Source organism: Halichoerus grypus, chromosome 10, assembly GCF_964656455.1.
Source record: "Halichoerus grypus chromosome 10, mHalGry1.hap1.1, whole genome shotgun sequence".
In the NCBI taxonomy this organism is placed as follows: domain Eukaryota; kingdom Metazoa; phylum Chordata; class Mammalia; order Carnivora; family Phocidae; genus Halichoerus; species Halichoerus grypus.
Window position 1 is genome coordinate 108,540,002 of NC_135721.1, and position 286,547 is coordinate 108,826,548.

General features: G+C 46.5%; 4 protein-coding genes across 20 annotated transcripts in view; 2 read left to right on the forward strand and 2 right to left on the reverse strand.

The window, feature by feature from the left end:
- Positions 1–13,272: 13,272 nt before the first annotated feature.
- SLC23A2 (solute carrier family 23 member 2) lies at positions 13,273–147,747 on the forward strand. 4 transcript variants are annotated; one of them, XM_036093283.2, is made up of 17 exons: positions 13,273–13,396; positions 40,334–40,460; positions 71,469–71,733; positions 88,782–88,880; positions 96,123–96,239; positions 98,247–98,404; positions 113,669–113,757; positions 114,776–114,846; positions 115,798–115,979; positions 125,386–125,506; positions 126,008–126,164; positions 129,797–129,944; positions 131,096–131,201; positions 137,287–137,416; positions 138,080–138,217; positions 141,136–141,231; positions 143,094–147,747. In XM_036093283.2, the coding sequence occupies exons 3-17, from the start codon at positions 71,626–71,628 to the stop codon at positions 143,324–143,326; spliced, it is 1,953 nt and encodes a 650-aa protein (XP_035949176.1). In that variant the 5' UTR covers positions 13,273–13,396; positions 40,334–40,460; positions 71,469–71,625; the 3' UTR covers positions 143,327–147,747. The 4 variants fall into 4 exon arrangements, with proteins under 4 accessions (XP_035949176.1, XP_035949177.1, XP_035949180.1 ...); XM_036093284.2 differs by having other exon boundaries at positions 13,277–13,396; positions 40,338–40,460; XM_036093287.2 differs by lacking the exon at positions 40,334–40,460 and having other exon boundaries at positions 13,278–13,396.
- Positions 147,748–176,640: 28,893 nt separating this feature from the next.
- Positions 176,641–216,970, forward strand: RASSF2 (Ras association domain family member 2). Of its 11 annotated transcripts, none has more exons than XM_036093306.2 (12): positions 176,641–176,724; positions 177,880–177,937; positions 200,071–200,161; positions 201,729–201,804; positions 203,764–203,915; positions 206,226–206,314; positions 207,335–207,495; positions 208,331–208,432; positions 209,308–209,359; positions 209,825–209,946; positions 211,440–211,537; positions 212,993–216,970. In XM_036093306.2, exons 3-12 carry the CDS (start codon positions 200,103–200,105, stop codon positions 213,060–213,062), a joined length of 981 nt encoding a protein of 326 aa, XP_035949199.1. In that variant the 5' UTR covers positions 176,641–176,724; positions 177,880–177,937; positions 200,071–200,102; the 3' UTR covers positions 213,063–216,970. The 11 variants fall into 11 exon arrangements, with proteins under 11 accessions (XP_035949199.1, XP_035949207.1, XP_035949202.1 ...); XM_036093309.2 differs by lacking the exon at positions 176,641–176,724 and adding an exon at positions 176,877–176,963; XM_036093310.2 differs by lacking the exon at positions 176,641–176,724 and adding an exon at positions 176,950–176,968.
- A 40,866-nt stretch (positions 216,971–257,836) lies between these two features.
- PRND (prion like protein doppel) lies at positions 257,837–258,378 on the reverse strand. The gene has a single exon (XM_078057483.1). The coding sequence runs from the start codon at positions 258,371–258,373 to the stop codon at positions 257,837–257,839; it is 537 nt and encodes a 178-aa protein (XP_077913609.1). The 5' UTR covers positions 258,374–258,378.
- A 20,394-nt stretch (positions 258,379–278,772) lies between these two features.
- The window catches only part of PRNP (prion protein (Kanno blood group)), a 16,137-nt gene continuing 8,362 nt past the window's right edge, over positions 278,773–286,547 (reverse strand). For all 4 annotated transcript variants that reach the window (XM_036093373.2, XM_036093371.2, XM_036093372.2 and 1 more), the window contains one exon: positions 278,773–281,160. In XM_036093373.2, the coding sequence (XP_035949266.1) occupies positions 280,377–281,150 (774 nt within the window). In that variant the 5' untranslated portion in view covers positions 281,151–281,160 and the 3' untranslated portion in view covers positions 278,773–280,376. The remainder of the gene's footprint in view (positions 281,161–286,547) is intronic.

The following is a 286,547-nucleotide window of genomic DNA, read 5'->3' on the forward strand; positions in this document are numbered from 1 at the left end:
TGGTTCAGTGGGGGGCACATGGATGCCTTTCCAATCAGCTGAGCTGAGACATGAGGTTCTTTTTCTTTTCTTTCCTTTTCTTTTTTTAGATTTTGTTTCTTAAGTAATCTCTATCCCCAGTGTGGGGCTCCAACTCACAACCTCGAGATCAAGAGTCACACACTCCACCAACTGAGCCAGCCAGGCGCCCCTAGATGTGAGGTTCTGGTGATGGCCATTGGAAGAGTTCCTTGTTCTGAAAAAGATGCTCAGGGAAAAAATAGTCCCATGTTATACCTGCAGCCAGGGAGTCATCCTGCAACCCCGAGGGGAGGTAAGCTGTTTTGTTGATGAGATGGGCTGGACAGATGAAAAGAACCTGGGTCTTTGAAGATGTCATCAAGCCATTAATCAGCACAAACCCATCCTTACCTCTGGGCTTCTTGCTATCAGAGAGAATACATTTTCCTGACTTCCTTATACTCATTATCTCTCACACACAAGTAGGACTCAGCATTCTGTGTGATTTTCAGCCAAGGGCAATCTAGTTTATATACATTTTAATCTGCTTTTCACTTACATTCTGAGAACAGCTCTTTCCTGTCATTTGCTCTTTCTCTACATTATCATATAGAATGGTTGTATAACACTTGTGCGGCGATGTATTTAACAGCTCTCTCTTATTAGACATTCAGGAGACTTCCAGTTGTTTACTACCACAAATCATGCTATGATAGACACCCATGGCCATACATCTTTGCACACCTCCATAATGATTTCCTTAGGGTCAACTTCAATGAGTAGACTTGTAAGATTAAAAGGTAGGCAGGGGCGCCTGGGTGGCTCAGTCGTTAGGCGGCTGCCTTCGGCTCAGGTCATGATTCCAGGTCCTGGGATCGAGCCCCGCATCGGGCTCCCTGCTCCGCGGGAAGCCTGCTTCTCCCTCTCCCACTCCCCCTGCTTGTGTTCCCTCTCTCGCTGTGTCTCTCTCTGTCAAATAAATAAATAAAATCTGAAAAAAAAAAAAAAAAAAAAAAAGGTAGGCACATTTTAAAAGTTTTACAATGTGTCTTATTAAGGTTTCCAGAAAGGTTGATTTAACCCTACCACCGGGAATGTGGGAGAGTTTTCATCTCCTCCCATTGTCACCAACCCAAGGTATTATGCTTTCAGACATTTTTGCCGCTTTGAGAGGCAAAATAAGCTACCTTGTTTTGATTTACGTTTCCTATAACTGGTATTTGTCATCCTATAAATTAAAGATAAAAAAGTTGTATCTTAATTATCTATGTCCCTTAAAGTCTGTATTTTATTTTATTTTATTTTATTTTTATTTTTTAAATTTTTTAAAATAATTTATTTATTTATTTGACAGAGAGAGACACAGCGAGAGAGGGAACACAAGCAGGGGGAGTGGGAGAGGGAGAAGCAGGCTTCCTGCTGAGCAGAGAGCCCGATGCAGGGCTCGATCCCGGGACCCTGGGATCATGACCTGAGCCCAAGGCAGACGCTTAATGACTGAGCCACCCAGGCGCCCCTAAAGTCTGTATTTTAAAAATAGAATTGTGGACTCTATTTTTATGCCCTGAATAAGCTGATAAGCTATTTCCACATATAATTTCCATTTAAAGAAATCAGGTAGGGAAGACCTGATGGGGAGCAAACAGCAGGCAGCTGCTTGGGGTCACTATTTTGAAGTATGGTGACAGAGGGTTGCTCCAGCAGAGGCTGTCCTAAGAGGCTGTCCACTTGTCCAAAAAGTGTCTGCAGAACAATGGTGAAGCAGCCCCAGAAAGCAGGCACCTATAAACACTGGAAGAAGAGACAATCCATTTCAAAATTAGATTTTTAGGCAGCCATCAGCATTTTCTGACATGGAGCTCCACACCTCTATATGTTGGATCTAGATTCTAGAATAAACTTGTTATTTTTTTTAAAAAGATTTTATTTATTTATTTGAGAGAGAGGGACAGAGACAGAGCATGGCGGGGAGGGGCAGAGGGAGAAGGAGAAGCAGACTCCCCGCTGAGCAGGGAGCCTGACGCGGGGCTCGATCCCAGGACCCTGGGATCATGACCTGAGCCAAAGGCAGACGCTTAACGGCTGAGCCACCCAGGCGCCCCTAGAATAAAGTTATTATTAAAAGAAAATCAGAACAAGCAAATAAATATAGATCCCACCTCTCCAGAGGATGACCAACACTCCTGCTAAATGCCTCAGAAGGTTTTTCTTTTTTTCATTGAAGTGGAGTTGACACTTGAGTTTCAGGTGCACAACATAGCGATTTGACAAGTCTATGTTACGCTGTGCCCACCACGAGTGTAACTCCCATCTGTCACCATACAACGCTACTGCAATACGATTGGCTACATTCCCTATGCTGTACCTTTCATCCCCATGACTTATTCATCCAATAACTGGAAGCTTGTACCTCCCACTGCCTTTCACCCATTTTGCCCATCCCCCCACACTCCTCCCCTCTGGCAACCACCAGTTTTTCTCTGAATTTATGAGTCTGTCTGCTTTGCTTGTTTGTTTTTTTTTTTATACTTTAGATTCCACATATAAGTGAAATTATATGGTACTTATCTTTCTCTGACATATTTCACTTAGCATAATACTGTTGGTCCATCCATGTTGTCATAAATAGGCAGATCTCATCCTTTTTATGGCTGAGTAATATTCCATGGCATGTATATATCACATCTTCTTTATCCATTCATCTATTGAGGATACTGAGGTTGCTTCCATACCGTGGCTATTGTAAATAATGCTGCAATAAACATAGGGGTGCATACATCTGTGTGTGTGTGTGTGTGTGTGTGTTTTGTGTCCTTTTTTTTAAAGTTTTATTTATTTAGGTAATCTCTACACACAACTTGGGGCTTGAACTCATGACCCCAACATCAAGAGTCACATGCTCTTCTGACTTGAGCCAGCCAGGCACCCCTTTTTGAATTAGTGTTTTTGTTTTCTTTGGGTACAAATATCCAGGAGGCTTTTTTTTCCAGGGGAGATATAGTTAGCATGAATTGATGGAGGAGAGACACATCCAGGTGCATTCATAGCTCATTAAAAATATTTTATTAAAAACCTAACATATACATGGGGCGCCTGGGTGGCTCAGTCGTTAGGTGTCTGCCTTTGGCTCAGGTCATGATCCCAGACTCCTGGGATCGAGCCCCGCATCGGGCTCCCTGCTCCGTGGGGATTCTGCTTCTCCCTCTCCCACTCCCCCTGCTTGTGTTCCCTCTCTCGCTGTGTCTCTCTCTGTCAAAAAATAAATAAAAAATCTTAAAAAAAACCCAAACCCTAACATATACAAAAAATGAGGCCAAGTCTGATAGGATTACCAGACTTAGCAAATAAAAATACAGGGTCCCCAGTTAAATGTGAACTTCAGATATATAATGAATATTTTCTTTTAGTACATGGATGTTCCAAACATATACGGCAACTCTAGCTGGGAGGATTCCTACTGGTATCTTCTTTCTATTTCCCTGAATTTTAACGAAATTCCTTTGGTATTTATCTGAGGCTGTTCTTAGAACCACATGAAAACTTAAATGCAAACCTTTCACAAAAGACTTGTATAAAAATATTCATAGCATATAATATTCCCAAATGGGAACAATCCCAATGTCCATCCATGACAGAATGAGTAAATAAATGGTGGTCTTCATGCAATGGAACTTTATGCAGCAGTGAAAGAGAACGAATTCCTGTCACTTGTAACAACATGAATGAATGTCAGACGTTATGTTGAGTAAAAGCTGCCAGACACAAAAGAGCACATGCTGCACGATTCCGTTTATACAAAGTTCAAAAATGGGCAAAACCAACTGATGGTGATACAATAGTGGTTTCATGGAAGAGGTGGGTAATGACCAGAAAAAGGCATAAAGGAACTTTCTAAGAGTCTGGAAATAGCCTATATATTTCCAGACTCCTAGAAACTGTGTGTGTGTGTGTGTGTGTGTGTGTGTGTATACATATATATGTATATTTTAGCTTACACTTACCCAGGTGCATACATAGGTAGAAATTCATCAACCAGCACATTAAGCTGTGCTTTATTGTAGGTATATTATGCCTTAGTTTTTTAAAAAAGGGTCTAACGCCCCTCAGACCAAGATCTCTGGTTTTCTCCAGGTCAGTTCCATGCATGAACCTATTTTTGCACCATAATCTTCTTCTCTATTCCCTCCAACTGGGCTGAGTACGAATTTTTAGGGGATGTGTTATTGCTGGAGGGTCCCCATCAACTACAAAATGATGTTCTTCTGTGTCCTCTTCACCCACTGTCCTCTCCTGCTGAGCTGCAGTCTCCTGTGCTGGAGGAGCGCTCGGGCCCCATTATTGGGCCTTGGTTCCTTTCCCTCTATGCTCGTTCCCTCCATGATCCTACTGAATCCATTAGCTTTGAATATCACATAGCACCATCGGCTCTGATGTGCACAACTCCAGCCCTGTCCTCCTCCCCGAGGCCAGTAAGGGAATCTGGATGCAGCTAAGCAACTGTTTCCTCTGGGGATGTCACAGATCGCAGTCTCCCCACCCCAACCCCTCCTCCGTCCAGAACACGTCGACAGAGTGACCCCTCACCTACTGGCCGCCCAAGCTCCAAACCCAGGTGTCCCCTGATTCCTCTCTCCTTTGTGCTCCACATGCAGCCCATTAGCAAGCCCTGTCACTTTTATCTCCAAAGTATTTTGAATCTGCTCCTTATCTCCATCTCTCCTGCTCTCATCCCAAGCCACCATCTTCCACCTCACTGGCTGTAACTCCTCCATGTTCGATTTGCTCTACATATGCCCCTCCCATCCATTCTCCACGGGGCAGTAGAGTGACCTGAAAACAAGAAATGAGGTCATGTCCCTCCCTTGCTGGAACCCTCTGAAGATTTCCCATCAGACTTAGAAGTCATGACCAACTCTTCAATCTCATTCATTTCATTCATCCTCCTACTGTCCACACCCCAACCATACCAACCGTTTCCGTTTTTCAAATGTGACAAGTTCTTTCTTGCCCCAGGACCTTTGTACTCGCTGTCCCCTCTTTCTGGAATGTTCTTTCTCCAGCTCTTTGCATAATTGGCTTCTTCAAGGTTCAGCAATAATGTCCCCTCTTTAGTGCTTCTTCATTACCTTACTTATGAAGGCCCCCCCAACCTGGATCATAGTCCGCCTTTTTGATGACTTCTTTTTAGCACTTATCACAAACATAATAATTTTTCTATTTGCTTATTTGCTGGTTGCCATCTCATGTCTTTGAAAAAGTCCACTGAGCCCTAGGAGCCCAGCCAGACACTGGGTAGACAACGATTTCTCCTCTAGCCTCCATACTTACCGGTATACGGGCTCACTTGGGGCAGGGCGAATTTCCTATCTATCATTTTGCCAATGGTGTCTAGCCCCATGCCTGCCAGGTAGCATGTGATCATCAGCATGTGATCAAGAGTGGCTGTCCGAACTTGTATCAGATGAGTGAGTGGGGCAGCCAACAGTCTGGGCACAAAGGATCTGAATCCAAGTGAGGTTACATAACTGGAGACCTTATCAAAAACAAAGAGAATGAAATTTCATATAAATGAAGTGTAAACACAGTCTAGGGAAAGATTGAGTGTGTGATTATGGCTCAAAACCAATTATGGACTCAGTCTTGCGACTAGATTAGGCCTCTTATACTAATACTTTATATTTGTAGAGGTTCTAGAAAATGTTTGCAGAAAACATGTTTGCAGTAATTATATCATTTAATGCTTACACCAACCTAGGAGGTAGATGGGACAGACAGAATTATCTTGACTTTGCATATTGGGAGATGATTTCCCCAAGGTCATCCGCAAGGCAGAGGTGGGGCAGGGACCCTGTGCCTTTTCCCCAAGGCTGAGTGAGTTGTTTGACTCATTTGTTCTAAGACCAAAGGAATATTCTAAATTAAACCTTCACAACTTGTAGTATACATGCCTTTGTTTCCTAAGGTGCACATTTCTGAAGACAATAGCTTAGACCAATTCATGTCTTGGAGCTTGACTTTCTGCCCAGGGCCCAATCTAGGTAGGGGCTTCATCTCCACTTTCTTCTGGAGATGGACCATGTTATTTAAAACGGAACCCCCAATTTACTGAATATCAATTTTTTCTAAGTCTAGTTGTTGCATTTACTTAATAAAAATGCTTTGTAATATACATACAGAAAAATGCACATACCATAAGTGTGCAGCCTAATGAAATCTCACTAACTGAATATGCCTGCCTGCCTAGCACCCAGATCAAGGCATAGAACATGACCAGCTCTTCAGAAGACACTGTGGGTCTCTCCGTAGTCACTATCCCCCCACAAGGTGACAGCGTCCTGAATTCCAACAGCTTGGGTTAATTTTATCTCTATTCTACTTTATATAATTGCTGATGGATTTTTGTCCTTTTCCCATTCCCTCCCCTCCAGAGACTAAGACTATGAGGTTCTAGGCTCAAATGACTCCTTTACTGAATAAAAGCATTTACCCAGGCATTTGAGGCCTTTTGTGTTTTGCCTCTAACTTTTGTTTCCCTCTTGGTTTCCAATTCTCCAGGAACCTGGAGTTAATCCTGAGTCTTCCCTTCCCTTCATACTGCATCTCCCATCAGTGCTCAGGCCTCGGTGGTTCAGTCCAAGAGCTGACATCCTTGACTACTTCCTGAGCATCTACTGTGTGGCAGGCATCCTGTGATGAGCCAGCATGCAGAGGTACATAAATCAAGATCTCTAGCCTGGAGGACCTGACAATTACTGAGGCAGGGGAACAAGACAGAAAAACAAAGTGTTTCAATATAATTTCATTCTAAATCCTGGGTAGTATGCAGGGGTACACTTATACCAGCCTAGGGGTTCAGGGGAGATTTCCAGGAGAGTCCAAGGGCAGGGGTGGGGTGGGGGGGAACTTAAACAAGGAGTAAGAATGATCCAGAGGAAAGGTTAAGATAATCCAGGCAGAAGGAACAGTGAAGCCCTTGAAGGGTTTTTTAGGAGAATGGAAGGAATGGAAATGGACACACTCTCCCACTCCCAACACCAGTGTTTGAAGGGACAGGAGGAATAGGAGTCTGAGAAAGAGGAGGGAAAAATATGGCCGGAGACATAGAAGAACAGTAGGAAATGCAGCCACAAAGCCAAAGGAGGAGAGATTTTCGTGAGAGAACACTGTGCTGGCTCTGCCAAATGCCTCCAGAAAATTCCAGTAAGGTACGCACAGAAAAGATCCCCTAGATTGTGCAATTTGAAGGAAATGGCTAGTTCACCTGGGTAGGTTCAGAGGAAAACAGGGACAGAAGCCAGATTGTCAGGGGGAGAAGAGAGGATGATCTCAGGTTGGAGACAGGGACGGAGGTGGCTCTTTACAGAAGCTGAGTTGAGAAGGGGAGAGAGGTGCCAGAGCTGGGAGGATGTGGGTTGCAGAAGGGGGTGGTGAGTGCTGAGATGCACGGGAGGCTACCTGAGGGAGGGGACTCTCCAGAGAGGCTGGGAGGAGGGGGGGGGTCCCTCATAGGCAAGTGGGGCTGTGGGAAGCACCTCCCAGGAATGGTCTCCCAGGTGGGAAACAGGAAGCTGGGAGTAGGGGCAAATGGTTAGATAGGGAACTTGAGGTTATTGGCGGGGAGTGGGGTGGGGGGGCAGTGCAGGTAGGAGAGGTCACTTGTGAAGGACAAATAAAGGGCAGAGGGCTGTTCGGATGGCAGACCCCTCTTGTGTCGTGGTGCAGGCCTTCATGGCCGCCCCGGGCTGGGCTTCCACTGGATCAGGTGGGCCTGGGGTTCAGAGAGAGCATAGTGAGAGGGCTAGGGAGGGGCCAGGAGGCCAGGAGGGGCTGCTGAGTGAAGGAGGGGGCATGAAGGAGGCCCAAGGGACAGGGAAGTTTGCTTCCTTGAGCACCCTGTGGCCTCCAGCGTGGGCTTGTGTCAGATAGATCCCCAGAACTGGTGTTCTGAGTTAAAGGTGGCTACACTTAAATAGATATTTTAACAGATACAGGGCGTGCACTGAAACAGATCGATATTGCCAAATTACATTCCCAAAAGGCAGACCAGCTTAGACTCCTTCCCACAGATTTTGAGAAAGCCTATCTCCCTGTGCTTTTACCAGCCTTGGATGTTATTAATATTCTTCCAGCCTTGGATGTTATTAATCTTTGCCAGTCTGATAGGGGGAAAATGATATATTGATGACTACGTTTCTGCCCCTTGATGGAGAATAGAGGCCCCCAGCCCTCAGAGAAGGGCTGGGTGGGGGTCTCCAGTCGTCAACCACTGAGCACAAGTCCCTCCCAGGCCTCAGGCCACCTCTGCCATGCCTGCTCCCGGCCTGACCCCCTGTACGGTCATAACCCCTCCGGCAGCACCCCTAGCCTCTCATCCTGCCTTCCTCCTTGCAGATTGCTTTTCCTGCACTCCTAGCCACTCCGGGGACCCTGAGGACACTATGTCCCCGACGATGGCTGTACTCATAGCTGGGTCTCTCCTGGTGGCCAGCCTGGTGGTCAGGGTGGCATTTTATGGTATAAGCATACAACGGAGTATTTTAGGAGGGGAATTCTGATACAAACTACAGCAGGGACAACCCTTGAAAACAAAAGACAAATATCGTATGATTCCACTTATGCGAGGCACCTAGAATAGGCAAATTCACAGAGACGGAAGTAGACTAGTCCTTACCAAGGGGCCACGGGGAGTTAGTGCTTCATGGGGACACAGTTTCAGTTTGGGGTCATGAAAACTTTCTGGAGGTGGATAGTGACGATGGTTACAAAACTGTGCGAATGCACTTAATGCCCCTGAATTGTACACTTCAATAGTTAAAATGGTAAATTTTATGTTATAGAGATATTTTACCACAATTTAAAAAAGAAACAAGGGGCGCTTGGGTGGTGCAGTCGGTTGAGCGTCGGGACTCTTGGTTTCGGCTCAGGAAGTGAGGTCAGGCCTTGAGATTGATCCCCGGCCTTGGGCTCCACACTCAGTGCAGAGTCTGCTTGAGATTCTCTCTCTCTCTACTCCCCCCCCCCATGCTCGTGGGCGCATGTGCTCTCTCTCTCTCTCACTCTCTCTAAAATGAATAAATAAATCTTAAAAAGGAAAAAAAAACGAGGTGCTGACACATGCTGCAACATGGATGAACCTTGAAAACATTGTGCTAGGTGAAAACAGCTGATTGCAGAGGACCACATATTAATGTGATTTGATTTATATTCAATGTCCAGAATAGGCAAATCCATAGAAATAGAGTGTAGATTAGTGGTTGCCAGGGGCTGGAGGAATGGGGAAATAGGGGGGAACTACTGATAATAGGTATAGGGTTTCTTTTTGGGGTGATGAAATGTTCTGAAGTTATATAATGTTAATGGCCATACAGCTTTGCCAATATACTAAAACCCGCTGAACTGAATACTTTAAATGGTGACTACTGTGGTATGCGAATTATATAGCAATTTTTAAAAGAGCATGGGGCTGGGGGCAGTGCGAGGGCTACATGGTATTTCATACAGTGAAATATACTCCAGTTTATTCAGCCATTCCCCAGTTGTTGCACATTTGGGTTGCGTTTCAGGTTTTTTTTTTTTTCCTATTTGAAACAATGCTGCAATGCACATCCTTGAGCATGTAAAAAAAAAAGAGAGAGAGAGATTATTCAGGCAGATCTTGGGCTCTCCCAGGCTGCCTCATACCTGGGCATATGCCAATGTGAGTCTGATTTAGAAAGTGTCAGTTCTTCTGACACCAAGACGTGGTGTATGGATGAAGCTTCCACCCTCTGCTCCAAGCACTTTCTCAGAGTTAGAAGAAAAGACTTTGAAATGACCGTCGTTTTGCTTTCTTCTATCACTGAAGATCTATTATAAATTATATTGGCCCCATATTACCCTGAGGAAACAACCCAAAGTGAGGGGAGTTATGGTTTAGATCAGGGGTTGGCAGACTACACCCCACGGCCTGTTTTTGTACCATCTAAGAATGGTTTTTACAGATGCGCATTTGTGACCGATTTGATGATACTGGAGACACTAGCTTTGAGTCAAATGAAGCAAATCTTATTCCCTGTTGCCCCCCCCCCCATTCCGTTCTTCTCATTAACAGACTTGTACTACAAAAAGCTTATACCCAATTGCTATAGTTGTATTTTGAATTTCATCCATAAAAAATTTGTGGAAATTCATTTTCTCTCATTTTATAACCACCCATATAATATCCTTGATTTTGCCTCTTGGCCCACAAAGCCTAAGACATTCGCTATCAGGCCCTTTGTGGAAAGTTTGCCAATCTCAGTTCTATACTCCAGAGAGATATCGGAAATAAATATGGTAAAGAAAAGCACTGTATAAAGATGGAATAGCCCCCAAGCTACAATTACCTCTCAAAAATAACACAGCCTGGAAATGACAGAAATTTCAATCAAATTATCCAGGTCACAAAACGTTCTGCTGATTTAGTTTAGAGAAGTTAAGGGGAAAGAAAAAAAACCCTGTTTGTATCTTCTATACTAGGAAAGGAAAATGAATAGGAAATAGGAAAATGAAACGACTAGGAAATTATTCATGTATTTTTTGAACTGATGATAAAAATAATTATATAAAAATAAAGACATGGATACATATTGACTATGTAAAATATACTTATGTATTCCAGCCCTGAATAAGCACTTTATATAAAAGATCTCATTTAATCCTCGCAAGAACCCTCCAAGGTTGAAGTCAAGGTCATCCCCTGATACCAACTCCCATCTGCTAGCTGCAAAAAGTGGTACTTTGTCCAGAAAAAAAGAAGCAGCTGGAGACTAGCTGGCAAAGGGCCCTGAATGCTGTGCTGGGAAATAGCCTATATTCTGTTTCTTTTTTTTTTTTTACCAGACCCGGAGGCCCCCAAGAATTTCCAGAAGCGGGGGAAGTGGTCAATTCTGTGTTTTGGGATGATAACAAGGATGGCTTTGGGAGATAACTCTTGAGGCCAAGAGGCCAGAGAGAAACTTTTTCAACAGTCCAAGGAAGAGCCAGTGAGGGTCTGGGATGATACCTGCAGAGAAGAGAATTCCAGATACACTTCCTTGTTCCAATTGGCCATACATAGGTTGACAGAATGGACATGGGGGCTGAGAACAGGCAGCCAAAGTCAACTTCAAAGTTTCTGGTGGCAAAATGGGAGAACCCAGATAAGAAGCAAGTCTGTAGTAGGAGAAGAAGGAGTAGGGAGATGCCATATTTAAAATTCCTGGGTAGTATCTAGGGAGGTTATCTAGGGCAATCGGAAATGTGTGTCCAAAAGTTCAGAAAGATATCTGGTTGAGAGAGAGAGAGAGACTGGGAACCATGAGGAAATGTTGCCTTTCAGAGGGGATTCGAGAAGAAAGAGCAAGGGAAAAGATGGGAGAGAAAGGAAATGTTAGTAAAAACTAATCTTTTTAGGGGTGAGCATGGGGCAACTCTTACATCATTGAGAAGGAAGTGGGGGGTGTAGGACATGTAAGACCCAGTGGTATTATCCCTAAAAAAGAGTTTCAAGAAGGAGGGAGAAGTGAATGGAAGGTTACAGAGCCATCTCCATAGAAAATAAGGGTTCTAAACAGGCAATTGGATTTGGCTATTAGAAGGTCACTGGTGACGTCTGAGAAAGCAGGGAGTGACAGCATTAGCCTGAGGAGTGATGGGAAGGAGGGGGAAGGAAGAGAGGCTGGGATAGTGGAAGTTTTTTTTAGGATAGAGAAAATCTGTGAGGGAGAAAGAGACCCTGAAGATGCATTGAAGACTCCCTCCTTTTTCTATCCCAGATCTCGCATTCCTGGCTGAGCAGGACCCATAGTACTCCTCACCCCCCAAAATAAAGGTTGGCTAGAAAACACTCTCACTGCTGAGGATGTTACATGGAGAGGGGACGTGAATTTTTCTCTAGGTGTTGGTCACAGGCTTTTCATCTCTTACTTCCTCCAACTTCAATGAGGATCAGAACACCTGACCTTCCAATGTAGAAAAAATGTTTTTTTAATTCAAGTATAGTTGACATACAATAAAATGTGTACTGAATTTTACAAGCCAACTCTTGTATTTTAAACATACAAGTTATTAGAGAGGTAAACATGATGACACATAACTCTTACAAACAGACTACACTTTGTATTTGATGAAATTCCCAGTTGCTAGTCATACTCCCCCCCCCCCCCATTGATACCTATAACATGGAGTTCCCCAAAGTGTGTAAAACAGGCAGAAAATTCCGATGATGAAATCTGCTCCTCCCCATGTCAGGTCAAACACAGTCCACAATTCTTCAGCTCTCTCGAGAGTTGCTTGGGGGAACTAGTCAGTTGTTATTCGGTGGAAACAGCAACCACCACAGTGGTTTCAAGATGGAAGGTGCTAGGAGAGTGCTAATTATTAGTGTTATTTTGTTTGTTTCTGGCCGTGTATTCAGATAGTCTTCAGCAGTGGCTCGCGGAGTGTGAACATCAGACGGCAGCTGCAGCATCACCTGGGAAGCTGTCAGAAATGCAAGTTCCTCTCGCTCCAGACCTCCGGCCTCAGCAGCCCGGGTGTGTGTGGGGGGTGGGGCCCAACCACGTGCGTCTCACCCAAGCGCTCAAGGTGGGGCTGCGATGCGCTAAATTTTACCTGCAGCCCCTTCCGCTCAGCGGCATCACCACGGGGCGTTTTAGAAATGCAGTATCTCGGGCTGCACCCCAGACCCGCTGAATCACAACCCGCAGTTAAACACGATCCCCAGGGCAGTGGAGTCTGAGAAACCTCGGGCTGTATTACCGTGTCTGCATGATGTAATGAGGACCTCTCCTCCAGTAAGTTAAAAAAACCTGACGGCCTAACCCGAGAAACGGTGAAATTGCCTTAAAACCTCCAGCCCCCTGAGCCCAATGCATCGCGCCAACTGCACGATTATCTTCCCGCAGCGATGACAGGGCTCAGTGTCAGGCAGGGTAAAAGGGGGGAGCCGGGAGGGGGAGGCTCCGGGCGGGAGCTCTGCATTCCAGGTGGGCCCCAGGAGCAGGTGTGGCGGGAAGGCGCGAGAAGGGGGGCGATTTCCACGCAGGGAGGGGAGCTCAAAGGGACATGGGGTGGGGGTGCGCGCGGGGAACGCCGCGGGGAGCGGCTGGGGTGGGGGCCGGCTGCCCAGCCCGGGACCCCGCGTGAGGGGGGGCAGCCCCTCCCCCGGGGGAGGCCGGCGGGCGGGGGGTCGGGGGCGGAGAGGGAGGTGGGTCCCGGGCCGGCGCGGGGGCGGGCGGCTCCGCGGCTCCCCGCCCCCGGCCCGCCCCTCCGCGGCGCCATTTTGCAGGCGGCTGTCGCGGGGACCGGAGGCGGAGGCGGCGGCGGCGGCGGCGGCGGCTGGCACTGCGGCGCCGAGGCGCGGCGGCAGGACGGGAGCCCAGCGAGCTGCAGCCAGGTGAGAGCCGGGCCGCCGCGTCCCCCGCCCTGCCCGCGAGCCGCACCTGCCGGGCCGGGCCGCGAGGTGCCCGCCGCGCCCACGAGGCCGGCCTGGCACGGCCCCCGCGCGCTGTCACCGGCCCCGCGGCGCGGCCTGCGCCCCCCCAGCCCCGGCCGGTCCCCCGGGTCCCCGCACTCGCGGGCCTGGGTGGCCGCGGGACCCGTGGATGCCCGGCGAACCCCCAGCCTCCGCCGCCCCACCGGGCCCGCTCGGGCCCCTGGGCGCTCACCCTGCCCTCCCCGGGAGCCGCAGCGCGCTCGGGCCCTCAGGCCGCGCCGCGGGGAGGTAAGTGGGTCCCCCGGGACCCGGCTGGCCGCGGCCGCCGCCTCCTCCCGGGCCCTCGGCCCGCGCGTCCTGGGGTCGCTCTCCCCTCGTCCCTCCCCGGGAGGTGCGCGCGGGCATCCCCGCGCCCCCGGAATTCAGGGCCATCAAGAGGGCGGCGGGGGGTGCCTTGTACATTTTTTGCTTTCTTCTCTCCTACAAAGGCTGCGCCAAGTAATTTTAGAAGCCGCTCCTCGGACCCCAGGGCCTTTCTCTTCGGCCTGTTCCCCCGGGGGTCGCGAATTCCCCTTGTTGCTACCTTGCTGGAAGGAGAAATTGACATTTTCGAGTGTGACTACTTTAAGGGCTCAGAATTTTCACCGTCCTTTGACTCTGGATATACCCTTGAGTGGGTAGCTGACAGGAACTCGGCCTATAGGCTGGGGGTTTTAAGCATGACTGATGAGAAATTCTTGATTGTCAGAGCAAAGGGTAAATGAGGGTAACTGCAGGTGGAAGAAAGTCACCCATAATTGATTTCTGGGTCTGGGGCGTCAGCGGGGGCTGTTACTTTTATTCTTGCAATGCTGGAAGATGGGAGGGGGACGATGCTGTCCCTGCTGACGTTTGGGTGTGCTGAGAAGGCCGGTGATGTGCGAGGACATGGGACCGGGAGTCCCGAGGCAGTCTGGTTTGAGCTGTCATTAATTGGCCATGTGACTTCTCGCGGCCAGTTTCTTCCTCTCTAAAGCCAGAGACAAGAATCCGGGGTAGCTGAAGGTTTTTTATTTTTATGATTTTGCATTTGAATGCTGTTGGGCTGGGGCCTCACCATTTCCAGTTGTCTACACCTGCCTTTTTACCTTCGCACATGACTTTCCCTGGATAGCCCCGAAGGTGTTGGAATATGGTGAGATTTATAAAGGGCCTTTCAGCTCAGAGATTCGGAATTCTGTCCTGCGTTATGGTGGACTCTTATCAGGATCACTTGTGAACCTGTCACACTAGTGGTCTCTTTTCACTTATCCAGAATTTAATAGCATTTGGGCACCAGCCTTTTAAATGGCCAGAGGTGGTAAGCCCTTATGGCACACCTGTTAGTTGAAAGAGGTGAGCAGGTGTGTCCAGCCAAGCTACCTGTTTCACCTGACAGCCTGAGCAGGAGCTATCTGCTTTCTAGACCATTTCCTTTGTCAAAATGGCGACCGATTCTTTCTTTGAATTCCAGGGCATTTCTCTTGGTTTTTTTTTTTTGCTCTGAGTGGGGAGTGATTTTTTTTTTTTTTTTTTTTAAGGAAAGAGGTATTTCAGGAACTTTACATATTGACTTTTTTTCTTTTTTCACATGGTTGCATGGCAGTTGTATTTTCTGACTGTGGCAAAGTTAATGAAGCTGAGTTCTAATGTCTGTTAGGATGTTTCAAAAATGCTTATGAAAGTACTTGGCTAGAATATCTGTAGAGGGTTTTGCTAGGTTTCATGCCAGCTACATCGTCTGTCTCGTTTGCGTAGCAAAGGCTAGAGGTCTTAGTAGTGCAGGAGTTAGGTGTGGCAGGAGCGAGCTCACATAGCCTTCCGGTAGTCCATCTGCTAATTTGGTGCCAGGTGCTGTTGAACAAATCATTGGTGAGTAACATTCCGTCTTTTGCCCTCAAGGAGCCTAAGGTCTGGGATATTAGAAGTCCTGAATTGGCTATTGCCATCCTGTTCAGTGTCTCTAAAGACAAAGCTGGGATCCTTTTGGGGACTCCTTTCTGGCACCACTGGTATCTTGAGGAATTTTCCCATTTTGCTTAAGGGAATTAAAAGTCAGCAGTCATAATTTGCAATTACATAGTGCTTTGTACTTGTAAATGAAAGCTTTTTAAAAACTTATTTTTATTTAATCCTCTTAGGCTTCTTTTCTAATTTAAACATTTTACAGTCCTTCCCTGACCTGTTTCCAGGCCTTGCCTATAAAACTCCCAACACACTGGTCTGTTCCCAATGCCAGCTAGCCTCATTAATTCATTTTTACTCCCTGCTGTTCTTCCAGTTATTCTCTTCTCAGAGGACCGCCTGTCTGGGCTTTTATTCTTTTGCTAGGGAACATTTCCTGCTCCAGGTTAAGCTGTGCATTACTGAGCTGTGCATTACTGATACCATAAGGCATACTGTGTGTGCCTTATGGCACTGTCTTCCTTTTCTCCCCAGCTTTGCTATTTCTAGCCTGTTATTTTGTCGTAGGTTCTAGATCGTTGACACTTGAATAATTGAGGTTTGCTTGCAGCTTATACTTTTCATAGGATTTTCACATATTTAGTACATTTATTGAGAACCTGCGGTGTGCCAGGCAGTGTTTTTGGTGCTCTGGTTGCTGCATGGAGATTCTCTGCCCACATGGAGCTCACACTCTGATGAGGAGGCAAAGAGATTTCATGCCCTGAAGAAGAATCTGGCAGGATTGAGGGTATTAAATGCTGGCGTGGGAGCTGAAATGTTAGGAAGGATAGACAGGGAAGGCCTGAGTCACCTTTAAGTGAAGATGTGAAGGAAGTGAGTCATGGGGATATCTGAGGGCGGAATGTTTCCAGTGGAGGCAGCAGCAGATGCAAAGGCCCTGAGGCAGGAGGAGAGCATTTGGTTTTTGGGGTCAAAGAGACAGTGGGAGTTGAATCATGTAAGGCCATGTGACAGTAAGGTCTATGGATTTTACTTTGAGGAGAATGGGAGCCGATGGAGGGTTTTGAGTAGAGGGGACAGGGACTGACCTAGCTTTTAACAGGGACATGCTGGTTATTGATGTTTGAGAATCAACTAGAAGCAGGGAGGGCAGGGCAGCAGGGTGACCTCCTGGGTGAGGGCTGAGGGTGGTGGTCAGACCAGGGTGATGGCGGGTAGTCATGGAGGTGGTGAGAAGTGATGGGATTCTGAGGTGGGGCTGAGGAGATCTCTGATAGACCAGATAATCGAGGTGGGGGCGGTATGTACAAAAGAGAGTTGAGGGCAATGTCCAAGTTTCTGGCCTGAGCACTTAGAATGAAAGGAACCCAAGATGTCTGAGATGGCTGAGGAGCAGGTTTAGGGCATGTTGTCATGCCAACCTGACAAACCCAAATGTAGTCATAAAGGGAGGGGGAGTGGGTGTTTGGGGGAGCTCCTCCTCTGCGGAAATGTAAATCTTTCTGAGAACTTCTCGATGTCCGTAGTCTTAATTCTCTCCTCTGACCTCGGCAAGTCCCTGACTTCAGATGTAGGTGGCTTCTAGGGCCCTCTGAAAATGTACTCCACGAAGGAGAGTTCCATCTACTCATTTATTCAATAACCATTTCTTGCACTACTTCAGTGGGGTTGCATGTTATGCAGGCCTAGAATCTAAAGATAGCACAAAAAGCAAAGAGCTGGATTCATCAAAAATGACCTTTGAAAATTCCTATATCCCAGGAAGTGTGGTAGGCAGGATCTGCATATATGCTCTATACAGAAACGTCTAAGTATTCAAGTGTAATGAACACAGTGGTGAACAATGGATAATTTCACAGAGGGTCATACTTCGGACTTAAGTATCCTCACTGCCGTGCACTGTTCAGTAGCTTTAGATTGCGGCCCCAAGCCTTTCTGTTGGCCATCCTTATGACTCCAGTTCTTCCTTATTCATTGTTTCTCTGCAGCCTCAGTGAGTCCTTCAGTTGAGGGGGTCAGAGTTGCCTTGGGCCATTGCTTACCTGGCTGCCCCAAACCATGGCTTTCTCTGGTCAGCGGTCAGGAAAGCCTTCTTCATTCGAAGTAATAAAATGCACTTCTCCTCTGGGAGCCTCTTCAGGCAGTAGAGGGGACCCAAGAAAGACTGGACAGCGGGCCCCATGAGTTACGGGGCCCACTAACACTGCACATCAGCTCTGTGCTGAGCACTTGCGGTCCATATTGTTAGTCCCAGCAACTGGCAGGCAGAGGCGTTCTGGGCTGCATTTTATCGATGAAGAATCTGGAGTTTGGGTAACTTACCTGAGTTCACTCTTGGGTCTTGATTTCTACTCTTAACCTCCAGTAATCTGGGGCCCTCAGTGATAGACTGCCCTTCCCAAGTCTTGTCTGAAGCTCTGGGTTTGTACGTTCCTGTTGGCATAGAAGAGGGTAGAGAAGCTAGTGTTGGGTGCCGGGTGCTCTGCTTAGCACCTCCTGTGTTCACTAATGTCCTTTGATTACGGCAGCCCTGGGAAATGGGTATTACTCTGGTTCCCACTTTACAGCTGAGGGGGCTGAGGTCTGGATCCTTCTTGCTCCCCCCCTTCTCTAATCTGGCCTGTTTTTCATTCCTGGCTATGGTGTTTCCTCTGTGTACCCCAGCTTGGTTCTTTGCTCCTCCCTTTTTTTTTTTTTTTAAGATTTTATTTTTTTAAGTAACCTCTACATCCAACGCCCAACGTAGGGCTCGAACCCACAACCCTGACGGAGATCAAGAGTGGCACGCTCCACTGATTGAGCCAGCCAGGAGCCGCGGGGTCCTTTGTTCCTTCTGTTAGTTCCCCCTGGCATTTCCTGTAGGAATCATCCACAAAGACACCCCCCTCCCCCCAACACATAGGCCTTTCTTTTACATGGTCTCCCTTTGAGGTGATATTCCTTTGCCACCAGCTTCATTAAATTAAACTTGTATTAGCGTTTTCATTCTGGACCATCCCTTCATCCAGGAGGCCGTGGTGTTAGGCCTCTGTGGATGGTCTTTCTCCACCCCTCTTCTGATGGAGAGCACTGCTGGAACTGCTGTTCCTCATATAGTCAAATTGGTTTGGCTCTCTTGTCCCCTCCGCAGTGCTGGCTGAAATCCTTTGCTGTCTCCAAAGGCAGATCCGCTGGCTTGGGGGTACAATCTCTTCCTTGTCTGACGTGGTAGAACTCAAACTGGAGAGTTTCTCATTCAGAAGGTCTGGGTGGGACCCGATAATTTGCATTTCGGATGCTGCCAGTGAGAGAACAACCCCCCCCCCCCCCCCCCCCCCGCCCCGACCTGTTCTGGTAAATCAGGTTTTACTGAAAGCACAGCCTTGTGCATTCGAAACACCATATGACCTGCAGGCCTGAGATATTTGCTTTCTGGCCCTTTTTTTAGTAAGAGTTTGATTACCTCTGCTTCACAGTGGTATGGATGACATCAGTGCTGAACACTTTCTGTTGAATTCATATTTTATCATCGAGAACTCTTTATATATTAAGACACTGATTAACAAATTATTCCACAGAAGTATGGTATGGGGAATATATGCGTGTTTGGAAGTGTTAGGGAGTATAACAGGCATGGCACTTCTTTTAAATCTTCTGAAATAATGTGAATTTTTTATTCTATTCCAGAAACATCAGTGCTTGGTTTAATATGAAACATTTTTCCTCCTTAATCTTTGAGTAAAGTTGATGCTACTGGATGTGTTATTTTAATCCTACTTTCACTCTGTTTGAGAAATAAGCCATTAAGATTTGCATTTTTTTGTCATAAGTTGCAAATATTTGTCTATGCTTTGAATTCAGATCTGTCAATCTTCTTCTTTCTCGTGCCTTCTCTACCCCAAGATTTTATTAATATTCCTTTATATGTTTCTTTGTTACTTTTTTTTTTTTTTTTTTAAGATTTTATTTATTTATTTGACAGAGAGAGACACAGCGAGAGAGGGAACACAAGCAGGGGGAGTAGAAGAGGGAGAAGCAGGCTTCCTACAGAACAGGGAGCCCGATGCGGGGCTCGATCCCAGGACCCTGGGATCATGACCTGAGCCCAAGGCAGACGCTTAATGCCTCAGCCACCCAGGCGCCCCTGTTTCTTCGTTCTTTTTAAAAATATTTGGCTGTTATTTAATACTTGGAGTGTGGCATGGAGTAAGGATTATTTTTTCCTCTACATTTTTTCCAGCACCATTTATTCGTTTTCATCCTTGTCTTATTAAAATAAAATGACACCTTAGTCATATGCTGAATCCTTAGATCTGTTGTGGGACTTGCTGTTTTATTCCATTTATCTGTCTATTCCTTTGCCATCACCTTGCTATTTTCATCATTATAATCACTCTATAGTAGGCTTTACTGTCTGGTAGTGCCTATGCTCTGTTCTTTTTTTTTTTTATCCTGTATTTTTCATTTTAGGGTTTCAAAATAACTTAATGGGAAATTTTATTAAATGTATATAAATTTGGGGAGACTTGTCATCTTCCTAATGAATTATTCTGTTTGTGAACATAAATCTTTGGGTTTATGCAGATCTTTTATAGCTTTCATTTTTCTAGATGTTTTTTCCTTAATAAATGTCTGCAGATTACTTGTTTATTGCTCTTTATTTAAAAATATTTATTTAGAATGAGGTGATTTCCCCTTGCCCCTCCCTTCCTCCCACTGGTAAAGAGCAAGAATAGAGAAAGTACCTGATTGCAGTCTGTATATCTTAGAACCAGCCACTTGTATTACTCAGGGTAGTTATGTTAGCCAAAATCTGTGTCCTAACGAAATAAAAAGTTATTTTTTTTTAAAGATTTATTTATTTTAGAGAACGTACAAGGTAGAGGGGGAGAGGGAGAGAGAGAATCTTAAGCAGATTCCCCGCTGAGCAGGGAGCCCTGCATGGGATTCGATCCCAGGACCCCAAGATTATGACCTGAGCGGAAGTCAGATGCTTAACTGAGCCATCCAGGAGCCCCCTTTTGGGGTTCTTTTCTTTTTTTTTTTTTTAAAGATTTTATTTATTTGACAGAGAGCGAGAGCAGGAACACAAGCAGGGGGAGTGGGAGAGGGAGAAGCAGGCTTCCTGCCGAGCAGGGAGCCCGATGTGGGACTCGATCCCAGGACCCTGGGATCATGACCTGAGCCGAAGGCAGACGCTTAACGACTGAGCCACCCAGGCGCCCTGGGGTTTTTTTCTTATATGTTTCTTTTTTCCTTTTTCTTTTCTCTCTCTCTCTCTCTCTCTCTTTTTTTTTTTTTAAATTAGGCTCTGCGCCCAGTGAGGGGCTTGAACTCACTACCCCGAGATCAAGAGTTGCATGCTCTCCTGACTGAGCCAGTCGGGTGCCCCATACGTTTCTTTTTCTTAATAAATTAGTATTTATAGAACAGGTTTTAATGTGACGGTCCTTTTAGTCAGTTTTTACTGGAACGCATTATTGTATATAATCTTTTATGATATTGAAGAAGTGTCCTCTTTTCAAGGTCTTTTTCACTAAATTGCAGTATTATATATACATAATGTTTTTGAATGAACAAAGTTTGTCACCTTGACATTGACCCTGGAATTTTGTGTACCACAAAAATCCTTGGTAGAATCTGTCCCTGTTATTGTGGTAATTCTCCACAAAGAAGTTCAGTTTCCCTGCTGATTTGAGGATGACCTCAAATTTCTTGCCAGGGGGAATTATAGGAGTTCTGTCTTATCTTCAGGTTCATCCCCAGGGCCTCTATTTTCTAACCATGCTGTCATATTGTGCAGCTCCTGGCATCTTTTGTGTTGGAGATTCTGACCCGCAGTCTTTGAAAATGTGCTCTCCCTCAGAGAAGTTTTTGTGGCTTCTTGTTTCCTTTCCTTTCTCTTTCATCCCTGTGAAGATAAACTGAATACTCTAGCAATCTCGATTTGCCTCTTCTGTTGAAGTTCTGCTTTTTGCACCTGCTTCCTGACACCCGGTGTGAGTTCAGGCCCTGCACGTCCAGGCTGCCCATCCTGCAGCCTGTGTCCCCACTCCTCCCCCCAGTTTCAAATGATGGGTTTGCACCCTCACCTCTTGAACTCCCTGTGGGATCAGCTGTGGGCTCATTGACCAGGGGCCCCAGATGCTGCTCTGCACCCCCTCGGAAGCCCTGGCGGGGGTGGATGGGATAGGGAATCTTATATTATTACTTGGGCAGTAAAAGCAGACGGGGTCCAGCTCACTTTTCCTAGCATTTAGTTCAGTACTTAGGGCAATGCTCCAGAGTGGCTTCAACTTTTTTTTTCCTCCAATTTCTGTTTTCAACTCTTAAAATCTCATCCTTATTTTTGTTTTGTTTTGTTTTGTTTTGAGTAGGTGTCAGGTGTCAGTCAACTCCTGAAGTACATTTTCCAGACTTTGTTTTGACTGACTCATTGATAAGTATATATGCATCAAGTGTGTTTGTGCGCGTCTCAAACAAGTTGCACAAAAACCATACATAACTTTGTATGCTGTGAATTCTGAAATCTTATACTCCTATTTCATGAAAAAATTAGTTGCGATGCCCTGAATTGAGTTTGTGATGTGGTCATGAAATCCATACACGACTCCGCCTGTGAGTTGGAAAGGTTATTTATCCGAACTATCCTATGGTAAAGGAACTGCATGAGGTTCTGAGGGAATGGTGGGGAAGGAACTCTCGACACAGAATAACCTGCAAAAAAAACCCCAAAAAACAAAAAACTTTACTGAGTTGTTATTCCATAAAACCCACCTTTTTAAAGGGTATGCTTCAGTTGTTTTAGTATATACACTGAGTTGTAGCCACCGCCACTTTTCATTTCCAAACCATTTTTATCAGCCCAAAAAGAAAACCCCGTACCTATTAGTGGTCAGTCCCCATTCTTCCCTCCCCTCAGCTTCTGGCAACCACGACCCTACACTGTTTCTATGGATTTGCTTTATCCATATCCATTTCATATAAATGGAATCATACCATATGTGCTCTTTTGTGATGGGCTTTTAGCATGTTTTTATGATTTATCCATGTTGTGGCATGTGTCAGTGCTGTATTATTAGTCAGTTGATGGACATTTGGGGTGTTTCTACGTTGTAGCTGCTATGAATAATGCCTCTGTGCATGTTGCTGTACACGTGTTTGTGTGATCATGTTTCTGTTCTTTTGGATAAATATCAAAGTGTGGGATTACTGGGTTATATGATAATTCTGTGTTTAACATTTTCAGGAACCGCCAAATTTTCCAGAGTAGGTGGGTGGGCAATATGGACAGTAGCAATTTCTCCACATCCTCACCAGCACTTGTTACTGCCTGTCTATTTGGTGATAGCCATTCTAGTGGGTATGAAGTGTTATCTCATTGCGGATTTCATTTGCATTTCCCTAATGACTAAGGGGGGGGGGGGTCTCTTTTCATGTGCTTATTGGCCATTTATGTAATGTCTTTGGAGAAATGTCTATTCAAATCCTTTGCCCATTTTTAAATTGGGTCGTTGTCTTTTTATTGTTAATTTTTTATGTACCAGTCTCTTATCTGATATAAAGTTTATAAATTTTCCCCATTTTATAGGTTACCTTTTACTTTCTGATGTCCTTTTGAAACAAAAGTTGTTTTTTTTAAAGATTTATTTTATTTTATTTTTTTAAAGATTTTTATTTATTTATTTGACAGAGAGAGACAGCGAGAGAGGGAACACAAGCAAGGGGAGTGGGAGAGGGAGAAGCAGGCTTCCCGCAGAGTGAGGAGCCCGATGCGGGGCTCGATCCCAGGACCCTGGGATCATGACCTGAGCCGAAGGCAGACGCTTAACGACTGAGCCACCCAGGCGCCCCAAGATTTAATTTATTTTAGAGAGAAAGCGGAAGTGGGGTGAGGCAGAGGGAGAGGGTAAGAATCTCAAGTAGACTCCCTGCTGAGCATGGAGCCTGACATGGGACTCAGATCTCACAACCCTGAGATCATGACTTGAGCCAAAATCAAGAGTCTGGTGCTTAACCGACCGAACCCACCCAGGCACCCAAAACACAAGTTTTTAATTCTGGTCAAGTCTCATTTACTTATTTTGTTGTTGTTGCTTGTGGTTTTGATGTCATATCTAAGAAACCATTGCCTAACCCAAAGTCGCGAAGATTTACCTTTTCCTATATGTTTGCCCCTATGTTTTCTAAGAGTTTTATAGTATTTTTTATTTTTTTAAGTAGTCTATACCTGACGTGGGGCTCGAACTCACGAATCCGAGATCAAGAGTTGCATGCCCTTCCAACTGAGCCAGCCAGGCACTCCTAAGAGTTTTATAGTTTTAGATTTAGGTCTTTGATTTTTTTTTTTTAAAGTATTTATTTATTTGTCAGCGAGAGAGGGAGACAGAGAGCAAGCACAAGCGGGGGGTGGGGGCGGCAGGCAGAGGCAGAGGGAGAAGCAGGCTTCCCGCTGAGCAGGGAGCCCGATGCGGGACTCGATCCCAGGACCCTGGGATCATGACCTGAGCTGAAGGCAGACGCTTAACCGACTGAGCCACTCAGGCATTCCTTGATTGGTTTTGAGTTAATTTTTGTATATGGTGTGAGGTAGGGGTCCAACTTCATTCCTTAATGTGTGATTTCCAGTTCTCTCAGCACCATTTGTTGAAGACTATTCTTTCCTCATTGAATTGTCCTGGCACCCTTGTTGAAAATCACCTGACCATAAATGTTACGGTTTATTTCTGGATTCTCTGTTCTGTCCCATAGATCTATTTGTCCATCCTTATGCCCGGATATCTTAATTACTATAGCCTTGTATTAAGTTTTGAAATTGGAAAGCACGAGTCCTCCAGTTTTGTTCTTTTCCAAGGTTGTTTTGGCTATTCTGGTCCTTTGCATTTTTATTTGAATTTTAGGATCATTTTGTCAATTTTTGCCAGAAAGGCAGATGGGATTTTGATAGTGATTGCATTGAATCTGTAGATCAGTCTCGATAGTATTGCCAAGAACTACATATTTTTAACTGAAAAATTTCATGAGATAATATCTATTTGCACTAGGAGCAATGCATTTTATATTCTAGCTTATTCTAGCCCGTTCCATTCTTTTTATTTTTTAGTTAAAATAATTGCTGGCCCCAGCTCCGTGAATTGATTTCTCTATTCATGTTCATGGGGTGTTAATGTATTGTTTGAAAAACATGTTCTGGTCAGTGGTCCTTAACCTTGACAGCAAATTGGAATCATCTGGAAAACTTTAAAAAACTACAGCTGCCTGGTGTCATCCCAGAGACTAAGGTGCACTTGATCAGGAGTACAGCCTAACTGTTGGGATTAAGAAAGAAAAAAAATTTCCCAGGTGATTCCATTGTGCGGTCAGGGTTGAGAACCATTGCTCTAAGTGAGGTCAGGCGCAGATATTTACCCCTTTTAGAGCCTGTGCATAGTTGACCGAACGTGCAGTGGGATGAAGTGTGCATCCTGCTAGCTGTGGGGCTGCAGGTGTGAGGCATGTGGTCACTTTGGTGAGAAATGTGCTAGAGAGGTCTGTGTACTTTTTCTTCATTTTTTTTTTTTTTTTAAAGATTTTGTCAGAGCGAGAGAGTGCGCAGGCAGGGGGGAGAAGCGGCAGGCAGGGGGGAGAAGCAGGCTCCCTGCTGAGCAGGGAGCCCGATGCGGGGCTCGATCCCAGGACCCTGGGATCATGGCCTGAGCTGAAGGCAGACGCTTAACCAACTGAGCCACCCAGGCGCCCCCCTTTTTCTTCATTTAATCTGACCACTGACGTTGTTTTCCTGAGAAATAAAAGGATTTTGCTTTTTACTTTCTCCTGGGTGTGTGTAGTTGTCTGTGGTCTGTATAGGGAGCAAGGATAGAGCACTCCCTGGGGAGTGTCATTTCTCTTTTGCTTTTCTGCGATAGGAAATGGGCTGATTTGAGAAGAATATGCAGGAAATGCACAGCTATTTTAGGGATTGTTGTATAAAGAGCACTGAAATTATTGGTTAGAATTACTATAGAAGTATATGAAGCTATTGGTCAGAATTGATCAGAATTAAGGTCGGAATTACTGGGAAAATGCCTGAAAGTGAGCCTGGTGTCCTGTCTTAGCATATTAAAGAATATTAAGACTGGTGGAAACACATAAAATAGCTTATTTTACTCATTGAATATTTTTTCTTTATTTGAAAGTAAAATTTTTTGTTTGTGTACATGTACATATGAACACATGTATATTTGTATTTTGAAATAGAGATACAGGGGCTATTTAAACCAGTTTTCTTTTTTCTTTTTTTTTTTAATTTAGCAGTGTACCTTAGGCAAATGACTAAATCATTAAATAGCCCTTTAAAACATGGCTTTTAACAGCTCATTTGTGCTGAATGCATCATGTTTTATTTGACAAATCCTTCCATTGTTGGGCATTTAGCTTATGAGCCATTTTTTGCTGTGGTGAACATAATACAATAGTGAACAGCCTTGTATGGAAATCTGTGTGCATTTTTCAGATTATTTCTTTAGACTACTTTTTTGGAAGGGACATCGTTTACATTTTTAAGGCTTTGTTACATAACGTATATGCAGGATACTTACTACATCCAGGTTAATGGTACTGGGAATTATTGCTATGTTAAACTTTCCTGACCCTCCCCCCCTTTTTTTAACCAATTTGGGCAAAGAATAGAATCATTATGTTTATTCTGCTTTTCTTTGGTAACTAGTGAGTTTGAACACTTCTGAGTTTTTTTGGGCCATTTATATTTTGTTTGGCTTATTTATTTCCTTTACCAATTTTTCTAGTTTTCTGTTCCATCTTTCTCCTGGTGATTTATAGCAGTTCTTTTTATAGCAAGGGTATTAGCACTTCAGTAAATGTTACAAATATGTTTCCCAATTTGTCGTGTAATTTTATGATGTATCCAGGAAGTTTTATTTGTAGATCATTTTTAGGGCTTTAGTTTTCAAAAAAAAAAAACCACCTCATTTTTCAGACTCTAAAGTTTCAAACGAAACGTTTTTCTTAAAGATGAATAAGAATCTGTCGGAATGTGATTTTGCTTAAAAGGTTTTTTAGATTTCAAATCTGCTTGTCTTTTAAAGTATGATGGGAATAATCAGCTGAATTTTAAGAAGTTAAATATGAACTTGAAGATTTTTCACCATCCTGGTCCCAATGAATGGGAACTTTAAGTGGGATCACCCGGAAGTTGGGTGCTGTTACTCTAAAGAGCCAGAAAGTGGGGCTAGATTGTCAGTGACAAGCTTTCCACTCCAGTTTTAAATTTTGACACTTTTGATGTTCAGTACTTTCCCCTTTGGGCATGTATGATGTCTGTTTTGGGTCGATGGAGTTCTTGTGCTTTCATTCCTTTTGCGCCGGTACTATTAAAAAATTGAGACTTTTGCATCATGCTTCAATAATAGCCTCAAGTAACTTTTTCTAATTATATCCTTTAGGCTTTTTCCAAAATATGGACTTCATCTGTATTCCAGGTCTCTGGAAACGCTTGTCCTAACTAGTTTTCAGTCCTTGTGAGTCTTGTTAACTCCTGAGGTCGTGGGCGGGATGTTAATAACACGGGTAGCACAGGACTTGGAGTAGGCACTAGGTGCTCTCTGTGCCTATCCAGGCATTATTATTTTCCTCTCCACAGTTTCTAGTGGGAATCTGTTGGAATCTGTTCTCTTGCTGCTTCTAACCGGGTGTGAGTCTCTGCTTCCCCCTCTGTGCCCTTCACTGCCCTTAGCGGGTGGGTCTGTGGGATTTCTAATTTACCCTTTGTGTTCATTCTCCCACCCAACCATTATGGAGCACCATCTTGGGCAGGATACTGAGGTACATCTGGGGAGAAGTAGCCTGTCTGAGACCCTCACATGACCATCTCCAGGTCTTCCCTGGTTCTGAGTTCAAAATTCTGACCCTGAGTTACTTTAATCTGATTACAGGTATTACCTAATTGTGATCATTCTCTGGCACTTTGGAAAAGTTGTAGGGAGTTCTGGGGTTAGCAGGTCCCAGGGGGGGATCTTGTCCTCCCTCTTCACACACACCCCTGGTTCTACTCCAAAATTACTCCTGTCTTCCACAGTAATGAGGCCCCGGAAATGGGTACAGGAAGGGGGGGAATGATAGCAAGGGAGCGCCCTTGAGCTGTCAAGTCTGGGTGTGTCAAGGAGCACCCCGCACCAATAGGCAGAGAATGGGGCTGTTCAGAGAGAGATTGGGGCATTAGAGCATAAAGGCACGTCCGTCCAGTCTGACAGGGAAGCTTTTGGGGTTAGCTTTTCAGCTTAGTTGAACTCAGCTGTACATGTTCACGTGCTAAGGCACAGTTTATTAAGGAAAAATGGAACCGTTTGTGTTAGCTGAGCTTGACTTATTACCACTGATAATTGTCATTGGGCTGTGTTTTTAATTTGGTCATTTTGCCAGGAATATAAATCAGACATTACTCCTTAGATCTTTTGGGTAATTAGGAAGATTGGCAAGCCTCCATTTTTCTTGAATTAAGTCATTATTATCCTATTTGTAATATGGGATTAAATGTGTTAAGTGAAGGAAAGGCATTTTTAATTTTTTTGAAAGACAGTTGCAACTTAAGCATGTGGGCAAAATTAGTTTTAGTGGCTTGTTTTGCATATATATTTATGAATTTTAAGCTTTTTTTTTTAATCACAAATACAATAAATGTTCATTAGTAATGTAAAAGAGAAAAGCATAAAGAAATAGGACCCCACATGCAATCTGACACCCAGGGAGGATCACTGTTAATATTTTAAAGTATCTAGACTGTTTTATATAAAAACAAATATAGTTTTTATATAAAAATGGGGGTGTTCTGCCTCATCCCTCCCTCCCCCCACTTAGTAATAGAGCATGACTGTTTTCCTGAATGGCTTTGTAGTGTTTTATCATAAAGCATTTTACTGTCATAATTTAGTTAGCCAGCCCTTAAATATTGGACGTTGACTTGTTTTACAACTAAAGTGAATATAATTATACTCATCTAGTTATTTTCCTAGAGCAATGATTTTATTGGATATGCATTTTTATTTTTTTAAAAGATTTATTTATTTGAGAGGGGGCAGAGGGGACAGGATGGGCTGTCACACAAGCAGGGGGAGGGGCAGAGGGAAAGGGAGAGAATCTCAAGCAGACTCCCTGCTGAGTGGGGAGCCTGATGCAAGGCTCAATCCCCAGGACCCTGAGATCATGACTTGAGCTGAAACCAAGAGCCGGCTGCTTGACCAGCTAAGCCACCCAGGTGCCCCTGGATATGCATTTTTAAAGGGATGGATGTTAAACATTTAAAAATTATTTTGACCAAAAACATCTTGCTGAAAATGAAGGTGAATATTTCTCTGATCTTGGAATGAGGAGGGGCTTCCTAAGCACAAAAGTATTAGAAGCAATTGCAAAAAGATACTAGATTTGACTTTCGAGAGATGAAAAAGCTATCCTTTATTTCAAGTGATATAAACAGAGAGGAAAAAGCAGTCATTTACTTTTTCTGGGGAAAATATTTGCAACATGACAAAGGGTTAAAGTCCTTAATTTGTAAGGAGCTCTTACAAGTGAATAAGAAAAAAAAATCAAACATACTGAAAAAAATGGACAAAAGGCACTTTAACAGTTCATAAGAGAACTATAGACACATGGATCAAAGAAATCAAGATTGAAACCAGATGTCGTTCTTTGCATGTCAAATTTGCAAAAGTTTAAAAAAAAAAAAAAAAATCTAGGACTGGCAAGTGAAGTTAACATACAGTTTTCTTCTCTTTTGCTTTCTTTGTTAGCTTGTCAGTTTTCCCAGAAGGAATTGGGAAGGTTTCCCATTTCCTATTTCGTTACCAGGAAGGTTAGGATGTAACTGTAAATTTGTCTTAAGCCTGGCATCTTTTTTTGAGCACAGTTCTTTGCTTTTGTGATTTTCTCTATTTGTGTACTATTATTTGTTCAGGGTTTTAAAAAATTGTTTTAAGGAAATTGCCCATTTCACCTAGATTTTTGGGTTACATACATGTGCTTCTTTTAAATCAGTTAAAAAATACAAACTCAATGTAAAAGCATGAAGAGTACATAGTATCTTGTGTTTGCCCTTGTTTTCAGAAGATATCCTTTGTCCTGTTCAGCAAGTATTTTGTTTCATGAAAGAGGTTTTGTATTTGTTTTTTGAATTAGGAGTAGGTATTTTGTCAGCCTTTTTGGCATGTACTGAATTGACAAAATGATTTGGTTGCTCAGTTTCTGGTTGGTGAATGGTACTGGCCCCAGGGCTGTATCTTTCCTGCTTCTGAAGTTTTTTTTTTTTTTTAAGATTTTATTTATTCACATGACAGAGAGAGACACAGCAAGAGAGGGAACAGAAGCAGGGGGAGTGGGAGAGGGAGAAGCAGGCTTCCCGCTGAGCAGGGAGCCCGATGTGGGACTCGATCCCAGGACCCCGGGATCATGACCTGAGCTGAAGGCAGACGCTTAACGACTGAGCCACCCAGGCGCCCTGCTTCTGAAGTATTAACATCCTTTTTTAAGGAAATGGTAAAATATAAAGATAACAGTTCTATATATATGTCTGTTACCCCCCACCCCCCGCCAATTTTTTTGTGTGTTTTTTCCTCTGTGAAATCAAAACCTGGAAACCGTAGCACTTAGGACCTTTGCATACCCCAATTAAGAAACTAGAGAAGAGCTGTGAATATTTTCTTGTGTGTTCAGAGTGGCCTTTCCGGGGGAAAGTCAGGTGGGGCGTCATTGAGCTCCAAGCGACGTTTCCTCTGAATTGCTCACAGGGGCCTGGGCTTTGATCTCAGCCTTGTAACCTTGTGTGCAAAGGGCAGGTCTGCACATTTCCAGAGTGTGGTGGCATACAAAGGGGAGGGGTGCAGGCTCCCGCTAGGACAGAAGTTCAAGGATGCGCACTGATAACTAACTCAGTCTTGCTTTTGTTGACTGGCTCCTCCTGTTAATTTCTCTCTCAAAAATACATTTGTATTTTTCCAGTATTAGAACTTCTGACCCGATTCTGTGTTTTGGTCTCTGATAGTCTAGTGGAGTAGACAGCCAGTCCTTCCAAACCCTGGTTTTACTAATCAGCTTAAAAAATACTTTCCAAAAACAAATCTTCGTGGGGTCATAGTACTGGCACTTGCCCCTTTACAGTTTTTCTCTGATTAGTAGCTAAAGTGACATTTTGTTAATTTGCAGTTTTGCCCTCATGGAAGTTTTTTTTTTTTTTTAATTAATATTTTTTAGCCTTTTAAAGGATTTACGAAAGAAGCATACACATGTTGGAAAATAATTCTAACTTGTCAGAATTGGATAAAGCAAATTTTGAAAGTTACATGAGCCTCTTTTACCCCCTACACTTAAAGGCGGTTTGATCTTTATCCTTTCCGGCCCTTTCTTCTGTCTACAAATATGTTCTATATAATTACACTTTTAATAAAAATGGGATTATACTACACATATTGTGCAACTTGCACTTCTCAAAGGACAACATATATCATTTCAGTTCAACTGAAAATAAGCTGTTCTTCTAAAGTGTTTCTTTGGTTACTTTTTTCCCCTGGTATTTTCATTATTCCTCTTCTTGACTAATCTTCATTGATGGATGTTGCCTTGGTGCTTTTGTTCTCACTCTGTACATTTTTAATAAACATAGCTTAGAATAGATTTATGGTTATGAAGATTTTATTTTTGGAAATAAATTACCTTTTTATTCCGCCTTGAATGCAAAATGTTTTAGCAAGAGAGAAACAGTTTCTCCATTCATACGCTCATCAATTAAAACGAGTAATAATTTTTTTGTCTCAAACAGCAAAAGACCAATGTTTAGTTTCCGAAATTAAAAAACTAGGATCACTGGAGACTTCTTCAAGGCTGGACTGGTACATGTCTGATGGCATTTGTGTGCTTTTTTACCTCAAAGCCATCAGTGATTGTGATGCTACTCGCAACAAACAGTAGAAAGAGTTGCAGCATTTAAGAAAAAAAAAAAAAAAGGTTTGCAACATAACCGTTTTCTAACAAGACACTTCTTGGTATCTGGCTAAACTCATCAGCTGTGTTTTTCTTTACGATGGTGGGCCAGGCTCTTACTGGTGCCTGGTGTTCCAGAGACAGCCTCCCAGGTCAGGCTCTGGGTTCTTTTTTATTGTGAAACAGGTGTAAGAGTATATAAAACAATAAAATGAACATCTGTGTACCTATTGATAATCCATCTTAATAAATAGAATATGAGCCAGCTTTTTTTATAAGCACCCTCCCAATACATTTGTAAGATGTTTTAAAATAAGGTGATTTTTAAGTAATCAAATCTTCTCTTCTGTTTCCCCCACAAATACAGCACCGCCAGTTTATTGTAGTGGTGGCATTGAAAGCAGTGTAGAATCATAAAGCTCAGTTGTCACAGGCCGTGATGGGCTCTGACCCCTATTCTGTCACATCTTGTAGGAGCTCCAGGACCTTGACCAGGCCTCAGCCCTCTTGGGTTTTCTTACTTGTGAAGTGTGGACCCAGTAGTTTCCGAGGGTTGTTGTGAAAATGAAATTGCACAGGTATGGTACATTAACCTGAAAAAAAGTTAATTTTACCAGCAAAAATGGGTTTATTTGGGTTTATTAACTGAGAGCTGCAATTTTGGACATGCAAGCTATGTCCAACAAACAAAGGAGAAAAAGGTTGTTTTATGGAGAATGAGGAAGTCGGAAGGGGTTATTTTGAACAAAAGTCCTTTGGAGAAAAGCAGTTCAGGGTGAGGAGGGTTTATCTTTGGCTGAGTTGCAGGGGTGGTTAATTTCTTATATGAGATACTATGTACTTTTTCCCCCTTTTGGGGCCTGTTATTGATGATTCTTTCCTGTTGAGATTCTTCTGTTGGGGTTGTAATTGACAATTTTTCCTACAGTTGGCATTCAGTGGTACTGACTCCCCCTTCTAGCCTCCTGACTCCACTTTAGTGAGGTTTCCCTTTATAAATTTTCACATTTCCCCCCTTTTGATCAAGCTCTTTCTCCAAAAGCATTGCTGATCAGCAGATTCTTCTAATTCAGTGGCCTTTTGTCCCTCAGTGCTCAGAAAGACCTTTCCTGGGCGTAATGTCCCACATTGGAGGGAAAATTCTATAGATTGGAAACCTACTGAGGTCACATTTAAGTAACAAGGAGGGGGAGCAGGGAGAACTCTCAGGCATCTCCCACCTCTAGTGCATATGTATCAAGATTATAAGCATTGGAGATTGTCTATTGGGTACGTCAATTTTTTATTTTTTTTAAGATTTTATTTATTTGACAGAGAGGGAGAGCACAAGCAAGGGGAGTGGCAGGCAGAGAGAGAGGGAGAAGCGGGCAGCAGGGAGCCTGACGTGGGGCTCGATCCCAGGACCCTGGGACACAACCTGAGTCAAAGGCAGACGCTTAACTGACTGAGCTGAGCCACCCAGGCACCCCTGGGTACGACATTTTTACAGAAGTTTGATAGGCAGCAAGTACAGAATCAGAAGTATCATGACAGTTTTGAATTGTGTGATGGTTCTAAACCAGGATCCTAGATCTGAAAGTAGCCATCTAGGGGGCACCTGGCTGGCTCACTGGGTGGAGCGTTCACCCCTTGATCTTGGGGTTATGAGTTTGAGCCCCATGTTGGGTGTGGAGATTACTTTAAAAAAAAAAAAAAATCTTTGTAAGTAACTAACTAAAAATATCCATTGGCACTGATTCCAGTTTAGGGGAGAAAAGTTCCCCCTACAGGAGTCAAACCCAGAGTCCTGTATGCCTACTAGAAGTTGCCCCTTGGAGCCAGTCAAGAAAATAGAATAATGAATACAACAGGAGCACTCTGAGAATTGACGGGGTTCATTCGGGAAGATATAGTGCAGGTATAAATATGAAGCAATAGCTGGTGGGCTTTTTGCAAAACAGCAGAACTTCAAAGACCCTTTAAAACAGTATTATCTCAAGAGAACTGTTCTAACGAAATGTAGTAATACAGTAAAGTCGACAATTCAGGAACCATGAGTTTTGGATAAGAATCCACACTCCGTTAATAGTCCAGATGAAGAAGAGAGACTCTGTGAATCCTGAACCTTCTAACAGGCCAAGTATGGACATCTTGGGGAAGCTGTCTCATCAGATGCGGTCTGCTTCAGTTCCGGGATATCTTTACTTTCGGGTCATTAGACGGTGTGTAGGTCCAGGCGGGGTTTGCTTTCTTTAGACAGGTCCTGTGAATGCAGGAGTCTGTTCCCTGGAGTTTGGCAGCACAAGGGTTGGTTAGCAGTACCTGAGAGGGGCCTTTCCAGCGAGGTTGAAGAGAGTCTTTCCAGAGGTGTCTTTTATCGTAGATGAAATCTTCAGTTGCAGGGTGTGATTCTTAAGTTCTCATCTCTCAAGAGTGCATGGTGAAAAGATTGCTCTACCAAAGCCTGGTTATTTTCAATAGGAGCAGCTAGGCTTTTACAATATTCAAGTATATCTTTATGAACCGTGGGTCAAAGAAGGCAGGAGCCAAGTGCGTTGGACATTCTCAGATTATTTCAAAGGGTAAATGTCTGAGTTCCAAAGGGGTGGAGCTGAGTTAAGAAGTATCAAGGCAATGCTTTTAGGCCAAGATAATACGGGAGATCTCTGCAAATTTTTCCAGTTGAATCTTAATAGTGCCCTTAGTACATTGGACTAACCTGAGGATTGAGGATGGAAGTGTTGTAAAACTGGCTGGGCAGCATAGACTTGCTGAAGCACCTGCTTGGTAAAATGGGTTCCTTGATTACTATGACTTTAAAGAGGGTTTCTCCACATTGGGATATTTTTTTTTTTTTTTTTCCTAATAGAATTTTAGCTACAGAAGCAGCAGTGGTCTGTCTACAAGAGAGAACGTTGGCCCAGGGAGATAACCTACAAACCATGACTAAAGCATATTTAAATCCATGAGATGGGGGTAGCTGTATGAAATCCATTTGCCAAACCGCGAATGGCCCCTTAGGTAATTTCAGGTGAGCAGTGTGAGCGTGTTTTTTTGCATTGTGTTTTGGACACGTGGGGCAAGCGAGGTAGGCACTTTTTGCAGCTTTATTTCTATTTCCCCACCATATCGGTTTCATGAATTGGGCCAGATTATTTGGTCCAAACTACAGTTTTTGTTTTTGTTTTTGTTTTAATCCAACCAACAATGATTAGATTCCCAGTATTGTTTTTCCTTTTCTGGGGGCCAGTTATCAGGTGTCTCTGGTCAGTTTTTCAAAATCCTCATTTAGAACATCCCTTTGGACTATGACAGAGGTTTGGCTCTTGATTTCTTTGAGAGGAGTGTTTTGGGGGAAGTATCAGTTAGGTGGTTTCCTTTGGCCTCTGGAGAGTCGAGTCTGGAATGCCCAGGAACCTTAATAAAAGAGCAGCTTGAAAAAGTATGGCATTTAATGAATCTTGACCCTAGGAGCCATTTTTAATTTTATCCCCTTTGGAGGTAAGGGCACCACATCGTTGCCATAACATTCCAGAGTTCTGAGCTACCGAAAGACATACCAGCTACGGGTGTAAATGTTTGTGGTTTTACCTTTGGCCAAGGTACAAGCTTGACCAAAGGTGTGTAACTCAGCCTGTTGGGCTCAACTAGCTAAAGGTATAGAAGTGCTGCCTCAGTCACTTCCAAAGGAGCCGCACTAGCATTCCCAGCACGGTATTTGTCATTTTCATCCTTTAAATAAGCACCATCAGTAAAACATGAAAAATCTGCCTTGGTTAGAGGAGTTTCCTAGGAATTGTCACGGGGAGTCAAGAGGTGATCTGTCAGTCTTAAGCAGTTGTGAGTGGTCTCCTCCGTGAAGGAGGAGAGAAGAATAGCGGCTTAATTAAGGTTATTGCAGTGAGAAGGAGTTCTGTGAGGAGCAGTTGGGGGGGGATCTCCTAGGAGGGGAGGCAGCTGACTGAGGTGTTGAGTGTGGTGAGAATTTGGGGGGGCTTCTGCTGCATGCATCACAAGCTTGGTTAGAGGGAGTCCTGTGACTCTTTCTTCACTGGCCTTAACCAGAAGGGCAGTGACAGGAATGGCTCAGAGGTGGGGGCAGAAGGGACATCCCTGGCCACAGGCTCGAGTGGTTGGCTCTCCTACCCAATGGGTCAGTGATGGTCCCCCATATTTTGGGGCAAGTACTCCAGGCATTTTCCTCCTTCTCACAAACAACGAGGAAAAGGGAAGTTGATAATTAGGATGTCCGAGGGTAGGAGGCTTTATTAGGCTTTTCTTTAAAGTCTCCAAAGCTAAGTCTTCTCGATCTTTCTGAATGACAGGGTCAGGTTTGTCATTTTTAAGTGAAGCATACAATGGTTGAGCTGTAAGAGAGAAGTTTGGAATCTCAGTTTTGACAGTAGACAGCCAGTCCAAGAAAACTTTGTAATTGGCACCTAGTTTTAGGTTTTGGGAAGTTCAGGATGCCATGAAACCCACCTGGATCTAAATGTAGTTCTTGTTCTGAGATCAGGTGCCCTAAGATGAACCTGAGTTTGTGCAAGCTGCAATTTTTCTTTGAAGACTTTATGTCCTTTTAAGGCCAAAAGTTTTAGCAGGTGAATGCTGTCTCCTGTGAAGAGGTTTGAGAAAGGGAGAAGAGAAGCAGAACATATACATATTGTAACCAACAAGAGCCTGCAGAAAACTTTATATCCTCCATATCAGCTTTTAAGGTTTATAAAGAATTAAGGACTGCCTGTGTAACCTGGGGCATTACTGTCCAGGTTTATTACTGTTCTTCCCAAGTGAAAGCAAGAAGATACGGACTATCCTTATGAACTGGAATACTAAAAGTGCACTATATAGAACAATTATAGTGAAGAAGGATTTGCTTTCGGGGTGCCTGGGTGGCTCAGTCGTTAAGCGTCTGCCTTCGGCTCAGGTCATGATCCCAGGGTCCTGGGATTGAGCCCTGCATCCTCCGCGGGAAGCCTGCTTCTCCCTCTCCCACTCCCCCTGCTTGTGTTCCCTCTCTCGCTGTGTCTCTCTTTCTGTCAAATAAATAAATAAAATCTTTAAAAAAAAAAAAAAAAGGATTTGCTTTCAGTGGGAACAGATGTCAGTGTATGGGGGTTAGGAACAACAGGGCGCCCAGGGATAATGTTACTTATTGCTCCGAGGTCCTGGACTAACCTCCATCCTTGGCCACTGGGTCTTCTCACAGGTAAAATAGGAGCTCCCAGGAACTAGTGCAGGGCATGATAAGGCCCTGAGTCCCGTGGTCTCCTGTTATGGGCTTGATGCCTTAAAGGGCTTCTTTATTTATAGCGTATTCGTTCTGGGGAGAGGTGGTGAGGGATCGGTTTGAATCTTGATGGGAGGCGCGCTGTGAATTCTGCCAATATCAGTTGAGGAATCTGCCCATAAAGAGGGTGGTAGCTGACCCGATGGCGACAAATGAGCAGTGTCCCCATACTCCCCCATCGTGCCACCAGAGATGGAGCAAATAGAAGATGTTGAAGGGTCATTTAATCCACCTGGTTGGCGATTTTGATTCTAGAATGAGTTCCTTCTTTTGGGAGAAATTCTGGCACGATACTTTTCTAAGAAATCTTGGCCCAGCCAATGAATGGGGTGGAGAAACTAAGGAGAAAAGGGTGGGAATCTCTCAAAGGGCCTAAACAAAAGGGAGTAGGGGCAGAGACAGGAACCTGTTGAGGTTCATGAGAGGCCCCCCACTCTTGGAGCTGGTTTCGTGCTCTCATGCCTGCTGGGCCTGCTTTCCAGGGGTGGTGCTGAGCGCCGGGAATGTAGCTCTGGGGTCAGTAAGACAAAGAGATTCATTCTCAGTCTGGACAGTGGTTTCTCCGAGCCATTTAAGAGGGGGGACTGGGAAGAGTCCCTGTCAGTCGTTGGAGCCCCGGCACTGGGAATTAGGAGGACCCTGGAAAGGCTGGCTAGAGGGCTGAAGGCTTCTGGAATGCTTAAGTTTGTAACAGTCTTTTTTCCAGTGCCCAGGCCCTTTGCACCAATAGCAGAAACCGGGGGGTTTGGGTCTGTTTAGGGGCCTTCATTTGCCAGAGTTGAAAATTGAGAATTTTAGTTCTTTCTTTCAGGTGACCCTGCTGGGTGTGAGTGAGCTGGTTTGCCAAGCTAGCTAACTCTGGAGTGGACTGGGTTTCCCATTCCATGCTGGTCCTTCCAACTAAAAGATCCTGGTTCCGCCTGTTAGTAAATGTAGAGTTAAAGGCTACCCAGGTGGATTCAGCCTCTTACGGAAGCCCAGAATCTTTAAAGACAGTTTGGAGTTGGTTATAGGAGTTATGACCAAGTTCATCAGGATTTTGTGTGCAAGCCTGAATTTTGTTCCAATCAGCAGGCTTAGGAAAAGCTACTGTAACTGCCTGGTGGAGATTTCCAGTGAGCGTTCTAGAATCTTGCCAAAGTTTTAGGGGTTTGTTTCTCTAAATCTTTTAGGATGTTCTCATGGGGCTAGTTTCATCCAGCATTTGGCCTGGTCCTCACCAACAAGCACATGGCCAGACTGATACAAATCTTAGAAACCGGGGTGGTAAGTTGGAATAGCCCTGTTAAATTCTTCAGCAAACGTGGATCCTGAGTCACTTCAGGAAACTCTTCAGCTCTGGCTCACAGTCTGGCCTTGGTCCAGGGAACATAAGAGATTTGGGGTTTATTTGGATCCTCAGAAGACGTAACTTTAAAGGGGCAGTCTTCAGGAAAGGGGGGAGTGGGGAGAGTTTCAGAGGAAAAGGGAAGTTCAGGACTGAACACAAGACAGCTGCTGCATGTCCTGAGACATAGAAGACGGGAAGGAAAAAGGCCTCAGAAGCCCTTTTCTCCCTTTGTTTGTTTGCCTCTGTTAGTCTAGAAATTGTATTTTGCAGACAGGCAATTTTAGATTCCTGATAATGTTTGAAAAGCTTCAAAATCCCAAAGTAGGCATCCCATTCAGTTTTGACAAATTTTAGAGCCATGGCTGTCCAATTAATTTTTGAGAAGAGTAAGTCTGGGGATATGGCACGTTCCCTGTAATGGCCATTGGAGTTCTAAGTTACTTTGTGCATGAAGAGGGACCACAGTTTTTAAACATAAACCTGGCTAGGGTCCCAGAAGTCAGAGCACCCTCAAAACATTTTGATGACTGGGATCTCATTTCTTAGAGTTTTGTTTGCTTTTTTTCTAGAGCAAGAAAGAAAAATTCCTAAGCAGTATGAACAGTCTGGTTCTAAAAGGAATCCCAGCAAAGGCCAGCTCTGATCCAGTAGACACAGCCTTGTTCCCAGGAAGCTGGGTGAAAGGCTAGCATGGTTTCAATAGGAGTAGCCTGGTTTATAATAGGAGTTGGACCAAAGGCCAAATGAGCATTCTTATAAAGGGCAAAGGCTTAGAACAGATCCCAAAAACACAGAGCCCAAAATCCAGGAGAAAAATTACCTTCAAATTCTAGGGTTGGTGAGAAAGCAGTGAGCTCAGGTAGCTCTGTGGGTATGGGTACCTATTTGCTCACCAGCCTTGGAGTTCTTGGCAGTCTTCTGAATCCCACTTCTAATCACCAAATAATGTTAACCTTAAAAATAAGTTTTTTTACCAGCAAAAATGAGTTTATTTGGGGGCATTAAGCCATGGCCAAACCATAGGCAAGTCCAACAGAGAGGAAGGTGATTTTATGGAGAAGGCAGAAGTTGGAAGGGGTGGCTTTGAGGCAGAGCCTATTGGAGGAAGACACTAGTTCAGGGTGATGGTGGCTTGTCATTGGCTGAGTTGGCAAGGGGAGCAGATTTCTTGTAGGAGCTGCAATGTACATCTTTCCCTTTTGGGGCCTATCACTGATGATTGTTTCCTATTGAGATTCTCCTGTTGGGATCTATAATTGACAATTCTTCCCGTAATTGACTGAGTGGACTTGCTCCCCCTCCGGCTCCCCCTTATAGCCTCCCCTACTTTCTTCCCCACTCCACATTAGTGACGTTTCCCTTTATTAATTTTAACAGGTAATGGGTCTCCTGGGTGGCTCAGTCAGTTGAGCATCTGACTCTTGGTTTCGGCTCAGGTCATGGCTCAGGGTTGTGGGATCGAGCCTTACGTGGGGCTCTGTGCTCAGTGGAATCTTCTTGTCCCTCTCCCTCCCCGTCTGCTCCTCTCCTGCTCTTTGACCTTGCTCTCTCTCAAATAAATAAATAAAATCTTAAAAATTTTTTAAGAGGTACTTAGTACAGTGCCTGGCACGTAGTGAGCACTAGAGAAGTATGCAAAAAGATTTTTTTGGGGGGCGCCTGGGTGGCTCAGTCGTTAAGCGTCTGCCTTTGGCTCAAGTCATGATCCCAGGGTCCTGGGATCAAGCCCCGCATCGGGCTCTCTGCTCAGCGGGGAGCCTGCTTCTCCCTCTCCCACTCCGCCTGCTTGTGTTCCCTCTCTGTCTCTCTCTGTCAAATAAATAAATAAAATCTTTTAAAAAAAAAAAGTTTTTTTTTTTTGTAAATTGAGGTCTTATGCTAGGGAATATGGAGTTTAAAAGATTATCAAGGAAGAAACCCCAATTAAGTACAAAATTGCTTTTCCCAGGTATTCTAAAATACCATCTTCCAAAATATTTAGTGCAGATTAAGAGCCGATTTTGAAGGGAATGAGGGTGCCATGTGTGATTCTGCCCAGGGGCTAGCTGGGGCCTCCTAGATGCTCCTCAAGAATGAAGGCGTCAGGGGCGCCTGGGTGGCTCAGTTGTTAAGCGTCTGCCTTCGGCTCAGGTCATGATCCCAGGGTCCTGGGATCGAGCCCCACACTGGGCTCCCTGCTCAGCGGGAAGCCTGCTTCTCCCTCTTCCACTCCCCGTGCTTGTGTTCCCTCTCTTGCTGTGTCTCTCTCTGCCAAATAAATAAATAAATAAATAAATAAATAAATAAATAAGTAAGAAAGAAAGAAGGCGTCATAGAGCAAGTTCTAGGATTGGGCACAGCTGAGTGAGAAGTAGGCTCCTCTGTTCATGTGGAGTGCCTCCTGGTAGGTTCATTATTACTCCATTTTTATTTACCATCTGTTTTTCTCTAGCTAGGTCTTGACTCTGCTAACCGGGATCCCCCTGTGGTTTCGAGCTTGGACCTCAGCAGCACGAGGAAATGTAGCTCAGCGGCTTGTAACGGAAAGCATATGGACAGGTCCACGGCACGGCATTTAGGTGCGTCTGAAACCCATCTTTTTCATTCTGCATTTCACGGTGCAGTTGTGCTGACAGCCCTTTAGTGTTAGAATTCATTTGTGCTTGACCTTGTCCTTTGCACATGTCACCAACAGTCTAAATGCAATCCTGGGAATAATTAATTGTTCCATTAATGCTAATGATAAGGTAATGGACTGCTTTAGGCCAAATTCCTTGTAAGCAGATTAAAGTAGAAAAGAGGCAAAGTCTTGCCATTTACAGGTAATAATAAGTAGGAAGTAAATATTTTCATTTTCCTTGATATGCTTTTGACTTTTTTTTTTTTCCAGTAAAAATTTGAGTACTTATTGCCAGTTGAGGTTCCTTGTCTGGTGTCCCAGGTCTGAACCCGGGGGGTAAAGATTGAAGACCTCTTCTCTCTTTTTCAAGCATTCCGCATTATTACTGATATTATTACATTGCATTCCCGGCCCCCCACCCTCTCTCATCCCAAAGCTTGATGGGCATTTTGGTTATTTAAAATTTTTTGCTATTACAAACAATACTGTGATGATTTTTTTGGTATGTATTTTAGGGAGAATACTCATAAGTAAGTTTCTAGCAGTACAATTGTTGGGTATAGTGCTTAAGATTTTTTAGTTTTTTAAATTTTGACAAATTGTCCTATAGGGAAGCTGCAAGAATTTACACTCCTATTAATAAACATTCTCTCAAACAGGTTGTCTTGTCAAAACTAACTTATTCAGTATGGTAGGTATAGAATGTTATGTCAGTGGTACTTTTACTTTTATTTTACTTTTAATTTACAAACAATAAAAGTCACAATTATAAGAGCTTTCGCAAATGCTGAAAGGGGATCATTTAAAAAAATTTTTCATTTTCTAATAGAAAGTCTATACTTCTTAAAAAAAAACAAAAACAAAAAAACCCACGGAAATTCCAAGAGTTTAAGAGGAAGATCCTTGATCCTACCACCTCATGATACCACTGTGAACATTTGTGGATTTCTTTGACTTTTTTTCTGTGTGCAGTTTTTTTTTTTTTCTTAAGCAGGTATCAAATTATATGTAATCCATTCTTTTTTTTTTTTAAGATTATTTATTTATTTATTTGACAGAGAGAGACAGCGAGAGAGGGAACACAAGCAAGGGGAGTGGGAGAAGGAGAAGCAGGCTTCCCGCCAGGCAGGGAGCCCGATGTGGGGCTCGATCCCAGGACCCTGGGATCATGACCTGAGCCGAAGGCAGATGCTTAATGACTGAGCCACCCAGGCGTCCCTATGTAATCCATTCTTAAAAGTAATATTTATTAACCACAAGGGAGGTGAGGGGAAGACTGTTCTGTCTGGGGATACCTGCGAACTACATGGTCTCTCAGCTCTCAGAGTTTCAGTTACTGTCTTTATATTTCAATTCGCACCTCTCTTTCTCTACTCTGTTCGTGCACGGAGCTTCTCTCTCAGATCTCTGGTCTTCGGTGGGCGCTTGTCAGGTGTACTGTCACCCCCAGATCAAATTCAGCATGTCCAGACTTTGTTCATTACTTGCCTTGTCAAGCCCGTTTCCTTATTTAAAGGAGATACTCTTGTTCTTTTTTTAGAGGTCCTCTTTGACACCAAATCTTTGATTTTTTTTTTTGTTGTTGTTGTTCTCTTTCAAATCACTCCCTCTGTTCCTTTTTCTCACTGTCCCTTCCACCATCCCAGTTGCCAAGATCCTTACACTTGGATTAACACAGTAGCTTCTTGACCTTCCATCTTGAGATTTTTCAGTGGTGGACTGTTTTTGTTCTCCTTACCTGGCCAGAAACTCATGTTTCATAAAACTGTGTTGAGTTTACGTTGGACTCCTTTGACCCTGCAAGGGGTTTTCGTCCTCCACCTCCCATTGTATGCTGTGGCTAAGCTGTTTTCATGGCCTAGAGACTTGCCATATTTCTGCCTACCTTGGTCTCCATGGTGGTCTACCACTCAGAACTTTCTGTTCTCCAAGCCTGACCCCCCAAGTCCCACCTCCCCAAATTCATTTCTGACCATTTCGGGCCCTTTTGAGATCCTTTCTCCGAGTGCTCATGCCCAGTTTGATAATTATCATGTCTCTATAATTCACTCCTTGTCCCAGTCCACTGAAATGGCAGATGGCTTCACATGTAATCCATTTCCATCAATGCTGCTGAGACTTGTGGCAGTTTAGGAAACTAGCCAAATGGTTGGTTTATCTCCCCCTCCCCCCCACCCCAGTATAGATCCTAAATAGGAAGTTTACAGAGCTGAGAAAAGAGAAGGCTTGCCAGTTAGTATGTTATCAGGAGCATACAGGTGATAGTTCCCTGTCTGGGTATTCCTAGCGGAGAACACCAGCTCTGCCCAGTGCCAGGAGCCTGCTGACCATGTGCCCAGGTCTGATTGCAGGCACATTTTACAAGTTGATCCGTAGATATGGAGGGACTCGGATAGAAACTGGATTAGACTTTGAGCTGCGAGGAACTGTGTTTTATTGGTGGCTGATTTCCGAGAGGCTGTGTCTGGTAGTTCTGGTGTCTTTGGTTTACAGACTGTGCGCTTGACGTCACTGTCCCACTTTCTCATAACTAAACATGTTATATAAAATGCTCATTGTTGATAGTTCGATCAATAGCAACAAGAGAATTAAATATTTACTGGAAAAAATGGGTACTTTCAAAAACCTATGTAAACACTGATGAGGATCAGGGAGCTTGCATAAGAAGGTAAGTTAGGAAGCTGGTTACTATGGAACAGTTACTATGAAGGGACTCCAAGCACATTAGGTGAACGCTGGCCTTTTCAGTGGGATGTGTTATAAAATCAGTGTGTTAGTGTTGGATTAAGACCAGCTGTTGATAAATTGCCTAAGTCCTTGGCTGACTTTCTATTTGGTATGGAAAAGTCTCATCAATAAATTTGTCCCGCTCCTTCTAATGATAATTTTTTTTTTTTTAACAAAAATATAGGTATTATTTTGTTTTAGCTTTGTCGTACAAAACCAGATCTTGCAATTCAGTAGTTACAAAGCCCCTCTGGATTTGAGACCCTTGGATGGACCCTGTTCGTTTTATTTAGGTTTCTTGTGCTGGTCCTGAGCTTCCAGTGCAAGAGCCCCTGGCCCCCTGAGGACCTTTCGGCTTGTGCTTGTTGTTAGCATCGGATTTCTGCTTTGGCCTTTCTCACATCTGGCTGCTCCCGCCTTCCAGGGCTGTGAGTGTGAGAAATTAGGTTATGGCACCTGCTCCCTCCATCAGAGTGCAGGCTGCCGAGCTGACGGCGTAACACAGTAATGCAGGGTTTGTTCTGATGGCTGGATTAGGATAAATGGCCGTGCCTGTGTTGTGTATGTGTGTTATGTAAAAATCTTAAGTATTAGAACATATTCTTTTGCTGCAGTCTGATCATGATTACCGTGGTTGTGTACTCTGCATAACTTTTCTCTTTTCCTGGTATCTGCTTTCTTTAGACCAGTGCTGTTCCGCACAATTATAATGGGAGTCACAGATGTGATTTTCTAGTAGCTAGATTAAGTTAAAACAAAAAGAAGCAGGTACAACTAATTTTAGTAATATATTTTATAAAATATATTATATATATATAATATATAATCTAATATATAAAAAGATTATCATTTAACATAATCAGTATAATATTATTGATGAGATATTTTGCTTTTTTCCCCCACAGTAAGTCTTTGGAGTTTTGTGTGTATTTTATACTTACCAGCACATTTCCGGCTGACCACATTTCAAGTGCTCAGTAGTCACGTGGGGCTGGTGGCTCTTATGTTGGGTGGCACAGCTTAAGGCCCACATTGTTGTTCTGTACCACTAAGTAATATGTTTTCAACTTGTAAGCTTTTGGATTTTGGGGTATTTCATAATGTAAGCCACTTCTGTTCATGGGCTGCATAATAGCATGTACTCATCACCAAATGATACTTCTTTCAGCTTCCCTTTCATTTTTTTTTTTTTTCCTGTCAAATTGAGAGGTTTCCCATTGCCTGGAAAATGTTTCTGAACCAGTTCAATAAGTAAATCGATAGGCAGTATTTCTAGATGTTATTTCATTTATTCTCTGGCTTGAGAAGAAAAAAAAAAATTTAATGTACTTTAAATTTATATATATTTTTGTATATATAAATTTTTTAAACTAGTTTTCTATTTTACCCAAGAATCATAAATGTTTTGTAGCTTATAATTTTAAATATATTAGGTTATAATTTTAATGAATTAATATTTATGTTTATATATAGTTTATATATTTTATATATATATAAATATTTTAGATTATAGATTATAATACATTGAAGTTTAGGGTCCATTGAATAACTTTTTAATTTTAATTCCAGTATAGTTAAAAATGTTATATTAATTTCAGGTGTACAATATACTGATTCAAGAACTCTGTACATTTCTCAATGCTCCCCTTCTTTAGGGTCCAGTGAATATTTCTCATTTCTTTTAAATAAAGAATTTGATGACCTAGAATAATGTGAAGAAGTACACTACTGTTTTTAGATAAAAACGGCCTTTAGGGGCACCTGGGTGGCTCAGTTGGTTAAGCATCTGCCTTAACCATCAAGCCCCACATTGGGCTCTCTGCTTTTCCCTCTGCCTCAGCCTCCCCCCCGCCCCACTTCTGCTCTTTTTCTCTTGCTCACTCTCTTTCTCTCAAATAAATAAATAAAATCTTAAAAAAACAACCAAAAACACAACAGCCTTTAGAAGTAGTTAGAATACAGGGCTCTGAGGAAATACAGGAAAATCAGGAGTCCCTGAGTACAGTAAGTTTGCAGAACATTGAGAGTGCCTTTCTTCTGACCACACCTTTCGTTTCTTGAGTTACTCAGCTTCTGTCAGCAAATCCTTGGAAATGAGAAACTAAGCATCTCGTTACAGGGATTTGAGTGCTGTACTTTCTCCTCCTAGTTTGTCTTGCCTGTGTATTTAGGCAATGACTTAAGGTTTAAAAATAGGGGCACCTGGCTGGCTCAATCTGTAGATCATGAGATTCTTGATCTTGGGGTTGTGAGTTCGAGTCCCACATTGGATGTGGAGGTTACTTAAAAAAACAAAATCTTTAAAATGATACACTGTAGAAAAGTAAGAGCCAAAAGTCATAATCCTGTCATCTGGATGTAATCACAAAATTGCAAAACACTTCGGCATCGTCCCTCCATTTTCCGTGTGTGTATGTACACACTGTAATGGGGATATCATGTGTGTTTTGTAACCTGCCTTTTCCTCCACTCAGGGATACATGCAGCACATTTCCTTCCTTGTCAGTGAGTTACCAGTTCTGTTACCAGTTTTAAAATCCCCACAATATTCTAAGAATGTATCCACAAATTTTTTTTTTTTTGGAGAGAGACCACGTGAGAGCAGGGAGAGGGGCGTGGGGGGGGAACAGGGAGAGAGAGAATTTTTTTAAAGATTTTATTTAAGAGAGAGAGAGCGTGCGCACGAGAGCACGAGTGGAGAGGAATGGCAGAGGGAGAAACAGACTCCCCGCTGAGCAGGGAGCCCAGTGATGTGCTCAATCCCAGGACCCTGGGATCATGACCTGAGCTGAAGGCAGACGTTTAACTGGCTGAGCCGCCCAGGCGCCCCTGGGAGAGAGAGAAAGGATCCTAAGCAGACTCCATGCCCAGTGTGGAGCCTGACAAGGGGCTCGATCTCACAACCCTGAGATCATGACCTGAGCAGAAATCAAGAGTCAGACGCTTAACAGACTGAGCCACCCAGATGCCCCAGAATGTATCCACAATTTAACCAACCAGTTTAGGCACTAATATTTTCCCCTCCAGGTTTGGATTATTTTATGCATTATTTTAGTGAACGTTCTCATAGTGAAAAATTGAGCCTATTTTAATTATTTTGTTAAATTTCCTAAGAGTAGAATTGTTGGGTCAAAGGCTATGTGTATTTTTAGAGCTTTTGATGTTGTTAAATGGCCATCTAGAAATGTTAAGCCAATTATTACTCCCACTAGCAGTTTATCCAAGTGCCTGCCTACTGAAGGAACATTAAACAATTATTCAGTAATCTTAAGATTTGTTGAATGAGTTATAAGCAATGCATTTTAATTTTATTTGTGCTCTTCCAGATTTTTCACATTTTTTATAAGAAAGCTTATACATGACTATACTCTTATCAACAATACAGCGAGGATCACATTAAATTAGAAAATAAAAAGGGAATTTTGACAGTATGAGGAATTCTTACAGCCATGCAGACTACTTTTCAGCATGAGTGGCTAAGGTGTTCTGAGGCCAGTTCACCAGAGAACTGCCTTCCTGACCTGGTGGCTCTCTGGACAAATTTTTAGGTATACCTTCTATTCTCTGAAATCCTATTTCTTTGTTAGCCAAAACTTAGGAACCACGTAGATTTAGAAAAATGTGGATTCCTCATCGTGTGAACTCAAGAAGAGTGTATGTTTGAACAACGAGGGATTCTTGGTATGAATTGTGGTTGTTGCTTTGGAGGGAACAGCAAAGGGAAGTGTGTGATTTGATTTGGATTTTGAAGGGTCTGGGAAGGATTTTCTGAGGAATTGGTAATTTAAAACAGAGATCTGAAATGTGAATAGGGAATTCTCCATATGTTACATCCTTCCAGGTGGAGAGGACAGCCTCCAGCCTTCATTCAGCAATGCCTGCCATTTTGAAGGCCACACCAGTCTGTGACTCGACCCTCCCCTTACCTTTTTGCCTTCATCTAGCAACTTCTTGACTATTCCTAATGTTCCTCAAGAACGTTGGCTCCTGTTTTGCTTCTTTTCTTTCCACTGTGTCTTCTAACATTGTTTTTGAGTTGTTGGTTCTGCAGGCCTCTGAACCTCACCCTCCCTTCACGGGATCTTTTCTGGGAGTTTTACTTCCAGTTACTTCAGCTCTCCTGAGCCTTGCCCTCTCCCATATGACACTTGTGGAATCTCTGCACACATCCTGTCCTTCCCCAGTCTCATTCGTTCTCTACTGGTTCTTGTTCTCTTCAGGCATTTTGGTATTCTCTGGCTTCCTCTTCCCTCCCTCGCCCTTTGTACCCGCTTGTGGGTACCACAGGGAGTCATGTGACTGACCTCTTACATTTTGATTTCCTCACTGAACTGTCTGGGTGACTTACCAGCCTTCTTCAGTGGCACAGTCTTGTTTTTTAATTTTTCCGTGTTTTTTGTCCCGTTACACTGGCTGGAGAGAAACCAGGTATCAAAGTGACTTTCTCCATCACCCATTTACAAGTTCTGGGCTCCACCAGACCTTTGACTTTTTTTTTCTTCCCCTTATTAAGTGAGTCCTTTCACTCCTCTTTCCTCCAGTGCCCTCCGCCTCTCCTCTCCACCATGACTTCCACGTCTTAGTTCATTAAGAAAACAAGTCGTCAGATAGATGCTCCCTCAACTTCCTGCCCTCCTCCCTCATCGAGCATTGAGAAACAGTGGCTATCTGCATACATCTCTGCCCACTCTCTTCCACAGAGGGTATGAGGCAACCCTGCAGATGGTCTGTGTGGAACTGTTTTCACACATCCTCGAAGTTTTCCTGCCAGGGCCACGGGAGAACCGCTTCCTGCTCCCTGTGGCATCGTTAGGACTTCTTCCTTTTTTTTTTTTCTTTTTAAAGATTTTATTTATTTATTTGACAGAGACACAGCGAGAGAGGGAACAGAAGCAGAGGGAGTGGGAGAGGGAGAAGCAGGCTTCCCACGGAGCACAGAGCCCGATGCGGGGCTCGATCCCAGGACCCTGGGATCATGACCTGAGCCGAAGGCAGACGCTTAACAACTGAGCCACCCAGGCGCCCCTATTTTCACTTTTGTATTACATGTTTATATACCCGTAAACACACATTCAGTATTGACTGCATGATTTAAAACCTTAAGTAAGAGATCTCTTGCGGTCTGTGTTCTGTAGCCTGCTTGCTCATTCAGGAATGTTCTCAAGGCATGTTGACCGAAGTGGCTAGATCGAGTTCATTCATTTTAAGTGCTCTCTTTTAATTCTGTTTAAGCATCAGAACTTATATATTCTGTTGATGTGTTGGTTGTGTTCTGTTAAAAACAGGGTCAAGATGCTGAGAAGTGGCATTGCTGGGTCACAGTGCACACACATCTACAACCTACTACATGCCACCAAATTGTTTTGCCAAGTGTTTGAACCAATTTACATCTCTGGCAACAGGGTGGGAAAATTACTGTTTATCCACAGTCCTGCCAACAGTTGGCATTATTAATCTCTTTCATACTGGCTTTATCTGATGGGTGTGGAATGACCTCTCATTAACAGGGATACGCCACAGTTGGTTTACCCATTCACTAGCTAAAGGTGAATGATTGCAGGTTTTGGCTGATGTAAATAAAGCCACCATACACATTTATGTGCAGGTGTTTGATTGAACATAAGTTTTCATTCCTCTGGGTAGATAGCTAGAAGTACTGTTGCTGGGTCATAGGGTAAGTTTATCTTTTAACTTTATAAGAAATGGCCAAAATGTTTTTCCAAAGTGTTTGTGTCATTTTACATACTGACCAGGAGTGTATGATAGTTCCCGTTGCTCTGTGTTCTTATCAGCACTTGGTGTGTCATCTTAGCAGTTTTAATTTTTGTTTTAGCCATTCTAATAAGTATGTCATATATTTTTTAACACAAAGAATTAAATTCTAAAAACTGGATATTTTATGGGGCGCCTGGGTGGCTCAGTTGTTCAGCGTCTGCCTTCGCCTCAGGTCATGATCCCAGGGTTCTGGGATCGAGCCCCGCATTGGGCTCCCTGCTCGGCGGGAAGCCTGCTTCTCCCTCTCCACTCCCCCTGCTTGTGTTCCCTCTCTCACTGTGTCTCTCTCTGTCAAATAAATAAATAAAATCTTTAAAAACAAAACAAAAAACCCCGGTATTTTAAAAGGACTTGAAGTAATAGATTTTTGCTCTCCGTGGTCTTGAATTATTTTTTTTCTCCTTTAATTCAGAAGCGGAGCATTGTGTTAGAATAACCAAATAGTGATAAAAGGTGGTATAGTGCAGTGCAACATTTGCAGGCTGCTGCTAGAAAATCTGGTAAAGGTGTTTTTCTTGTTGCTGTCAGCAAAGCTCTTTAAGTTATGGAATCTTTGATTTACTGATTGGACTTTTTCTTTTTTTTTTTTGGTTTTATTTCTGGAAAATATGTATTAAAACTTTACAGTGAAGAGTATGCAGTCCCCATTTTAATGACCTCATCCACTTACTTGTGATTTTCCCCGCCTCCGGGCCTTGAATAAGATTTAATTTGAGAGTGCTTGTTCCATTTCGAAAAACAGAAGGTGCCGAAGCCGCAGATGTAGGCCAGCAGCCTCACTTACAGAGCAAGACGTTTGAGGCCCCCGAGTTAATGACTCCAGCACTTGTACCACCGTGCGTGTGTACCGGGCTTCTGGGCTCCCCGTGAAGGGCTCCTTCCCCTGATCCTGGTGTTTGCTGCGTGGTGCTGACCAGGCTGGGCTGTAAGGGAGATCTTGGGTTTGGGGGATACAGTCTTCACAATGGATTTGCTTTGAGAGTTGGATAAACTCGATTTTACTTTCAGTGCGAGAGTTCTGGCATGTGCTGTCAGCACACATTCTGAGCTGTGCTTTGAGACCATGAACAAGTGGCCAGCCTTTAAATGTCAGAGAAGCGAATTTAAGGTGAACAGTGAATTAATTCACTCATTTCACCCAGATGTTTACCCTTTACCATGATGCTTCCCTTTGAAGGAAAAATAGCACTCATCACCATTCATCCAGGTTTGAAGTACGTACTGTTCCGTTCCCTTTTGAGAATGTAGTCATTGGGCTTATTCCAAAATGTGTTGTCTTGCCAGATTGTGTCTCTACATGTTTTGTTTTGTTTGTTTGTTTTAAAGAGTATAGTTCAGGCAGTTCTAATATAGAAGAAAATGGAAATAGTAGCTTTTTTCTCTTATGTAATCTGGCTCCTTTTTTCTTACTTTGTTCACCATTGTTAGCATACTGATTTATTAATATGGCTCAAGATGGTTCTTGCAGCCAGTGGGGAGGAGAGGGCGTACTTCCACTCACATCCCGTGGGCCAAAGCTTAGTTATGTGGCCATGTCTAGCTGCAGGGGAGGCTCGTTGCCTGAATTCTGTTGGTCGTGTGCCCAGCCTAAAATCAAGGGTTTTAATTTTTTAAATTTTTTGTTTGTTTTTTTTTTAAAGATTTTGTCAGAGAGAGAGAGAGAGAGAGCACGCACATGCACAAGCACGGGGAGTGGCAGGCAGAGGGAGACAGGCTTCCCGCCGAGCAGGGAGCCCGACATGGGACTCAATCCCAGGACCCTGGGATCATGACCTGAGCCAAAGGCAGACGCTTAACCGACTGAGCCACCCAGGCATCCCAGTCAAATGTTTTTATAGTAACAGTTAATTGAGTGACAAAGGACTCTTGGAGAAACCTGCTGGTTTCTGACACTTCTGATGAAATAGAGAAGTTGCCACACAAATCAGAACAATGCATAGTTGGAAATAAGTTATATATGAAATGTATTTTAATTCTGTTTACTTTTCTATGTTTGAAATTGTCTAAAATAGTTTTTTAAATAGTTCTGTATTTTCCAATTTACTTTACCGAGTGCTAGTTAAATGTTATAACACTAGGGGGTGCTGTTAGTCAATGCATTTGCTGTTTGTGTTTCTAGACCTATTCTTCCCCCCACCTTGGCTTATTACAGAATCAGAGCAGTTTTTGTCCAGCTGATGATAATTCTAAACCTTCTTTGTTGTTTTACTCAGTTTTTCAACATTTTTCAGCATTGAAATGTCTATATATAACATTTTTTTGGAAAGACAGAAATAATCACCACATATAAGGGTATTTCTCAAAACAGTTTAGATTTTGTCCTTAAAAGGAAAGCATAAACTAGAGATTGCATTAGTCAAATTACATATTTTTAAATGCGTAATTATTTCTGAAGAGTTACATTTTTTTTTTTTTTTTTTTTTTTTAGTATTTGCCTTAAGTTTAGCCTTTTAGTTGTCTTGCATCATTTTTTGGTCCTAAATTTACTAACCTTATAGGTATTAAGATTTGAACTGCTTCTAATTTGTCCCTTAATACAATGGGAGGGGCTTAAACTTAAAATCAGATGAACGGGGGCGCCTGGGTGGCTCAGTCGTCAAGTGTCTGCCTTCCGCTCAGGTCATGATCCCAGGGTCCTGGGATCAAGCCCCGCATCGGGCTCCTTGCTCTGCGGGAAGCCTGCTTCTCCCTCTCCCACTCCCCCTGTTTGTGTCCCACTCCCCCTATTTGTGTTCCCTCTCTCGCTGTGTCTCTGTCAAATAAATAAATAAAATCTTTAAAAAAAAAAATCAGATGAACGCAAAGAAGAAATACTCAGAATCCCGATTTACAGAAATGATCACTGTAAAGTAATTGCCATCTACTTTCTTAGCGTACTTGTCCATGTGTGTATACAATACTTCACAAAAGAGGGGGAATTAATATGAGTTAATGCTATGCCAGGGATGTTTTTTTCTGTGTTCATTTTGTAACTCCCTACCTTTCTGAAGTATCTTATTCTAGGTTTGTAAACTCATTTTCTAAGTTAGACCCATTACCTATAAATAATTATTTTGTCTTTCATTTTCCAGTATTTAGCACTTTATTTAAAGATTTTATTTATTCATTTGAGAGAGAGATCACGAGCAGAGGGGAAGAGTAGAGGGAGAAGCAGACTACCCGCTGAGTAGGGAGCCCGAGATCACGACTTGAGCCAAAGACAGGCGCTTAACCGACTGAGCCACCCAGACGTTGCACCGCACCCTCCCCCCCCCCCCAACACACACTTTAAAACCTTTTTCTTATTGTAGTAGTTAGGACACTCTTCTATATTGGAGGCTATCAGACTCCTGTTCCTGGCTTTCATGGGCACCTCTTGGGGTTTTTCAGGGCAAGAATCTCATTAGCTATGGCATGAGATGGGGATTCTTTTTGAGGACCTTTTTTCTTCTGTGTTGAATGTGCTAAAAGTTTTATTTGAAAATTGATGCTGAGTTTTGTCCCATGCCTTTTTGGTTTTTGTTTATCTTACAGGCTTTCTTCTACCCACTGATGTGAGTTGTAATACTGGTTTTTTTTCCTTTTCTCTGTCAAGTTTATGATCAGGATGATGCTAGATTTCTAAAATGGTTGATAGGCTTGTTTTTCTTCTCCAGTGCTCTGGAGCTGAGTAGCCTAGGAAGTTCTGTTCCTTAGTGCTTGCAGACGTTTGCCTGGGAAGCTACCTGGGCCCATGTAATTTTGAATGGAAGGTTTCTATCTGCCTTGGCTTTGGGAGGCTTGTTAAGAACCTTCTTGGATGTATTTATCCAATTTATTTATTTATTTTTTGCTTTTCTAGCCAATTTTTTTCTCTCATTTCTTGTCCTTTAGGGTATTTTATTACTTATTCTTTTTTGTTGTAAGGGTGTTTTTACAGTTTCAGATTCATCTTTGACCCAATGGTTATTTGGGAGAGAGGTTGAAAATTTTGAAGTTGTTATGACTTTGTTGGTTAGTAATTCTTTTGATCTCTTGTGGCATTATGGTCAGGCAGTGAGAAATAATAAATGCTCCTTTTTGTGGGGGGTTGAACTTTTCATTTGGCATGATGGCCAGTTTTCACAAATGCTCTTTAACCAGTGAAAGTAAAGCTCTATTTTCTGTGGGGTGCACAGTTTGGTACCTATTATGTTAGCCTTATTCATTATATTGGTCACATTTTCTCATCAATAAAAAATAAAACTCACATGGAGACTGAGCCTGTGCCCCTGTCCCTCCACCCTCTTGTCCCCATCTTCTTGGAGACAGTTAGGTACTTTTATGAACTGTCGGTCCTTTCTTCCATATTGTTAGCCGTATGGACTTTATATCAGTGAAATAATGTTTGGAACATAAAAATTGACGTGATATTTCCGTTGCGAATTTTTTACTTTAGCAGTGTAAACTTACCCTCTTTTCTCCCTTTTAATACTTCTGGCATGATTTCATGGTGTCTGATATTTAAAATAGAATGAGGCAGCATTAGTGCTTTATTTTTGTTTCACTTTGTTTAAGGTGTATTTTTGGGCATTGACATTTATATTCTGATGCACCTGAGAATACTTTGAATTTAACTCATTTATAGGTTTAGTTTGTGTTTTAGTCTGTAATCTGTTTCAAATTTTAATAGTGGTTTCCTTTTAAAAACTAAAAAACAAACAAAAAAACCAACCTCCAAAACAAAAAAAAACAACCCAGTTTTTCTAGTAGTTATCGCAAAGATCTAATGGTGTTTTAGAAGTCCTACCTGTTTGGGAGATGGGTTTGAGCATTATCTTATTGCCTGTCTTTAATCTTTAATAATGTAGTCTTGCTGGATCTGCTTTATTGTTATTAGTTACATTTTTCACATAATCTAGCATATGCTTAGAGAATAATCTGACATATGCATTCAGTTTTATGATCAGGTTTATCTTCATTATTTAGTTTTGTCCTGACCTTGATGGTTTTGATTGGCACATGTGATTAGCAGCCCTGCGTATTATGGGCCTCTCTGAATTTTGCCTCTTAGGCCGTTGGAATAATAGCCTCAACCTCCCCCTCCCCCCTTCTGAGCCTCTGCATATCTGAGGTTGCATTTTTTTGGCTTTCCCACATGAAGGGCAGCTTGTCTGGGTATAAAATTCTTTTAAAAAAACCTTTTCTTCAGTTCTCTGTCTTCATTTTCTGTAGACTTCTGGCATTTTTATGCTGCCTTGGAAAATCCTGGGGTTCATCTTAATTATTGCTATTACTTGAGTAACCCAAACACTTTCTCCTTCTCCCTGGATGTTTCTACAACTTCTTCTTCCTGTAGTTAAATTATTTTGCCAAAATGTGTCCAAGAACAGGTTTCTTTTCTCCGATTTTGCGTGAATCTGGCGTGCCTTTGTAATGTCTCTAATTTTTCTTAATCTCAGAATAGTTGGTTTCTACTCTATATCTTTTTTACATCTTTAAGCCTGTTCCATTCGTTCTTTATGAAACAGTTTTATTGAGCTAGAATTCACACACCACACCGTTCTCCCGTTTAACCTGTGTGGTGCGTCAGCTTCCAGGGAATCACACTTGTGTAACTATCACTGTCAAGTTTGGAACATTTTCTTCATCCCATAAAGAAATCCCAAACTCATTAACAGTCGCTCCCCATTCCTGTCCCCCATCTCCACCCCAGCCCCATGCAACCACTAATCTGCTTTCTGTCTCTCTGGATTTGCCCGATCTGGACATTTCATGTAAACGGAGTCCTACGGCATGACTGGCTTCTTTGTTCTTCTTACGTCTAGTCAAGGAGCACTGGTTATTCATGTCTTGGTTTTGCTCTTTGCTTTTGTCCCTCCAGGGTTTTCATCTGGGAACTGTTACTGCCTTTCTGGACTTTTCTTTGTCTCTCCGTGTTTCCCAAACTTGTCCTCCACCCATTAGTTTTCTGCTGTTTCCTTGGGTTTTCACTTCTCTCTGTTGCTTCTTTACCACCCCCAGCTTGTTCTCTCTTGGTCTCAGTCCGTTTTCTTCATGTAATTGTGTGATCCCATTTCCCTTTTTTAAAAATAGCAACTGTTTGTTTTTTAATTCTTTTTTGTTCCAAATTGAAATTTTCTTTTGGTTCCTGCAGTTTAACCTTTTTGAGGTTAGAGTCTTCACAGAACAGCCTGAGGACGGTTCTTGTGTTCAGGATACAGAGACTGGATTCTTTTTCCCATAGGCCACATGCTGGGTTTTTCCTCTTAGCTCACTTTGGAGTGAGGGGCCTTCTGGTCTACCTGAGGCATTGGGTATGTCCCATGTGACCCGTGCTCTGGGGACTTGTGAGGATGAAGCTCCTGCTCCTGAACAGGTAAAGCTCTTGGCTCCCAGCTTTCTCCCCGCTTCGACTGCAGCTTCTACTCCAGTCAGCTGGCATCTTTCTCTTGTGCCCACCACTGACTTCCCAAAGATGATTCATGAATGAGTAACTGTCAGAGCTGCTCTCCTCCAGGCTGTCCTGTCTCTTCCTCTGCCTTTATCACCTCTTCCAGGAGGTACTGTGCTGCTGGTAGATGTCCCTTCTGCCTGCCTGTTTCTCACCTGAACCCTGTGGTCCCCTTGCGGTGCTGGGGAGAGGGAGGCAGCTTCTTGCCCTCTCACGGCACATCCCAGGGGAGCAGGTGCCTGCTGCCCAGGTTTCTGGCAGGCCCTGGCCTGGACTAGAAAGTCCTGACTAGAAAGGACGAAGTCTGACAACAGCTGTGGCTTCTTCCCTCCTCTTGGTGCTAGATTGTCAGCGCGGGTTTGCCTTCCTGAGTGTTTCTGTGGGCACTTCCACTCTTCAGTGGGGCCTCTGTGGCTGGGACCTGCGTGCCAGAGGCCACACACAGCCCCGCTGGCTCTCAATACTGCAGTTAGTTGTTGCTTTTCCTGTCATTTCAATGAGCAGATCATGCTTTGAGATCATGCTTCTGCGTTACTAGAAAGTCTCCAAAGTCGGAGTTTCTCCGTGCTGTCGCAATACATCTCAAAGATCTTAATCTTTGAAAGTCTTTGGGCTTTGAAAACAATTGTTTTTGGGGCCCCCAATTGGGGAAATGTTTTTGGGCCCCCGGCTGGGGAAATGAAACATTACCAGGAAGTATGAACCCCCCCCCCCCCGCCCCCTGCTGTCACCGAGCTTGGAAGCAGTGTGGGTGGACTCGTTCATCTGAACAGGAGTGTTTGGAAAGATAGGTTTAATTTCCCTTATTTGTGTGGGTTTGAGAAATGTAATCCCAGCAACTGCTTGGTTTCCACAATAGAATATCCACCATGCCACATGAAACCTGTGACAGACTGACGGTGAGCAGACCATACCAGAAGCATGTAGTAACCGTTTGTAACCAGGTGGTGGCTGTTGTGTAATTTCTGACTAGATGGTATGGTTATACAATTTTGGTGAGCCTGTGTGGGTTATAAAAGGCGAAATTCCTTCAGCACCTAAAACGGCTCCTGCTGAGCATCAGGACGATCCCAGCCCAGCACAAATGTCAGCACAGAGTTGGGTTGTTGGGTGGGTTGGACACTGATGAACGAGTGTTTTTTGTGGATAGGGTAAGATTTCTCTCTGCAGGTAAGACCATTTCTTGGTAAATTAGCTCTGCTTTGGGGAATTAGTGTCTGTGTGTCTGTCTGTGTCTGTGTGTGCATCTGGTGCCGTGGGGGTCTGTTTCTGCACGCACGTTCTGTGATTGTGTGCGCTCCGGTCTGTGGCTGTGGCTGGTTTTCTGCAAATACATAGCTCCGTCTGCGTGTGTCTCTGTAGGTGGGTGAGGAGCCTGTGGCTCAAGTTCGCCCAGCTGCGTTACTAGAAAGTCTCCAAAGTCGGAGTTTCTCTGCGCTGTCACTATTTAAATAACCAAATGTTAGTGTTTATGCAACTCGTAGAATTAGAAGGCAGTGCCCTTCATTAAACATGTGAGAAAGAATGACCTTAAAACCTGATCTGCAATAATTGAAATGCCACATGTGCTGTTTTTCAGTTGCTCTTTTACCTTACTTTCTGAGTGAGGTCCAGTCCTGGGTCATCCAAGACTTTGTGTGTTCTTTTATGCAGAATTTTAGGGCCTCAGAGAAAAGTAAGGAACCCAGATTAAACTTCATGGAGAGCTGGAGTCTTTTATAGCTGAATACATTAATTTTTTAATCCTTTAAGGTTTGGGGATTATGAAAATGTTAGGTTCAGACACTAAAGAAAGCTGTACATCTGTGGCATAGGATTCTAAGCGATTGCAGTCTCTGTATTGAATGGATTTTTTTTTTTTTTTTTTAAAGATTTTATTTATTTGACAGAGAGAAAGCCAGCCAGAGAGGGAACACAAGCAGGGGGAGTGGGAGAGGGAGAAGCAGGCTTCCTGCGGAGCAGGGTGCCTGATATGGGGCTCGATCCCAGGACCCTGGGATCATGACCTGAGCCGAAGGCAGACGCTTAACGACTGAGCCACCCAGGCGCCCCTGGATTTTTTTTTTTTTTAAGTTTTATTTATGTAAGTACTCTCTACACCCAACATGGGGCTCGAACTCACGACCTGGAGATCAAGAGTTGCTCACTCTTCCGACTGAGCCAGCCAGGTGCCCCTGAATGGCTATGTTTTTTTAATGAATCAGGAAGAACATGTTCCTTTGCAGGAAAAGAAAAAAACAACCCCAGCTATATAACTTACTCCCAGGTACTATTTTTGTTTGTTGACTGTCAGGGAACAGGCTCCCATTTATTGAAGGTCAGGGAGAGCCTATTATTTGGATCACTGTGTACTTGGAGTTAACTTGGAGAAGAATTACAGCGTCCAGCCCCAGGTAATTGCAGTGCAGTTTAGGCGAACCCACTGTTCAGTTCTCAGGTAATCCATCAGGGCAGGTGGAATTTCAGAGCGCCCTCTTCCTTATCTTGGGCAAGTGTTTGAGGAGGAGGAGATGGAACTCTTGGTAGAGCGGGGGTTGGGTGAGGAGAGAAAGAGATATTGCAGAAGAGATTTGCCAATGGCACAGACCGTAGGAAGGAAGCAGCAGGTAGTGGAGGGCACTCAGGAAGTGTGCTGAAGTCCAGCAAAACCCAGCAGGTATAGTTGGCAGTTAGGAAACGAGGGAACGAGGGAGCTTGACCTCTCTCCGCAGGTGAGACAAGGGTGTTTGGCTTTGACACTGAGGGCAGGAAGAACTGATAAGAACATTCCAGAGAGGAATGGGATGGTCTAAAGAGTAGTTCAGAGTGAGGGCTGATAAGTACGTGGGGCTTGAGGCGATGGGGTGAACGGTCATTGGGAATGCTTCTGCTGTGCTTTTTCCAGCAGAGGCAGCTGGGCAGAGTAGCTGGAGGTGACCCACTACCCTCCCGAGGCTCCTCCTGTGGGAGCGGAGGAGGCGCAAGTCCTCACTTGTGCTGGAAACGGAGGGTGGAGCGGGAGCTGGAGCAGTACCGGGGGGTGGGGGGGGTGGGGGTGGGGCATGGGGTTAGCAGGGTACAGCCGTCCCTGGAAGCTACCTGAACACTCAGGTTTGTCTTTGTACTGGGAACTGGGAAAGGGGCGGGGGAGAGAGCAAATGACAAAGGTCATTTGGAGCTGTGCAGGAGGAGGAAGCTTTCTTTCCATTCCTGGAGAGAAACTGGGGGGCTTTATCCAACTTCGTCCAAAATGACCTTTAGAGATAACTTACCTCCAGGCCTCTTCTGGCCGCTCGTCTTCAGAGCCTGTTCTGTTAGTCAGTCTCTAAGGGAATTGAGAGCAGCTTTCATGCTCTCAGAATGATTGTTGTGCCGGCCACTTGCCCTTAGCTGTTGTCCAAGTGAAAATCAACGTCCCTGCCTCAGTTTTCTGAACTGTGACATGGTGATGGTAACAGCCCTTCCCAGCATTCTTGTAAGGGTTAAGTGAAATCCTGTTTGTGTCTTGGATATGATAGGCAGTCAGTTAATTCTGAACATGTTTTTATCTTGTCACTACAAATGCATACAAAATTAGCTTTCCAGTGGCCCCTCAAATGACTGATTAATACATTTAAAATAGTCTTTAATTAAAAACACCATTGGTACGAGAAATGAGGTGTTAAATCATACAGTAGGAATAAATGCAATAAACCCAATCTTGATTCTGCTTGCGTTTTCTCAAATATACCTCTGTATTTTGATTCTGGCCTATAAGCTTTACCTTTTGCTCCATTACCTCTCCTTCTGCCCTCACTTGTCCAAGGCACATGCTTTCCCTGAGTGAATATGGAGGATTAGGATTAGGTTTTGTTTCAGGTGTATCACTTACGGGCCCCTGGAAAAATGTTTGTTTTCTTTAGATATTTTGAGTGCCTTTTATGTGGTGGACACTGTGTCCCTGTCCCTATCCCTGCCTGGTCGGGGAGCTGGACCAAGAAGCCATGTGCTTAGAAGAGGGACAGCTAACCCAGGAATGCTTCTCGGACGAAGAGGCTTCTTGATCTCCGACCTGGGAACTGCAGGTCAGTGTGGTCCATGTGGATGGTACCTGGGGCAGGAGAGTCATGGTTAGGATAGTCAAGTCTTAAGGTCTTATCATAATTGTATTTAAATAAAGTTTGGGGAACACATTTCTGCTGGATGAGAAGTTGCTGTAGCATCTGATACCTATAACATTAGGTCAGAAACATGAAGATCACTGATGGGTATGGATTTTAAAGCCCGCCAGACCAGCAAAACACCAGCTGCTTTGACCTTTTACTGTATGCTCAACTCTAGCTTCCCCTAACCAAGCCGTCAGTGAGTCAGCGTCATGCCCTCTAGGTCCCATGACCATCGCTTTTCGTGGCTCAGCCTGTGTGTAAACGGACATCAGCGGAACAGCCCCTTTCAGACTGGATTTAAGAGCTCTCTCAGGATTTAGAGTTCAGTTTGGGTCTAGAGCTTATTCTGTCCCAGGACTTCTTGGGCCCAGTCTCCAGAAGAGATGGAAGGGGTCTCCTGCGGGCAGGGAGTGTTCTTTAACATCTCCTGTTTCATTTTACCAGTGGGGGATTTTATGCTCCATAAAATACTTGCTTTCAGTCAGGAATGATCCTCCCTTACCCCTTGACGGTCTGGGAGGATTTGCGGCGTCCATCCAGCGGCCCTGCAGCCCGCTGTCGTGGCCCCCGGCTCAGTTTTCACGGGATACCCAGGCAGTCCAGCACTGTTCGCCCAAAGGCCTTTTTTTTCCCCCTTTAGAGCAGGGTTGTTGACGTGGGGCCTGTGAGGGGGGTGACCTCTAAAGCACTCCTCCTCCTGGGGTTCCCAGCAGCTGTGTTGATTTGGAACCTGGCGGTGGACTCTGGGCTCCCCTTCAGAAATCCAGTTTTTATCCGGCTTCTTTTTAACTTTTCTTTCTCTTGAGAGAAAAGTTGACAAATCAAGACAGTGACAGAAGACTGACATAGCTCGTTGCGGGGCAGTGGAGATTTTCTCGATTGCAGTCATTGAGGTCTTTTGGTATAGGGCTCTGATCGATGTTAAAGAGAGGCCACTCGGAGGCCATGATTTTGGGTACTCTCTACCCTTGTAGTAAGGAGGTATTAGGATATTTTGTTATCAGTGTCCTTATCTTGTACCACATGAACAAACTTTTTCTATGGGTATATTCCTTGAAGCCCAGCAAATAACCTGATATAAATTGGGTACCTGGAATATGCCTTTTATGTCACTGGGCGGGGCTTTAGTTACGTCAGTGACTTTTAGGCTCATTTTTGTTGTGGTTTTTAGACTGAACCACAGTAAAGTATTTTATCTTGAAACTAGAATCCCTTATCTTGTGAGGTGTACTCTGAAGTTTTTTGTTCTGTTAAATGTCATTGTCTTAAAATTCTGGTTGAGATCCACTAGGTTGATAATCCTAGCCCACTACTACTAGTGGGGTAGTGACTTGCAGTTTGAAAAATAAGAGCAAAAGTTCCTGGAGCGTTTTTGGAAAAGGCTTTATGAGGATTTTTTTTTTTTATCTCCCAGTTACACCCCATGACACCGTAACTGTCATCACAAGATCAAATAATAATCACCACTTACAGGTTCATTCATTGCTGCCTAAGGGAATGATAATAGCTAGGATAAATGTCAGGATTGCAAACTTTCTAAAGCAGGACCCTATGTATTAGGCAGCCATTCAAGTCCTTTCATTTAAAGGGAGTTGAGCATATATAAATTGAGGTTATGTGTTCCAATAATCTTTTTTTGTCTTGGATTAAAAGTATTTAGGTCAAATGTTAGCATTTAACAGAATGTAATGGAGCAGGCACAGTTTAACTATAATCCCCTAATGATGGGATTTAAGCAGAGAGCGAGCCACGGATTGGCTTTGAAAATGTGCTTTATCATTGAACCTGGCCAGCTCTGAAAGGTCTTGTTTGTACCTTGGTAAGAACCAAACTACAGCTTGGCAAGTTGAGGTTTTGAGTTTCCTTATCCCAAAGTTTTCCTTGTTAGTCATACTCTCAGCTGTCTGGGTAGGTTTCTGCAGGCAGAGAGATTATCCCGCGCCGGGTTGCCCATGCAAAGGTGGGGGTGATGTGGGGACCACTAGCCTCAGAATGTTTGTACATTTGTTAAAAATGTTCCCAGGTCCCAACGTAGGTCTGTGGAGTCAGAATTTGGGGGCGGAGACATTTTTTAAGTTGGTGGGATTATGGGAGTTTTTAAATTCTTTTTTTTTCCTTTGAAAATTGATTTTTATCAAAATGTAGTTTACGCACTGACGGCCCCACCAGCATCACACCACGGTGTAGCAGGTTTCTCCGCTTCCTTCCTCTGCCTTCGGGAGTTGCCCTGTCCATTCCTGTGCTAGGGCCGCCACTATCTGCTTCCTGTCACTGGACGTCAGGGAATCAGGCAGCATGTCTTGTGTCCGGCTTCTTTCTCTCTGTAGTATCTGTGCATTTTCTCTCTGTTCTGTACATCAGCAGTTGCTTCCTTTCTGTTGCTGAGTATTTTTTTGTAGGGACCCGCTATGACTTGTTTATCCATTCACCTGTTGATGGACCTTTTGATGTCTTGAATTCTGGGCTGTTACAATGAAAACAGCTTGGAGAATTTGTCTACAAGTATTTGTGTGGAAGAAATCTGCATTTTGAAGAAGCTTCGCAAATGAGTCTTAGGCACATGAACTACTGATTCTTTCTTATTTTGTAAAACTGTAGATTTTTGTGTCAAAATGTGGATTTGCCATGCATTTATATTTTTGTTGTAGTATTGCCATCTATGCAGCATAAATATGTATTTTATTAATGTTTATTGAGTATTCTGTGCTCAGAGCTGGGAACATAAAGATGAATTGTACACAGGGGAGATTATACCCTTCGGGAGGATTCTTAGTGGTTACTGCATTCAGCTATTGAGTGCCTTGGACTAGGAACTGCTAGATGATGATCAGGATGATAGATCAGGATGATGGAAAGACATGTTTTCTTAGGATTTGGTTTTGCTTCCAAGAAACACGAAAAGGCTTGGTTAGTAGTAAATGCCAGGAGCAGCTCAGCTTTTAAGTTCTCTGTTTGGATAGTACCATCATACTTCCAAGTCAGGTGGCCATGGTAAGCCACAGTAGGGAGTTGACCCATTCCTGGACAGCAGAGAAATGGTCAGATTAAAAAAATTAAGTGCAAAAGAAATGATCACTGGCTGAATAGTTGATCAAAGAAGTACTGATTCAAAACGGTTATTCTGTATTAGTTCATGATTATTGGTGGTTGGAGAGCTGGTGGTTCAGTCCCTAGGGAACTGGAAGTTTGTTAAAGACCTGAATATTTTACTTCCCTACTTGCTCATAGCAGAATTTGCCAAATTACAGTTTTTCTGCTCTGACAGGCTTAGATTTATTTTGAGGTTGAAAAAAAAAAGTTTTTTTTTTATGAGACTGTAATTCCTGCTTGCTTTAAGGTGGTGATTTTTAACCATGGCCACAGGGGAGCTTTATAAACTAGATGCTCAGGCTCCATAGACCTATTCAGTCAGATTCTGTGGTCAGGGGGCCCCAGCAGTAGTATATTTAAAAATTCTTAGGTGGTTCCAACATGGAGTCAAAGTTGAGGACCATTTCTTTGGGGCCAACCTTGGTTATTGGTACACCTCTTTTGTCTGTCCCCCACCCCCTTCCCAGCTAAGCGTAATTTACAGAACCTTCGCTTTTCTCCATTTCTCTTCTGACAACGGAAGTTATTTTACAACTTGAAACCTAAGAACTTAATTCCACATGTCTTGTCACTCCAAGACTGTGTCCTGACCACTGAACAGAAGGGACCGGACTGCTTCATGTGACCTTGTTAAGGGGAACTGACCACATCTCTGGATTTGATTCTGAACAGAGGGGTGGAACCAAGTGCTGATGTGGACATCATCAGGCTCTTCAGGGAAAAAGGGGCACCCCTTTCACTGCTAAGTAAATAACTTTAGAAAATAGGGAGACTTAAGTCCTTTGCCATCCCACTAATCAACATTTCGGTTGACACTGTGGTGTGTGTATGCGTGTGTGCACACTTAACACGCACACAGTAAGTTAGGGTTAGTGCTGTAACTAACTCTTTATCACTGTATGAATTGCCTTTAATTCTTTTATTCATTGCCTGATTTTTAAAAAATTGGTATCTTCTTTTATTTTTGTTGTGGTAAGAATATTCAGCCTAAGATCTACCCTCTTAATAAACCTTTAACGACTGAGCCATCCAGGCGCCCCTCTTAACAAACCTTTAAATGTACAGTACTGTATTGTTAACTGCACAGTGTTCTACAGCAGATCCCTAGAACCTACCTTGTCTAATAAACTTTACACATGTTGAATAGCACCCCCCGCCCAAGCCCCTGGCAAGCACCATTGTATTCTCTGCCTCTAAAAACATAGTTTTTTTTTATTCCTTGCATAACATAGGGTGAACATCTTCCCATGTCAATAGACATTTCTGTGTCATCTTTTTAATGTCTGCATGTTCCTTTGTAGGAACATACCATAATTTTGCCATTCAATTCCCTAGTGTTGGTTATTAGATTTTTCCTGATTTTTGGTCCTATTAATAATGCTAACATGCACAATTTTGGAGCTCTTTGTGTCCTAATTAACAAATATTAGTGAATGTATCTCTTAACAAATATTAGAAGTGAACATGGCGTATTCAGATACATATAACCAAATTGCCTTCTCATTAGCAAATTTATTTTTCATTAGGAGTGTGAGTATGTGTATTTGTCCACTACCTCACAAATAAGGGCATTAAAAATAACCCACGTAGATTAATAAAAAGGTACCTCATTTCAGTATACTTTTGATTTTACACAAGGATGGAACATTTATTTTGCTGTTTGTATTTAAGGGGGATTGAAGATGAGCTCATATTTTGTCCATTTTTAAAAAATATTATTTATTTATTTGTCAGCGATAGAGAGAGAGAAGGAGCAGCAGGAGAGGGAGAAGCAGACTCCCCGCTGAGCAGGGATTCCCGACGTGGGGCTCCATCCCAGGACCCTGGGATCACGACCTGAGCCGAAGGCAGATGCTTAACCGACCGAGCCACCCAGGCGTCCCTATTTTGTCCATTTTTATATTAAGGACTTTTGTTTCCTGTTGATTTATAAGAGCTCTTCAAATAGTAAAGATATGAACACATGATCTTATGTAGGTTATATTTTGCTTTTTAACTTTGTGTGATTTTGATTTTTTTTTTTCCTTCATACAGAAACCTAAAAAAATTTCATATTGCCGAATCATAATGGTATGCTAAGAAAGGAGTCCTCCACCCTAATGTTATATAACCATTAGTGGCCCTTCCTCCCTCCCTCCCTCAGTTTTTTGCTCTAACCTTAGGACTTACTTTTTGTTTTTTATTACCTAGTATTGAACTGGTTGTTTTGGCCTGTTGTACTGAAAAATCCATACTTTGCCTTATGATTTGAGGTGCTTCCATAGCCTGTATTTCTCAGTTTTTGGGGTTTCTCTTGTGTATTTGTCTGTCTTTGTGAACTCTGTTTATTACAACTTTATGTTAGGGTTCCTATCTGATAGAACACATTGTTACTCTTTTTTTCAGATATTTGTGGCTATTTTTGCTTATCCTCCCACAGGAATTTTAGCAAGCCCCCTTTCTCTCCTTTTGGGGTATTAATTGATTTTTATTAAATTTATATACATTATGTATATCAGAAAAATGAATATCCTTATAGCAGCACTCTTATTCCAGGATCTGGTTTGTTTCTCTGGTTATTTAAATGTTTTATGGCCCTTAGTAAAATAGTTTATTGTTTTATTCATAAAGGCCATGCACATTTTTGGTGAAACCTAAGTAATGCTATTACTGCCATCTTAAACAGGATTCGTGGGGTGCCTGGGTGGCTTAGTTGGTTAAGCGGCTGCCTTCGGCTCAGGTCATGATCCCAGGGTTCTGGGATCGAGCCCCGCATTGGGCTTCCTGCTCAGCAGAGAGCCTGCTTCTCCCTTGCCCTCTGCCTGCCACTCTGCCTACTTGTGCTCTCTATCTCTCTTTCAAATAAATAAATAAAAAAATATCTTTAAACAGGATTCGTACATCCTCTTATCTTTAGGGGTCGGTAAACTTTTCTATAGGTATCTCAGGTTTTGTGGCCCAGATAATCCTGTCACATGTTCTTCCTTGCTGCTGTTTACCACCCTTTAAAAATGTAAAAACCACTCTTAGCTGGGGACCCTGCAAAACGAGGCAAGGCAGCACTTTGCAGCTTCTGAACCAGATGCTTGTTGCTGGCATTTGGGGAATGCTTTAGGTTCACTACCTTAGTAGTGAACTACCTTACTAGTGAACCTAAAAGAACCTTAGGTACCTTTTTTTTTTTTTTTTTTTTAACCTATGTGGATTATTTTTAATGCCCTTATTTGTAAGGTAGTGAACAAATACACAGACTCACACTCCTGATGTGTTTTGTACCTAGCCATCAACTGGTAGGTCCTCTCAGATTTTCCTGTCTCTTGATTGTGGTTCTCATTTGGTCTTTTCCTTTCAGACACTTCCCCCCTCCGTCTGTGTCAGCTGAGTGATCGCGGTGGTGGTGACACCCTGGCTGGTCCCTGACATCAGTGCACGTGTCACTGGTTGATGTTGGCTCTTAATTTCCTTTCCCAGTTTAGTAGGAGTGTTAAGCAAGAATGAGTGTTACATTATATCAGGGATCTTTATAATTATTTTTTTAAACCAGTTATTCATCCCACAAATCCCGGGGAGCCTTCAGTGCAGGTGCCAAGTCCGGCCCCGGGAGCCGGGGGTGCAGGTGGTGGGTGCCACCCCTCGTTCTGATAGCGGTCTGGCTGGGCAGGCAGGCGTGGCCTTGCCATCCTCATGGATCCCGGCTGCCATGGTGACGTGGCGACCAGAGGCAGCACGGGTGGGAGTTCCCCCGACGGAAAGGGGTGAAGTAAAGGTTGTTTTGGAGGCACCACACATGCAAGAGCCTGAGAAGCTAGTGGAGGACCTGAAAGATGGAAATGACCGCACAGGGGAGGCCAGGCCTCCCAGTAGGTGTCACGGTGACCCTACAGCCTTGCTGAGGAATTTGGCTGTCATTCTGAGGTACATCAGGACACCATCAAGGGGCCCGATGGCTTCTGGTCGTGCCGGCTGCACTTGTATGGACAAGAGGAGTGCTCGAGGTGGGACAGAAAGTGAGACCAGAGGTGGTGGGGCTGTTGGGATGGTGTTGATGCGGCAGAGGGCCTGGAGCCCACAGATTTGGGAGCTCCTGCTCTGGGGGACGTGGGCTGCAGCCCCGGAGAGGCAGCTCGGCAGCCCTTGGGGCCCCCTCCGAAATCCCAGGTAGAGCAGATGGCACACGGCAGGTCGGACAGAGACTGTGCTCCCAGGGCAGCCTGGGGCACGCTCGCTCACGGAGGTCGGCCAGAAACCAAGCATTCGAAGGACAGTGTTAGGTCTTGCTTGTATAAACACTCTTAGGACGGGAATGCTGATTAAAGTTTGAATCCTGCTCCACTGCTCATGGCTGTGTGTCCTTTGGCAAGTTACTTCACTTCTCTGAAGCTCAGCTTCCCCTTGTGTGGAGTTAGTGGGCACATCACTGCAATACTGTGCTTACTCGGGAGAACGAGGTGCCATTGATAAGGTGAGGCAGGTGCTCAGCTGGGAGATTGTAGTTGTTGCTCTCACTGTGTTGTCCTCATCCTTTTCATCGTTAGTGAGCCCCATCTTTCATCCCTCAGCTCCTCCTGCCCCTTGTCGCTGGGTCAGGGGCGAGATAGCGGTGGCCTTGCTTAGTTTTTCTTTTGCAAGGAGTAGGAAGAGGGGTGATGGATGGGCTGGGGACATGCAGACGTTCCCCAGTGTAAGATTCCCTGGGAGATTTTGCCTTTTGTTTTAACACAAACCCTAAACTCCACCCTCCCTCCCCTGTTTATCTCCATCTGGGCCTTGGCATTTCCCCACTCAAGTTCAGCCTGTGTGGATGAAGCACTCTGATCTCAGGTTGGTGCATGGGTTCTGGCCTTGAGGCTGTCTTCATAACTCTCAAGTACTTGGCTGTGGAATGCTCTGTCATCTGGGGACTTCCAGGGATGCATTTCTGTGCTCAGTGTTTGCTGTCTCCTCCCTTCTTCCCCCGTCTGTGTGTCTTACCCAATAAAGGGTATCCCCTCTTCCAGGGTCTTGGCACCCTCTGCCCCGAAGCCTCTCTCAGAGCATCACTGCCTTGCACTTTGCTTGGGCCCATCCCCTCTTGTGCTCACTTGGCTCCCCGCATCTTCAGGGCACTCCAAACGGTGCTGCTCTGTAAGAGACAGCAAAGACAGTGGGTAGGTCCCAGTAGAGCTCATGAGGGCCAGTTAAACAATCAGTAGAGAAACACAGAGTGCTTGATAGAAAGTGGTCTTGCCACAGTGGAACTTTGTTCCTGGTCATGGGGGCAGTGGGGAGGGTTGGCTGCTGCAGGGATGATCGTGTCTGAAATGAGCATGAAGATGCAATTCACCTAGGAGACTAAATGCATTCTACATTAAAAAGCCCTATCCTGGGGCGCCTGGGTGGCTCAGTCGGTTAAGCGTCTGCCTTCAGCTCAGGTCATGATCCCAGAGTCCTGGGATCAAGCCCCGCATCGGGCTCCCTGCTCAGCGGGAAGCCTGCTTCTCCCTCTCCCTCGCCTGCTGCTCCCTCTGCTTGTGCTCTCTCTCTCTCTCTCTCAAAAAAAATAAATAAAATCATAAAAAAAAGCCCTATCCTTTTCCCTAAGGTTAACATGGGTGAGTGCGGGTTGGAGAGCTCTGCTGGTCCTCTGGTCCGCTAATGGCCGTGGGGCTGCATGTGGAGCCAAGGGCTCATATGGCGCTTCTGATAACCATAGCATGTAGTCTTGTAAAAACCTGGCAGTGGTTCACTGTCCTCTTCGCTTGTCCGGTCTTCCTATCTTCTGGGAAACCCAAGCTTCTGGCGGTTACGGTAAAGGTCTGTCAGGGCTACTTTAGGTATGTTCATTGTCATGCTGTATGTGGTTTTGTTGTTGTTGTTGTTTTTAGCTCTTGGGAAGCTGATGGGCGGTAGTAGCTAAGTCATAATGTGTAGAAGATGGATGGATTTGATTACAAACATGAGAATAATTCTGAAAGATCATCCACAAAATTCACGAACAAACAAAAAGCTGGGATAAGATATTTGTAACCAAAAAACAGAGAATTAAAGGATTAAGATCCTTACAGAAATAAAGATTTGTAAACTATAGGCAAAGGGCAGAAGGAGATAAACCACAGAAGAGTCTTTGTACTTGCTAACAGACGTGAAAAACTCACGAGTCAACACATCACAAAATCTCTGAAAAATTCTCTACTGGCGCAGCTTTGTGGTAGGGTTCCCAAACTTGGATGAGATGGGATCGATTCGTCACTGGTGGCACCGCCAATTAGGAGAGTCTTTCTGGAAGAGAATTTTGTTTTATGTCTCAAGAGCCTCAAAACTCTTCTACCTCCTTAGTCTTCTTCAGGGACTCTATTCCAGGGCATTGGGGTGTGCGAAGGGTTTGTTACGCATTTCATCATTTGCCTACCTCTCTGCAAACTTTGCCTTTGCTAGGAATTCTTTGTGTTGTTTTGTTTTGAATTGTTGTAAAACATTTTAAGTGAGGACACAAGGAAAAGGGTAATTTGGAGTGAAATCTCAGCCAGGGCTATAGGTAGAGCCTTCAGGGTTTTCTAAACAATGTCCTTCTAAACAGCTTTCTAAACAACTTCCCCTCTGAGGACAGAAAGTCCTCCCTTTTATGTATTGGAAACTACATAGTAAAATGGGTCCCCATATTCCCTACAAACTGCAGAAATGAGCAGAAATGGCCTGCTCATCCCAGTTATTGTAAAGGGAAAATTATTTTAAAAGTCACAAAATTGGCAGTAAGTCCCATAGACTTATTCCTTTACAGAGTTTGCTCTATCTGGTGACATCCATGTCCCTGCTTCCCAAACCGGAACATGTATCCCTTGCTCTGTGCTCTGGATCCACGTGGCACACCGGGGTGTCATTTTTGGGAGGAGGGAAATGTTTTTAAACTAGGGTTTCTCAGCCTTGGTACTATTCACATTTGGGGCCAGGTAGTTCTTTATTATGGGTCTGCCCTGTGCATTGGAGGATGTTTATCAGCACTCGTGGCCTCCACCCGTTAGAGACTAGTAGCTCTCCCCTGGTTTGATGACCTGGAAGGTCTCCGGACATTGCCAAATGTCCCCTGGAGGGAACATCACTCCTGGTTGAGAACTACTGCCCCTTTTTTTTTTTTTTTTTTTTTTAATTTATTTGTCAGAGAGAGGGAGAGAGTACAAGCAGAGAGAGCAGGCAGAGGGAGAAGCAGGCTCCCCACTGAGCAAGGAGCCCAATGCGGGACTCGAGCCCAGGACCCTGGGATCATGACCTGAGCCAAAGGCAGACGCTTAACCTGCTGAGCCACCCAGGTGTCCCGAGAGCTACTGCTTTAAATAGATATGGATATGATGTAACCAAGAAGGCAAAATGTGCACGAACATTTAAACCAAAAGAGCCCCTCAAACCACTTTGATGTGTGCACTTGATTCTGTTCTACTTAAGGCAACGGTTTATTTTATTTTCCTTTTTTGTACTCTACCTACTGAACTCCCAGATTTTTGTATAATTACTTCTCTTTTCTTATTTGTCTGTATTTCAGTTTCTCCCTTGGTTCATCCAGTCATTGTTGAATGAAAGAGTCCCTAACAGAGTTCCTCGAACAAGTTTCCTACTTGTATTTCTAACATCGAGTAGGTGTGACTTCACATTTGCAGGACAGCTTGGCTGGGTTATTCACTCTCAGTGGGACATTAATTGGTGCTGAGATATGACATGATTCTGATGAATGTTCTGTCCCTTCTCACCCCTACCTGCTTGTGGTATTTTTTTTTTTTAAATGAAACTTGGGGCATACTTAGACATGTTTTATTGTCCAGATGCCAACCCTTGTAGGGATCCTTTGTGTCCTCTCATTTTTTGAAGCCGAAATTCCCCAAATGCTTGTTAATTTTTGGGTGGATCTCTTTTATTGTCCAAGTCATACTTTTGTTTGAAATTGAGTTTTTAATTTTCTTCTTCACTGAAACTTGGCTGCATAGAATTGTTTCAGTAATATCTTACTCTTGACTTTTGCTTAGATTTTCTCTTAGCCCAGAGCATTGCACTTTTCCTCATCGACCAATATCAGTTTCTCTGAGCATTCCAGATCCATCTTACTCTCCTTCCCCCTCTTCCCTTATCTCTTGCCATTTTACCTCCCTTCCTTTTTACTTTGTCTTTCTGATTTCTTCCTTAGGTTTATGCTGTTATTCGATTGATGTGGAATGTTTTGGCTCTGTGTTTTGTATGGCATTCTTCTAGCCCATTTGAAGGTCATCTTGACACGTGCCTAGAACTTTGTGTGGTCATTTAATCCCAGTTTGGTTTCATCTCTCTCTCTCTTTTTTTTTTTAATGCTTTTGAGTGCCTTCCCCCACCACCTTTAATTGGGCACCTAAAGGGAATTCAGAACTTTGATATCCATGCAGTCATAGTATATTAGCTATAACTGCATTCACTGTCTGGTGTGGTCATCACCAGTCACACGTGACTATTTAAATTCAAATTGATTAAAATCAGATACAAGTAAATTTGAGTTTCTCCAGCAGCCTCGTGGGTAGTGACGATTGGGTTGGACGGGGCAGATGCAGCACATTTTCCTCACTGCAGCAGTTTCTGCTGGAGAGTGCTGGGCTCTGAGAGCTCTACCATCCAGCGTGTCAACGGACTCGCTGTGTAGCCTTTTCATCCTTGGACTTAGGTATGGCTGATGGCCCAGTTCAGCGGTCCTCCTCCCAGGGGGCGATACAGAATCTGCATGACTAACTGAAGATGGCGGGGTCTTGAAAAGTGTGATTAAGTAATGTGCTTTTTTTGATGTTTGGATGTAACTTGTACTGTAACCAACTTCTCTCTGCAGGAGATGCAGTGAATGTGAGTTCTGTGCTCTTTATGCGCTTGTGGTGATTTGCCTGCTTCCTCTCTCTAGGTGCTAAGAGATGGCGGCGCTTGTGGGGCTCTTCTCTGCCTGAGCATCGGGCCCTCCAGGCACTGGGAGAGCCGGCGCAGATCCTGGGCTCCTCGCCTGAACAAGCCTTCTCTTCCAGCCCCGGCAGTCCAGCAGCTGAACTGCTCGTTTTCTCTTAATGATGGGCATCGGTAAGAACACTACGTCCAAATCCATGGAGGCTGGAAGTTCAACTGAAGGCAAATACGAAGATGAAGCGAAGCACCCTGCTTTCTTTACTCTTCCGGTAACTCTATTCCCTTCTTTCTCTCTGCTTGACTCACTCTCAAGTAGTTCCCGTGTTGAATCAACATAGGATTAGATTTAACACTCCTGTTTTCAGTGAAGGTTAAGGCATTCAAAAACGAAATGCTTTTCACGTGAGATAGTCTTCGGGAACCCTGTTGGCTGACTCTAGTTTTGGCTCTGCTGTCTGCTGGAGTCACCTGATGGGGTTAACTCCAGGAGGGAAGCCTGCACTGCTGTGAACATAGTACAGCCAGCCAGTTTACTGTGTGCTGGAGGATGCTGAAAGCTTCATTCTAGCTCCAAAAATGTATTCTAATGAAGTAACCTGAAACCCAACTTCAGACTTTGATTGCAAGGTAGGAGAATGAATGAATGACTCACCATTTGGAACCCAGAAGTCATGCTTTGTATTATGGCAGCAACATCCAAGATGTAGTTTTGCCTGAATAAGTGTTACCAGTTAGAGAAGGCTGATTACACACATTCACTATGTTCAGGGCCAATACTTTTCCAGATGTAGGATTATGATTTGATGTGTATAAAGGTACTTAAAGTGTTGGTTCAAAAGAGGAAAGAGCTCTTTAGAGAGAACTTGCCTCCAAGTGTTTTTCTCTTAATACCGGACACGAGGTTAAGGGCAAGAATATCATTCTAGGACTCCTTAAAGCATGGTCCTGGAATTTACCTCACTGTGGCATGACTCAGTAAGAAGGACGTGAACACCCATCCTTAAGTACATTGACTTGACTGGCATTCACATTTTGATTTTTACCCTATTGATTCACAGAGAGATGTCCCACTGATTTTACAACGGACATCACTGAAATTCTTCCTATAAAGTGAAATTTTTAAACTGGATTTTCTGTTGTGTTGAAGGCTTAGGGTTGACAGGTTTTCTAGAGGAAGAAGCAAGGTGGTTTTCCAAGTTTAAATTAGATCGAATTTGAAAAATGAAAGGAAGGTTTCGTGCCTGGGTATTGATTTGTCTCTCCTGCTGCCTGAGAGCCCAGCACACCATTTACCCTCACCCTCCACTTGAGAGACATGAACTTGAGCTTGCCTTCCCCACCCACCTGCCTTGTCATTAGGGCGGAGAGTTTTAGGTTGACTTCTTTTCATGTTCAAATTGTGATATTCTATAGTTAGTTAAATCCACGGCATATGCTATCCATTTTCATATTTATTCCCTGTTGTTGGTTTCCCTCTCCCTCCCTCTTCGATCGCTTTTCATTTAAAAAAAAACAAAACAAAACACTGAGGGTCTGTGAACGGTCACTACCTTTGTGTTTGTACATCTGAAAATAACTGTATTTTGCTCTCAACTATTGGGTGAACTTCTGTTAATGACACTAGAGTTTACTAGTCTCTCTGTGTTTCTCTTTAACTGCTTTCTCATGGTTTGGATATCTTTTTCTAGTGCTAACTTCTGGATGGATCCCCCAGTGTTATTTTCCATTTACTAATTCCTTGTGAACAGTCATGTGTTTATGTTGAATTTTTGTTGCAGGGATTATAGTTCTTATTTCTGAGATTTCTATTTGGTTCATTCCTGCCTATTTTTGGTTCTTAATTTCTTGTATGCATGTGTTTGTGTTGTTTAAAAATGTTTCTTCATTTAAATCACTGAGGACCCTAATGCACTTATTTTAAAGTAATTCTCCAGTTGTTCTGTTTTCCATCTGGCGTAAAATCCTCTTCTGAGTGTTTCTTTTGAGATTTTCTTCCCTCTCCTGCCACCCCCCTGTTCCCCTGGCTTCTGTTGCTGTGGTTTTACATTCTCCCTTCCTAGATCCAGTCCAGACCTGGGTCTTATGGTGGAGGTCTGACTCTCCCACAGTGGTGCCAACCATGACGTGACCTGCTGGGCCCTGGCTTTGGGCACTGGACCTGGTTCTCATCCCCCTTGTTTGGGGATCCCCAAGTCCCTGTCTCCCTGATGGAGCCGAGGGCTGCCTGACTGAGGTCTACCGGGACTCAGAGCCTCGTGGGGCCCAGTGTCAGCCTATTTGTTACTTTGTTTCTTTTTACAGAAAGGTTTCTCTGGGGGTTTTTCCCTCTACCATTATTTATAGGAGTGGGGCTGGGAAGGACTGTTCCTCATAGCATTAGCTTCCAGATCCATCTTCACTAGGAGTCCCTGCAAATACGTGGGAGCCGGGAACGTGGACATAATGTGTAGTTGGGTATAAATACAATGTGAATATAAAGTTAGTTTAACACTGCAGCAGTTTTGTTAGAGAACTTGCAGAATATTCCCCCACTATGTCAGGCTATAAAGATAAGTATTAAAAAGGGAATGAAAAAAGAGTAATAGAGTTGGCCTCATGGGATCAAGCTGCTGGGAAGGGAGACATGCCAGGGGGAGGGGGCCGTGAAGGTCAGCACACGAACTGCCAGGATGACGTGGAAGCAGGCATGTCGGGAAGTGTGTTCACATGAACTCCGGCAGAGCTTATGAGAAAGCAGAGGGCGAAACAGCAGAAGGAAAACAGATGAAAACAAAAGTCTATCAAAGAATGTTTGTAAAGAAATAGTTCATGTGATGGAATTTGGGGTTGTAGAAAGTTTTGTTAGGAACTATTTTGTAATATAATAAAAATAGGAACACTGTACTGCCCATATTTAATCACTAGTGAAATTGCTGCCCCTTAGAAAACTTAAAAGTAAGATAGAAGACCGTTTTGCATGATTTGCTTTTTAACAGGATAGTCTAGGGGGCTGGAGCAGAGCTGGTCTCTTTCCACTGTCCAACTGGTAGGATTATTTTGGTCACTGCCTCTCTGCTCTTGGGATGTTCATCTGTGTCTCTCTGTTCCCCGTTCGGCCCAGAAGGTCTTAGACACTAATTTCATAGACTCTGACAACCTTAGAGCTAAAAGTGGCTGTAGAACTCTCCTGGTGGTTCTGTGGGAAAGTGAAATGCAAGGATTTGCCCAAAGCGTCTGGTTCACATGGTGTGTTAAGTAAAGTTTATATCCGTTGGATCCCACAGTCTCGGCCCCAGGTAGCTCACCACTGGTGGGCAAGACAGGAGCTGCATACAGATCACACTGATGATAGGTGCGGTGCACACTGATCTTCTGTGTTGGGCAGCTGGTCTTGCGGATGGTCTTAAAAAGGAAGAGTTGGGGGGCGCCTGGGTGGCTCAGTCGCTGGGCGTCTGCCTTTGGCTCGGGTCGTGGTCCCAGGGTCCTGGGATTGAGCCCCGCATCGGGCTCCCTGCTCCCTGCTCCGTGGGAAGCCTGCTTCTCCCTCTCCCACTCCCCCTGCTTGTGTTCCCTCTCTCGCTGTGTCTCTCTCTCTGTCAAATAAATAAATAAATCTTAAAAAAAAAAAAAAAAAAAGAGTTGGGATGGGTGGTGATGGAGCTGCTGTAGCCGTGCTCTGGCAGGAGTAAAAGGTGAAAAAGGAGGCTCAGTCTCTTGTTGCCTCCAGCTACTTGTCCCCGGCAGCATCTGGCTGACTTGGTGATTCTGGTTGTGTTTTTGTTTTTCTTGTCCTTATAGCATGGCCCCTCGGTGCACTGAAAAATTGTGTTTGTCTTTTTCTCGACATCTGTGCTGCCCAGGGCAATAACTGCTAGCCACATGTGGCTATTTAAATTCATTAAAATGAAAATCTAAAATTCAGTTCCTCGGTTGCACTGATCAAGTGCCTGATAGCCACACAAGGCTACTGGGTAGCCCATCTCTTTTTACTGGCTGGTCAAGGCTTTGCTAGACTCTAAAATGCAGGCCCTTACTTTCATGTTTGCTTTGGAATCAGAAACTGGGGCTCAGGCTGTCAGCTGTCAAGGTGCTAGAGACGGCAGGAACCAAAGCTGGCTGCTCCTCGAACCAGGTTTGGGGAGGGTTTGCTGCTGCTGGCTGCCGAGGGTAGGGGGTGGGCTTCGGTGGCGGTGTGCTGAGGATTTTATCACTAGAGATTTTCTTTGGCATCCTGTGTTGGGTAAGAGTTTCCTCAAATGTGGCAAGAGCTGATTTTTTTTAGAAACTCACATGGAAAGGGAATCAGTTTCTTTTTATTTTATTTTATTTTATTTTAATTTTTTTTTTTTTAAGAGTGCACACGCCTGTGTGAGCGGGGGCAGGGAGGGTGAGAGAATCTTAAGCAGGCTCCATGCCCAGTGCTGAGCCTGACGCAGGACTCGATCTCATGACCCTGAGATCATGACCTGAGCCAAAATCAAGAGTTGGATGCTTAACCCACAGAGCCACCCAGGCACGCTGGGAATCAGAGTTTCTTTCTTTCTCTCTGTCTCTCTCTTTCTCTCTCTCGCTCTCTTTTTTAGGATTTTATTTATTTTTTGACAGAGAGTCAGAGAGAGAGGGAACACAAGCAGGGGGAGTGGGAGAGGGAGAAGCGGGCCTCCCGAGGAGCAGAGAGCCCGATGCGGGGCTCGATCCCAGGACCTGGGATCATGACCTGAGCCGAAGGTAGACGCTTAACGACTGAGCCACCCAGGCGCCCCTAGAGTTTCTTTACACAAAGTAAAATAAAGGTCCATGACAATACTTTAAAGAGAAAAAGAGTAAATCCGTACATAGAAGAAGAAGAATGAATAGGTCACAGTAAGAACAAGAGCTTTGCAAAGCCCCAGCATTCACAGAAGTTAGATCATGTGATCAGAGTTGATTTTAAATAAGAGAAACATAACAAAAGATCTCCTTATCCCACGGGAATCTTGTTAGGCAAATTTGTGTGCTTTTAAAGACAACTAGGAAGTGTGTAATACGAGTGAATGCCACGTGGCAAGAAATAGAACCAGAAAAACAGCAAAAAGTCTTGAAGAACCGTCCTACCCTAAGGGCACAGGCCAGGAAGGACAGCCAGGAAAGGTCTGCAGCTCTGTGTGGAGAGCCCCTGTATCATCTGAGTTCGGGGGACTGTCCCGGGGAGACCAAGCTAATAGCCTGAGCTTAGCGTTGGCAGAGGCCTGCCGGCAAGCCTGTTTCAGCACGTCGGCATTCCAATGCCAAGTTCATGGCGGGCAGGAGTGTTCAAGGCTCCCTAAGGTTTTGTGTCTTCTGCCGCTTCTAATAGTCTGGTGAGAACATTGGGGTCTTCTCTCTTGGGTGCCAGGAGTAGATCGTTTAGTCTGGAGATGTTCGGTATGGACTGAGGAGTAGCTTCATTAGGTTCCATTTTATGGAAGGGTGGGAGAAATAGTCATCATTCATACAAGTCCATCATTTGTTTCAGTTTCCCTTAGCATGTTTTCTTCAGAGCCGTATAATAGGAGGAACCCATAGTGCCCCCAGCGGGTGGGCACCACGCAGACTCGGTAACAGGCTGCCACGGCCCAGTCAGAGAGAGACGGCAAGTCTTCGGTCAAACCCTAAGTGTCAGGGTTTGAATTCAGTATGGTGTGCTGTGACAGCACCCTTGAGGGACCCCTTCCCAGCCATGTTTATAGGGGTGGGCGTGGCCTGTCAGATTCTCAGGGGAGATGGCCTCAGGGTCCTGAAAAATGTCTCGATGAAGCAGCGCAAGAGGAGGGAGAACAGCCGGGGGACAGCATCGCCGTGTCTTGTTCTGGACACAAGCTGAGTGCGGTCAGAATACAGAGAATGGAGGTGGGCAGCAGGGGAGCCAACGAATGATTGTAGCAAAGTTGCTTGAGCTTCGGGGTAGAGAATTCCTGCCATGCGTGCTACGAGAGGGAGGGGCCTGGAGTTGGGAAGCCCAGTCAGGTGAGAACGGCTGGTCCAGGTGAGAATGGTGCATGGTCTGGCCAGGAAGGCGGGCAGGAAAGGGGCTCTCGCCGGCAGCAGGTGTTTGCTGGCTGCCTGCCTGGTTCCTGCTCTCTTGGAATTGACTTCCAATGGTGGGAGGAGGTGGACAAGAAACAAAGAAGCAGAAGCATCAAATGGCACCTGGTGACAAATTCTTTGAAGAAAACAAATCAAGGAAGAGGGATAATGAGGAATAGAATGTGAAGTCAGACAGGGATCTAAATTTAGGGACCTGCAGGCCATTAATTGATTTATCCCTTAAAAGTACGTACTGAGTGCTTCCTACAGGTTTAAGGCTCTGGGGAACAGCAGGGACTTAAACAGACAAAAATCTCTGACCTCACAGAGCTTCCACGCTGGTGACAAGACAGGCAGGGCGTGCTAGAGGTAAGTGAGATGTGTAGATGTTAGATAAATACGAATGAAGAAATAAAATAGGGAAGTGGGACACAAGCTGCTGCACGTGCAGCCGGCCGGGAAAGGCTGCTCTGAGGAGATGGCATTTGCTTGAAGGCCGGCGGGAGTTGAGGGAAGCCCGCTGTGGCCGTGTGTGGGCAGCAGGTGCAAAGCAAGGCACTGAGGCAGGAGGTGCCTGGGACGACTCAGGGACACTGGTGGACAGAGGGCAAGATGGGGTCAACAGAGATGATGTAGACCACGTGGCCCTGGTAAGGATTTTGGCTTTTCCTGACTTTGAGGAAAAGCTGTTGGAGGGCTTTGAGCAGAGTGACACACTCTGCCTAGTTTTAAAAGGATCTCTGGCTGCCGCCGAGCCAGGGAGCAGACTAGTCAGGAGTTGCCTGCCACAGGGCGGCTGAGCTGACGGTGGCCCCAGCCAGGGTGCTGGTTGTGTGGAGGTGGTGAGAAGTGGTCGGGCCCTGGAGCAGAGCTGACCCAGGCACCCCCAGACTGGAGGAGGATGGAAGTAAGAGAGGACAGGCAAGGACAGCTTCAGGGATTTCACCTGAGTCTCTGAAGAATTGACCAAGTACTGAGGTAGAGGGAGGCAGACGGGGGAGCAGGCCCGTGGTGGGGGGGTGGGGGCAGTGAAGGAGTGTGCAGTTGGCCCCTGGGACACTGGGTAGAAAGCAGGGCTTGAGATTGTGGTGCCTAGGGAAGCAGCGTGGGTTGGAGCTACTCACTGGGTGTGAGCAGCGGGAGAGGGTATTTAGAGCCGGGGAATTGGATGTTATCACCTGGGGGATGATGTCGGTAGGAGTGAAAGGGGGTCCGAGGGCCCAGCAGGGTGTGGAGGTGGAGGAGGGCCAGCAAAGGGGACAGGTAAGGAGTGGTTGCTGAGGCAGGAGGGGAACCAACCAAGCTGTGTGTGGACAGCCAGTGACGAAGCCTTGTAGAGCCTTGTAGGTGGAGAGTAAGGATGGGCTGTTGGATTTAGCCAGGGCTGGGCCTTTGCCGGGCGGAGGTGGGTTGATGGTTTGTGGGAGAGTGGTTGCAGGGATGCACCACGGGCCCTAGTGGGGTAGTGAGGCCATGAGAAGGTATTCGGGTCAGGGTTTGGCAGGCCTGCTGGGGTGGAGAAACTGGGGATTGGGGTCCTTGGGGCATCTAGGAGGAAAGTCAGGTAGGTGAGGCACAGGGAGCTCTGAGAGGAGCAAAGAGGTAGATGTGACCAGTGACCAGATTGGGTGCTGGGTTGGAGGCGCTGGGGCTGGGCACCTGGGGGTATGTGGGGGGAATGGGGGTCTACGAAGTAAGCACACAGATCGCCAGGGGCTTTGTTTGTTTCTTTTAAGTTGGTGTGGGGAAGTGAGGAATTGATAAAACATGGAGTTAAGGAGTTGAAAAGTCTGTTCTTTTGTGATGCTTTGTGTCCATTTCCAATCAGGGAGATTCTGATCCCTTGGCACCTGGAAAATCTTTTCCCTCCTCTTACCTTCTGTCAGCCAGCGCGCAGGTCCTGCTGCGTTAACTGCGGAGTGACCAGCTGAAGTCCGCTCTGAACACTGTTGCCTCGGCGTCTTGTAGCACAGAAAACCGTTTCCTAAGTCACGCCCAGGCTCTCTTGACGGTCGGGTTTGCTGGGGCAGTCCTGGTTTGGGTCTGTTGTTTTCCCGCACACGCTTCCATCCAGTTTCCCTGTACTCCTACAAGGGCCCTGGTTTGGATAGTAAATTATATGGTGACCTTGATTACAACCAAGCTTAAGCCTATCAAATAGCTGAAAACATTTTAGCTCTTTCAGAGAAACTTCTTGAAAAGTCTTCCATATGATTAGACTTACACACGAAGACCCCTGCTCTGGTTGTAAAAATCATAACCTGTTCACATTAGGAAATGTGGAAAATATAGTAAAGCATTTAAAAGAGAAAGAATATTTTTGAATTGGAAGGTTATGAAATGGATCAGAAAATATTGTTGGGTCAGTTCCCTCCCACTTTCTATAGTTACTACAAATGAATTTTTTCTCTTGCTGTAGATTTATGCCAGGTCTGACCACTTCTGTAATCCAGCAAACCAGAGAAATGGAGGGCTTTCCTTGTTTGCCATTGATTTGGGGGATTCTGTCAGCATCGGTAAAGACATTATTCTTGTCTTTCAAGTTATTGGTAAAGGAAGGAAGGTTTAAACCTTGAGTAGAAGAAGGTGATGGATTGTGAGAAAGTCTGTACAGAAGAGAAAGGAGGTCATGATATAACAGTCAGAAAGAGATGCCCTGTCCAGCCAGAGTTGGTTTAATTCCTCTCTTTCTGTAAGAGAAGAGCTTGAATCTACTGCATCGTGGCCATGATAAGGGAGGGGATGCTCTCGACAGGTCAAAATTGAACAGCCAGGATAAGCAGCCTTTTCTGTTTAAAGTCTATCAGCTGGAAAATATTTTTTAGGAAAGGGGATATCCTGATGCATGCTTTGAAGTAAAAACACTGAAAAAGATGGGATGCAAATGATTTTGATGCATGGTGTGAGAGATTCTTTCCCTTCTTTCTTTCTAGAGTTTGTGTTCTTAAAAATTAATTTTAAAGGGGCACCTGGGTGGCTCAGTCGGTTAAGCATCTGCCTTTGGCTCAGGTCATGCAGGGTCCTGGGATCGAGCCAAGGACCCTTTAAATTAAAAAATTAATTTTAAAGATTTTTATTTTTAAGTAATCCCTACACCCATGTGGGCCTTGAACTTACAACCCTGGGAATAAGAGTTGTATACTCCATTAACTGAGCCAGTCAGGTGCCCAATTAAAAATTAATTTTTATGCTCTGGTTTTGAGGTTTCAGATAGTATTTCAGCTTTTTTTTTTTTTTAAGATTTTATTTATTTTTGAGAGAGAGCACAAGCAGGAATGGGGGGAGGGGCCGAGGGAGAGGGAGCAGCAGACTCCCCATGGATGCAGGGTTCCAGGTAGGGCTCCATCTCAGGACCCTGAGATCACTACCCGAGTGGAAGTCAGATGCTTAACCAACTGAGCCACCCAGGCGCCCCTAGTATTTCAGCTTTTAATTCAAATAGAGCTTTAGTAGTTTTTCTTTTTTCCTTTCTTTCCTTTCACTCCTTTCATGAGTGAGTGTGCTCATGAATTGTGGGGGGGGTGCTCAGAGGGAGAGAGAGAATCTTAAGCAGCCTCCATGCCCAACGCTGGGCTCCATCTCACGACCCCACAAGCAGAGCTGAAATCAAGAGTTGGACGTTCAACCAACAGGGCCACCCAGGCACCCCTGAGCTTTGGTAGCTTTACGTGAGAGATGTTCGTAATAAAAAAATTACCACCTAGTAATTGGAACACAGACAATTTGGTATAAATGATGACAAAATAACAGAGTTGGTGCAGTTACTTCCTAGAGGAGGTTTACAAAGTTGATGGGCATTTTAGCTGATTGTCTCTTACTTTTGTGTGTGACCAAATCCACAGAATCTGCGCCTTAAAGCACATTTTGTCCGTTCTGCTCTTATTTGAGCCTGCTTTGTGCTCCAAGCCTTACCAGATGTGATGGGTGCAACCAGAGCAGTTGCCCAGGCTTCCCTTACCCACCCGATCAAGCCCTCTCCCCCCCACCCCCCGCATCAGCGCCATCCCTGGGGCCGCTGCGTTCTTTGGATCCTGTGTCAGCCTGGGTCTTTGATCTCCCTGCCTCCCAGCCACGTTCCTTTCCCTGTCATTCTTCCGTGTGTCTTTTGCATTCCTAGACTAATTAAGATTTCTTTTTCTTGTAGGCATTTACACCTCCTGAAATACCCTCCCTCTAAATTCTCTTTTCACTCCTAACCTGTGTTTATGTAAGCTAGGTAGGCAGGATCCCTAATTTTAACAGTTAGAGGTAAGGGATTTCAGATGGATTTCTTTACCATAATCTAAGTCCATAATTTTGATGGAGAAAAAGCTCATTTCCTGTTAGGATTTGATACGGGACTTGAGGAGGAAGATCGGCTATGGGCAGTTGCGTGGTACTCATTACCCGGTGTTTGTTCCCCCAGCTCCTTTAATTTTACGTCTTCTAAAGCACCCGTGTTTCTCCCCAGGCTTCATGGTACAAATGTGGTGTTGGGATAAAACGAGAGTAGCAAGAAAACCAATGTGTTCTTTTCCTTGATGTTTCTTATAGTTCATTTAGGTTCCTTTTCTGTCATTGTTTCACTATTTGTATAAGTTCTTTACAAGAGAAATATGTTCACTGTGGGAAATTTAGAAACTATGGAATGATGTAATGAGGGGAAAAACAAATCATTTAGAATCCCATCAGCAGAAAAACAGTATGCTATTTTGGTATATTTCTTTCTGGAGATTTGAAACAAATATTTGGGAGTTCTTTTATAAAATTCTGATACATACACACAACACACACTGCTTTAAAAAGCCCTTTAGCTTCATATTCTATCCTGGCATATTGATGCCATTGAAAACATAATTTGTAATTGTGACACAATAGCAAATTGTGGATCTGACTTTTGCACTTTCATCAGGATCTTGGGTTGTTTCTCAGTGTTTGCCAGAGTAGATGTTAGCCTAATGTATGTTAACCTTATTGCAAAGCATACTAGTTTTGAATTTTAATGAGGTGGAATACTTTTTTTCCTGTGTTCCTTGGCCGTTCATATTCTTTGTGAATATCTGCCTTCCCCACCCCAACCCCTTTACTTATGTTGAGCTGTACCAACGATCAGAAATGCCACAGACGTATTAGAAGTTACTGTTGTAGAGAACATCACTGGTCAGGTAGCAGTTTGAGGGTGTGGAGAGAGAACCGGCAGCACTCCAGCCTGGGCTGTACCTGTCGGTACTGGTAGCCACAGCCCCCTTGTCTGTATCTGAGATGTTCGAGAAGTAAACGAGATCATGCGTATCGACATCAGATCATGTACACGGTAGGCAGTGAATAAATGCTCCACTTAGCTCCTGCATCTCCACTGTGTTCCTTAAACCAGAGATCAGCAGATGGGCAGGCAGGGGATCTGAAAGGAGACAAATGCCAGTATTGGTGTGAATCTGTGCCCCGAAAACATCAGCCGTCCCCATTACCATCGTCATGGGATGTGTGGGAGGAGGAGCACAGGAGGTTTTCTTTGTGGGCCACCGACAGACACATCGGCCCACCCAGTGCTTCAGGATAGGGGCTGGAACTGGGGAGAGGTGAGGTACCTCTGGCTCCTCTCGAAGGGCAAGTCATGCTGGGGGATGAGGGGCATGTGTACCTGGAACTCCCAGGGTACTTTGGCTGCTGTATCCCAGGTGGCCTCAGGAGACGGCTGAGGAAGTGAAGAGGCTGCCCTAAGAAGCCTGGCTGGGCAGTGCAAGTGAAGGAGGCTGCAGCACTGGTCGTTGAAGAGTGTCATGGGGGCTGCCATATTTGAGGAAGCAGTGAAAACAGGGTTAGGGACTTGCTGCCTCAGACAACTTCAGGGTTGCTAGTGTTCTATCAACTATATCTTTTGGAGTATCATAACCTAAGACCGACAAGCTCTGGAGGTTTAGGGTATGTTGTATAATACTTTGGTTTATTTTTCATGGTAGTTATTTTTGAAATTTCAAATAATATTGAAAGTAGTTGGGAGATTTTTATGTTCTTTTAAAAGGGGTTTGGGTTAAAGGCTGAGAAACATTAATCTTGATACCTTTATTCTTTTTTTTTTTTTTTTTTTTTAAATTTTAGAGAGAGAGTGCAAGGGCCGTGAGCCAGGGGGTGGGGGGGCAGAGGCAGAGGGGGCGAGAGAGGTAATCCCACGCAGGTTCCATGCCCAGCATGGAGCCCGATGTGGAGCTTGATCCCATGACTTTGAGATCATGACCCCAGCCAAAATCAAGAGTCAGAAGCCTAACTGATTGAGTCACACAGGCTCCCCAATACCTTCTTTAAACACATTTTTTAATTGTAGATATGGATACTAGAGGAAATAATCACGTGTGTGTGTGTGTGTGTGTGTGTGTGTGTAGGAGGGTAAGAATAGTGCTACCTTCTTACTAAAAGAATAGAAAACAGTTAATTTGGGGCACTTCATTTTTACTTTGAAAGTGAGTAAGTAGAAAACGGCTCACTTAGCTACTGGACACATGATAGTGGTGGGTGCTTTATACCATACCCCAAATAGGCGAGAGATTGGGTTCTGAACCTCTGGTCAGAGGCACAAGGTTTCCCAGGTCCCTGTACCCTTCCGCTTGCAGGTGTCCACAGCTGCCGTTCACTGCAGCTTCTGTGTGAGTAACACAGGCTCGTTCGCTGTCAGTTTAAATGGGCATTGCCGTGACACTGGCCCTCGGCATGGCACTCCTCTGCTGTCGGCCTGTCTCTCCTGCTTCCCGTACATTTGGCCATCTCAGGATTACTATTTAGAAACAAGTACGGTAGCATTATTCCCTTTGTTTACTAGAAATAAAACACTTGAGTAAGAAAGACATGTTTACAGAGACCATATTAGCCATATTGGGAACAAGCCATCAGCTGGACAAATGTAGGCAGAGAAAACCTGCTTGATTCACAGCTGATGGAGTGATTACACAATATTGGTTTAGCGGAAAAATTTAAAGCCATCAAATCTGGTTTCAAATAGTTTTGGGGGGGGGAGAAAGGACATCTTGTTCCCAAAAGTAATCTGCTGGTTTTGTTTTTTGTTTTTTGTTTTTTTTAAATAAAAACTAGATCAGTTTCCTAAGATGAAAGATGCCAAGATCCAGTTGTTAGCGGCCATGCTATTAATAACACAAGAGAAAACCTGTTTTATTAAGTTTAAGAAGCTTTCCAACTCGTGTTTTATTTCCCAGTTGAAATAATATTTAGAGATTCAAAAATGTGAAGCTTTGATAGTATCAGGAACGTTTTTTTTTAAATCTCTTTCTCTTAAAAAAAAAAAAAAGTCTGTGCCTTTCCTGAAGAACGGATTTTAACATTTGATTTTTTTAAATTTCACATTTGAAAAAAATCCTAAATCATCAGAATAGCTAATTTAATAAACCAAAGGAAACATTAGTAAAACAAACCAGTGTTTTATTTTTCCAGTCATGTTTGGTCATTTCCTGCACACACTCACAGGGGAGGCCACGGGTCAGACAGGCGCCCTGGTGGGCGTCCCCACCTCCTGTCGCCTTTGCCTCTTTCCGGTGCCAGATCCCCCTCTCCCTTCAGTAGAAACTTGGTTCACCTGCTGCTTGCTCCAGAACCTCCTGCCTTCCAGGACGTGGTGGGACAGGACATGTTCTCCCCTTGGGGATGAGGGTGGCCCAGGTGGAGGGCAGCAGTGCAGCTCTGGAACGGGAGGCTGATGGGGATGGAAGGTGGGCTCCGAGGTCCCCGGGGATGGCTTGACCTGTGGAAATATGTTAGAAATCATGGTTAGGTGATTTAGGTCAGTCATCTTTATAGTTAAATAAACATCCAATGCTGGCCTGGAGAAGTAAGCATCCTATGTGGTTTCTAGGAATCAAACACCTTTTGGATTGGCTTACAAACACTGCTCTTGTACCAATTTGTTTCTCTGCCCGTCCCTGCACCAGTCTCTTTGGGGCTGGGACCCACATCCGCCCAGGGCCCAGGCGATTGAACTGGACAGTGGCCTGGACGCTTTCCCCCTGCCCCGGCATTCAGGGCAGGGCTAGTGTGTTGCCCGTCGGACCGTGGTGGTGTCTGCCGGGTGCCCACCCCAAGCAGCTGCGAGGCTCTGCTCCCATCCGGGCAGTTTCCAGGGGCATTAGGGCCACATCCTTGCTCTCTCCTGAACCACACTACCCTTCCCAGAGCACTGCACTGTTCAAACCTTAAAATGGGTTTTAAAACCCATTTAAACTGACATACCACTGTCTCTAGTGCCTGGCAGCAGCCACATACTGGTCTGCCTGCCTCTGTTCCTGTCGCCGTGCCCTTTACCGCACCTCGCCCTTCCAGTCCCATTGCCGGCAGAGCGGCCATCCACAGGGCACGTCCGGTCGTGGCCCGCCTGTGCTTGCCACTGCTTCATGGCTCCCTGCTGGGGGCCTTGTGTCCAGTCAGAATTCCTGAGCCCGGCACCTGCTCCAGGTGGCGCTCCTTGGGCGGGGGTGGGGGTGGGGGGGCAGGACTGCATCTCCATGGCCTGGGCACAGCAGGTGCTCAGACAGTTCATCGAATGAATATTGAGCCCTTGCCTAGGCTGGGAAGCATTTGCATCTTATGGTACTTATTGTGAGTGTGTGTGTGGAATAAGTCTGAAAAGGCATGGAGATTGATAAATCCTGCCCAAATCTCCTGTTTGGTGCGGGTATATGAATTCAAAAAAATCATTGAGGTGAAATTCACACAAATGGTTAACAAAATTAACCATTTTAAAGTGAACGATTCAGAGACATTTCACACGTTCACAGTATTGTGCACCCCATCACCGCTGCCTAATTCCAAAACCTTTTCATCCCCCTGAAGGAAGCCCCGTCCCCACGGGGAAGTTGTTCATCTGGCCATGAGTGCAGATGAAGGGGGTTTTTAGCCAGGATAGGACTTTGAATCAGATCTGGGTTTCTTTGATGACTTAGTAACTGAGCATTGTTGTTGTAAGAGAGTTCATCCTGAGTGTGTGTACGTCTTGGCATCTCCGTGGGCTGAGCACTGCTATGATAGGACTTGGAGCGTGGCTCTGATAGTTAGAGTTTCCTGTTGTGGACTTGAACTTGGCTGGGAAGGTATATCTTGCTGGCAGCTGGTTTTACGGGCAAACAGATGTCCCAAACCTAGGTAGCTTGTGTAAAAACCCATCTCGCGACTTAAGAGGTAGTTCTAGAAATAAATATTTGAAGTGCCATAAGAAAACGCTGCCCTGTAAAAATTATGTACTAGTTTAGTGCAGATCTCTGGCATTCTTTAAAGTAGCCTCATACTTGGGTTATTAATCGTATAAGAAGTTTAATTTTTCACTGCCTGATTTCTTCAACTGTTTAAAAAAGAAGGGATTGAAATGTCTTTGGACCTCCTCAATCTAAGCTATGCTGCTTATTAGATCTTTAGTCTTCATAATTTCTTCCCCATTATAAAAAGTAGTTGTCCTCATTATAGGAAATTCCAAAATATATAAAGGGAAAAAGGTGAAAATGGCCCCACTGATTAAAGACAACCACGATTAATATTTTGGTGGACATCTTTTTTATTGTTCATTTTAAAAAAGCAGCATACAAATAACACACAAATACATGCCGATTATAAAAGACCTCAATGTTAAAGAAGGATTGGGAGTAAAAAATGAAAGGTATGCCCATCATTACTCCTTGTCCGTAGGGTAGCCTTCCTGTTTTTGGTTTGGGGCCTTTCTGCATCCTTTCCCAAGTGTTTGAGACAGAGAGGTTATTAAGATTTTTTTTTTAAGCCTAATTAGGATAATTCTAGGCTTACTGTTTGTGACTTTTTTAAGAAACAGTATTTTTTGGAGTTCTTTCCTTGTCAGTACGTTAGTTTTATTTTTTCTTTTTTAATTCTTTTCAATAGCATTATATTTGAAATGGATATATCTCACAATGTTCATCTTTATTTTTCCCCATTGGTTGTAATGTCTTTTTTTTTTTTTTTTTTGGATGAACATTTAGGTTGTTTCCAGAGATTCGGCATTTTAAGCACATACCATTTGCATGGATATTTCTGGAGGATAAGTTTCTGTGAGTGCAATTGATGGATCCAAAAAATGCCTGTTTTGTTCTGGTGCTAAATTACCTTCTACAAGGGCCAGTCCACCAAGAATGTAATCTCTCTGATAACCAAAGTAGCTTTTTCCCCACACCCTGGTCAACACTAGATTCATCTTTTGAAATATCCCCCTAATTTATGTTAAAAAATGAAGATTTTTATTTCTGTAATTTTAAATGAGGTTGGACAGCTAATCATGTGTTTTAGATATTTAAATTTTTTCCTGTGAGTTGTAGCCTCCTGTCATTTGCCCATTTCCTGTGGATTGTTTTATTGATTTGCAGGTATTCTTTACCAACTACTGATACCGACCTTTGTGGGCTATAGACGTTGCGCTCGACCATCTCTTACTCTGTCACTCATCTTTTACTTCTCTTTAGTATACTTTACAATACCAGATGCTAAACTCTTTATGTACTTTGTCATTTTTTCTCTGTATTTTAAAAATATAGTTGTGCTGCTATTCATGCATAGTTATTTTTCAGGATTAATTTTTCAAGATGGATTCCTAGAAATGGAGCCATTTGGCTACAAGAGTAAAAATATTTTAAGATTCTTGCTACAGGCTTCCAGGACCTAAGATCACTCCATGTGCCTCACCAGGGCCGGCATGACGGGTGGTGATGAATTCTGGTCCTTACTTTGAGGGCCCAGAAGCTAGATTTTGTCAGCAGGAAGAGCCCCACACCTGTCCAGGGGCACACGTGACCGCCTGTCTGCGCCTGCGCCGGCAGGCTGGTTTGCATAGTAACCACGGTGGGAAACGTCAGCACGTCAGCACGTTAGGGGATCAGCAGTGCGCGAGTTGCATCTCCGGGGGACGCCACTCAGAATCGTCCTCACACGGTGACTTGGGAAGGGATCTTGACCAAGGCAGCTCAGGATGCTTCCCGTCGCCCAGAGAAGCAGCTACGCCTCTCTTGGCCTCGGAGGGCGTTGCGGGCCCCGCTCCCCGGGCTTTCTGTGGGTGCTCCTTCCGGCCTCCGCCTGTGGGACCCGCGGGGCGTTTCTCTCCCCCCGTCAGAAACACACGGTCGCTGATGCAGCGCACCCTTGTCCGGAGTTTCAAGAAAACTCGAAACTAAAAAAAAAAAAAAAGAAAACTCGAAACTTGGCTGATTTGGTAGGCAAAAAACACACAGCTGGTGTCTGTTATGAGCATTACAAAAGGCGTCTGAGGAGAATGACAGCGGTGTGCGGTGACACAGCCTATAAGTGAAGTGTTTCTCTGCAGGTGGTGATAAATGGAGGTGCCACGTCCAGCGGTGAACAGGACAATGAAGACACAGAGCTCATGGCAATCTACACGACGGAGAATGGCATCGCAGAAAAGGTACCCCCATGCCCCAGCCTCCTCCCTGTGTCCTAGGCCCGGTACAGGGCGTGGCTGTCCTTCCTGGGGGCTCGTCTCTACCCTTCCGAGTGGGTGTGTTCTCTTCATAATGGAAATAGAAGGGATGAGGAGGAGTGGAAGTGGCTTAATTGTTAATTGTCTTGATGGCAGTTAAGGTGAGACCCATATCAGTCCTTATTTTTAAAGGCCTCATCCAGGATGCTGAGGGAGGTGGTTCAGAGTGTGAGTCTGGACTCAGGTCTGCATGCTAATGTGACCCAGATCCCAAGAGGGTTACGTAAGCTCTCTGGGTATCAGGTGCCTCATCGCCAAAATGGGAATAAAAATGTCAGCATCTGTCTGTTCAGTTTGTTAGGATTAAATGAAATAGTAACATAGGTGGTTATTAGTTTCGTGCCTGGGGCGCCTGGGTGGCTCAGTTGGTTAAACGGTTAAACGTCTGCCTTCAGCTCAGGTCATGATCCTGGAGTCCAGGGATCAAGTCCCACATCGGGCTCTCTGCTCAGCAGGGAGTCTCCTTCTCCCTCTGCCCCTCACCCCACTCTCGTGCTCTCTCTCTCTCTGACTCTCTCTCTCAAATAAATAAATAAAATCTTTTAAAAAAAGTTAGTATCGTGCCTGGTACAGACTCCGTTGCGGTAAAAGAGAATAAGAGAAGCCAGTGTAGACTATGACAATGAACAGAGTGATGGAAATCACATGCTGAGGCGGGAGGATCTTTTTTTTTTTTTTTTTTTTGCCTCATCCCATCTCCTTGAGGTCAGTCTGTGTGACCTTATTCATGGAGGCCAGGAGAGGCCTGCCCAAAGAGGATCCAGATGTCTTGATTTCTTTTTTTACTTTGGGTCGGTCACTATGCTTAATACATGAAAAGTTTGACTATAGGATATTTTCAAATTGCATGGCAGCTCTAAGACGTCTCAATTTCATTTGAGTTTTACTTTGTAGACTCTTATTTTTTTATTTTTTATATTTTTAGAGAGAGAGAGGAGGGCGGGGTGGAGGGAGAGGGAGAGAGAGGATCTTAAGCAGGCTCCACGCCCAGTGAGCCCTGACTCAGGGCTCGATCCCACGACCCCGAGATCATGACCTGAGCTGAAATCAAGAGTCAGATGCGTAAAAGACTGAACCACCCAGGCCACCCTAATTTGGTAGACTTTTAAAGCACATTTTTTATTTTCACTGTGAAAATTTACTAATTTAATCAGTTTCTATAATGAAGCATTATATTCTAGAACTGTATTGTACTTTTTTAAGGTAAGCTCTACACCTACTGTGGGGCTTGAACTCACAACCCTGAGATCAAGAGGTGCATGCTCTACTGACTGAGCCAGCCAGGTGCCCCTGGATTGTACTTTAGATAGTGTACACTTATATTCTAGATAGTGTTCACTTAATATTCTAGAAACAGACCACTAGAAAGTTGATACATACAAATATAGTACCCAGGTTGGGTATTAACACCATAAGTTTACAGTGTAATCACTAAAATGATAAAGAACAAGGAGATTATATTGAAATTCTGGAATAATCAAATTTTTGTGTCTGCGTAGTTTCTTTTTTACATTTTTGGCTATCTTGACCAATATTGCTTTTTGGTCAAGCTATTATAAATTTCGTCAAGCTATTATAAATCTTATGGAGGCTAATTAAATTCATGCTGAGATGTTAAAATTCCTGTGGTCTTGGATTCTAAGGTGCTCCTCAGAGTGCAGGAATTCAAGTAGGCACTGTTGACATGTTGACTGATGCCTACGTCGCCGCGGAGACACAGCCCACAGAGCAGGATCTGGGCAGGGAGCCACCACCTGGCCTGCTTGGGTCTCAGCATCCAAGTGATACATCTTGTAGCAGAGTGCTTCTAAATTCACAGACTCGTTAGGCTGTATCCAATTTTCGTGTACTGGGCCCTTAGTCTGAGTTTCCAGGGTATAGGCTGTCATGATTTTGGACTTCCTCCTCCATTATCCAGGAAATGATGGTCATCTTTTGAAATGAATAGCAAAAAGCATTAATATTCAGGGCTTTTTAACATCTCTAACAGTACCTTCTACTGGTGCTAGTGAACTGTGGGCAGAAAAAAATGTTTAGCACATTTATGCTAGACATTTATTTGCCTGTTTGAAAATCTTTTTCACTGTCTAAACTTTGATACATTAGTATTTCCTTGAATACTAGTGAGATAGGATATCTTCCTGTTTCACTGGCTGCTTTTCTTATTTTATGAAATGACAGGTTTTGGGAGAACAGCTACCATGTGTTGAACGGTGCTAATGGTCCAGACCTTGGGCTCTATGATTCAAGCAACAGGTCACATTTAGCTCTCACCACAACCCAGTTAGAGAGGTGCTACCACTATTCCTGTTTTAGAGAAAAAGAAGATGAAATTTAGGTCCCCTGCTGTCTTGAATTTGTGCAAAGAAAACTTCAGAGGATGCTGCCCTTTGGGATCTTGCCTCTTCGAGGGCATGGAAAGGCTGTCTCTGAACACTTCATCGTGAATTAACTAACACTGGGACCTTGCAGGAGAGACAGGAGGAGTGGGGGCCAGAGAGATCACCCCATGTGATCTCCATATTCATGTTTGTTTTCCTAATTATAGTGAGCTATTAGTTGTCATATATTCACTTATTTTATACAAGACTTGACTTCTGGTGTCTCTTAATACTTTTGAGCTCTTTATGGTAAATGCTGGTTAATACGGTGTTAGCTACAAGATACCCATCTTGGAATGTGCTCAAAGGGATTTATTCCTGAAAGGACCTGAAGGATAATGCCTTGAATCACGAACCATGAATCTGTAAGATAGCATTGGGACCCATGCCCAGTATGTTCTGAACTTGACCTTGTTACTACTGGGATTCTTCTATGAGGGATGTTGAAGGAATTGAACTTTGTTTATAGTGAGGGTATTTAGAACAAGAATGAAGTAACTACAAGTAAATGGTTTAGATGTTCCCATTCAAATATCAGCATTTTGTTGCTTTACAGATTCCCCGCAAAATGTGTTTACAGGAGCATGTGAAGTGGTTGCAGTGGTATTGGGCAAATCACTATTAATCACAGTTTCAGAAAGTCAGTTGTTTCTGGTAATTTCTAAAGAGCGACCCTGTCCTTCTGGGAGGCCGTGTAACATGGTGGCAAATGCAGCCTTTGTGGACAGCCTGTCCCAACTCCTGGGCGACTCACTCAGCCCTTCAGAGTCTCTACCTCCTCATCTGTAAAATGGGGTTATTACAACATGTAACTTCCCAGGGCCCTTGCACGGAGGACAGGGGAATGTAAAATAGTACAAGGTTTTTAGGAAGCAGAGATTGCCAAAATGTGAAAATAGTCACAAGTGAACTAGTTATAATGTGTACCTACTTGCATATCCCTCCCACCTGGCTTGGCACTGGGGTCTTTTGCTGCCCATTGTTTCAACAGCTGTGCAGTTGCAACTGTCACCAAGTTTGTTAAATAGAAGATAAACTTATTTTCATGATGTTGAGATTTATTTTTAAAATTAAAGACCTTTTTAAACTTTGAATCCTTGTGGATTCTCTTTAAAATTAAGGTACCGGCAGTTCTTGAAAAAGGAAGTTCCCTTGGAATAGATTAGACAAGAATACAGCATGGTAATTTTTGAAGCTGGAGAGAGGTATGAGGTGGGCATTCCGTATTTCCACCTTTGTATATGTTTGGAAAATTGTGTAGTACAAAGATAAGAGAATAATTGAGTCCTACCTTATTGTTGCTACTCTTTGATTCTTTGGTATTGATTGTGGCTGTGAAGAAATCAGGCCAGTCTTGTTTTCTTCTTTTTATCAGCATCTTGATCTTTTTGCCTGTTTTTTGGATTCTTTATTTTTGATATTCAGTAACTTTACTTAAATATGTTTTGATGTTGACCATTCTGGGTCAGTGTTTTCTGGCACCTGGAGTATTTAGCATTAAAAAATCCTTTTACTTTAGGAAAGCTGTCTTGAATTCTATTTTTTTGTTGTTGTTTCAGTCTATTCTTTCTGTTTTCTTATTTGAGGGCTCTAATGAGACATATTTTGGATCTCCTTTGCCTGCCTTCTTCAGCTATCATTTCTCTCTAATCTTTTTTATTTTTAAGATTTTATTTATTTATTTAACAGAGAGAGACACAGTGAGAGAGGGAACACAAACAGGGGGAGTAGGAGTGGGAGAAGCAGGCCTCCCGCTGAGCAGGGAGCCTGATGTGGGGCTCGATCCCAGAGCCCTGAGATCATGACCTGAGCCGAAGGCAGACACCTAACGACTGAGCCATCCAGGCGCCCCTCTCTTACATTGTTTGATTTCTTTTTTTTTCCACTTCCAGCCTGTGCCCCTTACTCTGTTATTCATGTCTGTTTTCTCTTGTGCTCTTACCACTTCCACTTCTTATTCCTTTTAAAAAAAATTCTGTCCAGATTCTGTCAACATGTTTTATTTCCCTTTGTTCTTAAATTTGTTTTAAGGTCTTTTTTTGAAAAAAAATTTGAGAGAGACAGAGATTGCAAGAGAGAGCACAAGCGGAATGGGGGGCAGAGAAGCAGGCTCCCTGCTGAGGAGGGAGCCTGATGCGGGACTCCATCCCAGGACCCCCGGATCATGACCTGAGCTGAAGGCAGACGCTTAACCAGCTGAGCCACCCAGGCGCCCTAAAGTCTTTCTTAATACTGTTGATTGTTTTATTGAGTTTTCAGAATACCCGAGTCTGAGCAACATTGGTGGTATCATGGCTGCCTTCCAAAATACCTGAATAGTTTTTAATTAATTAATTGAGTAGTTGGTGGGTCTTTCTAATTTGCAAACATATCCTTTAGTTCTTGGAAATTTTTTTATTTCTTCAATTCCTATATTATGTTTTCCTTGTTCTATTCTGACTTTTAAAAGCTTATTCTTTTGGGGCGCCTGGGTGGCTCAGTTGGTTAAGCAACTGCCTCCGGCTCAGGTCATGATCCTGGAGTCCTGGGATCGAGTCCCGCATCGGACTCCCTGCTCAGCGGGGAGTCTGCTTCTCCCTCTGATCCTCCCCCTCTCATGTTCTCTGTCTCCCATTCTCTCTCTCAGATAAATAAATAAAAAATCTTTAAAAAAAAAAAAAGCTTATTCTTTTTTTTGAAGATTCATTTAAGAGAGAGATTATGTGTGAGTGGAGGGGGTAGAGGGAGAGGGAGAGAGAATCTCAAGAAGATTCGGTGCTAAGCCTGAAGCCCAGTGCGGGGCAAATCCCACAACCCATGAGATTGTGACCTGAACCGAAACCAAGAGTCAGACGCTCAACTGACTGAGCTACCCAGGCGCCCCTAGACACACTTTTTTTTCTTTTTTTAGAGCTTTTATTATTTATTTGACAGAGAGAGAGAAGCGAAAGAGGGAACACAGGCAGGGGGAGTGGGAGTGGGAGAAGCAGGCCTCCCGCTGAGCAGGGAGCCCGATGCGGGACTCAATCCCAGGACCCTGGGATCATGACCTGAGCGGAAGGCAGATGCCTAACGACTGAGCCACCCAGGCGCCCCACCTAGACACATTCTTAAGAGCAGGATATCCGTGGGGCACCTGGGTGGCTCAGTCAGCTGAACATCTGACTCTTGGTTTCCGTTCAGGTCATGATCTCAGGGTCCTGTGATCAAGCCCCGAGTCGGGCTCCACTCCATGCTCTCCCTCCCCCCTGCGCTCTTCCCTGCTTGCTTGCTTGCTTTCTCTCCCCCTTCCTATTTCTCTCAAATAAACAAATTAAAAAAAAAAAAATCTTAAAAAAAAAAAAAGAGCAGGCTATTCCAGGGATTCACAGGTTGTCTCCCAATTGCCCGGCAAGGACCAAGCCATTTTTTGAAATGTGTGGGGGCTTGGACAACCCAGGCCTGCTGAGTTAATCCTTTCCTGCACATTAGCACATACCACACTTTTCACACACATGTGCTTTCTCTACCACCCCTACCAACAGATTTTTAAAAGGCCTATGCAATCCATTTTAACTCTGAATGCAAATCTGCCAATATCCGTTGTTTAGAATGGAAGACAAAATTCTCTGAAAGGTCACCCTCAGTTCTTGTTTGGATTAGCTCAAATATCAACTTACATCAGGCATTTATTTACCTTTAGGCTTTGAAAGGTGAGGCTGAATTGTACCACTTCTTTTGTTCAAGGGTATTTGGCCCCCCCAAATCCCCATCTGCCTCTGCACGGGAAATCGATTGACAAACAGGGAGTCAGTGTCTTTCTGTGGACCATATCCATGGACAAGAGGGCACAAGTCAGGCTAGATATAGTCAGAAGGTCATCACCCTTTTTTGTGGAACATCTTTGACTTTTGTTTCCTGTTAGGCACTTTTTTAAGTTACGAAAGACTTAAAAAAAAAATTGCCCACCTTGGATTCTAAGAAATTGTTCATAGAGTTTTAGAACCCAGAGCAGTTTTGAGGGTACGTGGGAGAACTTGAGGTTACCTTGAGTATTCTATTTAGCTGAGAAGTAATGCAGACATTGACTGAAAATATCTAAACTATAACCTAAAGTGTCCAGTCTTTGTGAAGATTTGGCTCAAAAAGCATGCAACACTTAATATTTTTAAAAGTCTGTAGTAATGGTGGGGGGAGGGAAGAGAAGGGAGGAAAAAAAAAACCCCACTGGTCCCCTAAACTATAAATATATCTTTAGTCTGTTTTTAAACAAAATTGGAATCCTCATATCTGTCCTTTTGAATTTTGCTCTTTTCACTCACCATGTGTCTGAGCAGAAGTGTTTTGATAGGAAGGTGTAGGACTTTTTTTTTTTTTAAAGTACAAAGATCTTTCTCCTTGCAGAGATGGGATAGAGTAAGAAGGGTCAGATTAGTGCCCTCTGTTTGAAAGTGGTTAGCATTTTGTAACGTTTTTTCCTTTGGGGCACCACTCAAGGACTACTCATGCCAAGGTATCACTTTGTGGGCTCAACCTGGGAGCATCCCTCTCTACATAGGGGTTCCCCAGGCATGGAGAGAAACTGAGCAAGCTGGGTGCTCTTGGGGATGAGTCAATGATAAGGGATACTGAGCCCCCAAACTCTGAGGACATATTGTCTCACTGTGTGTGTTGAGCATTGCATCAAAGGCAGCCAAGGCTTATTTTTACAAGAGAATGGCCACCACTTTATAAAGTTGTTTTTCTGTAACAGTGGCGTATATCAAGTGGAGTTCATTATTGGTCCTCGCTTTTATTAAACAATTCCTTTTCTCCCTGTCACTCACAGAGCTCTCTTGCCGAAACCTTGGATAGCACTGGCAGTCTAGACCCCCAGAGATCGGACATGATTTATACCATAGAAGATGTCCCTCCCTGGTACCTGTGCATATTTCTGGGGTTACAGGTAAGATGGTTCCCATAGGATGTAACCACCAGCAGACGTTTGACTTGTCTGTCTGGATTCTTTAAAAATTGAATTTTGATTTTTATTTATGGACAACTTTAAATTACTCTTTTAAGAATGGTGACTGGGACTCATTAGCATCCATTTCATGGTAGTGAAAGGAAGAAAAGAATAGGAGGAAGAGGTTGACCCGGGCCTGAAGGAAGGAAAATGCTCAAGGAATGAGCAAGATGAGTGACGTGGCAGAAAGAAGGAAGGACCGTAGAGATACAGAAAGAGGGGAGAATGCAGGAAGGGAGGGAAGAGAAGTTTTGATCTTCATTCCTAGTCATGCAGTCCAGTCATGGTCAGTTCTGCCATGAAACATGGGAGACACCGAGAAGTGCCCTGTTGGCCGGGACGTACATGGGAGGTTCCGGTGTTCTCTGTACGGAAAGGGAGACGGTGCTGTGGTAGAGGCTTCGTCTGCCACGGATTGCCGTGGGAGCACAGTGGGCAAGCCACCAGACGAGGGGGGCCCAGGCAGGAGGTGACTCAGGCTGACGCAGAGCTCCTGCATCTTGGGTATTTTTCTCCCCTCTCTCAGTACCCTTTCCCCTCTTAGGGATTAGAGGGGGGACTTTGGAGAAGGCCCCTGTCCCCCTGTCCCCCTGGCCTGTATCTGCCTTGGTTGTTTTAGCCCAGACTCTCTTCTGAGGTTTGACTTTCCTTTCTTCCTTTCTGAAGTTGGAATGTTCAACCTGAGGTATTTCAGATGCTGAGAAAATTGGTCCCATTGCCCAGACAGATGTAGTCACTTAGAGGTGGGGCTGTCCCTGCAGACACCTGATGCTTTGGTCCGGTTCCCAACACTCTCCGCACCCCTGCCCCCACTTCCCACACAGGCATCAAAGTACTTGGTCACCTGGACTGAAAGGTGTCTAGTAAAGGAAGAGTCACAGCCGAAGGAGCTAAGTGGTCTTTAACTTGGGCTGAGTATCCTGAATCAGGTTCAGGAAACTCACTGTTGGAAATGTTTATATTACAGATGTCTCTAGAAGCAGTATTCCCTGGTCAAATAGGATTGGGAAACCCTGCGTGTGTCATGCCTTTCTTGACGATCCTCAGTGCTCTTAAGCTTGTGAGCGGCTCTGCAAGTCCTGGGCAGGAACGTTCTGTTCCCCGCCTAGAACACCTAATAGTGTTGTAGAGTGGAGCGTCGGGCTGTAGGCAACCCATTTTGGCAAACATTGAGCAGAGATGGGAAACTTGGGAAGGAAAGTAGGGAGTGCAGAATAGAAGTGGGACCTGAACAGAGACCTGGGAGGAAGAGATGTGAGCAGTGAGTGCCAGGAATGTCCTGCCAGGGGCTGAAAGAGTGGGGGCTGGGCCCCAAAGGAGGAGTGGGGGACGGGCACTTTCTGGAGGGTTCCCACAGCTCCCACACACCCTTAACCCTTCCCTAATGGTAGTCAAACAATGCTAGACCCTAGAAAAAGATGGGAAACACCCTGTGCATTGAAGTTTGTGTAACTTTAATCCACAGGCCGGAGAGAATTAAGAAAAATAAAAATAAAAAAGGCAGACTGATTATCCTAAGAATATAGATGTAGAATGCCACATAAAATACTGGCAAATCACATCCCAGAAGACAAATCTAGCATGACTAATGAGGGTTTCAAGAATGGTCCCATGCAGCACAATTCATGTCAACAGATTAGAGAGAAAAGATCTCAGATTTTAACAATCGATGCTAAAAAAGCATTTGAACAAAGCAGATATTCCCAGTCAGTTACATAAATAAAACCTCACCTGTGCAGTCCTGGACTCAGGTGAACCGTAAGATAGAAAGGAGAAACGCTGAAGAAGAAAGAGGATTTGGCACAGGGTAGGCAAGTGTACCCAGAACACCAGAGATTCTTCCCGTGGGCCTTTTTTTAAAAACAACAGGGGGCTCAGTTCGGATAGGATCAGACAGAAACATGAGGAAGCTTTGCTGTCTCCCCGACCACCTGCTGTCGTCCACAGCACTACCTGACCTGTTTCAGTGGCACTATCGCCGTGCCCTTTCTGCTGGCCGATGCAATGTGTGTGGGGTACGACCAGTGGGCCACCAGCCAGCTCATCGGGACCATTTTCTTCTGCGTGGGAATCACAACCTTGCTGCAGACAACGTTTGGATGCAGGTGAGATTGGGGTGCTGAATCGGGATGCTGAAGCCCCCTGAGGTGTGGAGCAAGGCCACTCCCCCAGGGCTGCTTGGAAGGACTGGCTGGAGCTGGCAGGGGGTGGGGCGTCCTAGTGGCCGTGGCCCACCCCCACCCCCATGTTTCTTTTCTTGGTGGAGGGCTCTGCCCTGTGCAGGCTGGAGACTCAGACTCACTCTCCGCTCCTTCCGGATCCCCGGCGGGCAGGTCTCATTCTCTCCAGGATCCCCTTCCACCCCCCTTCCTTTAGTTCAGACCTGACCGCTCTGCTCGTGCCCACTGGGTTTCCCTGCCTTCAGGGCTGGTCTGCTCTCTACTTTGTGTCCCCCCAGCTGTCTTGCTCACCTTGCATCTTCCTCCGTGCTGCCAGGCTGCAGCCCCACTCCATGTGTAAAATCTGACTGTGCCCACCCTGAGGCTTCCCCCTTGCTGTCTGTCCCGCCGCCCCCCGGGCCCGCCTCTGAGCCCTGCACTCGCCCTGGGCTGAGGTCCTCCCCAAGCCCGCTGTTTCACCCTCCTGTGCTTGTGCTCCCCAGCAACCAGTAAACCCTGCTCATCCTCCCGGCTTGTCCCTCCCCCTCTGGGAAGCATCCCTGTCTCCCCAAGGCTTCCGTCGTTGCCTCCTCTGAATCCCCACACATGCATCTGTGTACAGTCTTCTGATGTGGCTCTTAGTCCACGTTGTCCTTTTTTGTTTTCGTGTCTTTTCCCACTGGATTGTGCTCCCCTCATTGGTGCCAGGGCTCTGGCTGGTTCACCTTGCATCCCCAGCCCCCAGCTTAAATGGGTGTGGAGCTGGCACAGGAAGGAAGAGAACCGTCCTTGCCTGCCTCCTCCTGCAGGCCGCTTGTTCCTCTCCTCTCTCCTCTTCCACCCTCATCACAGTACAGCCTCCTGCTTTGCCCCTGGCTCTGCTCACGGCGGGGAGCCTGCTGAGGCAGGACCCTCTGTCCCCAGCAGAAGGGCAGCAGAGTACACTTGGGAGTTCTGTCCCCTGCCCCATTAGAGACAGCCTGAGGAGGGCTTTGCCTTCCCTGCCGGGGGGACAAGAGGGAAAAGCTACAGAAGGCAGCTTGAGAATCATGGACTATATTCTGAAGAGTCAGAATCCTCAGGCCCTCAAGAGGGCTGCCCTTACTTGGGGACAGGAGAAATACGGGAAGGGCCGTGAGCAGAGTTAAAGTGTTCTGCTTTGCCGTGCAGGCGACGTCCTGGGAAGGGACGGGGCAGCTCCCTGGCAGGTCTGCCAATGAATGGAAGGCTGTGGGGGCTGCCCAGCTCTTGGAGTTGTCCAACCCCAGCCCCTGCAGGACTGCCTGCAGCCACCATTCTGAGCACCTCCCTTACCCCCAGAGGGACCATCTCCGTAGAGGATCTGTGAGGGGAGGGGCAGGGTGTCACTGACCTGTGACTGGGAGGGGATGTGTTCTGGGCGTTCCAAGGAGCGCTTGAGATATTTTCTTAGAGCCAGGTAGATAAATTTGGCTGGGAACATCTTTCAGTCTTTTGATAAAGCATTCAAGGTTCTGCATTTCAAGTCCAGAATGTATTAAAAAGCTTTTGTTGACTGACTCGGAGCCTTACCTTGTACACAGGCCACTGGTTCTCTGAGGAGTGGGGGGGAATTGTTCTTTTTCTAAACAGCTGACTCATTGGGGAACTTGTAGCACAAACCATCTGTATATTGGGCAGTGCTTACGGTTGAGAATTGCTGGTTGATCTGAAAAACAGAGGGAATGCATATGTCTTTATTGTGGTAAAATATTCAGTGTGCAGCTATGCCCTGGTCTTATGCCAAGGAGGCTAGTCCTGACTGACAGTTGAGCCTGGCAGTGGCAGGCACAGTTTCCTGCTGGTGACGTAGAGGGGAGGGTGGGGGCCTTTGGGTGAGAACTTTCAGTTACGGGAGGGCACCCATTTAGGACTGTCTTGCCCATTCTCGGGGCACAAGAGACCTAAACAGAACAGCTTGGGTCTGTGCACCCCCACCCCCACTCCCAGCAGTTGAGCCGAGAAAGAACAGGAGAGGGCTTTTGAAACACCTGCTGGGATCTCCTGGGGACCCAACATACAGAGCTGCAGTGTGTATGCGTGTGCAAACATGCAATACGAGGGCATGTCTGCATGCTGTGCCCAAGGGGCTTGGTGAGTGTAGCTTTCTTTGCTCTGTTTCACCGGGGACGGGGGGGAGGTGTCAGGAAAGCCCCACCCATGTTCCTGGGTGGTGAGAAACCGTGGGTCCCATCCTCACTGCAGTGTGGCCGTGTGCCCAGCTGTGGATTGGGAGGTGGGTGTCACGTCTGCTAGCCACATTAGTGAGTATGTGCTGCTGAGGCAGGATGACGTGTGTTGAGGGGCTTTGGTGTGGTTTCTGTCTTGGGATATGGGTTTTCTATGGTTGTCACAGTGTGCGGTGGTGTCCATACTCTTAACCTGGGAAAAGAAGAGAAAAGTACGGACCTGTTCCACAGATCTGCAACGAACAGTTCGTGTATGAGGCACTGGGTGACTGGACCCAGTATTGGAGGTTGTTGAGGTGAGCGTGTGCTGTGAAGCATACGGGGCGGCCACCTGCACCTTCAGGGGTTTGCAGTGATGTCCTGCGGATTTGAGGGAGGGTCCTGGGGGAGGTGACAGCATGTGAGATGGGTCTTGAAGACTCAATGGGCTCCTGGTCCAGGAGGGTCGAAGGAGCATTTTCCATCCTGGGAAGGGCAGGGGCAAAGGCAGGAAGTCAGCCTGGTGAGGGCCCCCCCCCACCTTGATCAGAGGCCGGGCTGTGGGCCAGTCTCTGATGCATGGGCGTTATCAGCGGGGCAAGGGAACTTGCTGGGGCTCCATTGGCAGGGCACTTGCCTGCGGGGTTGCATCTCGAAAGACATTACTTGGGTGCAGTGTGGAGGGGGTGATGGGCCAGATTCAGGGCATCGGGGATATCCAAGAGAAAGACAGTGGGGATCCATGCAAGGATTCTGGAGGGGAAATAGGAAGGAGAATATTAGGGTCCCTGTGTGGGATGAGGTAGCTAGCCAGGGGGCAGCCAGGAGAGACAGGGACAGACTGTGTGTTTGTGTAGAGGGGAGCATTGAATGATGAGTTCAGCTGTAGCCTGCATTCTGGAGGTCCGTCCTTGCTTTTGATCCTAAAATGGAAAGGAAAACATGGGTGTGCCTGTGCGTCTTGATTAAAGAATATGACTGAATGAATTTGAGCAGCTGCCTTTGGGCCTGGGGAGAGTTGGGGGAGCAGCCCACCCCACGATGTCACCCCCTTGGGTTCCTGGCCCTCCTTGTACTGGGTTAACTCTTGCTCTCCTTCTCTGTGCTGACAGCACTTTTTTCTTGCCTGGGATCCTTGCTTTTAGTGCTGTGGATTCCAACTCTGCAAAGCCTCAAGCTGTTATAGATACATTCTTTTCAGTAATTGATTGTCCTTTGTATATTTGAGGGTCTGCTGAGCACAGGTGAACCGAAATGGTGAGGTGGGTGAGGGGCGTTTCCCCCTCCCTGCCTGGCTGGTCACTCTGGGGTGTGTTTGCTGCACCTCTATATTCGAGTGTCCCATCTCCCCGCATCCTCTGCATCTCCCCACCCTTCACACTTTCCACTAGAGCTCTGACTTCTCTCATTCCCGCTCTTCCCCTCCTTCCACTGGGCCCCAAGGGCCAGGTCTCCCCTCTCCAGTGGAACCACCTCCTGTGCCCTTGGCCCATTTCTTGTCGGTTGAGTGAGAGAAGAGCAGAAATCCCAAGAGTGGCCAGAAATCCCAAGACTGCCTCCCCTGCACACCCCCTCCTCCAGTATTTCCAGCAGAGCAAGGCGGGTGGTCACATCTCAGCGTGAGGAGCCGTCCATGGTACTCGGACACCTGGCTCCTACTCAGGATGGGGTGGAGGGTGAGCATCCCAGGGTCTGTTCCAGAGGCTCCCCAGGGCGATGCTGCCGGTGCTGGCTCAGATAAGAGTTGGGATGCACGTGTCAGGTATTTAATGTGTATGGTTAATTTGGCAGTGCAGTGATGTTGCTTTAATGGATGAATAAACGGTAAAAGTGAAATATTACTGTTTTAAGGAAAACTAACTTAGGATTGCAACTAATAAAGGTAATTGATATATTTTTGAAAAATCAAGTTGTTAGATATTTTAATGATGAACTGTAATCCCGTGGGCAGTCAGAACCTACAGTACTCAGTGTAAAGCATTAGCTGAGGGCATGTGGCAAATAACGGTTTCTTTTCCCTTCACACATGGGGGAGTACAGCGAGCACAGGAAGTTAGATGGACCTACTCAGCCCTCTGATCTTGGGCAGATGACCTCCCCAGCTCTGTTTCCTTTTGTGAAAATGAGAGGCGGCTCTTCCGAAGGTGACCTGTAGATGACATTTTGCCATTATTGTGCAAATAGATTATTACAAGCTTCCTAAAGTCCATCTGAGACATTGTGGAGTATGAGTCCTATGAAAGATCTTTTAGTTCTGCTGGATGCTAATGTGGACCCTCATTAAAGGCTGTGAATGATCATCTTAACAGACTTGTATATTTACTTCCTGATCATGACAGGATCAAAGGAATAGATAAAGCAGTTGGGGCAGCAGGGATGGCCAGAGTGGGACAGTGCAGGCGGGGGGGGGGGAGGGGAGGCTGATGGAGTCGGGAGCGGGGTGTATTCCCAGTGTCCCAGCTGTAAGGATTGTAGATGGCCTGTGCGTGTGTGTGTTTGCAGTTTAGTGCCCATTTCCTTAGGCTTAGAGCAGAAGGAAGAGTTTCATGTTCAGCTTTCATGATTTCTAGGACCTATTGTCAGACCGTGTGGTGTCTGAGTTCTGTACATGTCTTTGCCTATTTCCCCCCATGTGCTGAGTACCCAGTGCTCCATTGCACTGGATGCAGTGGCTGCACAGGCCCTTCACTTTGAGAAAGCCGGGAGGACCGCAGGTCTAAAGCAGAAGACGGAGGAAAGTGTCAACGTCCCTGACCTGCGGGCTGTGACCAGGTTGTCCCTCCTCCTCATTTCACACAGGCACCCTGGTGAAGAGTGGTGCGCTGTTACTGGAAACCGGTTTCATGCTATTAAAATAACCAAAATTGGTTGGAAACCAGTGGAGGTGAAGCAGATGCGCGCCTTTGCATGAGCTCCAGTGCCAGCTTTAGGGTGCCGTGCAGGGAAGGCTCCTTTGGGGGTGTGTCGCCCCAGGTGGGGCTGGCTGAGGCCACTGCATGTGTGCTGCAGACCCTCCTCCGAGCTTCCCGGTACACCTCCCCGTGCAGGGAGTGCTTGCCTTGCCTCCGGGGACCATGACTGTTTGGAAGTGCCGGTGGTGGGTCTCAGCACCTGACGCCAGGTGACTCCTGTGGCTTTAGTGCTTCCCAGAGCCTCTGCCTGCTGGGGGCGGCATTCCGCCGCCTCCCTCCTCCCCACCCTGCCTTTTCCTTCTTCCTCCTGCCCTTTGACCTTGACCCCTTGCACTTCGCTTTCGACAAGGCCTTCATTGTTGAGTTCCCTCAGGTGAGGTTTCAACAGTTCTCATTTTGGTTAGTTTGTGATGTCAATCCCGGGAACTCCTCAGGCTTGTTCCAAGAATTAATGCAGAGCTTTGAAATCCCAAGAGATCAGGGCAAGTTTGTTCAGATCCGCACCCCCCCACCCCCACCCCCATGTTAGCCAGCTGGCAGCGGTGTTGCCTCCCTGGCTTCAGGGAGGACTCAGCTGATGCATCACCTTGGCTGCTGCCGCCTCCTAAAACAGAGGCCAAGTCTTGGTACAGCGCTGAGCTTCCCAGAGTCCTCACCCCTCACCCTGGGTGTCACTGCAGAGCTGGGGGTGAAGGAGGACCCTTGAACCCTGCCCCTCACGTGCCACACCGACCTACCCCGAGGTGTGGCAGGTGCTGTGTTTCAGGGTTACCTCAAGAGGCGCCTGGGGCAAAAGACTGGGAGGCCTCACTCTGAGCTTTCCCACAAAAGAACACTGCAGGTGGGCTGGCCCCTTCCCAGAGGAGCCCCTCCAGTCCTTCACAGGCCTGCTGCAGGCATGCAGAGCCTTTCTTTGCTGAGAAATGGTAGGGACTGGGTCAAGAGCATCCTACTAACTGGTGCGGCAGCCTATTCTCTAACCAGATTGTCTGTCCTGAAGAGGGCGCTGCCCTGTCTCTCACCTCCCTGAGTTCTTGGGGCCTGTACATGATATGTGCTCACTGAGTGCGGGGGTGGCCGCAGGATACCTCCAGCTCTCAGGTCTGGGGCTTGGAACTCTTAACTGTTCATAAAACTTACAGGGGTGGAGGGAAGCAGTGATTAGATTGGGGATGGCAGGGGATTGGGATGTCTCCTGCATTGTTTCCATATATGTATTTGTGGTGTACGTGCAGTTTTTTGAACCACTTGAAAGTAAAGTTGTAGATAGCATGCCAGCTCACCCATAAACACTCTCCTAGGACTGAGGGTCCCCTCTGTGACCATTTACCACACCCAAGAGCACTGTCGTTCCACTATACCATCTAAAATGCAGGCTATTTAATTTTTCAGCTTGTCCCTAAAATATCTTCCATATCTCCCTGATCCCAGATGCAGTCCAGGTCATGTGGCACATTTGTTTATTGTGTCTCTCTGGTCTCTTATAATAAGCTGTCCTCCCATTTTTCCTCCATAGTGTTGTCTTCCTAAAGCACCCAGGCCAGTTGTCTTGTTGAGCATCCAGTGGTCTGAATTTGTCGGATTGTGTCTTTGAGGTGGTATTTGATTTTTTACACAATCCCCTTTCTGTGTTGTAAACTGGGGGATGGGGCCAGAGGCATGGTTGATTCAGGGTGAACATGTTTGCCAAAATGACCGTGCGGGTGACAGTCATATTCTGTCACATGAAGCAGGCACGTAGTAGCAGGTTGCAGGGTTTTCCCCTAAATAAAAAAAAAATGACTATCCATTTAACTCAAATTTTGGGTAGCATGTTACAGAACTGGGAGCCAATGAGAACTTGAAGGTAATGACCTTGGAGGGAGCTTTGCCTCGGTCCCCTAGCCAGCTGTATTGGGGAGCTTTGGCCTCAGAGCAGGCCTCACTCCTGTTCCACTGTTTTCCAGTCTTGTGACTTTGGACAAGCTGCCTGGTCTCTCAAAGCCCCCTTCCCTCATCTGTAAAATGGTAATTAATAATGGTGAAGTTGTTAGCTTCAAATGAGATAATGCCTGGAACCTGTTCACACCTGCCTGTTTGCTTTCATTAGTGGGCCTTTTGGAAGGGGAAGGAGGCAGGCGGGTACAGGTGAGGTGGGAGGTGGGGGTGGGGTGCAGTGGGCAAGGGCTAGGCTGTCTGGCTGAGCAGCATGTCCTTGATGCATATAGCAGTTGGTTGAGTGCACTCCTCGGCCACGCTACCAGCATCCGCTGGCCAGGATGGGCCCCTGAATCTGTCTCAGGCCATCAGAAAATGGTTAGGGCACTTCATCCACTCCCCCTGCGCCCTGGGCACCTGCCACCTCTCCGCTGAGGCTGCCCTAGTTTAGCTCCTTCAACACTGGCTTTTCCAGGTGATTTCCCCTTCAGTTGACATGCTGTTTCTCTGTGAGGATTGCCGATGCTCCCAGAATCTAGGAGACGGGCAGAATCCTCTTAGTACACGTGGGGTTAACAAGTTCAGTTCTCCACAGAAGTGTTTTAGGCTAACAAACTCTTGACTGGAAATAGTTGATACTATCATGCTTCACAAGGAGAAGTTATCAAAATTGTATCCAACTAGCCCTCCTAAATTCCTGCGCTCTGTCTGGACAAAGCCTCCGGCTGTGAGCTGTGGCTTGGGAGGGATGCTAGTTGGCTGCTTCCCACCAAGGAGCTCCAGGACTCTGTAATTGGAAGTGCTGACTGGAGTAGTTCATCTGATTTTGGTATTTGCCTGTGAAACAAGAATAGCATAAACTTGAAGATAAAAGGTCACACTTGCCTTCAGTGAGGAGTTTTTTTTAATCAACTCAATGGATTAAAGATCCAAATGCGTAGAATCATATATATGTAGTTACATAAGTATTAGAATGAAACAAGGGTAAATTCCTTTATAACCTAGAAGTAGGGAAAGACTTTTATATTAGGACTCAAGCCCCAGAAACAAAAGGATAATAAATTTGATGACATTAAATATAAAAATTTTTAAACTTTACTTTGTAAAAATATACCATAAAAATGGCAGACTGGAGAAAATATTTGTAATATATCACAGATAAAGTCCAACATCTCTAATGTAGAAAGAACTCTTAAAGGTCAAAGTATTTTTAAGAGATACCAAAAATTATGTAGGCAGAAGAAAAGGCAGAAGACATGAACAGATCACAGAAAAGTCCTTCTCTGTATGTAAGAATAAGTCAGTTTATAATAATAACAGAATATAAACTAAAACTACCCTGAGATACCACTTCTCACCTTTGTCAGATTCACAAAAAATAAAAATTTTGATGAGCCACTCTGATGGCAAGACTATAGGAGAACAGGCATTCTTATACATTGCTGTCAGGAGTGAAAATAGTTCAACTCTTATAAAGAAGAATTTTACAATATCTAGAGTACATATGCATTTACCATTTGATCCAGCAATCCCACTTGTAGAAATTTACTCTGAAGATAGACTCCCACAAGTGCAAAACAAGGCCCAAAAGTTACTTATTGCTATGTCATTTGTAATGGCAAAATATTTAACAACTCAAATGCCTGTCTGTAGGAGACTGGCTGCTGTTTGTACATTGCACAGTATAGTCCCATGCAGCCCTGAGAAAGAATGGGGAAGATCTCTGTGATCTGGTATAGAGTAAGTTCCAGGATATGTAGAAAAAAGTTGTAAAAAAGTGTGAGTGCATGCATGAAGGAATAAGGGTAAGTTAGGAATTAAGGAAAGTGGCTAACTATAGGGAGTAGCTGGGAATGGGGCGGAGGGGATGGGATGGGAGTGAGACTTTCCTGGTATATCTCTCTATATAGTTTGATTTTTTTTTTTTAAGATTTTATTTATTTATTTGTCAGAGAGAGAGAGAGCACAAGCAGCAGGCAGAGGGAGAAGCAGGCTCCCCACCGAGCAGGGAGCCTGATGTGGGACTTGATCTGGGATCATGACCTGAGCCGAAGGCAGATGCTTAACCAACTGAGCCACCCAGGGGCCCCTGTATGGTTTGATTTTTAAACTGTACAAATGTTCAACATACTCAAAACATAAATCTAAATGGATGAAGAAAAGCAAATCCTAAAATTGAATTACAGAAACACGTGAGCCTAACTATATGTCAAATTGCTAACCACAGAGAAAAGAATTCATTCACAGACTTCAGAACACAGTACTTTATATGCCCTGAATGGGATGTATTTTAAGGACAAAATAGAAATCTTAATAGTCTTTTTTTTTTTTTTAAGAGTTTATTTATCAGAGAGAGAGTGCACAAGCAGGTGGAGCGGCAGGCAGAGGGAGAGGGAGAAGCAGCCTCCCCGCTAAACAGGGAGCCTGACTCGGGGTTCGATCCCAGGACCCTGAGATCATGACCTGAGCTGAAGGCAGACGCTTAACCAAATGAGCCACCCAGGTGCCCCAAAATCTTAATAGTCTTAATAATTTTAGTAGTCTTGTTAGTAGTGATTTTGGTGTAATTCTGTGCTGTATCATGTTATAGGATAAAGCAAATGAATAGTATGTTGATGATGATGAAAATCAGGGCACTCAGTGTAGGAAAAGGAGAAATACAAGTATGGAAAGAAAGGTAATCCAGGGGTACTGGGCTGAACTACAGGTGTCATTGTGACCCCACGATTCAAAAATGAATCCTAGCTCTGTTCACTAACTAAATGCCACCCCAGTAACCTTGAGCCCACCTGGTGTTCCATCTTGGTTTCTAAATCCAATTCTCCATTAAAATGAACTTGACTCCAGGTAGTAGTTGACTCCAGGGCTAGGACTGAGAAAAGTGCATGTTGACCCTGGAGCATTTTGTGCTGGAAAGCAAAGACCTGCTCAAAGAATAAAGAGGGGGGGGAGAGTCATGTCATAAAGAAGGGGAACTTGCTTGAACAGGCTGCTTTGGGCAAGTTTTGGACAGTTTATTAAGAAGAATAGTCATAGAAGTGAATTACAAAACTAAATAAAAAAGGAATTCATGCATCTACAGTGATGTTCAAAAAAGAAAAAGAGGGAGATAAAGTTGAACAAAAAGGCAAGCTCTTTACAAAAGGCCACTAATTAAATGTGGATAGAATGATGAAATGGAAAAATGTAGTTTTTAAACCTACTATGTAAGAATGTTAATAAGCTAGTGGGAATACAATATTCACGTAGTCTAAGAATCACCCTATAGATAATTTATTAATTACAACCTTTTTATATGGAGAGTTCCAGCAGTCACTGCCCTAACCGAGCTTTCCCACCTCTTGGGACAACCGGGCAGGCCTCCTTCCTGATGGGATGCTCTAAGAAGTGCACGACACCTGAGCAGTGTCATTGCCAGAAGTGTTTAGCCTGGGTCTAAACATGACACAAGACAACAAATGCAATATAGGAACTCTGATTGGATTTGGGGGAGCAGGAGTAGATATGAGCACTTTTATAAATAATTAAATAAATTTAAATATGGCCTGAATAATAGATAAGGTTAAATTAATGTCATCCTTGGGTATGATATGGGAGAGTGATGATGTAGGGGGGGTGTTTATTCTTAGGAGATTCAAGCTACTTTCCAGATAGTTCAGCTGATAGAACATACATATGGGAAACAATCGGAAAATGTTACCAATTAAGAGTTTCCTTTGACAAACTGTGTTTTGCTTTTCCTTAAGGGAATTAGGATATACATTCCTGATGGCAGATTCAATTTTAAAACTATAGCTCCTTGAAATGAAATCTGTTCTTTGTTTCTTAGAGATTATTTTAAAATTGTGCTGCCATTTAGACTCAAGTATATATTTATTTGACAGCGAAAAGTTTTGCATGAACTGAATTGTTTTCTTGGTAGATCGAGGAAGCCAGGCGCACAGTGCACTTTCTGTGTTGACGAACTGTTTGTTTTACTCATTTTCATTAAATGATTCAGTTCTGGGGAGATAACATTTCCTACCTTGAGGTGCTGCTTGTAGGAGCCCACCCACCCTTTTAAACTTTTTAAAGACATTTCTCCCAATGATACCAGGGAGGATTGCTAGCCCCCGGGACCTGGGGGAGTTGTCTGGTTTTGTCTGGAAAATTCATGCACATTTGACTCTGTGTCCTCTCTACCCAGTGCTTTTAATCTTTACCCCCGACCCCCCAAAAAAGTCCTTTCCCTGATTTGCAGTTAAAATCAACATGGCAGAAAGACTTCTTATTTCTAGTCTAATAAAATTCTTCTTGAAGAATAGCATTTGTAAATAGTGCCTTTAATTCATTCATTAATTGCTAAGTGGACGTTGGTGCCGGGGACACAGTGGTGATGGGTGAACGGCCCAGCGTCTGGCAGGGCAGTTCTGGCCCTGTGGGGCGAGGGGCAGGTCCACATGCCAGGAGCTGGGCACAGATGGCTCAGGTGCTACCAAGGGAGCCCGTAGAGGCCGAGGTGCGCGTGCAGACCTGCCCTGGGCTGGCCGGTCACTGGAGCCGACGCGGCAGCATGAGCAGCAGAGACTCACCGACCACGGAGTCAGGCCATAGCCTGTCGGAGTGCCTGCAGAGGATGTTTTGGGGTTAAGGTCACCTTCCCCAGTTCCCCCAAAGCGGTCCTTTCTGAGCAGGATTGCCCTTACCTCCTGACCCAGGGTGGGGCGTTTGCCCTTGGCCGCCCTGACCTTCACTACATTGGCCCCCACCCACAGTCAGGTCCCTGCTGTTCTCGGAGGATTCCTGGGGCTGCTGTGTGGCTCCGGTTTGTGCCTGTTCTTCTCTCTGCCTGGACTCTTCTTCGTAGCCCCTCCCATGTGCGGTGAAGTGCTTCTGGCCCTTTAGGTTAGGTCGGGGACTGCTCCTACAGACATCCCCGGCTTCATGTGTGGCCCTGACTAGCTGTGTCCTTCACATGGCAGAAACTCCACAGCAGCCTGGGGGTCCTTTTTTCCGTCCTCGTAAAAGGGTAAATCCTTTCACTGGCACGGGGGTGGTCTGTCTTTGTGGTGCCTGGTGCCTCAGCTTCACCCAGAAATGATTGTTCGAAATGCAGATTGGAGGCCTTATCCGAGACTCTGATGAATCAGGCCTGGGTGAGATGCAGCACCCCTGGGATCCTAAAGCAGCTTCCTGGCAACTTGTAGGGTGACTTGCAGAAATCATGGCCAGAAAGTCCTGAGTTGTAGGGGAACACGTTTTGAATCTGAAGAAGGAGATCCTGGAATGTTTCCTGGAGGAGGTGGTATTTTCTCTGTGCCTTAAATGAAGAATAAAAATTGAACGTTGGAAGTGAGTTGATGACTGAGAAGAGCAAAGGCTCAGAGGCAAGAAGCTGGAGTGCAGGTCTGTGAAGGGGCTGGTGAGGAGGAGCCTGGGACCCAGGGCTCTGGTCTCTTGGGTTTGGAGGAGGAAATGGGATGCCTCCAGCAGAGTTTTAAAGAAACTCTGGGCTTAGGTTAGATTTTTCTCCATCCTAAGGCTAGAGCCCGACATGGGAATGTGTCACCATAAAGGTGCCTGTCTGCTCAGATTTCTTCCTCCTAACATCTAGTGACACTATGAACCTTAAAAACTTATTTGCAAAAAACCCACCACCTCTTCCCATGTTTCAGATAATTTCCCTATACCCTGGGGCGGCAAACTTTTTCTGTAAAGGGACAAGCAGTAAACATTTTGGGCTCTGTGGTCTCTGTTGTGACTACTAGACTCCACCATTGTAGCCCCAAAGCCGCTGCAGACAGCGGGCAAATGAATGGGAGTGGCTATGTCCCGGTAAAACCTTCCTCACAAAGACGAGTTGTTTGCCAGATTGGGTTCACGGGCCAGTTTGCCAGCCCGTGGTGTAAAGAAAGGCAGTTTGATTCGTTTCTTCCAGCCGTCAGGACAAAGTAAAAGAGCAGGCAGTCCTGCCTGCGTGGGGAGCCCAGGGACCTGAGGTGGTGATGGGTGTGTGACCAAAGTGCAGAGATGAGCCCTGTGCAGACAGACGATTGCTGTCTGCTGGGGAAGGGCTTCAAAAAGCCCCTTCAGCAGCTGAGAATATCTAGTGCTTTATCCTCCTCCATCTTTTTCTCGGAAAATTGGCTTTGTATTTAGGGAAGTTCTTGTTTGATGAAATAATATACTCTTGTCACAGCTTTCCCTGACAATCTTTTTGTTAAGCCGCTGATTGTCGCTGCCAGTGTGGAGACCACCCTTAACTGCTGGGGCGCTTCTGCTGCTGACTCCCCAGCGGCCGCCATCCTCCCACTGGTGCTCCGTGGGGCGGGCATCGTATGTGGGCTGAACCGTGAACGTGTGAGCATCCTGGGAGCCTGGGGCAGCATATGTGGGGATTTTCTATTACCCCCCACTTTCCAAAAGAATGCAGGGTCCTAGTTGCTCGAAATGAGGGAGGTTCTTTGCAGCTGTGTTCTCAGGACCTTTGGTCATGTTTAAGCCATAAAATGTTTGTCCTGACAGGTGTCCAGGTGATGGTCAGGTCCAGACGAGGTCAGGAATAGTTCATGTCCCCGGGAGTGGAACCCAGAGCCAGTCTTCTTCACTTTCCTATCCAGCGAGTCAACCAGTGCAGTGCAGTGTCGATTGCACTATTCCTAGGACAGGTCTCTAAATGCAATCCACATTACGTGGCCCAGGGATGTGTTGCTGGAAATCTGAAACGATAGTAAAGCCGATGTTATTTGGGCCATTTGAGATGGCATCCATTCTTGATTAGATGTTGACCTCCCTTTGCCCTTTTAGGGCATTTCTGAAAAGTTACCAAATCAAACCGTGTTTTCCTTTAATATACATTCCCGCTTCACTGATGTGACCTTCACTCCCACTTTTGATGGTACTGTGCTCTGGGCCCCTCCAACAGGTAATTATAGATGGGTGGTTGGTGGAGGGCGTGCCCATGTGAGTGACGGCCAGCAACGCATCTGGTCTGTACCGTGCAGCCCACCTCTATACCCTAGAGCTAGCATCCTGCCTACTCCCAATTGATTTCATTGCATGATTAAAACAGGCAGGAGAACAAGAGAATCTTGAGGCCCATGTCTGGCGCAGAGAGGTGTGTGCCGGCTCTGGGCTTGTAACGTGGCTACGTACCCTTCAGCCAGAGCCACCTTCTCTCAGCCCATTTCCTGTTCCAGTCGGGGCAGGACGTGCTGTCAGAGCGCGGAGAGGCGCGTGCCGGGTGCCCGTCCGCTGGCCAGGACGCTGATACAAGGCTGCTGGGGAGTATTTCAGAGGGATCTGGACATCTGGGAGTTCCCTGCCTTGCCAACAGAAAGAGTCATTTTTATATTGCACCCTGAAAATGTTAAAAATAGCAATCAAGTTCTTACGTTAGCCTGTAAAGCTACCTTCATACAACTGTAGCTGAAGTGCTGTACACAGTCAAAAATCTTTTCAATTTCAGTAGCTCAGGTGTTCAGAAAGTCAACATAGAGTATCTAATATGTAATTGAATGGTGGCGTTTGAGGACTGTAGGCAGGAGATTAAACAGAGTCCACATGCTTTCTGGGTTCTTTAAAAATAAGGTTTAGAATGCTGAGTATTTTTTATGATTAAGCAGTGTGTTATATATGCTGTTGATTTGTAACTTACAGTTTTCCTTTCCTCAATAACTCTAGATCACTAACATGATTATGGCGCTTATCCTCTAGGATTTAGGGCAGTTTTTGATTTACAAAATGGAATGACGGGGAGATAGATATTTTTTTCCCTGTGATAACCAATAAGGATGTGAAATGGAGGAGGAGGTGGGTGGTAAATTGGAAGACACACTGGTGTTTAAGAAGGAGCTCACAAGCTCAGCAGGAAAGCGAGACTCCTGAACGCCCGACATCCCCCACCCCCGAGGGGAAAGGTGGTGATGGCAGGGCCTGGTGTTGGGGTGTGGGCGCTGACCACAGGGCGACCACAGGGCTCCCCCAGGGCCCATGCAGGGCTGTGTGTGGGGAGCAGCAGGAGGGGAGGACGGAGAAGCCGGCGGCCTTCGCCGCATGCGGAGGAGATCTGTGTGGACCGGGGCTCTTTCTCCCGAGCGTGCCTGCATTTACTCATGTGCTGTGTGTCTATGGAAAAGACTGTTAAGCTGTCAAATCGTGAACTACTTCGGTAGTTCCTGATGCCGTGATCATGGTTTTGGTCTCGTTTCTTTTAGGTTACCCCTGTTTCAGGCCAGTGCTTTTGCATTTCTGGCCCCTGCTCGAGCCATCCTGTCTTTAGATAAATGGAAATGTAACACCACAGGTAACTGCAGTTATTTCCACGTACGTCATTGGGGTCCCTTAGCGCAGGTGATAGAAGGGAGGCCTGGATGTGCTGCCCACGGCAGCCTTAAATCCTTTCTGGAATCGGGCACAGAACACACAAACCAACAAACTGCTTAGAACACTCCAGTCTGTGGATCGTGTTTCTGTCTCTCTCTCTCTCCCCACTCGTTCCTCCCTAACCCCAGAGCAAGTAAGGACCAGAAAGGACCTCATTTCTCTATGCTAATGAAATTGATAAATACAGGAATGGACTAGAACAACATTTGTGCTATTTTTCTGCCTCTTTCTTTCAGTGGATTTTATGAACCACCAGTAATCACTCTCTTTGCTGCATCAGCATCCCTTCTCTGAACCATCTCTGCTTTTGAAGGATCTGGCTGCTTTGGTTTTCTGCAAATGACTTTTATTCCCCCCGCCCATTTAGTGATCACAGAGATCCTTAAATAACCCGATAAGGTCAGGAAAAAATCAGATAGGGGGTTTGAGAAAATCAGATAGACCTGTTGTACTCTCAAAATACTGTTACACTTTTCGGTTCTAGGAGCAAAGTTTTCCAACCTTCGTTTCCTTCCTTGCTCCTAGGAGTTAGTTTGTGACCACTGATTTGATTTAGGAACTGGAAAAGGCCCTCTGTTTTCTCTAGGTTTTAAAAACCTCAATCAGCAACCTTGCTCTCAGGCATTTCAGTTAGCTTAGCTGCTTGCAAAGGTTGGTCTTTGTGTGAGTCTGGCACTAGCAGTGTGCATCCCCAGTTCAGTCAGCTTTTGACACACTGGGAGCTCTCAGTCGATGAATAAATTTGGTTACATTAGCGTTGGGGACTCCACCTTTCAGTATGGTAAGCCATACTGTTGTAACTTGAATTTTAGGGATGGGTATTTTATACAAATATACTTAAAATAGGGAAGAAATTTCTCCTTACAAAGAGTAAAATGAATATATCCTGTGAAACATCAGTGTCACTCCAAAAAAATGTCTCTGTTTTTGTTTTCAAGATGTTTCAGTGTCCAATGGAACCACAGAGCTGCTACACACAGAGCACATCTGGTACCCCCGGATACGTGAGGTAAAAGGAGCGTCGTCTGCTTGGGGCTGCTTTGTGTTTCTTCCCTGCTTCGCTGCTGGCTGTGCCCACGAAATTGTATTCACTTGCGCTAAGCCCTCCTTTTCCTTTTCAACTTTTGACATGTTTATTTCTGTTGTGAAACTAAACTTAGATTGACATCACCGTAAGTAAAGCATGCAGAAATGCTTTGTGCAACCAGACAGTGTTGTTTCTTGCCCTTCATCCCCGCCCCCCCCGCCCCCCCGCCCCCCGCATAGACCAGACTTACACCCTCCAGCGTAACTGGCCCGTTACCAGCTCCCTCGTAAGGAGCGACAGAGGCTGGCCTACGGGCAGCAGAACGCTTCATTCCTGCCTGCGTTTGCCCATGTGTATGGGAAGAATTAAAGCTACTTGTCTGCTCTGGTGCACTTGAACAGAACAGGGCACGGGAGTCTTCAGCCGTGAAGAATGGCTGACCGTTTATCCAGATCTCCCCAGACCTGGAAGATCTTTCACCATTAGTTCAGAATGGGCGCAGATACAGCCGTTCTCCACAGTAGAAGCGTTCCTTTAGAATTTGTGTCAATAGCACTTCCTTCTAAACGTCCCTCAGGGACTCACTCTAGAATCTGTGCTGGAGTGTTCCTCTGAGGCTGGCTTTGAATGTCCTGTGTCTTGAGCGGGAATGATAAATCTCTCCCTTACCTGCGGGGAGGCAGGTTGGCTGTGCATCCGTCAGTGCCCGTTTCTCTAACGCTCCTATGTCAACCATGTCATTCATAGGTTGGCTAGACACCCCACTCACCCCGCTGGTTTCTTTTGAGGCCTCGGGAATTTTCCAGCTGTGTCATGCCTGTTAGGTAGTAATTCGTTGCTTGGCAGAGCTGTCCGGTGTGGTTGCGGGTGACATTTGGAGTCTACGATCTACTAAGCAGCTCGCTCTCCTGTCTGTGCCCTCTCTCGCTCCAGATCCAGGGTGCCATCATCATGTCCTCACTGATAGAAGTGGTCATCGGCCTCCTCGGCCTGCCCGGGGCTCTGCTGAAATACATCGGGCCCCTGACCATTACGCCCACGGTGGCCCTCATCGGGCTGTCTGGCTTCCAGGCGGCAGGAGAGAGAGCGGGGAAGCACTGGGGCATCGCCATGCTGTGAGTGCTCTAGACCACTTAGCACGCACCTTCCCTTCCCACACCTAGCGGCAGCCTCGTGGCGTATTTTGAGCATTTACACAGACCTTAGGAGATAGGTTTTTTGTTTTGTTTTGTTTTAAGTAAGAATAATCTGACAGTTTAAACTTGACTTGTTTCTTGCCAGAAAGTTATTGAAGGGTTTAAGACCCAGAGGTTGGGAAGTGACATGCAGTCAAGGTATTCCAAAGACCTGTTTGGCAGTGATGTGTAGAGGGAGGGTTGTAAGGTTTCACGCTTTAGGAAGGGGGTGGAAGATGGTGATGCCATTAGTTTTTAACTTCTGAGGTCATGCCAAGTCTCTTGCACATGAGTGGAGATACCAAGAAGCCAATCCTTTAGATGAGACTCAAAAAAACCTTCCAGGTTGGCAGGAGACAGGACGCTGCAGGAGGGTGTGTTGGCATTGAAGGAGACCTGACTCCCCAGGCTCCTGTCAACACCTGCGGGGAGGCCGTGGCCCCTGCCGGAGTCCTGCCAGTCATGGCTGGTCCTTCCGCGTGGAAGTGCAAGTCAGTTAAAGATGTCATTTACCCCTCGATGTGTTGTCAGTAAAGACATCCGGGACTTTGATAATATTATAAGATTGATTATTAGAGCCACAGAACTCTGTATACCACAAATAGAACCCGCGTTCGTTTTGTGTGCCTGGAGAGCACATGTAAGAGTTGGTATTGTCATGGGGAAATGGTGCAAAACCTGGAATGTTGCCAAACAGTGAGATTTCTAAAATAAATAATAGAAGGCAATTCCCAGTTGTTTTTGTCTTATGAAGTCCTCTGTCATTATTAAACAGCATGTGGCACTTCTTGAGCCTCTGCATTAGTAGTGCTTTACCAAACACTCGTATACATCATAAGTTAAGGTAAGTACCAGTGTTATCCCCATTTAATAGCAAAAGAAGCAGAGGAACAATATGCAAAGTTCGTTGCCTAGGCTCGCACAGCTAGTAAGTGGCTGGGATGGTTTTCAGAACCCAAATAGTCTGACCGGAATTTACCCTGTAACACTTAATCCTGCCTATCTGTGTTGGAATCAGTAAAGCGCATCCTTGCGAAATTATAATCCATCTATCCTTACAAATTAAGGTATGTGAAAATGTCCAGGATTGTTCTTAATTTTCTCATTTCACTGAAGGTTGGTCAGTATTGCCCACACCAGCATGGGTGTGTAGAAGGGCATGGAAGAATGTTCAGTGAAATGCAGTAAGTTCCAAGAAGGAGAAGATGTAATTACCATCATACAGTAAAATTAAAAACCAACAGCGAAAGGGTGAGCAAAACCCCCAGACCGCTTAAAAGCTGGAAAACACTGTTATAAATCACTCCTAGTCAGAGGGGAAGTTGAAACTTCACAATTACCGATAATTTAGAAGATGATGGTGAGAACCGACCAATCCCATAGAGTAGTCAGAATTGTTCTCAAAAAAACGCACCATCTTGGGGCACCTGGGTGGCTCCTTTGGTTAAGTCTGCTCATCCATCTCCCTCTGCTCTCCCTTCACCACTCTCTCACTCTCTCAAATAAATTAAAAAATCTTTTTAAAAAACCCGCACAATCTTAAAGGCAAAGTACATGAAGAGCTTATCTCTAGAAATTAGAAAAATTGGACAAAAATGAGCCTAATGGGGGCAGGGAACCAAAAATTAATACCGATACAAAAATGTGGAAGAAATAGAAGTGAAAAATCCCAACATTGGTTCTTTGGAAAATAACATGTGGACACACTTCTGGCAAGGCTAACTGAGCAGAGAAGGGAGTGAACGCACAAATGGAGGATAAAGCCTTAGGTCCAGGGAGGAAGAGTTCTAGCTATGCTCCCTGTCCCCACCTTTAAAAACAACAACAGCAAATCAATAAAATGGGTGGTTTCCAGAAAAGCATAAAAACCAAAACAGACTTCTCCTCACCCTGATCGCTAAATGTCGGGGTTCCTCAGAACCTGGTTCTGGGCTGCCTCCCTGCCAAATGCTTTTTCCCTGGGGGACCCTGTCTAGGACGACCCCAGCAAGCCTCTGTTATGCTGGTGACTTCCACAGAAGCCTGCAGCCCAGACCTCTGGACACCAGACTTAAACTCCAAGCCCCAGCCTGCACCCTCCAGGTGTTGTGACACAGGACACCTCAAACTTCAGGGGGAGAAAGTGTCAAGCTTTTGACTCCCTCCCTCCCCAAACCAGTACCCCCTCCTGCCATCTTGCTCTCAGCCAGGGCCACGACACACACCCAGCTGATGAAGCCAGAAGCCCTGCAGTTGTCCCTGATTCTTTGCTTTCTCTCTTTCCCCACGTGCACACCATCTTTCTGCCTCACCTCCAGGGCCAATCCCACCACTCGACAGTCCTCACCCTTGGTCATTGCTTCCAAACTGGTCTTCAGCTTCTCTCCTGCTCCCTTCCTGCCCTGTGAAGTGCTTGGCCACTCTCTGCTCCGTTCTCCTCCTTTTGAAACTCTAATTGGACACAAGCTAGAATTTCGGAAGCTTTATAGGTCTTTTTGTTGTCTGTGTCTGAAACCTCCCTCACTGTCCCTCGTTCTATTTACATCTTGCGCCTTCACTCCGGAATCTCAGGTGTTTGGGGGGTGGGGTGGTAAATGATCTTGAATTATTTCATGGATGCCTTCCTCCCCTCCGTTCCTGCTTGTCCCTTTCTGGAACTTTTAGAATGTTGGACCTCCCAGACCCTTCCTCTGCTTTCCATTTCTTCATTTTTTTTTTCTCTATTCATGAGAAAATTCCTCGGTTGTATCTGTGCATCCACTGTCAAGCTTTTCCTTTCTGCTGTCATGTTTTTTAGTTTCCAGCCAGCTTCTTTTGTACGTGGGATGCCAGCTCTGCAAGGCCTCCGCTCAGTGCTGGTCCCCACGGCACCTCCAGTGCCTGGCCCACCACCTGTCACAGAACAGGTGTTGAGTAAGCACCTCGTAATAAGAAAGGGGAGGACTGGGGCTTGTGAGTACACCCCTGACCACGGAAGAGGCAAGAATGCTGTCAAAGGATTTTATCCCTAAAAAACTTTCTGGGCTCCAGTGGTTAGTATATTATATTTCAAGGAAGGGCAAATTCCTACACTGGTTAAGTGGTTCTGGCACTTTGAGAAACCAGGGAAACTTCCCAGCCAGTTTTATCTAAATGGCAGATTCTGACAGAGCTAATACCAAAGGGACGGCCTGGATCAACATTTTCTTTCCTCTCTAGAGTTGGTGTCAAGCCTCAAGCTTAGTTCAGATATGTTTAGGTAATAGCGTGCTAAAGCTCAGCATCTTTCTCTACTTTAAGTCTCCTTGTGATCTTTTAAAATGCTAGTGTGCAGAAGACTGTTCTCAGAAAAAGGCCTTAGTGTCCAGCTCTGCACACACAATTTATTTTTTTAGTGCAATATCCAGTAACATATCTTGGAAGAATGTTCTTTGGAACATGGCTTGGGAAAATGATGCTATAGGTAATAATAAAAAAGCCAACACATTATGTGTGTCATTTTAGGAGCTCAAGGATGATTAAATACTAGAAAAAAAATTTTTTTAAGATTTTATTCATTTGTCAGAGAGCGAGAGCACAAGCAGGGGGAGTGGGAGAGGGAGAAGCAGGCTTCCCGCCGAGCAGGAAGCCCGATGGCAGGGCTGCATCCCAGGACCCCGGGATCATGACCTGAGCCGAAGGCAGACGCTTAACAACTGAGCTACCCAGGTGTCCCTAGAAAATTAATAAAATGCATTATAGGCCCATGGTGGATTTAATAATAACCATGGTGACAATCAAATTCAGTCTGTATCTCTGCTGCCAACTGTTAGCAGTATGGGGATAGAAGGATCTTTCATGAATAAGATTTTTAAGTGCCTCATTCTTTAATGGTGAAAGACTTAAATATCAGGCCTGCCTGCTGAAATCAGAAACCAAGATAAGCATGTTTATTATTACTGGTATCGTTTAAGGTTGTTCTGGATGTGTTAATCAGTGAATAAGAAAATAAAGTAATATGGGTCATTCCCAGAGAACTCAGAGAGAAGGGAATGGTGACTTGCTCTTACAAGAATTAAACTACATTTCCGAACTTAATAAAAATACTGTAGCCCTGGAAGGATAGACATTAGTAGAGCAGAATAGGAGGGATAGAAACAGAACCAAGAAGAAATTAATATTTAGTGTATGATGGCAGTCATATTGGAAATCAGTGGGGAATAGAAGAATTATGTGAGAAAAATTAGATAATTATTTGGAAAAAATTTAGATTCCTGGTTTATATCAAATTACATTTCAGTTGAATTAAAGACTTAAGTATAGAAGGTAAAACAGTAAATGTGCCAGAAGAAAATGTACATAAATATTTGATCATGGGACGGGGAAGTTTTTTTTTTTAAGATTATTTATTTTTGCAAGAGAGAGAGAGAGCAGAGGGAGAAGCAGACTTCCCGCCGAGCGGGGAGCCTGATGCGGGACTCCATCCCAGGACCCTGGGATCATGACCTGAGCTGAAGGCAGACATTTAACCCACTGAGCCGCCCAGGGGAAGATCCTTCTTAAAGCAGATATTGAAGAGACAGATTGATAGATTTTACTACGGATGCATTTAAAACTCCTATCAAAACCCACTGAAACTAAATTATAAATGAATCTGGGATAATTTACAACAAATTCCATTAAAAAGGCTAATGTCCTTAATTTATAGTTTCACTAACTAAAGGAGAGAGTCTTGGTGGAATAATGAATGAAGGATATCATATGAGCAGCCATTTAACCAAATAAAGGGAGTAAAAATAACTAATTAGTGTGTAAAAAGAGTTACCCTCCCCAGTTACCACAATGCTGCATATTCACAGGGACTTTTTTTTTTAAGATTTATTTTAGAGAGAGAGAGAATCACGAAGCAGACTCCCCGCTGAGTGTGGAGCCCAACATGTGGCTCGATCCCAGGACCCTGAGATCATGACCTGAGCCAAAATCAAGAGTCAGCCGCTTAACTGATGGAGCCGCCTGGGCGCCTCTTCACAGGGATTTTATTAGCAGTGGTACGGGTAGTGGTGGTGGATCGGACTGTACTGACATGGGTTCCTAAGTCAACCAAGAGAGGCACAGTTAGGGGCAGGTTCTCGGGAGAGGATGAATGGGTGACATTTCCAACTCCAAGCATAGGTCCTAGATGGGACCCGTTTTTCTTGAAAAAACATTATTTTGATTACTTTTGTACAATTTTCAAACCTATTCAAAGAATAGTGTAATGAACCCCCATGTACCATCACCACATACTCAAAGTCTCTTTTCATCTCTATCCCCAAAATATATTAAAATTACAGTCATTTGAAGTTTAACAGTAATTAAACAGAGAAATCTAAAGTATAGTTCCTCCCACTCACTGCCACCCTTCAAAAAAGAAAGTCTTGATTAACTAGTGAAAAGTTAGTATTTGCCCTGTATACATAAATATGAACACAGTGACGTATGTAGCTTTACCAGGATCGTCTGCTTTCCACCCTAACTGTTTGGGCTCTTCTCTCTAAAACCGTGTGTTTAGATCTACTCCATTCTTTGTAAAATTGCACAATGCTAAATAGTATGAAATAGTGTAGAATTTATGAAACCATTCCCCAGTTGATACTCATGCTTGTTGTTTAAAATATTTGCTGTTGTGAGCAATGCTGAAATACATACTCTTAAGTATAGTGTAAAGAATGAATGTTAAAATAAATGACAATAGTTTTTTAAATTGATGAAATTGGTAGAGATTTAAAAGTATAAGACTATGGGGCGCCTGCATAGCTCAGTAGGTTAAGCCTCTGACTCTTGATTTCGGCTCAGGTCATGATCTCAGGGTCCTGGGATCCAGCCCCGTTGCACTCTCTGCTCAGTGGGGACCCTCTCCTTCTGCCCCTCCCCCTGCTCGCTCTCACTCTCTGTGTCTCTCTCTCTCAAATAAATCTTAAAAAAAAAAAAAAGTATAAGACTTTGTATTGCAGTGAGTAGCAAGTGGATGTTTTTGGTCTCTGGGTGGGATTGTAAACTCATCCAACTTTTATATATTTGGCAGTTTGTATCAGAAGCTTTTTAATAAGAAAAAAAAACTTTATAAGGCATTTACTATTTGGCAGATGCATTCTAGTCCTAGGAACCTGCCGTAAGGAGATGTGTAGACAGGTGCCAGGGAGGGGTGATCTGTCACAGTTGTTTATGCCCCCAGTGTCACACCATATGGAAACTGTGTGACAAGATGTGGTATGTCCATAAGGTGGAATGCTCAGTAGCCAGCCACGAAGGTGCTGTTGCTGATTTCCATCTGTAGAGGTTGTGGCATTAATAGGGGCTACAAGCTAGTTGGGAAATACACTGTGAAGTCTGATTCCATTTTGGGTCAGATGATGACCTGTTTGTGCTCCAAGGGCAAGGGTAACATCAGGCAGTCCCGTGTCCCTCTCTAACCCCGGTGCCCTGGACCCGGTGACACCCTGTAAGTATCCAGGGAATGGAAGCTGTTCAGAATCTATAGACCAGAATGTTACATGGTTGTTACCCAGCTGGGATGATAAGTGATCTTCAGGATTTTGTCTTTTTGCTTATCTGCCTTTTATAATTTTCCTATATTTTAGTGTGCATTGCATTGCTTGCATATTTGTAAGGTAGAAGGCCAGCAAGCCAGTGGTTGGACAGAACCCTGGCCTGAGGACCTGGAGCTGGCTCATCCTTTCCCCTTCTCTGCTTGGCCTAGATGTGTGAGCTCGGGTGCAGCTCTCCTGTGCCCCCGCCCGGCCCCGAGCCTCTACTCCTGCCACCTCTCTGTGATGGGACTGCCTGCCCTACCTGCCGCACAGGCTCTTTGAGGATAAACATAAATTAGAAGGGGATGGGTTTTAGAGTGGCAGGAAAATGGAGTGTTCATCTGCCTAGTCCACTCCTTCATTTGTGCTGCCGGATTTGGCCTGAGATCTGGGTGTCCTTCCTGGAATTCTCTATGTGCCCCCCCTCCCCTTGTAAACATGCTTTAAAACGTGAGCACCACAGTGCAGGCGATAATAGGTGGGTGTTGCCTGAAATAATGATGATAATAGACTTGGGGCCTTTTGGGATCTCATAGTGTTCACTTTGAAATAAATCAGCATTTTTTTGGAACATGAAAATTTTATGTTGATCTAAATTTAAAGTAAACCAGGGGTACCTGGGTGGCTCAGTCGTTAAGCGTCTGCCTTCAGCTCAGGTCATGATCCCAAGGTACTGGGATCAAGCCTCTCATTGGGCTACCTGCTCGGTGGGAAGCCTGCTTCTCCCTCTTCCACTCCCCCCCGCTTGTGTTCCCTCTCTCGCTGTGTCTCTCTCTGTGAAATAAATAAAATCTTTAAAAAAAATAAATTTAAAGTAAACCAGTTTTAGCACCTGTCATTACCATAACATTTTTTTTTAAAGATTTTATTTATTTATTTGAGAGAGAGAATGAGAGAGATCATGAGGGTCAGAGGGAGAAGCAGAACTCCCTGCTGACCAGGGAGCCCGATGCGGGACTCGATCCCAGGACTCCAGGATCATGACCTGAGTCGAAGGCAGTCGCTTAACCAACTGAGCCACCCAGGCGCCCCCATAACATTTTTTTTTAAGATATTATTTATTTGTCAGAGAGCGAAAGAGAGAGCACAAGCCGGGGGAGCAGCAGGCAGAGGGAGAGGGAAAAGCAGACTCCCCGCTGAGCAAGGAGCCCGATGCGGAACTTGATCCCAGGACCCCGGGATCATCACCTGAGCCGAAGGCAGATGCTTAACAGACTGAGCCACCCAGGTGTCCCACCATAACATTTTTTTATTAAACTTCACCACCCCGGGGGAATTGGAATAGCTTGGGTACCATGTATATTTCCAACCTCCAACTGGTACTGGCTCGATGACTTTTGTGTTTGGGCTGAGACTCCCATCACCAGGTGAGCAAAGCATTTGGTGGATAGGTGGGGAGAGGATGGAGTGGCATGGGCCGGTTCTCCAGCTGGCTATAGACCGCATGCCTCATTAGGAATGTGACAGTGAAGTTGCACTTGACCGGCTGTCAGTGGAGCTGATAATTCCATCTCCGCAATTGGAGCTGTGCCCAGGAACAATTAAGCTGAGCTTTGAGAACCCACTCTTGTGCCAGCTCTCCCTCGGGTTGTAAGTGAGATTGCATCCCTGTGGGTGATAAAACACGTCATTGCAGACCTTCATTGTGTCAGCAATGGAAGCCATCCCGCACTGGCCACACTGGGTAGCAGGCGGATGAGGATGTGTCGGGTCCTGCTGCAGGGGAGTCACCTGATGTCGCTGCCTCCCGTGATCCTCAGTGCAGCTGGATCACGAGTGTGGGGCTCAAGGTAGAGAGCCTTCTGAGCCAGCCCCAGCATCCCTGCTCTTAGGATAGTGTGGCAAAGTAGCTCAGAGCCCAGGCTGTAGAGTTAGACCCCCTGGCCCTCCCGCCTGCCCTGCAAACCGTGGCTGCGTGATCTTGGACTGCTGGCTTCGTCTGTCTGGGACGTGGGTGGTCATAGAAGCCACTGCTGCAGAAGGCTGGGATGGTGGGCAGGACGGCCTTCACATAGTGTCTGACACACACAAACCTCCCAGGAATGTTGTTAGTACTGAATTCTGTATGTAGCCTCCTTAAATGATGAAGCTTTTTGCTTTTTGAAGCAATTTATGCTCTTGATACATAAATCACAAAATACAGAAAAGTCTCAAAACATATTGCCAGCTGTAGGCAATCCCTGTGAGCATTTTGGACCCTGTCCTCCTTACCTGTTTGCACGCGTGTGTGCGTGGACATGCCCGTGTGGCAAGTGCTTGTTTTGTAGTTAATTCATAGTTGTGATTATAGTGTGCATTGTCTTGTATGGGTATCTTTTTCCCTTACGTGGTGTGAGCATCTCTCCTGAGTATGTGCATTCTTCAGGTTTTCTTATTCTGTTAAGGAAAATTTAGCCAAAGCATTTATATGGCAGTTTCATTTAGTATCAAGATATGCCTAGAACTAATATTTTTCCCAAAATGGCATTTCCAAAAGATAAGATTTCCCAAATAACAGTTTTGTTTTTTTTTTTTTTTTTGAAGATTTTGTTTATTTGACAGAGAGAGACACAGTGAAAGAGGGAACACAAGCAGGGGGAGTGGGAGAGGGAGAAGCAGGCCTCCCTCTAAGCAGGGAGCTCGATGTGGGGCTCAATCCCAGGACCCTGGGATCATGACCTGGGCTGAAGGCAGATGCTTAACGACTGAGCCACCCAGGCACCCCCCAAAAAACAGTTAATAGGACTAGGAGCTTTCTAGAGAAATGAATGGAATATATATGGTCAGTTTTGCTGTTGAAGCTTTGAGTATTATTTTAAAACACAGCCTTTAACCTAGTTTTTCTCTCTCTCTCTCATCAGGACAATTTTCCTAGTATTACTGTTTTCGCAGTATGCCAGAAATGTTAAATTTCCTCTTCCAATTTACAAATCCAAGAAAGGATGGACTGCATACAAGTTACAGCTTTTCAAAATGTTCCCTGTGAGTAGTCACTTCTGTTTTTTTCTGACAATATTGCCTTTGTTTATGTGAAAGGAAGTTTTAGGCAGGTCTCCCTGGGGGAACTAGGTTGGGGTGGTAACATCAGTGTACTAATGACCACGAAATTGTCATGGGCTTAAGGTTTACCAGCGGCAGAAGGTTCTGATTCTGAAATCCTCTCAGGAGTGTGAAGAAGGGCACTGTTCTTGAGACAGAGGGAGATCTGTGTTCCCATGGCCTCTGCAAATACATTATCCATTATTCTTATTTTCTAGCCAGGCTGGGAGTTAAAATAGCTTTACCTGCATAAAACTGCTCTCTCTAAATGTGATTCCATCCAGGAGTAGGCTCTCAGCAGGCCTGTAATGTGTTTTTTTCTGCAAAGTACCGACGATGGTGGAGGTTCTGTGGTATGATATTCAGGCCATAGGAAGATGTGTGTTTTGCCAGCATCCACCACCTTGGTTGGCCTCATGGAGCTTTTCCCTTTGACCACTTTAGATCATCTTGGCCATCCTTGTGTCCTGGCTGCTGTGCTTCATCTTCACAGTGACTGACGTCTTCCCTCCCGACAGCACAAAGTATGGCTTCTATGCTCGGACGGACGCCAGGCAGGGCGTGCTTCTGGTAGCCCCGTGGTTTAAGGTCCCGTACCCGTGTAAGTACCCTGGCGGCCAGAGGGAGAGGGGTCAGGAGCTCACAAGAACCCCCCTTAGAGGAGCTGGAAGGCAGCAGAAGGCTCTGCAGCTTGAAAAGCCTTCTTTGTCCTAGAATGTCCCTTGAAAGTCTTAACCATTCAGAGGATTTGAGAGCGGACAGGGGGAGGCCCTGTCCCCAGAGGACTGACGCCAATGCTCAGAGACTCGCCAGCTCCCTTCCCAGATGAACTAGTTCTTTTGGTTACACTGGGATGAAATTCTGGACAAGGGGTCTCTTGCCAGGGCTGAAGAAGGCAAGTATAGAGCTGCATGGTACCTAAGCCGCCCACACAGAGCATGCTTGAGTAGGAGAGCCCTGAAGATTAGCAAGCCGACTGCTCAAGCATGATGAGATTTGTGTAATCTTTTAATGGGTAGCTATAATCTTTGTTTTTTATTTGGTCACAGCTGTCAGAAGTAAAGGGATACTCACCAATAGGTGGAAGATGGCTCTTACGTTATAATTTAAGTGTTGGGTAACTCTTGGCAAGGTGTGTGGGGTGGGAGGTGCAGTCCCAAGCTGAGGTATCACTTGGATTCACACATAATACTTTCTAGGCCCCAGCCCCAAAAGTGACTTGCGTGAATCTGGTGGTTATTAATGCTTGGTTGTTCTGTTGTAAAGACTCTGTTCCCGGCACTTGGGCCTTTAATTAGAACCGAAACCTGACCTTAGTCGAGTTCTGCTGATTTATTCCCCTGCTCAGTAGCCACATCTTCACATGTTATGATGATAAGGAGAAAAAGCAGGAAAAGCCAAGAATAGTAAGGTTGGTTTTAAGAAAACTGTTCTGAGCATGTTAAATGACAGTGATGTTGGCAGTTCCTTGTATCGTTGACAGGTTTAGACTTAAAAAAGTTTATTCTTTTTAAAACAATATTCTCATCAGATCATATGGTCTGACTATATATTTATGTACACCTGTCCCTTTTCCCAAAAAAAGAATAAATGCATGGTTTATAAACAGACATATAATCCGAGATAAAATGAGATGAAACCTGTTGGTCAGGCAGTCAGGAGGGAGGTGTGGGAAGCCGGTAGGAAGAACACATGCTGGAAATCTAAATTATCACTGATTATAAAGAAATAGACAAAGGTATACCAGGCAGATGCTAACAAAAGTGGATGTGGCTTTATTAACTTCTGGCTAAATAGAATAAATCCAAAATGAAAAGCATTAAAGGGGGGGCAAAGAAAAAAGCATTTCTTTTTGACTAATAAAAAATATAGTTTGCTGAAGGATTTTTTTAAAGATTTTGTTTATTTCTTAGAGCGAGAGCACAAGCAAGGAGGAGGGGCAGAGGGAGAGGGAGAAGCGGACTCCCCGATGAGCGGGGAGCCTGACGCGGGGCTTGATCCCAGGACCCCCGGACCATGGCCCGGGCCAAAGGCAGATGCTTAATCAGCTGAGCCACCCAGGCACCCCTTGTGAAAGATTTTTTAAAATATATCTGCAACCTGGGGCTCCTGGGTGGCTCAGTCGTTGGGTGTCTGCCTTCGGCTTGGGTCGTGGTCCCAGGGTCCTGGGATCGAGCCCCTGCGTCGGGCTCCCTGCTCGGCGGGAGGCCTGCTTCTCCCTTTCCCACTCCCCCTGCTTGTGTTCTCTCTCTCGCTGTGTCTGTCTCTGTCAAATAAATAAAATCTTTTAAAAAAAAAAAAAGGGAAGAGCACATGCTGGGAGGTCTTCTCTGTGGTGCAGGCCGGTCCCAAGATGAGCACAAACGAGGAACACAGGGTGGGCTCTTCGGGAAGAGCAGCTGTGCATGTGCTGAGACACCAAAGAGATGTCCCCGGGGTCCCCCCTCCCCCCCGGCCCGTGCATGAGGGGCCATGGCCAAGTGGACTGGGCACCTGGCCCTAGGATGGCAGCGCATGCTTTCCGGCTCCTCCTCACCACAGCCCTTCACTGCCTTGAGCTGCTCTGGGGCCACCGCTCCTGGGGCAGAAGGCCACCCCAGAGAGCAAGAGGGCGTACCCTCTGACAGTTTGGCTTAATCTGGAGACAGGTTTCCAGATATCTACAGCAGAGGTCCTTAGTCTTTAGTGTGAGAAAAAGTGGTTAAAATACAGTTTTGGGGCCCAAAATGTCAATAGTGCTGAGGTTGAGAAACTGTTTTAAAGTAACAACATAAATTAGGCGTTTTAGTTAAAGGGGGTTAAATAACAGTTCAGACAGAAGGCTGGAAGCCAACAAGATTTATACGCACATACGCACACATGTAGTTGACTCTTGAACAAGTGGGGGGGGGTGGGGAGGTTGGTGTACCCCACCCCCACCATCAGAAATCTACATATAACTTTCTTCCCCAAAACTTAACTACTAAGAGCCTTACTAATAAAGTCAACAGCTAATTAACACATTTTGTATGTTACATGTTTTATATACTGTATCCTTAAAAAAATAAGCTAGAGAAAATAAAATGCTCCTAAGAAAATCATAAGAGAAAATATATTTATACTATTGTACTGCATTTATTGGAAAAAACCTGCAAGTAAGTGGATCAGTGCAGTTCAAACCTGTGTTGTTCAAGGGTCTACTGTATATAGAAATGATCTGAAGGAAGAGGGATAAAAAATTTAGAAGAGTACGATTTAAAATGTTGAAATAGATGGAATAAAAATTTTAAAAAATCAAAGTTAAGGGCTGCAGGCAAAAGGGAAAAAGAAAAAACAGCGTAAAGAGACTAAGAAATAAAAGGCAATTTCTGAAGAAACAATAAATGGCAAAATAAGTATTCCCCCCCCCCCACAAATCAAGACACTAAAATGAAACCACAATGCTCTGTCAGTAACAAGGTAACCATATAAAAGATTGCTTAAAAAATACAAAATGTTGCTGGATAAAGAAATTATGGGCATGAGAAAAGTCTGCTCCAAACCCACTGGGAAATGCCATGTTGACTAAGCACGGCCCTGTCTGCTCCCAGATGGGAGCAGTCCTGCCCTCGCACACATCCCAGGCTTGTCTGCACACCTTACTTCCTGTCCTCTTCCTCTTCCCAAACCCGGGTCCCCCGATGTGGCTTGTGTGGCAATCCAGATATTCAAGATAAAGTGACCTGGGGACTTCGCTTTGCTTTCCTAAAGGAAACTATTTAATTTTCCATAACATGATTTACTTTAAAAAAAAAAAAAGAATAGTGCTGATCTTACATTAGAGGGCTGTCTGTATCTGGTGCCATGCTTTACTGCTGGGATTTAAATTTAGCTGGTGACTTTTCACTGCATTTTCATTTAATGCCACCACCTGGGCAAGATCACCATTGTTTTGTGCCATACTTTGCACAGCAGGGTTAAAAATCCTCTTCATAGAAATATCCATCCCAACAGGAATTCTTACCCCAGTAGGCTGTGTTAAATTGTAATTTAGTAGACACCAAGCAGCCTCCTCTTCTAACCACTCTCTTTTTAATAAAGACAGAGAACAGACCAGTCCTGGTTCATCTGACTCAGGAACTGTCCGCAGGCATCTAGTGCACTGATGAGTGACACTTAAAAATAAACAAAGATTTTCCCTTCGCCTTGGAATCTGAGTGTGTCGTGTGGAGTCCTTTGCTGTCCTGATTTCTTTCACCTGTTTTCCTTCCGTAGTTCAGTGGGGCCTGCCCACCGTCTCCGCAGCGGGTGTCATCGGCATGCTCAGTGCGGTGGTCGCCAGTATTATTGAGTCCATTGGGGACTATTACGCCTGCGCAAGGCTCTCCTGTGCCCCGCCACCCCCCATCCATGCGATCAACAGGTATGTTCCTCAGAAAATGGAGTTCTTCTTGGGCCCAGTGCCTCATCACTTGGCTCTTTGGTTAATCTTGGAGAAGAAAAGGAGTTTCAGCATGGAAGCAGCCAGGCATCAGGGCTCTTTATTGGTTGTCTGTCTTGGGACAAGTCACTGCCCCCATTTTGCTCTCATTTTCTTCATTGTAGCATGGAGGGCAGTTCCCGCCCTTCCTTCCGCCTCGACAGCCATGTAAGACACTCTCTCTGAGACCATGCGAGACCTTAAACTCGCCACAACAGATGCGAGACGCTGCCATCTTTCTTTGCTTGGTTTGGGGTCATGGATGGATGTCCCCTTTGATTTCTTCTTTCCGTTACTGTTCTTAGGGGTAAATGCTGTGTCCTCTATTCACAATTATAATTCACATGTAGAGAAACAAGAGCAGGAATAGGTGAAGTCTGCAGAATCTAGAGACTTACGGGTGGTGGGGTTTATCTTCTCAACACACCTGGTCTTCAGTTTCTGGACGCTGAGAGCGAATTGGACCCTGTGGAGGCCTCAGAGAAGAGCGCACTTCAGCTCCCCCCTCCCCTTGCCCAGCCAGCTGTTGCCCTTCTGGAGGGATTGCGTGTGATGAGATCCAGTGGTCTGGTGTCTTAGCATGTCTTGCTTCGGTTCTGTTATTAGTGTTCACACTCCTGGTTTTTACAGCTTTCTCTAATGGATGTTGCATATGATTGAGTTACTTACAAATCGATTGTTTTTAAAAAGTTCCAAAGTTGACAAAATTACAAAGCATTTCCTTCCTGATGAAACTATTAATAGAAAGGAATCAGATCAGCCAGAAAGCCCATATTTGTCTTAGATCCCAACAAATGGCTCTGTTTTCTGGCTAAAAGCCTTTAATTTGGAATGGTTTTTAAACACCTGTGTCTAATGTGTGGTTCCCAGAAGTGCTTCTCACAGTTGAATGAGCATGGGGGATCCTGTTAAAATGCAGGTTCTACTTCAGCAGGTCTGGGGTGGGGCCCAAGACCGCACTTCTAACCTTCCCAGGAGTGCGGAGGCTCCCCGGCTGTGCACGCCGCCTTTGGGGTGCAGCCACTTAGAGCATATTTCACTCATTTCCCCCATTGAATGAATGTTTCTCTTTCCCCCATTCCTTTACATTTTAGGGGGATTTTCGTGGAGGGTCTCTCCTGTGTTCTCGATGGCATATTTGGTACTGGGAATGGCTCTACTTCATCCAGTCCCAACATTGGCGTTTTGGGAATTACTAAGGTACAGCTGTTTTTCTAATTAAATGGTTGGGCCTCTAAGTGTTGATCCATTTCATCGATTGGTCTAACCACCGTGAATTCTAAAAGGAAGGCTTCCAGTTCTGAGGTCACCCCCCCCAATCTCCTTTTTCTCAGTGATGGGTTTCTGGAATGCTGATGGAGGTCTCCCTCCCTTGGCTGCCTGGGTAGCCAGGCACTCAGTGCTGTCACTACTTTGTAGGCATTCTACAAATACTTATAAGCACCAACTCTGTGCCAGGCTACTGTTCTAGGCACTTGGGATTACACAGTGAATAAAACAAAATTCCCGCTGTTGGCATTTACATTCTAGACAGAGGAAGACAAACCATAGACAGTAAGCATAGTAAGTATAAGAAAAATACAGGGCAGGAGTGGGTATTAGGAGTGAGGGCTGGTAAGTGTGAAATAGGGTCAGGCTCAGCCTCACCGAGATGACGACCTTGAGCAAGGAACTGAACAGGGCAGGTGGAGGGAGCCATGTAGGCCCCCTGGGGAAGGGCGTTCAGGCCGAGGACAGAGCCATCGTGAAGCCCTGTCATGAGAGCAGGACCGCAGGCTGCCCATCAGCAAGGAGGCCGGTGAGGCAGGAGCAGAGTTGGGGGGGGCGTTGGTAAGAGCAGATGACATCCTCCAGGTAATGGAGGACCAGGTCACACAGGCCCCAGAAGCTGCCAGAGACAGAGAGGAAGGGCGTCCCCTGGGCTGTGGCTCCATCAGGGTTTTGGGGTTTTTTTGGTTTTTGGAGGGTTTTTTTAGAGAGCAAGAGGGGGCACGTGCTTGCGCACACACATGGGCAAGTTGGGGGACGGGGCAGAGGGAAAGCAAGAATCTTAAGCCACCTCCGTGGCCAGTGCCGAGCCCAACGTGGGGCCTGATCCCACAACCCTGAGATCATGACCTGAGCTGAAATCAAGAGTCAGGCGCTTAACTGACTGAGCCACCCCGGCGCCCCTCCATCAGGGTATTTTTTTTTTTTTTAAAGATTTTATTTATTTATTTGAGAGAGAGAGACTGAGAGAGAGAACACATGAGAGGGGGGAGGGTCAGGAGGGTCAGAGGGAGAAGCAGACTCCCCGCCAAGCAGGGAGCCCGATGCGGGACTCGATCCAGGGACTCCAGGATCATGACCTGAGCCGAAGGCAGTCGCTCAACCAACTGAGCCACCCAGGCGCCCATAAAGATTTTATTTATTCATTTGAGACACAGAGATAGAGAGAGAGAGAGCATGAGCAGGGAGAGAGGCAGAGGGAGAAGGAGAAGCAGGCTCCCTGCTGAGCCAGGAGCCCGATGTGGGGCTCGATCCCAGGACCCTGGAATCATGACCTGAGCCGAAGGCAGATGCTTAACCATCTGAGCCACCCAGGCGCCCCCAGGGTATTTTTTAAGGCTTACTTTGGCTGTTATGATGAGAATGGACCTCGGGGTCAGGGGAGGAGGTGGAAACGGGAGCAGGAGACGGCACTAGTTCTAGATGTGAGATGATCCCACTCCTTACAGGAAAACATCAATCTTACAGTAAAGAATTAATGTGGTTTTCCAACCAAAGCAGCAGAGACCTTCTCTTTCAGATGAAACGGCGCGGAGTTAGTGGATTTGACAGGCCACAGCGAGTCCCCCTGGTCGAGCAGGGTCTGGGTCTGGAGTCCTCCCCACAGGCCTCCGCACCCCTCTCCACACTGACCTGTGACCTGGGGCTGCCCCACCCCACAGCTTCTGTAAGGAACGTGCTCCTAGGCCTTTCACATTTATTACTGTACTCTAGATCCCAGTTGCCTTAGCCAGAGCACACTGCACGGCTGGAACGTGCCTCCGCCCCGGCTGCTGTACGCTGGGCAGCCAGACACGGTTAGAACCTGCTCACCGGCTGGGATGGCCGTGTGCGCCACGGGTTTCCCTCACCCGAGCCCTGTGTCCTGACAACCTAGGGGCGAGCTGCCGCCTTCTCGAGCTGTCCGACCTCTGTAAGATTAGAAATACCCCCGCTTCCCCGCTCCCTGCAAGATTCTATAACCAGACGAAAAGAAACCAGAGACTGGTTCATCCTGACTGCGAGTCCAGGTGAGAAGGGAGCATGGTCCTGACACGTTCATTTCCCTGGAATTTGGCGGGGCCTTCGCAGAGCCCAGTGTCTGGTGTGCACACAGCCTTGTCGGGTGTGTCCTCCAGTGCCATCGCTGTGTCCTGGCACTGCCCGTGGGGAGAGGCCAATGCCGAGCACACAGAGCTAAGGGGCATGCTTCTCTTTAGCCAGTTTGCTGCCTTGACCCTGTGGACAGACCTAGAACGAATCCAAAACACCATACTAGTAAAATTCTTGTAGATGGAGGGACTTAGGGCAACCCAGTTTAACAAGCCAGCTCCCATTCTGCACCCCTTTAAGGCTGATCATCACATCACGTAACGTAACTAGGGTCACTGTAGGGAGTAGGGGGTGTTGTTCATGGAGGTTCCATTCTGAAATGCCACTGAGGTGGTTTGGGGAATAGTTATCTTTATTGCAATTTGAACAGTGCCAGTTTATTCTGAAAACGCATCCTGCCAGCACTTTCTAATGAGCTAATTGATCTTCCCTCTGAACCCCTTTGGATTACTATCCCCAGGCGAAGGCGGCATGCATTCAGGGGCCTGGAATTGTTTTTCATTGCCCTGACTCACAGGGGGGATAATTGAGCCATCTGCATAGCTGCCTTGGGGTGGGAAGTGGGACTTGCAGCAGAAATTTCTTTTTGACCCAGCCATGCGGCCACTGGAAGGACTCTGTCCAGGACGAAGGAGGCATGAGTTGGAGGCTGTATTCTGCCCCTCATCCAGTGGAAGGACTCGGGACAAATCACTTGTCGAGTAGAACTGTCAGCTCTGAAATCTGACAGTTCTAGACCTGGATCTGTGCCATCCAATTTGATAGTAGCTGCATGTGGCTCTTTTAAGTTAATTAAAATGAAAAATTAAGTTCCTTAATCACACTAGCCACATTTTAAGGGCTCAGTGGTCACATATATGGCTAGTGGCTGTCGATGGGCAGCACAGATACAGGACATTTCCATCCTTGTAAAAAGTTCTGTGGACAGCACTGGTCCGGGCCATTGTGTCAGACTTCCAGGGCTTATGGAAAGAAGGTAATCTCTGTTCTTCCCAAGGATCTGCCTCCATGTCCTGGCAGCTGTGCTACTTGTTACCCTTTGTCCAGTTGTGACGTTCTCTGTACGTGGAGATTCTCAACTGTTTGATCAGGAGATGAGGCTGCCAGTGAGCCTGTTGTGTGCTCGGAAGTTGTCAGGTGGGATTCCTTGTGCAGGTCTTCTCTTCTGAGTGTGTTCCAGTGTCTGTCCCGCAGAAAGGGGTGGCATGATGGGGTGGGGAGGTGGCTGTATGGCATTCCAGCTCTGGTGCCATCACTTTGTCCCAGTGTGACTGTGGACAGATTACATCACCTCCCTGAGTCTCCATGCCCTTGTCTATATATAGACAGCTTGCCAGGCATTGGAATTAGTAAACTGATGTAATACATTTAGCAGAATCGGGCATGTAGGCACACAGTAAGCAGCAGGTAGCGTCCCTGCTTCATATTTAGCCCGAAGTTTATTTCCAGGGACTGAATAAACCCCACCTGCCCTGACAGTGCAGTCTCTTCAGAGGAAGGCCATTTCTCCTCTGCTGCATTCCACACTGTTGAAGACTTTGGAAAGTCAGAAATGAGGTGTCAGCGTTTTGATGGCCTTGGAGGTAAAGTCAGAGTTCAAGAAGGAGGTCAGAACAGAGCTAGGGAAGAGATTCCAGGGAGTGGGCAGCAGGAGAGGAGAGGCAAAGGCTCCGTGTAAGCACTGGGGGGACAGGGATTAGGCCTGTGTTTCTGATGTTGCAAACAGAGGTGTATAATAGGCACTCGGTTGATAGTCACTGAGTTGCTTCTTGTTTGTTTTGAGCATCTAAGGCAGATCAGCCTTCCATGCATAATCTTTTTATTTGATTTATTGTTTCAAGCGTCCCTGGGGCCAGCCTCCCCCTCCCTCCCCCTGGCATATCTGATCTGCTGGGAGGTGGGCTTTGCACAGCCTGGATGCTTTTCCTCCAGGGAGCTCTTACTCATCCCTCCAGACCATCTCTGGGGAGCCCTCCACAGCTCTTTAGAGCTGCTCCTCCATGCTGGGTGCCCACACGCCGTAACAATTGCAGCAGTACAGTGATTTGATCATAAGTTTGTGGCTTACTCATCTCTGTATTCCCCTCCCCCTCCTGTCTAATAAGTGCTAGTCACGTAGTAGGTTCCCAAAAATGTTTGCTGAAAATGGCAGGCTTCCTTATCATGTAATGCAACCCAGTAGAAGTCATTTTTGCTTAATTCTCCAGTTTGCGTGCCCTTTTTCGCTGCTCCCCTGCACTTGATGATGTGTGGGCGGGGGGTGGGGTAGATCATAGCAGCAGAGCCTGGCCTCCAGGGTCAGCTGGGCCAGATTCGAGCCGGACAGCCATCCCTTCGTTGGCTCAGTAAGAGTCTTCTCTGATTCTTAACCGATCGGCGTTTGGGTCCCGTGAGACGCTGTTGGAAGGCCTAGCCCAGCACCAGGCAGCGGAAGCCCTGTGTGGTGGTGGGCACAGCCTGCATTTGCCTGCGCCGCTCCTCTGTGCAGCGGCCACCCACGTGTGCCCCGGAGCACTTGAACTAGTGCCTGGTGCGGCTGACTGGGGGACTAGCACTTACGTTTCATTTCCTTTTACTTAAATTTAAGTAGCTCTCTTCTCACCGGAATCATACTTGAAGCCGTATAGACACTCCCCGGGCGCTTCGGGAACCTCTTTTACTCAGCTTGTGTCCTCGGGGTACTTTCCTGGAAGAGGCAGCGTACAGCAAGGGCCAACAGTGCGGATCCTTGAGCCTAGTGCCCGCTCCACATCCCACTGCCTGGGGGACAGCAGGCTAGGTTCGAAGTTTCTAGAAGGCAGAGATCAGGTTGAACAGATAAAGATGAGACCACGTGGAAAATATTATAATGGTTCTGCAGAAGCCCAGTGTGGGAGAGCAGAGCCTTGGCATCAAGGAAGACTTTTTTTTAAGAGGAGGTAGCATTTGGGTAGTGTTTCAAAGGATGTGTCTGGAACCAGCCAGAAGGGAGGATGTGAGAGTGTTCTGGGTAGACAGGCCTGGGGATGCCTGAGAAGGGGTTTTATTTCATGAGCACCAGAATGGTCACTCTGCCACAATGGAGAGGACAGGGAGGCAGAGGAAAGGCCAGAGTCAGCAAGCCCAGGTGGGAGGCTGTCATTATAGCCTCATGCTTGCCAGGCAGTGTTAACACCTGTTTTACATCTTGTCTCATTTAACCCCTAAAGCAAAACCTCGTGGTTTATCTTTATAAAAGCAAGGATCCCGTGACCCAGGGAGGCCAAGTGACTTGTCCTGGTCACGTGGTTAGAATGGAGTGGGGAACACACCAGGCAGGGGACGCTGAGAATCCACACTCCTTGCCCTTTTGGCTGTGCCACCTCTCACGGGCAAGACACCCTGAGGAGAGGGGATTCCAGAAATATCTGGGACTCTTGTCTGATTCAGGGTGTGGGGAAGATGGAGACGAAGGTGAATCAGCTTTGGGGTGGGTTAACTTGGTAAAGGGTGATTCCAAGAGCCCAGAAGAGAAAAGCAGGATGAAGTGGGGTTTTTGCATTTGACGTTAGAAGGTCATCCCAGCCGCTGACTGTAAGGGCATTCGAAACCCGGGACAGAGCCGGAGCAGGGCCATGCCCAAAGTGACATCACCCAGGGCGCCAAGAAGCAGAGGCCGAGCCCTGGTGCTGCCTTCCTCCCAGGGAGGTGGGGTGGGGGAAGGGACAGGGGGGACAGGATGAGAAAGAGGAGGAGGGAATCTCTTCACTCTGGGTGTCTTTATATAGTAATTGTGCCCTGAGATCAATCCTCATTATCTGACAAGACCTCTCAACTAAAAGTTTGAAGAATAATCTAGGGGTTGTCTCGGGCTTTTGTCACATTTGCCCCCGGGGTGGGGGGGCACTGGATGAGAATGGGTGCAGAACTGGCGCTGAGTGCCATCTGGCTTCTGGTATGTCCCCAGGTCGGCAGTCGCCGGGTGATCCAGTACGGCGCGGCCCTCATGCTGGCACTGGGCATGATCGGCAAGTTTAGTGCCCTCTTCGCCTCCCTCCCGGATCCAGTGCTCGGCGCCCTCTTCTGTACTCTCTTCGGTAAAATCCCATTTCCTTGGTAGCCTGACCTCTCTCCTCCTCTTCACGTTTGCTAACGAATCCCTTCCGTGAGATGGAAGGTAATAATACATTTCTGTTTAAAAATCCAAAGTGATACACCTTGAAAACATAAAAATCTTCATCCATCTCTGAGTTGAATTTATGTTAAAGGTAGAACCAAATGTAGCATACTTGTGCTAGAAAAAATAAGATGACCATAATCTTTAATTGGTTTATCTAATCGATTTAAATTCTCCCCTAGTGGCCATTTAAAACTGACCATTTTTACCACAGGATTTGACATGATTTATGTGCCATCCAGTTGTGGTCAGGGCCCAGATCTTCCGGTGGGTTTCCCAATTTAATCAAAATGTTTGCAGAGAGGTTCTCAGGGGGCAACTGATGTCCTTAGTTTTCTGCTTGGTCTAAAGAAAGTGTCATGTGATGTTTGTGTCCCTGTGTCAGTCCAGATGGTGCTTAGGCCAAGAGTCATTTGGATCAGAGAGGCAGGTGGTCCCATTTCGACCCTGTCCTGTCACTGTTCTGTGTCCCAGCTGGTTTCTGGTGGGACAGAGAAGGGACAATGTGGGGAGGCTGTGCGTGGCCCGTCACCCATCTGTAGGTGAGCTCAGTGCAAATTGCCGTCTGCTGGTTTCTCTCCAGGAATGATCACAGCTGTTGGGCTCTCCAACCTGCAGTTCATCGACTTAAATTCTTCCCGGAACCTCTTTGTGCTTGGATTTTCAATCTTCTTTGGGCTCGTCCTTCCAAGTTACCTCAGACAGAACCCTCTCGTCACAGGTAAGGAAAACTGGCCTCGAATCTTGGGGGTAGTTGGAACCCCAGCCGCTGGTTCACAGACAGCCCATCCCCAGTCAGAGAGGGCTTTGGAACTTCAGGAGTTGTCTCCTCAGATATTCGTCCATGTATTTCATTCAAGCCTTGCTCTGCCGCCGCTGATCTGGAAGCCCCCCGCACATCTGGCATGAACTGGCATGTGCACGTGACTCATGTGCACGTTAAGGTCTTTATTGACTGGGACCCTGTCTTTTGGGAGAATGCCTTTGTGTAAAACCTTTTGATTTGTCAGACTAATGCTTTATGAAAATGTATAATTTCTTAAAACTCAGCTTCATAGACTTTCAAATACATGTCTTTCTACTGGGATTATAACTACTTTGAATTCAAGATTAACCTTTTTTTTTTTTAAAGATTTTATTCATTTATTTAATTGACAGAGAGAGACAGTGAGAGAGGGAACACAAGCAGGGTGAGGGGCAGAGGGAGAAGCAGGCTTCCTGCAGAGCAGGGAGCCCGATGCGGGGCTCGATCCCAGGACCCTGAGATCATGACCTGAGCCGAAGGCAGACGCTTAACTGACTGAGCCACCCAGCCACCCCAAGATTAACCTTTTTAACACCTTTTTATTTTAATAACCTGAGTCATGAAAAATGAACAAAAGGGAACCATGTTTTTTAGAGGAGGGGAGGGGCAAAGGGCGAGGGAGAGAAAGAGAATCTCAGGCAGACTCCGCGCCCAGCGGGGAGCCTGATATAGGGCTCAGTCTCCCGACCTTGAGATCATGACCTGAGCAGAAATCAAGAGTCGGACGCTCAGTCGACTGAGCCACCCAGGTGCCCCCAAGGGGGAATGATTGCTGTTGACATTTTATGCAGAATTGGGGACCGTTTTATATATATATTTTTTGAGGTAAAATTTATATAACGTTAAATTAACTTTTATTTTATTTTTTTATTTTATTTTTTTTAAAGATTTTATTTATTTATTTGACAGAGACATAGCGAGAGAGGGAACACAAGCAGGGGGAGTGGGAGAGGGAGAAGCAGGCTTCCCGCGGAGCAGGGAACCCGATGTGGGGCTCGATCCCAGGACCCTGAGATCATGACCTGAGCCGAAGGCAGACACTTAACGACTGAGCCACCCAGGCACCCCTAAATTAACTATTTTAAAGTGAACGGTTCAGTGCCATCTTAGTACATTTCCAATGTCATGTAACCACCATCTCTATTTAGTTTCCAAAACCATCTCCTCACCCCAAAATAAAATACCACACCCATTAAGCAGTTAATCCCTATTATCCCCCTTCTCCCAGCCCCTGGCAACCACCAGTTTGCTTTCTGTTTCTGTGGATTTACCTATTCTGGATATTTCACATATATGGAATAATACAATACGTGATGTCTGGCTTCTTTCACTTAGCATAATGTTTTTGAGATTCATGTAAAAATATTCCTTTTCATGACTACTAATATTCCATTGTGTGTGTATATATACACACACACACCATAATCTATGGACACTGGGCTGTTCCTCCCCTCTGACAGTTGTGAACAGCGCAGCTGTGAACAATGGTGTACCGGTGCGGTCCGTCCTCACTCAGCTAGCCGTGTCCGGGAAAGTCACTATGAGCATGGAGTTAGCAAATCCTGACCCACCCCTTCTAGGGCGACAGCAGCCAACAGCAGGGTAACCCTTCTAACACAGCACGGCACGGCCTCAGGGAGGCCTGCTCTTAGGAACAGTAGACAGCACTCGGGGGCCATCGTAAACAACGAAATCACCAACCCAAACCACAGAAATGGGGAGGAAGTGCTATCAAACAGACTGCTGCAAGCACACTTGAGATGAGGTATGAGAGCTGAGACAAGAAGGCAGAGCGTTACCTTGTTTAATCTCCGCTGGGATCACACATGTTGGGTGACCCAAAGTTTGTGCTGCTCTGTGAATGAGCGTGAAAGCCAGGAGTACTCATTTTGGGTTTATAGATAAATTTGAGGGTGTAGGTCAATTCACAAATACAGAATCTGCCAGTAGTGGGGATCAGCTGTATTTGAGTCGTTGTTCTCAGTTCTCTTGGGTATATACCTAGGAGTAGAATTGCTGGGGGATAGGGTAATTCTAGGTTTTAACGTTTTGAGGAACTGCCAAGCTCATTCCCACCAGTTATGCTCGGGGGTTTCTGTTTCTCTACATTCTTGCCAACACTTGTTATTTTCCGTTGATGATCATATATTTTAAATTTTATTTTATTTTAGAGAGGGAGCGCTCGGGTGTGCACATATGTGAGTGGGGGGGGGTGGGCTCCCCGCTGAGCTCAGAGCCTGACGCAGGTCGTGATCTCACGACACTGAGATCATGACCTGAGCTGAAACCAACTGAGCCACCCAGGTGTGGGAGCTTCTGATAACAAGGAGATTCTTGCTGCTTTTTATGTTTTAATATATCACATTCATATGAGTTCATTTATATACATCCAATTGTTCCTAATTAAAAGCAGCTAAGCACAAATCAGTGACCCAGGATTCTGAAACCCTTTATCTGATTGCAAATACCACAAATATTTTCATTGTCGTCTTACTCACTTTGTAATATTTTCAGCCTTACAACAGCCATCTTTTTATTAATTTTTTTCTTAATCTGCTAACACCACACCCCAGTGGCTTTCTAGTTCATTATAGGGTGAGTTTCACTGTTAGATTTATCTTCGGTGGACCACTTTTGGGGAATTTTCCTTACAGAGATAATCTCTTGATTATTGTTGAAATTATTTATAACAGTTTAAAATGTTACTGGCAAAAATTTATCTGCTCCTGTACAACAGAAATTTGCACTTTCATGCATCAGATTGGTGATTGGTGCCCACCCCAGTGCTTCTTCCTGACTGTGGCAGTGACCCTACCACTGTGTTCTGTTTCCAGGAATAACAGGAATCGATCAGGTGTTGAATGTTCTTCTCACAACTGCTATGTTTGTAGGAGGCTGCGTGGCTTTTATCTTGGATAACACCATCCCAGGTATGTGGTACATACCCAACATGCCTTTTCCACATGGGAAGTACTCGTTCTGCCAAATAAATATGGAAGCAGGCAGAGTGAATCAGTTCAAAGCCATCGCTGGTTAAAACAGTCTTTAAGTGGTTAAGACACTCCCAGCCTCCTTTTATGAACCCGTTTTTTTGCTGATAAACCTAGCGGGTTTTTTCCTCCCTGCTGAGTTAGGAGAAAGCAGGAAGTCCCTCACCCGTAGGCACTCTCCAGGCTGCCTGCCTCCTGTCAGCTGGCCTCAGTCCCTGCAGCGGCTTCCGTCAGCTTGCTCAGACACTCCCCTGAGCTGCTGACAGCCCGTGGGGTTCCTCCGCCTCCTTCCTGAGGCAGGCCCCCCACCAACTAAGACCAAAAGATGGTGAGTATGGCGGGCACAGGCTGTTGCCAGGATTGGTGACTGAGGGACGGATGGAGGCAGCTGTCTTCCCTGACGCCCGGGACCCTTGTTCCTCAGCATTCTATGCCCAGTGCTGGGCCCTGGACGAGGATGTGTTGTGGGCCCTGCCTCGCAGCCTTCCCAGCTTCCCAGAGGAGGCTGCTGGTGCTGTTGGAAAGTGCTGCTATGGACACGCTGGTAGATTGCCCTTCCATCAAGGAAGGGTGATGCTTATTCTTGAGCTTGAAGGTTTTGTTGAGGTATTTGCCCTGAAGACTGCACACCTCCAAAAAGTCTCAATGAAGAGGTTGCTGGGGAAACTAGGGATGAACACATCAGGCAGAAGGAATCACATGCACGAATCCGTGGCACATGTTAGATTCATGGATGTCAATAACTAACACACACTCTGAGCGAACTGAGAGGGAGGCACAGGAGTCAGACAGATGGAAATGAAAGCTTCGCTACAGAAACACTGATGGGAGGGCATAGTTTAGATGTAAGAAATAATGATGTTGCTTATATCGCACCAGGGACTCGAACTCACCGTCTAGGCTTGGGCAGAGAAATGTGTTGTCTGGTGTCCCATGTAGCCAAGGGCAGGTGCCAGTGTACCTCTCTGCACTGAGAAGATTTATGAAATCAACCCAGGGCTCAGGGGTTGCTGAGCCCTATGGGCCCAGATCATTCTCCCTGACTCATCTGTCAGGGTATAGAGTGGCCCCAGTTGTTAACGCCAGTGGAAGTTCACCCTCACAAAAGGGACATGACAAGTGGGGAATACAAGCGAGTGCATCCCTCTCCCTTTCTCCCTCCCCCATCTCTCTCTCTCTCTCTCTCTCTCTCACACACACACACACACACACACACACGCGCGCGCGCGTGCGCGCGTGCACGCACACGGAGCAAAGTAGGATAAAACTCGGTATGCCTAGATGGGGGGTGGTTTGTCCTGATCAGTTGTTGAAGGCATTATAAATGGTACAATGAAGACTGGGTCCCTTTTTGTAGAGATCACATTTGCAATTTAGAAGTTCTTTTGTTGTTTATTGAGAACAGATTTGGGGAAGGAGATGGGGAGATGGAAGGGCAGCCAGCCAATAAGGGGGGGACCGTTATGATGACCCTGGAAAGCAGTAACATGGCACAGGCCGGACTTCAACAGTGACATTGGAGGAAATGGGTCACGTGGAAGGACAGGGAGGAGGCAGAGCCATCAGATTGCTTGAATGTGGAGCAAAGGGAACAAGGATGGGTTAGCGATTCTCAGATTTCTGGCTCAGGCACCTGGATGGCCGAGTGCCGTCAACTCCTCCACAAGGGCTCCATGCTGTCCTCCCGGCAGGTTCCATATATGGGACGGCACACTGGGCAATCTCAACTCTTGGTGGAACTGTCAAGCTAAACATTCCATTCCATTGTTTTGTGTGTGTATGTTTGTGCGTGTGTGTTGCAGGTACTCCAGAGGAAAGAGGAATCAGGAAATGGAAGAAGGGTGTGGGCAAAGGGAGCAAGTCGCTCGATGGCATGGAATCCTACGATTTGCCATTTGGCATGAACATTATTAAAAAATACAGATGCTTCAGCTACTTACCCATCAGCCCAACCTTTGTGGGCTACACGTGGAAAGGCCTTGGGAAGAGTGCCACCAGCCGGAGTTCAGACGAGGACTCACAGGCCACGGTATAGCTGTAGATCACCCTGTGGCCCAGCCGCAGTGAGGCATGAATCTGTAGTTCCTTGCTGAGTAACAAGCAGTAACATATATGTTTGTGTATCTGCATTTATCTTCTGCACCCAGAGCTAAGACGATTACAGATAGCTTTTTTGTTGTGGGTGGTGATTGTGTCTAATATCATGTCTCACCTGTCTCCTTATTTAAGCCCTACCCCCTGCCCTTGAGAGCATCCATTGAACTTCCTGTCCTCCTGTGGGTGTGGGTGTTTGAAATCCACAGCGGTTCCTTGGTTTTGGTCTCCTCCTACCACCCTGGGCTAGCTTTCTTACAAGCTGCTGCCACGGTCCAGGGGCTTTCTGTCCCGGAAGCACCTGGACCTGCTTCTGTTTTATTTGACCTCGGCCTGCAACCCGCAGAGACCCCCCTCTGGTCAAGGGGCACCAGTATCCTCACACGGTCACAACTGACGGTCAAATGTGATTCTGTGTTCCCTGATCCTCCTGTAGGAGGAAGCTATTGACCTGATTGAAAACCATGACATGGTTACCCCAGGCCCATGTCTGTGCATGGGTAAGGTCTGTACAGGTATTATTAGAACTGAAATCTGTTTGGGGAATTGGAGGGAAAGGGAAAGTACCTTGAAGTCATATCTGATTCTCAACTGCTCTTTCTTGGTGCCACCCTGGCCCAGGCTGGGCCAGCACATTTCATAGGCTTCTTTTTCACTCTAATTGAGACACTCTATCTGACATTTATCACTCTGGGCTGGTGTGATGGGTAGAGTGCCACACAAGAGCACTAAGCAGATGTTTATGGGAGTCTTGACTCTGCTGTCATGTGGATGTCGGTTACTGTTGCGCTTGTCTATAAATTACAAGATTTTATTCCTATTTAATGTTATTGACTATAGCAGGTTTTTGAATCAGTGTTTTCCATGTGACCTTCTTACCTTGCATCCCTGTTACTTGTCCCCCACCCCTTACCTCCCGTTAAGAAAAGAACCAGCATTTGTAAAGCTGTGGACACCATCAGGGAAGCTTGTCATCATGGCTTTTGAAGGCCAGTAACCATTATTGTGGTTGTGTTTTGTATTGCTTGATACCATGAAAGTGTAAATACTGTAATGCCTAATCTATTTATCAAAACTGACTACTGGACCAGAGCCCAGAAACCATGGGTTAAGTTATACGTGAATTTGTTTTGTGAAGAAGGGAAGCTGGGGGCAGATAATCAATGGAGCCGCCATATTGAAGGGTCGGGCATCCTGGTAAATTCATCACTGCAGTTCTGTTTCAAGTCTTTTCTGACACTTAAGGCTTAAGGAGACTGTGTGTGGGTTGCCATGTTTTGTGTCCACTGGATCTTAATTTTGCAGGGGGAAGATTAGACCTCTACCCTGGCCAAATGCACCTTTCTTTTTTAAGTCATTGCAGAAGGTGGTGAGAAAAGCAGTTGGCAGGGCCTCTTCCGTCGAGTTCTCGTTAATAACACTAAATCCTTTCTGAAAAAATGACTTCTGTGGAATTTGGTTTGAAATTTGTCAGCCAAAGGAAAACCCTGAAACGCCAAGGAGTGACCTCGCCGCGTGAGGTAGTGCTTCCTAGGCGGTTCTGTGACCTGGTTGAGCCTTGGACGGCTGCAGGTGTTCCTGTCTCTGACGGCAGGGCATGGTTCTCAGCCGCCGTGTGTCCACAGGCTGCATCCCCTGCCCCCGCAGCTGGCTCTGCTCCACCACGCTGGCATGTCCTTGGCAGCGTTATTGTCCCCCTAGCCTCCCGGACTCCTGGGAAGTTTGGGGCTTCAAGGCGTGTTCTGGCAAGAACAGTTTCACAGCCGCTGAGTTGTATGGCAAGATCTGGTTGCAGATTAAGTAAAAAAAATTAGGTTCTAAATTACATTTAATTTTGTATGTTGTTTTTAAAAATTGTATCTGATGCATGGTTAACTTTAGAAGCGCACTGGTTAACGACTTTCATCCCTTTAACTTGGTAAGCACTCGATGCCGAAGGCCCTCCTGCACCGAGTCACTCTCAGTTTCCTTCTATTTGTGTTTTTGCTCAGCATCTCTAATTTCTCTGCTCTGAAAAGGGGGGAAAACTGTTAAACATGCCAGAGATTCTAGCTCTCTAGGGGAGCAGAAGGACCAAATATCCAAATAAAAGCATCTGAACCATTGGATAATCTTAACTTTCAACCTGGCATCTTCCCTCCCAGTGAGTGACACTCAAGATATGTGCTTCAGACATCCAGAAGCCCACTCCCTTCTGAAAACCCTTCCTTGGGCTGGGTTTTATTGGGTGGTCCTAAGTCTGCTGGTCTGGGGGATGTCTTCTGCAAGCATTTGAATGTGGAGGGGAGCCCTGTACCCCCACCTTCTGTTAGAAATGAGGGGTTTTGCCCTTCTTGTTCCATTGGGGCCAACTGTAGATTCCCTAAGGCAGGGGGAAGGGGACAGGAGGTGGGGAGGAAAGCGGGCAGCCCGACTGGAGGGCCCGTTGCGTCTGGTACTTTCTGCACAGCCTGGGAACCTCAGCTCGGCTTCAGTGACTTGGAATCTCCTGGTGATTGATGCCATTTTAGACACTGGTCCTGCTGGCAGGTATGCTACAGAATGAGTCTGTGATCAAGAGAAAAATGTATTCGTCTGCTCCTTAGGCTTAAGCACGTGCATGAAAGGGAGGTTTGGGGGAACACAGTGGCCGTTCCTCGTCTGCGTTTGTGCACTTCCCACTTACATTGTTGGCCTGCGCTGCTGGGGCCGGTACCCACCAGGCTGTGTTTGGCCAGTAGAATGTTTCAAAGGGTTTGGGATGTAAATGTCCTTGGGCGGGGCATTCAGACTCCAGTTTCCGTAGTGACCACCTACCCACCATCTTTACATTCACCTTGGGGGACTTGATGTGAGAAGTAGAAAGTATTTATAAGGTCAGTAGGTGCTGTCATACCACAGTGGGTGGCAAGGGAGATCCCACCACTGGTTTTAATAAAACATCTAACATGGTTGACAGAATGATGGGAAATGGCTCCAGTCTTTGTCTCGTTAGGGAATTAAACTGAGATTCGTTCATACAGACTCTTTCTTAAGAGGGTTTCGGATGTTAACTTGTAGTAAGTTTCTGGTGATGGGTGAGGGCAAGAGAAGTGGCTTAACCAGGCCAGCTAGAATGAAGCATCACGAGTCCCCAGTGGTTTCCCATTTTCATAGTAACAAATTCACACACAGGATTTGCTTTATACTGTAGAATACTGACTTTCATGATGACGACTTGGTTTATGCATGAATCTTGCAGTATTTCCATATAGTAAAATAACATTTCTACCCAGGATAATAGTCACAGTTTTCCAGGGAGGGAATGATATAATTTTCATGACAATGTCATGTGATAATAGAATTTCTCCATTGATGAATCTCTAGTATGTGTGTATACTTTATTTACCCATGCGTCTGTTTTCTCACCATGAGCCAGCTTGTTCCTTCTTTAGTTCACGGCCCTGCTGAAATACCGGTACCGGCAACTTTGACTTGAGGTTGGCAGTTACGATCTTCCGTAATACTGATGTGGCAGGCGTGGCCAGGCCAGGTGGAAGGTGGATAGGTGGCTGTGGCAGAAGCCTCATTCTGGAACCTGGCCGGCGCCAGGCCGTACTGTCGCTGTGGGTGGGGCCTGAGACTTCGGGGGGGCGGGGGGGTGGGGCTTGGCCTCAGAGAAGTGCTTGGGGTTTTCACACGCTGTGCGTGTGGTGCTCTGTCCCCTTAGGATTTGGACACCTGCCACTTGACCTGCAGTCACATCCTGAGTAGTGCAGGAAGACCACTCGCAGTGGCAGGCATTCGGCTCCCACCCGTGGACGCGGAAGGCACGTTCGCGCTGGGCACCCCTTTTCAGCAGCCTCACACACATTCCTGTCCTTTGAGGTTGTTCTTGACCTGCCTCATCCTCACTCCACAGAAGCCACATCCAGCGTCCTTAGACTTGCTGTGTTTGTCTCCTGGCACGTAGGGCACCCTCACCAGTGTTGCCGTCTTACTGACAGTTCAAGTTAATACCCTTTTCTGTTCGTTGGTAACCTTTGTTTGACACATTAATAAATTTCTGACTGTTCTTAAAGCAGTGGGGATGCCTATATTTTCCTTGAGTTTTTGTGACTGACTTTGGCTATCTACCTTTCGGGGATTTTCTTTGTTTTTTATTTTTATTTTGCATACTGCGGGTATTTGGGGGTGGGGTTGTTTTTTGAGATGTGTAATTCTTTTATGGAGTTTTTAAAAAGAATTTTCATATTGTTTTTCTAACATGGCTTCATTAAACGTTTAAGTATTTTAAAAATATGTAATATTTGGACCAGATGTTGTGAATAATAGTAGAGATAAAGCTATTTTATTCTGTATTTTTAAAACCGTTCCGTACAAATAAAAGCTCTCCTGGACGCAGTTCTGTGTTCATGTGCCTCTTTCTTTGGCTGGTCTTTAAGAAATTTGCCATTAATTAAAAGTCATCACCTAGGGGAGGGAAATCGACTAATAAAAAACTCGCTTCGGCAAGCCTCAGATGTTACCGTTGTCAGGGTCCTGGAAGACTCAAAAGGAGGAAAGCAGAAGCCAAAGCATCCTCTGTTCCTGCGCCCAGAGAACCACAGCAGGCGCCTTGGGGGGAAGCCTGAGTGAGCCTTCCATTCCGGGATGCACCCTGCTGGACTGTGGGTGAAACTGCGCATCTCTTACTAAGGCAGCGACATCTGGAGGCTGGACAGAGAAGCTGTCTGTCCACACGGTGGGACCAAAGGCTCCCAGAGCAGCTTCAGCCGGCCGAGTCGGTGCTGGGGCAAGGAGCGCTGAGGCGTGGGTGCCATAAAGGCCTGGAGCTGAGCTTGAGAGCAGCTGGTGAAAGCTCATTCTGTCAGGCCTCCCGGTGGGGCATGAACATGAGCGCTGAGGGACTCCCATGTATTTCTTCCTTTAGAGCAAACTTAGAGTTCCCCCATTCCTGTCTCCATCCGTGCTTCATCTCTGGCGTTTCGGGCCATGAGTGGCCCCCACGGCTACTCCCATAGGGTGTGCATTCTGCCGCCTCCTGTCCCCAGTACCCTGACCTGTAAGCCGCCACTGGGCAACCAGTCAGTCACAAGGTGAAATGTTTACACTATGGACATGCAAAAAAAAAACCAGAAACAAGGCATTAAAATAATACCCGTGTTCCCACCTCCAGCGGGACAAAAGCACATTACCGGTACTTCAGACTGACCTCCTCCCACCCCCCCGCCGTGCCCCATCCACCAAGAGAGAATCACTGTCTGGGTTTTGGGTTGGTCCTTCCCTTGCTTCACAATCTTGCCCATATATACGCGTCCGTAAACAGTTTACTGTTTAGTCTGTTTTGCATGTTTTTTAACATTATGTAAAAAGAATAACGATGTTGTATGTATTATCACATTTCACCCACTATGGTGAGATTCTTTCATGTTGGTATGTGTCTATAATGTAGTTCATCCATCTTCACTGCTGGGTAGTAAAATTTAGGATTACCAAAGACAAAGCTCATTCTGAAAGCTTATGGAGACCATGAACCAGAAGCAATGGACGTCAGATATTCCAGCAGCAACCCTGTGTGTGGAGTTAACATTTCTAAGGACTGAAGGAAAAAAAACTTCGAACTTAAGAATTTCACGTCTAACCACCCAAATGACCCCATTTAAATACTGGGATGAAGTAGTTGACTCAGGAGGAGACAAACCCAGGAGGCGCTGTAGGAGATGATAGAGGGCAAGGTGAGCAGTAAATACCTTGGTAAACCTGCTGTCTTGGCCCATTTTGGCTGCACAGAAAACCATAGACTGGGTGGCTTAGAAACATTTCTCAAGGTTTTGGAGGCTGGAAGTCAGGGCTCCAGCAGGTGCAGTGTCTGGTGAGGACCTGTCTTCCCGTCCATGGATGGCCATCCTCACTGTGTCTTCACATGGTGGAAGAGGCAAAGGATCTCTCTTTGGGGCCTCCTTGATGAGGCTACTAATCCCACTCGTGAGGGATTCACCAATCCCACCTCATGACCTAATCACCCGAAAGGCTCCACCTCCTTAATACTGTCACTTTGGGGAGTAAATTTTATTATGAACTGGGGGGAGGGGCACGGTCTATAGCACGTGGTCTCAAATTGTAATTGAAGGCTGTATGAACTTGGTGTTGGGGGAAAAGAGAGAAACATGTCCAAATGCACCAATAACAATAAATGAACTAAACTTGCCAATTAAAAGATAGGTGTTAGGACACACACAACAAAATCCTGGTTTATGTTTACAATACTGGAGTTCAAAAGTATGGCTCTGTTGAAGGCTGCAAGATCTGTTCAGGGTTTGATAACATCTTAGAAACTTCAGGTGAAAAAGTTTCTAAACAATTAGATGGTTATTTTATGTGTTGAATCTAATACTAAAATAGCTTGCCTGTATTTTACATGTCTGTTAAGTCCAGAATTTTATTAATCTTTTAAGGCATATTTTTCAAAAGTCTTAGGCTATAATGGTTTGGGGAAAACAAAAAATCCTTCACCACAGATAGGCTTAAGAGCACCATTTACAAGAAACTGGTTTATGAAAGGATGTGCAAAATTGACAGTAAAAGGATGGGGAAAAAATCACATGGGACAAATACAAACCATTATATTTTCACACAAAATCTGAGACAAAGCTTTGTTAAGGATACGAAAGTTCATGATGTAATGATGGAAAGGTTCAATTTACAAAGAGTCATTAATTTTACACAGCCTCAAAATTCATCCATAAATGGATAGAACTATAGGAAGAAACTGACAAATCCACCTGCCAGTGGAAAATTCTAGCACTTCCCTTTTGATAAGTCAGGCAGGCAAAAACCAAGCAAGGCACCGAAGTGACCAAAGGGCACGGTTAGAACTCTACACCCAACAACTAGAGCATATGTGTTCTTCACAAGCACTCAGGGATGTTTCTGAAAAGTTCTTGTTCTAGGCATTAAAACCAGCCCTGAAAAAATTTCAAGAATAGGTATTGCACAGGACACGTTCCCTAACTATGCACAATTAAGTTGTAAGGTAATAAAAATTTGAATTTACAAGTGTGTATATTTGGATGTATAAAATATTGCTAAATAACTCCGTGGCTAAAGGAGAAACCAATAATGGAAATGTTCTTTAATGAAGTGTATTGGGTGTCCTCTGGTGGTTCTGTACATACCTCCTTCTAGAATTCTGATTTTATGTCCACCTTGCATCTCTTAAGTCTCCACTGTGGGTTTCATATAGTTTCACTCATGCTGTCTTTTTCCATTTCCTCTAAGTTCTGGGAGAAGTTCCTGAGGAACGACCTAGGTTACTGACCAGGCTTTCTAGAATACTCAACCTCTTGCTCATGTCTTCTAGTGCAATTTTTAAACAATTTATTTTGGTCATTTTCAAACATACACAAAAGTAGAGAAGAACATAACCACTCCCCACATGCCCACAACCCAGCTTAACGGGTATCGACTCCTGGCCAATCTTGTTTCATCTACACCCCTCAACTTTCCCTCCTTCATCGTTCTGATCAAATCCCAGACATCTTGCTGCATCTATAAATATTTCACCAGTTACCACTAAAAGGTTTTTTAAAAAGCTATTACGTCTTAAAAATTTAATAGTATTTAATATTGTCAAATAGTTACTCAGTGTTCAAATTTGCAATTGTCTCAAATGTTTGAAATGTTCATACTTCGTCATTGCTATTGGTTGATAACATCTCTCTCTTCGTTGCAGTTTATTTGTTGAGAAATTTATTTGTCTTGCAGTTTCCTACAGAAGTGCTGAGTGCAGCCCCTTAAACATGTTCTTTTGCCTGAATCTGGTGTTGGTCAGGGGGAGCACTACTTTATAAGTGGCTGTGTGTCCTTTTATGAGGCAGCACATAGTCTCTCCTTTTGTGATGTTTATAGCCATTGATACTCAATTCCCACATCCAGTGGTTTCCTGGGGACATTGCAATTTTTTATTTGGCTCTGTAATTGCATTTCAAATTAAAACACTCTTCTATGATGAGAAGTTTTCATAGATGCCATGACCTCTCAAGTCCCAATGAAAATATATCCTAGGGACTTTGCTTAAAAGTTTTCCCCCATTTCATACGTTTCATTGGAAAGTGTTTCTTCCAATTACTCTGAATGTACCCTTCTTTGGGACTGGAGTCTTTCCATGTTATCTGGTGGTTTTTTTTTTTCTGACTGCTTATGCTAAAGAAGGAGGTCTGTGTTTGCTCAACAATAGGATTTATGGTGGATTTGGTTGATTACTTCCCCCCCCCCAAAGCTTAAGAGTTAAAATTAAAATCCTTTAGATCTTTTGAGTGGGCCTCTCCTTGGACTTTCTTCAGTTTGGTTCCATCTGCATCCATTTACCAGACTCTGGTTTATTTAGCAGTAACTCATCATAGGTATTCTTCTAACATTTCAATTTTATCACAAATACCTTCATATTTATGTGACCGTGTGCTTAAAGGAAAGTAATGAAAATGTCCCTCAAGATCTTTGATCATTATCTTTGGGAAGCGGGGTTATAGGTTACACTTATTCCATTTTTGTCTTAATTTTTTTTGTATTTTTAAACTATTTTAAATACAAATTAAATTACTCATAAATCAGAGAAGATAAAAATTGTATTATGAATACTCAGTAATATCACAGTTTAAGAAATAAGAAAGTCCCTGTACTCTTCTAGTACAAATATAAAACATTGTACCTCCTCAAATTGTACTTGACATAAAATAACAGTTGTAGCCAAATATAACTCAGTAGAAATATGAAAGTGCTAAAGCTACCACTCAGCGGGTTTGCTGCCATTTGTCCTGTATAGGAAGATTTTGCCTTATAAATGACCTGGCTTGGTGGATAAAATCTTCCAGAACATTCTATCCTTAGGGGCTAGAGGAGGGGTAGGTTGGGGAGGACACAGTGAGGTCTGAACACACAGGCTCAAGTTGAATGACTCTCAGATGGTGGAATTTTGGCATCTGCCCCTGAGCTGTGCCCAGAAGTCTATAATGACCACTCCCACACCGTGTCTTGTGCCCACAACACACCAAGGCAGCCCTGGTCTGAACTGGGCTGATGTGGTCTCTGGACACATGCCTGGGCAGAGGGACAAGAAGACTTCCTGTCGCAGCCCCAACCTTCCAACCACTACGGAGATGCCTAGCCTCAAATTCCCAATTTATATCAACTATGAAGCAACGTGTCCTTGGAGACTCAAAGATGTCAGAGGGCCTTTTATATATTTATGTGTGTGTGCATACACCTATGAGCGAACGTACAATTTGTTTTGTTTTACCTCTTGGGCAGCGAGCGATCCACTGTGGGCTCAGGAAAACTATGGGAATGAATTTGAAGCAGGAAGAATCACCCTCAGAGGGATCTTCTAGGTATGAGCCTCTTGCACAACAGAAGAGTTTTGTAAAATAAAAATATTCCACCTGGACTAGCAGCCTAACCATTTTTATTGTGGTTCAGTGATTAGGGAATGAGTTTTGCAGGTATACAGATCCATGCTCAGATCTCGAGAGTTCTCTTTCCACTGTGGCAGACACTGCCAAGTGTCCCCCAAGGTCTATCCCCCCATTCTTCCATGGTCACGCAATTTCAGAAGGGCCCCAAGACTACACTTCCCAACCTTGCTTGTAGCTCAGTAGGACCATGTGACTGGGCCTGGGCAAGTGAGGGGTAAATAAGGCTGAAGGTACAACTTCTGGGTTGTGTTCTTAAAGCATAGATGTTTACCTCATCCTTGCCTTCCCCCACAACCCCCAATCCTCCCTGCTGGAAGGCAGAGGTCGTGGCCAGCCAACGTGGTCCACTTCAACAAGAACAACACCTGGGAGGGCAAGAAAATATGGAAGGAGGAGCCTGAACTCCTGGTAACAGCAGCCCAAGCTTTGATGTGAGAGAGAAACACACTGGTTTAAACCATTACTACTTTTGTATCTGTTGTATCTACCAAAACTGTGCCCTACTGGAGGTTAAAAACCAATCTAAAATTGGATTCGCAGTTCATACATTTCCACCTACAACTGACCAGCTATATAGTCTTGAGCATACTATTTAACTTCTCTGTAAAACAGAAGTAATACTCATCCAGAGTATTAGGATTATAGGGTTAAGATACAAAGCCTCAGCAGGCTAGGTTTCGTTCCTCTTCAACCCCTCTCCAGGCCTTGTAGGCACACACACATATTTTTATAGAGCCACAGTCATGGCATAAGTGCTTTTACTGGAAGAATTGGCCAGGCCAGCGCCGAGACTTGGATATGTCAATCTGTACAGTTGTGGGTCCCGTTCCTAGTTCCTCTCTGTTCTCTAGACTAGCCAAGTCCTTAAGTGGCCCAGAATTTTCAAAAAGCCTTATAGATACCCAGACACATTCTCTGAATTTGACCACCACCTGGGATTTTTGTGGAAGGTAACATCAAGTCCCTCTACAAATGGGACTCAAATGTCTACACACATATGAGGTCAAGTGAGATGGGGCGTGGGGAGCTGGGCTACATCCAAAGCCAGATGTTCAGGGGCGAATGAAGATGGAAAGAGAAAGAAACCTGTCATTACTTTAGAGTTTTTCTTTCTCTGTTGATGTTTTGAAACTATCAAAGTAATATGCGCTTATTGTGACCAGTGAAACAGTTCAATCAATACAAAGATGTGAAAAGTGAAAACTGCCCCCCGCAGCCCAGTCCCACCCCACCATGCATAACCATCATTACCCACCTGGTGTATCCTCTCACAACGTTCTCTTTGTTCGACAAATGCATATAATCCTAAACAAACATATACAAGGATTGTGCTTGTGATTTGTTTTTATTGAAATAGAATGGTGGCATACTACATTCTGAAACTCGGTTTTTTCATTTTATAGTATAGCGGGGACATTCCTACAATTGGGAAGATGTAGATCTATCTTTTTCCTGGTACTTTCTGCACTGAGATACAATTTAACATAAAAAAGATCTTAACGATTTCTTTTTTTGTGCAGACTTCTTTCCATCATTTCTGTCTGCTTGCTTCTCTTCTTCCATCCCCCCTCCCTCCACCCATCCTTCTGCATCGCTCTAGTAATCCATGTTGGCAACATGCTTTGTAGCATTCAGACATTTCTCCATGTTCACACAACCATGTAAACTATGTGTACAAACACACAGGCATCAACACCACACATATATATTCATTCATGTTTTGTCAGGGTTTGCTCTACAAAAAAAAGGGGGTATCCACTTATACACACTTTTCTGTACCTTGCATTGTTCTCTCCACAATATCTTGTGGAAATCTCTACGAGTCAGCTTCCATCACTCAGACTCATTTTTTCATAAAGATTTCATAATATTCTTTACTGAGGATTCACTGTAGCTTATTCAGTTGATATTGGTGTTCTCCATTTTTAGCCATCATACATAGCTACAGTAAACATTTTCGCACATACATTTAACAAATGATAAAATACATTCCCACAACGGTAGGTTAAAGGGTATGTGTATTTTATTTTTTTTATTTTTTATTTTTAAGATTTTATTTATTTGACAGAGAGACAGCCGGAGAGAGAACACAAGCAGGGGGAGTGGGAGAGGGAGAAGCAGGCTTCCTGCAGAGCAGGGAGCCCGACACAGGGCCCTATCCCAGGACTCCAGGATCATGACCTGAGCCGAAGGCAGACGCTTAACGACTGAGCCACCCAGGTGCCCCAAGAGTATGTGTATTTTAAATGTTAAGGGAAAGGTTAAGGGCTCTTACCAGATTGCTTTCTAAAAGCAATGGTAATTCTGTTTCCATCAGCAAGGCAGGACAATACCTCATCTCTCTCCTCATCCTTGCACCTCTGCCAGCAATGATGTTAACTTTCTCTTAACGGCAGTCTAACAACTGTAACGTGATATCTCGTTGGACTTTAACTTCCCTTTCTTCGCCCACTAGTGTGTTTAGGCAGCTTTTTTTTTTTTTTTAATTTCTCAGTCATTTCAATTTTCCCTTCTATGAACGGTCTATTCCTATTTGCTCATCTTTCATTTAGGTTTATCTTTTATTTTGTGAGAGTTTTTTGTGTATTATAGATATTTAAGTCTTCATCTGTATTGCAAATTTTTTTTCCCAAATGTATTTGTTTTACTATCTCTTGGCAAGAAATATCAGAAACTATGTTAATAGACAAATAAATTTGGGGGGGGAGTTTCACAATACAGAGTTAAATATCCATAATACATAAAGATTTTATTAATATTTACATAGTTAACTATGCCCATGTCCGCGGAGCAAGTGTGTTTCCTATTTTAAGACCATCTCCCCAGCCTTAGATTGCATGTGTAGTCCAAGATTTCATTCTTGACTTTTATTGTTAATGTTTTATGTTTAAATGTTCAATGCTTCTGGAGGTTATTTTTATGACTGGCTCTTCTACTAATCTATCTATCCCTATTACAGTAAGAAGGCAAACCCATGCTTACTATTTTTTTCCTTGTATTTGTTATTTTTAAAAACTGTATTGCTTATTGCTACCATCAGGAGTGGCCTGCATGGGGCGGTGGATGCGCTGGGCTCAGGGTATGCCTGAACTGTGTGGTGCTGGTTGGAAAGCTGGAAAGAAAGAGGATGGGTTTGGAGGCCAGGCCCGAGGGTTTCTCAGATTAGTTTATGGGAATGGGTAGCCAGAGCCATGATAAAGTACTTACGGCAAGCCACAACCGTGCTGCCAAGAAGATTGAGAACTTCTTGGAAATCTAGCTGCCCTTCACAGTTGAGGTTCCATTTTTGCACCGTGTGGTCAAGGACACCAGGGTCCCTCTGGCTCTTTGTGAAGGCAGCCAGTTTCATATTCATGAAACTTAGGAACTCGCTCTTGGAGAGTCCGCAGTTGTTACCATCCTTCCCAGCATACTTCTGGAACACAGCAATCAGGGACTCAATGCACCACTCAGTCTCTGTAGAGCTGAAGATTTTTGCCTTGTTGGAATTGAACCAGAGGCTGTGTGTGGCTCAGAGAGCCCTGGGCAGCCTCAGGCATTTCTTGTTTATTAACTTTGTCTTAATTAATTCATCCAAATCCCTAAACCTTGTTAAGATTCTAACTAGAGTTACATTACATATTAGTCCCCAATAAAGTACGTGATACATCCTTTCATTTGTTTAGAATCTTGCTTTTGAGGCCTTCAAAAAGATTCTATAGTTTTTCATATACGTCTTATGCCTCTCATTAGATTTATTCATAAGAAGTTAACAATTTTATTGCTATTATATGTGGAATATTTTTCCAGTATCTATTTCCCTACATGTATTGTACAAATCAGATATTACTTTTTATATACTTACCTTGTATCCAGCCAGCTTACTAACTTCTTTTACTAATCCTTTTAGTTTTCTTTTATTAGGCAGATTTTGAATTCAAACAGTTGTGTTGTTGGCAAAAATAAGATCGTGTCTGTTTTTCTTGCCCAATGTTCTGATTCTTTTCTTTTTTTCTGATCGTATTGCAATTACTAGAACTCCAAGACAAGGTTGAATAATAATGATGATGTCAGGCGTCCTGTGTAGTTGTTGATTTAGGTTGAATGTCCCTTTAGAATATTTGCTACTGGATCTTAGTAACTAGACCTTATTATATATTTAAGCTGTTTTCAGTTCTATTTAGCATTTTAAGTAAGAGTGCCTGCTGATTTTATCAGATGGCTTTTCAGCATTGCATTATTTTATTAGATGATTTGGTCCTTTAATTTACTACCTTACCAGAGTTCCTGATTTTAAGCCAGGTTTACATTCCTGGAATACAGCACACATGGCCACAGTCTCTCACGCTAGGCACATGGCTGCGTTCTATTTGCTAACAATTGGTCAGAAATTTGACAGCTGTAGCCAGTAGGGCAGTTGACTATGGCTTTCTGTTTTTGTAGTGCGATATCAGAATTTAGTGTTCAAGTTATTGCGGCTTCCTTAAATACATTAGGAAGGCTTAAATCACTTATCCATTGTCTAAAATAATTTAAATAGCATTAAAATCATTCCTTCTTTAGAGGTAAATGGAACGTGGCTGTGAACCCATCTGGTTCTGGTCCTTCTTTTTCAGTGGCTGATGTTTGACCACTACTCTCTTTTATTATAATTAGGCTATTCAAATCTCCACTTCTAGAAAATTTTTGCTAGAAAATTAACTTTTCTGTAAGCTTCAAACATACTTATATAGAGTTGGGTAAGTATTCTTGATCATTTTTATTTTATACTTTGCTGCATCTCCTTTCTTTATAAATCAACTTTTAAAATTAACTTACTCTTCCTATTTTCTTTTGCTTTAATTTTTCCTCTTTTTCTGATTTCTAAAAACTGATCACTATATTCCTTTACCTTTCTTATTTAATAATGAAATTTAAGGCTATACATTTTATATTTTCCTCTGAATACAGTTTTTGCTGCTAATAGGTTTTGATATGAATTGTTCCTTTCTTCATTGCTTTCTAGATAGTTTTCAGTGCTACTATGATTTCTTTGGATATCTAGAAATTGGTTCCTTAATTTCCAAGTAGTAAAGTTTTTTGGTTACTTAGTTTTAATTGTATTGACTTATGATTAGAAAAGGCAGCCATTTACATGATCAGTTTTTTTTAATTAAAATATTTATTTTAGAGAGGGGGAGAGAGCACAAGCAGGGGGAGGAGCAGAGGGAGAGGGAGATAATCTCCAGCAGACTCAGCGCTGAGTGCAGAGCCTGACGCGGGGCTCAATCCCACAACCCTAGGATCATGACCTGAGCCAAAAACAAAGTCAGATGCTTAACTGACTGAGCCACCCGGGCACCCCCATGATCAGTTTTTACAAATGAATCATAGATACATAAAAAATACATCCTCTATTCAAAAAATTTAAATATGTTCGTTGTCTTATACAATTATTCTATTGCCTTTATTTTACATTTATTAGGTATGTCCCAGGACCCTGGGACCATGACCTGAGCCGAAGGCAGACGCTTAACGACTGAGCCACCCGGGAGCCCCTAGTGCTTTAACATTTTAAATTTCATATTGTTTAATATCAAAATTACCACACTTTATTAATAGTAATAGCTGTAGTAGTAGAAGGAGGAGTATTTGTATCAACTCAATATCTCTTTGCCCATCTCTTTATTGCCAGTCCTTCTTTAACAATATATTTCCACTGTGTTTTTTGTACACAGCATATAGCTAAATTTCACATTTTAACTTTGACATTTCTGTATTTTATTGGTATAATTCTATTTAAACTTACTGTATTAAGTGATATTTTTTATTTTATTCTTTTTTCATTTTTCATATTACTTACTTTGTTATATCTAGTTTACCTTTTTAAAACTTTTTATTAATTTGATGAAATTGTGTTCATTTCCTCCTTCCTTTCCCTTCTCTGCCCAGTTAGGTAGGGAATATCATTGAACTTTCCTCAGATTTCATAATTAAACAAATATAATTCTATTTTAAAAACAAGACACCAGCCATTCCTCTCACTACTCCCAGACTTTCCCCTCAATATGTTGAGACAAGCATAATACTTGCATTTCTTCATCTTTTCAGATGACATTTAGAAAGCTGCTACTTCCCAATCCCTGCCTGTCACCCTATTACTCCTAAATTTTGCAGAGAGAGCTTAATACTCTTCATCCCGGCTGATCACTTGAATTTCTCTTACAGTATTTTTCTTCTATGCATAAGCCCTTGCTGAATATTTATACCACACAATTTTACACCGTGTATTATACTGTGTGCACTTTTAAAGGTCCACTGGTCACCACTGTTTCCTCTTTTCTTTACCCTCTCTCAACTTGAAATCTCTGTTCTGAGTCATTTGTTTTTGGACAGGGTTCTTTCTTGAGAATTTCCCTAAGGAACAGTACATTCTGATGCCTATCATATCCACAAATATCTTCCTTTTACCCTGACGTGTCAGCGAAATCTTGGTTGAGTAGAGGATCCTTGGGTTGCTGGGTTTTTTTAATTTTTGAACAGTACATGTTAAGCCCACTGTCCATTAGCTTCCTCTGTTGCATATTAAAAGTCTGTTGTCAGTTTGATTATTATTTTTCCTGTGTAACTGCCTAGTTTGTTCCTTTTTTTAGTTTTTTTTTTTTTTTTTTCAGTTCTCTCAAATATCAACATCAGCCATCCTTTCCTTCGGTTCACTTGCTGAATATTTTAATTTAAAAATCACATTTTTATAGGGACGCCTGCATGGCTCAGTCGGTTAAGCATCTCCCTGAGCATTAGGCTCAGGTCATGATCCCAGGAGCCCTACATCGGGCTCCTTGATCAGCAGGGGAGACTGCTTCTCCCTCTGCCTGCCAATCCCCCTGCTTGTGCTCATCCTGTCTCTGTCTCTGACAAATAAGTGAATAAAATCTTTAAAAAAATAAATAAAAATCACATTTTTATAATTGTGATTAGCTGGTACGATGCCCATATTTTTTAGAGAACTGGCCTTAAAATACTTTCACAAAGTAGAAAAGTAGATAAAGCAAGGGTTCAATTGAGGTTAGAAGAGAGCAAGTATGCATTTTTTAGAGCTGGATCCTGAAGTATGTAGGCGTGATAGGACGTGGTGTCTGGAGTTGGCTTTAAAATACTTAGTAGGGAAGGAAAGGAGGTAGATGTAACCTGTGGGAAAATCTTTATAGTTGCTGAATCTGGGTGATGGGCATGTGGGAATTCACGGTACTTTCTACTTTGTATGTGTAAATATTCATCATAAGCCTTAATAATATTTTAGTTCCACATTTTTTTTTTTAAGATTTTATTTATTTATTTGACAGAGAGATAGACAGAAGAGCACAAGCAGAGGGAATGGCAGAGGGAGAGGGAGAAGCAGGCTCTGCACTGAGCAGGGAACCCAATGCGGGACTCGATTCCAGGACCCTGAGATCATGACCTGAGCCGAAGGCAGACGCCTAACCATCTGAGCCACCCAGGCGCTCTCCACATTTTCTGTGCTGCTCTTACATCTTGCTAGGCGCTGTTATTAATTTTTTGCTCCTATTGGGGTGTGATAGCTAACTGAGCAAAGTCGAGGAAGAATGACATGGGAGAGCAGTTGGAGAGGATGACAAACACGTCAATGTTGTTGGAGCATAAAGTGTGAGCCGGAGAGAAGTCAGTCATGAAGACGGCACCTTAGGTAAGAGCTAGTTAATGGACAGCCTTGTAGGCTGGAGTCGATGATGTTGACCCTTCATTTCCTATCCCCCTGGGCTACCTGAGTTCATCTGCAGCTCAGAGAAATACGGTTTCCGGACCACAGATAGCTTCCTACCTCAAGCGTATGTACGGTTTGCTTTTTCTCTGCTTCAGGCTTGGGCATCACAGGAGTTTGCTCAGTTGAAGGCAGGGGTACACAGCAGTGGAAGATGCAGGGATTTCACCTCTACCAGTGCAGGACTGGTAACGGTGGGTCATGCCCCCAACTTCCGCCCTCCGCTGGGATGACTCTAAGGCCCGTTCTGCCTAGTGTTCCAGAGAACTCACAGGATGGAGCTCCAGTTGCCCACAGCAACAAACTGCTTATGATTGCCCCTTTACTTCGCCTTCCTCCTTCCCTTGCCCACTTCCTCACTCCCTCCCTGGTGCTTCCTAGGATTACTTCCCAAATAAAGTATGTGGTCATTTCACAATACATTCACAAATTCTTTGACACGCCTTCCTTCAAAAGGTGGAGCTGATTTCCCTCCCCTTGAGGGAGATGGCTTTCATCACTTATGTCTAATGAATAGAATGTCGCAGCAATCACAAGGTGTGTCTTCGAGTCTAGGTCACATAAGATAGGACAACTTCTACTTTGTTCTCCTGGATCGTTTGCTCTGGGGGAAGCCACTCGCCATGTTGTGAGGACACTTGAGCCACCCTATTGAGAGGTCCAGGTTGTGGGGCAGAACTGAGGCCTCCTGACAACACCTGTGTGCATGAGCCACCTTGGAAATGGGTTCTCCAGCCCCGGTCAAACCTTCAGATAGACTGCAGCTCCTGTGAGAGCTCTTGAGGCAGAACCATTTAGTTAAACCACTCCCAAATCCCTGACCCACAGTAAATGTATGAAATAACCAGCATTTATTATTGCTTTAAGCTAACTTTCGGGGTAAATTTTTCATATGGCAATAGTTAATTAATATACAGATTCTGCTTTGGGGGTAAAGCCAAACTAAGACATGGGAGGCTTCAGGACCTAATCCTATAGATGTAGGAAGTTGCAAAAGAATTTTAAGGGGGAAGCCCCCAGCTCCAACCAGTAGATCCCACCTTGGGTCTTTCCTCTCTTCAGGATGCCCACTCTCACCCATGGCTGTGGCTTGCATTATCATCCAAGGGGGCACACACAAATTGGATCTCTGCCAAAATGAAAGCTTTCTGACTGTTCTCTTGACTCTGAGACCCATTAAAATTTTCTGTTGGTCCTCTCTAGTACAGGTAGTCCAGGGGGTGACTTTATTCCTACCCAGGATCAGTTTGGCCCAGCTCCTCTGCAGGCTGCCCCCCAGCTTCCTCCCCCTCATGCCAGTTGCTCGCCAGCTCAGAGTGCAGGGCCACAGTGTGGTGCCTGGGGGTCCGTGTCCCTGTCTGACCGTGTTCTCAGACCCCTGGCTGCTTTTGCTTCTCTGGGGCCGATGTCCAGCTGCTCTTTTCTCTGCACACCAGAGCCTCTGAAACTGCCCCTCATACGGGATGTCTGAAGACTGCATCCTTGAGTGGGACGCTTCCCCCAGAACTGAAGCCGTATCGCACCCCCCACCCCCTTCCATTCTAGGTGACCTGTGATGAGTGACGAGTTCCTGAAATGGTCTCCTGAGGTGGCCACACTCACCTTGCCATCCCAGGTGGCATCCGTGGTTCCCAGAAACCCTGGAAGTAGTCTGTCCCTCCTGCCAACACCTGTCGACATGTTGGAGGAAGGCTGCCTTTCTGTGCACCCCATATGATGGACAGAATGATAGCCTTCCCTGCTATGGGAGATGCTATCAGTGTCCACTCGCGTCCTCTAGGCCCTGGGCACTCACTCGACTAATGCTGCTCTCTGGGAACCTTTCAAGCAAACAGGAAGAGCCCGGGGGGCAGGGACAACACCCACAGGAGGGAATCGGTAGACAGCTTCCTCATCCATTGGGTGGGTAGCTGAGGTGTGTTCTACACTTTCTCCCAGAATCCCCAGCAGGACTGAGCCCCAGTTGCCCACAGTGGTAACGTGCTCCACATGCCCCGTGTTGGTGTCCTTCACTTCCCCGCTCCCCACCTCCCGCCTAAGCAACTTGCACTGGTGTCGGTGTCTTGGGGTCCGCATTTGAGGGGACCCAAATCCGGACACCCATGGTTATCACTGAACTTCACAGGTGCCTCATCCTGGAAGTGGGAAAAGGGGGAGGTTGTAGAGTACTCTGGAGCTTCTACAAATAATTTTCTCAAACAAACTAGAACAAAAATCCTCTTTCCAGCCCCATGCAGAGTTTATCTCCTCCTTTCAGCTTCTCTGAAGCTGGCAGAGAATTGTCCTCTCGTGTGGCAGCACGGTGCTGATTCCACTTAGTCACCTGGGGTCTGATGTCTTCAGGGGTCTGTGTCAGGGTGGGACTGGGGAAAGGAGAACAGGTCTCCCAGGGCATCACAGGTTATGGCCACAAGCAAAAACCCTCTGGTAGGCTTTGGGTAAGCCGATGACTAGCCATACTAAACCTTTATTCAGACCTCGTCTCCCAAGTTCCCGACCCTAGAGCCAACCGCTTACTCGACATAACCACAGGATGCGTCTCAAACTGGAGGCATCACCTTCCCTCTCCACCAAAGATGCTTCTCTTCCAGCTCCATTGCCCTCGCTTGCGATTCCTCTCCTCTCTGGTCTCTTGGACCCAGTCTGTCACCAACCCCTGTGACTCCTGCCCTGCAACCACCTCCTGAATCTATCCTCTCTTCTGCACACCCGCTGTTACCTCTGTCACACTGATTAGTGTTATGTGGCGTCGCCACTGGTAACCCTGAAACGTGACTGTAGCTGAGTCGGCCCGGAGTCCACATCCTTTGACACGTGACTGTGGTTTCTCTCACTAGAGGTGCGGTGTTCTTCCCGTGCCTTGGCTTCGGGCTTGGCCATGTGACCTACTTTGGCCAACGAGATGTTTTAAAGACTTGAAATGTGCTTGTGGGGCGAGACGAGCTCTCTTGTGCCTCAGCCATCACTATGAGGAGAACATAACCTGGCTAGCGCACTGGTCTCTGGAAGGGGAGAGAATGCAGAGCAGAGCTTGAGGCCTGCAGAGCTGTCCCAACGCGCGCCCCCCCCCCCCCCCCCACAGTGATAAGTGTTTTCAGCCCTGCGTTTTAGGGCTGTGTGTCACACCACAGAATTGTGGCAATAGACGACTGACACACCTCCGTGGTTTAAGCGATCACAATTTTGTTCCTTCACAGTAATAACCTCTCGGCTGGTTTCCATGTTCTAATCTTACCCCTTGCTAATCCACTCTCTAAACAGTAGCCTGAACAGAGGCGCCAGCCTCTCATCGTGGTCTCCATCATGTTCCCTGTTTTGTGGCTTCAGCTCATGACTTTTCTGATCTCTCAACGATCTTCTTTCAGATGTTACCTCACCAACGTCTCCCACCAGGGAGGTGAGGTCCCATGGCGCTATGAAATCCACGATTGAAGGTTCTCACTGCAACATGGATGAAACCCCAGCTCCTCACTGCGGCCTGCAGTACGAGGCATGGCCTGGCTTCTGTCACCTCACCTGTGTCCATCTCCCCACACCCTCTCCCTGCCCCTCGGCACACCACTTTCACCATTCCCATGCAACCAGAGCCGACCGGCGGGACGCTGGAACTTTCTCTGTCTAGTCACTCAGCTGTTTCCAGACCCTCCTCGCCATCCCTCCCCTGCGGCCTGGGCCTGGGGAGGAAGAGGTTAAGGTTGCTGGAAGGCCTGGACAGCCCAGGCCTGTTCTCAATCAGGGCACAGCAGGAAGGCGTGGGGCTGCTTGCTGGGTCCGGGAAGTCTCCACAGCAGAGAGATTAGGTGGAGTGTGGGAGAGAACATGCTGAATGTTCGTCTCTTTGCACAGCGGAGGGTGGGGTGGGCCAGGGCCAGCAAGGAGGGGCGGTCAAGGCCTTGAGGTGGTAAAGCCCTGAGAGTTGGCTTTGTGAGTGCAGAGAGTTGGCCAGGTCTGGGTGGAGGGTCGGCGTCTCACACCGGCTCCTGCTGGCTGAGCTGTCCTGCCCTCCCCGCCTTGGCTCCTTGCAGAGGTTTCTTGGCCCAGGAAGCATGTCGGTCCTCCAAGAAACGTCCCCCAGCTGGCTCTTCTCAGCTGGGCTGCATCCCTGCGTCAGGAGGCCTTGACTTCCCTCTGGCCCTGCAGCCTGAACAGGGTTCAAGGCCGAGGGCCGGGGGAGCTGTGTTCCTGAGACACCACGGGAGCCAGGGACCTTGACGCGTCCTCAACTTTGTTTCTTGGCTGCATAAATGGAACATAAAACGCAGCTCACCTCCCACCTTCTGTTCCAGCCGCCCCAGACCACACACGGCTCTCTGCCACGGCCAGGCTTTCCGTGGCTTTGAACCTGCTACAGCTCTGCCCGGAATGCCCTTTGCTACCTAAGGAACTCCTGATCGCCTTTTAAGACTCAATCCAGATGTTACCTCCTTCTTGCGGTTCCCCCCTTCCTATACCTAGTCCTATCTTTCTAGGCGCTTCCACGGAGCAGCTGAAACTACCAAAGCAGGGGCCTCTACTACTAGCATCCCCTCGGAGCACCTGACCGCCTTCTTAAAACTGAACATGGCCCGAGGCCTGGTTCTGGATTTATAGTCAACTCCTAGGTGAAGTCAGTGCTGCTGGTCCATGGACCACAGTCCGAGAAGCAAAGATTTAAAGCATTTTATCTCATTCTCTCACTTGTCTGACAAGCTACACGTGAAACTGTTTTAAAAAATACAACTTACCCTCTCCTTTGAACTCCCATTCAGCTAGTAGCAGAAATCATACTGGTTAATTTCTGGTAAACTTGGTCATTCCAGGTTAAATCTGGTTAATTCTAAATTTTCCTTTCTCTCTGCCTCCCCCTCTCCCCCCATTTTCTCTAGGATCTCATCTCTGTTTTGTTGCGGATGCTGTGGTGGTGATGGTGGGGGGGGGCTTATGTGGCATCTTGGCAGTTGGGGGATGGGAGGAGGCATCTGATGCTGGGTGGATGGCATGCTTGTTGTGGGTACAACATCCTTCCACCCTGGCTCCCCCAAGATGTCTGAGTTCCCCTATGGTCCTCGGCATGGCCCAGACCACTGCCTTTTTGTGGGTCCCCTTGTCCCAGCTGTGAGCTACCCTCAGGTCCCTCAGCTTTCTCCCATCTGGCTTCCATGCCCTCCTCTGGAGTAAGGGGAATTTCAGCTGTCTCCCACACACTACCCCCCCCAGCGACCCCCAGAAGTTTTGTGTACCTGCCTAGGTCCCTCCCTTCCCGAAGATGCCCTAGGCAGCCCCCAGGTCACAGGTACCAGCTTATTGCAGGCCCTTATGGGAAGTGGCATAGTTCCTCCTCACTTTTAGGTCCCAAACTGACCTGAAATCTGAGGGCCTTCTTGTCCACTCCCCCATTCTCCTGGATCTAACCCTAGAGAGGAGGCGGCCTGTGGACCCCTCAGAAATCCCCACCAGCTACTAACTGACTTGCTTCAAGGCCTGGTCACCCTCCCTCCCTTCTCCCTGCCTCCCATAGGGCTATGTTTACTTTGTAATTTTGTTGACGAGATAATATATGCATATGGAACAAGTCATTCACATAGTACAAAAGAACACTCAAATTATTAGACAATTTATTTAATCTTCTTATCTAAGACAATGTCATTCAAGTCCCCACCACAGTGATGGCAAATCCGCATGCCTCCACTCTGTCTCATCTCTTTTCTCTCCTCTCCTCCCCTCCCCTCTCCTCCCCTCCCTTCCCTCCCCTCCTCTCCCCTCCGCTCCTCTCTTCTCCTTCCTCTCCTCTCCTCAGTTCTGGTTGGTTGTTACTATTGGTTCTAGGGCTTTATTTCTCTGTGGGGATGAATTACTGTGTTTCTGGGAGACAGATCTTCTTTGTGCAAGACAGTCGAGCACTTTGCACTTTGCTCATAAGCTTTGATCCCAACACACTGAAAGGCGTGAGTGCTGCTCAAGCTGCAGGACCACCAAAGATGCAGACACTGCCCTGGCTGAAACCTGCCCTCCGCGGACACTTGGACACCCCTACCCGTAACTCTATTACCTGCGCTGTCGGCCGGCAACATATCTTTTCATTCCCCTGCTAAAAAAAAAAAAAAAGAAGAAGAACTCAGGATACTTAACAAATGCCTACCTCTGTTGGTTTTATGGTTTCTATGTCATAATGGGCTATAACATTTATGTGGTATTTTGGAACCATAATCCCCAAAGTTTTTTTTTTTGTTTTGTTTTTTAAGATTTTATTTATTTATTTGAGAGAGAGAGAATGAGAAAGAGAGCATATGAGAGGGGGGAGGGTCAGAGGGAGAAGCAGACTCCCTGCCGAGCAGGGAGCCCGATGCGGGACTCGATCCCGGGACTCCAGGATCATGACCTGAGCCGAAGGCAGTAGCTTAACCAACTGAGCCACCCAGGCGCCCCCCAAAAGTTGTTTTAACTTTAATCCCAAACATCAGTATATTCAGTGATCCCTTTGGGTGCTTTTGCCTCTGTTTCTCTATCCATTTGCTTACCAGACTTAGTCTTTCAGTATTTTCTTCAAGATGGCTGAAGTGTTGTCATTTTGAAATATTTGTGTGTTTTATATTTGGATTACAGTTTGGGTTGATGTAGATTCTTGGGTCAGGTTTTCTTTCTCCATGGACTCCATGGTGTCGTAAGAGGTACACGATTGCTTCATCATTTTCTAGCTTTGAATGTTGTTGTGCTGATGTTTGTAGCCAGTCTGACTTTTTGCCCCCAAAGATTATTTATTTATTTATTTATTTGAGAGCGAGAGACCACAAGCAGGGGGAGTGGCAGAGAGGGAGGGAGAAACAGGCAAGGAGCCTGTGGGACTCGATCGATGTGGGATTCGATCGATGTGGGACTTGATCCCAGGACCCTGAGATCATGAACTGAGCTGAAGGCAGACGCTTAACCGACTGAGCCACCCAGGCATCCCTGAGCTTTTTTTTTTTTTTTTTTTTTTTTTCCAAATGGGTGATTTGACCTTACTGCTGGGTAACTAAAGGAATCTTTATCTTTGAAGTACGGTAACATTATTAGGACATGCTGGTGTTAGTTGGTCTATTCCTTTAGGAATTCATTCAATGAATGTTTATTGGGACTCTCGGGTGCCAGGCATGATTTTAAACATTGGGGACACAGCAGTGAACAAAAAGGACAAGAATCCCTGTCCCTACACTTCATGAAACTTACATTTTGGTGAAAAACTTAGGAAAGAAAACTATATCCATTTTCTCAGAACATAGTATGCCCTTTAAATCTATAAACTCAAGTTTTTTGTTTAGGGAAGTTTTCTCAATTCATATATTTGAATGCCAGTGTACATGGGTTGGATTCCTTTGGTTTTGTTCCATATTTATTAATCTCTTCCTTTTAAAATTCGTTGTTTTGGGTTTTAAAATATTTTTTATTTTTGGGGGGGTTGCAGAGGGAGAGAGAGACTCTTAAGCAGACTCCACATCCAGCGTGGAGCCTGACACGGGCCTCGATCTCATGACCCTGAGATCATGACCTGAGCCGAATCAAGAGTTGGACACTTAACCAACTGAGGCATCCAGGTACCCCTAAAATTCATTGTTATTCTCCATGTTATGGTGTTCATTTTTTGGGAATTCATCTTTGATGTTCGGAGCTGAATTTTTTCTATTTTTTTAGTGCTTCTCTGGGTCCTTCATTTCTTTTTTTTTTTTTTTAAGATTTTATTTATTTATTTGACAGAGAAAGACACAGCGAGAGAGGGAACACAAGCAGGGGAAGTGGAAGAGGGTGAAGCAGGCTTCCCGCTGAGCAAGGAGCCCGATGCGGGGCTCGATTCCAGGACCCTGGGATCATGACCTGAGCCGAAGGCAGATGCTTAACGACTGAGCCACCTGGGTGCTCCTGGGTCCTTCATTTCTGTGATGATTTTATTTTTCTCTTTCACTTCTTTCCTAAGTCCTGGCAGCTTATATTTTCCTCTTTCCTTTGTCTTAATTTTTTTTTCTTGTGTGCTTATAACTTATCTTTGAATTATTGCTTATAGGTGATTTTTTTCATTAAGTTATTGAATTTATGAGAAAATCTTCATCACAATTTATCTACCCAAGACAAAGGCTTTCTCAAGTGGTAGGAAGGTGTCTCTCTCTCTCTGGCTCATTGGAAAGCTCTGGATAACACACGTGTGTGTGTGTGCCTGTGTGTGTGTGTAATATATAGAATACTAACAGTAATATATATTAACAGTAGTATTAACAGTAATATACATTTACTTCTTATTTACTTCTTTCATTACACTATAGTAACTTGACAGGCGTTTGTCTCCTGAGTGTTGAGAACACTTGTGGCATTGTTCCTATTTATCGAATGTTTGTTGAATGAATCAGTGGCTGACAGAGTCTTCTATGCCATAATGAAAGAGAAAATGGGAGTGTGGGCTAGGAAGAGAAGACAGAGGAGTGAGGGCAGGGCGCAAGGCCAACTTCTGCTGACTTCACAAGTTTTCCAAGAGTGGATGGGCATTGTGTTCTCACCCCAAGAGTTCTGAGGTGATGCTTCTGTTGCTTCCAGCACCCAGCCCTTAGAGATCACAAAGAAGCAATAACCTGACTTTCTCTACTCTCACCCCAAGACGTGTACCAACCTCAGTTTCCTCATTTGGTTTCAGGTTTTAAGTGAGGCTAGCAGGGTGAAGATCAGTAGGTGTCATTCTGTACCTGGACCAGGCTGCTGAGGAGGCAGAAAGCACAAAGGCTGAGAGACACTTTCGATAGACTGCCTAGGTCCCTATCCTCGCTCTGACTCTTGTTGCCATGATCTTGGGCAAGTTACCTAGCCACTCCCTGCCTCAGTTTCCTTTTCTTTAAGAATGAAGATAATAATAGACCACCTACCAGGGTTATATGCGAATTAAATGAGCTAAAGCTTGTGGCAAGTAAGGTGGCAAATAATGTGATAGGATTCATTTTTTATTTCCTTCATTCATAGATATGTGTTGAGCACTCACAGTATGGCAGTTGGAGATGAACTGATAAACTGATAAACGTGATGCCATCTTGGCCATTGGGCTGGTTGACCTGAGGAGATGCTCACTGTGGATGCATTTTGAAATGTTGATGTGAGCGCACAGAAGAAGTGATGGAGTGGGTGGGGAAAGACTTTTCAGGGAGGGCTTCCCAAAAGAAGTGGCACTGAAGCTAAGTTTTGGAGAATGAGCCGTCATCAAGAGTAGCTCCAGAATGTGGGAAGGGATTTCAGTAGAGTTCTAACTGGACCGTGGAACTTAGGGGAGGCAGCAGATGCTATGATTGACTGATCTTTTATGCATGTTTCAATTGGGAAGATGAAGGGTGGAGGGCACTGATGGAGGTTACATCAAGGGTAATGGGAGAAAGAGTCCAGCAGAGAGGGGGAGGAAAGAGCATCCAGGAGAAGGGAAATGCTTGAGCCAATTAATGGAGGTGTGAGAAGGCAGGGCACATTCAGGGAACTCACCACCCAGGATCTCTCAAGAATGCCCAGAGGCCAGGGTCCCATGGAGAGGGACCATCCCGCCTGGCCATGGACCTGGGCTGTCAGAGATGAAAGGACCAACAGGTGGGAGATGAACAGACTCTGTGACCACTCAGATGAGACTCCACGCAAGCACTTTCCCCCTCTGCCCACTTCTTCCTTTTCTGAGATCACTGACCAATCTTACCTGCCCACCCTACTCTGCTGCAAGCTGCAGCTGATGATACCCAGAGCCTGTGTGAGTTGATGGTAGGCACGGGATCTCTAAGTGCATGTAGACTTTGGGATCAAGACTGCCATCTGGGGAGAAGTTGGAGCAGATATGAAGAGAGAAGGCAATACAAGAGCAGGGAGGGAGGGAGGGAGAAGAGGGAGACAGAGAGGTGAGGGGCAAGAATGAGAGAAGACTGTAGGTCATAGTCTAGCCCCTCCTGGTGCTGGCTCACTTCCTTCCCATGAGTTCTGCAAGAAACTTTTGTTCTTTAAAATCAGTCTCTCTTTACTTTGGCTGGCTCAAATGGCTTGTTTCTTGCAACCAAAGGGTGCCATGAGTTGATTTCTCTAAGTCTCAATTTCTGAGCCCACCAAATGCATTGTTGGACTAGATGCTGTTTAAAGGTTTTTTTGGCTCCTTGATCCTGATATTTCTTTTATTTCACCATGCCTAACATGGCATCTTCACACCACGGATGTCTAGTAAATATCTATCAACATAATTTTGAATGCGTTTTGCATTATGACAGGATAACATTTTCACACCAAGTAATTAGTACTACAATACACCCAAGAACCAAGGGGGAGCTTTGGTGGAATGTAACCTTGGGGTTAAGGAAACTTGAATAGATCCCTAGAAAAATTATATGAAATCTCCCATCTAATCTGAAACAGAGTTCAGTTAGCAAATTCTGTTTATAAGCACTTTGTTTAGAGGGATAGCTGCCCAGAGAATTTCGCCTTACGGCTCTCTACCAAATACTTACTGGGAAAAGATGCATATTTGCAAGAAATGAACTGAGTCTAAGCTATATACTTTGAATCCTTTGCTTTCCTTTTTCCCCCTCTCACCCTCCCCAGCCTGCACTTGAAGTGGAGGAGGGAAAAACCCAGTAAGGTAGGTCTATCTGGGGCCGGAGACTCACGCACCTGAGCCTACTTAAGTGCCAATTGTGTGAGAGCTGTAATCCGCCCTCCCATCTCCAAGGATGAGTCCAGACACTGTACTGTATAAATATTTAAGATGCTATGGAAATTTCTTAGTGGTGGATAAAGTGGACTCTTTTAATTAAGGTAGCCCTTCTCCATGAAAGATAAACCTGTGGGGTTCAAGTGACAAAGTCTTTGTTACTCAAATTTCCCTACGTCTCTCCACTTTATGAGAACAAATGGTCACATTAGCAGCCATAAATAGAAATTTCGCCAGCTCACTGAGACTTCAGCTATCTATACTTCTATACTGGTTTTGGAAGTGGCGTGTCTGTGGGGGAAGAATTCCCAGAGGCCTCTCTCATAAGCTCATAAACAAATCCGGGAGGCTCCAGATTCGTGTCTGCCAATATCCTGGTCATGTCAGCCATGCCCACTTTATCTTATTCAGTTCTTTTCCTTCCTTTGTATTAAAGGCTCTTATTTTTTGTGTTTTCCCCTCCGGCTTTATTGAGATATAATTGACATACAATATTATGTAAGTTTAAGGTGTATAGCACCATGATTTGATATACGTGTATATTGCAAAACAATTACTCCAATAAGGTTAGTTAGCACATCCATCACTGCCCAGAATTACCTTTTTTTTTTTTTTTTTATCCTGTTAAGTTCTTTAACAGCCACTGCTGTATAAGGAACAACCCGGACCTGAGTGGCTTAAGATGACAACCATGTATTTAGCTCGTGCTTGTACTGGTTGGCTATCTGGACTAGACTTAGCCGGGCTCCATCATGCATCAGTGGTCAACTCTGAATTGGGTAGAGGGCTTTACAGATTTTGGTTGGGTCTTTCACATGTCTGGGGGGCCTTGGCTGGGACAGCTGGGTTGCCTTGGCTCTGGGTCATGAGATCTCTCACCCTCCAGCAGGCTAGCTCAGGCTTACTCATATGGCAGAGTGATGTTCCAGTGGAGAGAGTAGAAGAATGCAAGGCTTCTTGATGTCAGGCTCTGAAAAGGTACAGTGTGACTTCTGCCACATTCTATTGGCCAAAGCAACAGTGTCAACCCAGATTCAAGGTGGGAAGTAGCCTCCCCCTTTTTGTGGGAGGAACTGCCAAGTATTTGCAGGGAGGGGAATAATTGTGACTGTTTTGGCAAGCCATCTACCACTTTCTGGGTAATGTCAACATACCAAGCCCTTGAAATGGAGAACCTGAGTGGAGTGTAGGTCTCTGAAGTGTTACTTAGCAGGAGGGTCCCCAATCCATAGCTGCTTGGGCCCCAGAGTCTCCCTGCAGTTTATGAAACAGTTCTTTGAGTTGTAACATAGAGCTTCTACCTTCCTAGGATCCCTGGTGTGTCCAGAGGGCCAAGTTGGGGGCAGAGTTGAGTGACAATTTCATCTTCCTTTTGGCAACTAAAACTCTGTTACTGGACCAAACCAAACATGGTTTCTTCTTCTCTTGGAATGAAAATGATCTCCCACGAGGACTTTTTTTGCTTCCCAAGCAAATAGATTTCCAGCCAGCCCACATGCTAGTGTGCCAGACATGTCCAGATATATTTGGGTCCCAGTGGCAGACCTCCCTTAGTCTTCTTTATTTCTCTATAACTCATTAGATATTCTTTTGTAGATTCTTACCTCTTGGATAGCAGACAGAAAAAAATGGAGTCTGAGGCAATAATCCAAACAGTCTCTCTGGTCTCCTTAGAGACTTCCCAAGTTCTTCCTGTGGTGGCATGTGAGATGATGCCTCTGGGCCTTCCCTAGGCCTCCCTGCAGAAAGTCTGCTCTGGATCATCCCTTGAAAGCACAATGCTGAGGGATGATGGCCCCACTCCTGAGTTAACCAATGTTCCCTCACCAGTGTTCCCTCGGAGTCCCCATCATGTCCTCCCGTCAGCCCCTGACCTAGCCTCCAGGGTCCGCTTGCCCCTCTCCATGCTGTGTCTTAGAGCAGATGATTTATGTGCTCTGTGTACACCCCCTCAGCCCCCCTCACCCCAGCAGAGCCGTGGTGGACAGCTTCATGCACAACGACTCATCCCACCTCAAGTGACAAAGGCTGTCGCTCCTGCTTTTCCGCCTCAGATGTTTCCTTGAGGCCAAAGAAGTCCACACAACCAGGAAGTAAGAAGAAGTAAGCTTTCCTGGGAGTCATCCTCAACTGGTAGAGATGAGATAAATGCCCCAGCCCCCTGACCTTCAGAGAGGACAGTTCTGAGGCACATTTTACACAGTTCCTCAAAGGGGCCCCAGAGGAATGGACCCCCCATTGTACACCCTTCATTAGCTTCTCCTCCAGCCCTGTCTCACTTCTTTGCTTTCTGGGATCAATCCAAGTAAGGGAGGCACCCAAGTCCTTATCTCAGGTTCTGTTTTGGAGAGAACTCAAACTAAGACAGGCCCCATGGAAAGCCTGGGACTCACAAGTTGGCTTCCTTCTGAGGCCCCTGGTCCTGGGGAGCAGGTGGGAACTTCTGCATCATGTCTGTGCCACACAGGACTTACAGGTGACTCCAGAAAGTAAATCCAGGCCCTATCTCTGTATAACTGTGGTGATCCACTAAGTTGAATTTAAAGAGGCGGCTCCCTCTCCTAGGTCAGTTCCTGAGAACAGGGGAGAAGGAGGTAGGCAGCCCGTGTGGCAATCTCCTCAGAACTTCCCTTAACCCAGTGACAGGCCTCCTCACTCTGGTCAAAGGTCACAATCAGGGAGGATGCAACCTTTCCTTCCGACTGTCTGTCTCCTGCTTTTTCCTCTCTTCTCCCAGAATCCACTGGGAACATAAGAGTGGGCTTTGGGCCTCCGTTTCTTCTCTCATACCTTCCTTCTCCCCAGGCGTGTGGTAGAACTCTGATCTAGTGGCAAAGCCTGCCTCTTGCGATGTTCTGTGGAGACATAAGGAATTTGGAAAATCTTTTTCTCTCTGGCCATGCTTGACATTCCTGCCACTAGCTTTGCTAAAGAGGTGAGGGAAGTCGATTTTGAGACTCTGAGTCAGTCAGTGGCTTCCTCGCTCTCTAAACTTGCACTGTCCCAATATGGTAGCCACAAGCCACATGGGTGTACAATTTAAATGTAAAAACTGATATGCTCAGTTCAGTTATTGGGTGACTTTAGAGTATGTCTGGAACAACTTGGGTATGTGACTCGACTTTTTCAGATAGAAATTTTATAAAGCCTAAATGCAGATCAAGTGTTTTTGATGAAAATTTAACGTCCGAATTGAGATGTGCTGAAGTGGAAATACACACCCAATTTCAGCCTTAGTGCATGACTAGAATGCAAAATACCTCATGAGTAATGTCTTTATATTGTTTACATGTTGAAATGGTAATATTTTGAATACATTGGGTTAAATAAAATATATTAAAATTAATTTCACTTGGCTTTTTTTTTTTTTTTAATGTAGCTAGAAAATTTTAATTGCACCCGTGGCTTGCATGGTATTTCTGTTGGAGAACTGGTTCTAGACAATGGTTATCTGCTGCTTCCCTGGAGCCATGTGCCTCTCAGGCCAGTCCCCGGGGGTGGATGGTGGCCAGAAAAGATGGTTTTGAGGGTGGGCTTTCATGTATCAGTTTAACATTTGCGAAGCATTAAATCTGTTCAGATGTATCATCCCTACACCCCCTGGAAGGATAAGAACCCTTTCCTTTCTCTTCTGTGGCTTCTGTATGGGGAAATTGATGAAAAGAAAGATGTTTTCTCGTACCTTGAATTAATCAATTTATTCACCAAGATGGAAAATATAAGTAGAAGGGAATGAATTCTATTTTTTGTTTGTTTTAAGATTTTAAACAGAAAGCGAGAGAGAGTGGGGGTGGGCAGAGGAAGAGAGAGAAAATCTCCAGCACATTCCCAGATGAGTGAGGAACACAACCGGGGCTTGATCCCAGGATCCTGAGATCATGACCTCAGCAGAAACCAAGAGTCTGATACTTAACCCACTGAGCCAACCAGGGGCCCCAAGGACTAGATTGTGTTTTAAACAGCGCCTAAAGGCAGGATTCCTGCCCGCAGTTTGCCCAAGAGGAGTCACCCACCTCAGCTGATTGGTCATAGGATGGTCACCTGACCCAAGCTGGGCCAATGAGCTGCTCTCGGGAGACTGGAGTAGCGACTAAGGGATTCCAGCTCCGCAAGGCTCCTGCCTTCAAAAGGGGAGCTCCAAGCCCCAGGGATGGAAATGGGGGCCACCCTTTGTCATAGGTCTGGGGTGTAGGGAAGGCCAATCTATGAGGGAAGGGAAGAGCTGGCCTCTCAGAGAAGACTTCCGGGGTTCCTGGAAGCCCTCCCTGCTCTGGATTTGCCTCTTACTGAGCTCTCCCTGCAGATCTGACCTGAGGTCCTAGAGAAAATACCATGTCCTCAGAATACATTCCCCCGATGGTGTTCATGTTACCTGCAAAGGAAAGAAGCTCACCAATACAGAGTAGTGGCTGAGGGGTAGGGAAGAATATTAATGGGAGAGCTTTGTGTTTATAGGTCAAGGGGAAAGTACAAGTAGATAATTTTTTTTTTCCTACAGAAAACGCAGATCAGTGGCCTTCTTGTTCCAGGGTAGCTGACACAGTTTTCAGCACCACCCTACAGCTGCATTTTGGGTTCAAAGGCTTTTGTGGCTGGGCTGGGAAGCACATCACCATTTATAACATTGTTTCTAAGGGAGACACATTCCAAGATCCAAACAATGAATTTAGTAAAGAATGTTTGGCTTTTAGGAGGGATGAGCAGAGCCGGCTGTACCCTGGGGGTTGGCTACCCATTAACCATTAGGCTCCCTTCCCTTTAGACATGGAGACTCACCCTGCAGGGTTGGGGCATGTATTTGGTGATGGTGGTGGTGGTGGGGGGGTTGTGATAAGAGGAAGGAAATAGATAAGGGGCCCCGCAGCTGGGGTGCTCCAAGCCTTCCTCTGCACTGAGAGTCCTCCGAGTCCAGGGATGGATGAGAGAGGGAGGTGAGCGGTGGACAAAGAAACTTGGCCTCCTTCACTCACGGTCACGTCTGCCCACCCGCCTGTCGAAGGGGGCTTGCTTAGCCCGCGCTCAGCTCAAACCCCGTTTGGAAGAAGGCGGGGTGTTAGAAAATGAATCCCACACTCTCTGTCTGGGGAATCCGGGGCGCTCGAGGTGGGCTCTGCGGGGCAGTGTGACTGTTCCCTGGGAGTGGCTGTCACAGCGCGGGGCGAGCCAAGGGGCTTGGGCCAAGACTCCATCCGGCTTGAAGAGGGCAGCGGCGAAAGGGGTGAGGGGAGCCAGTCCATCCTCTCCACCCCAGCACTCCTACCCCCTCCCCGCCCCCCCCCCCAGCCCGGAAGAAGCGCTGGCAGCCCGAGCCCCGACTCGCCGGAGGGGAAGGAGGGGACGCGCAGCCCCAGCATTGTCTGGGAGGGAGGGGAGAAGCTCCGCCCCCCAGGAGGAGGGGAGGGGAGGAGGGAGGGCGAGAGACGCGGGGAGGAAGAAAGGCGAGGGAAGAGGGGCGGGGGAGAGATGGAAAGCTAGAGAAAGACGGGGAGAGAGGCCGATCGGACGCGGTAGGGACGGATAAAGGCAGGGGGGCGGGAGAGAGGGCGGGAGGGGCGGAGGGGAGGCGAGGAGGGCGGGGCGCCCGACCCCCAATCGCGCCGCCGCCGCCTGCGCTGCCCGGCTGGATTTGAGCCGGGCCCGCCGCTCGCAGACCCAGGCTCGGGCTGGAGCAACGCCCCCCCCCGCCCCGTGGCGAGGCGCCCCCACTTTCCAACTCCGCGGGCGATGCAGCCGGCTCAGGACGCAGGCAAGGTTCGGGGCGCGGGGCACCGGGCGCGGGATGCGGGGCGCAAGGTGCCGGGCGCGGGCCGGTCCTCTCTCCCCGGCCTCCCTCCAGCCTCGCCGAAAGTTTTCCCGCGGTGTTCCCAGCCTGGTCCAGGTCAGCGCCTTAGTCCTCGCCTGCCCTGGTCTCCTCTCTCCTCCCGGGGCCGCCGGGGGTTCCCGGGCGTGCGGACCCCCCGGGGGCCGCGGAGGAGCCAGCCCCTGCGCGCCCCGCCTCTGGCCGGAGAAAGTTGTGGCTCCAAGCTCGTCTTCCCCCTGCGACCCCTGGGGGTCCTTCCTTCCCTCCGCACCAAGGGCGGCGACAGGAAGGCGCCCCCGCCCCATCCCCGGGGTTCCCGGGACTCCCTGGCGAGCTGGGGCTGGGCAGCAGGTGCAGGGATGGGAGGCCCAGACAGCGCTGGGGGGTGCCCGACCCTAAGCGGGTCCCCATCTTCCCTGCCCAACGGACAGTTCCCCAGAGGCGGGTTCCAGCACCCGGCGGGGGCAGGCGGCGCGCCCGAGGCCCCTTCTGAAGGGCGCGGGGGCGCTGGGGCCCTTGGTCCTCGTGGCACTTCCCGTTGCGGTCTCCCCGCCCGCCTCCCGAGCTAGCGCCGAGGTCGTTGGGGACCTCAGCTTTGCGTCCTCTCTCGCCCGAGAGGGGCAGGCTCATTGGGCGACCCAGGCACTTCTGCATTTCGGGCGCCTGCTTTGCATTCAGCTCTTAAACTGGGAGAACCCAGGGGACAGCTCGGAGCAGCGCGGTGGCCCGGCAGGGCGACAGAGGGCTCCATCTTACTGTGGGGGCTCTCTGTGGCTCCTGGGTTGTTCGCGCACCTCTGCCCCTCAGTGACAGCAGGGTCCCAGGGCTGCGCTTCTCAATGCTGCACGGACTTTATTCCCAGGTGTCGGGAATCCGGGTTCTCCCAGAGGACGGAGGCCGTAGCGTGGGCCAGGTTTCTAGTAAGTACCTTCATGTGATGAATGAAAATTTGAACCAGGGAGCTGCCAAATAATAATTCATCCTGGAGTGGGACTCTGTTCCTGCCCCAGCTGATCTTGGTACAATGGGAGGAAAGAATTGGAAACAATGATTCTTTTAAACAGCTGGGATTCAGAGCCAGGGACGTTGTTTCCAGAGCTTCTGGAGGAGGAATCTGGGGTTGGATTTATTTTACTTATCAATCTTCACTTATTTACTGGGAACTTTTTCTGCAGGTGGTCTGAGGAATTAAAGAAACTTCTCACGGCTAAGATAGATTGGGTTTTTTGAGGGGAGGTGTTTTTTTGTTTTGTTTTGTTTTAACTTGTGTCCAAATGCGGTGTCCCAGGGACTAAGTGTGGAGTCAGCCTGGGAGGTGCCCACTTGAGATCAGAGACCCTGGAGTGGGGTGTTGAGTGTGGGCACCAGCTGTGCTTTTTCCTCTGGACAGGGCAGCCCACTAGAAGAGGGCCACACGTGGTGGCTGAGCTCGGAGAGGTGGGGTAGTTTGGGAAAGATGGTAGGTGGTTCTTGCCCTGGCTAGAAGGAAGGGAGCCAGAGATGTCGCCCATCTGGGCACCTGGGAGTGTCGGCTGGGCTGGGGAGGCTGGGCTGTGAATCCTGCCCCCCTCCTTCAGAACACCGGAGAGCAGGGGAGAGCAGGGGAGGCCTATCGGGAGACAGGATGATCTAGCTGGGGTAGAGCCGAGATGTATCCCATGCTCCTTGCCATCATTTTTGTGCTGTTGAAATCCAGTTAGGATGAGGGGCATCTTTAGGCAGCCTGGCATGCCCCCTCCAGGGGAAGGCGGGGGTGGGGGGGGAAGGGGTGCCCTCTGCACCTGACTGCGTGGGCCAGGGCGTGCGTACCTGTGCCTCGGGTGGTGGCATCCCCACCTTCGTGAGGGGGGTCTCATCCCGCCCCCGGGGCTCCAGAGCCCCCATCTCTGCATTTCTACACAGCTTCTGTTTGGGGCTGCAGCCCTCTCTCCAGTTTGTGTCCTCTTAGAGGTCACTTAGCAGTGGTAGATGCCCTACACCTGTTTTCCATCCTCAAGCCTTCCGTTTCTCAGCTGCGCTGTCCTACCCGGGACCTTTCAGTCACCCCCCGGTTTTGCTTTGATTTCTTGGTCTATTTCGCGGGGCCCCGGAGCCAAGCTTCGTGTCTGCCTTCTGTGCGTGAGCTGCTTAGGAACGGCCAAGAGACTTGGCTGGAGAGGTGCCCAGGACTGCACATCCTGGCACCTCTGCTGGAGTGCCGATGACTGGCCCACAGCACAAAAGAACGTTGGCCGGATGATTGCCTTCAGTCCTCCCTAGGATACTCGGGCCGGAGGTCTCCTCACTGGGAGACCTGACTGCCAGAGAATCCTGCTGGGAGTGCCAGGAAAGGGACTGGGAATTGCCCCTGTCTCCTTCTCTCCCGCAGGGTGAGGAACTGGGCAGGTCTCAGCAGTGTGCTTGGAACAGAACAGGACGGCCAGTTTCCGACTTCAAGATAGAGCTGCTGAGAGCTGCTACCACTGGGTTTCTAAAACTAGGGCAGTGGTCCCCTTCTGCCACCTCCCTGTTTCTCCCACCACTCCTTACAATATGGTCCAGTGATTTACCCTAATGACACACTGTCCTATTTAAACACCTCCCTGCATATCCAGAAGAATTTTAAGTGAGTCCTTAAGGTGGGGTAAGCTCCTGCAGACCTGTGATTGCTGGTTTCAGTTCTTTGGCCTACTTGTGGGTTCCCATGGAGGGTATGTGAGGTTGGAGGGAGAGGGTAGGGCGGGAGGCACAGGGGAAGCAGGCACAGTAAACAGGGACATCCTCCAGACTCGGCCGGCAGGGTGTCCAGTGGGTCATTTTTGATCATCCCTGGGATGGCAGGCAGACTCTGGAGCCTGTAATCACAGGTTGATGTATCTGCTTGGGATGACAGCTTGAGGCTGCAGGACTCCTGCCCGAGCCAGCCATGGCTGATTCAGAGAGGAAACCTTACGCCGAAGAAGGGGGCAGGGAAGGGCTCTTGGCTAATTCCTGTGGGATGAGCAAAGTGACATAGAAGGGCTTTTCCTATTCATCCCATTGATAAAACTTGACAAAAAGATACCTGTGCTGTCCTTGGACATCTCAACCCAAAGTGATTTGGCAAAGTAGGCTTATTTCACCAGCGTGGCGTTTCCCCGTAGTTGACACTCAGTTAAGTGATCAACTGCTCATTTCTGAACGAGTAATGCAGAGTATTGGATTTGGAGTTTGAATGGCGTTTTACCATTTCCAGCCGCATGATATTGGGCAATGTGATAGATGCTGTCAGCATCCTTCCTGTGTTCCCTTGGCCTCAACCAGCGACTGATGAGAGAAGGTATATAAATACCCCAGCTCCCTCGCTTCTCTGCTGGGGTGGCGTGGGGGCACGTGCTATGTTGTCCATCAGAGTTGCCTTGTAACTGGCTTCCTTCACAGGCCACTGTCCCTTCCCTGTTTCACTTTCCAACCCCCTTCCACTTGCACTCGGATCCTTGTTTTAGGGTCAACTTCGGGGGGAAAGCAACCTAGGATAGGCTTAAGGCTGCAGTTAAACAGTCATGAAGGCCTCTGAGGCTCAGTTTCCCCAAGTGTAAGATGGCAGTTCTAACTATCTCCCGGTGATACTGTGACGTGCGTTCAGACGGGAGCCTGGTACACAGCACTCAGGCAGCCATCTGCTGCTCATTGGTTAAGATAGAAGGCGCCCCGGCGGATTTGGGAGTGGGTATTCTGATGGCCCGTGAATGGCCGATCATAACGCTTTGGAGAGAGGCTGTCCTTCGGCTAGGTGAGGAAACTGAGTACACCTGCTCGTGGCTGTCACATCTAGGCTGTGACCAGTGATAAATGCTGAATAACTGCGTGGGTGGCACTGGGCCATCCTGGAGTTCTGCTGTGATCTTTCCTGCTAGCGAAGGGGGATTCAGCAGATACTAGCCCAGCCACCGTCTGCCTTCCTGGTGTAGCGGCTTCTCTTTACGACATAGGCGTGGTGTGTCCCCAGAGGAGGTGGCCAGGGCGGTGGGGATGGAGGGGGCTGGTTTCTAATGGAAAGGACAGTCCCTACTTTCCTGAACTGCTATGCAATGCCACGGACACCCAAGTGAAAGCCGAGAAGAGTCCACGTGGTGAAAGAGACCTTTGTATGGCAGAATTCGACATCCCTGCTGTGATTTTACTCATAAAGCTCTGTTGACAGTCCTCCCGAGGGAGTCCCTGACTCAGCAATTGCACAGGTAGGAAATCTTATCCTAAGGATATAATTGGACAAGTGCAGAAAAATATGTGCACAGGGATGTCCCTTGCAGCATTCTTTGCAATAATAACAACCACCGAAATGCAGACTAAACCCCAACAAAAAGCAAACGTGTTAGTTATGGTCCAGGTATCCCTCGCTTTTTCAAAGTTGTTTGCCTTAGGCTGCTTGGTTTTTATGAAAGATCTACGTTAGTACCTGTTTTGCTAACAGAAAGAAATCCGAAGAGGATTTTTTTTAAAAAATTTTATTTATTTATCAGAGAGAGAGAGAGAGAGAGCACAAGAAGGGGGAGCAGCAGAGGGAGAGGGAGAAGCAGGCTCCCCGCTGAGCCAGGAGCCCGATGCGGGACTCGATCCCATGTATACCTGTTAGCAAGATGTTTCCCAAGGTATCAGAAGAACCTAAGAGAGGTTATTTTTGGGTCTGGGAACGCTAACATTTTCCCATATAAATTAATGGTAATTGTTTCTTTGCTTTATGCCCCTTCGGCTAACGAAAACATTCATAAGAGCACTCTGCTTTTGGGTGGCAGGGAAGACCTGCATATCTATGCACTGGAATACCACTGGGCTACCAAAAAGATAGGGGAGCGATGTGCATTTATTACCGTGGGAAAATACAATACTTCTCAAAAGCAGGTTACCAAACTGTGCTCTTTGTAAAATATATCCTCCCCTCCATTTGTCTCTGGAACGATGTACAGGCAAATGCTCATGGCGATTGTCTCTTGAGTGGTGAAATTTGGGGGAGATACTGATCTTAGTCTTTTCTTAAGTTAAATATTTTTATTTTTTATCTTTAATGATGGTAAAATATACATGATAGAAAATTTGTCCTTTTCATCATTTTCAAGTGCACAGTTCAGGGGCTGTCCGGTCTGTTGTAACAGGATACCACGGACTGAGTGAGCTGCAAACCCCAGAGAAGCCTTTCTTGCAGTCCTGGAGGCTGGGAGTATGAGGTCAGGGTGCCCGCACGGGTGGGTCTCAGACTTCTCATTATACCTTCAGGTGGCAGGAAGGATGGGGGGGCTCCGTGGGGTCTCTGAGAAGGACACTGATCCCGTTGGTGAGGGGGGAGCCACCCCCTTGAATCATGCCCAAAGGCCCCACTTCCTAATGCCATCGCATTTTGGGTTGGGATTTCAACATAAGAATTTGGCAGGACATGATCATTCCGACGACAGCAGTGACATAACGTGTACTCCCAGCCTTGCACGACCATCACCAGTCTCCATCTCCAGAACTCTCCCGTCATCCCCCACAAAGACCCAGGACCCATCAGACATCAACTTCCCATTGCCGACCCGCGAGCCCCTGGTAACCTCAATTCCACGTCCGGTCTTTGTGAATTTGCCTGTTCTAGGTATCTCATAGAATTGGAATCATTCAATAATCTTTTTGCTTCTCTATATGTGTCAAAGAAATAAAAATGTTTGTTTTACATAACAAGGAAAGAAAGAGCCCTGTGATAGAGTGGTGGTGTTTGGTCCCGGGTGGTTTCATTTCAGGCAGGGCCCCGAGCCCCTGGCCATCCGTCCCGCCCCTGCCATCCTCCCCTGGGGTGGGGGGCAGGCAGCCAGGCACTGACGAATGCAGTGCTCCCGGCCCCCGGAGCTGGCCGCGGTGTGGCTTGCTGGCTGCTGGCAGCGAGACCTCAGGCCCCAGACGGCGGCTTCTGCGGTGGGTTTGAGTGGGTTTGGGGTTCACCGTGCCTTGAACCTCAGAGCTGTCTTGCAGTGAGTAAGGTCCAAACCAGGTAGAGGTGGGTTATTGGGACCATCTTTCTTGAAGGTTGAGCATGACAGCCTCAACATTTCAATTTCGAGCGTCCTTCGTGTGTGTTCCAGATCCTGGGGCTCAACTGGACCTGCTAGATCGGGGGTATGGCTGCTGAATGTTCTGTCGGCGGGCAGGGGGGGCCGGCTGGCGTGCAGGGAGGACGTTAGCTGGTGGGGTCTGTGAGGCCCCAAGGGCTCCGGAGAGATGGGTGGTAGCCTTAGGTAGGCGGCGCCCTCTTCCTGAAGCTCCATATGGGATCCTACAGTTGATCACACAGACGTTTGGGACAAGGATTGCTTTCTTGTGTATGTGACAAGGTGATCAGGGACGTGGTGCAGTGGGGTGGGGAGCAGGGGAGATGGTGTGTACGCTCCAGCCTCAGGTCGACCCTGAGGTGAAAGGGGGTCGGGAAGCTTCGGGACCCAGAACTGGGAAACCAGGTCGTGCGGCTCTGTTTAGGCGCCATGGGAGTGGATTAAGTGGCTTTTCTGTGGGACACCTTGTTCTGTGGGAAACGCTTTAAGTTCCTTGGTAAGTGAGCTCCCAGAAGGGCCTGTCGGGCTCTCCAGCGAGTCAGTGAGGATTTATGTGTGGGAGGGACAGACCTGCCCACTGGACTCGGGAAGTTTCTTTACCTGGCTCTGCCTGTTTTCTCTCTGCCCGGTGGGAGGCTGCTCTTTTAATCCTAGACAGTCGGGGGAGTGTAAAGATTTTACAGAGCTGACCTTTGAAGCCCATTTGGAGGAGAAGTTCTGTGTTCCATGGTGCTGATTTTTCTTGAGGGTTAGTCGCTGGCTGCAGGGCAGGCAGAGGGTATGAATGTGGTTTTGTGGAAAACTCCCCCTCAGCCTCCTGGAAATGCTCTGGAAACCCCCAGATGAGCCGCCTTTCCTGGTACTAGGAAGGATCTGAGATCTGCTGTGTGAGGGTGAATTTTTCCACACACAGGGTGTTAAGGACATGAAAGGAGGGTGGGTGTAAGATCCCCCCCATCCCCCCATAGCTTTCCCAGGGGAGGGCTCAGCACACACTGGATTCTTCCTTTGCTTTTTCTTTCTTACTGCTTCTGGAGTGCCAGGAACCTGCCCATCTTGGCTGCGGAGGGGGGTGGGGGTTGGAGGAAGTCTGCAATCCTGGCTCTTGGGTTTCCAATCCTGGCCCCAGGTAGCAAGGAGCAGAATCCCCAAGATCTCTGCACACAAAGCTCAATCTTAGCCTCTAGCACCAAAAAAGGAAGAGCTGCTGGGGTTCCCTGAGGAAGGGGAAGTGAGGTCAGAGATGAGTCTCAGAGAAATCACTCAGTAAACAGGAAGAGTGGCCAGAAAGAAACCTGTGCTTGTAGGAAATGGGGAGCTGGAGGCAGCCCCTCCTCACCTGCCCGCATAGGTCAGCACATCCCCGCAGAGCTGAGAGACTAGCCACAGACAGCGAGTGGGGGCTCGAGGCACAAGGACCGATGCAGGCCTCAGGCCCTCCCTGTGGGACGGGGCGCCACCTAAATCCCATAATTATCGGGCTGCAGGAAAGCTTAATTTGCCCTTCACAAGGTCGAACATGAAACTACCCTATAAAATAGCCCTTGGTTTTGAGAGATGCGGGTCAAGGGATGCTTCGTCTTCTTTGCCTTATTAGGGCCAGTGTTGCCTCCGCCGACTTCCCACTCTTTGCCTCAGGCCCCCTCAGCCATACACAGGTTTGCATGTTGCTGAATCTTAGCCCAGGAGGGGGTAATCTTGGCAGAGCCCCTCTGGTGGGAGGTGATGAAGGGGCTGCTTTAGGGAGGCAGATGTGACAGGTCCTTCTTTGGGGGGGTCTGTCGAATTGGAAGGTTGGCTTTCTAGGTCTCTGGTTCCTCTGAGCCAGAGTCTAAATTCTACACACACACACACACACACACACGCACAGACACACACAGCTTTTTCTGTCTAGAGTTTTTACTTCCCTTAATGCCTTTTTTTTTGTCCTGCTCCAACACCCTGGTTCTCTGATATGACGTTAAGGGCTTTTGGGTTTCCTCCTAAACATCCATCCAGAAGGTCAGAAGCTTGTGGACACTAGTGGGACTTTCCTACAAGCAAGTAGTTGCTCATCCGGGCCTGTGAGGTGACTGTTTGGGTGAGTCCCAGTGGTGACTTTCCAGGTCACTCACCTGGCCCCCCGCCCGCTGGTGTGGAATGGGAGGCAGGCCCTTCTGGCAGGAATCCCAGGACCATTTCCTCAGATCTCTGCTCCGGCCACACTGGGGACTCAGCCCTGTGCACAGAAGGCCTGAGCAGAGCGGGCCGGGGTCCCAGTTGGCAGCGGGAAGAGCAGGGGCTTTGCAGATCAAGCTGCTCTCGGGGAGCCTGGCATGGCTGGAATCTCAGCTCTTCATCTGGAGAGGGTGGGCCAGGCAGGGGCTGCCTCTGGGGATGGGAGCCAAGTTTCCCGTCAGCAGGGGCCTCATACCTGTCATCAGTCAGGCCCCCCGGCTTTTTCTGGGTTGGGGGAGCAGGTGTTTTGTGGGACCTGTGAGCGTGAGGGGTAGCTCATTCTTTGGACAGGGGTAGGTGTGACTTAGGGTCTGTGGCAGGTGCCCAAGTCCCTGGCCGGGGGTCTCTATCCCTGGCCCCTTGCAGGGTCTGCTCTACCTACATCCTGTCTGTCCAGCCATTGACTCACTTGCCTGCCTTCCCCAGGCCCACCGGACCCGCTGTGGCTGGCAGCGGAAGCCTCCCCCGCCCCCCCTTTCCTGCATGCCCTGCTCAGAGCCCCCCATATCCAGCGCTTAGCCAGGGCATCACAGAAGGAGTCCTGGGCTTCATGTCGGCTCTGTGACCTAACCTCTGGGACCTTCTGTTTCCTCATCTGTAAAATGGTGAAAATGAAGCCTTCCCTGTGGGTTCTTTCTCGTAAGGAAGAAGATAAAGCTTCTAAAGCCTTGTTACCAGCAGTGCGAGCGTCACTGGGGAGCTTGCTTGTTAGGAATGCACATCCTCAGACCCCATCCAGAAGGACTGAATCAGAAGCTGGGGGGTGGGGTGGGGGAAAGGAATCTGTACTTAATGAGCCCTCCAGAGCCTTCTGGTCCACACTCCAGAGTGACTCCTCCTCAAGGATGCGGCTGGCTCAGTTGAGTTTCAGCTGAAAACTCTTTTTTAACCTTCACCTCCAGAGGGTTCTGCTTTGCCAGAACTCACACGGTCCCAGGTTTGACCCCACCCCCCTCCTGGCTGTGTATTTGGGGACAAGTTACTTTGCTTCTTTGTGCGTCATATGCTTCATCTGCAAAATGGGGATACTGAGGTTTCTCCATGGGATTGTTGGGGGGATTAAATGAGCCAAAGCAGATACTAGGTGGCCCACAGTAAACTCTCATTTATGGTAGCTGTCTATGATTCACATCTGGTGTTTTGTTATTAGCCCAATAATAATAGTGTGATTGTTTTGTTCTTGATTGGTGGGGGAGGGTATCAAGGTGCCTCCTGAGACTGGTCTTCTGCTAGTTCTCCTGAGCTAAGCCCTTTTCCACCTGCCCACCTCTTACCAAATACCTTCCACTCCCCCAGACTCTTTCCTGAGTGGAGCGATTGGGAGAGCTGTGAGGGTGGGTCCTGAATGCCTGGAAAAGGGGACAGAGGAGGTACATTCAGGGAAGGGGGGATCAGTGAGGTGAACAGACCCCAGAGAGGACCCAGGCCTGGCCAGTAAGTGGGCCTTTTATTGAATAAAGGTGGAAGGCAAGGTGTACCGTTTCCTTCCCAGGCAGCCTGAATTTTGCCCATGTCTGGGACAGGTTCAGGTTCAGGAACCAGGAGGTGGAATCTTTGGTAATCTCTAGAACTTGGCAGGGTCCCAGGCCACAACTCTAGTCTCCTTCCTCGGGTGGCGCAATAGGGCTGGGGCTTCCTGTTTGCCATCGACACTTCTTCCGGCCCCTATACCAAGGGGCTGAAGTACGCAGGGGTCAGCCCTGTCTCCTCTGTAAGCACCGCTTGGTTACAAAGCAGAGTCCCTCAGGAGACCTGATGAGACAGTCTTTAACACCATAGTATGAGGCACTGTGTAAGATAACTTTCTACTCCAACCCAGGAGCTCCAGATTATCCCCCCCTCTCCCTGGGAGGGGGGCAGGGCAGGACTCAGAGAAGAGGTGGGGACAGGCCCCAAAAAGGGAAGCTGTGGGCCTTCAGTGAGCATTTCCTTTGTTTCTGGGGCCCAGGGCTCGCTTCCTGGCTTCTGTGGGGTGGTGCCTGGGTTTGCATGTCGCGGGGCCCTTTGCGTCAGCTAGCTCTGTCCCTGTCTACACCGACCCTTTGGGATGCTCTACACCGCCCTCTCTCCCCTTTGAGATATTAGTAATGCGGAGAGGGGTGCTGAAGACCCGACTCAGTTTGCTTTTAGAAAATTCTATTCCTTCCATTCCTGAAAGGCTGCTTTGAGATGCATTTGGTGGTGTCCTCAGTTTACACAGCTCTATTCCTATCAGATTTCTAGGCCGTTCTCAGCTCTGCTTGTACATTGGCACCCCCTGGGAAGGCTATAAAAATGCTCATGCCTGGGCCCCTCTCAGAGGGTCTGATGTCATCGGTATGAGCGACAGCCTGGACATGGGGAATTTTGAAATCAACCCCGCTTACCCCCCTCCCCCACCTCTCTGGCCTCACTCAGGGAGAGTCTAAGAAGCATCTAGAATTCGAACCTCTGAGCTGCTGTGTGTCTTGAGGCCAGCTACTTCTTCCCGCTTTGTTTTCCGCTGAGGCCTCGCAGACTGCATGTCCCTCTCGTCTGTCAGAGGGGGGCTCTGTGGGGTTTGCCCCCCTGGGAATTCTCCATGGAAAGCCCTCCCCTGTACTGTCTTAGAGACTGGGACTGCCTGGGTCCTGTTAACTGGTTGGGGCCCCCCAGCCCCCATCCCGCCCCAGTTGCTGAGGTCATGGCTCTACCACTGGGAAGACGGTATAGGAAACGAAGCGGGTTCTTCGTCTCCTCTGGGCTTTCCTGCCAAGGGCTGGCTTTCCAACCTTTCTGTGCTGTGTTTGCCCTTCTCCCTCCGGGGACCTTCCAGTGGATCAGTAAGATGAGAGACACGTCGTCTCGAGGCTGGAACAGAAACTGGAGGGCTTAGCCAGCGTCCCAGGGAGGCTCTGAGGCCAGATGAACGTGTTGTCCAGGTGCCCCGACAGAACGGGAGTGAGGGCCCTGGAGTTTGGAGGAACCAAGAGCTAAGAACCCAGGAGATTTTGCTCTCCTTGAAGAGAGCTTTGGATGCCTTTTCCCACCTCCTCGAGCTCCTTGAGTGCTCGATGTTTGCCTTCCTCACAGGAAGCTGAGCTGGGGACTTTCAAGGGTTTGCACAGCCCCTCATTTATTCTTGGGGAGGCTGGAGACACCTGTGAGTGGGAGGCTCTGTGAAGAGGAAGAGGGAGGGACCCTTTGTGCCACAGCTGCAGGGGTGTGATTGGTCCAGAGCTCTGGCAAGTGTCTGTCCCCATCCCTGCAGCTCAGCCTTGCACCTCGCCTGGCCAGCTCGTGCGGGCGGCCGCTTCCTCCCAGCTGGACGGCGGGTGGGAGAAAGTGGATTGCTTCTGAGTCTTAGTTGCTCCCTCGTCCTGAGATCAGTTCTTGCGGAGCAGTGCCTGGGAGCTCACCCCCATCCTCCCAGACGACTAGCCAGACGACTGACTAGCACGGGGGTACAAAGGCTGGCCTGCTTGTCTGAAGGTGGGACAAGTCCGTGGAGTTATTCACACCCCAGAGCTCCCACGGGATCAGGCTGTGGCTGGAATCCAGCGAAGCCCCGGTCACCCAGCTCCTTCCCCGGCCAGGTCCTGCTTCCCTCACTTGCTTACAGGGTTCTCTTGAGAATAGTTCCTCAGTAACTCATGTGCCCAAAAATTCTTGTGTGGGGCCCTGCTTCTGGAAATCCTCTTATCCAAGACAGCAGGAATCCACTCCCTTCCTTGAAAAAAAAATGACAATGGGAAGATTCACAGGAGAGAAGCACAGGCTGGGAGCTGGGGTCCAGAAAGGGGAAGCTCCAGGCCCAGGAGGGGAAAGAAACACCAGATGGATGGTTTCTGTGTTCCGTGGTAAGTGCTGTGAGGGACAGGCCGAGGTGTGAGCACCTGCCCCCCCACCCCCCCCACCCCCCCGACACTGCCCTGGGGCAGCACGGATACTTTGAAGGGGAAGCTAAGTTTTGGATCAGGGTCTGGGGAGCATGTGAGTTTGCTTGGGTCTGTAGAGGAGCCTGGATGGGCACATTCACGGAGCTTGAAAAGCAGGCCTAGAAAGTTCTCTGTGCCTGGGATGTCATCACCTCCAATGGCTTAGGAACCTTCCAGTTTTCAAAACGTTCTCTTGGACCTTAGGGAAGGTTGTGCAAGCAGGACATGATGGATCTTCCCATCCACCACTAGCAAGGTACATGGTACTGCCCAGGCATTTGATGGAGCTGAAGAGAACCTAGAACGTTCTGCCAGGCCGTGAAGTCAGTGCCAGAAGGAAGGAATGACTAGTTGGTGGCCCCAGTGGGTCTCCAACGTGACTAAGGCCTGGGAGGCTCATGTCCTGACGTGGCAAGCCCAATGATACACACACACCTCAAGACATTTTAGCAGATGTGCTTCAATATACATTTTACCTCTGAAAGTCTTTCTACAGGGAAGTTGTACGACGATGTTCCTATAGGGAGTTCAGTAGGTTTAAATATGATTTAGACTTCCAAAGAGCAGCTCCACGTTAATTATTTTTTTATGAATACTTTTTTATAAAGTTATTTTTCTATAAAATTTATGTGTCACGTCAAAGTCGTCCTTTCATTTGCATCCTTTCTCTCCCCTTCTTTTTCTGTGTGGGCAGCTGTGAGCTGTTTCAGTTCTGTGTCTGAGATGCCAACCCACATGGGAAGCCCCGTCTTCCTCCCCATCGTGCTCTCTCTTCCTCAAAGAGATGGTGACGGCCACTTGCCACTTCGGTGTTCTCAAGGCATCATGGAAGTGTTGCTTGTAAATGATTCTTACAAGGCATTTTGGAGTCCCGGAGTGCCCCATAAATTCTTGATAATAACAGAGAAGGCTGAAGAGTTGCAACGAGCCAGCTGAACAAATCCCTCTCTCCAAGGCTGTAGATATTGGCAGGCACCCTTGGAGGAAATGTCCCATTGAATCCACATTCCAGCCCCATCAACCATCTTCCTCTGACCCTTCCTTGTGTGAGGAACAATACTCTGTTTAAGGAATATCAGACTGAACTCTAAATTTCCGGCCCTTTGTTAGTTTTGCTGCTGTGTTTGCCTTAAAGTGAATGTTAATTTAGCGGAACCCCCCCACCCCGCCCCCCCAAACCCCCCAGCTGGTTGGAGGTAGCCAGTGATTTGTGGTGATGGTTGGAAAGTGTCTGAAGAGAGATGCAGATGTTGTCCTTGAGACAAAGAAGGGATTGGGTCCTAGAATCAGTGACCTGTACGTTTAATTCAACAACGTGGTAGGCTATTAAGTGTTTTCCTAACATGCCTAACTCAAGATTTGTAAAAGTAAGAAAAAAGGTGGGGAGATGTTCAGGTTGGAGACAAAGATCAGGCAGCACGAGCCTGTAGGTCTGATACATAGCGATGGCCTTGCTAAGATCACCCAACAGGTAGTGATGGAACCTTGGAGAATCCCCACATTTGGGCCATTGGACAACTTGATTTATACCAATCTGGCAAGTAAAGAAATAGTGATTAGGGAGGTTGAACATCTTTTCATAAATCTATTAACTATTTGTATTTCTTTTTCTGTGAATTAACTGTTCGTGTTCTTTGCCCAATTTTCTATTGGGTGTAGAATCTTTTTCTTGTGGATTTATTAATTTTACAAATTAATGACATTAGCCCTTTGTCATATTGTATTGTAAATGTTTTCTCTCAATTTGTCACAGATTGGTTCCATTTCTTTTCTTTCTTTTTTTTTTCAATTATACCTTCTGGATTTGGAGTCTTTCATAGGAAAGTTTTTCCCACTTCAAGTTGATATATATCCTATGTTTCCTTCCAGCATTTTATGTTTTAATGTTTAAATTTTTTATTCATCTATGATTTCTTTTGGTGGAAGGAGTAAGGTAGGGATTTAGCTTCCCCAACCTCCCCTTTCCAAAGGCCAGCCAATTCTCCAACAACATTTTAAAAATTAATCCAACTTTCCCTGGCTATTTAGAAATGCACCCCACATTCTATGTTCCCAAATATATTTGGGCCTATTTCTGTACGCTATATTGTTTCATTGATCTGCCTGCCTATTTTTTCTCAAGTACCAAATGGTTTTAATAACTGTAGAGAAGACTTAAATTCCCTAATTGGTGTGCTCAGTAGATTTAAGAAGGCGTGCTATCAAAGGGAATTGTCTTAAGAACAGGACAGACTGCTTTCAGATGCAAAACAAAATTACTAAATTATAGCTTTTGATGGAGGCAGTGAACAAAAGAGAGAGTCCTGCAGAAAATCCAATCCATGAGTTAGAAGATTAGCTGTAGAATTCTAAGGAAAAGAAGGAGATGGAAGGTTATGAGTAAAAATGATATGGTACTTGGGGAATAGGGGCAGGGATGGATGGATGGGTGGATGGATGGATGGATGGATGGATAGATGGACGGACAGTGTTCGAGAGAGGGGGTAGAGACATTGCCGAAGAAGAACCAAGAATGGAAGGAAGAGAAGAGAATCCAAGAAAGAATAGAACATTTCCTTGGTTGGAGGAAGACTTGAATGTTCAGGGTGAGAAGGTCTGTGGATGGCTAGGCATCGCTAATCTGACTTCGGCACCAGCCAGGCTGCGGAATGGGTTCTGGCTGAGGTCCCGCATGACTGCTCAGAGGCTGCTCTGGGTTTTCTTCCTTTCCTACCACCAGCTTCTGGCTCTGCTGACCAGCCTCCTTTTCAAGGTAGCTTATTCTCTTGGCTTCCGGGGCAACATGTCTCCCTCCTCCTCTTCGAGGGACTCCTTTTCCTCTGCCCCTCACTGCCCTACTGGGTGCATTGGAGCCCTGTCCCCGAGCCCTCTGTGCGTTCCAGACCTCCCTTTCTGGGAGCTCCGTGCGCTCACCTTCCCGGGCCGCAGACCTGGCTGCACCGGAGGGTTCCGTGGGCATGTCTCAAAGTCCGCCCATGTTCCTCAGCTTGGCACTTGCGAATGTGGCACCACCCCCAGCTCCTGCAGCATCCTGGACTCTGCCTTTAACCCCACGGTGACTCTGGCAGCGGGCTCTTTTCCAAACCTTTTTACTGGCATATCACGACTTTTCCCTCTACCTCTTTAAACCCGAGAGACGCTGTGACTCCGCCCCCATCGCCCCTGTCCCTGGATCAGGCCCCTCCGGGGGACCCCTGCCTCTGCTGTCTGCCACAATCCTTCCTCAAAGTAGGCGGGGTGGGGCAGCTGTTCCCAAGTTCAAGTCAGATCACACCGTCCCCTGGTTTCCCGAGGCCTGCAGTAAACACGACCATAGACGGGGTGGTTGAAAACAACAAATTTACTCCCTCACATTCTGGAGGCCAGAGGTCTGAAATCGGTTTCATCGGGCCCCAACCCGGGTGTCAGGAGGGCTCTGGGGTGGAGGGGAGGGGGGGAATCATTCGCTTGCCTTTTCTGACTCGGGGAGCCTTGGGCCTTAGCTCATGGCCCCTTTCTCCATCCTCATCCAGTTCAGTACATTCCCGTGTCTCTCTCTGCTGGGGTTGATGTTCCAGAAGCTCCCTCTGCCTCTCTTATAAGGACACTTGGAACTACATTTAGGGCCCGCCCAGGTAACCCTAGGAAGTTCTCCCCATTCCAAGAACCTTAATTTAATCACACGGGCGGGGGTCCCTGTACCTTATAAGGTAAGGTTCACAGGCTCCCGGGATTAGGACCTGGGTATCTTTGGGGCCATTATTCAGCCTACACGCCTCCCGTGGCACCTCGAACTCCTTGACGTGGTCAAGGTCCCAGACGCCCCCCCCCCCCACATCTTGCACGGCTCTGGGGTGCGTGCAGCTTCTGTCTGGACCGCTCTGCCCTGCAACTTTGCCAGCTTCACCTCATCCCCGAGGTCTCAGCCTAGAGGTCGCTTCCTCCAGAAAGCCCCTGGGACCCTACCCACGTCCAGATTAGGTGCCCTTCTGTGTGCTGCCGTAGCATCTACTTCCCTTGCTAGAACAGTCTCCCGCTGTCCATCTCTTACTGCATCCTGAGGGCAGGGCTGTGCCTGTTCCCTTTGCTGTTGAATCACCATCAGTAAGCGCAGATCGCACATGTCAGGCACATGAGAAATGTCTGTGAAATGTGTGCACTTGAACCTGCATAGGAAGGGGACTTTTTTTTTTTCATTTTTAAAAATTTAAATTCAATTTAATTAACCTATACTGTATTATTAGTTTTAGAGGTAGAATTCAGTGATTCATCAGTTGCATATAATACCCAGTGCTCAGGGACGCCTGGGTGGCTCAGTCCTTAAGCGTCTGCCTTGGGCTCAGGTCATGATCCCAGGGTCCTGGGATCAAGCCCCGCCTCGGGCTCCCTGCTCAGCGGGAAGCCTGCTTCTCCCTCTCCCACTCCCCCTGCCTGTGTTCCCTCTCCCTCTGTATCTCTCTCTGTCAAATAAATAAATAAAATCTTTTAAAAAAAAAATATCCAGTGCTCATCACAGCAAGTGCCCTCCTTAATGCCCATCACCCAGTTACCCCATCCCCCACCCCCCTCCCTCCAGCAACCCTCAGTTTCTTTGCTAGTTAAAAGTCTCTTATGGTTTGCCTCCTTCTCTGTTTTCCTCTTCAAAAGGATACTTTTTAAAAAAATGAGTACTTGGGGCGCCTGTGCGGCTCAGCCGTTAAGCGTCTGCCTTCGGGTCAGGTCATGATCCCAGGGTCCTGGGATCGAGCCCCGCATCGGGCTCCCTGCTCAGCGGGAAGCCTGCTTCTCCCTCTCTCACTCCCCTTGCTTGTGTTCCCTCTCTCACTGCGTCTCTTTCTGTCAAATAAATAAATAAAATCTTTAAAAAAAAAAAGGGTACTCACTAGTTATGGGTAATTGTCACTTAAAAAAAAAAAACTTTCTCACCAGTCTGATTCTTTCTTCTTTTCTTTCTTTCTTTCTTTCTTTCTTTCTTTCTTTCTTTCTTCTTTCTTTCTTTCTTTCTTTTTCTTTCTTTCTTTCTTTCTTTCTTTCTTTCTTTCTTTCTTTCTTTCTTTCTTTTCTTTCTTTCTTTCTCTCTCTCTCTCTCTTTCTTCTTCTTCTTCATTTTTGCAGTACATATGTATTCTCATTTTTTTTTTTTAAAGTAGCGTGGAGCCCAACACAGGGCTTGAACTCACGACCCTGAGATCAAGACCTGAGCTGAGGGGGTTACCTGGGTGGCACAGTCGGTTAGGTGTCTGACTCTTGGTTTCTGCTCCGGTTGTGATCTCAGGGTTTTGGGATCGAGCCCTATGTCGGGGTCCCTGCTCAGCGTGGAATCTGCTTGAGGCTTTCTCTCTCTCTCCCTTTGCCCTTCTTTCCTGCTTGCACAAGCTCTCTCTGTAAAATAAATAAATAAATCTTAAGAAAAGACAAAAACAAAAACCTGAGCTGCAATCAAGAGTTGGTTGCTTAACCCACTGAGCCACCCAGGCACCCCTGGACTCCAATTTTTATGAATTTTTTTTTCCCTTTAGGAAAAATCGAAAAGTTAAAATTTAGAATTTAGAGAGAACAACTGTGTTCTTAGGGTACCACTTTTGGGTACACAGTTGGAGATTGAATTTTCTGAATGAAATTCAGCCCTTCAACTCCCTTCCCCGCACTGATGCCCCCTTTTTTAGGGGGCCTCTTGTATTTGTTTTCTGCGACTGCTTTAACACAGTGCCAAGATTTACCAGCTTAAAACAACGCGAATTTATGATCTTAGGGTTCTTTAGGTCAGTACATACAGGGTCTCACTGGGCTAAAATCAAGGTGTCAGCAGGGCTATGTTGTAGAGGACCTAGGGAAAAATTCATTGGCTCATCCTTGTCAGCTTCTAGAGGCCGTCATGTTCCTTGGATCGTGCCCCTCTTCCTTTAGCTTCAAAGCCAGTGACAGCAGCTTGGGTCTTTTTCACATTGTATCACCATCACGCTGGCTTTTCTGCCTCCCTCTTCCATTCTCTTTTCTATCATGGCGAAATGCACATAAAATGTATCAACGTCATCATTTTTAAGTGCACAGTTCTGTGGCATTACGGACATTCACACTGTTGTCCTAGCAACACCACCATCCATCCACACAAAGCTTCATGTTGCCAAACTAAACCTCTGCTCGTGAGACAATAATTCCCTCTCCTCCCGGGCCTTGGCAACCAACTTTCTACTTTATGTTTCTATGATGTTGACTACTTTGGAGACTTCCTATTAGTGGAATCATACAGTATTTGTCCTTTGGTTGCTGGCTTATTTCACTTGGCAGAATGTCCTCACGGTTCTTCCATGTTGTCGCACATGTCAGAATTCCCTTCTTTTTAAAGGCTGCATAATATTCCATGGTATGTGTCTACCGTGCATCATTAATCCATCCATCTGTTGATGGATGCTTGAGTGGCTTCCACCTTTTTGGCTTTTGTGATTAATGCTGCTATGGACATGGGTGTATAAGTATCTCTTCAAGATCCTGCTTTCAGTTCTTTTAGGTATATACTCAGAAGTGGAATTGCTGGATCGTCAGGTTGTTCTATTTTTAACTCTTTGAGGAACTGCTGTACTGTTGTTCACAGTGACTGCACCATTCATTCCCACCAACAGTGCACAAGGGGTCCAATCCTCCCACATCCTCACTGACACTTATTATCTCTGTCTTTTTGATACCAGCCATTCTAACAAAAATGAGGTGATATCTCATTGTGGTTTTGACTTGCGTTTCCCTAATGATTCTGATATTGAGCATCTTTTCATGTGCCTGTCGATCATTTGTATGTCTTCTTTGGGAAAATATCTATTCAGGTCCCCTGCCCATTTATTAATTGGACTATTTGGTTTCTTTTGCTCTTGAGTTCTCTGTGTTCCTTATATAATTTGGATATTAACCCTTTACCAGATATATGGTTTGCAAATATTTTCTCCCATTCTGTAGGTGACCTTGCCATCTTGCTGATTGTTTTCTTTGCTGCACAGAAGCTTTTTCGTTTTATGTAGTCCCACTTATTTATTTCTACTTTTGTTGCTCACGATTTGGGTGTCATAGTCAAAAAATTGTTGCCAAGACCAATGCCAAGGAACTTTATTTCTGTTTTCTTCCTTAGAGTTTTATGATTTCAGGTCTTATATTTAAGTCTAATTCATTTCAAGTTAATTTTTTTTAAAGTAGTCTCCACACCCAGCATGGGAATTGAACTCATGACCTCACGAATTTCATGCTGTACTGGCTGAGCTAGCCAGGTGCCCCTCAAATTAATTTTTGTGATTGGTGTAAGATAGGGGTCCAATGTCATTCTTTTGCATTTGAGTTTCCAATTTTTCCAACATTCATTGTAGAGACGGTTCTTCCCTCATTGCATATTCTTGGCTCCCTTGTCAAATATTAATTGTATGCGCATGGGTTTATTTCTGGGCTCTTAATTCTGTTCCATTGGTCTATGTGCCAGCGTCATGCTGTTTTGGTTGCTATAGCTTTGTAGTACATTTTGAAATCATGAAGTGCCTCCAGCTTTGTTCTTTCTCAGGATTGCTTTGGCTATTTGAGTTCTTTTGTTGTTCCATATAAATTTCAGGATTATTTTTTCTGTTTCTGTGAAAAATGCCATTGGAATTCTGATAGTGATTATGTTGATCAAGAGGTGGCTTTGGGTAGTATGGACACCTTAACAATATTCTTCTGATCCATGAACATGGGATATCTGTCCTTTTTTTTTTTTTCAATTTCTTTCATCAGTGTCATTTAACTTTCAGTGTACAGATCTATCACACACTTGGTTAATTTATTCCTAAGTATTTTATTTTTTTTATGCTACTGTAAATGGGATTATCTTGTTTTCATATAGTTTACTGTTAGTGTATAGAAACACAACTGATTTTTGCATGCTGATTTTGTATGCTGCACCTTTACTGAATTCATTGGTTAAGTCTAACCGTTTCTTGGTTGAGTCCTTAGGATTTTTTTTTAAGATTTATTTATTTATTTTAGAGAGAGAGAGAGAGAGAGCGTGCATGAGTGGGGGGAAAGACAGAGGGAGAGGGAGGGAAGCAGACTCCCCACTGAGTGTGGAGCCTGACGCAGGGCTCCATCTCATGACCCTGAGATCATGACCTGAGCCAAATCAATAGTCGATGCTTAACTGACTGAGCCATCCAGGTGCCCCACCGAGCCTTAGGATATTCTGTATATAAGATCATATTATTACAAACAGAGACAATTTTACTTCTTCCTTTTTTATTTGAATGTCTTTTATTTATTTTTACTGCCTGATTGCTCTGGCAAGCATTTTCAGTACTGTGTTGAATAGGAGTGGTGAGAGTGGGCACCCTTGTCTTGCTCCTGGTTGCAGAAGAAAAGCTTTCAGTTTTTCACTGTTGAGCATGATGCTAGCTGTGGGCTTGTCATATCTGGCTTCTATTATGTTGAGGTATATTCCTTCTATACCTAATTGGTTGGAGTTTTTGTCATGAAAGGATGTTGAATTTTGTCAAATGCTTTTTTTGCATCTGTCGAGGTGATCACATGTGATTTGCATGTGTGAAACCATCCTTGTATCCCAGGGATAAATCCAACTTGATCATGTTGTATGATCTTTTTCATGTACTGTTGAATTTGGTTTGCTAGTATTTTCTTGAGAATTTTTACATTTACACTCATCAGGTATATCAACCTGTAGTTTTCTTGTCTGGTAGTATGTTTACCTGGCTATAAGAGGATCAGGGTAACACTGGCCTCATAAAATGAGTTTGGGAGTGTTCCCTCTTCTTCGGTTCTTTGGAAGAGTTTGAGAAGGATTGGGTATTGATTCTTCTTTAAATATTTGGTAGAATTCACCAGTGAAACCATCTGGTCCTGGGCTTTGCTTTTCTTTTCAAAACCTGAGAAGTTTTTGATTACTGATTCAATCTTACTCATTATTGGTCTATTCAGATTTTCTTTTTTGTCATGATTCAGTCTTGGTAGGTTATATGTTTCTAGGAATTTATCCATTTCTTCTAGGTTATCCAATTTATTGGCATATAATTGTTCATAGTAGCCTCTTAAGATCCTTTGTATTTCTCTGGTGTCAGTTGTAATGTCTCCTTTTCATGTTTAATTTTGTTTGAGTTTTTTCTCTTAGTCTAGCTAAAGGTTTGTCAATTTTGTTTATCTTTTCTAAAAACCAGCTTAGTTTCATTTATCTTTTCTATTGTTTTCTGGTCTCTCATTTACTTCTGCTCTGATCTTTGTTATTTCCTTCCTTCTTCTAATTTTGGGCTTAGTTTATTCTTTTTCTAGTTCCTCGAGTTTGTTTATTTGGGATCTTTCTTTTTCTTAATGTAGGTGTTCATTGCTATAAAGTTCCCTCTTAGAACTGCTTTTGTTGTACCCCATAACTTTTGGTATGTTGTATTTCCGTTTTTGTTTGTTTCCAGATATTTTTGACTTCCATTTTGATTTCCTCTTTGACCATTGGTTGTTCAGGAGTGTGTTGTTCAATTTCCACATATTCGTGGATTTTTCCACTTTTCCTCCTACTGTTGATTTCTAGTTTCATACCATTGTGGTTGGAGAAGACACTTGGTATGATTTCAATCTTCTTAAATTATGAAACTTGTTTTGTGTGTAATTTACTTTGAAATGCATCAAAAATAAGATGGATTATTGAATAGATAAAGGAATGTATAGCTGGACAGATGTGTGATAAAGAAGGATAGTAAATGTTTTTTTTTTTTAAGATTTATTTATTTGAGAGAGAGAGAAGAACATGGGGGAGAGAACACCAGTGGGGGGGAGGGACAGAGGGAGAGGGAGAAGCAGACTCCCCGCTGAGCAAGGAGACCTACACGGGGTTCCATCACAGGACCCTGGGATCATGATCTGAGCTGAAGGCAGACGCTTAACTGACTGAGCCACCCAGGTGCCCCAGTAAATGTTAGGGGTAGAATAACCATGCATCCCTGGCTGTTCATTGTCTTATTCCTCATCTTTATGTTTGAAAATTCTCATAATAAAATGTTTGAAAAAAAATTTGGGTAATGCCATTCCCCAGAGAGAGCCAATCCTTCATTCATGTATATACAGATATACATATGCCAGGGATTCTTAACTGGACATAGTTTAGCCCCCAGGGGACACTAGGTGATGTCCAGAGACATTTTTGATTGTCATGACTGGGTGGTGCTGCTGGCATCCAGTGGGTAGAGGCCAGGGATGATGTTAAATATCCTCCAATGCAGAGGACGGCCCCCACAACAAAGAATGATTTAGCCAAATGTCAATAGTGCTGAGGTTGAGAAACCCTGACATATATATCTGAGTATCTGAATATATGTATCCGTTCATATAAATGTATACATATGCATATTTGATGCTCACTTATATTTTAAACAAAATTGAACTCATGGTTTTGTAACCTGTGTTTTCACAATGTGTTGTCATTTCCCCAGGTAATTAATTGCCTTTAACGTTATCATATTTTAATGGCGATTGTAGATGTGTATGCTGTGATTTATTGCACCCAGCTCTGGGCATTTTTAGGTGGCTGGCCGATCTATAATGTGCCTCAGTGGAATTTGAGTCTTTCCTGTCAGACCCATCTCTATTCTGTGTTGTGAAGATCTCTTCAGGGAAGACGCGTTGGTCGCCCTTGGGACCACCTTGGGTGTCAACATTCTTAGTGACTGGAGCACTTGTTCTGGGGTCGTCTAAGGGTTGTCCTCTCTCCTTTGGGTGTTTTTTCCCCAGAGGCTGTGACAAGCACAGGCGGCAGTCAGCAGTGTGGTATCTCACTAGCCCTGGGTCAGCGTTGGGCGGCCCACGCTGTGGATCTGGGGTGGGAACAGAGAGCCATGTGCCCCCTCCCCTGGCCCAAATTCTGCTGAGTTCCTAAGGACCTAACTTGACTTGGCCTATGTCTTTTTTCAAATACAGGTCTCCCCTTCTGATGAAAAGAGAACAGAAGAATGGACTACAGTCACCAAACCTCTCTAGTCCCGTGCGGACAAGATAAATACATCTCCAAGTAAGATTTTTGGCTTTTAGTGTTGTGTCCCCAGTGGCCAGTCCCACGTGGATGGAAACCCCTTCTGTCCATGGGTGGCAGGGGCTCCTGTGTGTGGGAAGAAGGGAAGCAGCTGAGTGTGAACGAGTGAGAGCACAGCAAGGTTGGTGCTCTAGATAAAAACATGGCCCCGGAGCCTGGCCACGGACAGCGAAGTAAAGGGGACCTTCAAGACACAGCACCTTTGGGGGTTCAAGAGAGATGGTGTCCTGGAAGGAGGAATTAATGGTGGCTGCCCCCTGAGCTGTCTGTGGTGTCCCCTGAGGGAGTCCCCGCTGGGTGGTGTCCCTGTGCTGCCGGGGTTCTGACCAGAATAGGCACAGGGCTTTGTTCATACTGAATGCTCTCTATCTGAACTAAATGCTTAACTTATCTGGGACCAGATTGTTTTAATTCCTTTACACATATTTGGCCACATACAGACACGCAGTTGTGTGAACTATGGATCATTCTTATCGATTCATTGAGGGATTTCTCCAGGGACCTCGACTGGCCAGTAATTTTAGATCTCTGTGCTCAAAAGAAAGTACCCAGCAGCTTTTTGTGTTAGGTTATTTGGAGTCACATTTTTCACTAATTCATTTAGGCTTGCATAGAATGACTCCGGTTTTTCTAGGTTTAACTTGTCAGGAGCTTCTTGGACTTTCAAGGCAGCTTTGACCTCTGGTGTGGCCCCAAATCGCTCCATTGAATGGCTGCATTCAGAGAGACCAAACTCCACAGCCTCTTGCCTGAGTACCGGCAAAAGCACAGGGCGACGTCTTCAAGCCCCTCCTTTGCAAGTCAAAAAAATTTTTTAAGTTTATTTATTTAAGTAATCTCTACACCCAACATGGGGCTTGAACTTACGACCCTTGAGATCAAGAGTCACACGCCCCTCCCACTGAGCCAGCCAGGCGCCCCCCAAATTTGTTTTAAATAAACTGAAAGCACTTAAAATAGAATAAAAAGATAAAAGCTTGTAGAACAGAATATTGCTAGGGCCCAGAATCCCCTCCTGCCCCCTTGTGGTCACTGCTCCCCAAGGTGAACTGCTATCCTGAATTCTAACATCCATTTTGAACTTTATATAAATGGAATCATACAATACGTGGCCTTTGGTGTCAGGCTTCTTCTACTCAACATAATATCTGTGAGATTCATCCATGTTGTGTGTGGCTCATTCATGTTCTTGTTGCTACGTAATATTCCACTGTATGACCACAGCTCCCTTTATTCATCCTCTCCACTGTGGATGGGAGTTTGTAAGTTTTTAAACACACCATAAGGTCATGTCTATCACTCATAAGTCAGTGGGTCCAGACCTGTCCCTTTTGACTTTCTGAAAAGCCTAGAAGTTTCTGAGTCTCATGAAAGCCTGTAGCGATTGTCCTGTTCTAACTCATAGCAGAGGTGAGGGAGAAAAGACAGTGGACAGACACCCAGACTTAGGTGGCTGAAGGCCGGGTTAGAGGTGAGAAAAAAGGGAACAGGTGCATTACAAGTGGCTTCAGCTGAGACTGTCACACCTTTTGTATTTTGCCCTAAGGAATGAACTTCTCCTGCATCTGAAGACCTACAATTTGTACTACGAAGGCCAGAATTTGCAGCTCCGACACCGAGAGGTAAGGAGTCCCCGGGGAAGGACTGTGGGCCAGCCCAGTCTGTCTCCATGTCTCCAGGGTCTCAAGGTCCCTGCCTCTCCTGCCCACCCCAGGAGTGGCCTCCCATTTAGGATGTTAGCGGGAGTCCCTGGAGTTCTTTGGAAGGAGACCCCAGGCTCATTTTGTTCTAAAGAGGATGAGCTTTTCTGTTCCAGAGACATTTCTGGGGATGGATGTGAGGCTGGGCTAGCATCTGCTTCGGAGGGGGTCCTCTAAAGGGGGATGTTCATGAAATGACCCTTTCCCATGGTGCTCAAGCAGGCTGCTTCTTCTCGGGCAATTCAGGAAACTTCCCCAGTCTTCTGTGTTTACACATCTGGGCCCACATCTGATTGCTGCAGCAACTGGGCAAGCCACATCAGCTCTGCCTGGAAATGCTTGGCCCTTCCCCACAACTGCAGTGGTCTTCCTAGGGTGCCTTGTTGGGACACGCTTTGCTCTCGATCCAGCTTCCCCCAGCCCGAATCTTAGCTTACTCATCCCGTATACATTTCCGTAAAGCCTGTTATCAGGTAGATGGTGAGTTTTGTAGGAGCCAGGTAGAGTAATTTATACTCAAGTGTTCTAGACTGATAAGATATGTGTAATACCCTTCTAAACACATTTTCAGGTTATCAAGCCATGGCAATTCAATCCATAGAAACAGATACCAGATGGTATAATTTCAGCTACGAAGGCAGGCTGGTTGGGGAGAGTATGTGAGATGCAGTGGCTTTTTCTGTGTCCTTCAAACCAGCCATGTAGGAAAAGTCCTACTTTGCATTAAATCCTGTCCTAAAATCATGCGATATAACAGTAGCTAGAAGGCCCTCTGTATAGCCTATTCTTACATAAAGCCTTTCCCCCCAAGACCCCCACCTGCCTGAAAGTTGTTCTACTCCTCTCCTGCTTCTTTTGTTCTCCCCTCCTCTCTGGCGATGATCCTGGGATCTGGGTCAGTTGTTCATTGGACGGGTGTCCTCTTCATCCCTGTGGCTCATCCTGAAGACATGGCCGTGGCCCAGGTCTGACAGCTGTGGGGTTTTCTGAGACTTGAGAAAGAAAGCCTGACCCTTTTAGGCATTGTCCTTAAAGCTTCTAGTGAGTGGCTGGGCCATTCACAAGATTTTGGTCCTTGGACAGCTTTTCTGTGGTGCGTCTTACAGAATAAATTCTCAGAGTGCTCTATGATTAAATAGAGACTCATAATAAATGAGACTCAGTTCTTTGAGACAAAACACGCTGAAGCCCTTAGAAGGGTCTGATGTTTAACTTGTTAGCAGTCAACAACCCTTGAGTATAAATTTGGAATTATCGGAGGATTAATTCATCTCTTGGAGAGCCGCAATGTAGCACACTAGCTAATTAAAAGCTCTGGGAAGTTCTGCTGGTAAGAAGTCTGATTAACATATCATCTCCCAACTCATGATCACCCAACACCCTTTTTAAGGTAACCTGTGAGAGGAGTTGACCTGTGAGAGGAGCTAGTATTTGGTAGAATAAACTTGGGGAAACGTTACTTTAAATCTCCTTCAACCAGCAGGTCAGATTGCTAAACATATGTTATAGCTAAAGACTTCCCGTGGTAGGGGAGGGGAAAGTAGCTAATTCAAGAATCTAGTTCTGGCTTCTGTTAGTAAGGCTCGTCTCAGTTACTCTAAGAGATGTCTTCTTCTTTCTTTAAAGTATAAAAACAAAAAAAACCCATTTTTATCATTTACACACATGTACTTGAGTTTTGAGGCAACTTTTGTGTTGACCTATGAGGTCATCTTCAGGGCGTAGCTTGTGGTGGGGTGTGTCTCGAGGCGGGGGCGCAGGTGTAACTTGGATGCGCCCAGCCAGGGCGCGTCAAGGGCGCTGTCCATTGTCCCCCAGCGTGTTGCTGGCTTCTGCGGGGTTTTCTGGTCCAGCTCACCGTGCCAATTGCTTTGTGGGCAGGAGGAAGATGAGTTCATCGTGGAGGGGCTGCTGAACATCTCCTGGGGGCTGCGCCGGCCCATCCGTCTGCAGATGCAGGATGACAACGAGCGCATTCGCCCTCCACCATCCTCTTCCTCCTGGCACTCTGGCTGTAACTTGGGGGCTCAGGGGTGAGTGAGGAGAGATGGGACTGTGGCGACCGGGAGTGTCTGGGGGTTCTGTTCTTAAGTGTTCTTGAGCAGACAAATGCCACCTTCTTCCAGCAAGCCTTGACTCCAGCTCCCATTCTCCCCACCTGCACTGCGCACCTGTTCTGGGCTTAGGAGGAGGAGGAAGGAGCAGATGTTGGTGTGATGGGGCCACCGTGCCTGTCACCACATCACTGGGTGAGAGTCAGAGGGGAGAAATGCCAAGGCCTGGTTGCAGTGTATCCTCCCTCATGGAGAATTCCTGAGTCTCTGAGGGGTATCGCTCATGACCAGCTGGGCCTAGCCTGCAGATTTCTGATGGGACGCCTGGTGCCCCAGCACTTCCCCATGGGGACCACTCCTCAGACCCTGAGGTCTGAGACCCTGCTCTGGAGACACCAAGGGCTCGAACCTTCTCTCCAAAGCTCTCCATGACTTGGGGGAACCTGGAAGAAGGAAAGGAACATTAGGCTGTGTTCAAACCAGTCCCACGAGGTCAGCTAGGGGGCTGCTTCCTTCAGGCCACACCCGGAGCTGGGTGACTGCGTGACAGTCAGCAGTCTGGGAGGCTCCCTCCTCCGGGGTCCCATTGGAAGGTCTGCGAAGCCCATGCCTATTTGTCCCCTCCCTCTGCTACCAGCTGAGTAGCCAAGTGCATGTAGACATGCCCGCCCTCTGCTGGGACTTCCTTCCGGGACTTTGGTTCTTGGTATCAAGTGACTGACTAGCCGTGTTCGTCTCGAAACTTGCTGGTGCTGCAAGGCCAGAGTGTGGGTAGCGTGTGCTGACCTCTCAGCCAAAACCACAGTGATGTGTTTTCTGTTTTCAACCGGAACCAAGCCCTCTCCGTTGGACACGCTGGACATTCTGTTAAACTCTGCAGCCAAATTCATCTTTCTCGAAAGTTGAGAGACACCTACACTGTGGCCAAACGCTGATCTGCTTTCTTTCCCAGGGAATTTTAAGAGGGAAGTCCTTGCCCATCCCATCAGACGCTGGAATGTCTGGTCAGGGTTCTCTGGCTTCATCTCCTTGGCTGGTTTCCCGCTCTACTTTGATTTCAGCCCTTTTTTGCCACCTTGGATTTCCTGTGGGCCAACCCCTTTCCACAGCTGCATCCCGACGACGCCCGATTCTGCTCCATTCCGTCCCCTCCGTGAGAGAATTTTTAGAATGCCATCCGACTGCGTGATCTTTGGCTGAGTCTGCTAAAGGGTCTTTCACTCGGCTCGCTTGTTTCTTCTCCATTCCCTGCAACATCAAGCTGGTCTTGGTTGGTTCTTGAAACCTGCCAGGGCTCTTGAGAGGGTTGTCAGGAACGGTAATTAAGGTTATCCCCGATGCTGGCTAGAATGAAGTGAATACCTGGGCCACTGGGGTAAGAAGTAGGCTGAGACCAGTTTCTGCTTCCGTGAGGGAGTGGGCCGTGGTCGCTGGGAGCACCAGGCACTCACCACTCCTGAGCAGCTCTGACCAGTTCGAGTCTGGGGTCAGAAGTCCAGAGTTAGACCACAGTGGGAAGTTCTTTCAGATTTTCAGTTTTTATTGTCTTCCCTTAAAACTGTCATCCCTGGACTCTAAGTCCCATCTCTACTGGGTCCCAGGGAGCCCACGCTCTTCTCACTATGGGATGGTCCTAACTGGTTAAGTGTGATTTTCCTTTCTGGTCAAATCTCCTGTTGATTTTGGGTGTGCTTCTCTGAGCTGCTGTCATTATCCTTTTGGGCTTATAGGGGAGTCTTTTGCCAGTTACCCGGGACTCTGCTCAGACTGACTTCGTGGGGTCCAGCTTGGCTGAGCATCCTGTCCGGCAACCCCAAGAACGCTATCATCAGTGGTCCTTCCAACGCTGCTCTGACCTATTACTTCCATTCCTTTAGATACCAGAAGCAATTTCTGAGTTACGCCTCCAACAGGAAAGGATCTGAACTGGAATCTTATCTGGAGAAACAAATGTCCATTATTAGAGCTCGAACCTGTACATGCTCAGAAACTCAGTGCACACAACGCCCAGATTTGGTCCTTTGGTGTTCTCCATCCCGGGCTTGATGAATTGGGTGCTTGTGTTGCTGCAGATACTGGGAAAGAGCATCTTCTCCTCCAGAATACCCCCTCCCCACCCTGTGCTCAGCCCTGGAGCGGGGCCAGCTTCATGGGACACTCCGCACGGGCCGCCCCTACGGGGGTGTGCTTGTCCCCAGCCTAGCACAGGCCAGGTGCTCCCATTGCAGGAGAGGGAGGGTCCCCCTGCAGGGGCTGAGCCAGTCTCCCTTTTGTGTTCTGTCTTCCTAGCACCATCCTGAAGCCCCTCACCGTGCCCAACATTCAGATCTCAGAAGTGGATGCCCCGCCCGAGAGTGAGCAGACACCGAGCCCCACAGGTACATACATGTGTGGTGGGAAGTGTCCCGTTTTGGGCGCTCCTATGTGAAGACTGATGTGATCTAGATGCTGTAAATTGAATAAATAAAATTCATGTGGTTCAAGATTCGAAGAGTTTTCAAAGGAGCCTATCAGAAGTTCCCCATTTCATCTACCCACCATAGTGGTTCCCTCCCTAGAAAATACTCGAAAGCATTCTTTCTGAGGTGTTCTAGACAGATACAAGCAAATACACAGCAACATACCTTTATGGTTGGAGGTCATTTCTTTTCTTCCCCTTTTTACATAAGTGGTAGCATTTTGTATATCCCTGTTTCTATTAGTTTGTTTCGAGGACTGTCCCACACAAATCCATAAAGAACTTCGGCATTCTTATCCAGCTCTGCTGTATTCCATTGTGTGGAGAAATGATAGCTGAATCACTCCTCACTGATGGACATTGAAGTCATTCCAGTCCTTTTGCTGTGACAAACAGCAGTTAGTGGCCCTGGACACGTGTCATTTCACACATTTGTCAGTGTCTGTAGGATTCTTTCAAGTGGAATTTCTGGGTCTGAGGCTATGTGCATTTGTAATTTTGATAGATACTGTCAGAAGGCAATATCTTGCAAGTCCTTATGTCATGCTTCCGCTGTGCCAAGCACTATTCTAAATGCTTTGCAGGAATTAATTCAGTAAACCCTCACAACAATCCTGTAATGTGGGTGCTATTATTATGCCCATTTTATAGATGAGGGAACTGAGGCATGGAGGGGTTAATGAAACATAGCAATGGTAGGGCTGGGATTTGGCCCTGGGACTCTGGCTCTCAAGCCTCTGCTCTGGAATCTTGTCACTGTATTGCTTCTCAGTAAATTATACCATATGTTTTTCCCCCGCAGGAAATACTGTTTTGATGAAATGTATTTCGGGGGAGGCTGCAGCGGGTACCGTAGCCTTGGCCACAAAGAGGGTACTGTGTGCAAACTGCCACATCCCCGGGCCAGGCAGACAGAGCTCATCTCCCCCTTCCCTCTTAGACTCCAGGGGCCTCAAGCCCCTGCAGGAAGACACCCCACAGCTGATGCGCACGCGCAGTGATGTTGGCGTGCGTCGCCGTGGCAACGTGAGGACACCCAGTGACCAGAGGCGAATCAGACGCCACCGCTTCTCCATCAATGGCCATTTCTACAACCACAAGGTAGAGAGGATGGGGGGTAGGGGGCAGGGGTTATTCCCGAGTGAATAAGGCCTCTTCTTGGGCAGCGGCCACCTCCAGGCTACAGACAAGTGGGAAGCCAAGTACTTGCCGTTCTGTCTTTGGGTCCTGGGTGGGCTGCAGGCTCTGCCGGCTCTGGGAGGGATGAGGGACCCCAGATCAGGAGCCCCGCCTAGAAGGGTGGGTGAGATGACACCACGAACATCAGAGCCGAACCCCCTCCCCGGGAAGTCCACACGTTACCCTCTTCCTACACCGGCTGCTGCGTGGTCTCACTTTCCTGTGAGCTGGGTGCTGCCCCCTGAAGCAGGGCTGCGGGACGCAAATCAGGGGGCGTCCGTGCACTACCCCCCCCCCGGCCCCCCCCCCCCGCTAGCTGACCCTCCTTCCCTCCCGCTGCCTGGTCCGAATCCAGCCCCAGAAGCAAGTGCGTCACGGGAGAGGGGTCAGAGACCTTGCGTTGAAGTCACAGTGGAAGGGGCCTTGTGCGCGTCTTCTCTGGAGAGAGGGCCTTCCTTATCTGGGCCCCTCCCCCTCCCCCACCCTGCCACGTGCCCAGCTCAGACCCCTCCAGCCTCCCGTGGGGACCGTGGGTGGGAGAGGAGCTCCCGAGTTAGGCACAGCCCAGGGCTGCCTTGTTGACGTCAAAGCCACTGTCTGCCAGGCTGCTGGGGGCGGGGGGGCTCTCAGGGTGCACGGGGTGAGTGCCCTTGTCACTGTGCCCTTTACCCCAGGTCACAGGGCTGGGGGACACCTGGGTTTTAGGGCCCAGTTCTTGTCCCCACGGCCACCGTGAGCCGGACCCCTCTATTGACAGACATCGGTGTTCACGCCAGCCTATGGCTCGGTCACTAACGTCCGCATCAACAGCACCATGACCACCCCGCAGGTCCTGAAGCTGCTGCTCAACAAATTCAAGGCAAGTTCCCATGCGGGCTGGCCCCGGAGTGGGAAGGGGGACCATGGAGGGTGTGCAGTAAGCAGCGGGGGGCACGCTGGGCCGCGGGGCGCGGGGTCTTCCGACCCTGTGGCATCAGCATCCCCTGGGAGCTTAGCAAAGCAGCTTCCCAGGCCCCAGCCCTGAATCAGACCTGCTGAATCTGAAGCCCGAAGGCCAGGGAACCCGCTCAGCAACTGGCAGGCCATTCTGGTGCCGCTGAATTCTGAGGAGCCCCGGCCCTCAGACCCCAGGCCCCAGGCACAGACCTCAGACCCCAGGCACAGACTGACTTTTGAAACACATTTGGGGAACCTACTCTGAAAAATGAACTTCAATACACGTGTAAGTTCTAGTGCATGAGTCCTTAAAGTTCCATTACTCTGTAGGTTTCCCATGATCCCTTTATAAGAAATCTTTGGGAGACAGGGATCCCTATTTTTCACTGGGGCCAGTGTTAGCTGGTGGCCTCTGGGTTCAAATCCCCAGCCATCACCCGCTGATTGGAGGAGCCGAGCTAGTGACTTAAGCTCCCTGTGCTTCTGCTTCTGTAAAATGAGGGTACACAGGACCCCCCATTAAGGGACTGACGGGAGTATGAGCTGAGTTAACGTGCGCAGAGCGTGTGGCACGGTGCTTGTCAGGGTGCAAGAAATGTTAGTCCTTCTTATGGACTGTTAACTGATAAAGTTACCTGCCTGCCCCCTCTCCTCATCCCCTCTGAGAGCTGGAGAGAAATAACTCCCCCTCAGGAGCGCCGAACATCCATTTAGCTTTGCAGCATCCAGGAAGGAATGGCTCAGAGTTGGGATATGTAAATATGTGCTTTCTTCAAGCATCTCTTGTTTCTGATTCAGATCGAGAATTCCGCAGAAGAGTTTGCTTTGTATGTGGTCCATACCAGCGGTGGTAAGTCTGAAAAACACAGTGTACTTGAAAATGTTTACTTCACTCAAAATGGCAAGTGTAAAAACAAGACCTCTGCCTCATTTGCTTGCTGTTTGGCCTTTGGAAACTTCCAAACATTGTTTGCCTCCGAGGCTGGTGGGGTCACTGGCTGGGTCCACTGGGAAATGCCATATGTGGTCTAGAACCTAACTGCTTATTTAAAAGGCAACCGGATTTTCTCGAGAGGTAGATAAAACCAATTCCTCCAACATAGCATCTTCCAAAGGATTTGGAGGATGGTCGTTTTGTCAGGGAGAGCGGGGAGGGAATGGTTGCTTTGAACCAGAATTGTTCATTCACAGTTCAGTCTCCTGACTTACTTGGCCGCATCTTCTGAGGTGCCCTAACCCCGAGCTGGCCACTACTTATGGGGAGAAAGGCCTCAGGGCCAAACTCAGGGCTGTTCCTTGCTGGGTGTGGTTCCAGAGAAACAGAAGCTGAAGAACACCGATTACCCTCTGGTTGCCCGAATCCTCCAGGGACCGTGTGAGCAAGTCTCCAAAGTGTTTCTTATGGAGAAGGACCAGGTGGAGGAAGTCACCTACGACGTGAGTCCCCTTTCTGTTGGGCGGTCTCTCCTCAGGAGGGCAGAGATTTGGTTGGGTTACCTGTAACTGGGGTACAGCTTGACTTTCTGGCCAAGGACCATGTCCCATTTTGTTGCCATTCCTCAATAACAGGTTTTCTTCTTTTTTTTAAAATTAAATTAAATTAAATTAAAATCTTATTTTTTATTATTTTTTAATTTAAAAAATTTAAAAAAAATTTTAAAATTTAAATATTTTATTTTTATTTATTTTAATTAATTCACTTTTTATTTAAAAATTTATTTTTAAATTTTATTTATTTATTTTATTTTTAATAAAAAATTTAAACAATTTTTTTAATGTTTTTCTTAATTTTTTTTTTTTAAATACCAGGTTTTCTTGAAGTGGGAATGGTCATGAGGCAGGGAGAATGAACGCAGAGGCTAGGCAGAGGGTACCCCCTGGGGGGAGTTATTGGGGGGAATGCTCAGGCACAAAATGGTTTACATAGAGTAAATGTCTTCAATCTTTCTAGGGTACTGTACGGGCTGAGAAGTTTCTGCAGACCTCTCTTAGCAACTTCAAGCTGTTTGCAGTGATTTTACCTTATCTTACCTGTTAGTCAGCTTTTGCTACAGTAACAAACATCTCCAAATCCTAGCTGCTTGCAACAGCAAACGTGCACTTTCTTGCTCAGGACGCTGCAGGCTGGTAGTCGCAGCTCTGCTCCAGGCTGGGGGTTGAGTGCAGGTGTGCATTGCATGTCTCATTCAGAGACCCAGGCATGAGGGGTGGTGGCTCCCTGGGGTACACGTCCCATGGCAGATCCCAGGAGTGCAAGACACCAGGCCAAACCTCGTAAGCTCATCAGAAGCCTGCACTCAATGTACCTTCTAGTGTGTCCACACACATTCCATTGACCAAAGCAAGTCATAAATGTAATAGCAGCTCCACATTAATAGGCTTTTCCCATGGAAAAGAGTTGATTGAGTAGGGTGGGGATTCTTGTGGAGGAGGGGGGACGGCTGTTGAACTTCAGTTCACCTGGGGGCCACCCTCACCCCACACAGCCTCTCCGGAGCAAGTTCTCATTTGGATGCCCGCTTGAGACTCCAGATGCGAGTCATCATCCTGAGCCATGGTTCCCTAAATCCGCTTAGGGGAGAACAGAGAGGTTTATTGAATATTGAGGGTTCAGGTGTTCTCTGCATCACTGCATCGAGAGAGAGTGCTTTTCCACGTTTGATAATCACCTTGTCGTGCACTGGATACATGGGACGAGAGATGAGAAGTTCTGAGATATGTGTCACGGATAGGGAGTGATCTTCACCGCAAACTCTATGGCAGCCTCGAGAAGAACGAGGCTTGGCTATTGCTTTTAACAAAATCCTGGATCAGTGCAGAAATAGGTTTCCCGTGCTTTTGTGCCTTACATGAGAGAGGCACCAAAAGGAATTGGAATATGGTTGGGAAGGGGGCGTGCATGCATCCCAGACTGACTTCTTCCTCCCCAGGTGGCCCAGTACATAAAGTTTGAGATGCCCGTCCTAAAAAGCTTCATCCAGAAGCTCCAAGAGGAAGAAGATCGGGAAGTGAAGAAGCTGATGCGCAAGTACGCGTGGCCCCAGGGTGGCTGGTTGGGCTTCTCCCGGGGCCTCAGGGAGCCCGCTCTCTGTTCGGGTGTCTCCCAGGGACTATGCTGAGCGGCTGTGTGGGTCTGGGTGCCGTGGACCTTCTTCCGGGGGCTTCCCGTGACAAATGTGGATGGGGACACGAAGCTTAAGTGTGTTGGTCTCTTGTTTCCTGTGTCAGCTTCTCATTTTGATGTGGGACATAAAAATGTTCCGGGGATTTCAGGAAGGCTGTCTTAGCAGTGGAAAGTAGTCTAAGCAACCTACCTCTGAAATCCTTTCCTCCTACCCTTCTCCCTTCTTTAACATTTCTCTTCTGGAAATTACAGTTGGCTTGAAACGTCCAGTAAAGCCTCTCTCTGGCGAGGATTTTTTTTTTTAATTTATGATTGAAGTGTAGCTGACATACAGTGTTATACTTGTTTCAGGCGTCTGGCATAGCAATCCAACAATTCTATACATTATTCAGTGCTCACCATGATAAGCGTAGTCCCCATCTGTCACCATCCAATGTTATTACAGTTTACTGACTGTATTCCCGACACTCCACTTTTCATCCCTGTGACTTTTTATTTTATAACTGGAAGTTTGTACCTCCTAATCCCCTTCATCTATTTCACCCTATTTTGTTAGGGAGAATTTTATGGTTTTTTTTTTTTTTTTGCCATGTTTAGTCATAAAGTGGACTGCTTTTCTTGGATACAGCCGAACGATTGATTGATTTCTGCCCCTGGGGAATAGCACCGATGCTCCATTTGCTTTGGCAATGATGATCGCTAGTATGAAAGCAGTTGACATTTACTGAACACTTGAAATGCGCCCAACTTTAAAGAGAGCTTGTGCCGGGCGGTGCAAAGCCCTGGCCATCAGGAGTGGCCCCCTGAGCCCCGCACAGAGGTTCTCACTGCAGCTTCTGCGCTGGCTCAGTTCAGGGAAGGGGTGGAGACCGGCCCTCGTCAAGCCGTGCACCCCCACGCTTGGTAGTTGCTCTGGTCTGTTCTGCAACATGCAGGGACTGATATTAGCTTGAACCATATGAAGCTGCCATTTTTGTAGGCTCCTCACGATGGTCAAAGAACGGCAATTTCAGATGGTCCAGCCCTGGTGAGGATCCCGTGCTACTGTGTCGCGGTTCCTTGGGCATAGTAAGCGCTCGGTTCATTCAGTCCTTCCTGGTGGTGCTGTCTGTTTCGCCCTCCGGTCCTTCTTTGGCCAGAGTTTCTAACGGTCGTCAAATCATCTAGTTTGGATTGGGTCTGCTCAGTTCCTCTCATCTGGGTGTGGAAATGAACACAAGCCACAAGGTGGCTGACGGCTGGGCCAGTGATTGAAGCAAAGGCACCGACAGGTGGCCCCTGGGACCCGGGTGGTAGGGGAAGATCAAGAGGAGGCATATGTTGTTTTCTGCTGCCCATCGTAGCTCTTCCTGTCCTCAGGTACACGGTGCTCCGGCTAATGATCCGGCAGAGGCTGGAGGAGATGGCCGAGACCCCAGCAACAATCTGAGCCACATGAGGGAGGGGATCCAGACACCACAGGGGCTGCCGCTGACACGAGAAGATGCACAGGAAGCTGGGTACCTTCCTTCCATGGAAACGTGTAGATACAGACCTCTCCAGCTCCCGCCGAGAGCCACCATCTGTTGCCCGGAGCAGAATGGAGAAGCCCGCAGACAACTCCCCATCCCTGGATCCCCATGCTCCACTCCTTTCTTTTACTCACAAGGACTTTTGAATTTTGTTATGAGGACCCAAAATGTGTGTGTGTGCACGCACATGAGCACATGCATGCACATGTAAGCGTGTGTGCTCACATGGTACATATCCACGTGCCTACCTGATATTCACATGGAACTGAATTCCGAGCCACCAGCACCAGCGCCATGGGGCTTGCAGGTGCGCTGCTCGAGGGCAGGAACATCAAGGGAGTCGCCAATCTGAGGGGTTGAAGTTGATGTCTTCCCTCAAGGGCCAGGGAGCAGCCACACATGTTTGGAAGGGAAGGGGACTCCACAAGCTCTCCATTTGGGGTATTTATATATTGGTGGAGATTCTCCCTGTACATCTAGAAGGACTGGGCATTGGAAATTAACAAACTAGCAGCCCCATGCCCTTGGGGAAGGTCGGATGGAAAGAGAAAGATAAACCATCTGTGGGGTAGATGCAATAAGCCCACAAGTTTTTACACTGGAAACTCTGATTGTTTAAAATAACAAAGACGTATGTGATGATCTATGTGGATTCTGCGTCTGTCCTCACCTCCATGGCCATGTCTAGGAGACAGGAGAGGAGCCTGACGTTTCACTCAGCATGCCAACCCCATGCCATGGAAGCCAACCCCAACTCTTTGGTGCCTCCTTGAGTTGAAGGAAGGGTCTCATGGGTTTATATACATGGCCGACTGGCTAGTGTGGCCCTGGCCTGACCTTGTCCTGGGGTGGTGGCCAGAGTTTCCCTCTTTAGAGAACCGTAGAAGCTCCTTGCAGAAGTGACAGATGCCTGGGAGGCCAGCCCATTTCCCATCATCAAGGCCTCTCCTGCACTTGGTGCTGAGGCCATGTGTTTGAGGTCAAGGCTTTCTCCTTTCCAACCACAGGATTCTTTCAAGTTGCCCTTCCCTTATGCACGGAGATGAGCTCCAAGTATGAGGAGGACCCTTCTGCTGACTGAGTGTGGGGCTCAGGGAAGCTCTTTAGGCTTCCCTGTGAAGGTGCATAGGGAGGGTGGAGCTTCTCTTTCAGCTTCTCTGAGCAGCCACCTGGGTGATCTTTAGAACAGACCCCAGTGGGGGGAAAGGGTGGGACAGTCTGTCCCCTGTGGCTCCTGTCAGGAAGACCACTGGGTAGCTGGGCACCAGTGTGGCTGATACAGTTTGAAGAAGGACAGATGCTTGGAGCAGGGTGCCTGGCTCTGGAGATCAACCAAGCAGGGCCCGGAGCTCCTAACAGCAGGTGGTCTCAGCCTTGTTGAGGGAGGGTCTCCCCATCTCTTCACCTCCTCTCCAAGAAAGGTTTGGGGAGCTGGGCAGTTGGTGGAAGGAGGGCCACTGGCTGGTGTCTGCAAGGAAGATGGATGTTTGCAGCGGAGCCGTTCCTGCCCCCTCCTGCCTCCTGTTCCCCTCTGTGGCTTCCGTGGCCTCTTTAGAGGGCTCACAGCTGTGGTCTTATTGTTGACTTTCACAAAGATGGCGTGCTGCCACCTGGCATTTTGCCGGGGGTCTCTTAGCAAGGCGACCTCCTCTTCGGGGACAGTGCCACCAGCCCTATGGGGCGTGGACTGGAAATCCGGAGGCTTTAGTCTCAATCATACACCTCGGTGGGCCGCTGCAAAATGCACAGAAAAGCCGGGGGCAGGGGGAGAGGCTTCCTTTGTTACAGATGGGAAAGAGCGGGTTTGTGAATGCAAACACACTTCCTGAGTTTTGCATTTGAGAAGATGACTTAAGAAACTTCTCTTCCAGTTACTTTTATTTTGAATGTTCAAAGCCTGTGTTGACCCCAGCAATTCTCCTTGGTGGGCTAGGCAGAAAAATTTCCACAGAGCAAATTACTAACCACTAACTTTTGTTGGACAGCTATTTCTCGTTTATAAAAGTTCTCTTTGATTTGCACTAGCACTACGATAGTTTAAATATGGAAATGTTGCAAAACGTTAGGTTTGCCAGCTTCCTTTCTGAGAAAGTGATACTAAGGTAGACCTGGCTTCTTAAAGATTGTTGGGAGGGGGGGAGGTCAGGGTAGAAGTCAGGGGAAATCGCATCTTACAGGATACATTCCACTTACCACGGACCGTACTTTTCCATTTTGGCCCACCCTGTTTAGAGATCGTTTCTCACGTCCTAGTAGCCCGATCAGGAATTTTGGAAAGGTCCTTTGAAATAGCAGTGCCTGAAACAGAGACACTTCTCCGAAGTGTGGAGCCGGATTTTCTCACTGGTATCACATGGCTTTGCAGCTTTGAATTCCTCTACTGATTTGTGTGGGTTTATGTAATTGCGTGCAATGAACCTGAAATCATGTGAAGAACAAAAGGCCAATTTATAGGTTTTTTTCCTAACTTGTGAAAAGCAGGATAGCCACATCTGGCTTTCTTTTTCTAGGGGCTTGTGTTACAAGGTGATCAAATGAAGGAAAAGCCTGAGTCCATCTGGCTGGGAAGGGGGTCCGTTCCCCCAGGTGATGGTGGAATTAAGCACAAGGTCACATTTTCAGTGATCACATGAGTGGGCCGGTGATGAGTTAAATGGGGGGTGGGGGGTATCTTGGGGAGGGACTGAGAAGCACAAACAGCAGGCTTGCCTGTGCGGGCTGGTGAGGAATGTGTGCACTGGGCTCCAGGCTGATGGACTTGAATTCTAAGTGAGGTTGAGTAAGGGAGGAGCTCAGATTAGCCATCCACCTGCGAGAAAAACACCGGGACCAAAAGCTGAGGTTTTGGTCTGAGACTTCAAGGAGAAATATTTGCACCCTTCCCTCCTCCCTACCAGAAAGAAAACAATACTCTCTCCTGCAGACAGATAAAGGCATTTTAACACCATTGCAGATAAGACTTTGAAATAAAATGACACACACACAAATCTGTTCTCTGATGCAAAACATCTTGGCACAAATTCTTTTCTGCAGGGTTGGGTGGTTATTTCGGAGTGTCAGGAGCAAAGAGGAGCGATGGGTCCCAGTAGGGCAAGAAACTCTCTTAAGAAAAGCTCTCCCCCCCACCACCAAAAAAACCCGCCAAGCTCCATAGCATGGAGAATATTGTGTCATAGATATATCGCCAAGAGAGAAATTTTCTATGAGCGAGGGAATTTCAGGGTCTCGGGGCCAAACCATGATGTGGGGGCTGAGATAGCAAGCAGGAGAGGTCTCCAGCATCCTTCAGGCCACAGCACATATTTTTGAGTTGCTACTTAAGTTGTTTGACACAAAGTCTTGCTTGAGTCAGGTGAGACGAGAAATGATCTCCGAGAGAGAGGCAGAGATACAGATGAACATGGCACCCCCTTCTTTCAGGCACAACTGAAAGCGTTTACCCTGCCACGGGAGGTGACAGTGCCCCCTGTGTTTGAACCAAGCACAAGATGTGGACAAGCTGGGAAGGGAAAGCCTCAGTTTGCCCTTGGAGCCTTCCCTGCTTCCCAGGCTGATGACTTCTGGTGTGTTACTGCTAGTGTTTCTTCAGGGTTTCCCCACTTGTGTTAGCTTTGTGAAGTATTCTTTTATTCATCATAACTTGCCTTCAACAATGGTACATGACCTGGTTCAATGTTTGGTTCTGAACTTGTAAACGGACACATCTAGGTATCATAACATAATTTGACAAGGCCTCAGGAGGGAGCCATAAATGTCTGTAACATTTTGATAAGTTTTAATGCACCCAACTTAGATCGTGTTGAAATAAAGCACTTTTCAAAGAGAAGTCCTTCTGTGGATGGGTCCGTGTGTGGTGCGCTGGGCGGGGAGCCCTGCCTCATGGGAGGGCCGGGGATGGGAATGCGAAGGCGCATCCAGGAAATAAGGTGATTTTCTTCCCTAATAGTTTATGGTTTGAATGCGCTCAGGCTTGGCTTTAATATTCCAAATAGGAAGTGAAATGAGAACGTCCCCTAGGAGTCTCGAGTTCAGGTCCCGCTGGAGCCAAAAGTTGCAGTGGAAAGAGCTGGGAACTACCATTTGATGAGGTTGGATTTTGTCCTGACTCTACCCCAGGCCTGTTTTGATCCTGGGGCCAATTCGTGGAACCTTTTGCTAGGACTTGGTTTCCCCATCTCTAAAATGGCCAAGCCACCCTGTAGGGGTATGGGGACCTGGGCTTGCCTCTGTTGGAGACAGCTCCCTGGGGGTTGCCAAATGTAAGACCCCAGATGAGGGCCCAAGTACCACCCTATGGTGTGGGGCCAATGTGATGGTTGATTCTGTGTCAACTTGGCTAGGCCATGGTGCCCAGATATTTGGCCAAACACTAGTCTAGATGTCCGTTCTGAAGGTGTTTTTTTAGATGAGATTAACATTTACATCAGTAGACTTTGAATAAAGCAGATTGCCTTCCATAATGTGGGTGGGCCTCATCCAATCAGTTGAAAGCCTTAAAACAAAAATAGTACCTCCCCTGAGGGAGAGAGAATTCTGCTGCCAGATTGCCTTTGGACTTGAGCTGCAACACTGGCTCCTTCTTCCCTGGGTCTCCAGACTGCCAGCCCATCCTGCAGATTTTGGACTTGCTACTCCCCAATTGCATGAGCCAATTCCTTAAAATAAATCTCTATGTATACATGTTCTGTTGGTTCCGTTTTTCTGGAGAACTCTAACACAGAGGGGTTATATGGTTGGTTCACAACATTTGAATATGTGATTGATAATTATCTTCCTAAGAGCATAAATAGTGACCAACATAATTTGGCCTCTAAAAAAGCTAACAACTGAGGTAAGATTGTTATCAATGCCCCCAGATGATACTTGTATGTTTCTTTTATTTTTTTAAAATTTTTTTAAAGTTTTTTTTTTTTTTTTATTCATTTGAGAGAGGCAGCGAGAGCATGAGCGGGGGGGAGGGGCAGAGGGAGAGGGAGAAGCAGGCCCCCCGCTGAGCAGGGAGCCCGACGTGGGGCTTGATCCCAGGATCCCGAGATCATGACCTGAGCTGAAGGCAGACGCTTAACCGACTGAGCCACCCAGGCGCCCTTATATGTTTCTTTTAAAAGAGAGAGAGAGGGATGCCTGGGTGGCTCAGTGGGTTAAGCATCCAACTCTTGATTTCAGCTCAAGTCATGATCTCAGTGTCCTGGGATCAACAACCCCCATGTTGAGCCCCACACTGGGCTCCATGCTCAGCAGGGAGTCTGCTTGGGATTCTCTCTCCCGCTCTCCCTCTGCCCCTCCCCCCATTCATGCTCTCTCTCTCTAAAATAAATAAAATCTTGTAAAAAAATCAAAAAAGAGAGAAAAAGATTTGGATGAATCAATGCTCCCCTTAAGTGTTGTTTTGATTTTTTATATTTAGAGTTTTCACTTCTAGCAGTAGCTTTTTAGTTGCTGAATTAACTAAGCTGAGTGCAACAGATGAGCAGACAGTTAAAAACACTTCCAAGGCAGTGAGGTTTTTGTACTGTTCAGACGGTGCATGTAGGTGACAAAGACAAAAGACAAACAGTCTGTCTGGGGTCCCACCAACACCCCCAAATCAGGCAGGAAGCCTTACAGAAGTTAGAGTGCTGAAAATTATCCAGCAAATACTAATAACCTTCTCCCCAAGGAGCCAGCAGTTCTTGGCTTTCTTTATGGAAACAGATTTTATGAAATAATCTGGTTTTGTCTATTTTAGGTAATGAAGCTAGTACTGAATGGAGTTTGCTGTGAGCACAAGACCGAGCTGTGAAGTTTTGAATACATTTGAATAGGTTTTGCTTAGAAAATTGAACTTGGGTAAAATCGACATTGCTCTTTTCATTTTAAAACTACGCAAAATAAAAATGATTACTTATGATTTAAGGGGTGGCTGGGTGGCTCAGTCGGTTAAGCATCTAACTCTTGATCTCAGCTCAGGTCTTGATCTCAGGGTCGTGAATTTGAGCCCCATGTTGGGCTCCACGCCGGGCATGAAGCCTACTTAAAAAAAAAATGATTACTTATGATTTAAATATATACTTCAGTTAAATTTAGAAGCTTTAAAACCATGGGCGCATTGGTAGGGATGGTAAGTTCTGGTTTGCTCAGGACAGTTTCAGTTTATACCTGTCATTCTATTGTAATTATCAAAAGCAGCCCCTATTTCTCTCAAAATGTCCCAGTGTGGTTGATTAATATGGTCACTCTGCACATTGGCTAGAAAAACAGCTCACCGTAATTATAAAGTGTGAGGTTTTCAAGATGAAACAGTAAGTTGGATCTTAAATTTAAATTTTATGATAGAACTGAAATCTAAACACATGTTTTGGTGAAAGGCAAAATATAATATGGATACTTTATTTTTAAAGATTTATTTATTTATTTATTTTTAAAGAGAGAGTGCAGGGGGAGCAGGGGAGGGGCAGAGGAAGAGGGTGAATCCCCAGCAGACTCCCTGCTGAGCGCAGATGGGGGGGGCAGTTCAATCTCAGGACCCTGAGATCATGCCCTGAGCTGAAATCAAGAGTGGGACGCCTAACCGACTGAGCTACCCGGACGTCGCAATGTGGATATTTTCATATCAATATTTTGATAACACTGATTTAAACGTTCTTGTGTTACAGTGAGATCTTTTTTTCCTAAAGGAGTTTTTGAACTGGACACATAAGCATTAACTCGTGCTTGAATGTCACTCTGCCCACAGCTGCAGAGCCATCTAAGGGGTGGGCAGCACCCAGATTTTGGGTCTCTTACAATATCCTCCATGGAGAGAAATCTGGGCTCCCAGGGGGGTAGCTGGTGCCAAAGACTGGGGCAGAAGGCACAGGACAGTGTGGGTATGTCTTGCTAGTGTAATTATGTCTCAGAGATGTCTGGGGTATAATTTCGGGAACAAACTGCTGACGAGAACTTCCATGCATAGCAAATATTGAATGTCTGGGGCTATGAAAACCCTTGAGTCCAAAATGATCCCAAGGGAAGATTCTGAAGGTAAGGCACATATTTACAGAAATGTGACATATTGTTCAACTTAAATTGTTAAATTTCCTTAGCCAAATATTGTCTATAACACAAGCCACAAAAATACATTTGAGTAGTTTGCCCAAAAGCTCTTGAGTTATCTAAGCGAAAAGAACAAATCATAACGTCCATGACCCAATAAAAGAAACCAACAAAGGAAAGCTGAATTTAAAATAGTCATAATAATCTAGAAATTATTTAGAAGTACCAAATGAATTTTGCAAGGTTGCCAAAACGATGTGAATATGTACAAGTTTATTTTCTTTCTATGTATCAGCAATAAGAGATTAGAAAATAAAATTTAAAAATGGAAAGGTATACCCCATTTATGGATTGGAAAGACAGCAGCTCTCCCTAAATTGATCTAAATAATCCCAATAAAAAGCCAAGTAATATACCTCAATTAAAAAAAAAAAAAGCCAAGTAGGACCTTTTCTTCCTTTCTTCCTTCCTTCTGTGATAATGCTGCAGATAAAATAGAAACCATAAACATGAATATTATTCAGCCATTAAGGGTAAAATTATGAAGCTTTTGTAGAAACATGGAAGATATAATTATATACAGTGAATAAAATAACATGTTCAATAGGATGACAGGCTTCTATTTAAAGCCAATGAAAAAAGTTACGTTGGAGGGGTAGGATTATGTTTTCTTTATGTTTCTATTACACTGGCTTTTAGGTTAAAATTTCCTGCTAGTAGGTCCAAAAAAGCACATACATGTACAAAAAACACACACAAAACACAAACAGTGGCCAGAACATGAAAGCCAGCTATGCTCTCATCCCCCTGCTAGGGGCAGTTTTCTCCAAGTGCAAGATTTCTAAGTCCTTGCTGTCCTAGGAGGCCCATCATGCAATTGAAATGCAACCCCTGTGTGTGTGCATGTAATGTACATCGCATGCATGCACACTAATGTAACAACGCACAGAGAGACAGACAGACACACACACACATGCCAGAAAGGAAAGCTCACATCCATAGTTCAAGGGCCTGTGAGAAAACCAGTAGGAGCCGGAGGGATGGAATCTCTGTGTGAGAAACTGGGGAATTCCTTGTGTTTCGGCTCAGTCACCCTGGACACGAAACTCACTTCCTAATCGTACTCTCAATGCTTCTTTCAGGAATTAGAAAAGCAACAGCTTTCAAAAGGAGGAAAAAAACCCCATTATAAATTCTGGAAACCTGAGGTCATCCAGAATATGCTGTCAGACTGTCGTACTTTCGTTTCTGACATTCTGAAGTTCTCTTTATTAAGAACTGGGTACCAGAGGCCCAATACAAGGCTAACCAAGGCCTCGTATGGTGGATTCTGGAAAATGTATGCTTCACCCCACCCTGGCACACGGGACAGTCCCTGTTCCTCTGTCTTACCTTGCGCGTCAGGAGGTCTGATCCAGGAGCTCAGGACCTACATCCCCACAGAGCAGGGGCTCACCTTCTCCAAGGGCTGTAGGGGAGGAGAGGTCCAGGGATGGTGGCAATGAAGATTACTTTTGGATTCAGGGAATTATCAAATAAACCTAATTTAAAAATAATTACCTCAGGTGTTCACCCGTACCCTACAAAGATACACACACTAAGCCAACAGTAAAGAGCCCTAAACTAACCCAAATGATATCAAATGATCCTAAAATGCCCTTAGACTTCCCCACCCTAAAAAAATGTCAAGGATCCTGAAGATTCTTGTACACTCCATGCCAGTAGTTTTGAACTTTAAAATCAGAATCTCCTGGGGAGCTTCTTAAAACAGATTGCTGGGCTCCACCCCAGAGTTCCTAATTCAGCAGATGGTGGTGGGGCGGAGAATTTGCATCTCTGACAAGTTCTCCCATGGTGCTGCTGCTGCTGGTCCACGTAAGGAGCTCTGTCCGAAACCAGTATAAAGTGCTGGCTCTCAGCTTGGCTGGACATTGCAATCACCTGGGGAGTAATTTAAGGATTCTGATTTAGTTTTTTTACAGTGTGGCTCTGGCAGCAAGATTTCTAATACTGTTCCTCCTCCTCCGCACTTCCCCCTCTCATCCCTGTGTGCACTGAATTTGAGAACCACTTCAAACAATCCTAAAAGCTTCCAAATGAATCCAAACAATCCTAAACAATTAAACATGACTCCATGTGAAACATTTACACATGGCAAGCCATTAAGATTATCCTAAATCACTCTAAGATTCTTAAATGCTATTAATCAACCCTAAGTGATCCTAAAGGAAATCTCAAAAATCCTATACAACAAAGATCCTAAGGGACCATAAAATGACCTAATGGCCTAAATGATCCTTAATGGCTCCTAGAGCCCCTAGAGGGCCCTAAACCTTGAAGGAACCAACTCCAAACCTAAAGAACCCACATGATATTCAGTGACCCTAAATGACCTCAAACCTTTAAAAGAATGCCAAAATCTTATCCAGCCTATCTAGACCTAAATGGTCTCATCCCACCTAATCCTGGGATCCCCTTGTTTCCACCCTCCTTGATAGTCATTGTGCTTCACGCTCTCTGGCCTTCTGTCCCTCAAACGTGCCAAGACCTTGCCTGCTTTTGGGCTTTTGCACTCACCACCCTCTCTTTCTGGAACATTCCTTCTCCAGCTCCATCACATGCTTGGCTTCTTTTTGATTCAGGTCTCAATCTCCTCCACTAGAACCCAAACCTTATGAGGGTAACCCCAACACCTAGAGTAGTGCCTGACCCTGGGTGGGCACATTGCTAATATCTGTGGAATGCACGAGTCAGTATCCAGATGTACCCTGAACACAAAGACCTTAAGGTGCCAAGAACGCCAACGCTAATAACAGGCTTAAGGTCTTGGCCCAAGTTCCTTAACAATCGTAACCCTTGTGATCCCCACTAAAATGACTTTAGACATCCCAGACTATCTAATGGGCCATAAATCACTGAAGAGACTTCAAACACTTAAAGAGCCCGAAGAGGCATAAATTACTGAAAACTTTAAATAAATTACTAATAACTTTAAGCCCTGAAATGATCTTCAATCACTTTAAATGATGCCAAATGATATAAACCATCCTTAAAAAGCTCTAAGCAATCCAAAAAAATCTGAACCTTAGAAGTCTCTAAAGGACCTTCAATATTTTTGAACCCTAGAGGACTCTAACTCTAAATGCATAAAATATCCTAAATGAAAAAAATGACCCTCATTCCAAGGGCTCTGAAGAACCCAGTCATTTCAATGGTTCCATAGCTAGGGTATCTAACAACCCCAAAGCTCTAATGATTGGAAATGGTCCCAAATGACTTTAAACCATCTTAGAACAGAGAGACTCTTGGTGGTGGTGGTGGTGGGGTGTCTTATTAAAATGTTGATTTGGTTTCAGCAGATCGGCGGGGAGGGGGGGTGGCTGGAGACCTTGCCTTATTGTCACACTCCCGGGGAATGTGGGTGCTGCTGATCCACGGGCCACACTTTTGTATAGCAAGGCTAGACGTTACATAACCCTAAATGCCTCAAAAGGATCCTAAAAGAAGTAAAACTATACTTTCTAAAATGTCTTCAAAGAGGGGCACCTGGGTGGCTCAGTCGTTAAGCGTCTGCCTTCGGCTCAGGTCATGATCTCAGGGTCCTGGGATCGAGCCCCACATCGGGCTGCCTGCTTGGCAGGAAGCCTGCTTCTCCCTCTCCCGCTTCCCCTGCTTGTGTTCCCTCTCTCGTTGTGCCTCTCTCTGTCAAATAAATAAATAAAATCTTTAAAAAAATAATAATAAATAAATAAATAAATAAAATGTCTTCAAAGAGCCTCAACAAAATGAAACCCTAAATCTTAGGTAACCCTAAACACCCTATAGTTTCTCAAATGATGCTTAAAACCCTAAGCCCCAAATTATCCCACATGACCCTAAACTAACTAGGACAACTCTGAATGGCCCCAAGGATCACAACAGACTCTAAAGGATCTTAAACCTTGCACCTTAAAATGCCTTAAAAATTCACATTTAAATGATTCTAGGGGCGCCTGGGTGGCTCAGTCATTAAGCGTCTGCCTTTGGCTCAGGTCATGATCCCAGGGTCCTGGCATCGAGCCCCGCATTGGGCTCCCTGCTCCGTGGGAAGCCTGCTTCTCCCTCTCTCACTCCGCCTGCTTGTGTTCCCTCTCTCGCTGTCTCTCTCTCTGTCAAATAAATAAATAAAATATTTTAAAAAAAATTATTCTAAACCCCAACAGTCCAAAAGATCCTAAAAGACCCAAGAGAGCCTAATTACACCTAAAATCCCAGACTCTCTAAACAATTCTAATTGATCCAAAATTATCTTAAACCCAAATTGACCTTAAATAGTTTAAATGGAGATTAGATCTAATGAGCCTGACTTTCCCACTCTCAGTGACATTAGTGCTAACAACTTCAATGAACTTGACATTAATGACGCAGCGATCTAAAAACCCTAAGAGGCAATGACGCAGCCGCTTTGTTGATGGCCTGTCCTGACCCCGATTACCCCACACCCTAGTGACTCAGCATCCATGCTCCAAAGAGCAGGGTTCTGTTTATATACCTTGCCTTTAACCCTGACCCAAGGAGGGCACTCACGCTGGACCTGAAGACTCTGAGTTCCAAATGACAGGATTGATGTATGGTTGACTCTGATGGCTCTGACATTGACAACCCTAATTCCTCATTACCTTAAACTAATGACCATGAACTGTCAACTCTGGAAAGCAGACTAGAGCAGACCCTCATATACCCTGACCTCAACCCTAACATTACACTCTTCCCCCTAATGATGCTATGCCTTCATCCTAATAATCCAAACGACATGAGAACTGTGACAGAGGTTACCCTGAGGCTTACCTGTACCTAAATGTGACTTTGCCTCGGATACCTAGAGCCCTAAACCCTGATAACTCTGACCTTAAACCCTAAACACTGAAAAACAAGAAAGCAGTATTAAGATAGCCCACACGTAGAAAGGGGAGCCCTCTTACACTGTTGGTGGGAATGCAAGTTGGTACAGCCACTTTGGAAAACTGTGGAGGTGCCTCAAAAATTTAAAAATAGAGCTACCCTATGACCCAGCAAAGGCACTAGTGGGTATTTACCCCAAAGACACAGATGTAGTGAAAAGAAGGGCCATATGCACCCCAATGTTCATAGCAGCAATGTCCACAATAGCCAAACTGTGGAAAGAGCCGAGATGCCCTTCAACAGATGAATGGATAAAGAAGATGTGGTCCATATATACAATGGAATATTACTCAGCCATCAGAAAGGATGAATACCCAACTTCTACATCAACATGGATTGGCCTGGAGGAGATTATGCTAAGTGAAATAAGTCAAGCAGAGAAAGTCAATTATCATATGGTTTCACTTATTTGTGGAACATAAGGAATAGCATGGTGGACATTAGGAGAAGGAAGGGAAAAATGAAGGGGGGCAAACAGGAGGGAGAGATGAACCATGAGAGACTATGGACTCTGGGAAACAAACTGAGGGTTTTAGAGGGGAGGGCAATGGGGGGATGGATTAGCCCGGTGATGGGTATTAAGGAGGACACGTACTGCATGGAGCACTGGGGGTTATACGAAAACAATGGATCGTGGATCACCACATCAAAAACCAATGATGTATTGTATGGTGACTAACATAACATAATAAAATTAAAAATAAATAAATAAATAAATAAAATTAAACATTGGATTTTTCTATCACCAATTAAAAAAAAAGATAGCGACACGTGGCACCAGCTCTGATTTTCCCGATACGGAACGTCACAGACCCTCCCCTCAACACTCCCTACCCTGAATTCCATGTGCATGCCCATCACCTAAGGATTTAGTTTAAAAAAAAGATGAAGTAATACTTTTTAGAAGTTCATCCTGCTTTTGAGCTAGGACCCAAAAATCCATCTGAGGATCATATACCATGTTCTTCCCAATGTAACCACTGAAATTTACCCTGAGTTAAGATGAAATAATGCAGATTTTAGGCTTTATAAAACTAACTCTAAGCTGCCCTTATAGTCATGAGGTTGCTTTCCAAGGCCAGTGTGACGTTCGGCATGGTGAGGGGAAAAAACAAAATCCCAGGAGCCGCTACTTAAAGGATAAACCGACCACAAGAATCCATACAGGATATTGTAAATGAGCCTTGCTGAGTGGGCATGACTTAACCTGCTTTATCCCCACAAAGGAAGATGCTCCAAAAATGCATCCCCCCGGGAGGTCAAGATCTGTAATACTGTCTTTCTTGCGAACCATATTGAAAGATAATAATTTGGTTTCAATGAACTACATAAAAGAGCTTAATGTCCTGGCGATAAAGATGTGTTTCACAGTGTGTAATACTTTTTTTATTCAGAATTTGTAGAGAAAGTACGTTAAAGTCTATAGATGTGGCACAAAATCAATTTCATTATCTGAGAGTAGATGCCAAGACAGAATGTTGGTGAGAGCAGCTAGTTGGTAAGAGACACAGACAGGATGGTATCACATCCTGATCCTTACGTATCCCATGCACACACACAGATACTTTGCATATAAATTAAGTTAACCTCTCTGGGCAACTGGAGCTCCATCCCACCTGAAACCTCTGAAAGCCAGGGTAGAGCATACCTCAGAGTTCTCCCACCGAGGGGTGAGGGAGCCAGGTTACTTACACTTCCATCAGGCATCAGTAGGGAGAGAGAGGGCCGCTTTGGGGGACCGGGGGATGCATTAATTCCCTGGTATCTCTGGCTTTCAGGGTCCACGGGCAGAAGAAGCCATGGTGGCCAAAGAAAAGTCCACAGGCCAAGGAGCACAAGTGCTGGCCATTAGAGGTCAGGTGTATGTGCACAGAAAGGGCGAGTGGATAGGGACAATGTCTGCTACATGAACTTGGTGTATCTGTATGTGTTAATAGCAACAATTTGTTAGATGTGAATATTTAAACTATTCCACACTTTTGTAAACTTGCTTCCGCATTTCTTCAGCTTGCAATTTTCTGGATGCCCCCCAAAAGAAAGGCTTCTCTCTTCTGCTTCAGGTGACACTCCAGAAATTTATTTATGACCTACCTAAATAATCCATGATAATTTCCCTTTCTCAAGAGCCTTAAGTTAATCACATTTGCAAAGACCCCTTTTCCATACAAGGTACCATTGGCAGGTTCCTGGTATCTTTGGGGGCCATTTTCCAGCCTACCCATACTATGGAAAACCGGAAGTAGTTTGGGAAAAGTGAAGTCAGACAAAAAGGAGTGCTTGCAGTTCTTGGATGACCCTGTTTAGGAGACAAGAGAATGTGTAACAGTGGAAGCATGGAACATCACCCAGGCATGAAAAACAAAGGTGAGTGAAACGGGGCCAAGGCAAGGCTGACCCCAGCTCCCCCAGCCCCTAACACCCCACTTCTCAGGGGTCACTTCCTTCTTGCAAGCCATCTTAAGGCCCTCACATATTTATGGGTAATTCCCAAAGCGCTGAGTGATCTCGGGAAGCTTCGGTTCTTTCCCCCTGTTGTTCATTGAACACTGGAAACCATTAAGATCCCATTATGACACAAAGAGCCAAGAAAGAGGGCATTTTCATCTCTCAACAGACAGCCTTTCCCAGAGAGGGGAAAGCCCTCCTCTGAGTCAGCCTTAAAGATGCTGAATTTGCCCCTCTGTTTTCTCGCTCTCTGCCCAAGGGATTTGCTCTAACCTGTCTCACCTTGGGGTGAGGTTGTCTCCATTCTCTGGTGACAGCAGATGGTCCCATCTCAGATATTCAACTTGGGTTTTCCTTTCCTAAAGAGTCCAGGCCACTGGGTGTTTAGGAGCAGCTTTGAGCTGGTTTCCTTCATTCACCTCAGAGCTCACAGCTGTCAAGACAAAGGTATCTGCCAGACAGAAAGAGTGACTAAGGGCATTTGGGGGACATACTGCTGAGTTTCCAGCCACCTGCCCACATTACAGAAACCCCTTGCCCTACAGACTCACTGTGTGGACCAACTAGGCATCTGATTCCTGGAACAGCAGGCTTCCTTGGGCTTTGACCCCAGGATGGCCCGTGTACCCCTATAAAGGGGTATTTATGGAGCTCAGGCCAGTGGTTGGGGAGTGCCTTTCCTGCTGATGGCATTTGGCCTTATCCCTTTTCTTCTGACTCACCTTTTGGCTGTTCCTGGCCTTTTTTGGGAGCATACATTGGTGCCCACTTGTTGATCACCCCAGGCCTTGGGGTTCTCCAAGTGACCTTGGCTCTTCTTGACTCTTCTAGGTCCTGCCCATTCCCTGCTATGCCTTCCACCTGTGGCCACAGTGCCCTCCCTGGACATCTTGGACTCCAGGTGCCCACCTGCTGCCCAGGTCACGCCTACCACCGGTCCTCAGGTAGCTGCTCAACTTGGCTGCTTTCTCCTGCCCTTTTTTATGCTCTGCCTAGGGCCAATCAGCTTGGGAAATTCTATCTTTCCTCTATCTGGTCCTCCAGGGGCTTCCAACTGCACTTAGAATGAACTCCTACACAATCTTCAAGGCCCTCATCACCAGCTCTTCTCAATCTCATCTCACATACCAGCCATTTTGCTTCCTTTGCTCACACCTGCCTCCCCCTGCCTTCAACACATTCTCTACTTGGGCTCTTTGAATGCACAGGCTCCTCTTCTTGCAGCATCTTGGCAGGAAGAGACACCAGATGTTGGCATGACAAACTTATTCTAGCTCATTCTCATTGTTCAAGTCTCAGCTCAAATGTCCCCCCTGCAAAGAGGCCATCTTGATCACTCTAGCTAATGTCTTCCTTCCCATCACTCTTTTCATTATTTACTAAAAGTTTTTAATTGAGATAACATTCTACATACAATGAAATGAACCTAGCTTATCTTAAGTGTACCGTTTGGAGAGTTTTGACTGTTGTATACATCTGTGTAGCAATATCCCAATCAAGATACCAACTTTCCCCAGTGCCTTGTTATCACATTGCCTTGTTTCATTACTTCACTCAGCTCTGTAGGACATTGTCTTGCTTATTTATCTGTTTCCACCTCTACAAAGGAAACTCCCAGGAGCAGGTCTCATCCATCTGGTTTGTTCACTGCTATATTCCTCATGGTCAAGACATCCTTCTTGCTTGCACTGAACAAATGAATGGTCTTTGGCATTTGTATGAGCACGTAGCCCCTGGCTCCTAATGTTGCAGACTCAGGTATTCTGGGGGGTGAGGCATTGCCCTTCCCTTGGTGGAACTGAATTTAAGGTGCAGGTTCCCTAGGGTGAGCAATAGTTCCCAGACCTGTGGGAGTGAACTCTTTCTTCTTCTCTCTTGTGCTCTGCTTCCCCATTTCCACATCCCACCCCTGCCCGGTCTGAGAGCGCAGTCTTGGAACGTCATGGTCAGGGCGATCAAACACCGTCCAAAAGCCGAATGTATTCGTGTTAACCTTGGAGCCTTTGGATGACGCATGAGTGAGTGAGTTAGAGTTCACCTAGTGAGAGGCACCTTTCAAAATCCATTTCTGTTTAGGCAGAATGTACTGATGGAGCTTCCCCCTAAAATCAGGAAGAAGGTCTTAAAAAACCTGTCTCAGGACGTGGTACGTGTGGAGGCAGAGGAGGAGGGCGGCACCTCCAGCTGGTACCTTCTGGCTCTGTGACTCCATGAGGATTTCGTGGTCATTGTCCCATCTGGTATTAGCAGTGTCGCAGCCCAGCTCCCAGTCCTGGGCTCAGCCCTGAGAAGGATCTGGGGCTAAGAAAGGCGGGCCCATTTGTCACACTGGGTGAGCCTGAGGGTTGATGAGCAGGTGAGAAGTGAACTCTGCAGAAATCCTCCAGGTTGCCTGCGCCGCGGGTAAGTTCCACCGCGCCCATCGGGGTCAGTGGGTTTGCGGCGCCCCCTGGTGGCCAGATGCTGTGCTACTCTCACTCCCCCACCTCTTCGGAGCCGCGGCCGCCAAAGCGGGGCCGGGAGAGAAAACACCACAAACTCTATTTTAACTGCAATAATTGAATTTTTTAAATCTTAAAAATAGCAACATTTTGACCTTGGCGCCCTTCCGTAGCTTCTGTGTCAGCCCTGTATCCCGTTGCATAAAATAAGAGGGGAAGGGGTACCCTGTGCGCACAGCAGAACCCCACACCTCGGAGGGCTGCTGGTGAGCCTGGGCTCGGTCTGGGACATAAAGATTTTGACCCATCCCTGGTGCGTTTTGACGCTTTCTGCGCCAGGCGGCTCCGGTTCAAACCCTGTTCCACCATCATGAGCCCTTGACTGCTCTCTGCTCACCTCCATTTCATCTGTTTAATGGGGCGACTGCGGGGATTGAATGCCTTTAAAACACTTAGAAAAGCGTCTGGGTGGGGACTGCATAAGTGGCAACAACTACTACTTTTTAGTTTTTCTTAGACTAAAGTCCTCACAAAAATCTTAAGGGCAAAAAACATAGATCAAAGATAATATGAAGGGGGCGCCTGGGTGGCTCGGTCAGTTGAGTGTCCGACTCTTGGTTTTGGCTCAGGTCATGATCTCAGGGTGGTGGGATTGAGCCCCGTGTGGGCTCTGTGCTCAGCGTGGAGCCTGCTTAAGATTCTCTCTCTCCCTCTGCCCCTCTTCCCCCACCTAAAATGAATTAATTAATTAATTAATTAAAGATTATTTATTTATTTATTTGAGAGAGATAGTGAGAGAGAGAGCATAAGCTAGGAAGAGAGGGAGAAGCAGGCTCCCCGCTGAGCAGGGAGCCCGATAGGGGGCTCGATCCCAAGACCCTGAGATCACAACCGGAGCTGAAGCCAGCCGCTTAACTGACTGAGCCACCCACGCACCCCAATAAATAACTCTTTTAAAAAAAGTAGTATGAAGAATGTAAATGCAGGAGGTCCAGAAGATGGGTCACTAAAGTTAATGATACTTGAAAGTACATTTATATACTTTACAAATAAGAATATTAGGCATATTACAAATGCTCACTGGGTGGTGTCCCCTAAGAAAAGCTCCGGGACTACTGCTTGCAAACCTGGACATGAGACGTCTGGCAGAGGTGTGGTCTTCACCCTGCACATCTCCCTTGATTAGCTCAGCAGCCCTGTTCCGAGTTACACAGTGTTTGGTGGTTTGATGGTGTAATGGTGAGCACTCCGAACTCTGAAGCCAGAGTTACTCAGTGTGCTCACTGGCTGAGCTGGGCCTCCTGACTGCCAAGGCTGCTGGTTTTCATGTTCCTAGGTGCTTTCCACGACAGCTTAACTTCTTGTCTGCCCCACTCTCCTTGGAGGCACAAGGGGAGCACCACCATCAGCCTTTGTAACTTACCGTCTGACTACCTGCAGCCCACTCCCTTCTCCGAAGGATAAGCGGGTTTGAGGCCGGGGGAATTTGGGGCCGGGTCCTGTTCTGAACTTTCTCAGTTCTGCTCTGTCTGGGGCAGAGAAGGCCTTGCATGGTCTTTGTCCTGGTCAGGGCCATTTTCTTGGGCTTTTTCTGGCATTCCGGACCATAGCGTGGCTGTTGTAATTCTCAGGCCATGTCCAAACCAATTGCTAACAAGTAGGTATGGAACTGCATGTGATTAATAAAAGTCTCCATTGTTATGCAAAAATGTGTCTGTGTTCAAGTCAATCTCCCACAGAAGCCATTTCTGGAAATCCACCTGTCAGGATGGTTTTGCAGATCATAGCTTGGACTTCAACAAGGACTTGTGGTTTGGGGTTTATTCAGATGTATAATAAAGGACTGGTTGACCATCTATCACCTGCCAGACACTGTCCTAGGTGCTGGAGAGACCAGGTAAAGAGACATAAGATAGGCAAGTTCCTTGCTTCCTCTGAGCTTGCACTCCAGTGGAGAAGGGAGGAACAAGGATACCAATCACAAATCGTAGATGGTGGCAGTCGACTGACTGCCTTGATTTCTCTTCCCTCCCTGCATCTGCGTGCCTGCTTGGCTTCCTTATGGGTGGAGGACACTTCTCCACTCCTTGACATTGGGATTAATCACAAGTCTTTCTTTGCCCCATGGAATGTGGGTAGAAGTGACCGTGTGTCTGAGTTGAGTCGAGGTCTAAAGAGATGTCCCACCTTTCTGCTTGCTTTGTTGTCCCTCTGCCCCGGCCACCAGAAAATGTGCCCTGTCTAGTCCCAGTAGGAGGATGAGAGACATGTGGAGCGGAGCCGCCCCTAGCTGACTCACGGCCCTCCCAGGAGGAGCACAGCTGTCCAGCTGAGCCCAGCCTTGCGGTTGAACCCCGGCCAACCTGCAGGAGTCTGCTTTGAAGCCATGGAGTTTAGAGGTAGCTTGTGACGCAGACATAGCTGGCTGATAGAGGTGCTTTGAACGGAGTAATGAGCTGGGATCGATGAGGACGTGGCAGAAGGAACCTGCTCCTGGCGGGATGGCCTGGGAAGGTGTGGTGAAGGGCCGCCACTTAGGCTGAGGCCTGAAGAGTAAGCTTTCCACACAGCAAAGGGAGTGGAGTAAAAACAGACAAGGTCCTGAGGCTGGAGAGAACTTGTGTTTCTGGAACTGACAGAAGGCCTGATGGCTGAAACAGAGTTAGTCAGGGAAAAGGGCCAAGATGCAGTGAGAGAGAGGTACAGAGCTTTTGAAGCCAGCGTAAGGAGTTTGGACTTTATTCTCAATACAATGGGAAGCTTTTAAAAGGTCTTAAGGAGAGAGAGAGAGAGAGAGAGAGAGAGAAAGAGGCTTTCTGTATTTAATAGGCCATCCTTGTTCCTGTGTGAGTAGGAGCAGGAATGCCAGGTAGAAGGCCGCTGCAGAGCGCAACATGCAATACGTGTGGTGCGTGTGTGGCATGTGAACGCGAGGGCAGAAATCATGGCAGCACTGTGGTTCCTCGTCCTGGCTGAGCACTTCCCACGCTCAAGGCCCTGCCCGAAGCACTCAACGGTCTCACGCTGACCCCAAGAAGGAGGTCGTTATCCCACCTGGAGGATGAGGAGATGGAGACTCCCCGGGGATGGGGGACCTGCTCAAGGTCAACCACACACGGCTGGCACGAGGAGCAGAGTGATCTGGGGTTGTGCACAGTCTCCGTGTGGACCTTGCCTTTGCAAGGCTTTCAGAGGTCCCTCCTTCAGATCTGAGCAATGCCTCCCAACTCTGTGGCATCAGGGCTGGGCGCCTGGATGCTCGAGGCCCCCGAGCACCTCTCACATGTTGTTTCCTGGCAGAAATCTTTTGGGATCCTTGTCTACCCATCTTTGATCTGAGTTGCAAACCCAGCTTTGCGCCCGGCCCTGGATGGGGCCTAATTCACCTGAGAAGCTTTTTCTTGGCTAAGAATGTTAACACGCATGGTTCCCCAGAGTTAACGTTTGTTTTTTAACATTCTGTTTTAAATGCATATGGAAGAAGTCAAGTTTTTTAAACCCAGTTTTAGGTCCCTTTTGAGGTCCTGAGAGTCAGATGTGGAGGCTGGGCCCTGGTTTGGTGGTGGAGGGCACGGGGCTCTCCTAGGGCTGGAGGCACATTCCCGGGCAGCTGCTTGTTCTCACACAGGTGCCGCGCCCCCAACAATGGCACAGGTGCCGCCCCCTCCCCCCCACAATGAGCTCCCTGGCCAGCGTCACTTCTCCCCAGGGAACCTCTGATTTTTCCTCTGGCGCTTTGTTCAGTTTCCTTTCCTGCCAGCTCTTATTCTTCCATCAGCAGGAAGAGATGACAAAACCCGGAGCCAAGGCTTCCTTTAGCCGGCCCTCACCGTGCCCCGCATGGACATGTCTGAGCCTCGCGGAGAACAATGGAGCTCTCGTGGCTCAGGCGGGCCTTTGGGTCTGCTTCCTCTGGATCCTCTTCATCCTTATCGGCTGGTCTGCTTCATCCTCATGGATCATTGCCTGTTAGGAGGCCATGGATATTTTTGTCTGTCTTTTGGTGGACCTTACACCCCTTTCTCTTAGGTCTGTACCTAGGATTAGAACTGACAGTCCGTCTCTGAAGACTGGCAAATTAGAGGGGCGTCTGGGGGGCTCAGTTGGTGAAGTGTCTGCCTTCGGCTCAGGTCATGATCCTGGGGTCCTGGGATCGAGTCCTGCATCGGGCTCCCTGCTCAGTGAGAGTCTGCCTCTCCTCTCTCTCTGCCTCCTGCTCCCCCTGCTTGTGCTCTCTCTCTCTCTCTGTGTCAAATAAATCAATAAAATCTTAAAAAAAAAAAAAAAAAAAGACTGGTAAATTAGAGTATGCGGAATTTGCAGGCTTGATTAGCCATTCCGCAGGTGGGCAGAGGGAGAGTTGGCGTGGGGCGCATAGCCTCCTGGACTTCCGGCAGGAGCACCCCCTCAGAGCTGCAGCAAGCCCTTTGCGGCGAGGCGGCCCAGTGCACCCCTCAGCCAGGCCGGGCCCAGGTCTCATGGCAACCCGAGATGCCTAAGTGAAAGCGGTGGGTGCTCTGGCCGTTCTTCTCTGCAAGGATGCAGTAAATAGAAACAGACAGGAAAATGGGACCGAGCAGGGACTGCTTTTGTGACCTGTAAGCTGGAAGCAGGATTGTAGATCCCAGGCTTTCCAAACCTCCGGCAGGGTCCCTGGGACCAGGAACGCCGACCTGCTTGGTCCTGCTGTGCGCGGGGAGTGACGATGTCGAGCCAGGCGAATGCACCTGCCCCTCCCTGCCCCTGCATGAGGGCCATGACCTTAAGTTGAAGACCCCAACAGCAAGAGATGACCTTCCAACTTTGTTGATGAAAATTAGGAAAGCACTAAAGTTTATTAAAAGGAGGCAACAAGATGTGGAGATTAAAGTGTGGCCTTAGAAGCCTGGATCGCCTGCTTACTACCCATCCTGCCTAGTCCCCGGGCCTCAATCTCCCCTTCTGTGAAACGGGGATAATTCGAGGGTCTGCCCTGATAAGGTGGTGCGAGTTAAACAAGCCATGGTGACTTCTCAGAACAGGGCCCAGCAAATACTGAGCACTCAAGAAATGCTCCCTGGTATTTCTGAAGCTTGGAAAATAATAGTCAGCATCTCTAGCTATTAAGTAATTTTATTTGTATGTGTTTTCATTTTCCATCTTAAGCTTGTAATTAAAATCCTCATGGATCAGCAGAAGCAAGTAAAGTGCAGAAGAGAATGGGTGGATACAAGAGAGATTGTGTAATTTAATTAAAACCTGAAACAAGAAAAGCAGTCTTCCGTATGTCTGCTCCTTAAGCTCCCAAGTGGGCAAGCCAGGAGCCACACACCAGACCCTGTCCTTGCCCTTGAGAAACAGCAGACGGTTGGGGTCCTTTGGGGGGCCATCCCTTCTTCCAGATCCTGGTACCTTACCCTCATCAGCATCAACAGCATTACCCAAGAAGGAGACACTCGTAGTAAAGGAGCTGCTTGGAGCCACTGAGGCCCTGGGGAACCCCCTCAATGTTTTGTTGCTGACTTGAAACTCACTAGAAGGAATTAACACTTCCGTCTTGGCCCTTCAGTACTTCTGTCCTCATAGATCGTGCAGTTGGAGGGACTCGGGGTTCATCCAGGGGTTTCCTGGCTTGCTGCCGCTGGAACCCCCTCTGTAGCACCCTGACAGAGGCAGGGATGCTCCACGATGGGAGCCCCAGGTTTGGGGGTGACTCCCCGCCACCCCCCCTCCCTCCACGCTGGAGCTCCTTCTTTTCCCCCATTCCCAGCAGAGTCCAGCTGTGCCCCCCCGGGGTGGCACAGAGACCAAAGCAACTCCTTTGGTTCCTCCTTCTGCAGGTCCTTGGCTGCCCCAGGTATGGAAAAGCCACCACCGGAGTCAACATCCAGGGATCCAAGTGCTTAGGCCCAGACAGAGTCCTTGTGTGTCTCCCCCATCAGGACAAGCACCCGCCTCCAGACCTCCGGTTGAAGTCTTCCTAACACCCAGGACAAGCCACATAACTCACCTGGCCCAGTGCAAAATGAAGGTGCAGGCCGTTGTTAAAAATGAAGAATTTCAAGGTGGCGACAGCAGTGTTGAGCTAAGCACAGGGGCCCCTGCCGGCCGTGCAGGCCACATGCCCGTGAAGCTGGCTCATGACCCAGGTGCACCTGCTCCTTGCCAGGTCCTGAGATTTCTGAAGCTCTTTGCCTCTGTTTGTCTTTTTTTTTTTCCTTCAAAATATAATTCCCATACTGTCAAATTCACCCTTTACAGTTCAGTGGGTTTTAGTACATTGACAAAGATGCCCAAGTACAACCACTATCCAACTCCAGAACATTTTCATCACTCCGAAAAGAAACCCCGTGTCTGTAAGAGTCACTCCCCATTCCTCCCTCCCGGTAGCCCCTGGTAACCCCTAATCTACTTCCCGTCTCCATGGATTTGCCTGTTCCGGACATTTCATAGAAATGGAATCATACAGTATGTGGGTGTTTGGTGTCTGGCTTGTTTCACTCAGCATCATGTTTTCAAGATTCATCCATTTCTCATTCCCCCTTGTGGCTGAATAATATCCACTTATATAGATGGGCCACATTGTATTTATCATTCCTCTATTTTAATGAGTCCTTTTGAAATCTGACCTCCACACCATACATCAGGTACAGCTAAGTGATTCCCATTTGGTAGTAGATTATCCCATTTTCGAAGACTCATATATTTCTTCCTTTTTACTTATGTGTTTACTGATATAGAGCTAATATATAAGAAAGTGCACGCACCTTAAATGTCCAGACTGATGAGTTTTTAGCTATGTCCCTACCTGAATAACCTGCCACCTGGCTGCAGACAGAGAACATTCCATCCTCCTATCAGGCTATCTCAATGCCACCCACTTCCCCCCAGAAGGAAACCACTGTTCTCATTTCTATCACCTTAGATTAATTTTGCCTATCCTTGAACTTCATAAAAATGGAACCATACAATATGTGCTTTTTTTTTTTTCTTTTTTGCACCTGATTTCTCTTGCTCAGCAACGTCTGTGAGATTCGTTCCTGTCATATGTGGCAACAGCTGGTTCTCTTTGGTTGCAGGGCAGAATTCCATTGTGTGGCTATCCCACCATTTAGCCCTCCTACGGTGCACAGACATTTGGGTTGTTTCCAGTGTCTAGCTATCGTGACTAAAACTTTATGAACACTTTGGTATGTGTCATCTGGTGGCCAGAAGCTCTCATGTTTGTGGGGTGTTTATTGAGAGGTGGATTTGCTGGGTCTTGCAGCAGGTGCATGGTTAGCTTGAGAAGATCCTGCCCACCCGCATTTTGAAAGTGGGTGGAGCCAATACCACCAGCTGGGTTCGAAGGTCTGATTGGTCTACATCCTCATCCACATTCCACAAGGTCGGTCACTCTGGTGTGTAGTAGTGTTTCATGGGAGTTTCAATTTGCATTTGCCTGAGGCTGAACGAGACAGAGCGCCTTCCCGCATTCTCATTGGCCACTGGATGTCTACCCATCATTTTGAGTCATATTTACCATTAGAGTCTGGCAAAGGGATAATGCCTTTCCTTATCTCCGAGTTTTCTTAAAAAATGCACTCATGTCAATTTATATTTAAATACATAAGTTTTGTTTGTTTGTTTGTTTTTAAAGATTTTATTTATTTATTTGACAGAGAGAGAGATAGCTAGAGCAGGAACACAAGCAGGGGGAGTGGGAGAGGGAGAGGCAGGCTTCCCGCCGAGCAGGGAGCCCGATGTGGGACTCGATCCCAGGACCCTGGGATCATGACCTGAGCCGAAGGCAGACGCTTAATGACTGAGCCACCCAGGCGCCCTAAATACATAAGTTTTATTTGAACATGTTTGTATTGTTTTTTCATCCCCTTGCTCAGACTGCAGAGCACCAGTCTTTTAAGTTGATGGGGGGAAAACAATCTGATTGATATTTTATTTTTTTATTGATATTTTAATGTAATGTGCACTTCTGTGATTGTTAGTGAGATCAAGCATTTTTTTTTCCTTATGTTTATCAGTCACTTGCATTTCTTCTATGTGTTGCCTTCTCATACTTTGTCATTGTTTTCTCTGTTGGCTTGTTTATCTTTCCCTCATTGATAACAGAAGTTATTTATATGGTCTGTGTAATAATCTGTTATCTGTTACATACTGCAAATACTTTCTCTTCTTCTGCTGCTTGTGTTTTTAAACAAGACCTTATTGTTTAGAACAGTTTTAGATTTACAGAGAAGTTGGGAAGACAGTACAGAGTGTTCCCTTAGACCCCATACCCCATGTCCTCTATTATTAACACCTTACATTAGTATGGCTCTTCTGTTACAATTAATGATTGTACACTATTTTGTTGTCATGTCTCCTTAGGCTCCTCTTGGCTGTGACAATTTCTGACACTTTTCTTGTTTTTGATAGCCTTGACAGGCTTAAGGAGTACTGGGCAGATATTTTGTAGAATGTCCCTTTACTGGATTTCTCTGATGGTCTTCTCATGATTAATTTTGAGCTATGAGTTTTGGGGAGGAAGACCACAATGGTAAAGTACGATTTTCCTCACTTGGTATCAGTAGTTCATACTCTCCACATGATTTATCACTGTTGCTGTTGACCTTGATCACTTAGCTCCTCCACTGTAAAGTTAGGCTTTGCCCCTCTTCCTACACTGTCCTCCTTGGAAGGAGGTCCTTATGCACCACCACACAGAAGGAGTAGGGAGTTTGCTCCGCCCCCTCAAGGGCAGAGCATCTACGGAAATTATTTGAAATTCTTCTACCCAGGAGGTTTATCTCTTCTCCCCCATATATTATTTATTCATTCATTTTATAGCAGCATGGTCTCATGGGTATTTATTTTATTGTATTCGGATTATAATCCAATACTACTTTATTTTGTTGCTCAAATTGTCACTGTTTTGGCCATTGGGAGCTCTTCCAGCACTCCCGTGTCCCTTTGATACAGCTCCATGAATGTGGGTTTGCTTGTTTTTTGTTTGTTTTGTAGCCCTTCCTTCTTTTCTGGCACTATAAGATGCTCCAGGCCCTTCTTGTATATTTCTGCCCCTGTCATACAATCAGCCGTTTCTCCAAGGAGCCCAGGTTCCTTACACTGGAAAATGGCATTAGAAACCAAGACCCGGGTGCTAGGTCTTTGTTACTACTGGAATTTTGTTTTTTTCAGGCCTTCTCAGCTGACCGAGAAAGGAAATACATGTGTGTACACTAACCCAACCATATACGCATATCTATAAATGTTTCTGCATGTAACTTTCTGTGTCTATACTGAGCTAAACATGAGTTCACACCCATGCCTCAACTCTGCTCCATTACCCCAGCCTCCTTCTCTTGCTTCTCTGTGAATTCCCACTCCCAATAGTGAAGAACCTGGCACCTACTCTCCACCACCCATTTAGTTAGTTGTTCAATTCCAGGATACGTGTTTCAGAACTGCTAACCCATACCCCTGTGGGAGACAATTGTATCAACCAGAGTAAAATGCCCAACACATATGACAGAGAAGTCCTTGGTGATTAAGTAAGGATGGGGTTAACTTGCAGTTGTCGGTAGAGGTTGGGTGCTCAACTCGAGAAGTGTCTGAGAGTCTGTGAATATCCTTGGCCAAGATATGGATTAATTATTCTTACTGGTGATTTACAAAGTGCTTTTTAAAGTCCAAAACTCTCTTGGAGGCATCCTGTACTGCATGTCTACCTTATTTCTTTAAAATGTAGAGAGTGATGATTTGCATTTGGTTTACATGATTATCCAGCATGACTTTAACTGTGTGACTAGTAGGTATAAAAGACCCCTCAGTAAGCCTGTGCCTTGGCTTCCCAAGACCAGGGTCTCCCACATGTATCAAGAAGAAAGTGCTCACATGTGTTTTTGAAATGAAGGATGAGATAGAAACATTTTTTCATGGTGCTGATAATGCAATAGAGAATGTGCTTCCTAGTAGCTTTCTTATGTGATTTCGGTGATACATTCAGTAGCTAGAAGAGCTTGAAGTTATAACTTCAGGGTCAAAACGACATGATTCAAAATTCTGTGGGTTCAATAACAGGATACCTTAAGACACCTGCCCTATGGTGCAAATGGTTAAACATGGAGGATTTAATGTTTTCCCAATGTTAGATAATTCTTTTCAGAAAAAGATAATTCATCAGAGAAAAAAATCTATGGTACATTTAAAAACATATTTAAAAGACATCCAGGGGCACCTGGGTGGCTCAGTTGGGTGAATGTCTGCCTCTGGCTCAGGTCATGATCTCGGGGTCCTGAGATCCAGCCCCACGTCTGAGCTTCCTGCTCAGGGGGGAGTCTGCTTCTCCCTCTGCCTCTGCCTCTGCCTCTGCCTCTGCCCCTCCCCGCTCCTCGCTCGTGCTTTCTCAAATAGATAAAAAAGCAGTCTCAAATAGATAAATAATCTCAAATAGATAAAAAAATCTTAAAAAAATTAAAAAAATAAAAGACACATCCAAACACTCCAATAGAATACAAACAAGTACTTCCTAGAACTCAAGACATCAGAAAGAATTAGAAACCCACCCGTTTCTGGGACTAGGGAGGTAAGGGAAAGAGGGAGAAGTTGGGAAAAGATACAAACTTTCAGCTATCAGATGAATAGGGTGGGGATATAATGTAAAACATGGTGACTCTAACTGACACCGTATTGTATAATTAAGAGAGTAGAAATCAAGTCTTCTCACCAAAAAAAAAAAAAAAATATGTGAGGTGATGGATGGGTTAGTTAACTAGAAGCAGAGGATCCTTTCACAGTGAATATGTATATCAAACTATTGTACACACTTTAAATATTTTACAATTTTATATGTCAGTTACACCTCAATAAAGCTGGGGGCAGGGTGGGGAAGTAACCCACTTGTCTTCATCTCCCTGCTTAAAATATTTAGCGTTTCTACTTTTGCATGTGACAAGCAAAAAAAAAAAAAAAAAAAAGGAAAAAAGAAAAAAAAAGTTTTGCTGACTCAGATCTGATAACACTGTACCAAAGCTCCACAATTTCTGGCCCACATTTAGTTCAAATATCCAGAACTGACTGGCCGGGCTGCTGCCTTTCCAAGCAACCCAGAAAGTGAATTAGGATTTCATAGTTTAATAGAACTAAAGGGTCAGAGAAGAATCCAGGTAAACATGGGACCGGAAGAGTGGCTCAAGCTCTCTTCACAGACCAGAGATGGGCTCTGCCAGGGAAGATGACCCTAGAAAGAAAGGGCTTAGTTTGTGTGTTTCTGCACTGCCCCCTGCTGGCTGATCCTGGAACATTACTTCCTCCTGCCCCTAGTCTCTAGGAAGACCTCACAGGATGCCATATTGCCGCTCTTGGGAGGCAGGGGACTCCTCAGAGCAAGTGCTGAGTCGGAGGCTGATGGATTTGGCTGAGGCCCTATATCAGGGAAGACCAGGCCTGGAAAGTGGGCTTGAACAGCAACAGAAGAACCACTTCCCTGGAGCATATCAGAGTAAGTGCTGGAGCCTCCAAGACAAAGTGATAGCATCTTTAGTGGAAGGAAAGAGATTCAGGGGCAGTGGAATTTGGGCAGGTAGAGAGAGATTGAAGACCCCATCCTGAGGGCTCTAGTCCCTGCAGACAGTCTGGTGAGATGGGGGCACCAGCTGTGTAAAGGAACACAAGGTGACTAAAATGCATGGTTGGGTTTGAAGACACAGTCCACTATGGGAAATACACGAGCACGTGAATAATCGTGTCACAGAGTGACAAGGGGGCCAGTTATCTCCTCTAGAATCTTAGGACAGGTCTCCCTGAGGTCATGTCTGATCTACTCACAGTAGGTGAGTAGGAATTGCAGGGTAGGAATTCTATGGGGGGGGAGTGTGTGGGGGGGAGCACTTGAGAGAGTTTGGTGATATGGTGGGACTCTAGGCACGTGCTGGGATTATGGAAGGTGAGCTTGGAGAACCAGGCAGGACCGGCTTATGAAGGACCTCATGCACTTGGTTGAGGCACCATGACCTTCTTCTGGGCAAGGTGGAACATCTTTAGAGGATTTTAAATAGATTTGGAGGGCCCTCATTAGTGAGGAACAGTAGATCCAAAACAGGCTGTAGAGATCACTTCATTCTGCTTTCTTTGAAGAATCATAAGTGTTTACAACTTTCATTGTTTCTGATACATCTGAAGGGTGTTCTCATAAACCTGCCGTATCCCTTTTCAATGATTTTGTACTTTGCCTTTTTTATGGTATAGGTAAACTCCGGAGTACTTGGGCTTTTGTATGAGAGGGAAGACGGAGAAATTCATCCCAGATCACACTGAACCACTTATATAATGTTGCTATGACAGTGAAGATATGATAAGTTCTGCTAAGACATGACATATTCTCCCAAGTGGGAGTATGAGTAGTTAGGAAGGAGTAAATTGGGCTTCCTTAGGCAAGATAGTGGCATTCATTCATTCAGTCATTCATCGGGCTGATGCACTCAGCTCCGTGCTAGGTGCCGTGTGCAATACAAAAGAGGCAGAAATCCCAGCTCTTATCCCTAAGGAATCTATATTCTGCTTGGGAATACATGGAAGGAGGCCATGACAGCAAAGTAAGATAGTGCAGTATGGACAGGTGTTAAAGACATTTCAAAGGGATACAGATCTTTGTGGAATCAGGGATCCTGAGGTAGGGTCAAGGGCCCTCTGATGGCCCTCTATAGGAAGCACCCAGGATAAGCACCCCAAATCCAGAAACCCTGAGACCTTGGACAGAGAACTTTGCTGGTGTAGGATTTGCATAGCAAGCAGGGGAGATGCTGCTGCATCTCGTCTTAGTCAGCTTGGGCTGCTATAACAAAATACTATACACTGGGTGGTTTATAAACAACAGAAATTTATTTCTCAGAGTTCTGGAGTCTGAGAGTCCAAGAGAAAGAGACTGGCAGATTCGGGGTCTGGTGGTGTCAGATTCGATTCCTGGTTCATAAACCGCTGGCTCTTTGTGTCCTTATATGGCAGAAGAGGGGAGGGAGCTCTCTGGGGTCTCTTTTATAAGGGCACTAATTCCATTCATGAAGGCCCCACCCTCATGACCTAATCACCTCCCAGAAGCCCCTCCTCCTAATACTGTTACACTGGGCATTAGGATTCCAACAGAGGAATTTCAGGAGGACACAAACATTCAGAATCTAGCACATCCCCTTCCCCACCTCCAGGCACTCAGGCCTTGTAAATTGGGCTATATACCTGAGACAGTAGTCTCTGAAGCTAATAGCTAGCTGCATCTTCATTATCTTTAACACTCACTCAAGATGAGCTGACTAAGCACCTTTTTCCGGAAAGATCTCTATAATTATAAGTTGAAGCTACTCTCATCACATCTTTTGATGCTTAGATGCACATTCTTTTGCTAAACAAGAACATCTTTTATTTTTTAAACTATTGCCCTAGTTTTTAGGTCAAATATTGTATTCAATGTTTCTGGCATATTCTTTACCAGGCCTTCCAACTAAGCTGTGGTGTGCTATTTACAATTAGAAAAATGAATATTTAAAGCAAGCTTGGAGGCATTTCTTTATTTCCTGATTTCAACTGGAGGTGGGAAGGCCACCAGCACTTGGAATCCACAGGCTAAGGTGAGCTACTTGGCAGGCTTGGCCTTGTGGAATGGTCTGTCTTATAAAAGCAGGTGAAATGGCATATGGTGCTCAGTGGGATGGGTGGGCACCCAGAAAGTTTGAAAGTCAGATTGGGCTCATTTTCTCAAGTGTTAAAGTGTCTTTGTCTTGTGTTTGTTTCTTCCTGCGCCTTCAACTCTCACCATTAGGAGAGGGAGCCAGCATTATCTGGAGCCCACTCAACCCATGCAGATAGCAGGCTGGGAACATTAGGCATCAATGCCTTTTGGGAGTTGTCCTCAACCAATGATGAGACGTGTTGGTGTATAAATTCCCCATCTCCCTCACCCTCAGTTGGGGTAACTCTGAGCACATTTTCTAGGCCACCTCCCAGAGTGTCCCAGCAGAATTAAGTTCCAGTTGCCCACAGAGTGCATTTGCTAATGCCCCCTTTACTTCCTCACTTCCAGTGTTTCTGGAGTTCACTTCCCTAATAGACTACTTGCATATGGATCCTTGTCTCAGGACCAATTTCTGGGGGAACCCAGCCCAAGACCGCAATTAACCTACACAGCAACACGATCTCCTAAATGTAAGGAGAATGAAAGAAGGCGCTCTCCTTGGGCATGATCAAGTGTATTTACAATCTTGATTTTAGATCTTACCTTTTTGTCTTGTCACAGTGAATTCTGATGTAATTGACCTTTATTTTGTGTCAGCTATTTCCAAATGCATCCTCTTATTTGATTTTCATGAGGTAGGTGGTATTATGTCCACCATTATGGACTAAAAACCCTGAAGTTCGAAGAGGTGAAATGATTTGCCCAAAGACCCCATGCACGGGGCAGTGCTGGAGCTCAGGTCTTCTGCCTCTCCAGCTTCTGCATTCCATAGAAGTGCCCCGAGGAACTCCACGACATCCTGAGACCTTCCTGGGCTAGAGAAGAAACCCCCAGAGTGGAGCTCAGTCGACCATTCAGATGGAGAGCTTGTCTTATTGAGAAACTGATTTCTTCTCAAGCACAGCAACGCAGAGGCTAGGAGGAACCTCCTACCTCCAGACAGGCTCCAATTCACTGTGGAGAACAGCCGGGAAAGCAGCCCAGAGCCTTGACGTCTTTCTCCCATTGTCTTGGGGCTGGGAAGTATTGAGACGCCTTGGTGGTGCTGCCCTGGAAGGGAGTGGGAGTGTGGGCAAATGGCGGCCATCAAGACCCTCAGGGCATAGAGCTAGGTCTGGGCCCAGCCCAGGGGAAGGTAGATCTTCAAAGGGATTGTGGCATACTTGCCTTTCCTCCTACATGGGAACACAGGGGAAGTTAAGAAGTAACACACAGAATTCATTGTGGCTAAATAGCTATACCAGGCCAGATGCCTGTGGATCTCTTCGACTGGCTGTTGCCGGTGTCCCCCACCTATCTGCAGTCTTCTCCAGAAAACTGGCCCTGGGCAGCAGGCACTGCTTCTCCGATCACACTCCCCACCATTCTCGGAAGGCTTGCAGCCCAATCCTGCTGGGATGCAGTTCACACTCCAGAGCTTCCTGCAGGATCAGGTTGAGGACTGACTCCAGCTGAACCCATATCTTTGCTTGGCATCATCTCTTTCCTATTGTTTCCTTGCTTCCCTTACTCCCTTTCCGGTTTCTTGTAAGAAGCTTTTCCCAATAAATCACATGTGCTAGAATTTCCTTCTCAAGTTCCGCTTCCAGGGAAACGGACCTGAGACAAAAGCTAACATTTATAAAGCGTTTACTATGTGTCAGCCACCTTGCGAAGCATTCTACATGTATTATCTTATAGATAAACATATTCATAACAAACCTGTGGGGCAGAAGTTATTCTTATCTCACAGATGAAAAAACTGATGATCTGAGAGGTTAATGTGTTTCCCTAAGGTCACACAGCTGATGTGGAAGGGCTAGATTTTGAACTCAAGTTTCTGGTTCTGGAATCTTTGCTCTCAAGTGTTGGATTTTTTTCAGGTAAGATTAATTTACCTGATTAACTTACCTGGATTAACCACCCCCTCCCCCCCTTCCCCCCCGCCCAGACGTGGCGGGGCAGGGCTGTGAAGCTCAGGAAATTCCTTAGCCGCACCTTTGAGACAGCAGAAGTAGGACCCTGAGTCTTGAGAAGAGGTGCTCATTTAAAAAACAAAAACGAAAACGAAAAACCAGCATTCATTCAGCACCATCTGTATGCCAAGACCTGGGTTAGGTGCTGTTGGTTTAGAACTCATCATGGCAGAGTGAGACTCAAAGATGGTTTCAGCCTGATGGCGCTGCACTCCCACCCCTCCTCTATTTGCTCGCATGGGTCCAGCGGACCCCAGGCGGCTCACAGGGTCTGCTTCTGGCACCCTTCCCTTGACCTTTGCACCTGTGCTGTCCGGGGCCCTTGCCCCAGGCGACCTGCCCTGCAGGGTCAGCTGAAGGCCTTGAGAGCTGTTTCCCCTGCTCCCTGGCTGGTGTGCAGAGATCCTCCACACGCTTCTCTCTGGTGCGGTCCCCCTCATGCCCCACGGTAAAGGGGTTCTAACCCCTTGGAACAAAGGCAGAGGCTCTGTTCTGCCACTTGGGTCTGGTCAGAGCCAACAAAGAGCCTGGGCCTTCCCAGGGGCCCAAGGACAGGGACTTGTCCATCTTCTGTCCCCTGGTGTGGTCAGCAGCCCTGAGACACCCAGGTGGGTGCACGGTCTGGCTACTGGCCACAGGTGTCCAATGTGTAACAGCAGAGAGCTCCCTGCCCCCAGGGGCCAGTGGCCAAGCTCAACCTGCTTACATGTGGCTGGAATCCTGGATGCTATGGGCAACCTTGGTGGGGACAAGTGGGAGGAGACAGCTGAAGACCAGAGTGAAGACTCAGAGTGGTTAGTCTACCTGCTTTGGTGAATACTGGGCTTTTCGAGCTTTTTAGAAAATTGGTTTAATTTACATACAGTGAAGTGTGTAATATTAAGTGTAAAATGTGAAAAAAATTACATATTACGTGGGCCCATATAACTACTACCAAGAATGAAATACAGAAACTTCCATCCCTGACAAAGTTCACTCTTCCTTTCTTCCCAGTTCGGAGCCCCCCCCACCCCCCCACTCTAAAGATAATCACGTTTTGTCCTTTATCGCCATAGATTAGTTTTGTCTGTTCTTGAACCTCATATAAATGGAATCATACAGTGGTGTGTACTCTTTTGCGTTTGGCTTCTGTCACTTAATAATGTAATGTCTGCGAGATTCATCCATGTTCTGTGTTCCAGTAATTTGTTCCTTTTATTGCTGAGTGGTATTCCGTTGCATGAATAAACCGCAATGTGATTATCCACTCAGCTCTTGATGGACACTTGAGTTTTTTCCAGATATGGGTTATTCTGAAGAAGCTGCTATGAACCTTTGGGTACAAGTCTTTGAGTGGATGTATGTTTTCATTTCTCTAGGATCAATCATCCTGCTATGAGTGGGATTTCTGGGCCATATGTTTAACTATTAGAAACTGCCCAGCACTTTTCAAAGTGGAGGAACCAAGTGAAATAAGTCAGATAGAGAAAGAGAAATACTGTATGGACTCACTGATATGGGGAATCTAAAAAGGACAAACTCAGAGAAACAGAGTAGAGCGTTACTTACCAGGGGTTGAGGAGTGAGGGAAATGGGCATGAACTTCCAGTTATATGATTAACAAGTTTGGGAGTCTAGTGAACAGCATGGTAATTACAGCTAATAAATCCTGTTTATATTATATATTTGAAAGTTGCTAAGACTGTAGATCTTAAATGTCCTCCCCACAAAAAAGAAATGGTAATTATGTGACAGGATGGAGGTGGTAGCTCACACTATGATGGCAATAATTTGCAATATATGAGTGTATCAAATCAACACCTTGTACACCTTAAACTTACACCATCGTATATGTCAATTACATTTCAATAAAGCTGGAATAAAAAAGTGGTTTAACCATTTCTTACTCTGGCCAGCAGAATGGGAGAGCTAGGAGTGCGTTTTTTTGTTTTGTTTTGTTTTAGAGAGAGAGCCCACGGAGCACAAGCAAGGTGTGGAGAGGGAGAGGGAGAGGGAGAGAATCTCAAGCACACTCCCCGTTGAACATGTTGCCTGACGTGGGGCTCAATCTCATGACTGTGAGATCATGACCTGAGCCGAAATTAAGAGTCAGATGCTTAACCGACTGAGCCACCCAGGAGCCCCTAGGAGTGTGTTTTGATGTGCCTCAACCCCATTTAATTTCTAGATTTCAATTTAAACACCAACTCCCAATTTAAAACACAGATCCCCTTTACTCATGCATGCAGCTCATCATATGTGAGATTTTTAAAAAAAGATTTATTTATTTATTTTAGAGAGAAAGAGAGGGGGGGCATGGGTGGGGAAGGGGCAGAGGGAGAGAATTTCACTTAGACTCTGTGCTGAGCGCAGAGCCCGATGTGGGGCCTGATCTCACAACCCATGAGATCATGACCTGAGCTAAAACCAGGAGTCAGACACTTAACCGACTGAGCCATCCAAGCGGCCAACATGTGAGATTAATTAAAGAATCATATTCAGGGCTCAAGTCTGTCTCCACCACTGACCTGCTCCAAGCTCCCCTACTGTGGGCCCCATCACCGCACCCCCGAGGGCTGGCACAGATACCCAGCACACAGAAGTGGCTCTGTAAGTGTGTTTCCCAGCAGGCTGGCCGGTGGGTGGAGCCCGGAGGCCTGGGAGCTCAGGAGGGTTCACTGTGTTCCGTTCTCTGGGGATCACCCTGTTTCATTTCTCAGTGCTGTTGTGCTACTCACAGTCTAGTCTAGTGTTACCCCGGGCTGTGTGCAGTGCCCACACCTGCCACTTCTTTCTAGACCTTGAAGTCTTTGGGCTTCTTCCTGGCCCCCTTCTCTCACTCTTTATTGGCTCTGCCTAAGTATCATCTCCAGTGTCCCTGGGAACAGCTAATTGTCCCTCTTGCAAGCTCCCATAGCAGCCTCACAGGCCCCTTCCAGCTTCTGATGCTTCCCCATCACTGTGGATGGTGCGCATCCCAAAGCGATAGATCCTAAGAGTTTGGTAAATTTCATTATTGCTTAGATTTCCCTCATAGCATTCAGGAAGGTTTTGTTAGAAAGCATGAATGATCACCCTTTATCACCCTTTATATACTCTGGGGACAGCTACTGAAATAAATTCTGCCCTTAAACTAAACGACTCTACTGTGTAATAGGTGAGTGACCTTAGGCCCGCATGGGCCTGAGTCCCTACGGCGGAGAGACACGGCTGTCCCAGAGCCATGACATTTGCTGGAGCGGGAGGACTTCGGGGGGGCTCCAGCATCCCCCTCGGGAGGAGAAGTGGGTGAGGCAGCGGGTGAGGGCCAGGTAGCCGGACATGAAGCAAGATCCACGTGGGTCACTTCAAACTCACCACGCGCCGAACTCAACCTCTTCGTCCCCCTGGGGGTTCTCGCAGCTCTGGCTGCCCGCGCCTACGCCCCACCCAGCAGCTAGAGCCGGCTTTCTAAAGGCAAGCCCGCTGTGGCAGTCACCTTCCTAACGCCCTTCAGTCAGTCGGTTCTCTCTCTTCCCTTCACCCTCGCACCTCAAGGGTGCTCCACGGATGAGCAGTACCAGCATCACCTGTGAGCTCGTTTGAACTGCACCATCTCCGGCCACCCCAAACCTGCTGAAGAAGCATCTGCATTTGCCCAAGATCTCCAAGGAACCCGTGTGCCCACTTGAGACGTGCTGCCCTATAGGACACAGGACCCGTAAGAAGGAACCGCTGCTGATCTTGCCCCTGGCACTCTCCAGCCTGGCATCACTCCCCTCCCACGTCCCTGCGGGGAAACTGAATGCCTTGCAGCCCCTGGAATAGACCAGTCTTTTTTTTTTTTTTCTTTTTTTGCATGACATTGCCCCTTTCCAGTCTTCTCCCCCTGGGTACCCACATCCATCCTTTCAGACTCGCCGTCTCTGGAGACTGTCTTGCTGGTGCTCATGGCTTGCACATGGCACGGTCAGCACCCCAAAGGCAAGGCGGTGGCTGGTTCCCTCATTGCTGTCTCTGCAGAGCTCTGTGCACGGTCATGCACGTGATAGCACGTCCATGACGATCTACTGCCACGTGATCCTGAACTCCAGCGGCCGCCACCCCAGGGGCCACGGGTGGGGAGAGAGATCAGAGAGCAATCTTCAACCCATCTAGAGCACCGCCCCCCACTTGAAATGACTTCAGCTGTGACTTGGGAGGGCTATCAACACTGTCGGGGGAATGAATGAATCTGTGTAAAGGTGACATGGCAAGCAGTTGAGCATGCTGTGCTGGAGCCAGTCACGCAGTCTCCCCGGGAGCGACTGGCCCCATGTCTTCCACTTCCAGCAGCAACTACGAGCACTAGCCGCTCAGAATTAGCAAGGTGCATTAATCATGTTTATTTTCTGGATATCATGAAGTTTTGATATCTTAAAAAAAACTTTTCTGATGGGGGAGAGACTGTCCTCCCAGGGCCAGCCAGTTCTTAGAGACAGCAAAGGGCTCAGCTGGGAGCTTGCCGCTGAGATGCGAGGTCATCAATCCGGAGCCCATCTCCTACGTCCAGGCGCCCCGGGAGGCGGTATTCCTCTACTTTCACCGGCCAGCCCGAGTACCAGAGACTAGAGACCACCACGATAGCCCAAAGCCCACTGAAATGATTCACTCTAGCTTCACTCTGTCTTGCCCTTCCTGAGGAAATCGCAGGCAAGCCTTCTGACCTAGGCTCTCCCCTGTTCCTACCTCTGCCTTTTGACCCAAGCCTGGGGTTCCTCCCACCGCCCTGCGTGAGGAGCCATGCTTCTCACTTCTAGGGGGATTGTGAGTCACATTAAACTTGTCTTCCAATGGCATTGACCTCTTCATGTTGTCACTCAGTCAGCTTCATAAATTAAGACCAGGCACAGGGTACCGGAAGTGGGCAAATGGTACACACCAGATCTCCCCCGAGCTCCCAGAGACCTGGCATAGCAGCACACCTGTGTGTGTGTGTGTGTGTGTGCGTGCGTGTGTGTGTGTGCACCCCAACAGCAGGGCGTTCTTGCCCAGCAGCAGAGCTCCAGCACAGGGTAGATCGACACACAGTAGGAACTCAATAAATGTTGGTCAAATGAAGGCATGGATTCACTCACAAAATGCCCAAGATGAGACAAAGAAAGACATTAGCTAAAATGTTGAACGTAAGTTAGGAGCTGAGATAGTGCCCAGAGGAAAAAGTATCTGTAATCCTAGGTAAAAACCATCTGCTAAGGCAAAGGGCCAATGGCCTTGAAATATAGACGTGAAGGCTCCCGAGACAGGGTCAGGTCCTGCCCTGAGTGAGTCTGGCAGCTGGACTTCTGGAGCATCCAACTGCACAGATCAGTGCTCCCCAAGTTGAGTGGGAGCAGGTTTGCAGACCACACTAATTTTGAAATTCCAGGAGGAACTTTTTAGAATCTGTTCTTGTGACAAGGAGCCCAGAAAAGTCCTTTAACTTTGGATGGGTGGAGGTCCCTCCACGCTTTGGCTAGGCCATGTGAGCCAAAAGCTGAGGAAAACCCACCGACCCTTTGTTTCCTGCTCCCCTTTGTTTTTTTTCCCCAGGGGAGCAGAGTTGATGGTGGGGTTTGGCTTAGGCACAGGGAGGGATAAATGACATTTAAGAGACACTAAAAGGGGGTGCCTGGTGGCTCAGTTGGTTAAGCGTCTGCCTTCGGCTCAGGTCATGATCCTGGAGTCCCGGGATCGAGTCCCGCATTGGGCTCCCTGCTCAGCAGGGAGTCTGCTTCTCCCTCTGACCTTCCCCCTTCTCATGTGCTCACTCTCTCTCATTCTCTCTCTCTCTCAAATTAAAAAAAAGAGAGAGAGACCCTAAAATGGTTGTGGACACAATTTCAATGTGTGTGTGTGTGTGTGTGTGTGTTTTCCCCACACATCTAAGCAATTCTCCAATACAGTTGGGTGTCCTATAATTCTCTTTTTGCCCCAAGTTTTTATTTAAATTCTGGGTGTCATATAATTCAACTCAGTTCTGACACTAGTACTGTCAGATCACACAGGTTAAGGGCTCAGTCCTCCGAGACTGCCCCCCCATTCAGATACCAATTCTAAGTCTAGTGTGTCACCTGTGTTTCTGACTGGCTGGCTATAGACAGGAGGTTTCAATGACCCCTTCTTGAGTTCGATTAATTTATTAGAGTGGCTCACAAAACTCGTGTTTATTATAAAAGAATATAACTCAGGAACAGACAGAAATGATGTATAGGACAAGGTATGGGAAAAGATCATGTAGTCTCCTTACTCTCTCGGAGAGCACAACTGTCCCCAAATTTCCACATGTTTACCAACCTGGAAGCTTCCCGAACGCGGTCTTTTTTGTTTTTTATGGAGGCTTCATTACCTGGGCACAACTGATGAACTCATTGGTTATTGGTGATTGGTTCAGCTTCCAGTCCCTCTCCTCTCCCCAGAAATCAGGGGGTGGGACTCAAAGTTCCAACCCTCTAGTCTTGGTTGGTTCACCTGGCAACCAGCCCCTATCCTTGGGTGCTCTCCAAGTCACCTCATTAACATAAACTCATGAAGGTGCTGGTGATTAATAACAAGACACCCATTTCACCTTTATGGCTGTGAAGCGATTTCAGGAGCTGAGGACAAGAGATCGAGTGTTATGACAAAAGATGCTTCCACCCATCTTATTGCTCAGCAAATTCCAAGGGTTTGCAGAGCTGTGAGCTAAGAACCATGGATAAAGGGGTGCCTGGGTAGCTTAGTCATTAAGCGTCTGCCTTCAGCTCAGGTCATGATCCCAGGGTCCTGGGATCGAGCCCCGCATCGGGCTCCCTGCTCCTCGGGCAGCCTGCTTCTCCCTCTCCACTCCCCCTGCTTGTGTTCCCTCTCTCACTGTGTCTCTCTCTGTCAAATAAATAAATAAAATCTTTAAAAAAAAATAAAAAGAACCATGGATGAAGATCAAATACATATGAGAAATGTATTTTGGTCATCTAGATGACTAAATACGTATTTCCTAGAAACCACAATGTTGCAGATGCTATAACTCCCTCATTTTGTTCTTGATTGCTAAGTAGCTCTGAGTTAAAACAGTTAAAACAATTAGAAACCCTATTTATGGATTTAGAAATTCAAGTACAGCACAGTTGATATGGGAATTGGCTAACCAGTTTTAGTATACATGCTGCCGAAGCGAGCACAAGGGAATTGGCTAACCAGGACCCTACCCTGGACCCTTCCCTCTGCTTAGTCCTTGAAACTCCCTTTGGTGTTGAAGGTCGTTTCTTAAGCCTGGAGCTCTGGGGACATAACTCCTCACCCTGTCGAACGCTGATGGCACCTCTGATGAGCCCATGTGTGTAATTCTCTCTCCCAGGCCCTTGCCTTCTCCTCTAACCTCCCACCCCCTCCCACCTCCCTCCATCCAGGGAGACCAGCTGTGTTAGGTCCTCTGACCCTGACTTGTTTCTAGCTTCCTCAAGTTCCTCTCTGGCTTTCTGCCAACTTCCTTCCACACTTTATAGCTAAGCCTGCTGGAGTTAAAGCAATCCATATTGTTTAAGAAAGCAATGCTTTCCCACAGAAAGGTTTCCATTAAAATAAGATCTGGAAATTCCAAGGGCTGACCAGGTGGGTGGGTGGAGATAAGAAATTCAGACCAGAGTAGGGGAAGCATCTTGAGGAGGAGTGACACTTAAGTATTGAAAGCTAAGCTCTTTGGCGGGGGTGGGGGTGGGGTGGGGGTGGGGGCTCAGCTCTGGACTGGGTGCAGCCACCAGGGAGGTCCCTTTAGAAGGCAAATGGTCAGTACATGGGACCTCTTTCAGTCTGAGGCCTCCCGTGGGCCCAGGTGAAGCCGCCCACTTGCCAAGGGAGACGGCTGAGTCCGTTTAGTAGGCTTTGAGTGGCTGGAAGGGGCTTGGAGATGTCCCAAAGACAGAGTGCCTTATTCCCATTTTGCTTGCAATGTTTGATTTATTCTCATTCTGCAGGTGCCGGTCATTCCCAGGGACATGGGAGTTTGGCTCCCTTCCCTTCCACAGGGGGAACCTGGGTGCCCAGCTGTAACGGGTCTGCTGCAAGCGTGAGGGTAGGAGAAGGAGTCGTGTGTCGGGGCTGATGGCATGGTCTCGGGGCCGAATGAGCAGGTACCCAGCCACTGACACAAGCTGGGTTTGCCAGGGGCCTCTGCACTTCAACGGAGCGCTGTCTGAGCTTCCAGCTGGGGAAGCTGAAACTTGCCAGGCACCGTAGGGTGTCCTTGTCCAGCCATATATGGGGCATGAAGAAAACACGGTGGGTGGAAATGCAAGACGTGACCAAACCGGGAGGTATGAAGTAATTCCGGGGGGCGCCTGATGCCACGGGCCAGCGCGCCAAGCCCGTCACTGTGATCAGGAAACTTGCGGTAGAGTGTAAGGAGCTCAAGACAAGCTCACAGCCACGACCTGGGACGAACCTTGCTAGGGCCACAGGGTGGGGTTTCTAAATGTTGCCAAGCGCATCCTAAGCAAGATGGGGTGTGAAGGCTCCGAGAAGAGGCTGGCCCGCCGCCGGAGCCCCAAAGGGAGGAAGCCGCGGACTACTTGAACACTGCACCTGACGCCCCCAGAGCGCATGCGCACTGGAATGCGGGGCATTTACTACGGCTGGATAAAAAGGGATTAAAAAGGCGAGGACTGAACATCACCCCACGCCTCCCTGGCCCGCGGGAAGCGCGGAGTTGTGCAAATATACCACCCTCTGAAGCCCCAGTATGCACAGCCTGCTTTCCCTGCTTCTCACCTGGATGTTCTGGGCCCCAAACCAGGTTTAGGATGGGAGTTGCTAACAGTTTGGGGATTTTCAAATGGTCCTTGTGGTCAGAAATTACTTGGGAGGATTTGGGTGTGCTGTGTGCAAAGGGGAGAAGGTGCTCGAGCAGCATTTGCAGAAGAGGCGGCTTCTTACACTCGAAAGACCTAAAACCCCTTAGAGGTTAGCGCCACGGCGGCAGGCGGGACCGAGAACAGCTCCAGCGACGCAAGAACGTGATCTAGTCACATCTAGAAAAATTTAAATTACTTAAATTTGAACGAGTCCACAGAAATAAAAGGCCCACATTGCAAGGCTGTATGTACATGGATGTTTATTGTTTGCAGTGGCAAAAAACTGAGGCTACCTGAAGGTCCGTCAACAGGAAGCAATGGAATCAACCAGGGTCCATCTGGACTATGGAGTATTAATTACACAGCAATCTAAAAGGACAAGTTAGCTAACCAGCTAACTGTTGAACTGGAAAGAGTTTCATGATGCAGCATTAAGTTACAGAGGCAAATTGCTGAGGGATAAATGTGATATGTACAATTACCGTATTTTTAAAAGGAGCAATCAAATTTTTTTAAAAAGAAACCCTCCCTTATATACCTAAGCACAGTGAAAACGGGGAGGCTACAGATCAGGCAGGAAGGAGGGGGTGGGTTGGGGGAGGCAAGAACTAAAACATCATAGAAAAATGAAAAAAGCATCGAATAAAGTTCTATAAAATAAAGAGACTATTTGGAATATGAAAGCTCATCTATAGTACTATTGCAAATATGTACATTTGTATATGCAAATGGGGAAGGCCTAGGAGATAAGAGGGCAGACTGAAAACTCTGACTTGATCAGATACTGGGATGGGGGCAACGTGGTGTTCTGGATTTCTATTGTAATTTGAATGTCACTTTTATAATGAACACATTTTGAAAAGTCAACACTTGGAGGGGACAAGAAAGCAAGGGTTGGCGAAGTTATTCACCTTTAAAACGTCCGTATCAAGAATAATTCAGATGTCCCTCACAATGTCCTGCACATAGTAGGCGCTTGGCCACCTTTGGCTAACGTGAAAAACCAGACTCACACAGCCTTCCCTGGACCTCATAATTTGTAAACAGCGTCAAGGATGCTCAAGCACGTGTAGTCTCAGTTAAAGCTTCATGATTAATTTGGCATTTGAATCACCATATACAAATGTCCTTCATGCCCCACTTAAATCTGGTTTCTGGAACTGTTAATGAAATGAGAAAAGACAGCAATTATAGAAAATGTACTATATCATGGCCTGTTTGCCTAAGAAATGAAGTCATTTTGCTTATGTGGCTGTGTGTGCCCTTTTGGTTAAACTCAGCAGAGCTGGACTGAAATTTCAACATCAGCTTACAAGTAGTTGTCTTTCTTTCTTTCTTTTTTTTTTTTTTAAGATTTTATTTATTTAATTGACACAGAGAGAGAGAGATAGACAGCGTGAGAGGGAACAAAAGCAGGGGAAGTGGGAGAGGGAGAAGCAGGCTTCCCGCCGAGCAGGGAGCCTGATGCAGGGCTCGATCCCAGGACCCCAGGATCATGACCTGAGCCGAAGGCAGACGCTTAACGACTGAGCCACCCAGGTCCCCCAGTTGTTTTTCTTTCTTTTTCTCTTTCTTTCTTTCTTTCCTTCTTTCCTTCTTTTTCTTTTTCTTTCTTTCTTTCTTTTTCTTTCTTTCTTTCTTTCTTTCTTTCTTCTTCCTTCCTTTCTTTCTTTCTTTCTTTCTTTCTTCTTCTTTCTTTCTTCTTTCTCCCCCAGTCTTTCTTGCTATTGCTATTGTTTAAAAAATAAAAATAAAAGACTGACATGCAAGAAATAACCTCTACAGGGTCTGTACTTTTATCCTGGGCTCTGCTCAAGAATTCAGCAGGACCATGGAAGTGGAGTGCTGGCAGCCTGAGGACTAAGACCTTCTGGCATCCTCCATCCCATCCTCCTCCAGCACTGATCCAGTGCAGGGTGGCCCCCAGGCTCCTTGGGGAAGGCCGTTACCCTGGGCTGCCCTGCCCCCAAGTCCTTCACTGGCTTTCTCTGTTAGAACCTTCCAAAAGTATCCTTGAGAAGAATGCTGATAGCAGTGGAGGCTCAGAACAAGAGGTACCATTATCAACATTCATGTTTTAAAATACTTAGGATAAACTGAGAATGTACACTCCCCCCCCCCCCAGACTCTCTTTAAAGGAGAATTGATAATAGTCAGCAGCTAGTGCATCCAAATAGGGTTCAACAATTCCTGGGGGTCTCTAAGAGTATCCCAGAGGACCTGTGGGGACATCTTAGAGCACTAGATTCATTATTTGTATTTAAGCCGTATTCATATTTTGTAATATATATTTAACTAAAAAGAGGTAGATACTAAGTGCCATATCTACCCTTGCTTATGGTATGAGTGAATTCTTTGTTCGGTCTCCCTAATGACACGGTTTCTTTTGAAACTTTTTGGCAAGGAATTATTCTTTTATAGTGATAAGTGGTTTACAGAAATGACAGCCCCACCCCAACACAGTGGTTAAAAGAACAGCTGGAGATCGGCCACCGGACCTGTGTAAAGGGAGTATGGCTAGAGACTCTCATGTGCATGTACATAAAAAGATGCCCCTATAGCACTAAGGGAACATTGCAAAGCAAATGTGTCATTTAAAAATATTTTCTCAAATCCAGGTGATATTTCAGAGAGAGGAAGAGCGAACACTTATCCTTCTGGTGAAAGAAATCTTTGTGCCCTAGACACATCCTGCTGTGGAAATGGTCTGCTGGGAGTTCAGCCTGGCAAGATCGCCTTACGCCGTGATTTCTGAGCCTTTGTCTCGCTTTACCTCTATGATCCTTTACTCCCTTTATTGTATCTTAGCTTCATCAGAAGAATTAAATACAACCTGCCTGAAACAAGGTATCAGGATCCATGGCCATCAGCTCAGGCGGAAATCTGGGTTTGGATTTGGGCCTGGCAAGCCGTAAAGGACTCACAAGGCAGCTCTGGGATTGCACAGAATGGAAGATCTGGGGTTGGACAAGCCAGGATTGCATTCTGGTTCGGCTACTTTCTAGCCACCTCACCTCTTGGAGCCTCAGTTTCCTTGTCTACACAGTGGGAAGAACCCCTGTCTCTAGGAGGGGTTGGGGATACCGGGAAGCATGTGGCCCGGTCCCTGGCGTGTTCTCTTCTCTGTTCGCCGAACATTTGTTCATTATTTATTGCAGAACGCGCCGTGCCAGACGCCTCCCGGGGAGGCGAGAAGGCAGTGCGTGGGGCCGGACTCGGTACCCACACATTATTTACCCGATACAGTCAGGTACCCCAGGGGAGACTCGCCAGTGCGCCTTGAGGCACTGGAGAATCACGGCTCTTTGGTACCTTTGGGACACACGGGGGGCTGGGGCCTGGGGGAGAACTGGGCCACGCCAGCCGATGGCTCACCCTCTCATCCCTGTGGCCGCCGGCCCGCCTGCAAGCCTATTTCACGATCAACCAAATGAAAACCAGCAGGCAGAGCAGCACGGGCAGGTCGCCGCCAACCCGAAGTCCCGCGCCCCTCTCCAACCAAAAATCGCAGTGCTTGACTGAGCAGAGCTCCCTGATCAGCCGCCACAGGATCCGCTGGTACAGCTTGTTGTCCTGTTTCTCACGGGACAGCTCCTCCGGGTTGGCCAACAGCGTGGCGTTGATGCAACCGCTCACAAACTTCTCCTTGGTCACGTTGGCTTCCGAGCAGCCGTCGTAGTGGACCCCGTCGGGGAACTGCCAGTAGTTGGCCTCGTAGTACCTGTTGCCCTCGGCTCCCAGGTCGATATCCAGCTTCCGGCCTTGCCTGATGAACGCCCCGGGGCGGATCTCTGCCGTGTGCGCCTCCGTGACCTGCGAGGTGCTGGGCAAGGCCTTCCTGTTCCACTTGATTCTGTGCTTTATGCCTCTCGCCTTGACCGCCGAGAGCTGGCTGAACAGCAGGACACAGACGATGGTCAACCAGCATCTGCCCAGATGTTTCCCCATTGTGTCGGGATCTGCAAGAGCAAAGGCCTGGGCAGTTACCTTCCCCCAGGGGGGTGGGAGGTTCCCGGGTTCCCCTGCCCCCCTCCCGTGTGCGGACGATTTTAAGCAAGGAATGCATCCTTGCGCCCTTCACGTTTTCCAAAAAGCGGAATAGTTTTCCCCGTGCTTGGGTTGCACAGGCTAAGTCAATACCCAGGTTCTTGCTTTTGCCTGGAATTACATGCATTCAGGGCGGAGATCTGGTTTTCTCCGACAGATAAGACGCTACAACTGGCAATTAGAAAGCCTTTGAATATGCATGGGAAAATAAGCGAGTAATGACATAATACATATAGGTTTTCTTTGGGGCTCCCGTCTTTCCAGTCAGAGGATCTCTGGAGGAAAATACACAGAAGAGTTGGAACCACAGGCTTCTGAGCACAGACTGTATTGTTCATCTTCCCTCTTTATTCTGTTGCTCTAAGCTGGCTCTGTTCTCTGGCACATTCTGCCATCTATTCTAAGAAAGCCCCAAAGGGCTTTGGGGTAATGATGGAGAGAGAGATGGAAGCGTGGCCAGGAGACCCCTGCCTCCTTCTGCATCGGGGGGTCAAGATGTGCTATAGAAGTGGCTCCCAGTCTCGCCCTGGGGACAGTGTGACCCCACACTCCCCCTCACCCAGCACTTACTATGCATCAGCCACTGGCATTGACTGACTTAATTCTCACACGGGGTAGGTGCATTATTATTCCCATCTGGTAAAAGTTGTCCTGTGGGGCGCCTGGATGGCTCTGCCCTCAGGTCATGATCCCAGGGCCCCCACATAGGCATCTCTGCTCAGCGGGGAGTCTGCTTCTCTCTCTGTCCCTCCCCCCTGCTCGTGCGCTCTCTCTCTCTCTCTCTCAAAGAAATAAATAAAATCTTAAAAAAAAAGTTGTCCTGGGATTCAGAGTAGGTAAGTGATTTGCCCAAGCCTGCACAATAGCGGGTGGCAGATTTGAATCCAGTCTGTCTGACTTTGTTCCCATGTGCCCACTTGCCATGTCGCATGGCCCTTCTGTGTTGCAGGAGGGGACGGTGCCCGCGTTTTGTGCTTTTGACTCGCTGGGCATGAAGGGCAGCACCGATGGGCCCTAAGCTGAGCAGAGAGCCGGGTCCGTGAGGAATTTCGGAGGAGATGGGATGCTGGGGAGGATCAGAGGGCCTGGGGGAGCACTCCGAAGGGCTGCTGATGACATCAGGGGATATCCCCCCTTCCCCACCGCCCCCCAGTCCGGTAGTTTGTCCCATCTGGCTCCTGAAACTTACAATAGCTATTGTGGAAGTCTACTTCCCAAGGTCAACTGTTCCGGGCATCCCAGCACCTGGACCGTTGTCGGCGTGGATGAGAAACCCCAGAATGGTTACAAAAGCCAAGCGTGCTCAGGCTGTGTCCTAGACGAAATTCTATTGTGCCGGAGCTGGAGGAGGTTCAAAAGTCAGCTTGCTTAGCCCCTAACACACCTTCCCTGCAGGATTCCCAAAGTGATGGGTCAATCTCTGTTAAAATGTTCAGCTGGAGTGTGACTCTGGTCCTTATGTAGGAAAAAAGGCAAAATGCAACCTCCGTGCATGTCCAGTCCCACCTCTGGATGCCCGCGAAGCGGCTTCTGCTGACCTTTCTTTACCTGCAGGCGTGGTTTAGTCTCTGGCTCAGGGAGGGCATGAGTGTGCCCGGCAGCAGCCTGAGAACCTACTTTTCTGGCACCTTACCCCCCCACCGCCCCCTAATCACAGTGACCTCAGACCAGCGTTCTCCAAAGAGATCCAAGCATGAAGCCAACATTCATTAATCTCCTAAATAGGGGGACACACCCCATGCCATCGGCCCATACTCTTTTGGTAGGAGAAATGTTAAATAAGAATAATAACACAAATTACAGGTGTGTCAAGTTAAAAAAAAAAGTATAGAGATCTTGAGAAAGTAGTCTTCATAGACAAGGGCTTAAAAGCAGAAGAAAATCCCAACCAGCCAACCCTAAAGTAGCATTTTATTGCAAGCACCAAAACCAGACATGCAACACCAGTGATGCCCCAACAGCCTCATGTGTCCCCTTACTCGGGACACCCCCCAGGAGATGGGAGACCAGAAACCACTGTACGGTTTGCAGTCTGATTAGAAATGAGCAACCCTCACCACAGAAACGGAATCCAGCGCGAACTGTGCCTCCCCACATACCTCGAGCTCTCTCTGGAAGCTTGTCTCTGGAACCTCAGCAGCACTGTCCTCCAGCACTGCCCTCCCCCCGTATGTAGGAGCTGCAGGGGGAGGCGGCATTCCTATTGCTCTCCAAATATGGCAGCCCTCCTCGCTGGGCACGACCAATCAGGGGTTCCCAGGCACTCCTCTGCCTTGAGGATAGACCACATCACTCTTCACTAATAAACACTGTGTGAAGATCTTGATGAAGTTCAGAGGGACTTGAGAGTTGCCTTTGATTTTCCTTTCTTTTCTTTTATGTATGGGTGTGTTCATCTACTTATTTACTTACTATTAACCAGTTTATCACAAAGGACATTACAAAGGAAACAAATGAACAGCCAGATGAAGAAGTACATAAGGCAAGGTCTGGAGGGTTCTAACTGCAGGAGTCCTTCCTCATGGAGTCTGGGGCACGGCCTCCCCCAATGTTGATGAGTTCACCAACTTGGAAGTTCTCCGAACCCCTCTGTGCCAGTAACTGGGGACACAAACCAAATACTCTAACAAAAGATACTCCTATCACCCCTATCACTCAGGAATTCACAAGGTTTTAGAAGCTCTGTGCCAGACACTGGGGACGTTATTATACCACAATGTCACAGCTGGACAGATGGATGGAGACATCTGTCCAGAGTCTGGTTAGGTCTATTTTTAAGACTGGATTTTGAGAGGTGCCTTGTAGAGCTGAAATGAGCAGTGTTAGAAGGAAAACCTTTCCCATCCGTATCTGCAACAGAGAGTCGTTGCCGGGTATGCATGGTCCTGCACCTGAAGACCAGCCTCGGCCAGCAAAGGGGTTTTGGCCAGGCCGCCTCTGTGGGAAGGGTCTGGTCCAGAAGAGGGTGGGAGAGCAGCTGGGCCACACTGCCCCCTCCCAGCGGGGACCCCCAGGGAGCGAGGTACCACACTTCCTTTGGGGAGGTGGAAAAGCAGGGTTCATGTTGGATAGAGGGACACATAAGAGGCTTGGCCAGCACTTTAAGCTGTTGAGCATCCAGGAAGGCTTGAGCTACTGAATTAGTCCAAGGCCAAGAAGTTAAGGTCTACAGAAACCCACGGGACAGATGCAGCTGGAGGTGAAACGGACAGGGTTCAAACATGGTGGGGGCGGGGAGTGAGTTTCCTCTGACAGGTGGGGAGGGGAGCTGGAGAACGAGCTTCTCCTGGCGGAAAGGACTGCACTCCCTTATTGGGCGCCTGGTCCTTGTACAGAAGGGACGTACTTAGGTGTCTCTGCTCCAGTTATTACTGCAATGAGAAATCAAAAGTGATTTCTGGAGGAAAGTACGGAGTGAGATTAGCCTGTAAATGGAATGTGATCTTTATCCTGATTGTGAACCAGCGATGTTGGCGGGATTCACTTCAAGGCCCTTTCGTGAACAAAGCTGAAGCGGCCGCTCCCAGAACGACCAGCAGATGGCGCCATGAGTTCACAAAGACCTCTCACCCTGGCGGTGGGGAATCCCCCCACCCCCTTCGCTAACTCCTGTAGGGATTTGGGGCCTCCAGTTGGGCCTTTCTGTCTCCTCTGCCTTTAATTTTAAAATTTATTGCATTTCCTTTTTTTAAAAAAACTTTTTCATTTTCTTCCTAGAATCAGAGAATTTTTGGTCCTGTGAATACACACACACACACACACACACACAAACACACACACTTTGGTAGTGCAAGCTCCCTATAAACTATTTGCAAAATGCAGAAGAAAACAGAAAACAAAAACCACCTTAATATTTCGCTATCCAGAGACAAGTGTCAGTACAAGTGTCTTAATTAAGATTGGGGGTGTTTAGAACTGGAAAGGGCTCAGAATCCTCTAGTTCAGCTCCTTAGCACCATGAAGTCATGGGGCCAGATAGGCCCAAGGTCACCCAGCCAGGCAGACCATGCTGCCCCCCCCCCCCCCGCCCCCTGGTGCGGGCCCATTGCCCTGTTCTGAACTTTGTGTACTGTCCACCCTGCCCGTCCACATGTGGTGTGAGCACCTCCAGGCCCCTCCATCCTTCCTCTTTCTATTCTCTTGCTGAGGAGGACTTGGCCCAGAAGGTGGTGGGAGGTTGGTGCAGAGCTGATGAGCCTGCAGATTCCTCTTGGCAGTGAACAAAGAGGCACAGAGGAGCATGGAAGCCTGTGGAAATGTTCGAGAAGACGGGAGGAGCTCTGGAAGCTGCAAACAAGGCAAGAAAACTGTTACCCAGCTGCAGAGAGTGCAGAACTAGTTGCCCCCATCCTGCTTGGCACTTGCTCCCCGCCTACAAACATGAACCAACAAACAGCCAAGGAATTAGTGAGAGAGCTGAGAGGCCGGGGCTGAGTGAATCGTGTGTTCTGGCATTGACAGTTACAGGAGGAATATCACTGAGTGTGGGTCATCATTGATTAAACAGGGAGAACGAGACTGATCCCACAGGGCTGGGTGCTCCATGATGCAAGGGAAGGGACTCTGGAGGGATTCTCTAGAATGGATGAGCGGTAGAAAATTATGTGAATAAAAAAAAAAAAATCGGCAGGGAAAGGCTGAGGTCTAGAATGCCTGAGTGGGTCATTATTATTTCAGTTCCTAGTTTGATTAGATCTGGGACCTTTGGAGAGCATTTATAAATACAGCGGTCATTAGGAGACAAGATGCCACGCCGAACTGCTCCCAGAAGGGTTAGTGTGTAGGAAGATCACCCACTGTATCTTGGCTTCCCGAAGGTTTATCGAGTGTCTGTCATGTGATTGTGCCAAAGGAGGGACAGCATACACATGGACGATGCTGTGCCAAAGGAGGGACAGCATACACATGGGTAAGGCAGCTAAGGCTGCTCAGGGCCTTCTGGTAGAGAAATGATAGAACTGTGTTTTGGAAAATAATACTTACAAGATAGTTGGGTAGCAGTCTAAATAGCCGTACTCAATTTCTTTCTTTTTATTTTTTTTATTTTTTTATTTTTTAAAGATTTTATTTATTTATTTTTGAGAGAGAGAGAGAGTGCAAGAGGGGGTAGGGTTAGAGGGAGAAGCAGACTCCCCGCCGAGCAGGGAGCCCGATGTGGGACTCGATCCCGGAACTCCGGGATCATGACCTGAGCCGAAGGCAGTTGCTTAACCAACTGAGCCACCCAGGCGCCCTCAATTTCTTTCTTTTTAGTGAAGTCTACTATTCACAGGAAGCTGAATATATCCTGAGGTTACAGAATTATGCATTGTTACAAACTGAACGCACCCATGTAACCCGCACCCAGAATAAGCAATCAAACAAGGACAGCATGCTCAAAGCCTCTTTGTCTCCCCATTGTGTCACTGCCCTCTTGCCTGGCTCCTGACACCCTCGCTTAGCTTTGCCTGTTCGTACTTCATAGAAATAGAATTATGTAGACCGTACTCTTTTGTGTCTGTCTTGCTCAAACTGGGTCGTGTAGATTCACCCACATTGTGCGTAGCTGTCAATGGTTCATTTCATCGTGAGACGGCTCCACGATTTTCTTCTCCGTTCCCCTCATGGTGGGCATTTGGGTGGTGGTCTGGTTTGGATGGCCGTGAACATTCTGACATGTGCCTCTTAGTGGATTGTGAACCCTGTTCTGTTGGATGTACACTCTCAGGGGAGACTTGCTGGGTCATAGAACATGTTCAGCTTTTATATTCTTAGAATTCGGATTATTACTTTGCACAAATTTTATTTTATTTTATTTTTAAAAAGATTTTATTTATTTATTTATTTGGGAGAGAGAAACAGCATGAATGGGGAGAAGGTCAGAGGGAGAAGCAGGTTCCCCTCTGAGCTGGGAGCCCGATGTGGGACTTGATCCCAGGACTCCAGGATCATGACCAGAGCTGAAGGCAGTCGCTTAACCAACTGAGCCACCCAGGTGCCCTACTTTGCACAAATTTTATATACCACCTTCCTCTCTAGCTCGCCCATTCTTTTCTTAAGCGCAGTCAGGGGCCTTCCTTTGGGGGGTCCCAGAGCACTAGACACATAGCCAAATACTTGTGTGGGGCGCCCTTGCTGTTCATATGTTCATTTGAGCTCACAGAAGTCAAAGGACCACGTTCCACTTGCCCCACACATAGCACAGTGCCTAGAATCTAGCAGCAACTAAATTCCCTTTATCCCTTCTTATCTGTGACTTGGTTGAGGATGGTATTGTCAGAGCTGTGCCCGGATCACAGCTGTCAAGGTGGGCACAGGTGGGCTGTGTGCCGGGGGGCAGGTCAAACCCTCCAAATCGCAGCAGGGCATGATATATAGAGGCACCAAGAGGGAATTTAACAGGGATAAAGGCAGCAGTTTTAGAATTAGTTTGTAAAATATCAAGGGCAGCATGTGAAAACCTAGCATGTGACGGTAGTCGAGATTCCACTGGGGTATGATTGTCTAGAAGTGTCACGGGAGGCCACAGAGGAAGCAAATGTTCTCTCATCCAAGGGTCATTTCCCCTACAGTTCCGTGCCCTTACCTGCTCAGACCACAGCAGGTGCTGGGTGCTGGGCTGTGCGGAGCTGACGCAGGGCAGGGAGGTGTGATGATGCGGGCAGGGGGTGGGTGTGATGGGAGGGGGTGTGTAAGGGTTGGGAGGTGGGGAATCTCGTGGCATACCGGCGACCACTGAAGGTAGTTACTCATCTTGTGTCCCCAAATGTTCATGGAATAGGATGTTTGTAAATGAGAAGATAGACAGCCACCAAAGCTCTAGGGCACAGGTAACAGGGTGAAGACTATGTTTTAAGGTGGTCTGGAAAGGGGCACCCAAAGAAAGGGGAGAAACTCCAGCCTGGAGACCCCAAGAAGGGCAGAGAGTGCCAGCCCCGGCCACCAGGTTGAAGTTCCTCACTTGGCCGCCCACCACTTTTCTCACTTGTCTCTGATGGTTCTTTAAGAAGAATAATTAACCGGATAATTTGATGTGCAGTTTGTCCTCTCTTCCTGACAGGCAGGAAAATGTCCAAAAGGAGAAAGGCCGGCCCCAGGGTGAGGTTACCTGGAACAGGTAAAAGGGGCTAGCTAATGTGGGGGTGCCTGGCCGGCAGCGGCTGAGTGTCTGACTCTTGCTTTCAGCTCAGGTCATGATGTCAGGGTCGTGGGATTGAGCCCTGAGTCGGGCTCCACGCTCAGCATGGAGTCTGCTTAGGGACTCTCTCCTCCACTCTCTCTAAGATGGATAGATAAATCTTTAAAAGAAGGAAGGAATGAAGGAAGAAAGGAAGGAAGGAAGGAAGGAAGGAAGGAAGGAAGGAAGGAAGGAAGGAAGAGGCTAGCTATTGTGTCAGAACAGAGACCCCTTTTTTTATCCAGGGTGGCTTTCATTCTCAGGGGAGGCCCTGGAGATACTGCAAAGGGAGGGGGTGGGAACCAGAGACCTAGATTCTTTATCTTTTTTTTTTTTTTAAGATGTTTTATTTATTTGAGAAAGAGAGAGGGGGAGGGGCAGAGGGAGAGAATCCTCCCCGCCAAGCACGGAGCCCGACCTGGGGCTCAATCTCACACCCCATGAGATCACGACCTGAGCCAAAACCAAGAGTCAGAAGCTTAACCGACTGAACCACCCAGGCGCCTCCGGAGACCCAGGTTCTAATCCCCACCCTTCCATCCTCTGCCTGGAGTGACTTCAGTTCTCATCTGTTAGATGGAGAGCTTAGCCTTCTCCATCATGTAAGCCGCCCTCTGTCTCAGAGAATAATTGGTGTATTTACCAGATATCTTTGGGGCAGGCAGAAGTTCAACTGAGAATGGGTTTCCACGTTTTTGTGTAAGAGGTATCATGCCTCCCTTTCCCCACTGTTAATGCTTATCAAACATTGCTTGCCAATGTTGGAATCACAGAATCCAATACAAATCCTTCACCTCAAAATAGTATAAAGGGCAGTAAGCTAAGATCTAAAAGTTTTGTTAACACCTGGGCATGTGTTAATATGTTCACTATTGTCCTGCCAGAAATTCTAATGAAGCAGCATTTACTGTTGTGAAGGCAACTAGCAGGGGCCGAAGAGGATCATGCCAGAGGCTGGGTCTGTGACAGAGAAGGGGGAAAGATTGGAGCACCGTCAAGACAGGTCGCACTGGGTGAAGAAAGGTAGTAACTGAGCCACAGAACCAACCAAATTGGAAAATGCAGGCCGAGGTCACTTCTTGGTATGGATGGCTGTAGGGACGAGATCCAGCAGGAAATAGGAATGGGGGGGCCAACATTTTTTTTTTAATGCTATTATTGGAGTATAACATACATGCAGAAAAGTGCACAACTCAGTAAGTTTTCACACACTGAATAAACTTATGTAACCAGCAGAATATTCCAAACCCTCATGACTGCCCCACCCACCCACCCAGAGGGTACTCACGGTCTTGACTTCTAATGACGCAGCTGGTTTCACCCACTTTTGTATTTTATACAAATGAAATCATGCAGTGTGTGCTTGTTTGTGGCTGGCTTCTTTTGCTCCCCATTATATTTGTGAGATTTATCAGTACTGTTGCCCGGAGGTGTTATTTTTCACTTCTCATTCCTGTATGATATATGGTTGTATAAATAGACCATAATTTATTTATCTATTTACCTCTTGATGGACTTTGGGGTAGTCCCTGTTTGAGACTATTATGAATGCAGTTGCTATGAAAATTCATCTGTACATCTGGTGGTGAACATAAGCTCTCATTTCTGTTGGGCAAATCCTCAGGATTTGAATAGGTGTTTGTTCAGCTTTAGTAGAAACTGACAGTTTCCCAAAGTTGTTCAACCAGCTTAGATTCAGCTGTGGAAGAAGGCTCTGGTGTTCCCTAGGCACCTGCTACATGGTGGCCCCTCTGGGTATTGGAGACTTCTTTTAATTTTTAAATAAACAGTGACGACAGTTAGGCGACCAACTGTCCCCGTTTGCCAAGGATTGAGGGGGCTCCCGGGACACTGGATTTTTTCAGTGCTAACTGGGAAAGTATGGGCCAAGCCAGGACAAGGTGGTCACCTTCCTTCAGATGTGTAGGTGTAGCAGATCTTGAAATATCCCTTACACTTACCATTGTGAAATTATGGTAGTTTTTAGGTCCACCAGTGGATTTTATTTAGCGTGTTTGAGAAAAGTTTTAATTTAATCAGTGCAAAACGTTTTGATAATTATATTTCAGCATCACTGATTTCCTCTGTGACCTCTGTATTTTTATTTTATGCATTTAAAAACATTATTCTGTGCAGGGTCCGTAGGCTTCGCCACACTCACAAAAGGATCCATGGGAGGGATAGAGATTTCAGTTGGGTCTTAATGTATAAATAGGAGTTTGTATGAATAGTGGAGAGAGGGCAGGGAAGACATTCTATGTAGAGGGAACAGCATGAGAAAAGGGGACAGTAAGGCAAGGATTCATGTTGCGTTTGAATATACCTTGTAAAATTAGGCTTGGAGAAGTGATGGTCATATGTTGTGGTTGCTGGTATTTGTGATCCATGAAACAGTCCGTTGGCTCAGTGTTTGCGGTGGTATGTACCAGGCAGGGATTATCAAAGTGTGGAGGAGGTAGCGATCTTGAGCTGGAAGTCTGTAGAGATGACTTCCTGGGAGGAAGAGCATGAAGCCAGTTCTTGAAGGGACAGGAAGATGGCTGGGTGTAGCATCCTATTACAGGTGCACAAATGGAAGACTGGCTTGCCATCAAGAGGGCTGGGACGGGGGAAAGGATAGAGGGGGACAGTTGACATCTCTGGTGTTCTGTTGGATTTCTTTCACACCCTTTCTGCCCTGCAATTTTTCCCACTTGACTCAGCTTTGTGGTTCTGAGGAAGGGCTAATACTTCCTGAACAGTGCACGGATGTCCTTGATTTCAAGGGATGGCTGGGTCCTCCTGCCTCTTTACTTTAGCTGCCATAGGGACGCATTTCAGATTTTCCAACTGGACACAAACCAATGCCCCTCTTCCATCTTTTCTGATCTCCTGACCCCAAGTGGAAGTGACACATAGGTGTGCAATGACTCACAGAAAAAAAGAGTCAGGGATACATGCAGGAGGGAAAACCAAATGGAAGGAGAGCCAATGGAGGGAAAACCAAAACATCACGTGTGTGATTCAGATGGGCTGTCTGGCTCATAAAGGCTTCAGCGAGGCTTTTGCCCGGAGCAAGCAGGTCAAGGTGAGTAAGACAGGGCTGTAATGTGGGTGTTCAGAAGCTAAGTTTCACACTAGGGCTTCCATTTCTCAAAACCTGGTATTTGCACCACCCAGTCTTGCCAAAGAGCACATAGCATGTAAGGGCACATCCTTACTCATCTGCATAACTTCCCTCTGAAGTGGAGAAGGAGCAGCTGGGGCTACCTCCACTGGGCAGATGGAAAAGTCAGGAGAAGTTTCCATTCGGTGTAAACAAGGTTTTGAAATAGTCTGTATGAGGAGTAATTTGTAATCTAGTAGAAAAGGCAGTCCCTAGACTCATGACAAAAACTGGTGCGTGAAGCAATTCCCCAGGTCCCTTACTCACTCATTCATTCATTTATTCATCAAAGATCCATAGCTTTGTCTTGACGAAACTTTGGTATTTAACACCGAGTAAAGGGTTTGAGTTGATTTTGTCCGTGCGTGATATCAGCAGGTCTTTTAGGATAACATATCATGGAGAAGCAAGCAGGTTTTAAACTCAAGCACTCTGTGGCTAAATATTGCTGTGCTCACTTTTTTTTTAAATTTTGAAAAGGTAGACTTTTTTTTTTAAAGGTGGACTTTTAACAACTGCTTTTACCACCAGATTAAGTCATGCAGTTGTTAGAAATTTCTGAAAGAATATATATGTATATATATATTTTTTAAAAAGCTCCTTCTTACATGGATACTCTCTGGTACTTCATTAAGACACTACTGTTCAAAAGGTCTTGGCCACATAGCTCCCAAACAAAACACTCACGCCCAGGTTGTTTTCAGCCCACTGGTAGTGAAGCCATATGCAGAACACAGGTCTCTGTGCTCAGCTTGGTAAAGGCCAAGAATATCATATTACATTTTTCAGCTTTCGTTGATTAAGGCTTTGATTTTGTGGCCAGAAAAGGCTTCAGGCCAAGTGTTTATAAGCACGGTGGACCCAAGGCTATTGGTGCTTCTATATAGACTGTTTTCTGGAACACGTGTAAAAAAAACAAGTGGGCTGAAATATTGTTATTAGATTAAATCTCAAATAAATGCCTAAACTGCCCCCTCCCCTTTCACCAATTTTTTTGTGTGTGTGTGTGATAGTAAAGTTTATTGAGCGATAGTACAAAGCTCCCGAAGAAGGAGGGGACCCAAGAGGGTTGCCCAAACCAGTTCTTAGGCAGGTAATTTTATGCTTAAAAAAAACCAAACCCAAACAAAAACAGCTTCATTGAGATGTAGTTCACATACCATATGATTCATTTCACAGTGTAAATTCAGTGATATTCAGCACAGAGTTGTTCATTAAGTACCACTATCTAATTCTAGAATATTTTCATCAAACCAGAGAGAAACCTCATACCCATCAGCTCTCCCTTCTCATTTCCCCAGCTCTCTCCAAACCCCGACAACCAATAATCTACTTTCTGTCTCTATAGATTTTCCTATTCCAGAATCATACAATAAAGAGACAGAAATAGAATCATCATCTTTCACTTGACATCATGTGTTCAAAGTTCGTCCATATGATAGCATGGATCAGAACTTCATGCAGCCTTTTCACATGGTGAATAACATTGTGTGGTCTACACCCTTTACCCTGTAGGATACAAATACTCTTCCATTTGACGTTGTGGTTTTACTAGGGCAGACTAGGAGGTGTGGGATAAGACAATGTTTCTGTTGTCCAGTTACTCTTCAGGCGACTATGTCAAAAACAAGTGGCGGCTTTCACTTAGGCTTTTCCATAAGTTGCCTGGACAGAGCCAACAGCCCATCCTGGTTTATTCAAGGAGTTCATCTCCTGGAGGATTGCGGGGAATGTGGCAGCCCGAGCTGGTGGAAATCACATGTTTAGCAGAACCACGGTGGACTTCCTCCATAGACGGCAGTGCAAAATCTTGCTCCTAAAATTCTCAAAGCTAAGAATGGTCTCTGACAGACTTTATGGGGGCAAATCTAGGCTAGACTGCACCTGTAATCATTCACTCATTCATTATTTTCTTCATTCTTCAAAGGTCCAGAGCTGTGTCTTGAGGAAACATTAGCCCTGCCTAATGGCCCTAACTGGAAGCAGGAACTCTCCTTCTGGGCCATTCCAGAGCAGCCTCAATGTCTGTGTGACACTGTGGAGATAATAAACCCAACGTGTGTGTGTCAGTTGCCTCCTGGAAGGCAATGAAATGGGTCTGCAGATTGGCTGGGGAGAAAAGGCCTCCTCAGAGGATTGGAGTAAAAGGAGATTCAGAGACGTGCAGGGGACTGGGGGAAATGTGACCTTGGCTAGAAAAGAGGAAATACAGTCTCCTTCCTCCCTGGGTTCTCTGGTCTGTGAGTCAATGCAAGGCCACCTGGCACACAACTGGGAGGGCCTGGAATCTGTGGCATTCTCTTGTGCTTTGGTGTTAGGGCCTTGGGAGGGTGAGCTTGGGCCATACAGAAACCTGAACGGACGCATTCCATGTGTGGGCAGCCATTGTGAGTAGGGTGAAGGGCATGCCTTGCGTTCCGAATTTGGCGGCATGAGGGGATAGGATCTTGCCAGCTCTCTGTAGCTCCCACCGAATTGCAGCTAACACTCAGACTCAGTTAATTAACTCGTAATCAGCATAACCCGAAGCCAGGTGTGTTCGCAGTGTATTGGTGTGTGGGAGGAACGTTATTGGGCTTAGTTTTAGATCTTCGTTAAGTAGGAGCCAAATAAACAAATGTTAGGAGACTATGAAACTCTTCATTCTGTGCCAGCCCTGGGGGCGTAGTGGCTGGATTTCAGTGGCTGTCTCTGGAATGGAAGCATTTCTGCTTGCTCTGCAATGGGCACCCTGAGGTGGGCGCCTTGGCAATCCCGAGTGGCCCAGTCTGTTGAGGGCACACAGACGATGGTATTTCCATTAGGAGAAATGAGTGTGTGAGCGTGGGGCCCTCGCAAGACTCTCACAATCCTGGGAATGCCTTTGAGCTGTGTTGACGGTGACGTGGACACACTGCTATGTTTCTAGAAAGATGGCATTAGGGGCTGAATTGTGTCCCCACAAAATTTATATGTTGAAGTCCTAGGCCCTCAAACCTCAAAATGACTGTATTTGGAGGTAGGGCTTTTAAAGAGTTAATTTAAAGTTAAGTTAAAATGAGGCCGTTAGGGTGGGCTCTAATCCGCGGTGACTGGTGTCCTTGTGGAGAGACTAGGACACACACACACAGAGGCAGGACCACACGAGGACACAGGGAGAAGGCGGCCGTGTATAAGCTGAGGAGAGAGACCTCAGGAGAAATCAACACTGCTGACACCTGGATCTCAGACTTCTGGCCTCCGAATGTGAGGACATTAATTTTTGTTTTTTTTTTTAAGCCACCCAGTCTGTGGTAGTTTGTTATGGCAGCTCTCACAAACTAATAGCGATGGTATGACCAGCAAGAAAGGTGATGAGAATGGGGTCTGAGAATAATTGGGTCATTTAAGGGTGCTAAGGGATGGAGGTACTGAAAACTGGTATCTTTGTCCAGTACAAAAGCTAAGATAATGATCTTATTTTTGTTTATTTGTTTGTTGTTTGTTTTTAGAGAGGGAGGGAGGGAGGAAAGGGGCAAATTTTCTAGGACAATTAGGGAGAAAAAGGCTCCCAGCCCATCATCACGCAGGTGGCCTCCAGCTTGGGGGCTCCAGCAGGAGGGGACCCATGCTCTAGGGCTCTAGGGGACCATGGCTTAATTGGAGGGGGCCACCATCTGTGCACAACCTTTGGGCCTGGCTTCCCCGAAATAATGCAGGGGGGGCACGTACGGGACAGTGAGCAATAGAGGGTCTATCCAGGGGAGGAGGCATTTTAGACCCAGCTTGCTTTTTGGATCACTGACCCTTTGTCCAGGTTCTGCTTGGGGTCAGCAAAGTTCCCGAAGCTGGAGCCTCATAGCAGACCAGGGGTCACCATTCACAGAGGCCATGAGCTGTGCACCGTGCCTCAGGCCTGGGACCTCTGAGCCAAACTCTTAAATATCATCGCAAACCAAAAGCAAAGAGTTTCCACAATATACTCTGAGGAACATACCATTTGTGTAACCTTGGACAAGTGACACAATGTCTCCAGGTATCAGGTTTCTAAAAGGGGGATCTTATGAAGGTCAGAATAAGGCCTTGGATGCCAAGTGCCTCACGTGGAGCCTGGCACGTGATACATCCTCCAAAGCTAACTGAAGTCTGAGAAAACACTACAGACAAGCTCCCTGAGGCCGCACCGCCCAGGCTGATGCCAAGAGAGGAATTAAAAATAATCGTTGCGGACCTTTTTCTTATTATAAAAGCAATATTTGGGAACGCCTGGGTGGCTCAGTCGGTTAAGCATCTGCCTTTGGCTCAGGTCATGATCCTGAGGTCCTGGGATCGAGCCCCGGATGGGGGCTCCTTGCTCATCGGGGAGACTGCTTCTCCCTCTCCCTCTGCTGTTCTCTCTCTCTGTCAAATAAATACATAAAAACTTAAAAAAAAAAAAAGCAGTATTTGGTCACTGAAATTTTCCGGAAAATATAAAAACAATACGGAGAAAAACAAAAAAATCCCCTGTCATCTACCACCCAGTGACAAGCACCTTAACATTAAGGACTATATATTTCTGGTATTTTTTTTGTTTATTTCTATATTTTATTTCTTTGTTTTATAAAAAATGGAGACACTGCCCTTAGTGGTTTGTACTCTGATTTTCACTTAAAACTGTATTACACACGCTCATGGAAGGCACAGTTCTTCTGAAACACGACAGCTGTGGGGCAGCATTCCACTGCGCGGAAGCACCGCCATGTAAAAAAATAATAATTAATTCTGGCTCACTATTATTTTTTAATCGAATTGATGGACCTTCATTGTTTCTAAGGGTCAGATCTTAGAAGCAAGTGTTGGCAAATTCCCTGGCAGAAGCAAAAAGACAGCTGTCATTTGACTGGTGGGGTCCTACACATGTGAGCACATGTTAACAGGACATCTCGGTGGCACCTGTCACTTTCTAGAGGCTCATCAGAAAGGGGCGTGGCAGCCTGGGTGTATTTGGACCACTCGTACGTGGGGATCTGGGAAGAAGATGAGGAGTAGCTGCTCAGGGTTGGGTAAGTTGGCTGGAAGCACCAGAATTAAAGTGTCCCCACTCTCCTTCCGGAGGTACCTCTGAACTTCGCAGGACCAGTTCTGGCCTGAGAACTTTAAAACACCTGCATGGCTTGGGGACATTTGTAAAAACAAATGACTTCATTGCAAAATCCTTCACTGTTTTCCCCTAGAAACCCCGGGGGCAGGACTGCCTCTCACATTCACAGGCCGTGGAGGAAGCAAGAGTCCACAAAGGAGAGCCATCAGCCCATAGCTGCTCTCTTCACTCCCAACCGGGACCCAGCCAGCACCTGTGCGGACCTCAGGTTCATGGGCATGGGCCCCCCGGTCCACGTGTCCAAGTTCTTTCTGAGCTCCCTCCCCCAAACCTGGCTACCTCTCTGACACGGAGGTGTGCACACCTGTGATCCACCTGTGGAAGGTCGAGCAGATAAGAGGCTGAATGAGCCCTAGAGGTTGGCTTGGGGCCATTTGGCAGAGAGTTCCAATAACCTCAGTCCGTGGGACCTAGTCTAGGAGGTGAACGCTGAGTGAAGGCCTAGAAGAGGACCCTTTAACGTACAGGTGAGGACAGGGGTCCCACAGCTCCAGTCTGAGGGCTACGACAGGCCAGTGTCTCAGGTGGCCTGGGGCGTGTGGGGGACAGTGACGGGCCCTCAGAGGCCTAACTCCCTGTCTTGTTTGGCAAGGCCTGAGTCTGGGGAAGCTCAGTTCTGGCTGAGGTGAAGGCTCCCACTAGGGTGGAAAGCGACACAGACCCACATTTCCGTGCAAAGGCAGAGGACACTTCCTCGGTCTCAGCCCCAGAGGGGGAGCTGGGGAAACAGAAGTTGACACCTGACGCTTCTCCAGAAGAGCCCTCTCTGGGAGTTCAACTCAGTTACTTTATGTCAATCATTTTTAAATTGGTTTTTCCTTTCTTTTTTTTTTTTTTAAGATTTATTTATTTATTTGAGAAAGAGGGAACACAAGCAGGGAGGAGGGGCAGAGGGAGAGGGAGAAACAGACTCCCTGCTGAGCAGGGAGCCTGATGTGGGGCTTGATCCCAGGACCCTGGGATCATGACCTGAGCCAAAGGCAGACGCTTAACCCATTGAGCCGCCCAGGCGCCCCTTTTCCTTCCTTTATTTTTTTTATTTTTTAATTTTTTAAAGGGTTTTCTTTTTTTATTGATGTGTAATTAACAGTGTTATATTAATTTCAGATGTACAATATAATAATTCAATAATTCTTACATTGCTCAGTGAGCATTATGATAAGTGTACTCTCAATCCCCTTTATCTATTTCACCCATCCCCCACCCACCTGCCCTCTGGCAACCATCAGTTTGTTCTCTGTATTTAAGAGTCTGTTTTGGGGCGCCTGGGTGGCTCAGTCGTTAAGCGTCTGCCTTCGGCTCAGGTCATGATCCCAGGATCCTGGGATCAAGCCCCGCATCGGGCTCCCCACTCAGCGGGAAGCCTGCTTCTCCCTCTCCCACTCCCCCCCTGCTTGTGTTTCCTCTCTCACTGTCAATCTCTCTGTCAAATAAATGAATAAAATCTTTAAAAAAAAAAAAGAGTCTGTTTTTTTGTTTGTCTCTTCTTTGTTTGCTTTGTTTCTTAAATTCCGTGTGTGAGTGAAATCATACAGTATTTGTCTTTCTCTGTCTGACTTATTTCACTTAGCATTATACCTTCTAGATCCATCTGTTGTTGCAAATGGCAAGATTTCATTCTTTTTTATGGCTGAGTAATATTCCATTGTATATTATGTATGTCACATCTTCTTTATCCATCTACCTATTGATGGACACTTAGGTTATTTCTGTATCTTGGCTATTGTAAATAATGCTTCAGTAAACATAGGGGTGCATATATCTGTTCAAATTAGTGTTATTGTTTTCTTTGACTAAGTACCTAGTAGTGGAATTACTGGACCATATGGTAATTCTATTTTTAATTTTTTGAGAAATCTTTATACTGTTTTCCACAGGGGCTGCACCAAATTGCATTCCCACCAACAGTGTACAGGAGTTCCATTTTTTCCACATCCTCACCAACACTTGTTATTTCTTGTCTTTTTGATTCTGCCCATTCTGAAAAGTGTTAAGGTGATAACGCATTGTGGTTTTGATTTGCATTTCCCTGATGATGAGTGATGTTGAGCATCTTTTCAACTGTCAGACATTTGTATGTCTTCTTTGGAAAAATATCTATTCAGGTCTCAGCCCATTTTTAATCAGATTATATGGGGTTTTTTGGTGTTCACTTGTATGTGTTCTCTATATGTTTTGGATATTAATCCCTTGTTGGATATATCATTTGCAAATGTCTTCTCCCATTTAGTAGGCTGCCTTGTTGTTGTTGTTTTTTTTTTTTTAAAGATTTTGTTTATTTATTTGACAGAGAGAGACACAGCGAGAGAGGGAACACAAGCAGGGGGAGTGGGAGAGGGAGAAGCAGGCTTCCCGCGGAGCAGGAGCTCAATGCGGGGCTCGATCCCAGAACCCTGGGATCATGACCTGAGCCGAAGGCAGACGCTTAACGACTGAGCCACCCAGGCGCCCCTGCCTTGTTGTTTTGTCTTGATGGTTTCCTTTGCTGTGCGAAAGCTTTTTATTTTGGTATAGTCCCTCCCAATAGTTTATTTTTGCTTTTGCTTCCCTTGCCTAAGGAGACACATCTAGAAAAATGTTTCTATGGTCGATGCCAAAGAAATTATTGTCTGTGTTTTCTTCAAGGAGTTTATGGTTTCAGGCCTCACATTTAGGGCTTTAATCCATTTTGACTTTATTTTTGTGTAAGGTGTAAGAAAGTGGTCCAGCTTCATTCTTTTGCCTGTAGCTGTCCAGTTTTCCCAGCACCATTTAATCAATAGACTACCTTTTCCTCATTGTATGTTCTTGCCTCCTTTATTGTAGATTAATTGGCCATATAAACGTGGTTTATTTCTGGGCTCTCTATTCTCTTGACCTATATGTCTATTTTTGTGCCAGTAGAATACTGTTTTGATTACTAAGAGTTTTAGTAATATATTGACTCATATAATTCTGTTTTTTTTTTTTTTTTAGATTTTATTTATTTGACAGAGAGAGACACAGCGAGAGAGGGGACACAAGCAGGGGCAGAGGGAGAGGGAGAAGCAGGCTCCCCGCTGAGCAGGGAGCCTGATGCAGTACTCGATCCCAGAACCCTGGGATCATGACCTGAGCCGAAGGCAGACACTTAACGACTGAGCCACCCAGGCGCCCCTGACTCATATAATTCTTACCACAGCATTATTACGTGGATACCTTTGTTATCCCATTTATCGATGAGCAAGCTATAGCACAGAGAGATTAATAATGTGCCTGCGATCACAGTGCTAATAAGTGGCAGAACTGGGATTTGACTTCAGATAGTCTGAGAACCCGTGTGCTAAACTAGGATGTCATACTGCCTTTCACACTTGGTGACAGCACTTTTCTGAGCTTCCAGACAGGCAAGGCAAGACTCTTCAGTACTTTTCCCAAGTGATAAAATCTTGAGAAAATGATTGGATAGATTGCAATATGAGTAACATTATGTAACATAATAAAAACTATGATTAATTGCTGTTTTGCACAGATCCAAATGTGTTCTTCAAGGGCTGCCTGGGTGGCCCAGTAGTTAAGCGTCTGCCTTCAGCTCAGGTCATGATCCCAGGGTCCTGGGATCGAGCCCCGCACCAGGCTCCTTGCTCGGCGGGAAGCCTGCTTCTCCCTCTCCCACTCCCCCTGCTTGTGTTCCCTCTCTCACTGTCTCGGTCTGTCAAATAAATAAATAAAATCTTTTAAAAAAATGTGTTCTTCAAAATAGTATTTTTCACATCAACCCTCAATAAAAAGGGTTTATTTTTTTTAAAGATTTATTTATTTTAGAGAGAGAGAAAGAGCACACAAGCAGGGGGAGGGTCCTTTCTTTTTTTAAAGAGAAAATTCTTTTAGCACAATTCACAGGAGTTGGAAATAACAGGAAAAAATGATGGGGCCTGATGGTATTATTCACTTTTGCCCTCTCAGTACCTATGCTTTGAATATTTGAAGTCTTCTCAGTGGGCTACTCTTGAGAAATTATGATGGTCAGATAATGAAGCTTATATTTAAATAATTAGAAAAAATGGCCCCAAGTGAAAATCGTTCTAGAAATTTTTATGTTAAGGATTAAGTTTGAGGGTCACTTACGGATGAGGAATGCTTTGGAGACTTGGTGGCTGTTGTTTGTTCTGGGAGTTTGGTGAATGATGGGGATTCAACACGTTGACTTCCATCTTCCCATTTTCAGTGCAAAGTTGATGCTCTGATCCCTGCAGGATATTGGCATTTCCTGAGGTATTAACAAATAATTGTGATTCCAACCACTGTCGCTTCTGTGATTACTTCCTGCTGTTGGTAAATTTCAGGTGCCAAAGAAAACCCGCCAAGGAAAATCAAGAGCGCCCCTAGGGCTGGGGCCTCACGCGCTCTCGAAGAAGGCAGGAAACAGGCGAAGCAGGAGTTGAAGGACTGTGACAAATGAAGGGCCTTTTAGACCTAAGGTGTTGAATTTCAGTCCAAAGGGAGTGACTGTCACTGGGGCTCCCAGGGTCTGGGAGCATTTATAACCTGAGATTGGGGGTCGGGCAGGGGGGCAATCAAGTTGGTACTTGAGTGCTTGGTAGGTTGCAATTTAGTCAAGAAAATCCTCTATTTCAAAGTCTAGGGCAGAAAAAAAGCTTCCAGGGCACAAGGACTGTCTTCCTTTGCTGCAGTTAAGTGCCTTTGCCATTTACCCAGTTTCTAGCACATTTATTTGTGGAAAAAATGAAAAGGCAGCAGGGAGGAGCCGGCGTGTGACTGGGAGTATGCTGAAGGCAGGACTGGGAGCAGGTGCACGGGACACGGGCTGCAGCAGGAGCTTGGGGACCTCGAGTGGCGCCTTGCTCGCATCACCCCCACTCTGGCCTTGCCAACACAGGGTGCAGCGGTGAATGTCACTGCAAACACCACGGGACACATTCACTTAGCTTCTGTTTAATTCTAGTCAAGATTTCGAACATTTATACATTTTTTTTATACAAGTACATGCAAAGTTACAAATATAGAAAATATAAAGTACATGCATATTTCGAAGACCATGATGGATCTATCATACAAAACTATTCAGTGCACATGTAAGCCTGAGGACCACGCAAAAGGGTTTTCTACATATTAAGTATTTAGTACCTTACAAAACCTCTTGTGCATTAGATATATCCGATGTTAACTCCTTTAACCAAAATTTCTAAGTCTGTCATACACAATATATATATATATATAATAACTCTTTTTTTTTTTTTTTACATCAAATACCTGCACAGTGCAAGCCAGGAACATTGCAGAATGCTAATTTATCTGCTAGGTGACAATATTGAACAATCCAGACAATAATTTCACCTTACTTAAGTAACAGTTAACAGAATTCCTTTTTTCCACCCTGAATGGATATTTCTGTCATGTCCGACCTAAGATATTTTTTTGGATGGCCTTCCATTCTTTGATTCAAAAACCGATTATAGAAACTAGGACTTGACATAATTCTGGTTTTGGACAATTATGAGACAGCAATGAAGAACTGCAATCATTTTTCTTTGTCTACTAATCATTTTCTCCATTACACAATCCTCTAGGATGTTGGTTATTTTAACAGCTGCACCTCCCTGTGTCAAAATCATTCTGGTTTACAGGTAAACGAACAAAGATTTGCTCTCAGTGCCCGGAAGGCAGTTCAATTTTTTACTGCCTTAATTATCTATAGTTTAGATTATGAAAGAAAGGAATGGCACATGTAAGTGCTTTACATGTCCCAAATGGGAGCTTGCCTCGAAGGGCACCACTCCCAAGTGTGGGATTTTTTTTAGCGTTTTCGCACTGTTGGTTATGTTCATTCCCTGTGAAAACATCCTCTGCCGAGGTCTAGTGTTACATGACTATTTATGCTTGATGTTTTGGCTGCTGCGTGGCCCACACCGCAGAATGCAAACCATCGTCCCAGTTCTCTGCTCTCTGGTGGGCTGATCCTGGGTCCAAGAGCGAAGGATTTCTAGTTTCGCTTTTTGAATGAGTATCATGTGGCCTCCTTTTAAATTTGGCAGAAATGCTCTTTGCACAGGAAAATGCGATCGGGTTCTTTTAGAACGGATGGGAAAAATTTCCCCAAGTTGCTATGAAATCACGGTTAAGATGGGGCATTAGTGTACTGAGCTCTAGCTGGGGAAGGAGCCAGAGGTTTTCAGGCAAAGGTATTTGAAGACTGTTTTGAGAATTGTTTTAGCCTCAACCTGCTGCACTAGACAAAAAATAAAATAAAATAAAATAAAAATAAGCCCTAGGTCAACTGCTGTTATTCCCAGCCCAGCACTAGCATGGGCCCCTGAAAGACTCAATCACATGGGGGCTCTAATAAATAGCATCCTGGGTCTGCTCCACATTTCCCAGGGCCATCGGGGCCAAGGGTATTAGCCTATGGGTGATAAAGAGAGAAGCAGGAATGAGACACCACCACTAAAGGGCTGTAGGTAGACACCCCTCCCCCAACCTGTAAAAGATGAAGACGTTGGAGAGGACGGGTTGCTCATTCTCCTCATCCCACTATCAGGAGAATGAGCAGCGAGATGAGGAGGATCACAGGCGGCGGGGAGAAGAGGATGGCGCTCGCCCCTCTTTGGTAGTAAGCCTCGGACTCTTTCTGGTACTGGGTGACGCACATCTGCTCCACTACGCGCTCCATGATCTTCATGTCGGTCTCCGTGAAGTTCTCCCCCTTGGTGGTGGTGGTCACTGTGTGCTGCTTGACCGTGATGTTGACGCAATCGTGCACGAAGTTGTTCTGGCTGCTGTACTGATCCACTGGCTTGTAGTACACTTGGTTGGGGTAGCGGTACATGTTCTCACGATAGTAACGGTCCTCATAGTCGTTGCCGAAATGAATGAGGGGCCTGCTCATGGCACTCCCCAGCATGTAGCCACCCAGGCCCCCCACTACCGCCCCGGCTGCCGCGGCTCCTGCCATGTGCTTCATGTTGGTTTTGGGCTTATTGGGCTTGCCCCACTGACCGTGGCCGCCACCACCTTGACCCCAGCCACCACCACCGTGCGGCTGTCCCCAGCCGCCACCGTGGGGCTGACCCCAGCCGCCACCATGGGGCTGTCCCCAGCCACCACCGTGGGGCTGACCCCAGCCGCCTCCGCCCTGGGGTGGGTAGCGGTTGCCTCCAGGACTGCCCTGCCCTGGGTATCGGCTTCCCCCGGTGTTCCAGCCTCCTCCAGGCTTCGGCCGCTTCTTGCAGAGGCCCACGTCACTCCATGCGGCCACGAAGAGAACCAGGATCCAGCCGCCAATGTGGCTTTTCACCATGGTGACTTATCTGCAAAACGAGAAGGGTGTCAGTGTCCTGCGTTTGCTGCATAATGAATGAATGCCCAGCAAGGGCATCTGCACGTCGGTCACAAAGGCTCCCCACTCCTACTTCTCCTTTGCGGCACTTACGACCGAAGTAATTTCAAATAAAGCATTCACACAACTCTTTTTCCTTCTCTAAGGACAAATTTGACCTTAAGATCATTTCTGGCTCTATTTCCTGGAAACCTGATAGAGATGGAATGTCAACAACGTTGCTTATGGTAAAAATAACTTGATTGATAAACTGCATCTGGGCTGGGTGAAACTAGAAACATCTGGTGGGCCTGCCATAGCTTTGAGCATCTTTAGGGCAGTGATTATTGTAACCAGGTATGTCCTTGGGGGGACCCTGGCTCCTGTGGGGTCTGGGGCCTCTACACCAAAGGGAACCCTTTATCCACCAATATGGGTCTCATTCCCTTGTCCCCGAGCGGCCACTTGTGGGGGCTGGGAGTGGAGACAAGTCCCTGGCTGCTGTGTGGACTGCTATGAGGATCCTGTTGTAGCCCCTTCTGGAACCTTCTGAGAACTTGGGGTGGCCCCTATGGAAGTCTTGGGAGTTGGGAAGCCCCCCACCTGAGCTTTGCAGGAATTAACTTTGAAAATCACTGGCTTGTGTCTTCTTTTCCTCTGTGGGAACGGGCACTAGCAGGGAGGGCGTCTTGTCTGCTGCTCTCTCCTCAGGGGCCAGGGCGCTGCCTGGCAGACACACAACAGTGACTTGTTCGGTGAAGGAATTAATGCCCTCTGAACAGATAAATGCCTGCAAGAATTTCCTCAAAGTACTTCTCAATACGGTATTTTTTGGAAACAGGAAACACGCAGGATTTTGAAAGCCCTCTTGTAAATTCATCATCTATAAAAAGAGCCGCTCGAAGCAGGATAAAAATGCCTGGGTTCACAAGTCACTGAATGAGTTTTAGTTCAGCACTTAACGGCTTATGAGGGACTTATTTTCTCCTAACATTTGGTACCAAAGAAACACGTCTTACAGAAAAGGGCCGGCACAGTTCAGGAATCCACAACCAAACTAAGTTGCCCTGGACAATAATTTATGACCCTTTGCAGAATGTACACTTGTAAAATGAAAAAAATCTTTCAAATGAAAGATGCTCAGTTCTAAGGGCAGAGATCAAAGACACACAGACATTCAGAGGGAGGAGAATAATGAAATAAGTAAATGATTCACCTTCCATTTATACTTCTATCCTTATTGAAAAATCTTGGTGGCCACAGGTAAATAAAAATATATTTGAAAGTTACGAAAGCAGGTTCAACTGCTCAGCTCATGCCAATCAATCAGGCTTTCTGGAGGCTCTTCTGGGTTGGGTCAGAGGGGCAGGGTCCTGAGATGTGCCACCTGGCCTTATCCTCGCCTCTTGAGCCCCTGGTACTGGTCTCCTGCGGGCCTCTCCCTGCTGTACTCCCCACATGCTCACGGGCTCTAGCTCTCAGCCTCCTTGCTGCCCACGCCTTCACTCACACACTGTAGGGAACCGGACTAGGGGAGCGCCACCCCAGTCAACAGCTCCCAATCTAATGGGGTTTCATGTCAACAACTACTTCATTCACCCCAATGAGCCAAACCCAGCCAATACCCTGGAATTCTTTTTTTTTTTTTTTAAGATTTTATTTATGTATTTATTTATTTAAAGTAAACTCCATGCCCAATATGGGGCTCCAACTTACAACCCCGAGATCAAGAGTCGCATGCTCCACCGACTGAGCAGCCAGGCACCCCCCTGGCCCCCATTCCAGAGTTATTCTTGAATTTCCTCTTTTTCACAGCACACAGTGAATCTACCAGCAAATGTTATCGGCTGTACCTTGAAAATAAATCCTAGGGTGCCTGGGTAGCTCAGTTGGTTAAGCGACTGCCTTCGGCTCAGGTCATGATCCTGGAGTCCCGGGATCGAGTCCCACATCGGGCTCCCCGCTCAGCGGGGAGTCTGCTTCTCCCTCTGACCCTCCCCCCTCTCATGTGCTCTCTCTCTCATTCTCTCTCTCTCAAATAAATAAAATCTTAAAAAAAAAGAAAATAAATCCTAAATCCCGAAACTACTCACATTTCCCAACATTACTTACTATCCTGGGTGAAGCATCTGTTGCTTCTCATGGGGGTCTTTCAACAGCCTCCAACCAGCCTCCCTGCTTTTCCCCCGCCCCCACTGTGTGTTCTCTACTCAGCAGCCCAGAGGCTCAGACAACCTTTTTTTTATGTAGGTTACACCATATCTCTTCCCTTCCCTCCCCAAGCGGCCCACGCGTTCAAGCTCAGGGTAAGACCCCAAGTCCTGACTGTGCCGCACGTGACCTGCCTCCAGCTGCCCGCCTCTCTCTGGCCTCCTGCTCCTCACACTTGATAAGCACTTTCTCATCTCAGGGCCTTTGCACTTGCTGCTCCTGGGGCCTGGAAGGCTCCCCCTCCAGTTACTCGGTTACTTGTATGGCTCCAGTCTGCTCTGATGCCACCCCCGTGGGGCTGCCCGTGCCGCTCTACCGAAGTCAGCAGCCCGCATCCTATCCCCTTCTCCTGCTTTTCTCCAGAGTGGGGATGCCTACCTGACATCTACGATTTACTATGTGCTTACTGTTCACCTTCTCCGCGGGAGTGCGGGCTCCCCCAGGGTGGGAGTTTCGCTTTGTTCACAGCAGTGGCCCTAGTGCCTAAATGGAGTGCCTGGCTCACAGCCCGACGCGATAAATGCGGAATGAATGGATGAGTGTGGAAACATCCGTAATAAAGCATCACAACCAAACTAAAAATTAACCTGTTACAAAAGCGAACCATATGTATGAATTTTCAAAACCCTCCTCCCTGCACTGGCCCGCTGTCCAACACGCACAGTCCAGTTATAGGAACGCTGAGTTCATGTGCCATCCGCCACCGGCGAGGATTGCTGACACGGTCGGGGCGGGAGGGAGACGCTGTTGGAAGGGGAGGAACGCGGAGGTTGGCTTTGAACATGCCTGGTCCGAGGCTGTAAGAGTCACAGCTCTGTAAGCTGTGGAGACATGTGGGCAGATGATCAGACCACCTAGGACGGGAGGCACAGAGAGGGCCTCGTTCCTCGGGAAGCCGGGTGCACGAGGTGGAAGGGGCCACAGGGCATTCGGAGTGGAGACAGGCAGTGAGAGAGAACACTGGCGGGGCGGGGGCGGGGGGGGGGAGGACCACAGGGGGCTTCGTGGGAGAGGAGCCTGCATGTGTGGTGGAGAGGCAGACGGGGCCAGGCAGCAAAGGGCCTCACCAGCAAGGGGCGCAGACATCCCGTCTTCCCTGGGACAGTTCACACCTGCTGTGCCTGGTGCTAATATTAATGGCGCCCTTTTCATTCTCAAGAGTGTCCCCGTGGGTTACTATATGTAGCCTAATGATAGGACATGTTAAGTCGTCTGGACTTGATCCTGAAAGTACTAGGGAGCCAGTGAAGAGTTCTGGGTTCTCTTTGAGAAAGAACGTTGTGGAGGATGGACTGGGGCCTGTGTGTGCGTGCGCGCATGCGTGCGAGTGCAGGGAAACTAGTCTCAAGGCTCCTGCGGGGACTGAGCTAGAGATGGTGGCCTTGTCAGGGAAGGACGGTCATGGATGGTCTGATTGGAAGGTAGCTTCTGGAGGGCTTGGTGTTTGATGTGGTGGGTGAGAGACTGGAAGAGTCAGGGTGGCACCCGGATTTCGGGACTGGGCAGCTGCATGGACGGACACAGAACGGTGGAGGAGGCCTGGAGGGAGACAAAGGAAGGGCTCGGCTCTCACTCCTCCCTCTCAAGCTATGTATGTGAGACGAGAGAGACCAGGAGGCAAGAGGGCCTCAGAGCCGTGGGCTCGCGTTGCTGTTCGGGACTCCGTTAAGGCTGCGTATTGGATAAAGTTGGCTAACGACAGAATACATGAGGACAAGATCATTTTAGAATCACTTGAGAACAACAAAAGCAACATTGAGTTATGAAAAGTATTCAACATAGCAACTACATTTTGAAGTAGAGACGCATTTCTAAACATAAGAGGGACTCAAAACTTACAGGAGACCTTGGAGAATCTCTTCCTGCTTGTGATGAAATGAGGAATATCTGGTGTCAGTGAATGCAAACCTGTCACTCTGCGAATTGGGCTACCAAGATTCACAGACGTCAAGTGACACACCTAGGATTGCAGTGCTGGCGAGTGAAATTGCTGGGGATGGGGACGGGGTTTCTGAATTCCTGGAAGATACTCCCTGTCAATGGGCGGCTTGTGGCCCGATCCTTTGGTACATTTCGAGACATGAAGGGCAGAGCTGCCAGGCCAAACTGTGCGGGTCATCGCCCCTCCGGGTCAACGTGGCCTCGGCCACTCGGTACGGCCACTACCAGAGGCACCCGGAGCTGCAGCAGCTTCCAGATCGCTCCAGGGCCTGGCACCCGGACCCCGGTGGTGCCTCCAGCTCTAAGTCTGACTCTACAGCGACGAGCACGTGGAATCTGACCCCCAGAGGGAGCGTGATTTCTGCAGGACTTTCTCCTCGTTGAAGAAGAAGGATCCCCGCATTTATCAGAAAGATGCCACCTTCTATCAGAGAACAGCACCGTCCTCGGACAGCGAGGAAGCGCCGGCGGCCAAAGGGAAGCAGAAGAAGATGCGGCCTCCGTCCCTGAAGGGCTGTGGAAGGAAGGTTATCTTGGAGAAAGAAGGCAAACTCAGACGTGGAGACCTCCAATCAGAGATTCCAGCAGATCTCGTCGAAAAGTTATGTAGAAGCACAGAAACAGCTCAAGGAAAGCTTCCGGGCATTGGGGGAGGGCGGAGGGCGGCGAGGGCGAGGACAGTGCCGGGCAGGTGGCTCTCGGGTTGCTGCAGAAACACGCTACCGCCGGGGGGGGGGGGGGGGGGGGGGGGAGGGGGGGGAGAGGGGGGGAAGCCCCGGGGGGATGCCGACTCGCTGGAGTGGCTGAAGGGGCAGAAGGACATTCACAGCCCTGACACCCCGAGAGAACTGGCCCACCTGGAGGAGTACTGGGACGACCCAGAGCTGGAGGAGGGGAGCGGTGCTCCCTGAAGAGAACCTGCTTGTACAGGTCAGAGCCGGGGCCGCTGCAGGACCAGGGGCTGTAGAGCTGGAAGGCCCAGAACTCTTGGAAAAAGAGGCAGATCTTCAAGTCACTTTGCCCAGAGGAGATGGATCACGGAAGCCACTGGGAAGCCACAGAGAGACAAAGCCAGCCCACAGGGGGTGCTGCGGGCACCTGATGGGGCCGGCAGGAAGCAGCCCCAGCACAGGAACGGGCGGGCCCTGTGTCACCCACCCAGAAGCCATTCCCCCCCCAGAGGCACAGGAGGGGCAAGGAGGCATATCTCCTGGGCCCCAAGGTGAC

Excerpts from the sequence above, each read along its gene's own strand:
- SLC23A2 (XM_036093283.2), top strand. The coding sequence starts at position 71,626 with ATGATGGGCATCGGTAAGAACACTACGTCCAAATCCATGGAGGCTGGA. Across the intron at positions 131,202-137,286 it reads GCGTTTTGGGAATTACTAAG|GTCGGCAGTCGCCGGGTGAT; the intron begins GTACAGCTGTTT and ends GTATGTCCCCAG. Across the intron at positions 138,218-141,135 it reads ACAGAACCCTCTCGTCACAG|GAATAACAGGAATCGATCAG; the intron begins GTAAGGAAAACT and ends TTCTGTTTCCAG.
- RASSF2 (XM_036093306.2), top strand. The coding sequence starts at position 200,103 with ATGGACTACAGTCACCAAACCTCTCTAGTCCCGTGCGGACAAGATAAA. Across the intron at positions 208,433-209,307 it reads TGCTGCTCAACAAATTCAAG|ATCGAGAATTCCGCAGAAGA; the intron begins GCAAGTTCCCAT and ends TTTCTGATTCAG. Across the intron at positions 209,360-209,824 it reads TGTGGTCCATACCAGCGGTG|AGAAACAGAAGCTGAAGAAC; the intron begins GTAAGTCTGAAA and ends GTGTGGTTCCAG.
- PRND (XM_078057483.1), bottom strand. The coding sequence starts at position 258,373 with ATGGGGAAACATCTGGGCAGATGCTGGTTGACCATCGTCTGTGTCCTG.